At 40.0% G+C, this 266,456-nt stretch overlaps 3 protein-coding genes and 1 long non-coding RNA gene across 14 annotated transcripts; 2 read left to right on the plus strand and 2 right to left on the minus strand.

The window, feature by feature from the left end:
• Positions 1-20,259: 20,259 nt before the first annotated feature.
• On the minus strand, positions 20,260-44,844 carry YTHDF1 (YTH N6-methyladenosine RNA binding protein F1). Of its 6 annotated transcripts, none has more exons than XR_002323521.2 (7): positions 44,269-44,844; positions 43,721-43,745; positions 42,154-42,233; positions 40,103-40,147; positions 26,290-27,813; positions 25,083-25,199; positions 20,260-21,405 (listed from the first exon to the last, which is right to left on the minus strand). XR_002323521.2 is itself a non-coding variant. In XM_020981558.2 (7 exons), exons 1-6 carry the CDS (start codon positions 44,293-44,295, stop codon positions 26,029-26,031), a joined length of 1,788 nt encoding a protein of 595 aa, XP_020837217.1. In that variant the 5' UTR covers positions 44,296-44,844; the 3' UTR covers positions 20,260-21,405; positions 25,981-26,028. The 6 variants fall into 6 exon arrangements, 5 of the variants coding, with proteins under 5 accessions (XP_020837217.1, XP_020837219.1, XP_020837220.1 ...); XM_020981558.2 differs by lacking the exon at positions 25,083-25,199 and adding an exon at positions 25,981-26,115; XM_020981557.2 differs by lacking the exon at positions 20,260-21,405 and adding an exon at positions 25,981-26,115 and having other exon boundaries at positions 25,112-25,199.
• A 19-nt stretch (positions 44,845-44,863) lies between these two features.
• Positions 44,864-54,294, plus strand: LOC144455876 (uncharacterized). Of its 3 annotated transcripts, none has more exons than XR_013484704.1 (4): positions 44,864-44,938; positions 50,326-51,016; positions 51,517-51,567; positions 53,999-54,294. It is a non-coding gene; the product is annotated as an uncharacterized LOC144455876 (long non-coding RNA). The 3 variants fall into 3 exon arrangements; XR_013484703.1 differs by having other exon boundaries at positions 44,887-45,795; XR_013484702.1 differs by lacking the exon at positions 44,864-44,938 and having other exon boundaries at positions 45,018-51,016.
• A 41,184-nt stretch (positions 54,295-95,478) lies between these two features.
• On the plus strand, positions 95,479-107,323 carry BIRC7 (baculoviral IAP repeat containing 7). Its single transcript, XM_020981562.2, is given in 9 exon segments — positions 95,479-95,790; positions 95,793-96,269; positions 99,972-100,071; positions 100,420-100,498; positions 100,597-100,645; positions 103,219-103,428; positions 104,175-104,246; positions 105,885-106,108; positions 106,936-107,323. Coding segments are annotated over 8 exon segments (1,419 nt in total). The 5' UTR covers positions 95,479-95,552; the 3' UTR covers positions 106,079-106,108; positions 106,936-107,323.
• Positions 107,324-109,286: 1,963 nt separating this feature from the next.
• On the minus strand, positions 109,287-226,869 carry NKAIN4 (sodium/potassium transporting ATPase interacting 4). Of its 4 annotated transcripts, XM_020981563.2 has the most exons (8): positions 226,605-226,865; positions 209,206-209,271; positions 172,321-172,458; positions 169,833-169,913; positions 147,698-147,895; positions 116,252-116,312; positions 111,934-112,018; positions 109,287-110,076 (listed from the first exon to the last, which is right to left on the minus strand). In XM_020981563.2, exons 1-8 carry the CDS (start codon positions 226,656-226,658, stop codon positions 110,067-110,069), a joined length of 693 nt encoding a protein of 230 aa, XP_020837222.1. In that variant the 5' UTR covers positions 226,659-226,865; the 3' UTR covers positions 109,287-110,066. The 4 variants fall into 4 exon arrangements, with proteins under 4 accessions (XP_020837222.1, XP_020837225.1, XP_020837224.1 ...); XM_020981566.2 differs by lacking the exon at positions 111,934-112,018 and having other exon boundaries at positions 226,605-226,869; XM_020981565.2 differs by lacking the exon at positions 209,206-209,271 and having other exon boundaries at positions 226,605-226,859.
• Positions 226,870-266,456: the final 39,587 nt, after the last annotated feature.

Consider the following 266,456-nt stretch of genomic DNA (forward strand, 5'->3'; position numbering starts at 1 on the left):
AACCGCATTGCCTAGTCCCCTCCCCCCCCCAAAAAAAGTAGAATAGCATTGCATATTTAAAAGACAGGCTTATGTAATGAAATTCAGGAAAAAAGAGCAAGGAAACATGGCCAAGAGCATTTGAGTAAAGATTAATTTGTTTATGCAAAAGCCAGAGAATAATATAGAATACTTGCAAAGACAGAGCAAATAGCTGAAGAGTTCAGAAAATAGATCACAAATCTGGTATGGATACACAAGGGAGTATTAATAAAGAACTTCAATTATCTATACCCTGAATTTCTCTTTCTTTCTCTTCCCTTTCCCTTTTTTCTCCCTCCCCCCCATTTCTCTCTCTCCCTTCCCCTCTCTCTTCTCTTTCCTCTCCTCTCACTTCCTCCCTTTCTCTCTTCCTCTCTCTCATGCCTTTATCCCTCCCCCCTTTCTGTCAATAGCAGAACAGCTAAAGATTTCTCAACTTTCCTTAATGAGGATTTCATCCTTCAAAAAGGTGTAAGGAACAATGAGGTAACTTCTATTTTGATTCTCATTAACAAAGAGTTAATGAGAATGTTAAAAACAGTTTACTGTTGGCAGGGGTAAGAATGATATGGACTTTGGAGGGCCTGCTCCACCTTAGCATTTGTGGTAAAGGAGAAATCGTGGAACAGTTTGATATGCAACCTAAATTTGGAAATAGTAATTTCAAAGGGTTCAACGAAAATATATATAGAATCCTATGGGACTAAAATCCCATAAAGAATAGAAGCTTGGGAAAGATGGGAAGCTCTCAAGAATGAAATTTGAAGACAGAAAAAAAAATAATAATTCCATTGATAAGAAAAGGGGGGAACTGTCCAAAAAAGACCAGTGTATAAGTTCAATAAACCTATGAACCAATTTATATTTTAAAAGAACATATATATGTAATAGAGGCTTCCACTCTATCCTGAGGGTACTCATACCAACCTTGGGTTCAGAGTAAGAGATGGAAAGTATATTTTTGCTACAGCCTCAATTCAGGGCATATTCTGCTCACAGAGCAGACCAGTAACCAGAAATCAAGTAAAAAAGTATTTTGTTTGTTTGGAATAGTTTTTACATTCCATTGTCCCCTTCCCCCCTCCCCCAGTAGAATGTAAGCTTCTTGGGGGAAGGGGTTGTATTATTTTGTTTTTATATCCTCAATGACTACCACAGTACCTGGCACATAGCAGGCACTTAATAAATGTTCATTGGATCAAATTGAATTGAAGTGAACCATACATAACCAACAGGGAAAAAATGTCATAAAATCTTGCTTAGCTCCCTTATAAATCATTGGAAAACAATTCCTCTTACTGACTTCCATACCATTGGAGGAAAAGAACAAATCCATTAGAAAAATTCATTCTCTAAAAACATTAGAAATAGGTCTCTGTAGGAGAAGTTCTTTACCTTCTAATACATCTGGGGAGAAGGGAGAGAGCCCTACTTTGAATTGATTCTAGAACAGCTCTTTGGACAGCTTCTTGCTTCCTCAGTTGTCAGCTCTGCTTGTCACTGCCCACCAATGAAAAAGCATTCATTAAGCACAAGCACTGTGCTAAGTGCTGGGGTAAATGAAAATGAAATCAGAACTAGGAATTAAATAATCCCTGCTCTTCAAGAACTTCCATTCCAATCAGGGAGAGAAGAAGCACATAAATAAGTGCATGCAGAAATCATATGAAGAAGATACATACAAAGTAGTTAAATACAAGGTAGGGAGTTAGAGAGGGCATTTGTATTTGTGAGGATTGGGGGAAGTTTCTTGGTGCTTGAACTATATCTTGAAGAAAGAGAGGAATTCTACAAGGTGGAGGTGAGGAGGGACAGCATGGTGCCATTTCCAAGATACAAATGGAAGATGGGGTGTCGTGTTTGGGAGGGGAAGGGTAACACATAGAAGGACAGTTTGGTTGGGTCATACTAAGCAGGAAAACTGTAATGTGCAATGATCTTGGAAAGGGTTGAGGTCAGGCTGTGAAGGCTTTTAAAACATAAATAGGGAAATTTAGCTTATAAACTCCAGTGGCAATAAGAGGCCATTGGAGTTTATTAAGTAGGAGAATGACATTGTCAGATCTGGCTTAAGGAAAATCACTTTGGTAGTTGTGAGAAGGATAGACTGGAGTGGGGAGAGACTTAAGGAAGGTGAGCAAGTAAGAAGTTGTAATAATCTAAGTAAGAGGTGATGAGGGCCTGAGCTAAGGCAGTGGCTATGCAGAAAGACAGGGTCAGTCTTGTGAAGGTAAAAATGACTAGAGCTGACAACTAATTGTATACATGAGCTGAGGGAGAGGGAGGAGTTGAGGATAACACCTATATCATAAATCTAGGAGACTGAAAGAATAGTGGTCCCTTCATCAGAAATAGAAGTGTTTGTGAGAGGGTTGGGTTTGAGGGAAAAGACAATGAATTGTGTTTTAGACATGCTGAGTTTGAGATATTTATGGGCCTTCCAAATTGAAATATATAATAGGCAGCTGGTGATATGGACCTGAAACTCTAGAGAGAGACTGGAAATCATCTCCACAGAGCTGATAATTAAATCCATGAGAGCTGATGAGATCACCAAAACAGATAGTGTATCGAAAGGAGAAAAGAGAGCCAAGGAGAGAGACAATACACTCATTTAGGGTGTGTGTTAATATGTATGATGAGTCAGCAAAGGATGATGATAAGGAGTGGTGAGGCAGGTAAGAGAGAAAACCAGGAGAAAATAGACATGAAAATCCATAAACAATGAGAGTAGGCAGGATGAGAGAGTTGTCAATAGTGATAAATGCAGCAGAAAAGTCAAAGAGAATAAGGACTAAGAAAAAACCACTGGACTGGCCAATTAAGAAATCACTGCTAACTCTGGAGAAAGCAGTTTCAATTGAGTGATGAGACTAGAAGTCATTTTGCTAAGATTTGAAGAATGAGTGAAAATAGTGAAGGAAATTAGTATAGATAGCTTTTTCTAAGAGTTTAGCTGAGAAAGGGAGAAAAGATAAAAGATATGACAATAACTTGAAGGGTTAGTAGGATCTAGTGAAAATTTTTCAGGGATCAGGAGTGGGGATACTTAGGCATGGTTTATGACAGTGGGGAAAGAATCTAAGTAGGCAGAGTTGAAGATTGGGGAGATAATTGAGGGAACAATCCGCAGAAGAAGATGTTAGGGGACATGATGAAAGGCATACGTAAAGGGGCTAGTGTTGGCAAAGAGAAGGACTATCTCATTAAAAACTGGAAGAATGGAGGGCAAAAAAGGGGATTATGCTAAGGGGTTTTGAGTTGAAAAGAAAGGCATAAGAGGGATATCATGGTGAATGCCCATAATTTTCTAGTAAAGTAGGAGGAAAGGCACTCAGCTGAGAGAGGTTGGGGACAGGAAGATGTGAGAGGTTTGAGGAGAGAAGCGAATGTTTAGAATAGTTCTGTAATGAGTGAGATAGAGATTCAATTAAAGAGGAATAAAAGGATTGCTTTGCTACAGTGAGGACCCAGTTGAAGTTGTATAATATGAATGTATCTTGTACACAATCAGCACAGCTGTGTGATTTCCTCTAGCTCTGTTCAGTAACACAAGTAGGAGGAGCAGAAAAGGTTTTTCCCATCTAGCAGAAGTAATTGAAGAATGAGATTTGCAAGGGATGGTTGGTGGTAGGAGAAAAAACAGAGGGACTTGAGAGTAGATGAAAGTATAGAGCTGAGCTAAATAACTATATGATCAAGATTGGGAAGGGGGAAATGTAAATTCAGAGCTTGAGGAATTATTGAAATATAGAAGGATTGTGTGTCCTTTCCCTCTATCTCTGCTCTTGTCCTCAACTAAATTTTTTTAATCATTATTCCCATTTTATTGATTCAGATACTGAGGTTGCCTGAAATTAAATTGCCCATGGTCAGTTAGTATCTGAAAAGCAACTTGACCTTGGGTCTCCTGACTCTTAGCCCATTGCTCCATCTACTACATAACACCATAAAATTCCCAAAATGTGATCATTCAACTTTTTCTGAAAGACTTTCAATGATAGGACTCCTGAATCAGCTCATTCCAGTTACAGAGAGCTCTAATTGTTAACAAATATTTCTTTGTTTTAAATATAATTTATTTTTAGTTTTAAACAATCACTTCCATATGCTTTTGAGTTTTAAATTTTTCTCCCTTTCCCCCCACCCAAGATGGTGTGCAATCTGATATAGGCTCTACATATACATTCCTATTAAACGTAGTTTCATACTAGTGATGTTGTAAGTAAGAATTAGAACCAATAGGAAGAAACACAAGAAAGATGAAATAAAACAAAACAGAAGAAAAAAAAGAGCAAACAGTATGCTTCGATCTGCATTCAAACTCCACAGTTACTTCTCTGGACATGGATAGCATTTTCCATCATGAATCTTTTGGAGTTGTCTTAGATCTTTGCATTGCTGAGAAGGGCTAAGTCTATCAAAGTTGGCCATCTCACAACATGGCTGTTACTGTGTACAATGTTTTCCTGGTTCTGCTCACTTCACTCAGCATTGGTCATACAAGTCTTTCCAGGTTTTTCTGCTCATCATTTCTTATAGCACAATAGTATTCCATTACATTTATATACCACAACTTGTTCAGCCACTCTCCAGTTAATGGGCATCCCTTCAATTTCCAATTCTTTGCCACCACAGAAAGAGCTGCTATAACTATTTTTGTACATGTGGGTCCTTTTCCCATTTTTATGATCTCTTTGGGATATAGCCTTAGCAGTGCTATTGCTGGGTCAAAAGGTATGCATATTTTTATAGCCTTTTGGACATAGTTCCAAATTGCTCTCCAGAATGGTTGGATCATTTCACAACTCCACTAACAATGCATTAGTGTTTCAATTTTCCCAAATCTTCTCCAGCATTTATCATTTTCCTGTTTTGTCATGTTGGCCAATCTGATAGGTGTGATTTGGTGCCTCAGAGTTGTTTTGATTTGCATTTCTCTAATCAATAGTGATTTAGAGCATCTTTCATATGACTACAGATGACTTCAATTTCTTCATCTGAAAATTGCTTATTCATATACTTTGACCATTTATCAATTGGGTAATAACCTGTGCCCTTATAAATTTGACTTGGTTCTCTAGATATTTTAGAAATGAGGCCATTATCAGAGATACTGATTGGAAAAATTCTTTCCCAATTTTCTGCTTCCCTCCTAATCTTGGTTGCATTGGCTTTGTTTGCACAAAAATTTTTCAATTTGATGTAATCAAAATTATCCATTTTGCATTTCATAATGTTCTCTATCTCCTATTTGGTCATGAATTCTTCTGTTCTCCATAAATCTGACACGTGAACTATTCCTTGATCTCCTAGTTTGCTTATAGTATAAGCCTTTATATCTAAATCGTGTACTCATTTTGACTTTATTTTGGTACGTGGTGTAAGATTTTGGTCTATGCCTACTTTCTGCCATAAGCTTTTCCAGTTTTCCCAGCAGCTTTTGTCAAATAGTGAATTCTTATCCCAGAAGCTGAGGTCTTTGGGTTTATCAAATAGTATAATGCTATGTTCATTGACTACTATGTCTTGCATACCTAACCTATTCCACTGATCTACCACTCTATTTCCTAGCCAGTACCAAGCAGTTTTGATGATTGCTGCTTTATAATACAATTTAAGATCTGGAATGGCTAGGCCACCTTCACCTGCATTTCTTTTCATTAGTTCCCTTCACATTCTGGACCTTTTGTTATTCCAAACGAATTTTGTTATCATTTCTTCTAGCTCTATAAAATAATTTTTGGTAGTTTGATTAGTATAGCAGTGAATGAGTAAACTAGCTTAGGTAGAATTGTCATTTTTATTACAGTAGCTTGGCCTACCCATGAGCAACTGATATTTTTCCAATTATTTAGATCTGACTTTATTTGTGTGAAAAGTGTTTTATAACTGTGTTCATATAGTTGCTGGGTTTATTTCAGTAGGTAGACTCCTAAATATTTTATAATGTCTACAGTAAGTTTAAATGGAAGTTCTCTTTCTATCTCTTATTGTTGGGCTTTGTTGGTAATATATAGAAATGTCAATGATTTATGTAGGTTTATTTATATCCTGCAACTTTGCTAAAGTTGTCTATTATTTCAAATAGTTTTTCACTTGATTCTCTAGGATTCTCAACTAAATTTCTTATGAAAGTGATCTATGCTAGGTCCCTCTATATACTCTCCTCTCACTCAATTCTAAACCCTCAAAAATCTAGCTTTTGACCTAATCAGTCAACTGAAAGCATTTTCTCCAAAATTACCAATGATTTCTTCAGGACAAATCTTTTTTTTTTAATTTGTTTTTTGAGGCAATTGGGGTTAAGTGACTTGCCCAGGGTCACACAGCTAGTGAGTGTTATGTGTCTGAGGCCAGATTTGAACTCAGGTCCCCCTGACTCCAGGGCCAGTGCTTTATCCACTGTACCACCTAGCTGCCCCCCTCTTTAGGACAAATCTAACAGCCTTTTGTCAATCCTCATCCTTTTTTTTTCTTATAACTTTTATTCTTCTAGATTTAAATACACGAGAAAAGAAAAAGAAAAAGTATAAACTCAAATATTGAAACTTAATATAAAATTTGTAAATAAAATATATAAATTCAAAATATTAATATATAATAAGATAGAAATTTTAAACATAATGTATAAATATAAAATAAGAAAAGGAAAAAAACATGTCATGTGCACAGCAGAATATGAGAGGATTCAAAATATATAACAATAAATTTCCATTTCAAAAAAGCCTATATAATAAATACTACCCATTATGTTGAGAGCTGTCCATCTTTTCTTTGCTACCTTTAAGTTTTTTTTTTTTCTCTGCTGTGTACTTTTTACTTTGTTCTTTTTCTTCCTTTCCTCCTCTATCCTCCCCAGAGGGCTATAATTTCTCCCCAGAAGAAAGCATGGATATATTTATATATAGATATCTATAGTCACATACTTGCATATATACATATATACATACATACACACATACATGAACATATGATTTCCCTAATGAATTCTACTCCTAACCTCTGTTCTTATATTTATGTGTTCTATTATTTCCTATCCCTCCTGACTCCTCTACTTCTACCCCCTACCTTGCACTCCTATTACTAAATCAATCCCCTCCTCCAAAGATCCCTCCCTTATCCTCCCAGGGATCCCTTCCACGTCTTCCCATTCCCATTAATCTAAACACTCTTCTGTGCCCCGCCTTTCACCTATTCTCTCATCTTCCCCTCTAAAGATCCTTCCATTATCCTCTCCCCACTTCCTATCCCCTTAGCATTTTACTTCTTTCTAAATTTAGAAGACTTTTATACTCTTCTAAATGTATACGTATTATTCCCTCTTGAATCCATTCCCAGTGAAAGTAGCTTTCCAGAACTAACAGCCCTCCTCCCCCATCTAATTCCTCTGTATTTGTTCTTCCTCTCACACCTCATTTGCATAAAATAATCACTCTTTTCAGCTATTCCTGAATGGTTTTACTTTTTGAAGTTATATCATACTCATGTCTATCCCAATATTTTTTATGAACTACCCAATTACTAATAAAAATCTTAGACATGTGTTTTACATTTTACATACATAAAAGGTAAACAGTTGGTCCTTATTGAGCCCCTTGTAATTGGTCTTTGGTATGCACCTTAAGTTTCTCTTGGCTCTCATATGTTAAATCTTCTATTAAGGTAAGGTTTGTTTGTTTGTTTGTTTTAAACAAAGTCCCAAAAGTAATCCTCATCCTTCTTGACCTTTCTGCAGCCTTTGACACTGTTGATCACCCTCTTCTCCTTCAGACTTCCTTCTCTCTGCATCTTCATGACATTAATCTGTTCTGGTTCTCCTCTTACCTATCTGACCAGTCCTCCTTGGTATCCTCTTCATCCAGGCCAGCCAAATTTGCCTTCTTATTCCTTACACATGACACGTGCTTGCCTATCTCTGGCCTCCACCCAGGCTGTCCCATCCACCCTTTTTACCTCTGCCTCTAGTTTCCTTCAACGCTCAATGGAAGCAAGACCATCTACATGAAGCTTCTCTGATTCTCCCAGATACTAATGACTTCCCTTAACCTCCACTACCCCCCATCTTCATATTTATTTTGCACACATTGCATATGTACTTTTATTTGTCTAGGTTTTCTCCCACCAAAGAATGTAAGCTCCTTGCAGGCAGAGACTATTTTATCTGACTTTGGGTATCCAATGCCCAGGACAATTACTGGCACATAGTAGGAGTTCAATAAATACTTGTTGATTAACTGATTTTGCTCATGGTCGCAAAGCTAACAAACATCAGAGGCAGGTTTTGAACAGGTTTCAGGGTCAACTCCACATCAAAATAGGAGCTTATTGGAATATTACATTTAAATATTTAAAGGTCCTTAGCTTGTATAAACCCAGGATATGTTTGTTTGTATTGGATATGACTAAGAAAATGTTGAATGGAGGCAGCTAGGTGGTGCAGTGGATAAAGCACTGGCCCTGGAGTCAGGAGGACCTGAGTTCAAATCTGGCCTCAGACACATGATGCTTCCTAGCTGTGTGACTCTGGGCAAGTCACTTAACCCCAATTGCCTCACTAAAATACACACACATATATACATACATATATATACATATACATACACATACATACATATATACATATACATGCACATACATATATATACATATACATACACATACACATACATACATATATATGTGTGTGTGTGTATATATATATGTATATATATATACACACACACACACACACATTGGATAGAGGGCAGGCAGAGTCAAGATAGCAGAGTGAAGGGCCACAACTACCAAATTTTTTCCCAAAACCTAGCCTGCAAAACAACCACACAAAATGCCAAATCAAGTTCTGAGCAGACAAGCCAATAAAAAGTCACAGTAAGTCATTTTCCAGCCCAGGCTTGCTTAGGAAGACAGAAAGAGAGCTCTGTAGACACATGGGGGGAGAGGTGGGGCTGCCCTGGAGTGTGGCAGAAGCAGCGCAGGTGTAGGTTTTGGAGGTGGCAGCTGTAGCTACAGCAGTAGCAGCAGAAGCACCAAGAGTGCCCAAAGCACAGGGATAAAAAAGAGACTAATCACCTAGTCAGAAAGAGATTACAGGGACCCCTGTGCCAGGACTGGTTTCAGCATCAGACACCTTTGGGTAGTTCCATAGCCTATCATCCAGTTCCAGGGTGGAAAGGAGCAGTTGTGGTTGTACAGGCGCAGAGCCCTTACCAGGCAAGGACCATAGCTCCGACCAGGACAGCAGTGAGCAGACCTCTCTCCAGATCACAATGCCTTGGAAGCACCAAAAACCTGCAGGACCCCAGATCAAGCTATAGAAGCTCAAGCTGGCCATCTGTCCCAGAGGTGAGCAGAGCCCAGCTCTAACATAAAGTTCAAAGTCAAGAAACAAGCAGGCTGGAAAATGAGCAAACAACAACAAGAACCTGACCTTAAAAAGCTTCTATGGTGATAGGGAAACTCAAGACATAAACTCAGAAGAGAAAGAACTGATAAATGTAAGTATGTATAGGATAATTTTACCTATATATACCTATTTGTGTTTAATGGCAGCCATTTCTAGGGCAGAGGGGGCAGAGAGAGAAGAAAAAAAGGGGAAAAGAAGAAATTTACATGATAATGTTATTATATTTTTAAAAGAAATAGCAAGTTATACATAATAGATTTGCAGTTTCATGTGCAATCATCTTTTTTTATACTGGCATGGAAATGCTTTTATTGTATCAATTAAAAATAAAATAAATAAATGTGGGGGAGGGGGGGAAGAAGCCAATGAACAACTTGAAAAATACCTTGCAAGCAAAGACTCAAAGAAAAATGTAGATTGAATACAAGCCCAATAGGAATTCCTAGAAGAACTAAAGAAAGGATTTTTTTTAAGAGTAAAAAAAAAAAAACCTGATCTTAAAAATCGAATAAGAGCAGTAGGAAAAAATGGGAAAAGAAATGAGAGTTTTGCAAAGAAATGATAGCTTTGAAAGAAAATTAATAGCTTGGTAAAAGAGGGGAAAAAATACCAAAGAAAGTAATCCCTTAACAATCAGAATTGTCCAAATGGCAAAAGAAGTAATGAAGAAAACATTCCTTGAAAATCAGAACTGCCAACTGGTAAAAGAGTTTTAAAACCTCACTGAAGAAAATAACTCCTTAAAAATTAGAACTGGTCAAATGGAAGCTAATGACTACATGAGATACCAAGGAAGAATAAAACAAAGTCAAAAGACTGAAAAAATAGAAGAAAATGTGAACTATCTCATAAGAAAAGTGATTAACCTGGAAAACAGACCAAGGAGAGAGAATTAAGAATTACTGGACTACCTGAAATCCATGATCAAAAAAAAAAAAAACAACAACAACCTTACACATTATGTTTTAAGAAATTATAAAGGAAAACTGCCCAGACATCTTAGAACCAGAGGATAAAGTAGAAACTGAAATAATCCACTGGTCACTCCTTGAAAGAAATACCAAAATGAAAAGTAGAAAGCCAAAATCCAGAGTTCCCAGGTTAAGGAGAAAACACTGTAAGCAACCAGAAAGAAATAGTTCAAATATCACAAAGCCACAGTCAGGATTCACAAAATTTAGCAGCTAAAATTGTAATGGAGTGGAGGGCTTGGAATATGATTTTTTTCTGGGAGACAATGGAGCTAGGATTACAACCAAGAAAAACTAAGTACAAGCCTTGGGTGGAGGTGGGGGTGGGGAAAGATATGGATATTTAATGAAATAAAAGACTTGCAAGAATTTCTAATGAAAAGATCAGAGCTGAGTAGAAAATTTGACATTCAAACACAATATCCAAGAAAAGCACAAAGAGGTAAACATGAGTGAGAAGTCCTAAGGGATTTAACAACTGTTTACATTCCCATATGGGAAAATGATACAAGCAACACCTAAGAACATTATCATCATTAGGGCAGTTAGAAGGTATCTATTAGATAGAGGGCATGGGTGTGAGTCTATTATATTGGGATCATCTCAAAAGGAAAATGGAAGGGTGAGAAAGGGATGCACTGGGAGAATGGGGAAGATGAATAGGGAAAATTATCTTGTGTAAGAGGCATACAAGGAAGAGTTTTTATAATGGAGGAGATAAGTGGGGAGGGGCAATGCTTGAACCTCACTCTCATCTGAACTGGTTCAAGGAGGTAAAAAAAAAATCACCCCCACCCCCACCCACACACAGTAGGATTGAGAAATTCTTCTTACCCAACAGGGAAGGAGGAGGGGAAGGGGCTAAGAGAAAAAGGTGGTGATAAGAGGGGAAATAAATTAAGGGAAACATTGGTCAGAAAGCAGCAAAACAGACTTTTGAGAAGGAGAAAGGGTGGAAGAAAGAAATATACTGGAAGAAAGAGGGAAGGCAGCCTGAAATTAAGCACACATGAAAAAACAGATAGCTGACTATACTTACAATAAAGAGCTCCTATAATCTAAATTATCCTAAAGGAAATTATTCAAGGGCAGATTGAGTTCCCTATGGTTCTTTTCAAGCTGTTAGGCTGTGTATTACTGCACACAACTTGAGATTCCTTTTAGCTAAATTGATAGGCCCTGGTAGAACTAAAGCCCCATGTGATACACTGAAGAATATTTTCAAAGAATCAAAGAATTCTAGAGTGGAAAAGGATCTCATTAGCTCTCTAGTCCAACCTATACCTGAAAAATAATCCCCACTACAACACGCCTATCAGGTCATCCTGTCTTTGATTGAAAACCTCTAATGAAGGAAATGCCACTACCCTTTGGGATATCCCATTTCACTTTTTGTTAAGGCTAGTTGTTAGGAAGATCTTTATTTCAAGCCGAAATTCCCTCTTTGCATCTCTACCTTTGCCTCCTAGTTCCAATGCAACAAACATTTATTAAATGATTAATACGTGCAAGGCACTGTGCTAGGCAGAGGGATACAGACAAAAATGACAAAAACATTAGGGCCAAACGGAGAAAGTAATGAGTAATTATTCTTCCACATGCCAGTCTTTCAATACTTATAGAGTTATCATGTCTACTACATCCCCTCCCCCAAAATTCTCCAAGATAAATATCCCAGTTCCTACAATTCATTCTCATATGGTATAAATTCAAAAGCTTTCCCCCACTCTAGTGGCCTCCCTTAGGACATCCTTCAGTTTATCAATGCCCTTTCTAAGCTGTTGTTTCCAGGACCATTACTTCCTTATACCTGGTGATCTACCTTAATATATTCTAAGATTAGTTTTTTGGCTGCCATATCATAGTATTGACTTGTATTGCATTTGTGGTACTCTAAAGAATTACTCATATTTTCCAGTGCTGTCTAATCACACCTCATCCATTTTATACTTGTGAAGTCAATTTTTTGAACTGAAGCATTAGACTTTACATTTATCCCCATTAAATTTCATCTTATTAGCTTTGGCCCAATGGTCTAGGCTGTAAAGATTATTTTTAATCCTACAAGTTGCTATATTAGCTATTCTTCCTAGATTTGGGTCATCTGCAAATTCGATAAGGATTCCATATCTGCTTTCACCCAAGTTATTGATAAAAATATGCTGTCCGGTCCTATGCAGCTGCACAGACCAAGCACAAAGCCCGGGAGCTTCCCACCATAGACTTCTTGCCAGGGTAACATAGAAACATCAGTGACTACTCTGAGTGTGGCCATTCACCCAGTTTTGAATTATATTGCTGTTTAGGCTACATATCTTCACCTTTTCAAAAAGAATAGTATACAATACTTTATCAAAGCCCTGCTAAAATCTAGGTAAAGTATGCAGCATTTCCTTGAGTTTAGTAACCCTATCAAAAAAAAAGAAAATCAGATTAATCTGCCACAATCTTTTTTTTTTTAATCCAGGTCTTTGTGATAGTTATTTCCTTTTCTAGACATTCATTAGTCATTTCTTTTTGCCAGAACATGAAGTGAAGCTCATCAACCTAGAGTCTGCAGATTAAACTATTTTCTGTTATTTTTTCCTAGGATGGGTCATAGGAATGGAACTTAAGATATAAAAGTTGGTTTTTCATAGGCCTTTTCAGGATCTATTAAAATAAAAGAGTGTAATAGCAGTACATTAACTTCCAGGTGCCCAGGGGAATTTTTTGACGTTGTCTAAACTACCCAAGGAAGAGATCCAGATTGATAATTCATCATTGCAGAAACAGTAACAGTGGCAAGCTGGTGTCAGTAGTAACACACAGCTGAGTTCTGATGGAGGTTGGGACAGGGATTACCCAGAGGTGATGCAAGTAGGAAGCAATAAAGGTTGACTTCCAAGTTGAAGACAAGGAGAATTACCACACTAAATCAAGCCTAGGCACAGGTGAAACAAAAATCTTCCAATCACGGCGGGGAGGGGTTAATGATAATAGGACTTTGATCAAAGTTCATACCAATCTTGCAAGAAATCTTTAAATCCTGTCTAGATCACAAGTTCATAAATTCAGAGCTGGGATCTTTAAAGGACATTGAGTCTAGCTCCCTTGTTTTACATATAAGGAAACTGAGGCAGACAGAAGTTTCCCCAGGCCACACAGCTAATGAGTGTCCTAAGCTGGATTTGAAACCAAATCTTTCTGATTCTACTATATTCACATCATTGATAATGAGCATTTTTAGTAAAAGGAAAAAGCTGCTAAGTTGCTTCAAGCTCAAGCATAATATTTCTCCCTCAGTAATTGGCTTTAAGGCTATGGTTTATTATGCAAAAGTAAAGTGCAGAGAAATTTGGAGGGTACACTAGTCAGGTTTGGGGGATTCCTTCACTAGAGATGAAGTCACACACTACAAGTTGACTACAAGGACTATTGGATGAAAGCTACTAGTGAAATTTATTCATAGAGAAAAAAATGGTTCAATAGGTACACTTTCCATCTTACTGAAATCCCTGGATCCCCCATTTTGGTCAAATTTGGGAAATGGAAGTTGCAGGCACAGGCAGCTGATCCCAGATACCCAGCAGGTTGCTAGGCAGTTGATTGGTTCTGGCTGGTGAGCAGATATCCGGTGGCTGTGAAGTTCTGGACGTGGATACCCCAATCCAAGTGCAGCCAACTCCAGCTGCCTTTATAAATTAGCCAATCGTGAGTTTTATCATCATTTAGGGTTTTGTTCATTTTGTTGTACTCTGTGTGTATACTATTCTCTGACTTCTTTCTTTGCTCTTTGACCACACAAATTTCATGTTTCTCTGAATCCTTGTCATCAATTACATCATCATGTAATAGCATTACAATAACACAGCCCCTCTTAATCACTGGGCAAACATTTTGTTTCCAGGGTTTTGATACCACAAATAATGTATTTGTGTGTATAGTTATACATATTGGGTTCTTTTCTTGATGTCAGTAACTTCCTTGGGGTATGATTACATTCGTGCAGTCTCTGGATGCAAGGAAAAAGTAATTTGGTAAGTTCTTCTGCATTATTCCAAACTGGCTTCCAGAATGTTCAAAATAGGTCATGGCTCCGGCTCTAGCAGTGAATTAGCACCTGTCTTTTCATGGCTCCTCCTATGATGAATTTACCTGAATAAGCCAAACACAGGGGTTTAGTATCCTACCTTTGGAGGTCTGCAGAGACTGGGAAAGGCAAAAAAAAATACCATTTACTAAGTCCTTATTCTACGCCATGCATTGTGCTACGCACTTAACAAATATCATCTCATTTGATCCTTACAAAAACCCTGAGGTTTTTTTAATTGTGCTACAATTATCTCTATTTTACAGATGAGGAAACTGAAGCAGACAAAGGTTAGGTGACTTTCCCAGGGTCACACAACGAGGAAATGTCTGAGGCTGAAATTTGAATTCAGGTCTTCCTGACTACCAGACCCAGCACTCTCTTTACACTGTGCCAACTAGCTGCCAGTAAACTGTACTATACTATTAGTAGTAGACTGTACTAATAAATCTTTCCCAATCACTTCAGATGTCTCTAGGCATATACTCCTTTCTCTGGAAAAAAGGGCTGGTTAAAAAAAAAACAAACAGGTTTCATCAGAAAGATAAGGGACTTTTCCCTGCTAGCCAGATAAGGGAGCTATATCCCATGTAACTTTCTCAGTTCTTACTAGTATAGCAAGAGCAGCAATCAAAATTAGCAATTTAAAGAAGTCTTTACCAAAAATCATTTTATGTGGGTGAAAAAATTTCTTTGTTCCTCATATCCATGAAATTGGCAAAGATGACAGAGAACAAGGTAAGTTTTTCATGAGAGCTATGAGGAGACACGTGCTTATTTGCTACCTATACTGGGAGGAGGGAGAAGAAAGTGTGGTTGTTGGTAAGTGGGTGGTCAAAAATGCATAAAGAAAATACTTGGAAAATGCAAATATAAGTTAAAATGTGCATTCTTTTAGAGGCAAAATGTTGTAGTGGCTAGATCACCAGACCTGCAGGCCAAAAATCCTAAATTCTGACTCCTACTTAATGTGTGACCTGAGGGCTTCTGTGCCACCTGGCCTCTCCAAACCTGTTTCCTCATTTGCAAAATGAAGGAGTTGGACTAGATGACTGCTAAGGTACCTTGCAGATCCAAATCCATCTTTCATTCAGTTAATAGGTAGTAAACTTCCAAAGTGGAAAGTGACAGAGTACTATCAGTCACAATCAGCGACACTGCACATCCCTCACTTAAATACAATTCACTTGCAAGTCATGTCACCTCCTTCCTGATGTCATGGTCCTCTTCCAGAACAAAGGACAAACAACAATCTGTGAGGAGTAGCTGCCTCACTGGATATTAAACCAGCCAGTTCCACTAGTTCAATCCAACTCCTTTCTTCCTTCCTTTTCTCTCCCTCCATTCACATAGGAAATCATAGCCTTACTTTCAAGTGCTCTGCTGAAAGGAATATAAATTTTGAATGCTAAGACCTAGGAAGATATCTTGAGGTTTACAAGCTAAATTTTTCTTTTTTTTTTTTTAAATGGACCATGCCTTAAACCCAAATCACTCTAGCTCTCATTGATTAGCTAACAATAGGTCCCAGCCCAAGCCTCACTTGGTCATTGTTTGGATTCCTATGGCTCAGTGAGAGTTTGGGCCAGAAACCTTGAGGGTCTTTTCCTCCCAGATTGATATACACATACATACATATTAAACTAGGTAAAAGAGGTCACTCTTAGCCTCATTTTTACCTAGCCTTAATCACTAAACGGGCCTTGCCTCAGACAAACTGAGACTTACAAAAGACCTTAGCCAAGGCCTCCCATTGCATCCAGGCCATCTCCAGTCATCCTGATCTATATCTTGCCACTGGACCCAGATTGGCTCTGGAGGACAGAGTGAAGCTGGTGACTTTGCACAGCCCTCCCTCACTTAAATCCAATTCACTTGCAAGTCATGACATCACCTTCTTGATGTCATGGTCCTCTTCAAGAACTGAAGGACAAACAACAACAATTAGGCAGTTTTGCATAATTGCTTTTGGGGAGTGTACATTGTAGGGATTTTGGTAGGAAGTATCTTGTTTCAAAACAAAATAAATCAACAAAAACCTTTAAAATAAATGTAACAAAAAAACCCCCTTCATCTTATTTTTAAAAATACCTTTAATATTGTACTTAAGCTATATGGACTTTTTTTTTTAAAGATTATGACAGCAAGTCATATATCTTTGCTATCACTTAGAACAAATCATTTATGCAAACTTCACGACACATTTTAGGCTAGAAAAAAAGGCCAAGAATGAATCCATGACAATAAATGAATATCAAAAAGGCAAAGGAATATAAAATGTGAACTGAGAAACTTGCTAAGTATAGAATGAAATTTGATGTACTATACACGATTTTTGAAAAATCCCATCTAGTAATTATGATATATACCTCTTCAGAAAAGCTCCCAACTCTTTCCTGGTAGCCCCACATCAACTATTTGAGACAGACAAGGGTCTAAGCGCTAATATTTCTATTTACTAAAACAAAAACAAGATACTAACCAACATCTATTATTTGCCAGGCACTGGCCTTACTTGATCTCACATAGTTAAGTGATTGCCCTGAATTAGGACTCTAAGTAGAATTTTAGTCTCGATGCACACTCACCATTAATGGCCAACTTTTTTCTCAACCTCACTGGTTGAGGCTGGCTTCCTGTATCTAGTCAAACCAAAACAGAATTTTCCTTATGTGGTTAAATATTATAATGAAGCTAGAAGCTCTATAGAGAAATTGGCTTTGCATACCTGTTTTTTTTTAAATGGCACAGTTGTTTCACTGACATACTTTTTTAAAAATGCTTCTGACATTTTCAGACGTTCATTTATTTCTGAAAAGTCTCAGGAACTATCAGTTATTTCAATACCAAACAGGTATTCTATCAGCTGTCCCTTCCAACACACACACACACACACACACACACACACACACACACACACACACACACACACACAGTTTCAATACCATGCTAGCAGCATACCTTGACTTTTGCTCATAAAAGATCATTACAGCAAAGTGTACACACATTCATCATAATATATACAAGCTTTTGCTATTCTGTATTAGACCTACATAGAGAACTTTCCCCAGACTTTACCTGGCACAGGCAAGTATCTTGAATACTTTTTTTTTTTGGTGGAACCATTCTCTTTTAACATAACATTTAATAAATAATAGTTCACAGTCTAAGGAAATGGAATGTGGTTTTGTTTTTTTAAGGACTTTTCCAGGTGTGATTTTGGCAGATTTGGACAAAATTTTCAACTGATGTACTGTAGAAGAAATTTATTAATGAGTAATATCAGTATTATCATATACCTCCCCAGACCACTGGTCCTGATTCTAGCCCAGCCTTCAGTAATCATTTGAGGAAGCAATTCCTGTGAAGGGGCCAGTCACTCTCACCAACAGACAATCAACCTACAGAGCAGAAAAGCCACAGCAGCTAAAGTACCTTGAGGGAGAGACAGGAGGCAGAAAGTTCCAGGAAAGTCAAACCACCACCACCACCACCACTTTGAGCACCATCACCTCCCCTTAGACCCAAACAGAGACAGTCCAGGACCTTAAATCCAAGAACCTGGAGAACAGCAATACTTCCAGTCCAGTGCCATCATCCCAAGAAGCAGGCCCTGTGCCGATGGAGCCTGGCCACTGCAAGAGCTACAGCCACAGTTACCAAACACCCAGATTATTAAATGTCTTACAAACAAAGTCCTTGGTATTGTCAAACAGTTCAATATCAAAATGGTTATGATTGATCAGTGGAAGTGCTAAATTTGAGGTATTACTACTTGCTTTGCTTCTACACCTTAAAGACCATGTGGCCTTTCCATCTGACTTGCAGCTAAAATCTTCCATGTGGGTGCGGTCTTTCCCATTGGAACACAGGATTGTTGAGAGCAAGGACTATCTTCCTTTTCTATTTGTATCCTCAGTGCTTTGCACACAGGAAGCATGTAATGCTTCATTCAAAATCCATTGGTAGTGTGCAAAAATTTACTTGGAGGATATTGTAGGAAAAAAGGACTACATTGACTAATATAATAAAGCATATTACTAATTTGGAAGATTCCTTTATTCACATGTTCTGGTTTGTTTCATCTCTCATCTAAATGTCTATATTTCTGTTGAAGGACCTTTCATTCTTTTAGTTACCCAGGTTTGTAAGACTGGTGTCTTCCTCACCTCTTCTTTCTCACCCCAGTATAAAATCAGTTGCCAACTTTTGTCCACATTTCTCAAATGTCACCTTTCCTCTCACACAACCACTACTCACGTTCAGGCCTTTGTCACCTCTCCCCTGACACACCAATCCACCCTCTATCACAGGTTCCCAAAGTGGGTGATACCACTCCCTGGGGGGGAGGTGCTAGAATGATTTAAGGGGGTGGCAGTAGCTTCAGGGGTAATTGGGAGGCATTGAATAAAAAATAAGGGGATAGTGGAAGCATATAGAAAGAAGAAAATTTTGAAAAATCATTCGTACATGTTTCATCTGTTGTATAACAGAGTTAAAGTCATAGTGATTACATTATTTTCCAAATAAACTCACAAAATGCAAGTTATAACTGATCAGTGGTCAAGTCTGCCAACAGGTCTTAACAAGCAAGTATTGGCAGGAGAGTGTGTCCCATGTGTCAGGAAGTCCAGCATGCACTGGCAGGAATATGTGTGTGTAATAACTCGTTAATAATTATACAATTATACAGTTACATGATGCAATATCACATCATCAAAATTTCAAGGAAAAAACCACAAACTTACAATAATGTATCAAATTTAAGATGCAATTTTTAAAAAAAAATCATATACTTTTTGAAATGACACAAATTTCAAAAAAAAAAAACCATTAAAGAGCTAAAGGTAGATTTCCAGGGGGGTGCTGAGCTTTTTTTTTTTTTTTGAAAAGGGGGCAGCAGGCCAAATAAATTTGGGGACCTTTACTCTATAGACACTAAACCGATATTCCTAAAATGCAAATATGACTATGTCATCCTCTACTCAAACTCCAATAGCCTTCCTTGATAAGATTAAGGGTTTACTAGATGCCAGGTACTAGGTACTAAGCACTGGAAATACATGAAAAGGCAAAAACAGTCCCTCCCCTCAAGGATAAGTACTTAATAAAAGTTGGCTGATTATTTGGATTCATAGTAAAAATTATGAATTCTGTGGACCATTTTATTCTGATTTTCTTTTAAAAGTTTAAATATACAGAATAAGCAAAAGAAAATGCATTAATTTCTCTGAGGTCCTCATACTTTATAACTCTCTACCAAGCAGTTAAGATATGCTCTTACAATTATTACCCAGGAAAAACCTATCAAAGTAGAGTTAAGAACCATTGAAACACAAAGGAATATTACTTGAAATAAGGATACCACTAATTAGCTCTGGGATTTGAATTTTAAAATATTGCCCCATTCAAGGGGAAAAAATGAAATGACATCAAACTTGCTAAATAGGTATTGTTTATTAAGGCTTGTATTCTCCTAGAGGAAAAAAGTTAATCTGATGTCCATTACCCCATACAGGCAGTAATAGTTAAAGAGACAAGGGTTATACGTACTAAATACAAGTCTAAATGATACAGTTTAACCTTTAAATCAGAGGATCTTTTGGAGTAAATAGTGTTCAGAAGATATCTGCTTTCTAATATAGTAAGGATCCTCTACAATAAACACGTGCAGATTCAGTGGGCTAGAGCAACAGGCATGAGCACCATTTTCATGCTTAATTCCAATTCCATTTGGTGTTGAGTTCTTCAGTGGTTCCCTCATTCCACAAAAACATGACAGCAAATTGAGTTTTTAAAAGTTTTTCTTTTACTCATCCAACAACAAAAAAAATTAGACATATACACTGTCAATTTTAAACAGTTGAGGCATAATCCATCATACTTTCCATCCTATTAGTTCCTACATTAAAGCTCAGCATTATTGGTATAAAAACTTAAAATGGAATTGGGAGTCTCAAGTAAGGAATAAGGGAAAAATTAAAAATGTCTGCAATAAACTAAGAACACCTGAAAGCTGAACCAGGTTTAAAACACATTTTCAAAAACCCTGCATTATTGATAGCATCACATTATTATTATCATTATTATTATTATTATTAAGCTATATAAACAATAAAGCAATTATGGCTGTGAGAAAGTAATACTCTCTGCAGGATATGGTATAACAAATGAACTCAAAAAGCTCTGGTTAACATAACTTTAAAGGGATTGTTTTGTTTGTATTAAAGAAATCTAAACAATTTTTCCACAGCATGTAAAAACTGAAAATTTAATTTTTCCCCATTTAGTAGAAAATCAAACTGATAATCCTGGCTTTTTAGAAGTATAATCACAGACAAAATAAATGGCATAACATTTGCAAAAACTGATCTGATTTACCTTTTGATTTCACTATTTTTAAAAGAAAGTATTTTAATGGAATGTTTTACATGACAAAACATTGCATGGTTTGCTATTTTGCCATAAAACCATGAAAGGGGAGTACACGAAGGCTCATATGTATAGATACATAAAATTACTGTGAATATAAGAAAAGGAACATAATTTGTGCCAAAACTAAAAAAAAAAATTATTTGGGAAGCATCAGGCTTGTCTTCTTTGTTTTTTAAGGATGCTTATCTTATAGTTTATTAGGTCAGTCTGATTAATAGCTGACTTAAAAAAAATACAACTTTATTAATGGGTTCTAGAGCATTATACATAGAAAAAATACAAATTAATGCAGATCCACCTGGGAAAAAAAGCTACAAAGTAACTAAATGCAACAACTTAATTTCCCCTGCATGAGAAGATGCATTGGAGCTGAAAGCTTTAATCAGTCCTGATGCCTAGATACAGCACCAGCATTTTTTAGTCTGTTTTTCAAAGTTGAGTTCGTAAACAGTTCTAGTTTATCTTTATTCTTATTGTTTGTTTCGATTCTGCCGTTCCTATAAAAAAGAAAATAAGTAAAGGTTAAATATATTAAAACACCATATTATATACTTCATAGGTCTATTAAAAATGTAAAATATAAAACTCACCCACCATGACAAAATTTACCTACCACATTACCGGAAGTTTTTACCCACTGCATGCCTAAAATAATAGATTCCCGAAGTGTCAAGCTATAAGTTGCATTTAAAGCCCCAAGACAAAATCAGTGATACTGGTCAAATCAGGTTAGTTTTTTTAGTTAAACTAAACGGTTTCCTCTTTTAAAAGTCAGTTTGGACCCATCAAAAGCTTTTTCTGCAAGCAGAAATATTCAATATTTCTGGTTAATAGGGTTATTTGCTTAAGTGATCAAGCTTTTCTTAACCTGAATTATTTGAATAAATATGAATAACATTTTGCATGGGAAAAATACTAAGATTATTTGTCGCCAATAAGAGCTGCTAATGCTGTTGAGAAAATGCCATCACTTCCATTCAACTATTCCTATATGTATTATATTCACTCACACTTTATTCAGTTTACTTCCACTACAGAGAGAATGCCCATTTACATTCCCTTTCAAACAACTCCACTTTATTGCCAAAGTATAACCAACTAGTTCTGGGACTGTCTAGAAACAATCTCAATTTTTTTTCTGGCATAGTCAGCACAGAATTTAAGCATATGAAAAAAAATCCAATTCTAAAAATAAATTATTTAATTTATAACTACTCAGAAAAAATAGCTCTTGCACACTTCCATTTCTAAGAATGAAACTGCTAATCATGATGTACAGAAAAGCACTATACTAACAGCAAAAACCTTGAACCTTTATTTCCTACCCCAAAATATACCCAAAACCCCCCAAAACACCCTATCTCATTAAAGTATAATTTAAACACAATAAATAAAGTCTTCTGTTAATTTCAATTGTTTACATTATATATGTGAAATACACTATCACGTAAATAGCATTTTACTGAAAATGTTCTTTATTCTGCCTTATCTGGAATTTTATACTAGGTTAAGTAACAGTTCACATACCTAGGAAGATTTAATTTTCTCTAACTTCACCTCTTAAAAAAAAATAAGAAAAATTAACCAAGTCTAGACCACGAGAGCAAAACAATTAAGTTCTATTTAACTCTACAACATGTACTTGCATTCCCCTGAGAAATGAAGTCATTTCCTCCTATGAGATTGGTGGCTCCCCTCAAAGCAAACAGTTCCTCTTTCTCTCCTACCACTATTAATAACTTTCATGCTCACAATGTGTAGCTCTTCTTTTTTGCTATATCATGCCTCATTCAATTTTCTGACTGCTATTATCTCTCTTGTTCATTTGGTACAAATAATCATCACAAAATCATTATCCAGTAAGGAGTTAAGTATCATCTCCTCTATATAAATAAAATGGTAACAAAAGAAGACAGATTCAACCTTACTAGCTGAATGCTCAACAATGAACATTTCAGCAACTGCTTACTCTTAATTTACTTTCTTTTGCCTTTAGCTAGTTTTTGTCAAAATTTGTTATCCTGAGAGTGCACCCTTCTTATTTATATGGAGATGATCCAACATGCTCTGGACTGGTTCCTGTCAGTAGTAACTATGATTGGTGCTAGAGTTTGAAATGTGGATGAGGAATTTTTTGGTTCAAATTTTATTCTTAGCTGAACACTCAAGTTTTCAATAATCTAAATTCGATCCAAGAGTTTCTTCACAGTTAAGTAACCTGTTGTCAAATCTAGAACCTGGTGGCCTTTACTAAAGAATTAGAGGTAATTTCAAAGCTGAATTTCTTCAATTCACAGCATTAGGGCTGAATGCTTTATGAAATTTCAGAGTATCTTTAAGATTATTTTCACTACAACATACTTATGAACTATGTCCATCAAATATTGGCACAAGTTTATAAAAGTTAATAGCTTAAAACTGAAATTTTTAAAATTTGTTTTATAGATATCAGAAAGTACAAATTTTAATTTTAAAATAAAACAAAACCCCAAGTACATAGGGTACCTTCAAATACCATTTCAATTTACTGAGTAAAACTAAATGAAAATTATACCAAAATTTTACAACCAGGCTAAGAATTAATTTTCCCTGTCCCAATTATTTAATTTCTGTTTACTCCACATTTAAGAATGCATTATTTACTGGAAATCCATAGAAATAAAATTTTAGAAAACCAAATTTAAATCCAACATAACAGTATATCCAACTCTCAGTTAATTAAATCTTTAAAGTGACATTACCCTGTTACCTAAAAATAAATAAATAAATATATATATATATATATATATATATATATATATATATATATATATATATATATATGTATGTATATAGTCTCTTAACTTCCAACATGCATTTTAACAACTTCAAAAGATATTTATGTCACGCGGTAAAACTGCTGAATGTTTCTGAGATGAAAAACTTTGATTTAAGCTTTCTGAAAATACTAACAAGAAGTTTTTGAAAAATGTACTTATTAGTCAATTTTTATTTATCTGTTCCAATGACTGTGGAACAGATAAGTTGAGGCTGGAAAGCATGATTAGAATTGCCTTAATGATTGTGCTTAATTAGAATAATATCAAAATTGGTTTGCATTTTCTGACACACTGCAAGGGAAGCAACTAGAAGAAAGAGGCGTTGCCAACTTCTGCACTAAGGAAGGAGACAGATTATTAAAATAAATAATAAAGCCTGACCTAATGAATTTTTCAGGTTTAACAAAAATTATTTATATACAATAACACTTACTAGATGTGCAACCCATGGGCAAGTCATTGAACATCTCAAACTCAGTGAAAAGGCTTTGTAACTTTAAAAAAAGACTACATAAACAAGAGTTAAAGCACAATTGCTATTTTCATACTAAATATACTACATATATACACATACATATGTATACATGTGTACCTATATCTGACATATATACACAGTATGCATGCATGTGTATGTATATATAGAGATATATAGTATCTTTGATCTGAAAAGCTAGAAGTTAAAAAAATTTATGCAATTTCATTAGACTTCACATCTCTAGGAGGTTAGAAAAGGTAGACTATTAGAGAGAAGTAAACTAATATATATAGCTATTAAATGACTTAGCCAAGGTCACACACTGTGATGAAACCAAAGTTTTGGCTCCCAGTTTACAGAGAATTTAACTATTTCATATAGACAGGTCTCTCCCAGCTCCCATTTTCTTTCATAAATTATATAATGAAAGCTCGTTTCGTTCAATTAAAAATTTATAATAAAATAGATATATTAAGAGTCAAAAGTCTCCTGAACTGAGCATCACCTAGTAACAATAACTATCTTTTTATGTTACAATTGTCAGCTACTAGATTTGAAAGGGACTACAGAGGCCATCTAAGATCAACCGTTTGAGCTACCCCTTACTTCAAATGGAATACTGACATGAATTACTATTAAATAAAACTACAAGTAGTTTTATTTTAAAAGTTGTCTTTTTTACATCATTTCCTTACTATACACACAAACACACTGTGCAAGTACTCAAATACTCAGATGTAAAAAAAAAAAGAAAACTCTCCATTTTATTTAACTTGTATATAAATAAATATTTTCTTAAAATAAAAATTTAAGAATGTGTTATCCTTGATGTCAGGAATAGCTTGATCTAATAGGACTTCCCTTAGTAGACTGCCCATACCTGAAAAATTAAGCCTGAAGATTGGAGACAATCACACATGAATGACTATACTACATCACCAGCATGTCACTTTGCTTGCTCATGGACCCCAGCTTTGATCATCCATGCAGTCTTATCCTAAAAATTGTTCAAACATATTAAAGCTATTTTGCATAGCACAATCATTTTAGTCATTTAATCCCATGTTTCCCTTATACAATGGAAATGAATTAGATTAAAAGGTAAATGAACAAATGAAAGCTCTTAATTGATGAATGGAATGAAGAAGCGCTTAAATAACTACTGTTCAAATTAGAACACCAGAAAAAGTAAAGGCCACGTGAAACCAAATTCCCATTCAAATTAATATTCCATTCCAAAACTTTGTAAGAAAAAAATGAAATATTCGAAATAAATGTGATTAGCCCAGGAATGGAGAAATGAAGAGTGGCTTGTTACTCATGAGCAAGTCTATTTATGGCATTAGATAGTAAATAGTCAAGTTCAAATTCTCTATCTTAAATCATCATCTGCTTTGACATGGATAAAAGAAAAGCACCAAATTCCCACCCACTTATTCCCAACCCCAAGAAAACCTCAAATTACAGTCAAAACCCTTAAAAAGCAAAGCACATTATCACTTTTCTGAACACTCAGAATAAGATGGCTAGAAATCCAAACTGGAAATTGCTCTTAGTTTTATAAATTACTGTATTGTGAAAATTTCTAGCAAATCCCTAGAAGGTGGTAGTTCTCCACAAAAATTATGAGTGTAAGGCAGAACTGATGCTACTTTATGCAATTTTTTTTTCTATTTGTACTACTGTACTAGAAGAGCCTCTGAGGTTAACTACTAAATTTCTATGTTTATTAAACCAAAGAAAACTATCAGGTCTCCCTAAGTTTGCCATTACAATACCTGACATTTCCTTGACTTTTCTATTTTCATGACTTGTACTTTAATACTTCAAGTATCTGTAATTTCATCGGTGTGGATATGCCCTCCACTGATGCAGATCACAACTGCTCTGTAACTTAGATGGTATCTGAGTTGCTGTGGCAAAAAAAAAAAAAATTCAACCTGTGGCCAACCTGGTGATTTTCATGATTATAGTGCTCAAATCTGAATTACTCATAGCAACAATTACATAGTAATTTCCATTTCTATCCTTCTCCCCTCTTTAGATGGTATCTTTTCTGAAAACTAAGAAATCAAATACAAATTTACCTTGCGCACTACTTCTTCTTCTTCTTGGCGCTTTTCATAATGAGAAAAATCATCAAAGATGGAGGTTGTGTGCTTGTAAGTGGAAATAATTTTAAGCACTTGTTTAGCTTTTTCTAAGGGTACCTCCTGTGTGTCACGGGAGTTTGTAACTGGTTTGTTGTCATTATTCTCCAGCCTGATGTGTCGAAGTTGGTTGTTGGGCACATCCTTGACAAAGATCCACTTGACATCAAATTTCCCCTTCCATTTGTCCTGAGACCAGACACCAGCACTAGTGCCATAGTCCACAGGTGACTTCATCTCTGCTACTCCACAAAAATGTCCACTACCATTGACACTGAAGAGCAAATAGACAGGACCCTTACTGTTCATAGAGCGAAAAGCACTGTCCAAACGTTTGTTTCCATGTTCTGTGCTACACCAAATGGAGTATTTAATGGAACGATGAATATCATCCTCAGAATAGCTCTTTATTATGAACACACGTCCATTTTTAAGATTCCAATCAAATTCTTTAGGGTTATAACTATGGGCAGCTTTCAGTTTTTCAAGTACAGGGTGTGATTCTCCACCTGGAACAGAATTAGTTTGGGCATTTCCAGTAGAGTTGCTATCGCTACTGGTTCCTCCACTTTGTCCAAAAGCTGCATTTCGGTTTCGAGGGGCTACCCAGCGGTTTGGGGGTGGTTGCTGAGGGTTCTGATATTGTGTCTGGGCCAAAGGAGGAGGCTGAGTTGGAATAGGCTGAACAATCTGTTGTTGTGGCTGTGGGAGAGACTGAGGTGATGGAATCTGTTGGGGAGCGGGAGCCTTGCTCACAGGCCCCTTATTATCCCAAGTACCAATGTCCATATTATGTTTTATAGGTGGTGGAGGTAAAGCACCTCCAATTATAGGTCCACTTTTTGTTTTCATTTTAGGTTGTGGTTTTGCAGGTTTGCTGGCAATGGCAGCCCAAGATGTTGGTTTTGAAACTGGTAAGTTTACACTTGATCCACCATTACCAGAAAGAGCACCAGTCATTACAGCACTGTTAACAGATCCTACCGTCTTAACTGCAGATGTTGTCACATCTCCACCAATCTTAAGTCCAACCATTCCCTGCTCAATGCTATTCATTCCAGGTGCTTTATTTAAAGTGTCATTATGAAATCCTGTCTGTCCATCAACAATAGTACCACCCAAAGAACTGGGTGGGTAGCTATAACTGCTTCCATAAGCTGAACTTTGAGTTTGTTGTCCTTGGGATCCACTTGTTCCCCATGCTGAAAATGCAGGGTTTTCTGGGAAAAAATTAAACCTGTGTTGATAGATATTGTTTCCCAGACCCCCAGGTTGTCCAAAAACAGCATCATGCATGAAATGATGGTCGCCATTACTAAGCTGTCCATAGGTGGTGAGATATGGAATAGGTGGATCACCACCAGTAGACCATGGTGCTTCACTGAGTGAGTAAGGAAATCCAATAGATGGTGGATAGTAACTGGAAAGGTAGGGATCAGTCATTGAGGGATAGCTATTATTCTGTTAAAGAAAATCAAAATTATTTTTAGAGTTAGGTCTGTATTTATAAAAATATAAAGAATTTATTAAAATTATGTGATTAATTTTCCTTTTTAGAGTGCTACACTTTGTTTAAACCACAGATCAACTAGAGCTTCATACTGGGTAAGACTGCTAATTTATTATCAAAACAGCTTTCAATGGCATATTAAAAGGTAAATGTTTATTTAAAAATGACAAGGTTTTTAAGGCAGATTGAGAATTCAAACATTTCAGATCAGTCTCAAAGTACAAAGCAATTTCATTTTTGACTATTTGAATTTAAATAAAAAATGGCAATTATACTAAAAAGTAATTTCCTACTCTAAAATTAAATATTTTATTGAGTTCATCTGATTGACTTAACACACTTCATTATTTCTGGTGCTAAAATCCTTTCTACCCTTAACTTTTAAAGATGGAGCCAGGGCTGGAACTATATCTTTGTGTACTCTTTAACAATGAAATTTATAGAACTCATTATTCCACAGGTAGGACACACTTAAGAGTGCGAACAGCTCCAAAAAGGAGTCAGGTACATCCATGATGGATTTCTTATAATTTATTAGTGGAAATTAAGCTATTTTGAGGGCATCTTTCTAACCTAAAATCAACAAAGAATTATACCTTTTATGTCACTTGATAACACTATCAGAGGAAGAATAGTGGACTGGAAGGCAACACAATATAGTGGGAAGAACACTGGCTTTGGATTATTTTGGTTTGAGTGCTAGCTCTGAAACTTAGTAGCCATATGATCACAGTATGACGTAAACTGTGCATAACATAGTTCTTTGGGTGCAATTTTTATTGTTTTATAGAAGAAATAGAAGGTAAATTTCTGTTATGCCAAACCACTAGGCCAAGTTTCTGTGGTCAGACTACTGTAATCCTTCATTCTGATATCACCTCTCCCTCTCTTTCCCTCCAAATCCAAGAAGAGAGAAGACAGAAGATATTCAATTGGTCTAAGATAGACCTATAATAATGATCATACTCATTTTATTAGCTCTCATCTCTACAAGTAAATGAGTCTTCTAGAATTGCTGACCCTGAGTAAATTTTGAGGAGCTCTCTGGAACATAAATCTTTCTCAAGCACTGTAAAATCTGATGCTATGACCCCATCCCTTCTTCTTTCCATCCCAACCACTATTAATAGCTAATATTTATATAGCACTTACTACGTGCCAGGCAGTGTGCTAAATGTTTTACAATTATCATCTCATTTGGTGCTCACAACAACCCTAGAAGGTAGATGCTATTATGATCCCCATTTTACAGATGAGAAAACTGAGGCAAACAGAAGTAAAGTGACTTGCCCAGAATCACTCTGCTAGTAAGTGTTGAAGTCATATCTGAACTCAGATCTTCCTAACTCCAGGCCCAGCACCACCCAGCATTCTATCCACTGTACCACCTAGCTGCCTACTAAAATCATTCTGGTATTGGTAGTAGCCCTAATCAATCATATTAGTGTCAGGTTGTGGTCATAAGATAGAAACCTCCATTCTGCCTTCATGTCAGGTTTAGAAATTCTAGCTTATCATAAAATGAATGAAAAATATATTTCCTTTCTTTTTCAATTTGTCACAAATGAGTATATGTACCATTTTTTCTTCACTTAAAAAGTAAGGTATTACAGACATGGAATGCTACATATGCTATCACACTAAAGTCAATGCATTGACTGGGTTTTCTGAATTTAAAAACAATCTCTGTTATAATGTATGGGAGGAGTGGGAGCAGGAGCGGAGTCGTGTGTATATCCAAGTGAATGTAAATGTAAAAAGAAAAGGCATCAATATATATTTTTTTTAATTCTGCTTCTTCTCAAGCCCATCTGTTTTACTAACTTTCTCATTCCTAGCCATTACCCAACAAGCAAACTGGAATTTTACTTAATGGGAGCCCAAGAGCAGATTTATTCTTTCTTTATAAGGCCCTCCATAGTCCCCCCAGACAACCCAAAATGATCAAGGTCACCCTCTTTCTACTAAAACCAGCTCCTTAGATTCCTATTATGGCCTGTTCCTTCAAGATAAAGGTCTCTTCCAAATGTCAAAGTTACTCCATGGTTTAGATGTACAATGTCAATACAATGCACCCTCAGATGCAACTGTAATGATGAAAATTCCCATCTACTATGAAATACACGGAGTGACAGGACGGCAAAGCAGAATGAGCACTGGATTTAAAAGTTCAGGATCTGAGTTTGAATCCCAGTATTCTACTTTAGTGCTTGTGTGACTAGTGGCAAGTTGTTTTGCCATATGCCTAAGGTTCTTCTTCTGCCAAGAAAAAAAAAGGATACGGAATAGATGATCTCTTCCACTCCTTTTAATTCTAAGTCCTATATTCCTAATTGGAGGCTACTTTAAAAACTTGATGACTGTAATAAACTATGACAAGCCAGGAAGAGTTAAGGGCCTAGCCTGTAGTAATGACCAAGATTGAAGCTAACTGAACTACAAAGTAGTTTAACAAATTTGGTTGAGTGGACTGGAAGCAAAGAGAAGATAGTGACTGAAAAACAAAACTAAAATCCCTCAGAAGTAATGGCTTCTTCTGATATAATATTTAAGTTTTGACTGAACCACAAATCAAATCCAAGTATATGTGCAAACACATAAAATAGCACAATGCACCAACGTTACTTTTACCATAACCATTAAGTTGATACGGTTGAAATTTCTATCTGCGTAAACACACACACACACACACACACACACACACCCTTTACACCTTAAACCACTACCTTCCATCTCTGATGTTAGGGGTTTAAGTATGAACTCTTTGTGTGAAGTGTATTATTCCTTCCATCTCCCTACCTTATATACTATATTAAGTGTATGTGCCCATCTTTTATGATCTAAGTAAAAACTCCACTCATCATTGTTAGGTTGGACCTGAAAAGTCAGTGGTATCATTTATGGGTCACCAAAGGGCTTTTTCCAAAAAAATTCCTTATCTGTCTGCCTTTATCACACTGTAAAGCACTGTTAAACTTCATCTTCAGTAAATATGAACTCATAACATATCCTTGCCCAACCAAAGTCCACAGATCAAGAATTCCTTAATCTCAAGGACACGCTAAATAGGGTTGGCAACCAACAGATCAACATAATAAAGGTAGGCCAAATGTGGACACACACACACACAAAGCAAACAAGCTTTAAGTAGAATGTTAACTACCCCTTCTCTCTCTTCACATATCCACCATCTTAGTATGACTCTTCATCACCTGTTGCCTGGACAAAAGCATTATTCTATTAGTGGCCCTGCCTTAAGTCTTTCCCCACTATAATCCATCCTCCACACAACAGCCAAGGTGAATTTCCTGAGGTTCAAGCCTAACCACATCATTCTCCTAACCCAGTAAACCCTAATGTCTCCCTATTGTAAGGATCAAACACAACTCTTTGTTTAGATTTTAAAATCCTTCATAGCCTGCCCTAAACTACGTTTCTAACCTTATTATACAGGATGCCTACTGCCAGCCAAATTGTCCTTCTTGCTATTCCTTGCACAAGATATTCCATGGCCTGTCTCTTTGCCTTTGCACTGGATGTCTGCCACACTTGGAATGCACACTCTCATCTTACCTCATCGTTTAGTATCCCTTGTTTCTTTCAAAACTACTCAGGTGACACTTTCTACCCAAAACTTTTTCTGATCCCCACGACTATTAATTGGCCACCCCAATTTATCTCATTTATTCTGCATATATATTTTCCTATACAAAGAACAAACTATAGGAAAGATACACGTATGCTCCCACTTGTAAATCAAACACACAAATCAACTGGAGGTGATTATTTATATTATAAAATGAGTCCTCCTTCATAAATATTTCTCTGAAAGTTTCTTTAAGTAGCAAATTTCCCTAATATATTTACATTAACATATTCCTTTATAAAAATTCAGTTTATATGACAGTTATCTTTAATGAATTTGTACTATCTCCTGAACTATATTGTAATGTCCTAGTGGGCAGGAACTATGTCTTCTATTTCTTTCTAACCCCCACATATCAAATGCTTCTCGATGGAAGCAGGGAAGAAATAAGATTCCATTTACATGATATTTTTCTTCTTTACTTTTTGTATAGGTATTTACAATATTCAAAAGAGTCGAGACGCTAACAGGTTCTGCTAACAAGAAACAATTATAGGTCTGAAGATGGAAGAGACCTCAGAGATCATCTGTTTATACACATGCATTTTTCAGATGAGGAAACTGAGGCCCAGAAAAGTCAAATAACTTGCCAAAGGTAAAGGCTATTGAATAGAAGTGACAGGATTTAAACCCAGGTCTTCCAGTTTCAAATTCAATGACTTTTCCATAAGAGGCTCTCATCAATCCTTTCACCAGCCCCTCCAAGATGCTATTTCTCTGTCCTCAAGGTCAGAAGGCCTCACTTCTTCCTTCAGCAGGAAGCTCAAATACAAACAGGGACAAAGAAAAAATGGAGACCTCCTTTATCTACTTACCACTCCTACACACACACACACACACACACACACACACACACACACACACACACACACACACACACACGTCTCCAACCCTACATACCGCCTTTCCTCACTCATACATAAATATAAACTTACTCATTGCTTTCCAGCCTTGTATCTACAACAAAAATAACACAGAAAACGCTCCAGTAACCAATCTTGTGGCATTCCCTTTCATTCATGTACACACTTACAAATGCAAACATATTCTCATTCTGTGCTCACACACAGGTATCTGTGGAGCCTCCTTTTCCATACTTTAGTTTATATGTACATGTCTTCTGTTCCTTCTTGTCTGTACACATTCAGCATGTATATGAACACACAGAGAGCACACACAGGATCATCTATAAGGTCTCTTCTGGCTCAAAAAATTCTATAATTCTGTTCTCAACGAAAAACCCCCTAACTTTATTTTTTCATGTAACAAATTAGCTCTGTACTTCCTCAATGCATTAAATTGTAAAATTATTTCAGTTTTAGCAATAGTGGAGTCCCTTAGGAGTACTACATATGAATGCCTCATTATGACATGATGGGCAACTCTGAATTCTCAGAGGCAATGGCATTGATGCACAACTTGAAAAGATAACAAGTATAGTACCAGTAAAGAACTATCATTAAAGATTAGTCTTGTTAAATCTAGAGAAACTTACATTAGAAGATATTCCACCAGGATGATTCACTTAGCCACAGTTACTCATGAAGACTATACATACAGAGAGTACCAAAAAAAGTTTTAAGTTATTAAAGCTTAAAACTGCACTAAGATTTTTGGAACACTTTATATAGAAGAGCTTCATTCAGCACAGGTAGAAATACCCAAACAAATGAAATTAGATTTCTTGAAGAGTAAGGAAAAGATTTATATAGGTTAATTATTAAAACTATGAAAACAAAATCAAAACTTTCTATCATACTTTTGTGATGTTTCATAGAAGGTGTATTTTTGTTCTCAGAAGCAATAACAAAATCAATTCTTGGGGACCATATCAGAGTAATAAGAGTTAAATCAAAACTATCAATTCTTTTGGGCTAAGCATTACTTCAAATAACTAATAGCCTTGGTTATCAAGACATTATAACCCCAGTCTCTGGGATGAATCAAGATCTCAAAAAAACCTTTGAAATCTGCATAAAGACCGTAATTCCCTCTTTAAAATAAAAAAAAATATTAAGTTTCCTCCAAACAGCAAAGCCAAAATAAGTAAATCAGGAACTAAAAAAGAGAGTTTCTTTGTAGAAGTTTATAAACTCCCTAATAGACCATGAAAATTTAAGTAATCATTGGTTATCATCCTTAGTTAATTTACTTTTGTTACTTTAAAAAGGATGTCTTACAAAAAACATATTCAAAAGTTAAAATTGGTATATATTGGCTCCAGAACTAAAAGCAGGAAAGGGTGTTTCCATACTTACTAGAAATTTAATCATATAAAAAGGTCATGGAACTCAAATCTTTATTTCCTATATCCTTTTTTCTGAGAAGCAAGACCCAAAATTATGTAAATACTTAAGTTTCATAAACAATAAAATGACTCAGACATAACAGTGACATGGAGGAGGGACTGGGAGAAAAGGAAGAGAATCATTTAAGCAGAAAGCTTTTAAAGGTATACTGGAAAGCACCTGATGAATCTGATTACTTTCTTAAGGTTCTTTAAAAGAAGGAGTAAAATCACCAAACATAATGAAGAGGTTTTGCTCTCCCTATAAAATAATTCATATAGGCTAGGGACTCCAAGGTCAAAGAGTATCTTAAATTCACAGAAAGCTTAAGAATAAATCCCTGTGGGTAGGTACCACGTGTGTCAACAAAATATTAAAATTCCTTTACTTGATTAGTAATTTTTAATTATTATTCATAAGGATTTTTTCCCTTCAATTCTTGTTTGTTCTCCAGAATTAAAAAGATCAATAATGGAATGTGGAGACAGCAGTTTCTGACACATACTATTTCTCAGTATGTTTTATGACACAATATGCTTATTGTCTTCACTTGTCTACCAACAAGAATAATAAAACTTACTGCTCATTGCATCAGCACATTTGGTTCTAAGTAACTTAGCAAAGTTAATATACACCTTTATTACATACTTTAAGGCAATTTAAAAAAATTTACTATAAGAAACCTAGACCAAAAAAAAAAATGACTGAGATTAACAGCTGTGTAAATCTCTAAAATATCTGTGTTCTCCTAGATAGATGTCCTAAATGAATTCCCTAGACCTACCAATAAGTGATCCTATTTTAAGATATTCTACTAGGGATATGGAAAATACAATTAAAAATTCAGTTTGATAAAGAAGCACACAAATTTGTCTCTGTTCTGAGAAGTTAAATAAAATCCCTAAAACAATCTTTCACTTAAAAGTGTTAACTCTACTTTCAGCAATGTACAAAAACCATTGTTGAGAAAATCTCTTAAGATCAAGAACCCCTTCTAAAAGCATTAAAAATGGGTAAAATAAAAAAGCCAGAACAATAGTTTTCAATTTATCCATATCAATAATATGACTAAAATATTTACAACCATATTGTACTAAGAGAGGAATTACACAGGTAAGCCTCAAAACTGAATCATCAGTCTTCTAGCTATTTTAATTATAAAAACCTACTTAATGTTATCTCAGATAAATAAATTCTGGAACCTGAAAATGTCTCATTACAGGATATTTTTCTGAAATAAAAGTTTAGAATAGACCAAATCTATTTTGATTACATCAGAAACTTAACTGAAAAACTCCCAAGTAAAAGCACTATACAAATATTTGACAATGCTAGCTCCTAATCAGCCTAGTCCAGCCGAGTAACAGATGGACCACACACAGTCTGCAGTTATGTGGTGGAAATAACTCTTGATTTACAGTCAGAGGGCCTGGATTCAAATCCTGGTTCTGCCACTTACTACCTTTGTGACTTTAGGCAAATCACTTCCCTTCTTTGAGTCTCAGAAGTGTCTAAAATGAAGGGGTTATACTAGTTGTATAGTCTAGTACTAAATGGTCATTAACATCCCATCCACAACTAAATCCTATGATTTTTAAACAGCCTACACTACTTAACTTCTACAAAACTACTTCTTTCCTCCTCAATCTCTTTTATTGCTCAACTGATTGCTTTATACTTAATTACGAAAGCCATTCTTGAAGAGATCTTTTTAAGATGTGAAAAATTAAAATAAAGATAAAAGACTTCTAATAAAAATATGAATTTTCTTCTTACTCAAATATTAGACATAAGAAACCTTTTCTACTTACCACCTGTCACTTAATCGCTCTAAGCCTTGGTTTCTTTATATGTAAAATGGGGGGTAGGGTGAGGGACAAGGAGAGGAATAGAGTTTGGAATAGATAAAATCTCTGAAGTCCTTTCCAGCTCTAGAGCTATGATCCTAAAAACACATGACCCACTAGTCACTTGTATGGTTGTTTCATCTGGTGATTTTCTTCAGAAGTTCAATGGACTTGAACTTCTAAGGTAGAAAAAAACTGAGAGCCTGTTCTAAATAACTAAGCTAGAAATCCTGGCTAAATAGTTATGGAAGTAATTAGGTGGTGAAGTGGATAGAGTGCCAGGCCTCCAGTCAGGAAGATTCATCTTCCTGAGTTCAAATTTGGTCTCAGACCCTCAAGGTATGAACTCAGGCAAGTTACTTAACCCTATTTGCCTAATCTGTAAAATGAGCTGCGGAAGGAAATGGCAAACCACTCTAGCATCTTTGCCCAGAAAACCCCAAATGAGGTCACAAAGAGTCAGACAGAACTGAAAAATAGTAATGGCATTTAATGGGACCTTTTCTAAGAAAGAAAATAAAATTTAGTTCTATTCCTTTCTGTATCTATATGATGAAAGGCAGTATCTCACGGTGAATAGACAGCTAACTTCAAAGCTAACAAGAGCTAGGTTTAAGTCTTGCCTCTGATATATGCTGGCTATGTGACCCTGGGCAAGTCATTATATCTTTCAATGTTCTAGGCAACTGTTCAAGACCAAAATATGCATAGAAGGTGTCACCCTGCATTAGAAGGATAGAAGGCATTTCCTCCCCTGGGAGTTTACCATACAAATAAAAACACAAGTCTAGTCTCTATCCTGATCACAATTCTTCTGAGTATTTGAATTCCAAAAATTACTGAAAGTAGATTTGCATCCAATGCAAATCCACTGAAAGCAGATTTTAATCCAGTTCTGGAACTAGAAAAGCTATCAAATTCTGAGAATTCAGAAAAGACCAAATCCTTAGATATGGTAAGAGTTTTTCTTGTAGTTAAATGTTTTAAAATTTGGCAATATATATACTTGTACCATTTCAGAAAGTAATCTAAACCAAATCATTTGACCAGACATCTATTGGTAGGATGCAACCTCTCAATACTGCTTATATAACAAAACAAACTCAGTGTTAATCACTTATCATTGATGGCCATGTATGTGCCATTCCCAATTCACAATACCTAAAACCATGTTGCTTCTTGCAAGGTTATAAAGTTTTCAATATTAGATAATGAAACTCTGAACAAGACCTAAACCTTTATATATTGCTTAAATAGTACTAAATTGCACAAAAAGAGCAGCTCACATTTATATAGCATTATAAGGTGTGCAAAGATCCTTTTTCATAAACTCTGTGAAACAGGTACTGAACTATCATTTTCATTTTAAAGATGAGGAAATGAAGTGATTGTGATTTGCCCAGGGTCCCAGAGCTAATGAGCAATAAAGTAGGAGTGAAATCATGGTGTACTGTAAAGAACATTCATTAGATGTGGAAAGTATTTAGAGTTCCCAGTTCAACTACTTACTACCTATATGACCTTGATTGACTCATTTCCCCTCTCTGGGCCTCAACATCATCATCTCTAACATGGGGGTGGAGGGGTTGAGAGACATTTGTACTACGTGATCCATAAAGTTCCTTCCAGCTCTAAATCCTATGATCCTAGTACCTTATCTTTTTAGAATATAAATAAGAACCACTAAAGGAAAAAGAGGCTTTTGCACAGCTAAAATAAATGTTACAAAGTTCATGTTCTATAACCTACTCTACATACAAAAAGCCTTCACTACAGACAACATCTATTTCCTCTTATTTACACACTAAGAGCTAACAGAGAAGCCCACTGATAGCAAGAAGTGATAACTGACAGCAAAACAAGAGACAAGAAAAGCTGAAAGGCAGGATAAATTGGAAAAAAAAAAGCAATCTTGGGCCATTCACCCCTATGCAACTCAAAAGTACTTATAGATGTCATGGTATTTAACTGTGCCAACCCATCTATTAACCTCCAATCAAACATCTCCAACTGTCTTTCAGATATCTCTAACTGGATGTCCAATACACCTCTTAAACTCAACACGTCCAAAGTAAAACTCATTATCTTTCCTCCAAAGCCCTCACCCCATCCCCCGATTTCCCTATTACCAAAGAGGGCAACACCATCCTCCTAGTCCTTAGGCTCACAACAAAGAGTCATGCTGTATTCTTCACTACCTTGCACTCCGGTATCTTAGCTGCTACAGAGGACTGCCAATTTCACCTTTGCAATACCTCCTGAATAAGCCCCCATCTCTACTCTAACACCAACACCACTCCTGTGAAAGTTCTCATTACCTCATGCCTAGACTACTGTAGTAGCCTGCTGATAAGCAAGTCTCTCCCTACTCCACTTCACCCCTCCATTCAGCCACCAAAGCGATTTCCTAAAGTACAATTCTGACCACGTCATCCCCACCCTTCAATAAATTCCAGTGGCTTGCTTTTCTCTCCAGAGCAAATACAGAATGCTGTTTGGCATTCAAAGCCCTTTATGACCTAACCCCCTCTTACCTTTCCAGATTTCTTAGTCCTTATTCCCCATCACTCTGATCCAGTCACACTGGATCACTTTGCTATTTCACAAACAAGACACTATGTCTCTCTGCTCCAGGCATTTTCGATGATTGTTTCCCCCTGCCCCCCCCAATACTCTCCTTCCTAAACATCTCCTGACTTCCCTGGCTGCTTTTAAGTCCCACTAAAATCCCACCTTCTAAAGGAAACCTTTACCAACTCCTCTTAATTCTAGTGTCTTCCCTGTTATTTCCTATTTATCTTGTATATATTTGCTTACACGTTATTTCTCCCATTAGATGGTGAGCCCCCTAAGGACAGGGGCTGTCTTTTTACTCTTTTTGTATCTCCAAAGCTTAGTACAATGCCTGGCACATAGTAAGCACTTAATAAATGTTTATTGATTGATACTACGGAACAATATAGTTAACTAACATTCATAATTATATTCCACCTCCATCCCAGCACCAAGAAAATGCTTGTGTTAAGTCATACCCTAAGAAGGCAGGAATACATGTAATACAGTTTACACCAGCACAGTTATCTTATTCATTTTTTAAAAACTAGATCTATGCTTTCAATAGTGTAGGGAGCTCCAGACGAAGAACTTCCTCCACCAATACAGACTGGTACCTGTTTTGCAATTTATTGCCTTAAAAAGTTTCCTGGCATAATGAGAGGTCAATTGACTTGCCCAAGACGACACAGCCAGAGACAAGACTGGAACCCATGTCTTCTTGATTCGAAGACCAGCTCTCTATCCCTTATACTAAACTGTCTCTCTTATATGGCTCACATATAGTAAGCATTTGACAAACATTGTATTATATAGAAAGACTTTTCAAAACTTTTTAATGTCTGGATCCTTAAAGGGGTAAGCCCTCAGGCATACATAGAAAAATTGGCTATCCATAACTCTCTGAAGTTCAGGACAGCCAAGATTTTGCTATTACTAGTTTATTGCACTATACAATTCACTGAAAGAACAGACAGGACAGAATCTTCAAAACTAAAGATTTTAAGTTCATAGAACACCATTTTGTAAATGATGAATGCCTTATTTTATTCCATTCCAATTCAACTTAACTTCGAACAAAATGAGAAATTTGCAAAAAGAGACTTGTGTCTAAAAGTGCATAATGTTCTATAAAATTTACAAAGGCATTCTTTGTTATTTTGCCCAAACTGTTCAGGTTTTATAGTAAACATTAGTAGATCTAATCTGGATATTACCAACAATATCTAGATACCTAGAATACTATCAAGGCATCTGGAAATATCCAGATTGGCAAAATTATTGTCTGTTCTTTATTAACCAAAGGGGTCTCACTTCAATGATCAGACAGAATCACTACTTTATCTTGAAAATAAGCTTGAAAATTCAGGATTGTTTGAAAGAAGAAAACTCTTTAAAAGTAGTAATGACCTAGTCCAGAAAAGTTAGAATCCAAAAACAAAAGAGCAGTATCCCAAATAACTCACAATTATAACAATAATTTAAGGAGATTTTAAATAGAATTGAAACCACATATGATTTAGATATAAAATCAATTTTTTTTTAAAGATAAAAGGTTCCAACTCTGTAGTTTTGGGCAAGGAAATTAACCTCTCAGCCACAACTTCCTTCATCCTCTAAAAAAATTGGTGGATGGGGGTACTGGTAGATGAGTAAGTCAGATGATCTTTGAGATCCCAGCCAGTTCTTAGACTGGTGTATAATGACAACACGAATAGCTTACACTGATGTATAAGGATTGCAAATAAGCATTACCTCCACCATCTCATCAGCAGTAAAAAGAGCCCTGGATTTGTACCCTAGATATAATACTTACTAGCTATGTAACCATGGGCAAGTCCCTTCACCTCTTTGACCCTGTTGCTTCATCTATAAAATCAAGATCAATAAAAAGAACACTGCCTACCTCAAAGAGTTGTAGTAAGGAGATGGCTTGGTAAACCTGAAAGTACTATAGAAATATGAATTGTCACTGTAATATTCTATAATTCTAAAAGCATCAAGAATCTAGCATCCTCCATGCAGCCAACGACATTTCTAAATATGACTTCCACGTCAAGTTGGGTATTTGGAAAATGTTTTGTAATCAATTATTAGTTTTACTCTATCTCACTAAGAATTTTAAAATTTCATATAAATTAATCAAAATTGTCATGTTAATGGCCAATGGTATGTACTTTTTTCCTACATTACCTCAGAACCAATATAGAATTGTGGCCAAGGTAGCTTATTCCAACTTTTGAAATAGCCAGTTGTTAGTTTTAACAAACTTTTTTTTTCCCCTAAATTCAGCATACCTATAAATATTCAACTGTTCAAACATTTGTGAAGAACTTATCATGTGCAAAGCACTGTGCTAGGTGCTCAGAATGCACACATGACACAAAAAACAGGCTTTGCCCTCAATGAACTTATGATTGGAAGTATTGGAAATTGGAAGTAATTGGAAATATTAGATATATGCAAAATAACTAAGGATAAGTTCAGTGCCCAAGAGAGAGACAAACATAGTGGTATATAGAGAAATCCAAAACTAAGAGTAAAATATAATTATGATGGACAAAGAAACAGTTTCATTGCAAAGTCTCTGAAAAGAACCTGAAGCTAAAGAAAATTGAATCTTTTGTCACTGACCTGAGGGAAGATGGTGAAAAGGAAAGAATGCTGGATCTACAGAGTGGACAGAACCCAGGTCTACCACTTACTATTATATGACCTTGGGAAAATCACTTAACTTACCTGGGCTTCAGTTTTCTCATCATAAAATGAGGGGGTTGGACCAAAATTACTTCTGAGGCTCCTCTTCCTGTTTCAAATCTATGATCTATGATACTGACTTGAGCTGGGGTCATCTCTGTTACTCAAGTCCAGGGCAAGGCACTGCTAACTAGAGGCAGTAGGCTGGATTATTCCGAGTCTGGTTAGCTCTAATGGAGAATCAGACTAACCAAGAAGCAGCAGAGGAATTCTGGATGGCCTGTGCTCATCTCTACTGGGCTTGTCAGCCTACTGGGGCTATTAATAGCTTAGTCCCTGACTTAACACCTGGCAGTGAGCCAGTATTAAGACAGCCAGGAAAAAAAGTCATCAGAAGTGGGTGCTCTGTGGAAGGTCAAAGTATGTGGGCGGGGGGAGGAGCATTCTTACAAAGTAAGTTATGTTCCATGTTTAAAACTAAGAAAACACAACTTTTTCATTGTTTTTTAGGGTTGCAAAGGACCTCAGAGATCATTTCGTCTAAATCTTTCATTTTACAGATGGAGAAAGCAAGAGCTAGAGATACTAAGTGACTTGCCCAAGGTTATATAGGATGAAGCAGCAGAGGCAAGATTTAAGTCCAAGACGTGTAACTCAAACCCAGCGCTCTGGAAGCTTTTGAAGGTATCCTTGCTACAATGGCCAAAGACTTGCTAAAGACACCATATTAAATGACAATTCTCAAAGCCACAGGCAGACTCTTTTATCTATTCTATCCCATCCTTCCATAGGAGGCAGTTCTACCAGAAAAAAACCACAGGACTTCAGAGATGGAAGGGACCTTAGAAACAAACTAGTCCACCCCCCCACCCCACCCCCACTTTACTGAGGAGGAAACCAGGGCCTAGAGAAGTTAAGTGATTTATCTAATGTCTTTCAGATAAGTGTCAAAGATGACACTTGAATCAGGGTCTTCCTGACTCCAAATCCAGCACTCTAATCCACTATACCATGCTACTGCTTGAAATAAAGACTCTCATCTTCATTGCATTTGTGATCCACATGTAATATAGAAATATATTTTAAGAGTCAAAAGGCTAGTCAGCCCTCTGATTTAAAGCTTTTTTAGGGTTTCTTTCAGTTCAAACTACACTGTTTTATTTATTCTTTGGGGATTTTTTTTAAAACGGCCCCAAAACATACAACAAAAAATTTTCAATGCAAACAAATTATTAAAGAACACATTAACAACATACTAACCTGATTTGACTGTCCAGAAAGGTAGGGTTCAAAGTCATTGTCATGCACTGTATCCTTCTGATGCAACGAACCATTTTGTACTAGAGTAAGAAGTTGCAAAATATTATACTTTAAAAGTTCATCAACAATCACTTTAACACTTGCAAACTAAAAAAGGTCAAGTTCCTTTCCCCACCAATTTCTATGAAAAATTATATGGTTTCCAATATGTAAAAATAGAAATAACCATTAATAGTACTGTAAATAACAGTACAGAACTTTCAATAACCTTAGATATTGTATTTTTATAAATTTTGGGAAGTCTAGAAATAAATATATAGGATGTATATAAATGATTAAGAATGTGGTCCAGCTATATTGATCTACTTTCAGTTCCTCCTACACTAAGCTCCATTTCCCATCTCCGAGCCTTTCTACCAACTGTTTCCTATCCTTGGAATGCTCTTCTGCATCTCCACTTCTTAGAATCCTTGACTTCTTTCAATCACCCACCCAAAAATCACCTTCTGCAGAAGGCCTTTCCCAGACTAATCCACCCCCACCCCAAGATGGCACATAGTATTTAATTAATAAATGCACACACATGCTCACATAGACTACCTTCTAATAAATAGAATCTAGGCTCAATTTGTGATAAATAGGACTCAAATTTCACCCCAAACTAAGGACACCAAAGAAAATTTATTTCAGGAAAACATACAAAATTTATAAAGCATATCTAATTGAGACAAATGACTATAATTACATGACAAAAAATTCTGGAAGTCACATAATTGAGTTCCAACCCCATTTATGACTATGACCTGGAAAAATGAATATACAATGCAATTAAGGACATCAGCACAACATAACAAAGTAAAAACAGTCTTCTGGAAAACCATGAAGACTTCTGATTATTTGTTTTATAACTTTTAAAAAACAAAATTTCAACTATTCCAAAAGATGTGAGACCATAAAAGAGAATTAAAACTTCCTTCCCAGAGAAGCACATATTAAATCAGTGCAGTGACTCTTCAGATGACAATTCTACAGAAAGCATCTTAGAACTAGGTAACAAAGACCTGGGATATTTATTTAAAACCATTCAATTTTGTGATGATTCAGTCTGGCAACTCCCTCACACTTCTTACCATAAAAGAAGAATATAGGGAAAAGCACAGAATCAGAGAAATTTAAACCTTAGTGTTGGTCTAAACCCTACTCTTTACTAATGAGGCAAATGAAGCCTAATCTGATGACTTGCCCAAGGTCACACAGTTAAAAAGCTGTGATGAAAAGCCACCTCCTTGTGACTTTCAGGCTTGTGCTTTCCTGTATACCAGAATGCCTTTCATGGGATTATGTTTGAAAATTTATTTTCTTCAACAAGTTAACAATGTTATCCTGCATGTAACCCAAAGTGTCTTTTAAAAATCTAAAGAGAAAAAAACCTTTAGTTTCTTTGGTAGCTCACTAGGTGGTTTCCATATGGTCATTACTGCAAACATGAATCATTTTCAAAGAAAGAGCTCCTCCTTCGTCATATACTATTATACAATCAAATGCAAATTCCCAGAACTTTCCTTACCTTTATTATCTTGTCCTTTTGTTCTCTGTAATGCCACAGCCGAGGAGACCAAACACAAAAAAAGCCAAAGAAAGGAGGAAAAAAAGTTACTCGTGGAGGGATCCATTTAAGTCCAGGAAGATAAGTTTAAGTGTCTCGTTTAAGAGAGTGTTTTTGTTTTGTTTAACAATGGAAAGTTCTGTATTCACTCCCCGTCGCAATTATTAATCCAAACCTATATTTAGTTTACATGCTGTGTGGGGAAATTTCTCTAACCTTCCAGGTCAGAGACATAATTTCTTCTCTTCCCCCGCCCCCGGCTTTTTTAAAGCTTCTCTATAACCGGAGAGGACTGGGAATTATCGAAGGCGGGGAGAAAAGGAATGGCAGGAAGATCTCAGAAAAGCAGTCCAGACTGCGCGGAAGGGGGGGCGGGGGGGGTGATGAATGAGCAGCGGAAAGGAGGGGGAACAGGCAGGAGTTCTCCCTCCCCCCTCCCCCAATAAGCACTCCCGGGGCGGGGACCCCCCGAGGTAACCCCAGCCTCCCCCCCAACACCAGGGACTTACCTGAGGGTCTACGCTGGTGGCCGACATAATTCATGAACCAGGCCCAGGGGGTGGGAGGGGGAGGGGGAAGGGAGGGGAGGGGGAGAAGGGAGGCGTCGGGCTGTCCCCGGGTGCAGGAGGCGGGGGCGCCGAGGGTCGGGTCGAGTCGGGCCGGGTCCTGCGCGGAGCAGCGAAGGGCAGCGCGGCGCCGAGGACTGCGCCCGCCGGGGCTCGGTCTCCGGCCGGGGTGGGGTGGGGTGGGGGGCCCTGTCACTTCCCGCTCCTTACCGCCCGCCTGCCCACTGACCCCCCACCCTGTCCCACCCTCCCACCCACCCTCCGCCCGGGCAGCTTCTCCCTCGCGGCAGCAGGCTCCCGGAGCTGGGGCAAAACAGCAAAGGAGGACGAGGAAGAGGAAAGGCTGAGGAGGCAGCGACTCGGAGCTCAAGATGGGAATGGACTGAGGAAGCGCCGACTCCAATGGCGGCAGCGGCAGCGGGGACGAAGCTGTGCGGACGTCAACGCCTGCGCGGGGCAGGCCGGGAAACCATCCGGCCCGACCGGGAAGGAGGTGGGGAGGTGGAGGGGTTGGGGGGGGAAGGAAAGGAGGCTGGGAAAGAACCGACTGCCGGCCCGCTACGTGCCGCGCGCCTGCGCGCTGCCTCCTCGACGGGACTTCACTCACGACTCGGTAGGTTTTCCTCGTGCTTGGCATGGGAAGAGGTAGAGGGAGGGAAAGCAGGAAGTCACATGGGGGTGGATTTGCAGCTGTTGCTACCAGGGTGAGATGAGCAGAGGGTACGGTGCTGGGCTTCTGTGCCAGATGTGTGTCTGCCGTCCAGAATGCACCGAACTCATCCCACAGTGCAAGGGGAGGACCCCAGTTCGAGGCCCACCTCCTCTCTGAAGATTGTTCTGACTCTATTCATGGATTTTCGAAAGTAGGTTCTGCAGGATCTCCAAAGCCCACTGGATCATTTTGCAAGATGGAGAGACTGAGACCCAGACAAAGTGACTTGATCAAGCTCATACAACTAGTTAATGACACCTGGGACTAAGACCCAGGTCTCTCTGTTTCCAGTCTCCTATTCATTCTCTCAGTTGTTGTTTTTGGTGGTGGTCTTTTTTTTTTTTTGAAGAGGACCAAAGACGTCATGGGTGATCGTGCATTGGATTTAAGTGAAGCAGAATTTCACAAAGTTGTCAGCCTCACTCCCTCATCCAGTCATGTAAGTCCAGTGGCAAGACAGAAGTCAAGATGACACGAGATGGCCTGGGATGCAGTGGATGACTGCTGTCTTCAATGGCTGACCAAGCCCTAAGCACTCCACAGGGAGCCATCTCTAGTCCTCCTGATCGATATCTTGCCACTGGACCCAGATGGCTCTGGAGGAGAAGTGAGGCTGGTGACTGCACAGCCCTCTCTCACTTAAAAATCTAATTCACTTGCAAGTCATGGCATCACCTTCCTGATGTCATGGTCATTTTCCAGAATGAAGGACAAACAACAAGCACTCCACAGCACCTGCTTCAGTCCCCTTCATGAAGGTAGTTGGAACAAATTGTTTTCATCGGCCCATTCTGATGGGGGAGTCTTTGTGTACTTGGGTTTGAGGCCTGTTGTTACCCTCAACCTGGTTTAGCTGGTCTGCCTAGAGGATTTTTCAAGGGTGTGGCCTCTGAGCATTCCACAGCCTCCAGGAGCTACAGGTGAGAACTAGGTGACAGGTGGATGGGGTAGGGGGACCATCACCTCTGGCGTGAGGGCTTGTTGAGCCCTTTGGTGGCCAGCTGTCACCCAGCTCTCACCTGTGGCTCCAAGAAGCTGCAACAGGCTTGATGGCCACACCCCTGTAAGACTCTAAATTTAATTCTCTTTCAACTACATTATGTTGCCTTTCTAAGTGATCTGCTGTAAAGGTAGGAAGCATTTATTAAGTGCCTACTGTGTGCCAGGCACTGTGCTGACCACTGGAGATGCAAAGAGAGGCAAAAGAGTTCGTGCCCTTAAGGCACGATCTAATGAGGGGAACAATATGCAAATACATACCAAGCAAGCAATATACAGGATAAATAGGAAATAGTTAAAAGGGAGAAGGCACTGAAAATTAAGAGGGGTTGTAAAAGGCTTCCAGTAGGAGATGGGATTTTAGGTGGCACTTCAAAGAAGCCAAGGAGTTCAGTCGTTGGAGTGGTGAAGAGAGAGCATTCTAGGCATGGGGGACAGTCTAAGAGAACAGCCAGGAGATGGAGCATCTTGTTCATGGAATAGCCAGGCAGCCTGTGTCACTGGATCAAAGGTGAGGTGTTGGAGAGTAAGGTGTAAGAAGACTGGAAGGGTATGGAGGGTTAGGTTGTGAAGGGCTTTGAATGCTGAACACATACTTTCTATAATTTTTCTATAGATCTATAGATTTAAGGTTTACAAAGTACTTTACTTGCAACAACTCAGGTAGATAGTGCACGTATTACTGGACCTATTTTACGAGGTTAACAATGTCCATAATAGCCTGGTTTTTAGAGGTTAAGTGACATCTGTAATTTCCACTCTATCTATTGTGATGATGGTGCTAAGGTCAAGGATGGATTTTTTTGTTTCAGGGACCCATCGTGGCCTCTGAGGGAGTCCTGGTCCTCCTACTGGTAGGTTTAGGGAGAAAAATCTAGGAATGGGCTTCATTCATTGTACCTTTGGGCAACTTAAGCAGCAGCCCTGGGTGGCTGCTTGCTGATTGTGCTTTGTAGTGAAAGTGTGGTTTCCCACTTCCAGAGCCTAATACTGAAAAGCCATACTGGCTGAAGGACTAAACTGAAGGACTAAAAAGAATCAAAGAGTTTTGAGTTTTCCACATAAGATTGGGTGCCTCTGAATTGGGACTGAACCAAACCTTATCCATCATTATTTCTTTTAAGAAAACACTCAGTCTGTCCTCTCCACAGTAACACTCGGAGTTAAAACACTGGTATAGAGTCTTTGGGGGCCATGGAAAACTGAGGGAGGGGCTAAGCCTCTGCTGCCTCAGCATGTGATGAAGTGAAAAAAAGCACAGAACACAGAATCACAAGACCTGGATTCTCTCTGTCCTTGGACAGCCTTGGACAAATAACTTCCCTTTGCCTCAGTTCTTTCATCTGTAAAGTGAGGATGATACTTGTCTTGCCTACCTCATAGACCTGTTGTGAAGATGAAGTGAAAAAAAAATTACATAAAGTATTGGACATTAAGCTCCATTAGGGCAGGAACCATGTTATTTGAACTTTTATTTCTACCACCCACCCCAGCACCAAGCATAGTGTTCTGCTTGACAGATGGCTGTAGTTATCATAAAGCATTTAGCCTGAGAAAGAGACTTAGGAGAAAGAAGTATTTGAAGGGCTGTCGTGTATGCTGTAGACTAGGTTCCTGTCTCATAGAACAGAAAGAAACGTTAGGTAGAAGTTGCAAAGAGATAGATTCTAGAAACATGGAAGTAAAAATTTCCTGACGGATAGAACTTTCTGCAAGTAGAATGGGCTGGTGAATTTTTTTCACTGGAAGTCTCCAAGGAGAGTCTGGGTAGTAATTGGTTGGGTTTGTTGTACAAACAAGGACAACTTTGGTACAAGTTGGGCCAGGTGACCTCTAAAGTCTTAGCCAACACTAGGATTCTATGAAAGTGTCAGGTCATTTTCCCTTTCTCAAGGAGTTCAGCTCCTGGCTTACAGTCTTCCCAATCTCCCAACTGGGATATGGAAACCCTACCCTTTGACCACAAGCCTTCCATCTCCTGCTGTGCCTGACCTTTGAGGGAAGAGGAAAAGAAAGAGGAAAGTTGTGGAAGAGGAAAAGAAAGAGGAAAGTTGTTGGGGAACAGGACTTCTTTCTCCTGCTATGCAGATTCAACTTCCATCTCCTCCTGTACCCTTTTCTTGCCTAATTGCTACCCTCTCCTGGCTCTCCTCTTACTATCTGATTTTCCTAGGTCTCCTTTGCTGGACCCTCATCAATATCACACCCTCTGTCTAATGTCCTTCAAGGTTCTGTCCTGGACCATCTTCTCATCTCCTTCTATAGTACTCACTTGGTGGTCTTATCAGTTCCCATAGATTTAATTACCATTTCTATGCAGCTGATTCTCGTATCTACCTTTCCTGCCCCAAACTCTCTGCTGGTCTCCAATCTCCTTCTTCTCTACCTGCCTTTCAGACATCTCAAACTAGATGTCCAGTAGACATCTTAAACTCAATGTATCTAAAACAGAACTCATTATCTTTCCTCCTAAACCCTCTGCCTCCTACTTTCCATATTACTGTAGAGAGCAACGCCATCCCCCATTTGCTCAGATCAAAACCTAGAAGTCATCCTAGGTTCCTTATATCTCTTACCCTACCCCGATATCCAAGATGTGGCTAAGGCCTGTGGATTTCACCTTTGGAACATCTCTGAAATAAGTCCCCTGTTCTCCTCTGACACTGCCACCATTCTGGTACAAGCCCTCATCACCTAATACCTGGACCATTGCAGTAATCAGCTGATGAGTCTGCCTGCCTCAAATCTCTCCTCGCACTGATCCATCCTCCATTCAACCACCAAAGTGATTTTCCTAAAGAACAGGTCCAACCATGTCTCTCTCTCTCTCTCTGTCTCTCTCTCTCTCTCTCTCTCTCTCTCTCTCTCTCTCTCTCTCTCTCTCACACACACACACACACACACACACACACACACACACACAGACTCAAGAAACTTCAGTGGCTCCCTATCACTGCCCGAATCAAATATAAATCCTCTGCTAGATATTCAAAGCCCTTAATAACTTAGCTTCCTCCTACCTTTCTAGTCTTCTTACACCTTATTATCTGCCATACACTCTTCATCTCTTCATTCTAGTGACACTGAGCTGTTCCACAAACAAGATATTCCATCTGTCTGGGCGTTTCCTCTGACTTTTCCCCGTGCCTGTAATGTTCTACCTCTTCAGTTTTCCCTACTGACTTCCCTGGCTTTCTTTGTAAGTCCCAATTAAAATCTCATCTTATACAAAATGCCTTTCCTAGCCCCTCTTACTCCTAATGCCTTCCCTCTGTTAATTATTTCCTGTCTTGTGTATAGCTTGCTTTGTATATATTTGTTTGTGTGTTGTCTTCCCTATTAAATTTTAAGCTCCTTTAGGACAGGGACTTTTTGTATTCCCAGTGCTTAGCGTAGTGCCTGGCACATAGTAGGTGCTTAATAAGTGTTTATTAGTTGATTGATTTCCTAAGACCCCTTATTGCTAATGCCTTCACTCTGCTGATTATCTCCAATTTATCCTGTATATATCTTATTTGTACATAGTTGTTTGCATGTTATCTCTGCCATTAGACTGTGAACTCCTTGAGAGCAGAGACTGTCTTTTACTTTTCTTTCTTTCCTCAGTGCTTAGCATAGGGCTAGGCATATAGTAGGTGCCTAATAAATACCGAATGATTAATTAATTGTGGTCTTTGGATTAACCAAATACTGTGCTATGTTTGTTTGCTTTGGTATTTTATGTACCTACCTTGTTCCATTGATATACTCTTAATTCCAAATAGTATTAATGATTATTGCTTTGTAGTAGACTTACAGATTGGGTACTAGTAGGTCCTCTTGTTTTCATGTTTTCTCCCTGGAATCTTGAGTTTAGATTAGAGTTCTTAACCTGGGTACATGAATTTGTTTTTAAAATGTTTTGGCAACTGCTGTTCAATATAAATGACTTCCTTTGTAATTCTATGTATTTTATTTAAATCACTTAAAAACATTATTCTAAAAAGGAGTTCATTGGCCTCTTTCACCAGACAGCCAGAAGAGGTAATCCATGATGCAAAGAACATAAGGAACACTTGGTCAAGATAACTCTTTTGCTAGTTTGATTGGGATGATAATGAATAAGTATCACCTGGACTTTCTTAAAAAGCAAGAGTAAATAACACATTTTGTGGCTTTTCTTCTTTTTCATATTAAATTTTCATTTCTTTATAAGAACCTTAAGTGAATAGTGAATAGTTAACAAGAGCCTGATTTCTTTCAAAGGTAATCTGCTGAGGGAATAGTTATCAGTGGCCTCTCTTTTACAGAAAACTGCTAAGAGGAAATAGCTGATGACATCATTCTTCCATAAAAACTGGACAAGGATGGTATTAAAATATTTTTCGTTATTATAGCTTTTTAATGTAGATATGAGCCATTCCCACATTCTCCTTTTCCCCTTCCCCCCATCCCCAGCAAAGAAAAGCTTAAAAAAATCCACCCTGAATTTGACAGGTTTTTCCTGTCGAAGCAGAATTTTCTAAATTTTAGAATCCCACTGTGGGTATCCAAGGTGGGAGATGGGGAAATGAAAAACCTGAACAAAGGTGAAACCTATTTTGAATACAAGTGGGTCAGAGTGGACCAGGACTGGAGGTCAGAAGACAGACTGTTGATGATGATGTTGGAAGTTAGATTGCAAAAGGCTGAGAAGGGAGTGAAAGAAGTGCAGGCAGCAAGTGCAGACATGCTGACTCTCTATTCACTGTGCTACTTCTGTCTTTCCCATATAAGTACATCCACTTTTTTCAATGAAAACACGGTTCCAGTAAAAATATACAAAAGTGAGGGTAAGATGATGAATATGCTTCTACTTCTGGGGTTTGGCAGAAGAGGAACATGCTGTCCCTGGGGTGAGGAGTGGCTCCCCGCCAGAGCTGGCCTGGGATCCTAACTATTTCTCTTGCTCTCAGAGGCCCTAACTGCAAGAGCAAAGGGCTGGGTCCCTGTATTGGGAAGGTAGGTGTTTATGTCAGTGCACTAGATGCCAGTTGGATCCTGAGATTGGAGGGGCTGGAACTTATGATGGTTTCTTTGAATACAAACCTGCAAATTGTTCCTGGTGATCAAGCACAAGGGTGTTGCTGCTTTGAGAACCCCTCCAGTGCTGACTCACTGTGACCTGATCCCAATCCCAGGCTACCGAATAGCTGAGACTTACCCTAGCCCTCCACTGGAGGTTAAGACAACCCCGTATCTCTTCTCCCTCTTTAAGCCTAGGTACCTGTGTCCCAGCTTAGAGGTTGCAATATTAAGGTAAAAGAGGAGGAAAGAGACCACTTCCCCCCCCCATCCCCAATCACTGCCCCCAGACTTTGGGAGACAGCATAGTACAATCAAAAGCATGCTATATTTGGAGTCAGAGGACCTAGTTTCAGATCCTAGCTCTGCCACTTACTATCTTTGTGACATTGAACAAGTTAGTTAACCTCTGTGGTTCTTATTTCCCCAACATCAAGGTCATCCACTGCATCCTGAGCCACTGGACTTCAATGACTCTGGAAGAGAGGGTAAGACTTTGTACAACTCTGCCTCGCTTGAATCCAATTCATGTGCAAGTCAAGACATCACCCCAAGGTGTCATTAGTCCTCTTAAAAAATGAAGGATAAACAACAACAATAATAGCATTTTCCCAACTGCAAAATGAGCTTGGGCTAGATGACCTGTGATATCCCATCTATTATTCCCTTCAATCCAGCCCTTCCAATGTCCCAATCAAAAGCCACCTGCTCCTTACACTATACTCTCTGGAATGCTTGTTCCACAAGTAACAAACTTATTTTCATCTTACATCCTTCCAACCTCTGTTTCTCATTGAGATGTGGCAAAGATGTTTAGGAGAGAGATTAGGAAAGGATATGTGGAGCTGGGAGCCATCTACATAAGGAAGCAACTAGGTGTCGTGCAGAGAGAGCCAGCCTTGTAATGAGGGATACCTGGGTACCATTTCTACCTCTGACACATTCTGTGTGCTCTGAGCAAGTTGTTAAACCCCTATACTATCTCACTTCACAATCTCATCAGTTCCAAGAGGTTGAATTATCAGCTCTATGCAGATGATCTCCAAATGTATATATCCTGCCCTGGACTCTCCTACATCACCAACTGGCTTTTAGATGTCTTGAATTGGATTTCTTATAGGCATCCCAAACTTAACATGTACAAAACATGCCTCTTATCTTTCTCCCCAAACCCTTCACTCTTCCCAACTTCCCTACTACTATCAAGGGCAGCTAGATAGTGCAGTGAATAGAGCACCAGAGTCAGGAAGACCTGAGTTCAAATCCAGTCCTCTTACCTGTATGATCCTGGGCAAGTCATTTAATCTCTGCCTCAGTTATCCCATCTGTAAAATGGGGACAATAATAGCACCTACTACTACCAATTCATTCCTAACTTTTCCCTCTCCCTCATTACTTATATCTAAATAGTGGCTAAGTCTTGCCTATTCTATTTTCATGATACCACTTGTGTTTTTCCCTGTCTCTCTACTCATACAACTACTAGCCTAATTCAGGCCCTTGTCACCCCTAGATTATCACAAAAACTTCTCATTGCTCCCTCTGCTTCTACACTCCCCTCTACAATCTGTTCTCCACATAGCTCCGAAAACTTGATATTCCTAAAACCACAGGCCTGACTACGTCATGTCCCTACTCGAGAAGCTCCATTGGCTCTCTCTATCAATTTCAGGGTAAAATATAGACTCCTGCTGGCTATTTAAAGACCTTCATAATCTGGGTCCAGTCTATCTTTCCAGGCTAATTTTATAGTACAGAAATAAATATTAACAACATTAATATTAATATTATCCTTTATCAGGTCTTACTGTGGAACAATGATGTCACAACACCAGCCTCACTGCTCTGCTTGCTGTTTCCCATGCACATCCTTCTACTGCCGCCATGTCTTTGTACAAGCTGGCACATGTCAGGAATGCTCTTCTTCCGCACCTCTTATAATCCCTAGCTACCTTCAAGGCTTAGCTCAAGTGCCATCTTCTGTACCAAGCTCATCCCAACCTCCCTTCTTGTGGTTACTTCATGTTTACTTTGTGCAAATCTTGTATTTGTCTGTAAGTGTGTCTTTCTTTCCACTTTCCACCAATAGCAGGTAAACCCCTAGAGGCAGGAAGTTTTGTTTGTCTTTGTCTCCCCAGAGCCAAGTACTTTGCCTGTCATGCAGCTGGTACTTAATAAATGCTTGATGATTTAAAATGTGGGTTTTAGTATTGCTGATTAATAATTTCAGAACATCTTTTGATCATCCCTCAAAACAAGGAATCCAATTTTACCTACTTGCCCACAAGGAAAACCTCACTTTCATTTGAATTTATCGGGTAAATAGGAGGAAAAAGGGAGAAGGGCATGAGGGGAATAAGAGGGATTAGTCCTCAGCAAAATAAACTCTAAGAATGTACAAAATTATTTATATATCTTTTTTATATGGCAAAGAATGAGATCTGAAGGGAGATCCATCAACTGGGGAGTCTTTGAACAACCTGTGGTGTGTGTGTATATATATATATATATATATATATATATATATATATATATATATTATATATATATACATATATATATATATATATATATATATATATATATATATATATATCCTATCAAATACTATTGTGATATAAGAACTGATGAAGTGGATGTTTTCAAAAAACCTGGGAATGGAGCAGCTAGGTGGCACTTACTAGCTGTGTGACTTTGGGCAGGTCACTTAACTCCATTGCCAAAAAAACCAAAACAAAACAAAACTTGGGAAGACTTATATGAACTGATATAGAGTGAAATGAACAGAAACAGGAGAAAAATTATACAATGATGATAATGTTATAAAGACAAACAACTTTGAAAGGTTTAGGAAATCTGATCAGAGTAATAACCCACTATGCATCTTTGTAATGGCTTTTCTTTTTCTTTCATTCTTAGTGAGGAAATAAGAGAAAGAAGAGATGGATTTTTTCTACTTGAAAGAAAATTTACAAAAGTACCTTCTATATGCAGGGTGTTGTGTTTGGCCATGGAAATGGCCATGGAAAATGAAACAGTCTCTATCCTAGAAGAGTTTACATTCTCTCTGGAGAGATAACCTGTCCATATATATGTGTATACATTTGGGGGGGGGGGTTATCCTCAGGGTCCATGCCACAGTGCCTTATGTTTAGCAGATGTGTAATAAATGTTTGTTGATTTGATTTGAATAAAATATAGGCAGTTTCAACCTACTTATACAGACTTCATATGTTAACTATGCTTTATAGTGGTTCAGAGTTTCATTGAACACCTGGTAAATGGGGACTCACAATAATATAACTTTATATTTTCAAAAATCCCCTTTTCTTCTATTTAGGTCAATCCCACCTGTTCCCATGCTCTAGGCCTCATAGTTTCTACCCTAACCTAGATGTCATTGAACTTTAAAAGTTGGGAATCTGGCACTGGAAAAGAAACCCACTGTGTCAGTGAAAAGGAAATTTCCAACCAGTTTGGGTTATGCATCATTACTTTTATGCTCTCTCTCTCTTGAGCAATATAGTCATGGAAAGGTTAGCTTCAAATGAGCCTGTCTTTCCCAACAAAGCCTTCTGCCCCAGTTTTCTATCCTTATATAACTATTGTAGCTCTGACCACTATGGGGACTCAGAGTTTGGGGCATAGCTCAAGGGACAGAACAATCATTTAGTATCCACAGAGGAAAGGATCATAGTCTAAAGTGGCAGAAGCAAGGAAATGATTATTCTATAAGCATGAACCTGGGGCAATGCGTAGAGTTTAAAGAATTCTGAAGTGTGTTGCCCTAAAATACAATCTTTTTAAAAAATCCCCACCTGCAGATAATCTGAATGCACAGGGCACAGTTAGGTGTGATATTTTCTCTTGATTGTGACACTGCTGTCTTCTGGTTCTCCTGCCTAGTTACATTTCTTCCACTTCTTTCCCACCTTTAAGAATGAGTGTCCCCCAAGGTTCTGTCCTTGTTCATCTTCTCTTTCTCCATATATACCCTGCCTTGACAATCTCATTCATTTTTATGACTTCAGTGGCACTCCATGCAAGACAACTCCCAAATCAGTCTCCAGCCTCATTACTCTCTTGAGAGCCAGACCCACAGTTCCAGCTGCCTCCTGGACATCTCCATCTAGATGTCCCACTGACACCTCAAGTTCAATGTGTCTAACACAACTCTATTTTTTCACAAAAACTTCCCCTCATTCCAGATTCCATTGATCTGTTGATGATGTCACCACACTCCCAAGCATCTAGTTTTGAAATTACTCTCTCCCTTACATGTCCCCAATCTAATGAGCTACTAAATCTTTTCAGTTACCTCTATACAACATCACTGCATTCACTCCCTCCTCTCTCTCCTTGACCAATGTAACAGTAGTTTAGTTCCTTATCCCCTTTTGTCTTATCTTGAGAAATAGCCTCTAAGTAGTCTCCTTGTCTCTATAGCCTCCTCTCTCCATTCTTCACACTGATGCCAAAATAATCTTCCAAGTGTACAGGTATGACTCTGTCACTCCCCTACCACCTAATTTTCAAAGCTTCTCTGTTTCCTAGAGGGTAAAGCCCAAAGTATTTGGCCTGGTGTAGGCTCTATATCTCAGCAATCTTTCCAGTTCTATTTCAGGTTACTACCCTAAACACATTCTATGTTCCATTCAAACTACACTTTTAGCTACCCCTAGTTTTCTTTGTTTTGTGTTTGTATTCAGCCTTCTCTGTGTATTCATGAAGATTATCCTCCATGCCTGTTTTGCACTCTCTCCATAACAAATCTGTTGAAATTTCTTCAAGGTCCTACTTAGAGGCCACTTTTTCCATGAAGACTTTTTTGAGCTCTGTCATCACCACCAGCTGAAAGTGATCTATTCATCTGCAAATATCTCAGCAATTTCTTACTACATCCTTTTTTATTTACATTATTATACATTGTAGCATAATTATTTGTGTATATAACTTATCCTCTACTATCAGATTATAATTTCCTTGTGGATAAGAATTGTGTTTTATTACATCTTTGTATGGCGGGTGCTTCCTAGGGAGCATTTGTGGTAATGTTTCTTTAGAGACCATCTGATAGAGGATGAGCAGAGCTCCCCGTTTACTGGCTCAGCATGCTTTGTGATTACAAAGTAATCCCTTTATTGGTTCCTTGGTCCCATGATGGTGGTCAAGAAAGGTTGCATCAGTTTAAAAACTAGAGATAGTTTCTAGCTTCTCCTCTTTCTTTTTTATCTCTGGAGTGTGTAGAAGTAGTTCTCTCTCTCCCCTAGGCTTCCTATGAGGGCTGAGATACAAAGGTGGCTCAACTTTTCCCCCTTCTCCCCCAAAATGGTGAACTGATCACATGTGGTAGCTAAAAGATTTGCTGGCTTAGGCAAGCTTGAGACTGGATCTCAGACCTTGACTGTCTTTTGTGCTTTGCGTGTGGGTTTATTTTTTTTCTGCCTAATTATAGATGATTGAACAGTGACCCCAGAATTGAAGTGTCTAGCCTTGCAGGCAATCTTGTAAAAATCCTAGGACCCTTCGTCAAACTAACTGGTGGCAAAGAGAGTTTCCATATCATGGAAGGTAACCACTGATGGAAGGAGGAACTTAACTTCTGGCCTGGCTTGCCAAAAGGTATAGACCTATAGGGACAGTGCAGAGTCAAGGCAAAATATCAAATGCCTATTTGGTAGTTCTGCAAACTATATCACACCTTGATGTTTTAAGTATCAACTTTCTGAGATAGCATAACAAAGCTACATTAGCTAAAAGAAAGTTTTTTAAGTCTTTTGTTACTGTACATTTGTAAACATCTGTGTTAAACATTTCTTCTGTCTCTCTATACTGATGATTCTCAAATCTACTTATTCAGGCCTAATTTTCTCCTAACCTCCAGAATCCCATCTCCAGCTGCCTACTAGACATCTCTAACTGGAAGTCCCATAGACATTTTAAACACAATGTACCGAAAACTGAAGTCATTATCATTTTTCCTAAATATTACCCCCTTTCGAACTTGCTTATTATTGTTTTCTCAAGAGATATTCTGAGAGACAAAATCCTGAGCATGATCCATTTATTAGCAAAGCTAGCAATTTCCAATAAATAGGATCAGTGGCCTCTCAAGGACCAAAGACCCCAAGTGAAACCTGACAGTCTTGTATAGTGATTAACAAGATGCAAAATCTTGAGCAGCATAGGTATGTCTTCTTCTGATTAGCTATAAAGTAAAAACCTCTTACATCAGCTTGATATTGCAACATTTTGGACCTCCCCTTCTGAAACCCCCTTTAATCATAAATAAGACATGTGATTTGGAGAATTTGGGAATAGCCACAGCAACTTAGATTGAATCAGCTTAAGCTTTAGATTAGCAAATTTCTCTGGAATGTGAGTAAGGGGTGAATTACAAGGGTGCAGCTGTAAGTCACAAGACAAGGGTGGAAAAATAAGTCACAAGAATAGAATCATGACCCAAGTGACCTGAGGTTCTCTGAATAAACTTGCAACGGTAAGGAATAGAGAAGGGGAATGTTAAATCTAGCTTGATTAAGTCTTAACAAAATGGAATTAAAAATCAAATTTCAATTTCACAATTCCCTCCTTTGACTTTTGAGTACCATGCCACTCATGAATCACTTAGCATGATTAAAGTTACAAATCAAAGTAGAGAAAAAATCATGTATGTCTGTCACGAATCAATTCATCAAAGCCAAAAGTCAATTATGAGGCCTAGGGCTAGGAGAGCCCTATGATGTGGCACAGGCCTCTTGATAGAGTCATGGACTAGTATCTGATTATTCTCATCCTATAACCCCAATATATGGGACTAAGGACTAAAGAAATTTTATCCCGGATATTCTACTTTCATAGGACTAATTTGAGAAAGAATGATCCCCAAAACCATCAGCCTTAATCTTATTCATCCCTTGGTCACAGATCACCTGTGACTGATACATTGACAAATTCCATTGGGGACAATCCTCTTCAGTAAGTAGGCCTTACAGAGACAGTGGCACATGGGGAAGGAGAGAAAGGAAAAGGCAAACATTAAGTCTCCTTCCTAGTAACCCATTCCCAATGTCTATTTAATCAGTACATCATATCTTAGAGCTCATATTCTCATGCAGTCATCTGGTTTCTGAAAATATCTCCTCTTGGGCATTCTGGAATAAGCATGTCTGTCCCCAGGGCAGCTCTAAAAGGAGGGACTTCTCTTAAATCTGCTTCTCTGATTCAAGTTACTTGCAGAGGTTCTTAGATGTTTCTGCTATAATCTTTTGCAAAACAGACCTCAATATAATTTAGTATACCCTCCTAAATTTAGTTTCATAATAACCAACTCAAGTATCAGACACCCATAATTCACTCAAACAAAACTCCAGAGAATTTGAGGTTTTACATCTCACCTGCTATAACCTAAACTTTGTATTTGATATGGACACTACTATCAACAGACTAAAAGGAGAATCCTGAAAAGAAATCCATAAGAGCCTGTCTTGTAAGGTGAGCTCTTCTGAGTAAGGATTAATATTTATCAAAGTAGATATGTAAGCTAGGGTACATAAAAGAAAAAACTTCAGTTTTACTATTTATAATCAAACTGTGATATAAGTTAGCAAACCTTTATGCTGTTGAGAAATCAAAAACTAAACATTTTAAAATATCACAGAAGAAAGGGTTCTGAAACTAAGTTGTTTTAAAAATAAATATTGCATTTAATTTTGAAAAATTTTACATTACATCATTATCTTATATCTTTATTGAAATCCACCCCACAGGAAATTATTATCATTATTTTTTGTTGTGCAGTTGTTCAGTAGTGTCTGACTCTTCATGACCCCATGGACCATGGCATACCAGGCTCTTCTATCCACCACTAGCTCTCAAAGTCTGTATAAGTTCATGTCTGTTGTTTCCATGATGTTATCTATCCATCTCATCCTCTGCTGTCCCCTTTGCCCTTCCCCAGGCATGCTGTGGTCCAACTAAAGAACCAAAACCTAAATATTTTAAAATACCATAAAAAAGCAAAATTCTTAAAACCATTCAAATTACATATATAATTTTCTGATCTTGTTGCTGTCTTAAAATTTTTTCTACTTCAATTAATTTTTCACCTTAATTATTTCTAAATTATTTAGAACTGTATTTACCAATTAATTCCAATTCCCCCTTAGGAGGAGTAGAGACTGATAAGGATCTAGTCCTTATATTAAAACATAGGTTACAACACTCATTTCAAGTAGATGGTCTCTAGTACACAAATGAATTTACTTAGAAGTTGCTAATAGTACTGCAATTGTAGCCAAAAAAAAAAAAGTCCTGGGATATGTAAATATACGAAGTAATTAATTCCAAATTGTATGCAATGATCAGTACATATTAAATGAATTGTAATATAGTAAAACATGTCTACAATTGGAATAAGCTCTACACACAGGTGTTAATCCCAAATAAATTTTTAAAAAACAAACCTAAATAAACTTGGGTTTCTTGTTGAGGTAACACAAGGTAGTTCATAAATTACTGTCCTCTAAAATAACTGATTGCACTGAAATTCTTTTCTTTAACACAAAACAGAAAATGTTTCTGATTTTAACCTTACTAATCAATAGATTTGTATCTCGATCCCACAAACTTCTGCACCATTGTCTAATTACTTCCATTTCACTCTGAGATATTTCAAAGACCTTATAATATACATGAATATTTAATGAGTAACAGGCAGATAACAAACCCAAGTACTCATTTACTCAATTGTTCTGGGCAGAGGTCCCCAAACTTATTTGGTCTACCATCCCCTTTTCAAAAACAAAATTTACTCAGCACCCCCCCTGGAAATATACTTTTTTTTTAACCCTCTAAAGGTTTTTTGAAATTTATGTCATTTCAAAAAATATCATTTTTAATGATGCATCTTTAATAATTTATTGTAAATTTGTGAGTTTTTTCCTGCATTGAAATTTTGATGATGCAATATTGCATCATATAACTGTATAGTATCGTATTGTAAACAAGTCATTATATGCATATATTCCTGCCATTGCGTGCTGGACTTCTCAACAATTTGTGACACACTCCCCTGCCAACACGTGCTTGTTAAGACCTGTTGGCAGACTTGACCACTGATCAGTTATAACTTGCATTTTGTGAGTTTATTTGGAAAATAGAAAATCACTTTGGCTTTAACTCTGTTACACAACAGATGAAATGTGTACAAAAGGTTTTTCAAACCTTTCCTTATGCTGTCACTGCCCTTTTATTTTTATTCAACATCCCCCATTTATACCTGAGGCTACTACCACTCTTCCCCACCCCCACCCTGATTGTTCCAGTGCCTCCCAGGGGGCAGCATGGCCCACTTTAGTAACCTCTGGTTTAGGATATAGAAATGACTATAATCTCAGATTGAAAACAGTGAGATCTTATAAACTTGCTTCCCATAGCAGTGCATAGGTGCTAAAGAAGTTCAATAACAAGATTCAATATATTAAGGAAAAAATTATAGCTTAACTTTGTTCTAATTAGAGAGATTTGCTATAAAAGGAAGAAGCAGGGACATGACTATAACAGTATCCATAGTGGTCTTCCAGACCCAAGTCCAAGGGCACAGAATGATCCAATGTATGTATAACAGTATAAAGTGTCCTTAGGTTTGTTCGATTTTAGGTAAGAGTCACAGTTATCTGTCACGCAACAAAATTTCCACCTCATTTGCCATAGCCAGACCCAGGATGGACCAAGTGGGAAATTTCCTGTTCAAAAAATGAAGTAATACAATAGGGAAACCAAATCAAGAGGATAGGATCCTGTGTGATCCTGGGCAAATCACTTAACCCTGATTGCCTTAAAAAAAAGGATTAGATTGGATTAAAATGTAACTTCAGTATATATTATTTCAGATATAACTCCATAATATTCATAATTACAAATCATCACATGAATTAGTTCTATATTATGAACAGGTATTTAAATACCCTCCCAACTTTTCAAGGAGTATGTATAATAGGGGAAGGAATCACATTCTTCTAAGTAAAGTCACAAATTCTTTCACAGAGATAAGGTTTAATAACTTTGCTCAATTTGGCAAGTTCATAAAGAACCAGATATTTACAAGGTCTCTCCCTCTCATTTCTTCTTTTTTACAAAGTAAGCAATTATTATTTTTCCCTTTTAAATTATTCCCAATTCAATACTTGATAGGTAGGTCTCACCTTATAACAATGCTGCCTAATAATTAATGATTTCACAAGATCCAAATTTAAAAGTGTTAAATTCCTCAATGACTTAATTTAATGTCCTCTTAAATAGCATTTCTCAAATCACAGTTTCTCAAAATTTACAGGAAAATTTAGAAACACAAAATATGTACAATATCATGAATTTTAAAAAACACTGATCAGATTATATTAATTTAGTTAAATACCTTTCGAAATTATTTTGCATAGAAAATCATTCTATCACAAGTGGCTTTTAAAATTACAGTACTTAAATTTTTAAAAAATTACAATTCATATAGTTTGGAAAGGCATTAGTACAAAACACATTTCATTGAAGACCCAAAAAGACAACAAAAAGATAACATACACAGGCCAAATGAAATTACAAAGGACAAATGAAACTCAGATAACTAGGATAGATAGATAGATAGATAGATAGATAGATAGATAGATAGATAGATAGATAGAGATACACATATATACATATATATGTATATCTGTGTATGTATATATATATATGACCTTACCAGTATAAATTCATAACTGTTGACTATTGAGTCAGCTTAAAATATGCTGGGTTAAATATCATAAGCCATTGTTAAAAATTTTTTTAGTCTACTTGCAAAGCTTGTAAGATCTTAGAACTCTTCATTACACAGATGAGGATATCTTAAAAAGATTTCTGCTATGTTGAATTCACAGTTAGAACATTATCATTATCCATTGCATTTTTAAATGAACAGTTTTATTTTTTCCTATTCATTCTTTGAACAATTTAATATATAACCCAAAAAAATTCAGATTTTTAAAAGGAGTTACTTTTCAAACTATTTCTAATACAATGAATTGTCAAATTAATGTTAGACACTATCTTCATTCAAATTACAGATTGATAAACTGAGTTAACTTGGTTTAAGATCACACAGGTAAAATTTTCTGAGACCAAAGTGTAACTCAGATTTTTCTAATCCAAACCCAAAGCTCATTAGAATATCTCAGCATTTATTTATTGGTTTTGCATATAATTCTTTTTTATCAATTAATTAACTTATTTTTAATTTTCAACATTCACTTCCACAAGATTTTGAGTTCCAAATTTTCTCCCTATCTCTCCCTTCCCCCTACCCCAAGACAGTGTGCATTCTTTCCCCCAATCTGCCCTCCCTTTTATTAACTCCCCTTCTCTTATCCCCTTCCCTTCTATTTTCCTATAGAACAGTATAGATTTCTATACCCTTTGCCTGTATGTCTTATTTCTAAGTTGCATGTAAAAACAGTTTTTATCATTTGTTTTTAAAACTTTGAGTTCCAAATTCTCTCCCTTCCTTCCTCCCCACCCACCTTCATTGAGAAGGCAAGCACTTTGATATAGGTTATACATGTGTAGTCAAGCAAAACACTTCCATAATAGTCATTTGTGAAAGACTAACTGTATTTCCCTCCATCTTATCCTGCCCCCTATTTATTCTGTTCTCTCCTTTGACCCTGTCCCTCCTCAAAAGTGTTTGATTACCCCTTCCCCCAATCTGTGCTCCCTTCTACTATTCCCCCCTCTCTTATCCCCTTCCCCCCTATTTTCCTGTAGGGTAAGATAGATTTCCATACCCAATTGAGTGTGTATATTATTCCCTCCTTAAGCCAAATCCAATGAAAGTAAGGCTCGTTCATTATACCTCAGCATTTATTAAAAAAACAACAACAACAACATTCTAACCACAATTTGGAAATTCACACTAGAGAACCTAACATTCTCAGCTTCTAATTAGTTTATGATGTCAGAAATTTCTGTGAATTGGAGAAAAGATCCTGCCCCACCCCAAATCTGTATTCCCTGTCTGCCTTCTAACTTAGCCAGAGTTAAAAGACAGAGATTTTTTTTCCTCTCAAGAAAAAGTTTTCGCTTTACTCTTACTTTTCAGGGGAAAAAAATTTAACTTTTAAACATAGATAATGTGACAAAAGAGAGACAGAAGCACTTACTGGAAAAGCCTTCTTCCTTATCACTCACTAGAGATTTATGAGGGTTAAGTCTCTGCTATCCAGTTAAGTTGTTTAAAACTCCATCCTTCTAGGCTTTCTGCTGAAGCATATAACCAAAGTCACACAGAGGCACATAATAACAAACATAGAGCTGATAACAAACAGGATTGTATTTTCTGACTTAGCCTGTTTAAGATCAGTTCTAATCTGATTAATATTTTCCTGCGGAGAAGCTAATTTCAATTCAGATTCTTGTTTAAAATTTTCTAAATACCAAAATTAAAAATGCTTCCCATTGGGGGTTTTGATGGAGGACCCCAACTTGCCTAGACGTGATCTCAAATGCATGATTATCTGTTGCCATTCTTGCAGTTTTTAGCTGCTGTGGCCCATAATTTTTTTCACCATATATCCAGCAGCTGTCCTGGAAGGTCAACACTATCACTTGCCTAGAGACCAAATTACCCATGGACAAATGTTAATGACTAGTTACTAGAACCCTTGAATAAATCCTCTGAGAACTCATCCAAGGCAAGAGTTAAGAGATCTGAGAGGGGACTTACTAAAGGACAGTCTAGGTCCTGGGCTCTGGATGGACAAAATAGGTCTGAGTACAAAACTCACAGGGCTATGTCCAGGGATTCTCTGAGAAGGTCCTTCTTCTGAGAATTCCACTTCTAACACCAAATGTCAACCTTGCAAAACTCAGATGAACTAGGCAATCAGTAAATAAAATGAGGCATTTATTCAGGGTCAAGGAATTGCAATTCAAGACAATACATCGCCTTATTCAGACAGGGATGCCCAGGGAGGAAGGGAAGAAGGGGATTCTTATAGAACATAGTGATGGGAAATAGCAGGAGGACATATAGTCTGATTATACAGACCAGCCAAGCTACAGGAAGGGAGTATTGAAGGTGCTGAGGGGCAACCAAAATAAGGCTGCAGGAATGTCCTTGCAATTACCTATGTCTGGGAACAGAGGCGCTTAGAAACTGCTGGTATATGCAGGGGTCTTCTTGGGAGCAAATTGCTGGTCAGTGCAGGGTAGGGGCCAAGAGTTGACAAAGGAAAAAGGAAGAATATAGTTATGACAATATTGATTGTCCCCTCAAAGGCACAGACTGACTTGATATAAGAATATATCTTATATATAAGAATAACAGAGAAAAAACCCCTTACCTCTGTTTGATTCCTAGACACGAGTCATATTTCATAGCCAATCATGTAGCAAAGTTCCGTGTTTATTCACAGGTATTATAGCCAGACTCAAAATTAAGCTGATGGGAAAAATTCCTATTTAGAAAGGAATAGCACAATGGGGAAACTACATCAACAGGAGTCTACCTTTGTCTATGCCAAGGTCATCCCCTCAACTTTCCCTAGGGAAAAAAAAATTCCCGCAGCACAGGGAATTTCCCTTAAATAGTGGATTATTGGTTTAATAAGACTTCAGACAAGCATTACTGAAAGCAAACTTATAATGTCAAATTATAGTTCCAAGAGATTTTACCTCAGGTAGCAAAATTTCACTAATCACAGTTTAGAACTAGGATGTTATTGTAATAACAGTTAAAAATATGCATACGTGAGGAAGTTTAATTTGTCCCTCATATATAAATTAAGAATTTAGTTGTCCCTTCCACATTACAGGAGTTAGGGGAGTGGTGCCCCTGGAATCTGGAAAATCCATGTAAAATTTTTTGGCCCTCTAGTATGAATACCGAGAAGTCTGACTTTTTCTTTTCTTTTTCTTTTATGGGGTGTTTACAGTATCTTATTATAAAATTTATGTTGATAGTATATGTATGTATGTATGTGTGTATGTATGTATTATGCATTTCTGAGTTTCCAAATTTTGTGTGTGTGTGTGTTATCTGGTGGCCTTCACATGTCATCTGTGGCTTCCACAAAACTCCCCAAAAATTAACGTTTGATTTCTCATGTTGACCTGCAATATATTGAAAGCATAATGAGGAAAGTTGCTGTGTGGGAAGGATGACTGTAATCACATTTTGAACACATAGAGTGAATACCTGTTAGTTGATTTAAAAAAAAATGCTGACTATTGTAAATATTCAGACTAACAGATATTCGTATTGCCTGTTAACCTATAACATAAGATAAAAATCTCTCAATCTAAAGTCTATTGTTACTAAGTTGATTAAGAGATGTAACTCCAATATATACTATTTTTATTAACATTTACAGTTTCATAATTTTCATAAGTGATAATCAAGTAATCTATCAATTAAAACTCACCCTTTACTACAAAAGAACCTAGTAAATTCTGACTGTGAGTGTTCAGCAGGGCTGATAAGATCTTATGATCTAGCTCAAGCAGAAGGCTTGAACCCACAGATAAGGATAATTTAAAGAGGACTTCATTATTTTTTACTTCCAACAGCAAGTTATTATTATCCATTTTAAAGCAAAATATAGCCAACTAAATATTTGTTTTTAAATATTTTAACCACATTCTTTTAACAGTTCAACTCATAATCTAACAATATCTAGATTAAAACAGAAATTACTTTTCTAACAGCATTTCTAATACAAGGGTTTACCAAATTTCACAATATAAGAAAAGATTTTAGAAGTACAATAATAACATACATGATGTCTTGTATTTAAAACATGAAACAAAACTCATTACCAGTGAGTTGAATGCATTTCCAGCTAATCTTACATAGAAAATTACTCATCTTACCACTTTCGGTATTTTTTACTAATCCCATCTAAAACCCAGTATATAGTAATCCAGTATGGAGCAATAACATTTAATTAAAGAAATAATAGTAATAGTAATGGCAATAGTTGACATTTATTTAGTGCTTACCTTATGCCAGGCACTGTGTTAAACACTTCTCAATTATGTGATCCTCACCTTTACAGATGAGGAAACTGAAAAATACAAAAACAAACCAGAGGTGAAGCAATTTGCTTAAGATCATGCAGCTAATAAATTTCTGAGACTAAATTCTAACTCAGGTTTTCTGATCGATGTACTTTCCAGAATAATGCCTTAATGCCAAATAGAAGATATGATCTGCATTGTGTTCTGATTTACTACAATTATACAAATAGGGGAATGATTGTTAAAGGGAAAATTCTTTGTTCAAGCTTTCACCCTGATTAACAAGGCACAACTCAGGAAAAAAGAGAATTAAAAGGAGTTTATTAAAATTCATCAAGGTAGCAACACATCAGTGGACTGATCACTAGAGATCAGCAAGGCATTCAAGATGGAGCCATCTCTGATTAATAATGAGATAAAAACAATTTGGATAGGTCCAAATTGTCAGCAAAAGTGAATAGGTCATTGTTTCTCAGCTCCTCCCCAACTGCAGTATGTGACAGCCAATAGGTGAGAGCTGACCTGCTGTGTGATGTGTAGCAGGTAACACAAAAGCTGCAGCCTGGGTAACACCTCTTCCAATACTAATTGATAGGCAGGACTTGGAACAAAGGGTCACTGAGTCAGTATAACTTTCAATAATATCTCACTATAAGTGAGACCACATTATGATTTAGTTTCAGAACAAATTTTGGCCAAATCAAATCTGGATTTATAACCACTAATGGTAACATTTAAAATTTCAATTTTCCTAACGGCCCACTGTCTTCAGTTAGCTCAGGTCCAAAATTTTAGTGATGGCACTTTTTTCCTTTTCTTTAAAATCACTCAAAGAGCCAAATCAATTATGGGTGTTTACACCTAACCCCACACAGGTAAATACCTTAAGAGGGTGGATAAAGGGCATATCTCCCTTACCCTGAGGTTTTTCATTTGTAACTCTGGAAGGTCAAAGAGGACAGGATATGTAGGCTGGGAAAAGCTACTTGCTTAATTTTTTTTTAAATGCAAAGGCCTTTAGCGTTAACTAGTTGCACCATACCAAAGAAAATAATAGAGGCAGCTAGATCATTCAGTGCATAGAGCATTGGGTCTGTAGTCAGGAAAACCTGAGTTCAAATGTGACCTCAGACACTCACTAGCTGCATGACCCTGGATACATCACTCAATCTCTGTTTGCCTTAATCCACTGGAGATGGAAATGACAAAGCACTCCAGCATCTTTGCCAAGAAAACACCATATGAGGTCACAGAGAATTGGACATAACTGAACAATAAAAGAAAACAATTTGCCAGTCAGTTAGCTAACTAGCATTTATTAGGCACTGGTCCATCTCCAGTCATGCTGATGAATATTTGGCCACTGGACCCAGATGGCTCTGGAGGAGAAAGTGAGGCTAGTGACCTTGTACAGCCCTCCGACACTCAAATCAAAGTCAATTGCAAGTCATGTCATCATCTCCCTGATGTCATGGTCCTCTTCGAGAACAAAGGACAAGGGGCATCTAGGTGGCACCAGCCCTGGAGTCAGGAGGGCCTGAGTTCAAATCTGCCCTAAGACATATAACATTTACTAGCTGTGTGACCCTAGGTAATTCACTTAACCTGATTGCCTAGCAAAAAAAAGAAAAAGAAAAAAAAGAACAAAGGACAAACACAAATAGTAACTGTTTCTCTTTTGGCCTCCAGCCCTGAGGGTCTTCCTCTCCTAGTTTGCTTTTTTTTTTTTTTTATTAAAGAGGCCATCCCTTGACTCACTTCTTAAAAGAAGCCTATGTGCTAAATGGGTGTTACCTCACTCAAGGTGAGAACCTGAAAAGATTTTACCTTAAAAGGGCCAGGGTCTTCCATTGCATCCTGGGCCATCTCCAGGCATCCTGATGAATATCTGGCCACTGACCCCAGTGGTCCTGGAGGAGAAAGTAAGGCTGGTGACCTTGCACAGCCCTTACTCAAGTCAAAGTCAATTACAAGTCATGTCATCATCTCCCTGATGTCATGGTCTAGGCAAAGGACAACCACAACCACCACCACAACAACAAATTTGTTAGGCTGTCACTAAGTGTCTTGTCAGAGAGGATAAAGAGAAGAATATGAGTTCTTGGACCTATTCAAAGGTCATCTTAAACTGATTGGGGGATGGTAGGTACTGAAGTAGACATTCAGTACTTGTCAAGGAGGTATTTCTAAGAATTTAATTAACCCTTCCCAAACCTCTCTCCCAACTCCAAATCCTTCCCTTCATGTTAACCTTGACTCACATGACTCCACCTTTCAGTCTACCTATTCTCATCCCTACTTATTTAAACTTCTCTTTTCTCTCTATATATATATATATATATATATATATATATATATATGTATACATATGCACACATACATACACATATACATATATATTCTACATGCTCTATATACTCTCTCTGTATAGATATATACATAATTTTTTCTTTGAAGTTACCTCTACAAGAATAGTACATCCCTCATCCTCCAGGGAGGAGAGAGACTTGCAGTGTTTGTTCTTAATCTTTTAGTTACAATAAAGACATTCAAAAATGTACCTTCCTTGTTTCTTCCATACTCTGAACCCATCACTTCTCTGACTTTCTTCTACTTAGCTCTTACTCCCTTAATTCTTACTGTGTCAGATTGCACCCTTCTTATATGTAATGATCTTTTAATTTAAGTGGCCTTCATTTTATAGCTCTATGGCCACGTGGGTATAGGCAAGTGATGTATAGCTACAATTTTAGTTTTATATCATAAATATTTGTAGAAGAGTTCTAAGTTCGTGAAGGTTTTAAAACTCATATATATTTTTCCTGATTTATACGCTTCCCCTTTTTCTGTGGTTAAGAGGAATATTCTACAGAGATCCCACTTTTTAAAATTCAATTTTATAGAGTGGTGCTTTATTTAGATAATAGTCTTTTCCTTGGGCTGAAAAAGCCACTGGAAAAAAAGTTAATTTATTTTATACAAAACAAATGCAGTAAGGGAGACATACACTTGCCAACAGGTTTTGGTTCAAATTAGAATACAGACAATACAATAAGCCTAAGAAAGAAGTTCCACATCCCCACTTGCTTCCATCAGGATCCTTGTTAAAACTCAGGGTTTCTGTCTCTCATGTAGAGAGCAGAGACTAAAAGATTGGTGATATCTAATTGGCGTCATTGTATCTAGCTGGTTTAGGGAGGGAAGGACTCCAGCTGTGAGTCCCACATGTTCAAATTCCTTGATAGTAGGAGGTTGAGAAGGAAGGGTAAAAGGGGGAGAAAGCAAGATATCAGAAAAAGGTGGGAAAGTATCATCAGCACATAATTTAATAGCCTGTTCCCAGATGAACCAGGAGTTTCCCCTGGTCTCAAGATATATTTAATTTTTCCAGGGAGATTCCTTGGATCTGCTATCATGGGGTCCCATTTTTTCCCTTAAAGGGACTTTTACGACGTATTAGTATCTAATTAGTTAAATTTTTACTGTGTAAAAGCATATCACAACTTGGAAATTTAGCAGCCACGAATTTTGTCTCTTAATTAGTGTTATGCTATAAAAAATTCATGCAGATCAGAGAACAAAAGTCTATCTCTTTCTTATCTGTCTCTTATCTGCTTTTAACTTGACTAGTGTAAGAGCCAGAGAGACACATACACACAAACATATACACACAGACACATGCACACAGAGGCTTCCTCTTTATTTGTGCCTGTCCCAGCAATCTCAAATCTGGTTAGGGGTAGGAGTACCAAGAGAAATAGATTGTCTTTGTGTTTCTTCTGCAGAAAAGCTTTTACTCTACCCTCTTTCCTTTGGCTGAACAGGCTAGAAAACAAATATGATAAGATAGATATGTACTTGCTGACAAGGAATTTCTTTTTATATGTGCAGACAATTTTCTCAAAGCCTGCAGGTAAAAGAAACTTTCTCTGAAAAAGTTCTTCATTGTATTCAGGCCACAGATAAAGGAAAAATTAGTGTAATTTACCAGGACACACAAAAACATAGGTGGCCCACTTGCAGAGAGACTTGCCAGCTGATTTTAAATTTAGACAGACAAGACAGATGGGGTGACAATTTTTTGTGACAATTCTCTGGCATAAGGGAATCCCTCCTGGGAGAATATAAGGTTCTCCTATTGACCTTTGCTTTCTACGAATGGGCTTACATTGCTATCCTCCACCAGTATAGATGTGGCTGTCAATAGATTAAGTCCTTGTCTGGGCTTCCAGTTTATAACTAAGGAAAAGCCCAACCTGACCTGTGGTAGAACCTTCACAGTCAGGCACACTGTACCTTGACCTCAACATAGTGATGTCATTTTGGTCCTCTTTAAGAATGGAGGACAAAAACCAACCATCCAACCAAGAAAAAGCCTGTGGGCTAACCAGAGGTGTCAGGGAAAATAACCCCATGATATTCTACAGATGGACTTTGCACAAATGTAGTAGTCTCTGAGATGGTTCTGTGGCTCAAAAAGCAGAACTGTACTAACCGGTCTTGTCCTGCAGTTGGAAAACTCACTGTAAACATGAGACTTAAACAATTAGAGATCTGATCTAGATCTCTAATTCTATACCAGTGGTCCCTGTCCCAGGGATCAGGTGGTTCAGTTGAGTCCCGTGGCCTTTCCTTTCCGAGACCTGGTCCTCAGCTTATGGGTCTAAATGAAACCCAGGAGGTTTTAGTAGCTCTTGCTATCAAGACTGCTATCACAGTGCCATGTTCAATACAGTTTGGGGGCAGCTGCTACTAATCTTAGTACCAGAATGGGTGGCCAGTTTATGAACAAAGATGTTGGTATAAGGGCAGTCTCAGAGACTAACAAACTGAAACTGAACACGATGTAGACAGACAAATGTACATTAATGCCAAGACATAAAAACACAATCAGATAGATACATAGAAGCACTTGCTGGCAAAGTCCTCCTAACTCTCAGCAATGTAAGAGTTATGCTATGCTAACAGGAAGAGATCTTTGGCAAACTCACTCTGCTAGGCTTTGTGAAGCATACACACACACACACAATACCAAAGACTTTACTTTGTGATAAATGAGAGTCCCTTTTTTCAGGCCAAATTTCAGATCTCTTAGTATAGTCTCATTAATTTAAGAGCTCTAGACTATAATTTCACTTTGCACACAGTCTCTGGATCTTAAGATCTTCTTTGTTTTCTTTAGGCTAGGAAATGGGGTTGTGACTTGCCCAGGGTCACACAGCTATTAAGTGTTATGTGTCTGAGGCCACATTTGAACTCAGGTCCTCCTGAATCCAGGGCCAGTGCTCTATCCACTGTGCCACCTAGATCTTCTTATAAGTAGGTCTTTTTCCAGGTCCTACTGGCTCTCTCCACGATGTCTTGGGGGTGGATGGCAGAGAGAGACAGGGAGGAGGTCAATGTATTCTAACACTTGTAGAGACTTTATGGGATGGGTCCTATCAGCTTCTAGACCACTGAGTGAGAGAGCCCACCTAATCCCTTACCTTTGAAAAGAATCTCTGGGGTCTGCCTATTGTGGGCCTTACCTTGGCTCAGAAGAATTTGGATAGGATTCAATGGGAAGTCCAACCTCAGGAGGCAGTGTCCTGCCCCTTGTTGAAATCAACCATAGTATACCTCTTCCAAAGTTCTTCCAAAGGGCGGGCCCCAGGGGATTGGAGTCCTGCACTCAAATCCCTTTGTGGTTGTCAACTGTCTCGAGAGAAATTCTCAAGAGACAAAGTTCCAAGCACAATCCATTTATTAGCAAAGACTAACAATAGCCAATACATGGAGTTAATGACTTTTCGATGAAGACGATGGAGCAAAATCTCAAGCAGAATAGGTGTGTTTTCTTCTGATTGGCTAGAAAGTAAAAACCTCTCACATCGGCTCAATATTACAATTTTTGGACCTCCCCTTCTGGAACCCCCTTAATCACAAATAAGGTACGTGATCTGAAGAATTTGGGAGTTCCCACAACAGCTTAGATTGAATCAGCTTGACCTTTAAGTTAAGCAAGTTTCTCTGGAATGTGGGCGAGGGGTGAAGTTACAAGTGTGCAAGTGCAAATCACAAGACAAGAGTGGAGAAACAAGTCGCAAGAATAGAATCGTGACCCAAGTGACCTGAGGTTACCTGAGTAAACTTGCAAGGGTAAGGAATAGCTAGCGGCGATATTAAATTTATTTTGATTAAGTCTTTTGTTAAGACTTAGAATTAAAATAGAATGGAATTAAAAATCAATTTCTGGTTTCATACTGTCAGTTTCACCCTACCATCCTCCCAGTCACCCAGGCTCTCAAATCTAGGTGACATCCTTGACTTCTCTCTTTCTATAACTCCCCCGTGTCCAATCTGTTGCCAAGTTCTATTTTCCCTTAGTAACATCTCTTGTCTATGCCCCTTCTCTCCTCTGACACTATCACTGCCCTGGTGCAGGCCCTTCTCATCTCATACCTGGGCTATTTTTTTCTTTTGAATATTCACGGAATCTTTATTTTCTTATCTTAGAGCATTTCTACATCTGATTTCTCCTCAGATACTCTTGCAAAACTTTCAGTTTCCTTAAAGCTGCAGTATACTGAGAATGACTGATGACAGATTGCAATAGCCTGACAGTGGTTCTGCTGCTTCAAGTATTTTTTTCTCTAGTCCATCCTTCACTCAATTGTCAAGTTAATTTTCTTAAAACATGTCTGTCCATATCATCCCTATCCAATAAATTTCAACGACTACCTATAACCTCCAGGATGAAATATAAAATCCTCTGTTTGGAATTAAAAGTCCTTCACAGCCTGACCCCCTTCTGCCTTTTCAGTCTACTTATAACTTATTTCCTGCCAGATACTCTACCATCCACTGACACTGACTTCCTCTGCTGCTCCTCACACAAGACACTGTCATCTTCAGACTCTAGACATTTTCACTGGCTCTTCCCCATGCCTAAAATGCTGTCCCTCCTCGTCTCTGCCTACTGGCTTCCCTGGCTTCTTTAAGTCCCATCTTCTATAAGAAGCCTTTCCTGATCCTCTTAATGCTAGTGTTGGGTATTCCCCAATTTAACCTGTATGTAACTTTTTTGTACATAGTTGTTTGAGTGTTGTCTCCCCCATTAGATTATGAGCCTCCTGAGAGTAAGGACTGTCTTTTGCCTTTCTTTCTACCCCCAGAACTTAGTATACTTAGTATAACCTGGCACGTAGTAGGTACTTAATAAATGTTTATTGACTGACTGAATGGTGGAAATAAGTGGCTCTTCCATACCTACTTTACCTTGTATATGGATTACCTCTCTTCACTTCCCACTTTGGGGTGGGGGCATTCCCTAGCAATTAGCCAAAACCAAAACTTTACATAATTTTCCCTGGGACATTAGAGTGAAGGCATAAAGAGCCAGAGAGTGTGAGAAAAAGAGCCTGACTCTCCTTTTAGGTAGTCACTCTCTCCCAGGACTAATGAGTCTTTATGGAGTTTTTGGTAAGCAAAAGAAGTAGATGGTCAATTAATATTCTTCTTTCTTCTTTGCTTTTCCCATACCATTTCTTAATACACCATCCTCCCACTGAACCCTCACTTATGCAAGGAAAAGCAATTAAACAAAAACAATTAAGTAGTAACAGGTTTGACATCCTGTGCAACATTCTACACCTGTAGTCTTCCTCCTTCTTACTGAAGTGTTTCATCATCTCTTTTCTGGGACCAATTCAATTCAAGCAAGGGAAACATTTAAACATGAAAAATAAACAGGTATATGAGTTCTGCCCTCAAGACACTTAAATTCCACTAGGGGCAAACATCACCTGTAAGATAAATAAATACAAAATATATACAGAGAAAATAGAAAGTAATTTCATGGAAGGAAGCCACATTAACAACTAAAGGGACAAGAAGGCATTCCTATAGGATCAGGCCCTTGAGCTGAGCCTTAAAGACAGCTAGGGATTCCAAAAGACAGATAGGGAAGGAAAGCATTCCAAATATGGGGACAATTTGTACAAAGGTATAAAGGTAGGAGATAGAATGTTGTTTGGGGAGCAGCAAGAAAATTGGTTTGGCTGGAAGGAAGGATGTGTGAAGGGGAATAAAACAAAAATTAGACTAGGAAGATAACTCAGAACCAGATTGTGAAATGTAAATGAAGGAGTTGGTGTTTTATCATATAGGCAATTGGGAGCCACTGAATTTTCTTGAGCAGAGAAATGACAAAGGTTATGTTTTGTTTGTATTATTTTGTTATTCAGTTTGAGGACAAGGGAGAATAAATTAGCAACATAGTTATCATTTTAAAAAAAGAACTATAGTCACTGAAGTATGCGTTTTAAAGAGAACAGAAGGAAGGAATAGTTTACCTATCAGATTCATGGAGAACAGAAGAATTCATGACCAAACAAGAGATACAGAACATTACAAAATGCAAAATGGATAACTTTGATTACATTAAATTGAAAAGTTTTTGCACAAACAAAGCCAATGCAACCAAGATTAGAAGGAAAGTAAAAAATTGGGAAGGAATTTTTACAACCAGTGTCTCCAATAAGGGCCTCATTTCTAAAATACATAGAGAATTAAGTCAAATTTGTAAGAATACATATCATTCCCCAATTGATAAATGGTCAAAGGATATGAACAGGCAGATGTCAGATGAAGAAATTAAAGCCATCTAGAGTCATATGAAAAAATGCTCTAAATTACTATTGATTAGAGAAATGCAAACCAAAACAACTCTGAGGTACCACATCACACCTATCAGATTGCCCAACATGATGAAACAAGAAATGATAAATGTTGGCGAAGATGTGGGAAAATTGGAACACTAATGCACTGTTGGTGTTGTGAAATGATCCAACCATTTTGGAGAGCAATTTGGAACTATGCCCAAAGGGCTATAAAAATGTGCATACCCTTTGATCCAGCAATAGCACTTCTAGGGCTGTATCCCAAAGAGATCATAAAAGTGGGGAAAGGACCCACATGTACAAAAATATTTATAGCAGCTCTTTTTGTGGTGGCAAAGAATTGGAAATTGAGAGGATGCCCATTAATTGGGAAATGGCTGAAGTTTTGGTATATGAATGTAATGGAATACTATTGTGCTATAAGAAATGATGAGCAGGCAGACTTCAGAAAAACCTGGAAAGACTTGTATGGTCTGATGTGGAGTGAAGTGAGCAGAATCAGGAGAATGTTGTACACAGTAACAGCCACATTGTTTGATGACTAATATTGATAGACTTAACCTTTCTCAGCAATACAAGGATCTAAGATGTCTCCAAAGACCTCGTGTTGGAAAATGCTATCCACATCCAAAAAAAAGAACTACGGAGTTTGAATGCAGATTGAAGCATACTATTTGCTATTTTTCCCTCTGTTGTTTTTTGTTTCCTCTTTCTGGTGGTTCCTCCTGTTGGCTCTAATTCTTACTTACAACATCACTAATGTGAAAATATGTTTAATAGGAATGTATATGTATAGCCTACATCAGATTGCACACCATCTTGGGGATGGAGGGGGAGAAAAATTTTAAATGCAAAAGCTTATAGAAGTGATTGCTGATAAAGCAAAATAAATTAATAAAAAAATAAAAATAAATAAAGAGAACAGAAGGAAGGCTGGTAGGAAACTGACAAGCGTAACAGCTTTGAAAGTTGCCCATTGAATTTATCATATACTTAAAAGAAAAAGCAAGTTATACATAATAAAGATTCACAATTTCATCTACAACCTTCTTTTTCTATTTTACTTTGTATATGGATATCCTTATTTTGTTTGGAATTTATTAAATTCAAAATTAGAAGAAACAAAATCAAGCAAGTAAGTGACATGGTCAGACCAATGTTTAGGATTATATATTTGGTAGCTGTGTGAAGGATGGATTTTCAGAAAAGAAAGACTACATGCAGGGAGTTCAATTTGAAAGTGGTTGTAATAGTCCAGATGAGAAATGACGAGTGTCTGAAACAGGGTGGTGGCCATGTTGTTAGTGAGAAGGGGCAAAATAGAATAGATGTCATGGAGGTAGAATAAATGCAAGGTCTGGTTGATTGGATATGGATGAAGATGGAGAAGGAAGGATCAAGGACTCCTAAATCATGAACTTGATTTATTAGGACTTCGGTAGACACTTGATAGACAAAGGGAAATTAGGAAGGAAAAATGAGTTTCAGAGGAAAGATAATGAATTGTTTTGGACATGTCAAGCAAGATGATTCAATACAACTCATTTGAGTTCAGCTGCCATTTAGTATTGTTTTTATTTACATTATTATAGTCAAGAATATTATCTTTCTCTATATCAGTTCATATAAGCCTTCCCTATTTCTTTAAATTCCTATTATTCATTGTTTCCTAGACTGCAAAGGTATATTATTACATTCATATACCACAATTTGTTCAGCTATTTGCCAGGCCATGAATACTCACTTTGTTGCCATTTTTTGGCTGCTATAAAATGTGTTAGCATGAGTATTTTACTACGCATAGGATATTTCTTTAGGCCTTTCATCTCATTCAGAATATATTTCCAGTAGTGGGATCACTAGGAGCACTAGGGGGCATAGTGGATATAGTGCCCAGCCTCGAGTCAGGAAGACTCATCTTCCTGAGTTCAGATCTGGCCTCAAACACTTACTAGTTGTGTGACCCTGAGCAAGAAACTTAATTCTGTTTGCCTCAGTTTCCTCATTTGTAAAATGAGCTGGAGAAGGAAATGACAGACCACTCCAGTATCTTTGCCAAGAAAACCCCAAATGGGGTCATGAAGAGTTGGACACAACTGAAAAACGACTGAACAACAAGTGGGATCATTGGGTCAAAAGATATAGAATTTATTGACTTTTCTCCCACAATTACAAATTGTTTTCTAGAAAACTCATAGCATCATCAACAATTTATTAGTGTGTTTAGCTTCCTAGAGCCCCTAACACATTATTACTGTCTTTTATTATCATTGCCAATTTGATAAATGTGAAAGGAAATAATTTCCATTCTCTTACAAGTGATTTAGAGTGCTTTTTTTGATGTGGTAGTTAATTTTTTTTTCTTTTGAAAACTATTTGTTCATGTTCTTTGACCACTTACCTCATGACTTATTTATCTATGTCAGTTCCCTATAACATCTTCATGTTTGAACCTTAGTCCATTCAGATTATAATAGAGCCCAGAGAATTCATCCATGTATGTGTACATATAGTCAATGCTCCACAACCACACAGGAAGGGCACAAGACATTTTACAAAGATTCACACAGAATGGAATGGAGCTACAAAGGAAGGCATCCAGGACAGAGAGACGACTGGAAACTAAGCTATAAAAGAATAAGTTCAAAGAACTTAGGATGGCTAGCCTAGAGAAATAAGATTTAGCAGAAACATGTTAGCTACCTTCAAGTATTTGAATGCCTGTTTTGTGGAAAAGAATTCAGGCTAATATTTCATGGAAGACACAGAAAGACAAATGACAGCTCAATATTAAAAGAATCTTTCTAATAATTAGAGCTGTCCAGAAGTAGAAGGGGATGCCTAAGAAGCTTTACTGGAGCCTGGATGGCCACTTTTTGGGGATGCTATAGGAAGGGTTCTTATTCTGATGCAATTTGAATTGGTTGACCCAAAGCCTCTTCCAACTCTGAGATTTTTGTGGACCATTTTCAATTGACAGATTCCTAGTGCACACTGATTAGCTGATTTGGTGGTATAGCTCCAGTAGATAAGTGGGGCCTCTCCACTGATGGAAATATTTCTGTGCCTCTGGGGATAAAGCTCCCAGGTAGCCCAATGGCTGTATCTGTGATAGTGGAAGCTAACTGCATTTCCAGCCAATGGGATAAGAAAATCAATTCAGGAAAATAGTTGGTTTGGTGACAAAAGCACTGGACTAGGAAATAGGTGACCTGAGGTTTAGTGCCACCTCTGACCTTAACTAGTGATGAGATCTTAAATAAGTTATTTCCTTTTTCAGCACCTCAGTTTCCTCATCTGTAATATGAGGGGGTTGGGCCAGATGATATCACAGGATATCTGAACTACAGGAACCTTAGAGACCTAGGACTACTACATAAGAAACACAGACTGATTTATTCATTTATTTTAGAAACCCCAAATGGCCCAGTAACAAATTCAAAAGCTGAGATTTTACATCCCAAGTCCACACATCTCCATGGCAATAAAGTCATGGGGACCTTTAGAAGAAAGGTTGCTTATTAGTCACTTGGAAAGTTGGACGATCACATTGCCATCTCTGACAACTTAGAGCCCTTAGAAATCATCTAGGCGAAGCTCCTTGACAGAGGAGAAAATGAAGGCCTAGAAAAGGCAAATGACTTATACAAGGTCACATAGACAATGGCAGAGTTGGACCAGTGTCAGTACCATCAATGTTTCACTTTCCATGCTCATCTTGCCCTGACATTCACTGAATTAGAGATCTTTTTAGGTTAAAACACTCTTTTAAAATGCAAATGTCTTTCTGAAAATGAATCAGCCATTCACACCTTTGTGAGAATTAGTTTAATGAAATTGGTTACCTGGGAGAGATGCAAGAATTGAATGAGTGAGGGGCAGCTAGGTGATGCAGTGGATAAAGCACCCTCCCTGGAGTCAGGAGGACCTGAGTTCAAATGTGGATTCAGACACTTGACACTTACTAGCTGTGTGACCCTGGGGAAGTCACTTAATCCTGATTGCCTCAGCAACAAACAAAAAAAGAAGCAGCAGCAGCAGCAGCAGCAGCAGCAGAAGAAGAAGAAGAAGAAGAAGAATTGAATGAGTGAGTATGGGGTGGGGAAGGAAAAGTAAGAGGCAACTTTTAGATGATGATATTGTTAGAGGAAAGGCCTTATCTGTGTGTGTTGAGGGTGGTTGGGGGTGGGGAGGTTGGATAGCCTTGACCCCTGGTAGACTTCCCTAGAAGAGTAAAGAGCAGACACCAGAAGGTAGGAAAGCTATGCAAAAATGTAAAGAATGCCCAAGACAAACTCCATTTTGCCTAGTGAATCCTAGTAGGGTACTTTATCTGATGTCTGACATCACTTCCTGAAGATTAAACGCGGTTTTTTCTTCTTGTTCTGTCTCAGATAAGGAGTTCTATATAACAAACCTTCAGAGCCTTGCTGATATGCTTCCTTCCCTCTTCCCTCTTCCTCCTCCCACAATCGCCAGACAATGCAGTCCTTCTTTCTCAGGGCCCCCCCATCCAGGCCAGCAAGTTATGACTCTTTTCTCTAGCTTCCTAGAACCCAGCTGGGGATGTGGGGATATTTTCATCCCTTTTCTCCTTTCCTTGGTCTGATGGGAGCAGGAAGAGAAGTCAGAAGATGAAGGAACAGGGATAGGACTAGGGAATCAAAGTTATGTTTTATGTGTGTGGAGGTGGATAGCGCTGAAATGGTTCTAGCCTCAGCTGCTCTCCATAAACACAACTCCTTCTCTTCAAAGAAGAGCATAGCTTTTGGACCACAGGGTAGTTCAATAACAGAATTTTTAAATTTCCCTGTCATGTTGATGATGGGAATGATGAAAAAAGGTAAGAATGAAGGTGGGTTAGCATTGTTGTTGTTGTTTTTCAGTCGTATCTGACTCTTCATGACCCCATTTTGGGGTTTTCTTGTCAGAGATACTGGAGTGGTTTTCCATTTCCTTCTCCAATCCATTTTACAGATGAGGAAATTGAGGCAAACAGGGTGACTTACCCAGGGTCACATAGGTAGTCTGAGGTCCAATTTGAACTCAGGAGTTTTCCTGACTCTAGGCCCAGTATTCTATCCACTACACCACCTAGCTGCCCTAACTATACTTATATGGTTTATTTTTTAAGAAGTGTGTGTTAAGTTTAACAAGATAATAATGAAATTGCCCTGTTTTGACCCTTCTGAAATTTTTTATCTATATTTTAATGAATTATTGATGTTCTCTCTACCTCTCTATAACTACCCCTTCACTCTCCAGAAGCCTTTTCTTGTAACGCATTGGCTATGTCTGAAAATATATGACTTGTTCCACCTCTTCTGTGCAGGGGTTCTTAACCTGTTTGCCTCAATTTCCTCATCTGTAAAATGAATTGGAGAAGGAAATGGCAAACCACTGCAGTATCTGTGCCAAGAAAACTCCAAATGGGGTCGTGAAGAGTTGGACAGGCCTGAAAAATGATTGAATAACAACAATATAAGTATGGTTTAACATCAGATCTTTTTTTTTTGCTCTTCATATATTGAAATGTTTGATTGATATTGATAATCATTAAATTCATAATAAAGTAAGTAAAGTTTAAAAAAAAGAAACCAAGAATGAAAAGCCATTATGAAATTGTGAGCATGTAAGGGAGGGCCTTCTCCTTGTCTCATGGTTCAGATCTAGCCAATGAGACAGGCCTGAGGCAGCTATAGGATTATATAAGATAGACAACCCTGGGGCCTATGAGATTCTCTATTATCTGTGGGGCCCAGAGCTAAGTAGTGTGTTACTCACTTAGTTGGGCAGTAAGGTGGATGTTTAATGGGCCACTTGTTTCTCAAACATTCATTCTTTTTGTACAAGGCTGAAGGAGCTTGGAGGGACAGCAGGTGGAAGCATCTGTTACCTTCACATTTGAGTGTGTTTAATCTGTAGAATAAACCTGTTTTTAAACATTAATCCTTTAATAAAATACACTGACAAATATGCATTTTTGAATTTGGGGTAGGGAAATAAAAGATGATAAGAGAAATCCTGTTTTGGAGTAGAACAGAATTATTCAGAGATATCCCCTATTCAGAGATAAAACTTCCATTAAAACTACCTCATTATCCTTCCTTGTTATTGGAGGCATAATTAGGAATCTTTCCACTACGGACAATCAACGTGGAAGACACTCTCAAATGGGGAAGGCACTGGTAGACACAGTCCCAAAGTGGGAGACAGAAACCCTCAATCATTGGTCTCCAAGAGGAGAAGCTCTAGGATACCCTGAGGGGGCTGCTGGATAGGCTGGCTATCCTCCCAGAGGAAGCACGTCATCTGCTAGCTTCCTTTTTCTCTTTTCTTTTTTTCAAAACTATTCCTGATAACTTAGTGCTAAGGTCTTTTAGATCTTCACACTTGATATCTTGAAAGTTTGATTACCACAGGTTGGAGGGGGAGTGGTGAGCCTTAGAGAAGAAAAAAATATATACTTTTGGAAAGAAGATTGAAAGAGGAATTGAAGGAGGGGCATGCTAGAACCAACTTGAACCTGGAACCAACTGTTAAATTTTCATTGTAAACATTTTTAACTCAGAAATTGGCAAATGCTACAAATCAGGGCTTGATTTATTGTTATGTTGATTGTCTAGACTTAAGAAAGTGATAGAGAACGTTTTAATAATGCAGATTAAATTTAAAAGTGTATCACGCAGCTCACCCCTGGATTGGAGCCAGTTCCACACACCCCCAAACAAACCCTCATAGCTGCGTGTTAAAACTGGAAAGTGCTTAGGGATCATTTAGTCCAACTCATTCATTTTATGGAGGAGAAAAGAGAATAGACATGACTCGCCCAACATTTTAGGGAAGGTCCTCGCAACTTTTGAAAGTTGAGGCCAACATGGTGGAAAATTAAGTGTCATATAAATCTTGTCTACATTCAGACTAATTAGAGCTAGAGGGGATGTTTGAGACCATCTCATTTTATGGAGCAGGAAATAAAGAAGAGTTAGTGTCTGAACAGGGACTTGAGCCGGGTCTCCTCACTTCTTAGATGCCACCAGTGTTCTTTCAGCCAGGTTGTGGAATTCTTCCCTTTCTCAGGGGCACCAGCCCTTTCAGAATAACATGGTCTCTCTGGTCTCAAGACTCATGACAAGTAGGTGAGCCAGAAGAAGTGACCTTTGATCCTTTCAGACATGCCTTTGGCTCCACTTTGACTATCACCTCCAACAATTCCACTAGGGCTCTCATCAGCAGGAGAGCTTGGGAAACAGAAAACAAAATCTCCAGGGAATTAGGGAAACAGAGGCATTCCTAAGAAGGCATTCCCCTCTATCAGAGGCTAAATAGCTGGCTTCCTCACCAGTCATCCATGCCCCAACTGAAGTTCCTCCTCCCACAACTACCCTTCGTTTCCTGGGGGCAGACAAGAACCCTGAGGTCTGGGAAAGGACTCCTCCCTCTTTCTTGTCTCATTGGATGGTTTACCATATTTTCAGCCCGGATTTCCTGAATCTCCCTCATCCCAATGCCATTTGGGGAGAGGAAAAGTTTAAGAAGCCACAGATGATAAAACTTAAAGAGAAAAAATAAATCCTGGGGCTAGAAGAAGCAGAGGTTTCTCAGGAAGGCATGGGCCCTCTAGCAGGGAGTGAGGGGCCATCTCCATTTCCCGGACTTGCCATATGCCAGCTTCCTCATCAAGATTCAGGGGGTCCACCTCTGATCTCGGTGATCCACTACATCACATAGTCTTTTGGGGGGCCTCCCTAAAGTACTTATATAATATTGAATGCTATAACCCCCCTCCTAGACTCCATGAGGCTAGGATTTGTGTCTTGTCTTTGTATCTCCCTCAGCACTTATCATTCTGTATACGACAAATACTTAATAAATATTTTTGAATGAATGGAATAAATGGATCAATTCAGTGCCTAGGCAATCTGTTTACAGTACAATACAATATAGTAAACATTTACTAAGTGCCTTAAGGCAATTGAGGGTCCTGGTGAGGTATGAGAACCCAAGCTGATAAAATCTCTGTGATGATGTTTCCTAGTGATGAGCTTTTTTTTTTTTTTGAGGGAGGACAGAGAGATGCACTGGTAGGAAATAAAATAATAATAGCTAGCATTTATGTGGTATAAGGTAGTACAGAGGATAGAGTGCTGGGCCTGAAGTCAGAATGACTCATCTTCCTGAGTTCAAATCTGGCCTGATACATTTACCAGCTAGTGTGACTTGAGCAAGTCACTTAACCCTGTTTGCTAACTTAGTTGTTCATCTGTAAAATGAGGTAGAGAAGGAAATGGCAAACCACTCCAGTATCTTTGCCAAGAAAACCCCAAATGGGATCATGAAGAGTTGGACACAACTGAGAAACAAAAAGCACTTATATAGTGCCTACTATGTGCCCGCCATCATGCTCAGTGCTTTGCAAATATCTCATTTTATCCTCACAACAACCCTAGAAGGTAGGTGCTATTATTATCCCATTTTATACTTGAAGAAACTGAGGCAACAGAGGTTAAGTGACTTGCCCAAGAGCACAGCTAGTGTCTGAGGTCAGATGTGAAATTAAGTCATCCTGTCTCCAGGAATAGCCCTCTATCCACTGTGCCACTTAGCTACCTCAACTATCAGATGTTAACACTTACTACCCTAGCTGGCACCTACCTGAAAGGCCAGGTATATTACACTTCTCTCCTCCTGCAGTGTTCTCTGGTACCCTCTGGGTATTAGGAAGTATCTAAACTCTTTGCCATTGACTCCAGCTTCCTACCAGTGATATTTCCTCTAATTGTAGGGGGTGCTTCCCTACACCCCAATTCCATTTAACCACTAAAAGGTTAGTTTTTATAAAGAAATACTTACTTCAAAGGTATAATCACAAATAAACAAAATGCTCCAAAACATGTTGAGCATAATCTCTACCCCCTCCTTGGTACCACCTCATACTCTGGGGAGGGGAAAGGGCTCAAGTTCATAGCTTAGTTTAGTTTCTATACAGCACAGTTCCAATTCTAAGTCCAAAACCTCCTTTGGACTCAGGTTCTCGTCACCCTGACTTCTCAGGGCTTCCTTGCCAGGCTGGCTGCAACCTTTGGAGGGTACCTGAAACTGAGGAGAAATGAAATGGAACAAGGCAAACATTGCCAGGCCCATTTCTTGGAGCCATAAAAAAAGAAGGAGAGCAGGGGAAGACTTCCCCTCTCACTGGTTCATGGCTCCTACTCTGTGGATGAACTATCTTTACCCTCTGGAAGCAACAGGAGAGAGTAAGGAAAGAGAGGGACTGTCCCAGTCTCACCAGTTTTGAATGGAACCCCTGTCCCAAAGCCCATTGGTATGGGAATCTCTCTGCATCGGACGAGATCAATACCCTATCCTTCTGAGGGGTGGGACAAAGTCATTAAGACAGAAAGAGCTTCACTCTCTTCAGTCTTCTTCGGGACTCAGTCTCTTTGGAAGCTTCTGGCTTCGAGCTTTTGAAAGGAAAATTGAAGAGGCAAACCCCACTTCCGGTTGCTGAAGGAAAAGATTCTGGGGAAACATGAGAGGAGCTGGCAGTCTCCATAATGACTCTATCTCTAGCTTGCTACAGTAGAGACTTTGGGGAGTTTCCCCTTGGGTGATATCTGAAACTCTCTTGGTTGAGTTGAGTTACCTTGTTCCCAATGGGAAAGCTCCTTCACTCTGCATTGTCTGGTATATATTATCCTATGTATACCTTCTCTGATTTATGTTATGCTATGACTTGGATACATGGGTTTCTTTACTATTTGTTATGTGTGTTCATTGTGGAAGTAGTATTTGGTGGGAAACAGATCAAGTCTTGGACATAAAGTTTGAGGTTTTCCTTCCCCTCAGTAATGACACAGCAGTTAGGTTGAACTTGATTATATCCCCTAGACCAGGGGTTGGGAATCTGTGGCCTTGAGGCCAAATGTGGCCCTCTAGGTCCCCAAGCATAGCCCTTTGACTAAATCCAAACTTCATGTAACTTCTGTGTTTGGATTCAGTCAAAAGGCCACACTTGAGGATCTAGAAGGCCACATGTGGCCTCCAGGCCACAGGTTTCCCATCCCTGCCCTGAACTAATAATATTTAAGGGAGCAGACATAAAATTCTAGCATGGTACTCTCACTCTCAGAGGAAAACAGAGTGGCCTCAATTTACTGCTTACCCTATGCTAGTTATTAAAGTCACCCTTGGAGAAGGTGGGGGGGATGGTGGAAAAGAGAATAGAGATCTCTATTCTGCCTCCCTTCAGGCTACAGGACATCCCCATGCTACAGGGATGAGGTAGGGGGACAGCCCTTGTTATGGTGGAGCCATGCCACATAAACACACAGCCTTTTCTGGCCTGTTTTGACTATGCAACCAATCAAAGGAGGCTACCCCCACCCATGTAGTGAGGGCTATAAAGAGACTCCATAGTAGGTGATCAGGGCATGCCCACTTACACAGAGAAAGACAGTACATGCTTATTGAGAATGCCTTGAAAATGTTTTGCTTAAGTTGCTGTTCAGTTTTGCCAAACTGCTTTTTTTTTCCTTTTTAATTGTGTATGACAAAGGATTGCTCTTTAGAGAGGGTAACAGGGAAAGATGTAATTAGAAATGAAGCTAAACTAAAAATAAAACTATCAATGAATACTCTAAAATTTCAAAATTAAAAATTAAAAGCTTGCTTCAGGATTCAGTTGTCTTACAAATAAATTCACAGAGAACCTTTAGTGAAGAGATCATTTGTTTAAACTGAACTATAAGCACATCTCTCTATTCTTCTTCACTCTTTTTAAAAATACATTTTTTCTAATATCTTTAGTTTTTACATTCCCTATATTTCCGACCGTATCCCTCCCCCACAACCTCTGAGTCAAGCTGTCCTTTATAGTTAAGAATTTTAAAAAGCAGAACGAAAAGTTCAAGAAACTAACCAACATAGTGCAAAAGTCTGATTTTATAAGCAGTGCTCCCCATCCGTAACCCTCACCTCGGCAGGGCTGAAGGGAGGAGACATCTTCTCACATATCTTTTTGGGGGCTAATCTTGGTAATGATAATTTTGCCACATTCAGTTCCAATTGTTTTATTGTTGTTATTCTTTTTATTCATATTGTCGCAGTCATGTATATTGTTTTCCTGGTTCTGCATACTTCATTTTATATCAGTTTACATGTTTTTCCATGATAGTCTTTTTCATATTCATTGTTTCCTACAACATAATAGCATTCCATTACATTCATTTATTTAGCCATTCCTCAATCCATGGAAATCTACTTTGTTTCTAGTTTTTTGCTACCCCAAAAAGTACTGCTATAAGTATTTTGGTGTATATGGAATCTCTTTTTTTGTCATTAACCTTCTTAGGGTATATGCCTAGCAATGGGATCTCTGAGTCAAAGATGTCCTTTAGTCAATCTTCTTGCATAATTCCAAATTACATTCTAGAATTGTTGGCCTGATTCACAGCTCCAAAAACAATGTATTGGCAATTATCCTTTTTATATACCCTCTCCAATATTGACTTTTCTCATCTTCTGTCATTTTTTTGGCTAGACAATGGGGTTAAGTGACTTGCCCAGGGTCACACACACACAGCTAGTAAGTGTTATGTGTCTGAGGCCAGATTTGAACTCAGGTCTTCCTGACTCCAGGGCCGGTCCTGTATCCACTGAGCCACCTAGCTGCCCCCATCTTCTGTCATTTTTTGTTTTCAAATATGCTGAGAGTGAGGTTGTTTTGATTGGCAGTTTTCTAATTAATGATTTGGAGAATTCTTTCATTGGTTGTTAATAGCTTTCATTTTTGTGAAGTTTATTCATATTTTCAACCACTTATCTACTAGGGAAGAACTTCCTTACTTTTTTATCTCAAAATCTAGCTGTTGCTTTATTGGCCAAGAACCTTAGCATAAATTTTCTCATTTAGTTATCCTACATTATTCTGAATCCTATAGAGTAACAAACTTTAGAACAACAATCATCACAGTAAGGACTGGGGTCTCCCAGTGGGCCATGATTTAATCCTAAGGAGAATATGTCATAGCCATAAAAGGCAAGTGATTAACCCAATGGAATATAGTAAAATGAGTCAAATCCTACCCTCCTCATAACCAAGAGTTTTGGAGTTCGCCTCTGACATAACCACACCTACCCTTCACACATTTTTCTCTGAACAGCTCTTTATTGTACCTCCTCCCTATTGTGCTTCCAACCGTCCCCATTTTGCCCCTGCCATAGATCCTTCAGGACAGTAATAATCTACAGCAGTAGCTGCACAAGCACCATTTGTAAAATTACTTCCCCTAACCCATATCCAGTGCCCCCAAGATGACTGAGGTAGGTGTTGCTTGGAGGATAGGCTCTATACTCCAGAGGTATGACTTGTGAGTAAACCATTAACTTATACTGCTTTGGGTTTAACAGAGTAATATAGCCAGCAGTGCATGCATATAGTTAATAGGGACAGGAACTGGACCTGTGATTTCATTAGTATAGGGAAGTCCTGGGTGAGGAAATACTCTCTATCAATGCAGGTCAGCACCTTCCCTTAAATTTATAGTCTTAGTTGCTTAGAGCACAGAGACATTGCTAGTCAGTAACCTTTATTAAACACCTACCAAGTGTCAGGCACTATGCTAAGCTTTTGGGATACAAAAGACAGTTTTTGCTTTCTAAAAGCTCACAGTCTAATTAAGGAGACAACATGCAGACAATCATGTTCAGACAAACTATATACAGGATAAATTGGAGATAATCAACAGAAGGAAAGAACTAGCATTATGTTACAGTAGAATAAAGAAATTGAGTCTAGACAATGATTAAGCAATGTACACAATCTGCAAAATAAACCAAGACTAAACTCTTGGTAGTTAAGGACCCAGAAGCTTGGTTTCCTCTGGTCAATATACAATTTGGAGAGAGTGAAAAAATAGGATATAGGGATTAAGACACCTGATTTCTTCTTGGTGGGTGGGTGGGGATTAAGAGACACTCAGGTGAGGGGTAGAGGGGCACTTTTGTGGAAGGGGAGTAAACTTGTGCAGTTTCCAAAATCAGGTGACTTCCATGGAGTTTGAAACTTAACTTCAGGCGCAGCTAGGTGGCGCAGTGGATAGAGCACCGGCCCTGAAGTCAGGAGGACCTGAGTTCAATTCCGGCCTCGATCAAACACTTGACACTTACTAGCTGTGTGACCCTGGGCAACTCACTTAGCCCCAGTTGCCTAAAAAAAAAAAAAAGCAAAAAAAAAAAAAGAAGAAACTTAACTTCACAAAACGGTTGAGAAAAGACAAAATGGAATCACTGATGCTAATTTTTCATGTAACATTTAAGAGAGATCAGAGAAGACTTCTTGTAGAAGATGGGATTTTAACTGGGACTTGAAAGAAGCTGGTACAGATAAGAGGCAGAGATAAGGAGGGGGAACAGAGCAGCTAATGAAAATGCCTGGAGTCTAGAGATGGAATGTCAGGTGCAAGAAATAGCCAGTGTCACTGAATCACACAGTTGGAAGTAAGACATTTATTAAGTATCTACTATGCACCAGTCATTGGGATAGTGCAAGTGCAAAGAGAGGGAAAAGACAGTCAGTCTTTGTCCTCAAGGAACCCACAGTCTAATAGGAGAGACAGCAAGTAAACAAATATGTACAAACATGCTATATACAGGATAAATAGGAAATAATCAACAAAAGGAAGGCAACAAAATCGATCAGGAAACATTTCCTGTAAAAGGTGAGGTTTTAGCTGGTACTTGAAGGAAGCCAGGGAAGCCAGAAGGCAGAGATAAGAAGGGAGAGCATTCCAGGCATCAGGAACTGCCAAAGAAAATGTCTGCCGCCAAGAGATGGAGTGTTTTGTTAGGGAACAGCAACAAGGCCAACGTCACTGGATCAAAGAGTACTGAGTGGGGTGTAAAGTATAAGAAGACTGAAAAGGGAGCAGGTTATAAAAGGCCTTGAATACCTAACCGATTTTGTGTTTGATCCTGTAGGTAATAGGGAACCACCGGAGTTTATGGAGAAGAGGGTGACATGGTCAGCCATGTGATTTATGAAAATCGCTTTGGTGACTGAATAAAGGATGGAACGGAGTGGGCAGGCAGACTAACCAGCAGGCTATTGCAGTAGTACAGGCATGAAAAGATGAGGGAGAAGAGGGAGTTCTCAGTGAATGGCCTCAATTTTTTCTAGTAAAATATGAGGCAAGATTCTCTGATGAGAGGGTAGGGAGAGGAGGAGCCATGAGAGGTTTGAGGAAGGAAGAAAATGTTTCAAAGAGTAGATATGGAGAGTGGGAGTGAATTGATAAGGGACGTATAAAGGGATTGTATAGTAGTAGTGAGGATACAGTTGAGATTATGTAATAAATTTGTAGCGGACCCAGTGAGAATTAGTTGCATAATTTTCTCCACCTTCATTCAGCAGCACATGTGTAGGAACAAAGGCAGCAGATGGTGGGAGCGATCTAAGGCTGAGGCTTGGCAGGGCACAATCAACAATATGATTAAGACAAAGGACTCAAGAGAAGAGAGTGGAGTTGAAATAGTTCATCAAGGAGTAGGGTTGGCATGGAAAGGCAGAAGGAAAGGTAGAAAACCAGTAGCTTGTGATATGATAAGTGAATTTCAGCGTTCTTGAATGTAGAGGTGGTATATTTGTGGGTGATGACAAGATCAAGTATGACCATCCTTGTGTGGCTGAGTTGCGGTAGAGGAGTGAGTCATGGGAAAGAAGTAGATGGAAGAACTGGTAAGTTAGGGTGTTTGAGGGAGTATCAATATATATGTTGATGTCCCCTCTTTGGAAGGCAGGATTTGAGGAGGAAAGACTGTAAGCTAGCTACTGAATTCACTGAGGAAGGAAGAGGAATGTATTGGAAGCCTATAGACAACAACGATCAGGATTTTGATTAGGTAGAAGATGCAGATTTTATGAACATTGTGGGAATTGAGTGAACCACACTGACTCCAACTCATGACTAAATTCCTGATCTAGCTCAGTTCCCTTTCTATTCAATCATGGTTTAGTCCAATTTCTGTCTCGTGAGAAAATTTTATTTGATTGTGAGAAGGCTTTAGTGCATTGTTTGAACCTAGCACTGGGTGACTGGGAAGCTGGATCTCCTCTACCGGCTACCTAGAGACCCTCAACGAAGGACCTCAGTTATGCTAACCAGAAACCCAGTCAGATCTGAATATTGATACAAGAAGTTTCCTCACAATTACACGTCTCAAGCAACTAATATATCTTATCTGAAAACGGCCCTGTAATCAGTTACTATTTCCTTATTCCATTGATTGAACACAGACACTTGGGGAGGAGTGGGACATCTCTTTTTCTGATTTCAGGGAACTGTACCTATTTGTTCTCCCCCCTCCCAACTCAGAAAGCCCCCAATCTTTCATCCAGTTTAGAAATCAGATTACCTAATCTTGTATTCTGGTTTATATCCTGTTAATTGGGTTTTTTTTTCAATGCATAAAAATCTGTCTTCCCCTGTATTTGGGGTCCAGTGCCAAGCTGAGGAGGCCTGGTCTCAATTTGTTATACAATTGGAATGCATTGCTTAATAAATCATTATCTTCAGAAGTTCAAACCTTTGTTTCCTCATTTGTTTCAGATTTCACCTGTCATAGACTCAAAGGAGGAGAGTTAATGAATAAAGGTGGTGAAAAAACTTGGAAGTGACAATGGGAAATAAAAAGTATTCCAACTCCTCTACTTCAGCTAGTGAGCTGAGGGAAATGAGTGAAAGTACAGCCAGTGCTGGAAAGGGTCGCCAGGGAGCATCTGTCATCAGCGGTGAGCCAGCTCTCAGTTACAGCCAGAAGATAGAAGGAGTAGGAAAGGAAAAGATTTAAAATGAAAGCAGACTTGTTGATTGTGGAACAGGCCTATTCCAGAGGGCACAGTGGAAGGGGTGGATAACATTTGGTTGGGACTTTAGAGTGGCTGGGTTGAGGGGGATAGGAATAAGGAATTGGTTATTGGGGAATGAGGAATGAGATTTGGATAAGAACCTGTGAGAATTCAGAATCTCTGGGATGTGAAGAATAAGATCAGATGTGTTAATCATTCATTGAAAAGTATTTCTTGGGGCAGCTAGGTGGCACAGTGGATAGAGCTCTGGCCTTGGGGTCGGGAGGACCTGAGTTCAAATCCTACCTGAGTTCAAATCTGACCTCAGACATTTGATCACTTGATACTTACTAGCTGTGTGACTCTGAACAAGTCACTTAACCCCAACTGCCTAACAAAAAAAAAAAAGAAGAAAGGTATCTCTCCTCTTCCCAGAGTAGGTTGGAAATCAGGTGGGAGACATGCACAGCCTAAGATGGAAGGCACACACTCAGACAGAGGGCCCTGATTTCTTCTCTCCCTTTCCCTCTAGAGACTTCTCCTTACACCCCTACTGATGGTTGGAGATCAGGCAGGAAAAGGGCACTTCATGATGAAAAGCCCCCTCTCCTCTTCCTACAGGAGGAATACACAGTACAAGGTGGAAGGCATGTGTTCAAATGGAAGACTTTGCCTTCACCTTTCCTTTTTCCTTTGGAGGCTGGCAATCAGCCAGGAGATAGTGCAGGAACAGATAGAGGGAGTAAGAAGACGGGAAAAGTAGGAGGGTACCAGATTGTGAAAGGTTTGGATTGTCAAATAGAGGATTTTACATTTGCTTGTAGAGTTGATAAGGAGTTACTGAACTTTATTGAATAGTGGAGCGGCATAGCAAGACATATTTAGTAATATTAATTTGACAACTAAGTGGAAGATGGACCAGAATGAGGAGAGACTTGAGGCAGGAAGACCAACCACAAGGCTGATGCAATAGTCCAGACATGAGTGAGGATATAAGGGCCTACACCAGCATGGTGGAAATGTCAGAGGAGAGAAAGGAACATACAGACATTTCTTGATTTACATAGATTCCAATTGTGCAAATTCCACTTTGTTGTTCTTATTTAGTTGTTTCAGTCATATCTGACTCTTTGTGATCCCATTTGGGGTTTTCTTGGTAAAGATATGGGAGTGGTATGTCATTTCCTTTTTCCAGCTCATTTTATAGATGAGGAAACTGAGATAAACAGGGTTATGTAACTTGTCCAAGGTCACATAGCTAGTAAATATCTGAGACCAGATTTGAATTAAGGAAGATGAGTCTTCCTGACTCCAGGACTAGCCCTCTATCCATTTTGCCACCTAGCTGCCCAACTTTGACTTTATGGAAAGGATTCTGAAAGAAATCCACATTCCTAAACAACACCTATGTTAACTTTACTGTTCAATACTGTTCAATCTCTCTCTCTCCCTCTCTCTCTCCCTCTCTCTCTCTCTCTTCTCTCTCTCTCTCTCTCTCTCTCTCTCTCTCTCTCTCTCTCTCTCTCTCTTTCTCCTCCTTCTCCTTCTCCTTCTTCTCCTCCTCCTTCCCTTCAGCTTAGCACAATGAGGCCTCCCACACCTTCACACACACACACACACACACACACACAAAACCCTCCAAGTGAAAGCAGAAGAACCCATGTGCTGCTACTGCCACCTCCACCAGACTGGGGGCTTGGCTTGAGACCTCTGTTGTTGTTTATCCCTTATTCTCAAAAAGGACCAATGATATCACCAAGGTGCTGTCTTGACTTTCAAGTGAATTAGATTTACCAATGACATCACCAAGTGATGTCTTGGCTTTTGAGTAAATTGGATTTAAGTGAGGCAGAGCTGTGCAAAGTCATCAGACTCATTCTCTCCTCCAGAGTCATAAAAGTCTGGTGGCAAGACAAAAATCAAGACAGTTGGCAATGGCCCAGAATGCAGTGGATAACTTTGGCCTTTCTAAATTAAAGTCTTTCAAAGACCTCAGTTTGTCTGAGGCAAGGCCCAGCACCAGAGAAGAGACGTTTGGCCCATTCCACCCACCTACCCCGAGTGTTTGGCCCTCTTGTGTCTGTTCTCTGTCTGCTTTTGGGTACCATATGTCTGTCCCCATCCCATGTATTCCTCCTCCTGCTCTTGTTTCCCGGTCCCCCGCTCCCACTTGAGTGCTGGCCCCCTCCCAGGAGGGCCACTTCCTGCCTTCCTTCCTTCCAACAGTCCGTTTATGTAAAACAAGAACTGTCTACATACAGGAGATATTATTAAGGTAAAAATCAACAGAAATTGGCCACAGATTGCATATGGGGTGGAGGTAGGGTTAGAGAGAGTGAGTAGTCAAGGATGATACATAAGTTTCAAGCCTGGGTGGTGAGAGAAATTATTATTATACTATTATATTAATAACTAGATATTAATTTGTGATCTACCTTTTTCTCTCTATTTCTATTGAGACCCAACTACTGAAAAGGTCAGTCAGTGTCTGAAGGGCATGGTTGAGTGATGGAATTACTCCTAGCACCAAGGCACATGCTGTTAAATAGATTGGGTGGGATCCTACCCAACTGGGAAACCTAATTTCTATTCAGAGTATAAACAGAATCCAGTCTGAGTGAGCCTTTGCCTGAGGGAGGAACCCTGTCCTTGATACCCTCCATCAGAATTTAAAGCAACCCCGCTCATGAAAGAGAAATTAATCAGGGAGGTCAAAATGAAAATGACTTCCCCTGCCCCCAATGCCTTGAGACAGCTAAGTCTCATGATCAAGGCACATTCTCAGCAGAAGGAATTGAAGACTTTTTGCCCACCTCCTCATTAAATGTCCACCAATAAGGGTTGAGTTTCACTCATCAGGGGAATTCTCTTTCAGAAGGGACTTTAGGCACTTCAGCATCTCCCTTGGCCTCTTTGATCACCAAGAGAAACCACTGACCATTAACTTAGTGATTACAGGCTGGTCTAATTAATAAATTTATTATTTGTCACAGTGGCTGGGTAAGACGGCGGTGCCCTTGACAGTAAAAAGGAAGTTTGGAAGGGGAGAGTGTTTGGAGGTAAAGATAATGAGTTTTAGTCATGATGAGTTGAAGATGTCTATGAGACATCTGGATGCCTAATAGACAGTTGGAGATGCTAGTCTGGAAATTAGGAGAGGGATTAAGGCTGGAGAAGTAGATCTGAGAATCATCAGCATAGAGATAGTTATTGAAAACATGAGAGCTCTTGAGATCACCAAGTGAAATAGTATAGAGGGAAAAGAGGTCCCAGGACAAAGCCCTGAGGGACTTGCCTGTTTAATGAGTATGACCTGGACAAACAGCCAGCGAAGGAGAGTGAGTAGGAATGGTTGGGATCAAGAGGAGAAGTAGGTTAGAGTAGTATCAGAAACCCAGAGAGAAGAGAGTATTAATTTGAAGAGGGTGGTTGGTAGTGTCAACTGAGTCTGAACAAAGACTACAGAGGAGTCAAGAAAGATGAGGATTGAAAAAAGGCAATCAGATATGGCAATTTCTCAAGAGATCATTGGTAACTTCAGAGAGAACAATTTGGATAGAATTATGAGATCAGAAACCAAATTATAGAGAGCTAAAAATAGAGTAAGAAGAAAGAAAACGGAGGCATCAATTACAGATAAAATTTAGCCAGGGTTACAGTCAGTATGTGCCAAACGCAAGACTTGAATCAAGTTCTTCCTAGTTTGGAGAGTAGCTCTCCATCCACTATGGGGAACAGGATGTGTCATTTTTTTTGTGATAGGGATGTACAATGAAGACAGTTTGGAGATCACTGCCCTAGGCTCCTCTCCCTTTAGGTCTCTTGTGAATGTGGGACTTGCAAGGTCTTATTGGTTCTCCCTAGACAATATCTCATATTCAACCCTTTCTCTCTTAACCTCACAAGATATTTTGGGGGTTATGAGCTGGTTTTTTTTTCATAAGGACCTCGCCTTAAACCCAAATCACTCTGGCTCTTATTGATTGGCCAGTAACACCTCAGAGCGAATGTAAATAGCAATGGTTTCTGTTTTGGCCAGAAGCCCTGAGAGTCTTCCCCTCCCAGATTAAATTTTTTTTTTACTAGGTAAAAGAGGCTATTCTCTGCCTCATTTCTTACCTAGCCTTAATCACTTACCTCAGTCAAATTAAGACCTGGGAAAGACCTTAGCTAAAAAGGCCAACACCTCCCATTGCATTCCAGGCCATCTCCAGTCATCCTGATCTATATCTTGTCACTGGACCCAGATGGCTCCAGAGGAGAAAGTGAGGCTGGTGTCTTTGCCCTCCCTCACTTTAATACAATTCACTTGCAAGTTATGGCATCACCTTCCTGATGCATGGTCCTTTTCAAGAATGAAGGATAAACAACAACAATTTAATTAATTTACAGGTCAAGTATAGGTGATGCAGTCTTGAGGAAAAGCCTGAACTACTGGAGGGGGGTGGGGAAATGAAGAGGGGAAGGGATGGTAGTGAGGTAACCAACTCTTCATGAGATCTTATGAAGGTGAAAACTAGATCCCAAGTTCAACTTTTCTATCTAAGTGCTGCTATGCTCACTTATAGTATGCTGTGCTATGCTCAGAATCTCATAACAAGATGTATGACCCGCCAACTTTAGTAGTCAAGCTCTTAATTATTTTCTGGGACAGTGACCTGTGGTATCTGTCCAGAAACTGCTGTATGTCCAAGTGCAATCAGCAGCAACTGAATCTCTTCTGGGCTATTCTCCTGTAAGATTCTGGCGTAGTGATCTACTCTTACCAGGCTCCATAAAGCTAAATTTGATAAGTGATGACTCATTTGTTCTCCTCCCTCTTTCTTTCCCCAGCAATCCTCCCTGGCACTTTGGTGCTGTGACATATAACTGTTTTGGAGCTGCTGTCATCCCTGGGAAGGCTCTGGCTGTGAGCCCTATGACTCTGGGATTGACCACTGTCAGAGCATGTGAGGTGGAATCCCTGACCCAGTGCTTTCCAGAAGGCTTAGCCAGCAGATTTGGAACAGTCCACAGTGGGTTTCCTCCCACTTCCCTTCCCCCATACTGGCCCAAGGCAGGCATCCAGACAGGCATGATAGAAATACCAGTTTTCACTTCCCAATTTTTTGAAGAGGAGGCCACACAGCTCTGGGGGAGACAGGCAGACCAGAGTATATAGCGTTTGAGCCCAGAATGGGCAGTGAGGCAAGTCGAAGAAAGACATTCCAAGACTGGCCTCCTGAGGGCCCTGTCTCTCCCCAGGACCTGGCCAGAGCTGGATTCTTCTATGTAGGGCCTCAGGACAGGGTTCAATGTTTCTGCTGTGGTGGGATGCTGGACAACTGGACAGCTGGAGATAGCCCCATCCTAGAACACCAGAGGCTTTTCCCCAAGTGCCAGTTTGCCCTCAGCAAGCATACTGGCAATAATCCTGACCAGGACACTTCTGACAGTGTGGATGGGCAAATCTTGAGCCAGTTGCAAAGAATATCAGAGGAAGAAGAAGGGGAAGGGAATGAAGCTACCCTGACTAACAGACCCGCCTATCCAGAGATGGGTGTAGAACAGATCCGGCTGGCCTCATTTCACAACTGGCCCTCAGCTTCGATGGTGTGTCCTCAGCAACTCGCCAGAGCGGGCTTCTTCTACACAGGTAAGTTGGACGCTTTACTTCACATAAGCTGATTGTGGGGTCTTAGGCATAGGTATTAGACTGAAGAAGACAACCTGAGTTTTACTTCTAGGTCAACCCTTTTTTATGTACTCAACTTGAGTCTAGACTTATATTTGCTCTAAATCGTTTGCCCCTGCAAGTCTGCAGGATAGGCAAACTATGGATTGGAGACCAGCTGTGGTGACAGACTGGACATGTCATACAAACTGATCCCTGACAGCCCTGACAAATCTCTGACAAGTAGGGCTGGCTTTACTTGGCCATTTGTCAGACTGTAGGGAGCCACATGTCTATAAATGGGCTATAAGGAGAAGTTGGTACCTCTTTTTTCTGTGAACATTTCCTTTCTCCTTAGCTCCATCACCCCTTTCAAACATCTGGTATCTTCATAGATTTGGATACATTTCCATTTTAAAACCTGCTCTAGGATAAGATCAGTTAATGGAAACCTTCATTGTGGGGAGCTCAGCCTGGCTAGAGTTGAACTTGTGGAGGTTGAAAGACATCTTGGAGCCGTCCTAGGATTTAGGCCTATAAACAACCTTCAAGTCACCTAGTCCAACTCTCTATACCGATGAAACAGAGGCCCAGAGAAGGGAAGTGTCCAAAGTCAGACTAGTAGTGGCAGAGATAGGATTCCAACCCAGGTCTTCTAAGTCCAACCTTCTTTTTGCTATTCCATGCTGCCTGACAGCTTGGGGAGTATATTTATGGAGGTGGGGTGTTGGATCTTTGTCTCAGACTACCACAAATTATATCTACTGGTTAGATAGTTCCGGTTAAAGTCTCTGGAGAGACCAGAAGTGGACCCCGTGTTTTGCTGTGGAAAGGAAGGCTTTCTCCTTTCGCAATGTTCACTGTGCCTTTTGCCCCTTACCAAAAAACAATAAACCCAGCAGAGACCAGCCATTTCCCCCTCTCTGATGGTACAAAGCACAGGCCTGTGGTTTCTCTCTCCCCTTTTCTCTGGAAACCTTGTGAGATCTGATCTGTTATTGCTGTCCTGCTTTTACTTATGAGAAATGACGTAGAGACATGGGAAGTACAACGTGTATCTTTGGAGTTATTTCAACACCATGCTATAACACACACTGTCAGAGGTTGCTACCATTTTCCCCAGTCTGCCTTGTTTTAGGATCAGACTGAGAACACAAAGGGACCTTTAATGCCATTAAGTACAACTTCCTTATTTTACAGCTGAGGAAACTGAGTCAATCAGCTAGTTAATTAGCATTTATTAAGCACCTATTGAGTGCCAGGCATTGTGCTAAGCACTGGGAATACAAAGAAAGGCAAAACAGTCCCCGTTCAAAGGAGCTCACAGTCTAATAGGGTAAGCAACAGGCAAACAACCATCTACAAACAAGTTTTATACAGGATACATTGGAGATAATCAACAGAAGGAAAGCATTAGCATTAAGGGGATCAGGAAAGGCTTCTTATGGAAGAAGGATTTTAGCTGGGACTTAAAGGAAGGCAGAAAATCCAGGAGGCAGAGATGAAGAAGGAAAAATACTCCAAGCATAGAGGACATCCAGTGAAAATGCCTTAAGTCGGAGAAATGGAGTGTCTTGTTTAAGGAACAGTAAGGATACCTGGGTCACTGGATCACAGCGTGCATGAGGTGGAGGAGGCATAAGATGTGAGAAGACTGGAAAGGAAGAAGGGGGTCAGCTTGTGAAGGGATTTGAATCCTGGAGGTGACAGGGAGCCACTGAAGTTTGTTGAATTGGGGGGGGCGGGAGAAAGGGAGGGACATAATCAGATCTGTGGTTTAGAAAGATTAATTTGAGGCGGGGAGACCAACCAGCAAGCTATGGCAGTAATCCAGGCTTGACTGAGGTGATAAGGGACTGCACCAGGGTGGGTGGCAGGGTCAGAGGAGAGAAGGGGGTTTATGCGAGAAATTTTCTGAAGGTAAAATCAACAGAGGGAGGTTAAATGACTTGCCCAGAGTTGTATAGATTGTTCTTGAGGAGGGATTTGAACCCAGATCTCCTCAAATATAAGTGCAGTATACCATCTAGTATACATGCTTTTTTTTTTATTGCTTAAATCATAACAGCCCACTCAGAAATGGAGCAGCTAGAGAGGCAGACACAGGAGATCGAGCATTTTTGGGAGACGCATTGGAATCTCCTATTCTGACCCCAAACTGGCCTATGACTGTTCCTTCCATCTGGAATCTGGTCCAGACACAGAAGCAGCCCAAGAGGGTGGCAATGTCTTCTTGTAGAGATGGGAAGTCTAGGAGAAAGGTAGTGGGCGATACCAGGGCACTGTGATGGGGGGACAGGGAAATGGGAAGGAGTCATAAAGCTGCATTTTCCACCCCAACTCCCTTACCTTCAAAGTTAGAACATTTCTTTAGCTGCCCCTCTCCCTTCTTGTCCTATATTTCATCAGCCTCGGGATCCTGAATGTTTTCCTGCTGAAAATAATTTCAGAACTGACCTTTGGAACTTGAGCCTGCAGCTCAATTGGAGGTCACCTCTGAGTCCTCTGTCAATGCAGCCAATGTGGGTCATTTATCATCTCAATGAGACTCCCCCAAATCCTCCTCCACCCCTCACTCCCAACACAATTGGCATAGCTGTATTTCCTCGCTTGGTGTAGACCAGATGGCCACTTCTTAGCAGAAAGGGCCAAGCTATACTGCCATAACTTCTCAATGACTTCGGTTGATCCCAGATCAGGACCCAAATTAGACCTGCAATTTATCTATTCTTATATCTCACACAGTAGATTACTGGGGCCTTTACTAAAGGTGTCTGGCTCCTCAGAGGGCCAGTGTCAGAAATGACAGAGAAGGATACCCTCCCTGTGAGCTAGTCAGGGCTGTCTCTTGGAAGACCATCCCCTGGCCATAGGGTCCATTGTCCTGGGGCCTAGGAGACTGCGGTTTACTCTCTGGGTAAGTGCCAGACTTACTTATTCCTCTGGGTAAGGAACAGTTCTATTATTCTTTTTCTAGGCTCCTCAGGGCATCCAGAAAGTGTGTCCAATCCTGAATGGAGTTATATGCCATATTTTAGGTAAGATTTAGTCTAGAGGGTAGAGGAGCCACTGGAAAAATAATTTTAGAATACGTAATAACAGTGGCTAACATTTATATAGCATTTTAAGGTCTGTGGAGAATTTTATATATACATTACCTCTTGATCCTCACAACAGCCCTGTGAGGTGGGTGCAGGTATTTCTTTATTTCATAGATGAGACTCTAGGAGGTAAGGTGACCTACCCATGGTCACACAAATAGTATATATCAGAAGCAAGACTTGAATCCAGGCCTTTCTGATTCCAAGGCTGGTTTGCTACTCACTATACCATTTTGCCTTATGACAAATTAAAATAAGTCACTGGGATATTGATGAGCTTCTAGTCCAAGCTTTCATCAAGGCAATCAACTGGGGACAGCTAGGTGGTGCAGTGGATAGAGCACCAGCCCTGGAGTCAGGAGCACCTGAGTTCAAATCTGGCCTCAGATACTTACTTGCTGTGTGACCCTGGGCAAGTCACTTAATCCCATTGCCTAGCCCCACCCCCCAAAAAGAAAAAGACAATCCACTGGTATACTTAGTCCAAGCCATCCTGCTTCTTCTCCAGAGCAATAGTCCCAGCTGTCTGTCAGTATCCATGAGATGGAGCTGTCCCTGGAAACCTTTCTGTGCTGTCTTTCAGGCCAGCATGACCATGTGAAGTGTTACTACTGTGATGGGGGCCTGAGGAACTGGGATCGAGGGGATGACCCTTGGAGAGAACATGCCAAGTGGTTCCCTAGGTAACTTGGGGTGCTGTGGGACTGTTATGTGTCTGAATATCCCCAGTTTTCTGATCTAGGTATTTGGCATACCAGTCACACATAGACATGGTGCCCACCTTCAAGGAGCTCACAGCTGAATATGAGAGACAAGGCAGACCCACATGTTCTATTTGGCACATCTCATTCTGATAGTATTTTGTGCTATGCTCCCTAGGCCAGGTCTTGTACTTCTGCAGGAGAAAGAGAACCAGGCCTGACTTGGAGAAGTTTATCTTGGCTTTAGAAGTCTCTCCTGCCCCTCCTCCTCCTCACTCATTCCCGACATACCTAGTAGTATCTTTTATTTTTATTTTTGCTCCTTTTCAGATGTGAATTTCTGCTTCAATCCAGAGGCAGGGACTATATCAGCAGCATCCAGGAGTCCTCTGGCCTGCTGGACTCCTGGGTAAGTTCATCTGATCCTCCTGATAGGGTTTTTTGGGGATAATGCTTCAAAAAATCCTGCTACATTATTTATTTTTAAAAAGATGTTGTGATTTTTAGGGCCATGGAGAAGATCCAGGAGAGGTAAATTCCACTTCTTCTACCCCAGGTTAGTTGGGAAACATTTTTCTTCTTATCATAGACTATTAGGGTCCTTGGAGATAATCTGATCTAACCCCCTCATTTTACATATGAGGAAACCAAGGTTTAGGAGTCAAAGTGACTTGGCCAGAGTCACACAGCAGAGTTAGTATTCAAGCATGGGTCTCCTGATTTCCAGCCCAGTGCCCTTTCTCCTCTGCTATGCTAAATGTCATCTGCTTTCTGCCTATTCTATTCAAATACATGGGGGACGGAAATGTAAAATGTAAAATGCTTTTTAGTGAGGCAGTCAGGGTTAAATGCTTGCCCAGGGTCATACAACTAGTAAATGTCATGTATCTGATGTGTCTGATTTGAACTCAGGTCCTCCTGACTCCAAGGCTGGAGCTCTATCCACTTCGCCACCTAGCTGCCCCAGAATAAACTTTTTAAAAAATGTTAATATACAACTCATTGGAACAATTTCCTACCTTGATGATCTGTGTGCTTCATTTGTATTCAAGAGCCAGTCATCTGAATGGTAGAGTGCTGCTCTTCACCAGCAATAACCCAAACCCAATTGAAAGGTAGCTTTGTCATTTAACTGTCTTCTCTTCTGCACCCCATTTAGAGTTTGGCTCCTAGAAACTACAAGCTAAGGGCCTCGAGCCCAGTAGATGCTCAGTAAATGTCCAGTGATATTGTTGAAATTCAGCCTAGGCTGGGACACAGCCCAACAGGAATTCCAGCACCTAGACTTCAAAAGCAAGCCTTGGTAGGGATTTCCATGTTCCGACTTCTGCCAGATAGGAAGCATGTGAAGTTTGCTTTCCGCTGGCTCGGATATTGTCCAGTTCTATTGTATTCTGAAGATGGGAGATGGAGGGGAAGCTAAGGAAATCTGCCAATAGGCTCGGGGTAGATTTGGTTCCCCTTCAATGTCCCCATTCCTTCAGAACAAGTCCCAGCTCAAACCAGGTGCCTTGATAGATCAAAGTTATTTATTTCCTGATGGGCAATGGAGAAAGTGAAAGCTTTGGTCTGAAGTTCTCTCACTGTCTTATCCCTGCTCTCATGGGATCCTGCCAGCTTTGTAGGGTTATTCTCCTCCTTTACAAATTTGAAAATGGAGGGTTCAGAGAGCCTAACTGATTGACTCTAGTTTATATGGTGAGCTAGCAGCAGAGATAGAACTAAAGCTCTGGAATCCACATTTTTGGCCTGGAATTCCCTCTACTACAATAGCCTACTTACTGCTTTTGTCCAGTGGCTTGTGAAGGGCATGGCTATGGAAGCAAGCTTTGTGAATCCTAATCCTTTCTCTTTAAATTCTGAGAAATCAGACCTTATCAGCCTCATAGTAGAAGTCTGCTTTTGCCGGTCTCATGAACAACCCTTTAGGAAAATTGGGACTTTGTTCTGGAATCTTTCCAGAGAGTCCAGCATCACAGATCACTCAGCAAACATCTGTTAAACACTGGCCAGGAACAGAGTACAAGCTGCTGAGGGAGATACATACATCTTATACATGAACCTGTCCCTACTTTTATGGAATTTATAGTCTAGTAGAAAAGGACACAGACAAGATGGTTGGGAGAGTGCTTTCCATCAACATCATCTTGCCTCTAACACAATGGTTCAGACCCTCTTTAACTCATCTAAAGTAAGACCATCCACATGGTGCCTATTTAAGGAGTTGAAACAAAGACCGTGCATCCAGGGAAAGAACATTGGAGTTAGAGCCAGAAGGCCCATATTGAAATCACTAGTCTTCCTCCCACCTTTGTGCTTGTGTTCTTCACTTTTACTCTGGATACCTGTTTCCTCCTCTAGGAAATAAAGGGGTTGGACTACATGCCCCCTAGAGTCCCTTCCACTTCAGACACTGTTTCTGTGGTGTTTGTGGGAAGAGGGTTTAGGACTAATGCTGCTGCTATAAATTAACCACGTTCTCTCAGGCTTTTGCTGTGTGCTATGACTGTTTCAAGTTATGTGGCTATTGACATAAGGTTTTAATTCAGGGGTTCTCAATCTTTTTGTGTCATAGACCCCTTTGGCCGGTTGGTGAAGCTTATGGACCCATTTTGGAATGTTTTTAAATGAATAATATGTAATATTCCAATATAAACCAATTATATTAAAATAGTGATCTATCTGTATACATATATATTTTTAAAAACACAAGTTTCTGGACTGTCTGAAATCTATATATGAACTCTCTAGGGGCTGAAGTTAAGAACTCTAGATTTAACCCAATAGTATTAAGATGAGGTTCTCTATTATGTAAGGGATCTCTAATTTTCCTCCCTACATAGTAGACTTGACATCCATATAGACAAGGCCTTCCCATTTGAAATGAGTGCTTATTTTCTTGCCTTTTTAAAAACCAAGCCTACCCTTAAACAGAGGCACACACCTCTAAGTAAATAGATTAATTAGAGTGATATTCAGGATGTGGCTGAGATACAAGCAGTGTTGTAAAGAGGTAAGGGACTAGATTAGATGCCCCTCCACCTCGACTCTGCCCTATGACACCTTGGGCAGCAATGACGGCAGCACATCTCCTCTTGGGGTTCAGTGACTCTTCATTCCACTTTGCAGGTAGCCCAGGAAGCCGGGCTTGGCTAGCTTGGCCAGCTTGGCGGCAATCCACAGTGGTAAAAAGTGTGCTGCAGATGGGGTTTGAGCAGAGCATGGTGGAGAGGTTGGTTCTGAGTAAATACAGGCTGGCAACACCAGCCAGCACATCAGTGTCTCAGCTGGTCTCTGATCTTATCCAAGAGGAAGAGAGGAATGCAACAGAGACCAGAGGTACAAAGACTTCTTCATTGCCTGCTTTAAGTGGGGAGGGCTTGTTCAAGTCTCCAGACCTCCCTCATTTCAGAGGCCTTCCGTGAGTCCTCCCACCTTCCTGGGTAGGAGGCCTCTTTGGCCTCTCCTTCCTCTGAACTCAGAATCCCTGATATCTCTGTTATTCCCTTAGGCACTTTATCACCTCCTATCTTTATACTATTCCTCTATAGTTACTTCAGTGTCTTGTCTTCCTGACTATATCATAAGCTCCTTAAAGTCTGAGATTGTCTACTGGAAAAGTAAGTCAAGATAATTGCTTAAGTTCCACCTAATGAAGCCCTTGACTTAACAGTGTGGATTTTGTCCAAAAATGGTTGAAGGACTTCTCATGGGGTCAGCATGGATGTTAGAACTCATCTAACTCATCTTGACTCATTTTGGGATCACTCCTGCCTCTCAGTTCTGTGTGTATGAGGACCTTGAGTAGACTACAGACTACCGTGGTCAATATATGGAATATGTGCTTTCTGGCTTCACTGACTAGAGAAAATTTTTCTTCTCCCCTTCCCCCAGTCCCTACCCTTGTTTTATTTTGGAATTAGATGAATGAGATTCATTTTATGGAGGAAAATTTTCCCATTAGAGCTGGATTCTCTCCTGAAAAACTTTATGCCAGTTATCTATGGCAGCCACAGGGGGAAGTTCTTGTGATATATTTGATTGATTAGAGAACATGTCAAAATTTATAGTCTGTCTTCCCACAGCACCTGTTCTGATGGCATCTGAGCCAAGTACACCCAGAAGAGAAGGCCAACCTGAAGAAATCACAGAGACAGGTGAGGAGCTAGGCAGGATCCAGACAATATGCTTACTTTAGAGGTTATCGTTTACCTTCTGTCACTGTCTTGGATATAAGACTTGGTACCTGGACAGCTATGTGGCACAGTGGAAAGAGTGCCAGGCCAGGAGCCAGGAAGGCTCATCTTCCTAAGTTCAAATCTGGCCTCAGTCACTTACTGGATGTGTGACCCTGGGCAAGTCACTTAACCCTGTTTGTCTCACTTCCTCAACTGTAAAATGAGCTGGAGAAGGAAATGGCAAACCATTCTAGTATCTTTGCCAAGAAAACCCCAAATGGGGTCACAAAGAGTTGGATGCTGACTGAAATGACTAAAAAACAACAACACCTGGGCTAGCCAGTTCAAAGATTAGAGCACAAGACTAATGAAGCAAATTCTATTGTCACCAGTTGCTCTTAAAGAAACCTTGTTTCTGTGTCCAAAAACTGAGGTCTCTGGCCACATACGACACATGGGCATTTAGTCACTAGCAGAACTGGGCAAGAGAGTGTGGATGTTTCAATGCACCTCATCCCCACTGCCACAAAAAGAACTTTGAACACATTTTCTATTGACAATGAGTCAAGAGTCCTCGGGCTACAACCTTGAGATAACTAATAGGAATGCAGTGTGCAGAATGAGGGATGAGAGTTCTCCTCTACCCTGATCGAGACCATCTGGAATACTGTGTTCAGGGAGCCACATATTTAGGAAGGATGTTGACAAACAAGATCATATCAAGTTGGAGGTGACCAGGAGGGGACTTAAAACCATGCTGTGGGAGAAGTGAAGGCCAAAAGAACTGTTTTCCTTGTAGAACAGAAGACTGTGTTGGGAAGTTGGAGGAAAAATAAGTATCTTTGAACATTCGATGGGCTGACATGAAGATGAGTTGGTCACATGGTGAGAGTGAGGGATGATAGGTAGAAAGCCCAAATGCTCCATTTGTGTCCTTATGAAGTCAGGAGAAAGAGAGGAAGGCTCCCCACATTTGGTTAGTCCCTTTGTGTTAGACTTATGGAAGGACGTAGACAAAAGTCACCCAGGGTAAGGCATGCATGAATGGGTTCCAATCAAACCAGATGTCATAGATCCATTTGAATCTTGTGGAAAAGAGATTGGACCTTTTCCTTCATGCCAGAGGGTAGACTTCTGAGACAGATTGAGATTAGATGCAAGAAACTTAACAGTGTCTAAAATTGGAATGGTTCTCCTGAGGAGATAGTGAGTTTCTCAGCATCGAAAATCTTCAAAAGATGTCTAAACGTTTAGTTGATAGGGATTCTGTAAAGGGAATTCCTTTTCAAATATAGTTAGTTCCAGAGACCTCTGTTGTTGTGGTGTGGTTGTTTCAGTCATGTCCAACTCTTTGTTACCCCCTTTGGGGTTTTCTTGGCAAAGATACTGGAGTGGTTTGCCGTTTCCTTCTCCAGCTCATTTTATAATGAGGAAACTGAAGCAAACAGGGTTAAGTGACTTGCCCAGAGTCACACAGCTAGTAAGTGTCAAGTGTTTGGTCTGAGGCCGGATTTGAACTCAGGTCCTCCTGACTTCAGGGCCGGTGCTCTATCCACTGCGCTACCTAGCTGCCCTGATCTGGCTTCCTTTACCTCTCCTCCCTGACCTTGTCTACAGGACCCCTGAGCACTGAGCAGCAGTTGCAGCAGCTGAAGGAGGAACGGACCTGCAAAGTGTGCATGTATCAAGTGGTGTCCATTGTCTTCGTTCCCTGTGGCCACCTGGTCTGTTCAGAGTGTGCGCCAAACCTGCAGCAGTGCCCCATCTGCAGAGCTGTCATTCATGGGAGCATCCGGACTTTCCTGTCCTAGCCGAGCTCTGGTGGACTGAACCATGCTAGGGTGAGTTAAGGGGCTCTCCCCATGCTTACTCTGCCACAAAATGGCTGTAACTTTGGTCAGATTAGTTAACCTAGCATGCCAGCAGGTCAGAGATGGCAGGGGGCTTAATAAGCATCTGGTCCAACTTCCTCATCTAATAGACAAGGAAAAAGGTCCAGAGAGAAGGGTCAAATGGCAAAAAGTGGCCTGAAGTTCTAGGTTAGGCCAAGGTCAAATGGCTAGTTAAAACTTCCATGTCTCTTCCCTATTTGTGAAATGGAGCTTATCTGAAAGCAGTGTTGTGAGGCAGAGAGAAATATTGCCCTGGAAAGGACAAAGAGGGCTTTGCAAAGAAAAAAGTGTCATATGAATTCCAGGTGCTATTACATTTAACTCCTGGGTTTGTCTACTTGAATGCGAGGCCTCAACAGTGTGGCACAGTGGGTAGAGAGCAAGCCTTAAAGTCAAGAAGTCCAGAATTCAAGCTCCACTGCTGACATGAACTAGCTGTGTGACCCTGAGCAAGTCACTTAATCTCTCAATGCTCTAGGCAACTCTCCAAAGGCTATCAATTACAGACAAGGTGCCACCATACACAGGAGAGTTCCTCAGCTGGGAATTCCCTATACCAATGAAGTCACAGGCTTAGATAAACCCTATCCCTAGCTTATCTCACGTGGGTAGGTGAGGATTTGGTAAGGGTGATGGAAAGGTACGTTGGTCTATGGAGATCTCCAAGCCCTGTTACTATTTCCTTCTCCATTGGTAATCCACTGCAGTCCAATCTCTGAGTAACAGTGAAAATCAACTGTTCCTAGGGCTGGTCCTGACTGACTTGGTCCTTCCAGGAAATGCTGAGTTTGGGAAACCAGTACTGATTTTGGAGCCCTGAAGACATTGGGATAATGGTGGGACTGGTGACCCTGCCTTCTGAGCACACCATGATCAAGTCTCTTACCCAGATGAAGGAGCAAGTAAAGCCCCAGTTTCTGACCTCATCATAGGAGCCAAAGCTGCAACTTCAAGCAAGATTAGGTTAGTTGGGAAGTAGTTAGAGGGCATCAAAGGATAGGGGAAATAGCCTATATCTAAAACTATATATCTAAAACAGTTTCATAGGACATTTTTTTGTTGGTTAGGGTATATATGTGTGAATTTCTGCTTTGGTTTTTGCTATGACTATGTTTGGAGTTCTTTAATTTTTTTTTGCAATAAAATTTCTTCTGGTGTAATCAATGCCTTGAGGTCAGCCCTTGAAAGTAGGAGGTATTTGCTGAGGGTCTAATATTTTGTTCACTAATAGCAGCCGACATTTACATAGTACTTACTTTGTACTAGGTACTGTGCTAAGAGAGTTACATATATTATCTCATTTGATCTTTACAATATCCTTGAGAGGCAGATGCTATTATTACCCCCATTTTACAGATGAGGAAACTGAGGCAGAGTTTAAGTGACTTGCTCCAGGTCACATAGCTAGTAAGTCTCTGAGGCCAGATTTTGATTCAGATCTTCCGGATTCCAGGCCCAGCACTCTATCCACTGTGCCACCTAGCTGCCCCTAATCTATTCTCTACCATCTCCTGCTAATGGCATGATCTCCTCCACTAGGGTTGACTAGAATGAAATTCCATCAGTGGGGAGCCTTGAAACCCCTGAACTTGGCTGCCAATCAATGTGCCTCTAGGCAGCAGGAGGGATGGATGTCTGATCAATAGCTGGTGTCAGAAAGGAGTTCCAAGGGCCCTCTGGAGGGCCACTATTTTAGGAATTCAGATGGACCTTCTTTATACAATAGTTAGTAGAAAGAGCTGGAAAGGATTTTACAGACCACTTAATTCAATTGTCTTATTTTACTGAGGAAGGGTAGTGACAGAAGAGGTGGTAACTTTCCCAAGGTCACATAGAGCCAATGGCAAAGCCAATACTCAAACTCAGACATCCTAATCACCAGCTACAAAGCAAGAAAGAAATTTCTTCTTAAAGAATCTCGATTTCAATATTCTTTTTAAAACGTGAATACACATTTCAAGAATCTGATTTTTTCTTTTTGGTATGTTAAATCTTCTCCAAGCACAGGCATTGTTTTCTGGGAGGGGTCATACTTTAGGCTATTAGCTAGCCACTCAACCCTAATTCAGATTAGTATATAGGCTGCAGCAGCTGTACTGGGGTGCAATTTCAGGACCTTCTGAATCCCTGAAATCTTTCTTCTGTTTCCTAGTACCTAAAATCCCTTTGGTCAGAGAAAGCTTAACTATGTGCAGGTCCAAGGAAGAAGGAACAAAGATTTAGCTTCGCTGTACTATAAATGATCGAGATTAGAATTCTTCCTTGGAAGCAGGAGGGGAGCGCGGAGGCCAGCACTGAGTTACAGGGAGGTGCGTGGGGCTGGAGGAAGGAAAAAAGGGTGAAGAGAGTGGTAGCACAGAAAATCCGGACTGAGAAGACTTGGGGGATCCGCTTCATTTTTTTGCTTGGAGCCCTTCCAGCTGCTGGTGCTGCCCTACTCCACATGCAGGGGGCAGCATTATTCCATACTTTTGGAGCCTTTGGGAGAGCCAGGCATATAGACAGATACTGAGCATGAGTCTTTCAGGTTTGGTATCAGGCATTTTCTCATTTTGGTGAAATGTGGTCATGCATACCAATACCCTGCTAATTTACTCCTTATCAAAGATGACCCGATGAAATGATGAAGATCAGCTTTATCTTTGTCCAGCTCCTGCTTCCTAGAATTGGGACTTTACAATGGTCAATGGAGTGACCTGCACATTTAGAATATATTAAAGACATCAGACTGGTTGGTTCTTTTGTCTAAATGTATAGTCAGTTCATAGACTCAGAACCACCAAATCTCAGAGTTGGAAAGGACCTCAGTGATTTAATCATAGGGTCATGGATTTAAAAGTAGACCTCTAGTTCAACACATTTTACAGATGGGAAAAATGAAGCCCAGAGAGGCCTTGCTCCAAAGCTGCACAGTAAGCTAGTGACAGAGTCCAACCTGGGGAGAAAGGTCTCTTGAATCCCAGCCCACAGCTTTACTGCTTGATGATTTTGCTAACTAATATGTTCCTGATGTTGACCAGTGGACCACGAGAGAATGTTTGTGTCCAGTAAAAGCCATTCCACAAGAGAGGTATCCCCAGAGGTTCAACTTGCTTTCAAATAAATAAAACTGCAATGAGTTGAGAAATGGCATATGATTATTAAATTTAATTGTTCACTCAATGACCATGGCTCATGAAGGATATTCCATTAACATGTGTGTATGTACATACATATTTTATATATATATATATACATATTCCTCCCCTGTCTCTGCCATCTCTTTCTCTACCCCACTTCCTATAGACAAACTCTTCCACTTTTAGCTCAGAGCTCAAGGGCTCTGAGGTCATGGAATGAACTGAACAAAGTCATCACAGAGGCCTGGGGGACCTGTTGTACCTCAAAGGCAAACTGAGTCTGGGAGTAGCAGGAGGGATCACATACAACATACGAAGTTCACCAACTCTGCTCCACTGACAAATAGCATCCAGTGTGACATGAGCCATGGGGTAGGAGTAGCTGTGAGTACATACATGTGTGATTTTTGTTTTTTCTTTTTTTCTTAAAGAAAATTACAAAAACAGTAGGCATCTGCAGCTGGGTCATGACCATGCCTATCTCTGAGGGCCAGGAGGCCCCAGATGGGCAGGAGTTGGAGGTGGGGGGAAGGAGGTGAGGCCTTCTAGGCTGTAGTTTTAAAAACCAGGCCTGAGGCAAGGCAGGTTAAAGGCCCAGGGTCCTAGGACACTTGGGATAGGGATGAGGATCACTGGGATGCTCAGACTCAAAACGGGAATGGCCCAGCCATATGCAGTACATTCATTGTGTTAAGGAGTAAGATGAGATGAATTCTTCAGACCAGGGTCTCCATGTGATAGGGAGGGACCCTTCTTTACTGAGCACGGTGTGGCATCCTCTTCTTCACTTATGAAGGCCTGTGGGAACAGTGAGAAGAACTGGGATTAGGAAGGCCCAGGTCACAAATAGAAAACTTTTCCAAAGGAAAGTTTTTTATCCAGATGAAAGAAGAGTCAGGGGTAACTGGATTCTCATTTTCAAATTTTCAAAGGGTTTTCCAAAGAATTCTATTGTACCATGGTGGTCAAGAAGAGGAAATGGGCTTAAAAAGTCCGTTGACTCCCTGACTATAAAGGAAATCAATCTGCCCTTCCCCCAAGTAAAAGCTAACTTGGTACCATATGCCAAGTACTGAGCTAAGCCCCTTACAATTATTATCTCATTCGATCCTTACAGCAGTTGCTCTTATTATCCCAATTTTACAGATAAGGAAACTGAGGCAGAAAGCAGTTAAGTGACTTGCCCAGAGTCACACAGCTAGTAAGTATCTGAGGCTGGATTTGAACTCAGGTCCTCCTGAGTCCAGGCCCAGCACTCTGTGCATTCTGGCATCACCTAATATCTCTCATTCAACTGGGCTACAGGCAATTAATTGTTCGATCGCTTCAGTTATATCTGACTCTTTGTGACCCCATTTGAGGTTTTCTTGGCAAAGACACTGAAGTGGTTTGCCATTTTATTCTCCAGCTCATTTTACAGATAAGGAACTGAGGCAAACAAGGTTAAATGACTTGTGTAGGGTGACACAGCTAGTTAAGTGTATATGAACTAGTAACTGTCTGAGGCCAGGTTTGAACTCACGAAGAAGAGTCTTCATGATTTCAAGCCCAGGGCTCTTTCCACTGTGCCACCTAGCCATCCCATGGATCACTGCTTAATTTCATAGACTTGTAAGATCTGCAACAGGAAAAGATCTTAGATATCATCTAGTAAAGTTCAACCCCCCCTCATTTATATATATAAAGAAATAAGGTCTAGAGAAATTAAATGACTTTCCCAAGATCACACGTGGAATAAACAGCAAAACTGGGTTTCAAACCCAAGGCCTCTGACGCCAAAGTTAATGCTCTTTCTATTACTTGAGAGCCCAGGAGTGTGCTATCTGATGAGACATTCCTTCTGAAACATCACTAACTTCCAGTGTTCCTTGATAATGAAAGAATGGGTAACTATCCATTATAAAAATAGCAGATAATCTAAAAATAACTAAAATCTGGTTTTAGAGTGCTTTTGGACCACATACATTAACTGATGGTGAAGAGAGATGGCACAAGAAGGTTTTTAATGACACAAGAAGCCAAGTTGAGATATAAATTTTGTTGCAGAAATTCTACAAAGATAATTTGACAAATGCCCAATTTTAATGAAGAGGTCTGGGAACGGTCAATTGCATAAGATCCACAAAAAAAAAAGACTTCTTTGAGTTCCCTAACCCTATCAAAAATATCTACTTTAGACTCCTGAAGACCTCAGAGAGAAAAAAAACAACAACTTTATGGAGAAAGATACCAAACTCAGCTTTAGGCCATATCAATTAGAACATACTCCTTAATTCAAAGGATTGTCCACGCAAAGCTCTCACAGGAAGTGTAGAGGTCAGGGGATTGAAAAGTAACAAAGGCAGTAACATAGTAGGAGGAGACTGGGCATGAATGCTTGCCTGGAGGAATCAGGCCTTATAGGCACAGCAAAAATTTTGTCTGCTAAAAGGGACACAACACTGGGGAGAAATAGTGTGTATTTAGGACAATGAGAATTGAAGCATTTAATTCACTGCATAGAGGCATTACCATAAAAGAATGTCAACTCTGTCCCAGGACCTCCATCTGTCAAATCCCAGATAAATAAGCCCCTAGTGGAGAGGTCCTACTGTGAGGGAACATACATGGAATATCAGGGCTTTGAGGGTCTCTCCCTCTAGGGCCTATACTTACAGGTACGTCTGCTTGAACAATAGGTTGGAGGGCTTTTCATTGACATGGTAGAGAGGAAATGGATCAAATCCACCAATGAAATCAACTGAAAGAAATTAAGACCCAAATAAAACAAAACCAAAGCATGGCAGATGGTGTTTAAAAAAAAAAAAGGAAACTAAACCAAACCAACAGAAGCAGCAGCATGTAATGACAGATGGACATGAGAGATCCTCTACAATAGACAGGAATGGACATTCCTGGCTCCCCCTTCCTCCCCCCCCTGCCACTGGCGGCCTCAGGGAAATCAAAGCACCATACCCACTCCAGGACTCCAGCAAGCCTACTTTCTCTAGAATGGAAGTGGTTTAGCAGGTGACTTCCTACTCGAATGTTTTTAAACAGATTAAAACAAAGAAAGATCACAGAAGCACAGATTTAGAGCCAGAAGGGATCTTAGCCCTTTCTAACCCAAAAGTTTTTACAAATAAGGAAACTGAGGCCCAGAGAGGTCACAGAGATAGAGCCCAGGTCTTCTCAACCCAAGGTTCTAGTGCTTAGCTCTTGATTCCATCCTTTAATCACTTTGGTAGGCAATCAGCCCCATGTAAAAAGAGGAACAGTGATGTTCCCCAGTGATGCTGCTTGCAGAGGGAAGATGGGGAGAACCATACCACCTGGCTGTGCCATCAGTTTTTCCTCAAAGGTACACAGACATATCAGATGTGTTTGCAAGCTTAGCCAAGATTAATTTGTGTCTGAAATGCTAATAGGCCGGTAATATTTGTGGAGAAAATTTAATATCTTTGAACCCTGAGGCTATTTTGTATTTTTAAAAGTGTCTCTTAAAATAAATATATCCAAAAATGCAGACTTCCTTGTTTCCTCTGATGGAACAATGCACTTAATTGACAAGCATTCCATTTAGCCCAATAAGCATCATTATAGGGAAAAAAACGATAAGTTGTTCTATCAACTGCAGTATGTGTGTGGGAAACCTAAAGCTTTGGGGCATCTTCAGAATAGTGCCTTGAAGTTGGCAACAGATTTGGCTAAGGATGGGGATTGGAGTGAATTTCTCCAGACCTGCTCCCTGGCCTCTCTTGATGAGGAGGAATGGAAGGTGCGGAACAAGAAAGGAGATATTCTTCCCAGCATCCTTTGCAGGTTGTTCTGAGCTCTGGGAAGTTCACAGGACTTGGGGCATTATTTAAGCAGTGGCCCAGGATGGATTCCCCTAGGGTATGGGGGGGGGGGTTAGGGAAAACATTAAAGTTACCTTATCTCAATTAGGCTTCATCTGTGGTTCCACCCTAGCACGACCTGGTTCTACCTTTCTGCCTTGCTTCATTTGCAGGTAGGGATGCAGCCCACAATTCCAATGGTAGACACTACTAACATGCACACTCTCAACAATGGTAATTTGTGGCTGTAAATGGATGTGAAGCTCTCAATTCAACCTTGGGAGATTTTCTTTAATGGACAATTTCACATGACTATTACATTGTTAGGTGTTCCCTTGATGAAAACCTCATGCCTGCTTCCTGGCACAAGTGGATTCCCTTGATCCACTATCTCGTGAAAACCCCATCCCTGCTTACTTGCTGATGAATCTGCCTGAACACTTAGAACTACTACATGCTCAACATCAAAGGAGCATTTAAAAGAAACCACAAATAGAGGAGAAAATTAAAATGCTGCTCAAATTTTTCAGGTCAGTGAAAGGACTAGCCCCTTCTGCAAGCCTAGAATACTGATGGCTTGTCAGTGTTAATTATTCAACCTGGCATCCCCCAGCTGAGGCTGAGACAGGGGTGAAACACCCCAGCAGTCTCAGCTTCCCCAGCATCTGCGTGATTTCTAGAGACTTCATTCACTGGCAACAGGATCTCTCATACTAAGTAAATGTGAAGAGTTACATTACAGATAGAGAGGCAAAGGCCCTTGTATAAAACTTCTAAGGTGGCATTTTTCTGTGCATTGGAACTTTAAATATGAAACTCATGACACATGATTTCCTTTGAGCCTCACCATAACCCTGTGAAGTAGGTATTACCATATCACTGTCCTCATTTTATACATGATGGTCTCATAGAAGTTGAGGTACTTGCCCAGATTCCCACAGCTAATATGTACCAGAGGCAAGACTTGAAATCAGGTTTCTTGTTACTCCAGGTCCAAAGCTCTTTCCACTGACTTAGTACTTTCAGAGAAGAACTCCAAAGTATGAAACAAGTTCAGGTGCCAAGAGTGTATAGGGAAAATGTCAGTGCTGATTTGGCTTTGCTTTCTGGAGAGAACCTTCCACCACACTGCTAGTGCTCCCCATGCCACCTAGAGGGCTCATAACATCACACACTCTGCATCCTCATAAAGGATTTTGATTAGGGGAAGGGAACAACTCTATTTTGCAATTAGCATCGAAACAGATGAAAAATACGGTGGACAATTGTCCAAGATGAGCATCTGCACCCATCTGTTTACCAGGAGTGGGTAACCTGGGGCCTCAAAGCCACATGTGGCCCTCTAGGTCCTCAAGTGTGGCCCTTTGATTGAATCTAAACTTCACAGAATAAATCCCCTTAATAAAAGGATTTGTTCTGTAAAACTTGGACTCAGTCAAAAGGCCACACCCAAGGATCTAGAAGGCCACATGTGGCCTCAAGGCCTCAGGTTCCCCACCCCTGGTAGACTGGTGATTTTTCTCTCCTTGGGTCTTGCTAGCTGACTGCTTTATATGGTAATTCTGCTTTTAAAAAAATACAAAGAATGAGGATTTTCAGCTCCTACTGAAAACAGTGGTGGAATTTGAGCAGCTTCTAAACTTCCCGAGTCTCTTGACATTTTCCACTGGAAACTCAGGGAAATGAGTCTTTGGAAACAGCTTGATATGGCCACAGAGCATCCATCCATCTGTTGTTTCCTTCCTGTCCCTTCACACCTGCTGAGTTTCCATCAGCCACCCCCTGGCCCTCACCCTTTATTTGATGCCTAAGGAAATGCTGAGCAGGCAGCCTTTATTTTTTCACCTACATATCTAGTCATGTATGCTTGACGTAGGGGAGAGCTGACAAAGGTAATGGAAGCCCTCATACCATACATGCTAAGGCATGTAAACAAGACATATTTATGTTTTATGAATTCTTGTTGCCTGTCATTTGGCTACCCTATTATTTTTGGTGAGCACTGTGGCCCTGATAGGACTCTACTGGAAAACTGAAAAATCTATGATTCTGAGTAAGAATAACAATTTCCCTACCGCTAGTGCCTGAATGCCATCTGCTTCTCACCTGGAGAACGAGGTGAGCTCCCTTCTCAGTGAACACCCACAACCTTTGAAGCTTCCTCCTCATTTTAAATGCAAGTGGCCAAGGGTTCTCTCTGATTCTCAATTCAAATGGTTATTTGTCTCTTTTATACTTTTTAGTTAGCAGAAGCGACCAAATACCAGCTTTTGCATAACAGGAAAAGTTAGGTTCAGGGGAGAGGAAAAGAATTCTCAGTGCTTAGACTTCCATTGTCAGATCTAAGCTATGCTAATAGGTGCTGGCAACACTGCAAAATAAAGATAGAAAAATACTATTTTTCTCTCCCGTCTTTCCCCTTTCTATATCCACCCCTCTTTTCTCTGTCTCTCCTCTCCTTTCCTTCCCCTCATAATTAGGATTTCCTTTCTTCCTCTTCTCTTCCCCCTCTTACCTCCTTTCCTCCCCTTCTCCTCCCCCTTACATTTTTCTTCCTCTAATCCTTCTCCCTTTCTCTCTTCTTCTCCTATACTCTCCTTCCCATCTCATCTCCTCCCTCTTCTCTCACCTCCCCACTTCTTCCTCTCTACTATTTAATCTCCTTCTTCCCCTCTCCTTCCTTTCCTTCCTTGACCTCTCTCTTTCCCTGCCCTAAACTCTTCTTTCCCTCTTTCCCTTCCTCTCATATGCCCCTGTCCCTTCTTTCCTCTCCTCATTTCCTATCCTCTTCCCCTTTCCTCCCCTTTTCTCCTCTTCTTTTCCTCTCCTACCTTCTACCCTTTCTTTCTTCTCAATTCCTTCCTTCATCTTTCTTCAATCTGCCCTCCCCTCCTTCATACCTCCAATTCCTGTATTCTTCTTTCTCTTTCCTGATTCTTCTGTTCTCCCTTCTCTCCTTCCCCATTTCTTCTTCTTCTTCTCTTTCCTTACCATTTCTGCTATTCTTCCTCTCTTCCCTGTTTTTTTTTTCATTCTTCTCATATCTTCTGTCCCTTCCTCTCACTTAAGCTTTCTATGGGACTATGGGATGTGGTGCCTTCAGAAATGTATTGTTATCAAAACCACTGCTTAAGAATCTTTAGATGAATACTTACAGCTATCTTCTTCCTCTGTGAAGACACTGACCACGTAACAGGCATATACAAAGCCCACCAACTACAAGAAAAGAAGGGGGAAAGTGAGAAGCAATTTGGTTTTATTTCAGGAACATGTACTTACATGATCAGATAATGTGAAACTCTACCACCTCTTGGTGAGGTTTCAGTGGTTCAATGCCATATGCCAGCTCTGTGCCAGAGGAAGAATATGGCAAAGTGAGCTTAGTGAAAGGACCAGAGCCAAAGTAAAACAGGAGAGCACACACACACACACACACACACACACACACAGAGAAAAAAGTTATACAGAGAAAGGCTGACCAGGAAGTGCAATGACAAATTAAAACTGGAAATTTATAACCTGGCTGTTGGAAAGGAAAACCTGGGGATTTAATAATAGAGTGGTTACTATCTCTTTCCTCTCTAAGCAATATCTCTTCTTTGGCCACTGAGGGCCACCCTGGAAGCTGAAGATCTTCCATTTCTAGTCATCATCTTCAGATTGTAGGTAGAACTCTGATGCATCCCATACTTACTCAAAGCAAAGTAAGAGTTCAGAAGTATTCCAGTGAATTCTGACACCATTTGACCCAAATTGGTTAATTCAGACCAATAGATGGAAGTGTTGGCTTTAAGTACTAAATCACACAGCACAGGCAGCAAGAATACTCAAATTCATCAACTCGCTCATGTCTGGACTGATGTAGACTGGCTGCCAATATTGCCTAAAGTCACTAGATACTTTTACAATTGGGTTAAGCTTTGGGCAAATGGTTCTGACCAAAGAGCTTCTGAGTTCTATTTAGGAAAAGTCCTGATTTCTCTCTGGGCTGGGGAATAAAGCTTGGCTGAAAGGAAGCCACTTCTCCAAACAGAACCAGACCTGAACAACTCAAAGTTAAGGCACCATCAGAAGGAAGTAGTGACTGAGCACCCTTGCCTTTCTAAAGAATTCCATTGGCTCTCAAGTTCTAATCAGAATTTTTATCGTCAAACAGATCACATCAAGCCAGGCTTCCCTTTTCCCCACTCAGGTGACTCAGTCCTTCTTCCACGTTTCAGTGGAAGCTATAAGTAACAGCTCATTTTCCTTGATTTGAGGCAACACTAACAATATTATTAAAGTTATCATGTAACAGGACTGCTCATTTCCCACAGTAAACTCAATCCTCTTTAGCAAGAATTAGAATACAACCAACAATGATTCATTTCCAGAGAGGACAGGATGATACATGGAGAGGCCCAGGAAACAGGGTCATTCATTTATAATATGACAGAAAAATACATCATAGCTACAACAAAAGCAAGCTAATGAGATTTCTACTGAGGGACTCTAAGCCATGCATGTGTTTGGCAACTCTCCCTAGGGAAGAAAAGTCTTATACAAATGCATTTTGAGAAAAGTTGAATTAAAACCTTGCATTTCTTCTGAACTTCTCAAGTAACATGAAAGATGGCAATGGCCAGGGTTACTGATACTGCTCTGTTGGTCTCTAAGCAGCTCCTAGCATAGGGAACAATAAAGATTCCTTTTTATAATCCCACCTCAACAAGCTGGAGTCCATGTGGATATGCCATATTCAAATCATTTTCCTGGCAGGTGGCAACATCAAAAGCTAAAATCCTACTCAAAGCTATATTTGTCTGGTAATCCTATAAAATGCTTTAATTATGCCAAGGCAGGAGGACCCAAAGCATTTCTATTTAAGACAAATTACAAAAGTCACACCAATAAATTTTCCATTTCTTGTGGTAGTGCTTTGCTAGTAGGAAACTCCCAATAAGACTAGGACTTTGACTTGAGTTCTAAGGATGACCAAAGGATGTAATTGACTGGGAGCTGGCCATGGCACTAAAGGAAGACATTTAATTTTTACCACTACACAAGCAGCTAAATAACGATTTATTTTCCCAGTGACAAGTGACACTTTTGAGAAGAATTCAACTTTTCCTCCACTCCAGCTACCAGGTTTTTTCACTGTTCTTCTGAACAAAATGTGTTTTCTAGCAACTATGCCTTCTCTCACACCATCCCTCCTACGTTCTGCTGAGACAAATCTTAACCACTCTCCACAGCCCATATTCCCTGGGAAATCTTCCAAATTGTTCTAACCTATAGTTCTCTTTTCTTCTCTGAACTTTTAGTTCATATAGTTTCTTTGCCTACCAATTGGCATTTAATTAATCATGTAAGGTCACATATTCTCTCAGTGGAATGAGCCCTAGACTTGAAGCCAGAAGACCTGGGTTTGAATTCTGTTCTGCCTCTTATCATGTGTGACTATGTGCGAGTCGTTCTCCTTCACAGGCCTCAGTTTCCTCATCTGTAAAATGAAGAAGTTAGGCCAAATAATCTCCAGCTCCATTTTTATGTGATTCTATAGATTATGAGCTCCCCGAGGGATGAAACTGAGTCTTATACTTTTTAGCATCCTGCACAAACCCCTGAAAATAACTGCTCAGAAAATATTTGGCTTATTAATTGTGATTTCCATTTATCAAACTGTCATTAAGGAAATTCTTCTTCCTATTGTGCTGTAAGAAACAACAAAGGGAATGGCTTCAGAAAAACCTGGGAAATGGGGGCAGCTAGGTGGCCAAGTGGATAGAGCACCAGCCCTGGAGTGAGGAGGATCTGAGTTCAAATCTGGTCTCAGACTCTTGACGCTTACTAGATGTGTGACCCTGGGCAATTCACTTAACCCTATTGCCTAGCAAAAAAAAAGAAAGAAAGAAAAGAAAAACCTGGGAAGACTTCTATTAACTGATGCAAAGTGAACTGAGAAGAACCAGAATATTGTACAAAGTAACAGCAATATTGTAACCATAATCAACTGTAAATGGCTCTAATCAATACAGTGATCCACAACAAATCCAAAGGACTCATGATAGAAATTGCTAACCACCTCTAGAGAGAAAATGGATAAACTCTTGAGTATAGATTGAATATTTCTTCACTCTATGTTTCTTGCTTTTTTCACAACATGACTAATATGGAACTATGATAAATGGGTGTTGTGTTGCTTGCTTTCTCAGTGGGTGAGGGTGATGCTGCAAGTAGGGTGAGAATTTGAAACTAAAAATTTTAAAACAGATTTGTTTAAAAAAAAAATAAATTATTCTTCCCAGGGGTGACATGGTATAGTAGAAAAGCACTGCGCCAGAAAACCTGGTTCATGCCCTAAACTTACCACTCACTAGCTATATGACTGCTCAAGTATCTTCATCACCCTGAACTAGCTTCCTCATTAATCTTGCCATGTCATAGCTATCTACCTTGCTTTCATCAGAAGTTTGAGACTAATGAGAGACAATATATGAGAAAATGCTATGTAACTATAAAGTGCTGTACCATATATATGCATGTTTGGGTTTAGACTTATGATTTCTTTTGTATGGTGAAATCCTGGTAAAGAAACTTCTATCAATTATACTGGCAACTGTTCTACAACCTATGATAGTCTTAGATATATTTGCCTAGTATAGTGAGAGATAAGTGACTGGCCAGGGTCAACCAGCCAGTATGTATTAGAGGCAGGACTTGCTAACTCACAGTGCAGTCTTTTATCCACTATGTCATGTTACCTCTAGGCAATTATACTGTAGTATTAAATACCAGGAAAGAAGATGTTCTTATTCCTAAGTATATGGAAATCTCAACCCAGAGTTAGTCCCAATAAAGCATAGTACTTTAGCAAAGTCTCTTTCAACTCTGAAGATCTCAAAATAACACATTAACTCATTTGTAGTCATCTCTGGTGAGAGGGAAACTGGCTACTGCACTGTGTGGAGTCTCCATGTTAATTCAAAAGCCATGGGAGCAGATAAAGCCTTAACTCTTAAGATGCCATCTTGTTGTGCCCAAGCAATTAAATTGGTAGACCAACAGGCAGAAACTAGAGTTGTTGGGAGTTGGACCTGTGGCTTTTATGAGGTTTCATTCATATAGATACCTCTGCTCTTGTCTTCTATAAGTCTCATTGCTTATATTATGACTCAGATCTACAAATATCTTTGTTGTTTTTTTTCATGTGGTTAGAGAATTAGCCTTTCAAAATCAGAGACTTTCAGAGCTGAAAGGGACCTTACAGCCTGTCCACTCCAATCTCCCCCAAAGGAGGGATCTGTATAGCTACCCTGACAGTAACTGTCCCCAGAAATACAACCTGAGAGGCTTTAAAGATGTGCCCTAGAATTTCTTGACCAAGATGAAGCAACAAGCTATGCTGGTAGAATTATATACTAGGAAAAAAACCCTTAAACAATATATCCAGAGTCAATGTCTCATTTGCATATATTTTCATTTATTCTTTCTTTATTTCCAAAGAATTTTTCTCAAAATTATTTTACTGGTTTTTATTTTTATTCTGAATTTGACAAACACCAATTTTGCTTTAGTAGAACAGAAAGAGAGGATTGTACATTAAATTGTAGGTCTCTACATATAGCTTGCTTTTCTTTTAAAGTATATAATAAATATAGAGAACTGAGTCAAATGTATAAGATATTGATAAATGGTCAAAGGATATGAAGAGACAGTTTTTAGAAGAAGAATTCAAAATTATATATAGTCATATAAAAATACTCTAAATCATTATTGATTAGAGAAATGCAAATTAAAACAACCCTGAGATACCATCTCACACCCATCAGATTGACTAAAATGAAAGAAGGGAAAAATTACAAATGCTGGAGTGGATATGGAAAAATTGGGACTTAATACACTGCTGGTGGAATTGTGAACTGACCCAGTCATTTTGGAGAGCACTTTGAAATATTGCCCAAAGAGTTATAAAACCTGGATATACCCTTTGGTCCAGTAATACCATTATTAGGTCTGTTTCCCAAGGTGATCAGGGAAAAAGAAAAAGAACCAATATGTTCTAAAATATTTATAGCAGCTCTCTTTGTAGTGGCAAAGAATTAGAAAATGAAGGCATGCCCATCAATTGGGGAATGGCTGAATTAGTTGTGGTATATGATTGTGATGGAATACTACTGTTCTGTAAGAAATAATGAGCAGGTTGGCTTTAGAAAAACATGGGAAGACTTGTATGAAATAATGGAGAGTAAAATTAGCAGAACTATGAGAATGTTGTATAAAGTAACAGCAACATTGTTCAAAGAATAACTGAATAATTAAGCTACCTCATCGGTAAAACAACCGACCTGGAAAATCGATCCAGGAGAGACAATTTAAAAATCATTGGACTACCTGAAAATCATGATGAAAAAAAGATCCTGGACAGTATCTTTCAGGAAATCATGAAGGAAAACTGCCTGGAAGTCTTAGAACCAGAAGGTAAAATAACCATAGAAAGAATACACCGCTCACCACCTGAAAGAGATCCCAAAATTGAAGACACCAAGGAATATAATAGCAAAATTCCAAAATTACCAGATGAAAGAGAAGGTGCTGCAAGCAGCCAGAAAGAAACAATTTAAATATCATGGAACCACAGTCAGGATTACACAGGACCTTGCAGCTTCTACATTAAAAGACCGCAGGGCATGGAACATGATATTCCACAAGGCAAAGGAGCTTGGATCGCAGCCAAGGATCAACTACCCAGCAAAAATGAGCATGATTTTTCAAGGGAGAGATGGATATTCAACAAAATAGGGGACTTCCAAACCTTCCTGATAAAAAGACCAGAGCTCAACAAAAAATTTGATCTTCAAGTACAAGATTCAAGAAAGACATAAAAAGGTAAATGGGACAGAAAGATATAAAATGTTGTTCATAAGGGCGAACTGTTTACATCACTATTGTTATTACACCATGTTAAAGGAATATATATAAAGGGGGTGGATATTAGTTGACTTTCATGTAATGATAAAAAAAAATCTAATCAAGTGGGTTAAATGGATCCAAGTAAGTGGATTAGTCTGATCTTAGAAAATGTACTGAGAAAGGAGGAGGCAGACAAGGGTAAATTACATTACAGGAAAAGACAGAAAATCCTATTACAGCAGAGGGAAAGAAGGGAGGGGGGTGAGCATTGTTTGAACCTTACTCTCATCAGATTTGGCTCAAGAAGGGAATAACATAATCAGGTTTAGAAATCTAACTTGCCCTATAGGCAGTAGGAGGGAAAAGGGGAAAGAAAAGGGAGGGGGGATAGAAGGGAGGGAAGAAGCAGTAAGGGCAAAGGGGAAGAAAAGAGAAAGGGATAATAGAAGGGAGGAGAGACTGAAGGAGGGTGAAAAGCAAAACACTAGTGAGGGGGAAAGGAGAAGGAGAAAGAAAAGCATAAACGGGGAAAAAGGATGGAGAAAAAGACACAGATAGTAATCATAACTGTGAAAGTTGAATCTATCTTTTTTTCTCTGTTGAGTTTTGTTTCCTCTTTCTGATGGTTCCTCCTATTGGTTTTAATTTTTTTACAACTTCACTAATGTGAAAATATGTTTTAATAGGAATGTAAATGTATAGCCTATGTCAGATTGTGCCCTGTCTTAGGGAGGGTGGTGGGGAGGAAGAGGAAGAAAAATTTTAAACTTAAAAGCATATGGAAGTGATTGTTGATAAATCAAAATAAATAAAATAAATTTAAAAAATATCTTTAAACAAAAAAAAGAGAGAGAATAGGCCCTGCGCTGGGAGATTAAGATAAAAAAGGTATGGCATAGACCCTGTTCTCACTTTGATGGGGAGTAAGAGAACTGAAACTACTATATTGAGAATTACCAATGATCTCAAAATGACCAATCCGATGGTCTTTTCTCAGTACTTATCCTTTAAAAAAAATTTCTACAATATTTGAAATAGTTGATTTCCCTCCCCTCCTGGATACCCACTCCTCTCTGGTTTTTGTGACACCAGTCTCTCTTAGTTCTTCTCTTATGTGTCAGGTTACTCCTCAATCTCTTTTGTTGAATCATCATCTATATTCTGACTCCACTCTTGAGTATCCCCCAAGGTCCTGTTCAGAGTCTTTTTCTCTTCTTTCTCTAATCCCTCTCCTTCTTGGGGATCTCATCATATCCTTTTGGTTCAATAATCATTGTCATGCAGATGATTCACAGATCTCTATAGTCAGCATCAGTCTCTACCCAGAGCTCTGGTCCCATATCATCACCTAATTATTAGACATTTCTACCTGAATACTCCAAAGTTATCTCAAATTCAACAGTTTCAGAACAGAACTCATTATCTTTCCCTACTTCCCAATGTCACCAACCTTCCCAGCTTTCATATTTCTGTCAGGATGACCACCATGTTTCTGAAAATTCATCCAGGTTTACAAAGTAAGATATATCCTCTACTTGCTGCCATTTGTACATAGTATTTCATTTCCTGCACCCTGGGTCATGCCCTCATATCTCAATTGCACTTTCTCCTTAATCTGGCCTTTAAGAATCCCTAGGTTCTTTCAAAGCTGAGTACATGTTACTTCCTACATGAAACTTTCCCTAATTTCCCCAGTTATAAGTATCCCCCCACAATTTTTCTTAGTTTACTTGTCAGCATGTATGTTAATTCCTCAGTAAAGCATACATTCCTTAAAGGAAGAGACTGTTTTTGTCTTTTATGTTCCCAATATTTAGCAGTGCCTAACACACAGAAGGTGCTTAATAAATGTTTGTTGAAAGAATGAAAAGTACATGAGTAACTGTGATAGAAGATATGTGCAAAAGAGAGGTCGAACAAAGTGCTTTCAGAAATTTGAGGGAAGAAAACTCACTTTCACCTGACGGGGAAAGGGTTATAGAAGGGTTCATGGAGATAGTGGCATCTGAATTGGTCTTTGAAATTAGGCAGGGCCTTCAACAGACTGAAGTGGGGGAAAAGAGTCCATTTCAGGTAAGGAGGAGAAGGTATAAGTAAAGGCATGAATTGGAAAGGGATAAATTGAGAAGAGAGATAATGATGATGATGATGATGATGGTGATAAGCATTTATATAGTGCTTTAAGGTGTGCAAAACACTTTAAATACATTATCTCATTTGATTGTCACAGTAATCTTGTGAGGCAGGTGCTATTATTATCCCCATTTTTTAGATGAGGAAACTGAGACAAACAGCTTAAGTGAGTTACCCATAGTCAGTAATATCTTAAGCAGTATTTGAACTCAGGTCTTCCTGATTCTAAGTTCAACACTCCATCCACTATGCCACCTAGTTGCTTCAGAGATTAATCTAACTTGTCTTGAATATAGAGTATGTGAAGGACAATAGTATGGTAGATAAGACTGAGAAGGTGAGTTGAAACTGTTTGTGGAGAACCTTGAATGCAAAAGTCAAGACTTTAGACATTATTTGGCAGACAAGAGGCAGCCATTGCAGGTTTTTGAATAAAAGAGTAACATTACCATAGCTGTATATTGGGGAAATCTGGGGGAGAGGGAGCAGTGTAGAGAATGGATTAGGCAGGAAAGAGATCAGAGGCAGGGAAACCAATTAGAAGGCAAGAAGAAATAAGAGCAGGAAGTAGGGTGGAATTTGAGGAAGGAGACAATAAGAAATACATTGCAGAGGTATAAATAACAGCATTTGGTAACTGGACACATAGGTGAGGCAGAAAGGAGAGTCAAATCTGGAGAATATTGGTGATACTGTTAAGAATGGCACTAGACATCACTATTCATGAATGCTCTGTGCACAGGGGAAGCTCTCAGATTGACTCCACTCCTGAGCCATAAGAACTGGTTGAAATCTAGCATCAGGGACAGTTAGGCTGAGCTTTCTGATCCCAGCCCCCTCAGACTACCTGGCTTCATCCTGAACTCTACTGCTGAACTCTACTGCTGAACTACTCACATGTTTATATCATCATTATCTCCTCTAGACAAATAAATGGATTTAAGAACAACTAAGTAATTCTGAGTATCTTACAAAGACTTCTTTAGGGACCCACTGCTGTCCAATTCATTCCTAGAGAGCTTTACAGCGTAATGGCAAGAGTCACTGATTTAGAGTTAAGGGTACTGCAGCTTTCATCACGGCTCCATTTGTTAGCTGTGTGACCTAGATAGTCAACTAATTTCCCTTTTCTGAGCCTTACCTGTAAAATGTAAGGGTTAGACTAGATGATCTCTATGTTTCGTCTCAGATCTAAATCCCATAATTTTGTTGTGTGTGTGTGTGTGTGTGTGTGTGTACACACAGCTTACTTTTTAGCTGATGTTCCTATGTTCCTCTGCCCAGGGTTTAAAATGTACTGACCTCCAACTTCATAACTCACAATATGATAAGGCCTTTCATCAACAGTAAATCACTGTTTACTCAGTGATGTTCTTTCATTTTCTTCAAGAAAGGTTACATTATCCTTTGAGCTCAGCCAAGTCTTCTCTCAGATGAACAAAGAAGGGAAGGAGATGAGAACATATAAGAATGCAAGCAGCATTTTCTTGTGGGTAGAGTTCAGCTATAATTAAAGCCATCACCTCTGGGAGAAAGTGGACTCCTAGGACACACATTGAATCTTGACTTGTGTGCATTATGAATGAAATATAGTGGAGAGCAAATGAGTACTTTGCATACTGCTCGCCATTCCCAGCTTGGCACAAAGTAAAAGGCACAGGCTTTGGAGTCAAAAGACAGGCTGGAATTCTGGTTCTGCTACTTGTTCTTGGGCAAGACATTTAACTTTGAGCTTTGGTTTCCTTATCCATAAAATGAAAGGGTAAGAAAAGATGATATCTAACGTTCCCTTCAGCTCTAAATGCAATGATTGTTTAAATACAAAAGAATAATCCCATTATGGCACTCTGCATAGATTTTGGAGCAGCTGAATATGCAAATTCCAGCCCTGCTATACTTGCAAATATTTCACTCATTCCAATCAACACATACTGTAGAACCTGCCACCAAATTAGCAAATCAGCAGCATGCTAGGTGACATTTTCAATTATCTGATTGTTTTCTCCTTTACAATGTCCAGTCTTTTATTCTCTAAAATTCCTGCAGCTAATGCTGAGCACATGACAAAGAACATGCCAACTGCAATCCTTCTTAAAGATGACGGCAGCAAACCATTTCTCTTCAAAATAGGATCTTTATATACCTTTACAGGTATAAGGACCAGGTTCAGCAATGCATTGAACATAGTCAACCAGGCTGCTGGAAACATATGTGGAGTGGTTGTGATACTTGAAATTTCTGGGATTTTCAAATGAAGACTCTGCAAAACATATGTCGTCTGCATTTGAAAATATACTGTCCAGTAAGGTATCAAAGCCAAGAAAACCGGGATAATCTTGACTAGGGCTTTTACATCTTCCACTTTATCTTCTGTAAATGGCCCTCCACGGGACATTTTACATGAATCAAATAGACTTTTTTTTATGAGACTGCTGAAATACTCCAGTGGTTTCTCTGCTGTACAGGAACCCAGGGCACCTTAAAGAAGGGCATTTATTCATTCAACAAATATTACATGCCTATATATATTAGGCACTGGAGGTATACAGGGATCAAAAGGTTCTTGCCTTCAAGGAGTTTTTAAGCTAGTAGGGTGACAAAACATGAAAATAATCATAGTATAGGGGCAGCTAGGTGGCGACACTTACCAGCTGTGACTCTGGGCAAGTCACAACCCCAATTGCAGAAAGGAAGAAGGAGAAAGAGAAGAAAGAGGAGAAAGAAAGAAAGGAAGGAAGAAAGAAAGAAAGAAAGAAAGAAAGAAAGAAAGAAAGAAAGAAAGAAAGAAAGAAAGAAAGAAAGAAAGAAAGAAAGAAAGAAAGAAAGAAAGAAAGAAAGAAAGAGAGAAAGAAAGAGAAAGAAAGAGAGAGAGAAAGAAAGAGGGAGAGAGAAAGAAAGAAGTTATAATCGTAGTATAAAATAAGATATAATAAATTCATTAGAGAGCCTTGGCTATTATGAAAAGAGTACAGGATTAAGATTGAAGAGGTATTGGTTATAGTCTCATATCTTTCATTAATGATTAATGTGACCCTGGGTAAGTCACAATTTTCTTCTCTGGGCCTCAGATTCTTCCTCTTTAAATTGAAAGTGTTGAACTCCATGACCTCAAAAGCCCCTTTCTAGCTCTACTATACTACTTACTATTACTCAAAGTGTTACAGGAGTTCCCAAGAGGGAAAGAATTGCAGTGAAGAGAGAGGGAGGAGGAAGGAGGAAGGTTGTAGTTGGAAATAAAGGAATATTTCATGGAAGATATGACATCAGAACTAGATCATGGATACTGGACGGGATTTCAAGAGGCAAAGAAGGAAGGGCAGGGCACCTAGAAAAAGAACTAAAAGCCAAGTGTGTCCAACCCAAACTTTGCCACTTTTTTTTTCTTATTATTTCAACATGAAGCTCTGTTCTGGAGTTCCTGTTATTTCTGGTCTAACACCACTGGGAATGGCAGTGTCAGGACTTCCTAAACTTTCCTGATTCTTGCCTTTGGCCTTGATATTGGAGCTTCTTGGCATGGTGCTGAAGTAGGCAAGGCTGGGAGAAGGCAGAGGCTAGCAACCAAGTTTAAAAGAAAATTTTCAATGTTTTTAAGGGCATTTTGTTAAAGGCTAAAAGGTGAAACTGAGAATTCCAGAATCAGAATTCCAAAAGAACATTTTTTCCCCTTTTTTTGGTTTTTATTTATTTACTTATTTATTTTGCGTGTGAGGCAATTGGGGTTAAGTGACTTGCCCAGAGTCACACAGCTTAGGAAGTGTTGTGTGTCTGAGGTTAGATTTGAACTCAGGTCCTCCTGACTGCAGGGCCAGTACTCTATCCACTGAACCATCTGGTTGCCCCCAAAATAACGTTTCTAATTTGGCACTGAAGAGCTCCTCATTAGGGGTCCTCTTGTGGACACTTTATGAAATAAGATGATCCAGCCTGTTACTGACCTCTAGAAGCTCTGGAGATCCTTGTCTTCTATCCTCAGGCCTGGGGACTTCACAGTATAGACCAGTCTGACAAGAGGGTCAGAATCTGGAATGGGGCACACTAGGTCTTGGTTACCTTGGAATCCAAACAGAACCATACCAGCCAGACCAGAGGATCTACTTTGTTGGCTTTTGGTGAAAAGGAAGAAATGAACCTGCTTAAAATACGAAGAGTACAGATTTCTCTACAACCTCAATTTACAAAAAGCCTTTTCTCCCTGAAATGTAATTTATTCAGTCAATTTCTCTCAGCGAAGAAAGGTGAAAGATAGAAACAACTGGAAAGGCCTGTGCTGAGAGGCCAAAGAACAGTGATCCGTCTCAACCACATTATGTCTAAAAGGCAAATCACTTTTAAAGAAAGCACTTTCCTCATAATGACCCTGTCAGATACAGAGAGTGTGGATCAAGGAGTTGTCCCTCTATTTTACAGATATGGAAAACAAGGCTCTGAGATGTAAAATTTGCTGTCCAGAGTCACACAGCTTATTAGCATTTAAGGTAGGATTTTGACCTGGGTCTCCTGATTCTACAAACAGCACTCTTCCAATTCAACTGTGTTGCAAGTTAACCATTCTGGGCATCAGTTTCCCCATCTGCAAAATAGGCTTAATTATAATATCAAGTACTTGTCACCTAGTACGCCAATAAAATCAAGAATGCAAAGCACTTGATTTTTTTAAAAGCATGATTCAAACACAAAGTATTATTATTCCTCTCATTACCAGTATGACATATTATTGAATAACTGAAAACCCCATGCCTTAGGGAAAAGATGTAGAAGATTTTGAATCATTCTGTATCATTATCAAAACATTTTCAGAATATTCCTCTGATGCCAGAATAAGAGATGCTTGAAGGCTGATATGCATCGAGCCTAAACCTGAGACAGCTGAAGGCAGAAATACAAAGGGATATAGGAAAACCAATAGTTATTTCAGGGATAAGCAGGAGATCTCCAATTGTATCATATTAGCTTATACTCTTATCCCGGTTTAGGCATATTAATTTTCATGCTAAGCATAGACCCCTACTCCTTCTCTCCCTCTTAGATATATGGAGCAATTCCATTTCTAAAGAGCTCATTCTCTCCAAACAGAAAGCATTCAGGGTCTCTTAGGGCTGATGTTCACTTAATGTTTCCAAAGATGGCACAGTCAGCTGAATCCGGGTGAGGCTGTGGGCCTTGGGAGGGTGGCTCTCGCACCAATAAATCAGAGAATGAATGAGGGAGAAGGTCAAAGAAACATAGATAGTAAGAAACCACAGAAAACAGTCTAGGAATTCAGTAGCAGCTATGGGTCTTTGCTGTTACTATTACTCCCCAGCTCAAGAATCCACAATATTTCACCATTGCCAAGAACATGACTTAATGGAAAGAGAATTGGTTTTAGAATCAGAAAATGTGGGTTTGAGGTCAGGTTTTGACTCATGGGCCCTGGGCAAGTCACTTAACAGCTTCACTATCTATAAAATATAGATAATAATACTTCTTGTTGTTGTGTTCCCACGTGTCTGACTCTTCTTGACTCCATTTAGGGTTTGTTTTGTTTTGTTTTGTTTTTTGGCAAAGACACTGGAGTAGTTTGCCATGTCCTTCTCCAGCTCATTTTACAGATGAGGAAACTGAGGCAGACAGGGTTTAAGTGACTTACCTAGGGTCACAGAGCTGGTGAATATCTGAAACCAGACTTGAACTCAGGAAGATGAGTCTTCCTGACTCTAGGCCCAGCACTCTATGCACTGTGCCGCCTACCTGCCCCTAAAGTACATGCTATTTCTTCTTAAATGGCTATGATTTTCACTAATCTTCCATTTCTCTAAATTCCAATTGGTCTTTGAATTCCTAGTACATGCACATAGTCTATAGCACATCACTAGATTATATTCTCTCTTGGAGTCATGTGCTTATGTCTTGTTTCTCCAACAAGAATGAGCCCCTGAAGGACAGGACTTGTGTCATCTCTTGTCTCTCCAACAGTTCCAAGCACAGGCAGAGAGGGGCATCCAGTCAGTACTCAACCAGCAACAATACAAGTAACTCACATTCATATAGCACTTTACAAGTTTACAAAGTGTGGATGGTCGGCTAATAGCATCCCGAGGTTACCAAACTAGGGTCTTAGCTGAAAAGCTAGTGATATTCAGGGATATATCAGTCTGACAGCAGTTCAAAACAGTAACTCTAACAAGTCAGAAACCTGTCCCCTTTTTAGTTCAACATTCATTCAATTCAACAAGCACTTATTAAGTACCTACTATGTGTAAGGCAATCTATGTAATGAAGAGTTACAAAGAAAAATAAAATATTTTAGGATGGTTCTCAGAGAGAGGGAGAGATACAGGTAGAAATTTAGACTATACTACCTCCTGAAACAAACCCAGGAAATCTATGAACACAATTACAAAACACTTTTCACACAAATAAAATCAGATCTAAATAACTGGAAAAGCATCAGTTGCTTATGGGTAGGCCGAGCTAACATAATAAAAATGACAATTCTACCTAAGCTAACTTATTCAGTGCCATACCAATCAAACTACCAAAAATTATTTTATAAAGTTAGAAAAAAAAATAACAAGATTCATTTGGAAGAAGAAAAGGTCCAGAATATCAAGGGAACTAACGAAAAGAAATGCAGTGAAAGGTAGCCTAGCAATTCCAGATCTTAAATTGTACTATAAAGTAGAAATCATCAAAACTGCTTGGTACTGGCTAAGAAATAGAGTGGTGGATCAGTGGAATAGGTTAATTATGTAAGACATAGTAGTCAATGACTACAGTAATCTACTATTTGATAAACCCAAAGACCCCAGCTTCTGGGATATGAATCCGCTCTTCGGAAAAAAAAAACTGCTGGGAAAACTGGAAAAGAGCATGGCAGAAACTAAGCATAGACCAAAATCTCACGCCATATATCAAAGTAAAGTCAAAATGGGTTCATGATTTAGATATAAAGGCTGATACTATAAGCAAACTCAGAGCAAGGAATAGTTTATCTATCAGATCTATGGAGAACAGAAGAATTCATGACCAAACAGGAGATAAAGAACATTACAAAAAGCAAAATGGATAATTTTGATTACATTAAATTGAAAAGCTTTTGGGCAAACAAAGCCAATGCAACTAAGATTAGAAGGAAGGTAGAAAATTGAGAAAGAATTTTCACAACCAGTCTCTCTGATAAGGGCCTCATTTCTAAAATATATAGAGAATTAAGACAAATTTATAAGAATACAAGCCATTCCCCAATTGATAAATGGTCAAAGGATATGAACAGACAGTTCTCAGATGAAGAAATTAAAGCCATCTACAGTCATATGAAAAAATGCTCTAAATCATTATTGATTAGAGAAATGCAAATCAAAACAACTCTGAGGTACCATATCACACCTATCAGATTGGTCAACATGACAAAACAGGAAAATGATAAATGGTGGAGAAGATGTGGGAAAATTGGAACATTAATGCATTGTTGGTGGAGTTGTGAAATGATCCAACCATTTTGAAGAACAGTTTGGAACTATGCCCAAAGGGCTATAAAAATGTGCATACCCTTTGACCCCAGCAATAACACTTCTAGGGCTATATCCCAAAGAGATCATACAAATGGGAAAAGGACCCACATGTACAAAAATATTCATAGCAGCTCTTTTTGTGGTGGCAAAGAATTGGAAATTGAGAGGATGCCCATCAATTGGGGAATGGCTGAGCAAGTTGTGGTATATGAATGTAATGGAATACTATTGTGCTATAAGAAATGATGAACAACAGGCTGACTTCAGAAAAACCTGGAAAGACTTGTATGGTCTGATGCTGAGTGAAGTGAGCAGAAGCAGGAGAACGTTGTACACAATAACAGCCACGTTGTGCGATGACTAATATTGATAAACTTAACCATTCTCAGCAATACAAGGATCTAAGACATCTCCAGAGGCCTCATGATGGAAAGTGTTATCCACATCCAAAGAAAGAACTATGGAAGCTGAATTGCTATCTTTCTTTTTCTCTTCTGTTGAGTTTTGTTTCCTCTTTCTGATGGTTCCTCCTATTGGTTTTAATTTTTACTTACAACATCACTAATGTGAAAATATGTTTAATAGGAATGTAAATGTATAGCCTATATCAGATTGTGCACCATCTTGGGGAGGGTGGGGGGGGAGGAAGGGGGGAAAAATTTTAAGCTCAAAAGCATATGGAAATGATTGTTTATAAATCAAATTAATAAAAATTTTTAAAAAGAATTAAAAAAAAGAAATTTAGAGTATAAAAAAATAACAGTAAAATTTATTTACAAAAAGAAAAATAAGACTTTTTTTCCCTTTAAGTAACTTACAATCTACCATCAATTATTCAATCAACAAGCATTTATTCAAGTGCCTACTATGTGTGCTAAGCTCTAACCTAGTAGTTTTAGCTCAGGGAGATCAGAACTTTGATTGAGGTTCCCTTCTCTTGAGTCTATAGCCTTAGTATTTAAAATAGTATTTAAAGTAATAGGCTTTTGGAATAAAAGGTAACATTGAGCTTTCCCATAAGGCTACTCCTGGGCTGTGACCACATCCACCAACCTTAGTATTAGCTTGGAATCAACATGGTTTGACTCTTGCGTGAAAACCGCTTTCAAGTTTCACAGTCAGTTTGCTTGTAACCTGCATTTAGGCATGATCCAGTTTACCAAGGGTAAATTATCTGTCCCACCCAAGTTTTCTTCCCAGCAAGTTCAAAGGGACTTCCAGGTTGGCCCAAGCTCTGAAGTCACAATGATGATGTCATCATTTCTCACATTCCTATGGTGCTCTAAAGTTATAAAGTGCTTTCCTCACTACATCACTAAAAGCAGGTAACATTACACCCATTTTACAGATAAGGAAAGTGAGGATCAGAGAGGTTACGGAAAACTTCCCAAAGTCACAAAGCTATTAAAGTGTCTGATGGAGCTTGGATTTGAGCCTGGGTCTCCTGACTCCAAATCTAGCACTCTTGCCTCTATACTGTGTTGTATAAAGTGAAATTGTTTTCCTAAAAGATTCCTGGGGGGAAAAACATCAACTCTGCTTGAGAGAGAAGATATAAGAAGCTGCTCTCATGCTTCATGGGGCCTTCTATGCAGGGATTCAGCCAAGATGGTTCTCGTGTTCCACATTTCACAGAATCTTCCCCCAGCTGGATCCACATGCTCCATCCTGGCTCGCTTGGGATGGGGTAAAGATCCAATTAAGCATTTCAGAAAGTATGTCAGGAAACAAATGGATTTAGTGAACAATTCAATGGGCCAGAAGCAACAAAAGGGCTTTAGAGGAGGAGAATGAGAGAGAATGCCATCTGTGGTAAACTAGAGAAGTAACAGTAGCTTATGTTATTATGGTGCTTTGATGTTTACAAAATAACTTTTCTCATAGCCACCCTGTGAGGGATGCAGTGCAAGTATTATTTTCATGCTTTAGTCAAGGAAACGGAGGCATGGAGAGATTGTCACTTGAAGCATTGCATCGGAAACGGAGTGACAGATTTGAAGTCAGATAACCTGGGTTCAAATTCTGTCTCTGACATTTCTCAGAACCAGATAATAGGCGTTTCTCGATATCTAAGAGACTCGGTTTTCTCATTTGCAAAATGGGAATGGTAGTAATCATACAACTTAAGATGTAGGTTGTTGTAAGGACAGTGTTTTGTGAATCTTAAGAGTGATCTGTAAATGTAAGTTACTATTGAAAGAATGAATGAAAAAAATCAAGTCCTTACTCTATGACAAGTATTATGCCAAGTACTGAGGATATAGATAGAAGCATTTTCTGCTCTCAAGGAACTCACAGTTTAGTTGAGAGAGACTACATATAAAAGAAAATTCAGCTGCAAGGTAGTTACAAGTCTTAAGGGTGCATCGATGGCACTGACTGACAATACCCATGGTTCTTAGATTATATCAGTAGGACAGATGACAGTGCTAGGCATCAACAGGGTATAGAATGAAGGCAGATGGTAAGGCTTGGGAGACTTTGGTAGACAGTGACCAGGCAGATGGTAAGGTTTTGTGATCCTCCATCTCATTAGAAGGAACAGAGCTGGTTATTTCTATTTCTCCAGTGAAAAATAAAGCAGTTTGGATTGGTTCTGGGTAGCTCCCAGGTGGGGTTAAGAGGGTGGAAGGGAAGGCAAAGGAGAAAGGATGCTTCTAGCGGTAAAAGGTCTTCCTTCTCTTTGGCCATCCCACCAAGAAACATAAGAGCTCAGGATTGAAACCAAAAGTCTTCCAACTCTGAAGGGAAACAAGTTTGGCATTCACGTAAATGAAGCCCTCAACCTATACAAGAATTGTAGACTCCAGACTGGCCACAGCACCATAGCTAATAGGATTGGGTGGCTGAAGAAGGCGAAGTCCTATGTGCCTCTGGAACACTCTTCCACTAAATTCTTTCCCATTACTGCCTTGGGCAAGTGAATCCTCAATCCTGAGTGAGATGACCATTGAAAGCTCCATTTTTTATCATTGAGTGACAGGCTGTTATTAGGACAGAAAGACAACAACAAACGATCTCAACACTTTCCAGGCTTTCAGAAAAGCTTCTCCTTAGAAAATACAAGTCTAATTGTAACCCAGATGGTCATAAAATAGATTTGAATGCAAATAAACCAGGTGAGCCCAGGGAAAGGCTGGAATTTATAAAGCCATTCCTCTCCACGGCATTCGTCCTGCATTTTCTTCCACTGAGTTTCTCTGGATGGCTGGCCACAAAGCCAAGACATTAAAGAAAGAGAACAAAGTCAAAGGTGATTTAAAGTTGCCTTTGCATTAATACTTGAACAAGCTTTAAGCTACTCATTCTCAATCTCTTCCACTGTGCAGATCACACCTAATAAAGAGCAGAGATGTGTTTCTACCTTTCTTGAATGTCTGAAGCATTGGTCTGACTTGGAAGAAAGATTCTAGACCAGGGGGACACTGAGCTGTCTAGAGAGATCCCAATGGTAGTAGAATTCACCATCCAAGAAAGGACAGTACATGTTAACAACATCTGTGTTTCTTCTACCAGGCAACACATTTTTGTTGCTGTTGTTCAGTCATTTTAGTTGTGTCTTACTCTTCATGACATCATTTGTGTTTGTCTTGGCAGACGTACTGGAGTGCTTTGCCATTTCCTTCAGCTCATTTTACAGATGAAGAACTGAGGCAAACAGGGTTAAGTGACTTGCCCAGAGTCACACAACTAGTAAGTGTCTGAGGCTAGATTTGAACTTGAGGAGATGAGTCTTCCTGACTCCAAGCCAAGCACTCTATCTACTGAGCCAATCAACATACTATCTGCTGCCAGAACATTGATGTGCCTTCTTAGGAACTTTCTAGCTACCTCTCTGAGTGAAGACAGCTGACTGTCCAGCTTAGAGCTCTCCTCTCTGAAGAGAGTCCAGTCCCCATAGCATTTCCAGGAAAAGACACTGCATGTCTACGTTTCTGCACAGGAGATTGAGGAAAAAGGGATGTCTTCAAGGAACCCTAAGGAGAGGGCAGGAGAGGGTGGTTTGCAGGCAGACCTAGCTAAATACAAGCTAATATCAATCTTTATCTTTTTACCTCTTCTACATTTATGAACTTATGAATATAAGATGGTGCTGAAGTCTTATGGCTGCGGAACCAAGAAAAACACCACTTCTTTTGTGACTTTGGGCAGGCTACAGTCCCTGCATGTCTTACTCTCTACATCTGAAAAATATCTCCTACCAACTCCTGCAGGGTAAAGATAAATTTATATAGCTGCTGGGAACTCTTAGAAAACTGCTCTAGGGGGCAGAGCCAAGATGGCAGGGTGAAAGCAGTTACTTGCCCAAACCCCTCCAAATACTCATAAAAAAAACGGCTCTAAACAAATTCTAAAGCAGCAGAACCCACAAAAAGACAGAGGAAAACAAATTTCCAGCCCAAGACAGCCTGGATGCTTGATCAGGAAGGCTTATCACGCCAGGCTGGGAGAGGACTGCTGCGTGGGCGCTCAGGCAGCAGCAAACCTGGAGCAGGCCTCAGAGGACTGATTTGCAGGCAGCTGTGATGGTTTCCAGACTCCTCAATCCACTAATGCCAAAGACAACTTAGAAGGTCAGTGGGAAAAGTCTGTTTCTGCAGTGCTGAGAGAGGAACCTAGGGTCTCAGCTCCATTCCCCAAGAGTGGCCCTGGGGGGGGGGCAGCTGCCTCCTGAGCTTCCAGACCATAGACTGAGGAGGAATCCAGTGGCTGATCAGAGAGGGATTGCAGGGATCTCTTTGCCAGTGCTGAGGCAGGAATCTCTTGCTTTGCCTGTGCTTGGATCTGGGTCACAGTTCTGGGTGGCAGTCCTGGGGTGAGGAGGAGTGCTGGCATGGTGGAGCTTGTAGTGGCTCTGCAGAGGAACCCTCTTCACAGTTACAGGACAGAAAGGAGTACTTGTGGTCACAGGTCAGGAAAGGAGTAAACACCTCACCCCTTATCATACCACCTTGCAAGAAGTGAAAATTTACAGGTCCCTACAAGTATCTCTGAAAACAGCTGTACAAACCCCTGAAGCTTGGGACAGTACATTCTCCACATTGGAAGCAGACTCTTACCTTAACAAAGAGTTTAAAACTCAAGTAATTGGCTGGGATCATGAGCAAGCAGTGCAAAAAGAGTCAGACTATATTATCTTACTTTGGTGAAAAAGAAGATCAAAATATACAACCAGAAGAAGACAACAAAGTCAAAGCTCCTACATCCAAAGCCTCCAAGAAAAATATGAATCAGTCCCAGGCCTTGGAAGAGCTCAAAAGGGATTTTGAGAAGCAAGTAAGGGAAGTAGAGGAAAAACTGGGAAGAGAAATGAGAGTGATGCAAGAAAATCATGAAAAACAAGTCAACAGCTTGCTAAAGGAGACCCAAAAAAATACTGAAGAAAATAACACCTTAAAAAATAGCCTAACCCAAATGGCAAAAGAGGTCCAAAAAGCCAATGAGGAGAAAATGCCCTAAAAAGAAAAATTGGCCAAATGGAAAAGGAAGTCCAAAAGATTACTGAAGAAAATACTTCCTTAAAAATTAGAATAGAGCAATTGGAAGCTAGTGACTTTATGAGAAATCAAGACACTGTAAAACAAATCCAAAAGAATGAAAAATTAGAAAACAATGTGAAATATCTCATTGGAAAAACAACTGACCTGGAAAATAGATCCAGGAGAGAGAATTTAAAAATTATTGGACTATCTGAAAGCCATGATCAAAAAAACAGCCTAGACATCATCTTTCAAGAAATTATCAAGGAAAACTGCCCTGATATATTAGAACCAGAGGGCAAAATAGAAATTGAAAGAATCCACCAATCTCCTCCTGAAAGAGATCCCCAAAGGAAAACTCCTAGGAATATTATAGCCAAATTCCAGAATTCCCAGGTCAAGGAGAAAATATTACAAGCTGCCAGAAAGAAACAATTCAAGTACTGTGGAAACACAATCAGGATAACACAAGATTTAGCAGCTTCTACATTAAAGGACCACAGGGCATGGAATATAATATTCCGGAGGGCAAAGGAGATAGGATTACAACCAAGAATCACCTACCCAGCAAAACTGAGTATAATCCTTCAGGGGAAAAAATGGTCATTCAGTGAAATAGAGGACTTTCAAGCATTCTTGATGAAAAGACCAGAGCTGAATAGAAAATTTGACTTTCAAATACAACTCAAGTGGAACATGAAGAGGTAAACAGGAAAGAGAAATCATAAGAGACTTATTAAGGTTGAACTGTTTACATTCCTGCATGGAAAGATGATATTTATAACTCATGAGACCTTTGTCAGTATTAGGGTAGTTGGAGGAAAAAATTATATGTATAGATAGATAGATAGACAGATAGATAGACAGACAGATGGCACAGGGTGAGTTGAAGATTAAGGGGTCATATCTGGAGAATAAAATTAAGGGATGAGAGAGGATTATACTCGGAGAAGAAGAAAGGGAGAGGTAGAATGGGGTAAATTATCTCACAAAAAAAAACACAGAAAAGAAAAGGCTCTTACAGTGGAGGGGAAATGGGGAAGGTGAGAGGGAATGAGTGAATCTTATTCTCATAGGATTTGGCTTAAGGAGGGAATAACATACACATTCAATTGGGTATGGAAATCTGTCTTACCCTACAGGAAAATAGGGGGAGAAGGGGACAAGAGAGCAGGGGGATGATAGAGAGGAGGGCAGATTGGGAAAGGGGGTAATCAGAAGCAAATACTTCTGAGGAGGGACAGGGTCAAAAGAAAGAATAGAATAAATGGGAGGGCAGGATAGGATTAAGGGAAATAGAGTTAGTTTTTTACATGTCTACTACAGAAGTGTTTTGTATAACTGCACATGTATAACCTATATTGAGTTACTTGCCTTTTCAATGAGGGTGGGTGGGGAGGGAGGAAGGGTGAAAATTTGAAACCTAAAGTTTTAAAAACATATGTTTAAAAAAAATGTTTTCACATGGTACTGGGAAATAAGAAATACAGGAAATGCGGTACAGAAGTCTATCCTGCCCTACATGAAAACAGAAGGGGAAGGGGATAAGAGAAGTGAGGGGGAGAGACAGAAGAAAGAATAGACTAGGGGAAGGGATATTCAGAATGCATGCCATCTTGGGGTGGGGGGATGAGATGGGTTGAAAATTTGAACTCAAAATCTTGTGGAAGTAAATATTAAAAACTAAAAATAAATAAATTAATATTCAAAAAAAAGAATAAGAGCAGCGACTATCTTGATGTTCTGTTTGTATTTCTGGTGCTTGGCACATTGTAAGCAATTAATAAATGCTTTTCCATCCTCCCCCCCAAAAAAAGAAAAGAAAACTGCTCTAGACCCAAAGTAAGATGATGCTGATTATGTCATCTGTCTTTGAGGTGCTTTAAGATGGAGTACTGTCTTGTGGTGGGGCTATCTCCTGTTGTCCTGATCTATATATTGCCACTGGACCCAGATGGCTCCAGAGGAAAAAGTGAGGCCAGTGACTTTGCACAGCCCTCCCTCACCTAAATCTAATTCACTTGCATGTCATGACATCACCTTCCCAATGTCATGGTCCTCTTTTAGAAAGGAAAAACAACAACTTCCTTGGAAGTATTTGTCCAGGTAATCTTATTAGCACCCCTCATTAAGAAGTTTTTTTCTTAAATCCTATCTCACTTTGTGATCAGAGAATTCCTGCGAATTTTGCATTCTTCCCAATCTACCTTATTTCCATGCAGACTGGTTTGCTTGTCGCTGTCACACCCATCACACCCTGGGTCTGGTCTGTCAGGATTTCAGACAGGCAATGGAGGTGTATGTATTTGTGGGGAAGTTCCTTTTGTGTTATTGATCCAGTCGCCCTACAAATGACAGGGACAGGAAGGAAAGCTGATAGGGAAAGGATCACAACCCAATTCCCTCTGTAAATGGAGACTCTATGAAAACTTCATTAAAGGAACACACTGGAGAGTTCATTTTGTTCAGGGTGCTTCTCTTTATACAAAGACAATTACCTTTCCTTTATCTGCATGTGGCTAAACTGGGTAAGCCTGAGTTGGCTTCCCTGGGCTTTCCAGTATTTTGTTACCACAATCAGAGGCAAAGAAGTTGAGCTGTGGGAGCACAAAGAGAGTGTTTGCTGCCAACAGCCCTAGCAGGAACTCTCTCCCTCTCCAAACCTGACTGCTGGAAGCATATACTTCACAGAAAGCCCAGGCTTCTGGGCTGGGATTCCTAAGCTGGCCTTTATATTTTGGCTTTAGTGTTTAGTGTTTTGACAGAAGGAAAAACAAGAGAGCTGGGTCAATCGTCTTCATGGCAGAGCAGCCCTGCTCTGAAGAATCTGATTTCCTGGGCAGCTTCCTCTGTGTGTCTTTATTCCTGGGAGACTTTTGTGCCTCAGGCTCTTTAATCAATGGCCTGAATGAAGCCTTAGGCACAAGGTACACCAAAAGGCTGAGCCATGGTAACAAGTCTGTCTCAAGGTCAGCAACAGATGAATTCTTGACAACACCTTCTGAGCCTGTCTCTAATCTCTCTGGCAACACTGTCAGAGGTTATGAGAACTTGGCACATTCTTTTTCTGAACTGTCCCTATCCTCATGGGTGGGAACATTTGCCAATCAACTGCACTGCTTTTCATGATATAAAAATGGAATGCTAGAATACACAGTTAAACCAACTCAGGATCACAAAGTTTGTTGCCCATAGATAATGGAAAGGTGAGTATCTTTAAAAAAAAACACTTTATAAGTAGAACACGGTCAAGGAAGCAAATGTTTGTCAAGAAAATAACTGGTCCAACTGTAATTGTGTAATTATCTGATCCATGTTTTGGTCAATTCCAATGAAATTCAGTTCAACAAGTAGGCATTAAGCACCTACTACGTGTGAGTCACTGTGCTGGGCACTGAAGCTACAAAGACAAAAAACAAAAAGTACCTGACCTTATCAACAACAATGATAATAATAGATTATATTTATACAGTGCTTTAAGGTCTTTGCAAAGGATTTTATTATTATCTCATTTTATTCTTATAACAACCCCGAAAGGTAGGTGCTATTATTATCCCCATTTACAGATGAGGAAATTGAAGCCCACAGATGTCAAGTAACTTGCCTAGAGCCACACAGCTAGTAAGTGTCTGAGGTTGGATTTGAACTCAGGTCTTCCTGGATCCAGTGCTCTATCCACTGCCCTCTCAAAGAACTTCTATTCTGTGGAGAAACAACATGCACACAGAAAAGCTACCTCAAAATAAATACAATATAAATATGAAATGGAAGAGAGAGCATGGTGTAGTGTAGAGTGACGGCCTTGAAGTCAGAAACACCTGAATTCAAGTTCCACCTCTGACACATGCTAGCTGTGTGACCCTAGTAAGTCACTTAACTTGTCAGTGCCCCAGATAACTCATCCTAAGATTCCAAATTTCAGAGAAGTTTTCTATCTGCCCCAACAGAAGAAGAGTCTTCCTAGTAACTCTTTCCATCAGTGGTTCTCAAAAGTGTGGTCCAAGGGCCCCTGTCAGGGGGTCCAAGAGGTCAAACTATTTTTGTAATAATAATGTTCTCTGCCTATTAAAATATCCTTCCATTTCCCAACTACATATCTGTTTGAATCCAGATTTTCATGTATGTCCACCAAAACAACATGTTGCAGCAGATTAAATGTAGAAGCAGATATGAAAATCTAGCTGTCTTCTACAAAGCCAGACATTTGAGAGATTTGCAAAAATATGCAAATCAATACCACTCTTCTCACTAATATTTTTTGTTTTGGAAAAAAAAGTTATTTTTCATAAAAAAGATGTTATTTTTGTTAATATGTAATGGGCTTATTGTTATTTTAAGTGAATTAATAAGTAATTAGAAAATTTATCAGTTTAAATTTCTAATATGGTAAATATTGATAGATATAACCCACATAAACAAAAGTTCTTTGGGGTCCTCAATAATTTTTACGAGTACAAAAGTGTCTTGTGTGATCCAAATATTTGAGAACCACTGCCCCATACTGATGAAGTTATCTCACTAAAATCACAGGAAAAACAGAGATGTGGGTCACACCACACAAATAGATGAGGTCCTATCCAAACAAAAGTACAAAGTAATGAGGTGGGAAGTGGGAGGAGTATTAATCTCAGGGGAAACCAGGATAGACCTTTGGCAGGTAGTAGCATTTGAGCAGAGACTTGAAGGGAACCAGGAGTTCCAAGAAGAGGTGAGAAAAAAATGAACATTTGGGGCACAAGCCAGCCTATGCAATAGAACAGGATCAGGAGATGGAATGTCACGTACAGGGAACAGGAAGTAGGCCAGTTTGACTATAATGTAAAACAGAGAATGTGAGGGGCAGTCATGTGTAATCAGCCTGGAAAGATAGGTGGTAATCAGATTGTGAAAGGCTTTAAAAGACAAAGGAATCCGTATTTTATCCTAAAAGCAATTGGAGCTTGAAGCTTCGTAAGCCGGCCAGAGGCACAGTCAGGCTCGTATTTTAGGACCATCAATTTGGCAGCTTTGTGGGGGATGGATGAAAAAGGGGAAAGGTTTAGAGGCAGAAGACCCATTAAGAGGCTGTTACAAAAATCCAAGCAAGAAAGAGGGCATTGTGACCTGAATTAGGGTCGTTGTTGCAGAAAGGAGATATAAGCAGGAGATTTTGAGACGGTAGGAACAATAAAACTTGGGAACTAATTGGATACGAAGAGAGCAAAGCAAGAGTAAAGAATCAAGGATGTCTCTTAAGGTGCCAACAGGTGTAACTGGAGGAATGAATGAAATAGGGAAGTTAGGAGTAGGGGTGATTTGGTGAGTTGTGGGTAGGAAAATGAGTTCTTTTTTGAACATACTGAGTTTGAAACCCAGGTTCATGGGTAGAGATAACTTATCTTTCCTGTTTACTTCGGACCCAGGAAGAATGGCCTGCCTAGGACCTGCCAATGATTTTATTGAGACAGTTGTTTTCCAGCTCCTTGAACCAGAAGCCCCAGGGCAGAGGTTAGGGGTTGTTAGACTTTCCTTTCTAGGAAAGACTTCTGCTGACACACATCCAAAAGTGATTTGGGTTGTTGATTCCAAAACAGATTAGGATTTGCATAAGATCTGGCATATTAACTGCACACTCATTTGAAGACAAACTATATACGACTGCTGAACAAGGCAGAAGACTGATGAGATCAAGGTTGGCCACACACACTACGGGGTGCCCAGCCGGCAGTTTGTGAAGGCTGGTTCAACCTAGTCTGGCCCAGCAGACACAGGGAGAAATACTGAAATGATGGAAGAGGCCTTGGTAAAAGTCAGTCCGTTCTCCCAGTATACAACTGACATATAAAATCATAGCACATGTTCTTAGGGACCCAACATTTCTGACATGATCTAGAGTCAGATAGCAACACCAGATCATGGTTCTCAGGTAAACTTTTGCTACCTCAGTATATACCACCATTCCAAGAAATGAATGTGACTCTTTTTCTTGGCCTGATGACTGAGAGCAAGGCATCACAGAGTTCTAGCCTAATATGATAAGAGCTGAGGTTTATATACCACATTATGATTTACAAAGCACTTACACCTTTCTTTGTTTTATTTTATTTTATTTTGGAGGCAACTGGGATGAAATGATTTGCCCAGGTCACACAGCTAGTAAGTGTCTGAGACTAAATTTGAACGCAGGTCCTCCTGACTGCAGGGCCAGTGTTCTCTCCACCACACAACTTAGCTGCCCCTACATCTCTCGTCTGACCTTCATAACTGCCCTGTGAGATAGACACCAATGATGTGATTATGAGCCAGCACTGTATAATGAAAAGAGTCCTGAATTTAGAGTCAAAAGGCCTGGGTTCAGGCCCAGTTCTGTTACTTACTATTTGTTTGACTTTGAGTTTATCACTTAACCTTTCTGTGCTCATTCCCTTATCTGCAAAATGAGCAGCCTGGAATAAATGGCATCATAGCTCTAAATCTATAATCCTAGATTCCGATTCTAAAGATGCAGGTTGTTCAGTTGTTTTTCAATCATGTCTAACGCTTCGTCACCCCATTTGGGGTCTTCTTGGAGAAGATACTGGAGTCGTTTGCCATTTTCTTCTCCAGCCCATTTTACAGATGAGGAAACTGAGGCAAACAGGGTCAAACGACTTGGCCAGGGTCACCCAGATAGTAAATGCTTGAGGAAAGATTTGAACTCAGGAAGGTGACTGACTCCAGGCCCGGTACTCTATCCACTGTGGCAGAGCTGCCCAAAGATGTATATTCAAAGTTTCAGAGAGGTTAAATGACCTGCCCATTGACACATGGATAGTAAATGTTATCAAAATTAGAACTGAGGTTATCAAGGACTCGGAGCCAAGTACTCTTTGCATGGGGAAGGAGCCCTGGACTGGGAATCAGGAAATCTGGATTCTAGCCCACGCTCTCTGACTGATTTCATGGTGCAATATCAGGCAAATCACTTCCTCTCTGTGAGCCCTGGTTTCCCTATCTGTAAAACAACCCCCCCCTTTGGACTACATGATGGATAAGTAACTCAGTTCTGATATCAATCAATAAGCATCTGTTAAAGTGCCAGCTATGTGCCCAGCATGGTGGGGAAACAAATACAAAGAGTAAAACAATCCCTGCCCTCAAGATGCTTGACTTCTAGCATCCTATCCTGGCATTCAATACCATTTAAGTAAGAAAACCCCTGGTACCTCACCCTGGTACACTCAGAGTTAAATTCCTCTGCCTGCTGCTTGGGGTCACAATTTAGTCCCCCCCAACCACAAAAGCTAGTGTCAGCACTGAACACTGGGCACCTAGTGGCGCTCAATGAGATGTATTGAATGAGTGAAAGAATGAATGAATACAGTGGGACATGCCAACAGCTGAAGCAAGATTCCCTTCCCAACCCCCTCCCCTTCTAAGGTGCAGTCATGAAAAGGGAGAGAAAGAAAGCAGAGACTGCTCAGTGGGTGTAAGGCAGCCTGACTGCCCCCAGGGGAAGGGGGGCCGGGGAAGGGCAGGCTGGAGACAATGGCAGCTTTTTATTGGAGGTGATTTTACATGCAGATGACAAAGAATTAATTAACAGGGAACATTTGGGAGGCCTGATCACTCCCAGACCCCAACGCAAAGAAACTAACAGCAAAGATGGCAACCCTATCAACGTAATGAGCAGGCTGCAGTTTCAGTGTCTTTTGCATTACCAGGAATGGAAACAGTCTAATAGTCTTGCAATGCTCGGCAAGACAGTGGCTGAGGGAGTTCATGGAGAAGCATCCAAACCCCTACAGTGGTGGCAACTGCCTCCTTATTCCTTTCCTTACCTCCATTACCTTCCCTTCCATTTAACCTGGAGTCACACTATGGGTTAGCCCACAACCAGGAAACCTGCTCTCCTCTATATAATGTCCTCAAAAACACCATCCTGAGGAAGGGCCTATATGTAACTGAGCTCTCCCTCCCACCTACCTCCAAATACTGAAGAACCAATGCTTGCTGGCCATGGTGGGAGAGGGTTCTGGGCTGAGAGGTAGATGACTCTTCCTAGAGTTACCATTTTACAGAGTAATCCTGAGTATATCTCTTCATCTTGGGTCTCAGTTTCCCTGTTTAGATTTCAAAAATCTGCCCTACACCCTACCTTCCTTGATGATCCCTTGCCAGGACAAATAAAAAGTCTAAACGACATTTAAGATCCTTATAGAACAATTTCAATTGTCCTTTTGTCATTATTCATGTAGAAACACAACAGGTTTCGCTACACAATTCTCTGTTTATTTCTAAAAAGTACTTTCATCCTGGTATCCCTGTCTTCCTCAACTTATCACTTGTTGGCTAAAATTTGAAAGCTAGAATGTCCTACCTCCCAAACCCTCCCATTTTATAGAAGAGAAAAAGAGGCCAAAATTTCTCATTGGTTTAATCAACATTGCCATTTCATCTTTCTTGGAAATGTAACTAGTATTTCTCTGATGGAGGCCAAGCTTAGGCAGAGACAGGTGCCCCAGCACAGAGGGGCTCAGTGCTATTAATGCAGCACCTGCTTTCCATAAATAAAGCTGGTCACTGTTATATTTAGACTCTTTGCTCCCAGGAACTCTGGGCTGCCTGCCAGCCTAAAGACATGGTGGAAATAACACCCTGGGCTTAGCTGGGCTAGGCTGGGCTGGCCTGACCCAACCTCCATTCATTTCCATGAGCCTAAGGCACCAGAACTCATACTGGCTGGTGTCTCTCTGAACTCTGTCTTTCCTGCACAAACCAACAGAGATCAGACACCATAGCTGCTCCTAAGTGGCTAGATAGGGTAGTATTAAACCGGGGGGGGGAGTAGCAGGAAGAGATTGATGAGACTGTTGAGAAAAAAACAAGGCCATACATTCCATAATGAGAAAAAAGCATCAGGAGAAAATCCTAGAATGCTAGTTAGAAGGGACCTTGGATTTCACTCATTTTTTCTCTTCTTTTTTCCCTTTGAAAAAATATTCTTTGTTACATGGTTTGGCTCTCTGGAAGGAAGATGGATACACAGGGAAACTAAAGTGATATAAAAACAAAAGATATCAATAAAAATGCATTTTTAAAGTTAAAGAGAAAAAAAAATTACTAGTCCAAGGTCACACAATGAATTTATAAGGGGTGGGAAGGAGAAAGGGGTAGTAGAGATGAAAGGGTTGTTTTGTTAAATTCCCTGTACTTTAGAGAAGTACAGAGCACTCCCAATGCCAGTCCAGATCACCCCTCATACTCACTGATCCCCTCTGAGAAATAGTTATCTCCACCATGACTCTTAGGGTTAAGGCAGGGTTGGTGAGAATCCAGTCCTCTACTAACCACTTTTCCCTAAGACATCAGCTCCAAGTCTGTTAAACCCTTCCACTTAACTTTAAACAACAAAGAGAATAAATGAATTTGAAACCCAAAAAAGCCATCTAACCCTCATAGCATAATATTTGTGATATGTACCATAGACTTTAAACTCCTTGAGAGCAGAGAGCACATTTGCATCCTGTTTTCTATCATGACCTGAAGAGTGCTAAATACCATGAGACTTTTTCATGATGGTGAGGGATTAGGAAGAAAAAGGATTAAATTTCTAAAGAAAAGTAAAGTTCAAGCTTTTACTTTATATTTATAAAACTTGGGTGGTCTGAAAAGATCATAAGAATCCAATTTGAAATTTGAAAGATACTCTTACCTCCTCAGAGTTAGCCACATTAGTCATGTACATGGCCTTCAGGCCAGGCCATGGGGGAAAATGCTCCAAGCATTCCCACCAGTCCACAAACAAGCCAATAAGGCAAGTTAATACCTAAGCCAATAGTCATGTTACCCACTGCTCCTGCAAGAGGTCTAACCATGAAAATTTCTTTACTCTCAAACCACAGATTCAGGTTCCTCCCAGACCACCCCCATCATTTAGAAGGCAACTGCAGGCCTGAATGAATTAAGAAGTTTTAACCTGCAGAAGAAGAGAAACAGGTAGGACCTGATGGCTGGCAGCAAGTATTTGAAGGACTGGCATATGAAGAAGGAACTCCACTTGTTCTAATCCTGGGGGAAGAATTGGGTAAAATTATGGGGGAGGTAGACTTTAGATGGATATAAGGAAAATCTTCCTAAAAACAAAGGCTGTCCAAAAGCAAAACATACACCCTGAAAATGTATGGCTTGAAAAGGTACAGTTTTTCCTACCCCAGACTGGAAGTCTCTAAGCTGAGGCTGAATGATCACTATTGGGAATGTTGTAGAAGAGATTCCTATTTAGTTGGTCAATAAACATTTACTTAGCACCTACAATGTGCCAGGCACTGTGCTATGCACTAGGAATACAAAGAGAAGCAAAAGACAGTCCTTGCTTTCAGGGAGCTCACAGCCTAACGGGAGAGACAACAGGAAAACAACCATGTACAAATAAGACATTTAGAGGAAAAATTGGAGATAATCAAAAAGGGAAGGCATTAGCATTAAGGGGATTGGGAAAGGCTTACAGATTAGACAAGGTGACCTCGAAGGATAACTTCAATTGCAAGATTCTACACCTCCATAAAGTTACACTCAGCAACAGGTATTTGCCTCGTTTCAGAAAACCTGCTTTGGCCTCAGATGTTTCCATTCTACTCACCGCCACCAGGATCTGGAAGGAGCTGTGCATGACTTCAATGTACCGATACTCCAGAGTACAACCAATCACAGAGACATAGGACTGGCTGTCCAAGCCTGCGATTCCAGCCGCTGGGGCTTCCTTCCGGACACAGCCTGGCCCATTCTCACTCCACCATGACTGGTGCTGGGAAATATTAAAGGTCAGAAGCTCACTGTTCTAAAAAAAAAAAAAAAGGGGGAGGAGGAGAGAAGGGAGAGAAAGGAAAAATTGTGGTATTAATAGAAGCTAGCTTACTCTCATCCACTGGGGACCATATAAGCATTAAACATTGATAGCATATTAAGGGCTGCACCAAATACTAAATTGGCTGTTTTCCCCAACCTGTGCATAAGCTTAGACATTCTCAGGGGCTCACTTGGGACCACATATTCAGGGCACAGATCACACACATCAAAAACCAGGGTCTACTAGCACGTTCTCAACAATTCTCAGATTCAAAGTGTCATAGTAAAAAGCAAATCAAAACTTAAACTAGTCTTCCCCTTCCAATTCCTCACATTGTTCACAGATGAGTCTTTCTAAAGTATGACTCTGATCACATCTTCCTTCCATCCCTCCTTCCACTCAAAACATTCAGTAGTTTCCATTAACTACCCAATAAAATCCAAATACTTCAGTCTGGCATTCAAAACTTTCTATAGGCTTGGTCCCAATCTTATTGTTCTGGCTCACTCTGGTGTTGTTGGAAAATGTTTTTCTCCCTCCTAAGACTTTTCTACATATTCAGATTTATTATCTCTCAGCCTCGCATTAACCTTTGTGACTATTAACCTTTAGAGTCAAATGACTTTGAAACACTGACCTCCTCAGTAATCAATATTTCTTAGTAAAGGCTCCTTAAGAGATGTAGGCCTTCCTTTGTGACCACTGGAGGCACTTTTCTTCATCATCCTCTTCTCTCAACTCAGCAGTCTTGACCAAGTGGTTGTATATGTGTGTGTGTGTGTGTGTGTGTGTGTATGTGTGTAATATATATGATATATTAATTTATCAATGTATTTATTAATAGCATGGTTATTAGTAAATATAAGACACATATATGTACGTGTGTGTATACACACATAGGATTAGGAGGATTTTCCTCAGGTAACTAATGGAAATCCTTCTTAGCAGTCTAAGTATATTCCCTTTACTCAGAGAAAAAGATAAAGTGAACTGATAATCTTCCTACTAAACCTGTTCCTTCCCCTAGTTTACTGATTCCTGTTAATAAAATCATCTTTCCAGCTACATAGTTTGTAGTGACATCTTTGACTCCTCCCCTTCACTAATCTTTGTTGTTCTTTTGTTGATTGTTGTTGTTCAGTCATGTCTGACTCTTCATGACCCTATTTGGGATATTCTTGGCAAAAATAGTGGAGTGGCTTGCTATTTCTTTCTCTACCTCATTTTATAGATGAGGAAACTGAGGAAAACAGGATTAAGTGACTTGTCCAGGATCACATAGCTAGTAAGTGTCTGAGGCCGGATTTGAACTCAGGAAGATGAGTCTTCCTGACTCCAGAAGCATACCACCTAGCTAACCCCACCCCCAACTTCCTTTAGCCCTCTCCCCTTTTGTTTCTGCCATCCCAATATTTCCTTCATCTAGTCTCATCCCTCCACTTCCATTCCGGCCCATCCTCTTTCTAGCCTAGAATAGCAGTGCAGTGGAAAGACTGGATTTGAAAGCCAGAGGATGTAGGTTTGGGTTATGACTCTGTCACTCCCTTCATAACTTTGGACCAGTCACTTTATCTGTAAAGTGAGGGAGGGTCAGACTAGATGATCTCTAAGGTCCCCTCCAAATCTACCTCTGCAATCCTTCAATTGTTCTAATATTGTTCTTTCTGCTTCCAGTCTCTCCTCATCCCATCCATTTTCCACATGTGTCTGCCTGAGTAATCTTCTTGAAACACCTAGTCAGAAACCTTCAATGTCTCCCCATTGCTTCACAAATAAAGTATAAACACCTGGTCCTGGCATTCAACATATTCTGCAAGTTTGCTACTCCTCTTCAAAACCTCCATGTTGAGTCCAAACGGAAATTTCTCCTCTTCTCCTTCCCTAGTCTTGTCTTGCTCTCTCTTATCTCCTCATTTTTGCACATGCTATCCCCTGTCCTTGCAATGGACTTACGTTTACTGAGGTCCCTACTTCAAGGCCCAACTCAATTGCTTTTTTTCCATGAATAAGTAACTTCTCCTTGCTTTCATGAAACCTTCTTTGATAATCCTCTCCCCTCCAAAATGATCTATCAGATTTCTCAGAGCATGTTGCCTGGACATCTCCTTTGTAGGAATTTTATCCTTCCTTATACCCTATTTATTTGTGTTCTTGTCTGGGCACCCCTCCCAATCTTACATAGCTATCAAGGCATCTACCTTTGTGTCCTCGGTACTTTGTATCATATCTTATATATAATAGGTAGGTAATAAAATATTTGCTAAAAATGGAATTAACTCACTATATGTCCCTTGCCCTCGGGGTTCTTAGAGAGAGGAAAGGTAATATTGTGTGGCAGAGGAAAAGACAATGGACTTGAAGTCACTGGGCATGAGTTCAAATTCTATCCCTGATACGTACTAGCTGTGTGATCTTGGTTAAATCACTTAAACTTTTGGAGCTTCAGGTTCCTCATCTGCAGAATAAAGTCTAGATAGCATCTAAGGTCTCTTCAGCTCTAAATCTATGATCCCATGATTGGAGGAGCAAAGGGGAGACCGAGACACCTTGACATTCACTGCTATATGGTTTATTGCCTATCCCAAAGTGAAACTTCAATCTATTGACCTAATCATTCAATAAATATTTATTTCTTTATTCTGAAGGTAATAATGCTCTACAAAAACATACATTAAAATATACAAATAAGAATTAAATAATCAACAGATATTTACTTGCTCTTTCTACATGACCAGCCCTGTTCAAAGAGCTGTGGGAGGAAAAGAGGTACTAAGGAATAATTTCTGCCCTCAAGGAGGTGACAGTCTTCTGGGATTGTCTTACACCAAGTAACAATCTCAGTGATGACACTAGGGAAAATGCAGCCAATGAATATCACAGAAAACAAGGGCCATAAGACTTCAGAGGAGAAAGAATGTCAGAGAAGGCTTTATAGAGGACATAAGACTTCGGTTGGACCTTGGAGGATTATTTTCCCCAAATATTTCAAGCTCTGAAATGAAAAACTTGAGTCAGTGTTGATGGTTGGAAGAGAGAATTAGAGCATAGGGAAGACTTACACTTAATGCCATGCAATTTGACTACATTTGGCAAGAAGTAGTTAATTACTACTAGGTGCTAGAGTTATAAAGACAAAAAGAAAACAGTTGTTATTCTCAAAGAAGTTATATTTTACTTCAGGGTGGGAAAACAACATACATATACACAGGTAAGTAAATATAAAACACACACAGAGTATTATTTCTTTAATCCTAATGATTTAATTAATTAAATCTAAAATTCAATTTAAATTAATTAATTTAAATATTAACTTAGTATGGGGGGTACTGTGGGGCTACCAAGAAAGGTCTCCTGTAAGAGCTATACTTGGGGTAGGCCTTGAAGGGAACTAGAGATTCCAAGATCAGAGATGAAAAGAAATAACATTCCAGGCATAGAAAAAAGTCTGCACAAGTCAGAGGTGGAATATCACATACAGGGAACAGCATATTTGGGGAAGTGAATAGCTAGTTTGGCTGTAATGAAAGTGCTATGAAATCAAGTATGGGAAGATAGGTTGGAACCAGATTGTGAAGGTCTTGACATGATAAACAGAGAAATTTGTATTTTATTCAGGATATAAAAGACTACTGAAACCTCTTGAGCAAGAGATAACATGATCTGACATAATTTAGGAATATAAATTCAGCAGGTATGTGGATTGGAAGAGGGAGAGACTGAAAGCAAGAAGCCTAGTCAAGGATGCTATTTGCAACAAAACAGAGAGGCGATAAGGATCTAAAACAAGGTTGTGGCTATCTGAAGAGAAGGGGTCAGATGCAAAATATGTTGTCAAGAAAGAATCTACAAGATTTGGTAACTGACAAGGTAGAGCTATGGAGGGGACATGTGTCATGGACTTGGACAGCTTCAAATGCCAGGTCAGAAGAAATGGTTAAGATATTGAGTTCCATAGAAGGGAAGAGCACTTCAACCTCTTCCTCAACCATGGCTAGTGAGGACATGAAGGCTAGATCTTGACCAATCAATTGTCTAGTGCAACCTTTTTTTTTTTTTTTTACCTCCACAACCTCTCTCACATCTGTCTCCTTCTCTCAAGTCCCTTGTCCCCTCTTTATTCAAGCAGTCCTCATTCTAGCTAAGGGCCTCATCCACTCTCACCTGGACTACTGTAATAGCCACCTAAATGGTTTCCCTGCCCCAGTTTCCTCTCTGTCTAATCAACCTCCCATAAAAATGTCAAAATAATTTTCCTAAAGCAGAAATCTGACTATGTCAGTCCCGTATTCTATAAACTCCAGTGACTCCCTGTTGACTATAAAATAAAATTATTTCATCATTATTTCACCCTTTTGAATTTTCTATTTTTATGTAGGTTTTATGATATTCATAATCACTACTACACATATATGTATTGTATATATACAAACATATTTAACTTGCTAATAAGTAAATATATCATATATAGAGATGTGCTCAAAATTTTTTCCCAGGGGGAGTTTGATAAAAAAAAAAAATTTAGAGACCACTGATCTAGTATTTTCTCATCTTTGCCCCAGAAGAACAGCATGAGGCTTTAACAAGTATTTTACTAAAATCTAGATAGGCTATACTTACAGGGTTGCTCTGATGTGGGGGTTTAGTAAGCTTTTTGGAAAAAAGACAAAGCCCTTCTGCCAATAGCACTGACTGTCACAGGTTGGATAGGCCAGGGGACAGTAGGCAGAAAAGTGAACTAACTGCCTATCCACACAAGCTCAGTTCCAAGGAAGGAAGAGAAAAAAGCACAAAAGGAGGCAAGGAAGAGAGAGACAGAGACAGAGGAGAAAGTGACCCTGATCTAGCACTCAAGAGATAGCTATACACCATAGCTCACTGTGGAATCTGAAATCCAACCAGCGTGTTGAAGGATGAAGGTTAGACTAACAACTCACAATTAGGAAAAACTACACAGACCTGAGACAGTACTATAGCCTGAATCCTACTTCCTGTAGGAACCTGGAGTGTCTTTTATTTAAACAATGAATAAGAATTGGAATCATTTAATCATCTTTGTCTATCCTAGCTCTTTTACAAACAAGAACCCAGGGTCTCCTCAATGTTCGAAACAGATGCTCCGTGTCAAAGCTATTTCTTAGTATCAATGGCATAGTTCACAGGCAAAGCAAGTGCTTGACCTACAGCATTATAGGGGGATTGTTGTTGTTGTTCTTCCTTCATTTTCTTTCTTTTCTTTTCCTTTTTAGAGGCAATTGGAGTTGATTTGGACTCAGATCCTCCTGACTCCAGAGCCAGTGCTCTATCCACTGCACCATCAAACTGTCCCTGTCCTTCCTTTTCAAAGACCAGTGACATCATGGGGTCATGTCTTGACTTTCAAGTGAATTGGATTTAAATGAGGCAGAGTTGCACAAAGTTGTCAGCCTCTCAAAGTCATCACTTTCTCTTCCACAGTCATCAAAGTGCAGTGGCAAGACAAAAGTCAAGACAAATGGTGTTGGGACGTAGTGGATGACCCAGCATCTTCAATGTCTGACCAAAGCTCTAAGTATAGATGACACAAATTGCTCTCTTCTGAGGATGGGTTTGATTTAGAAAATGGTCAAATGTGATTCTGATACAAGTCTAGGGACTAAGGTTGGGCTGGAGATTCTTTTGGTGGTCAAAACTTCTGTCCATAAAGTAAGGTGACTTTCTCGTATGGCTTACACAAAGGACCTTCTGATCATTTCAAAAGGTCTTTAGCAACAACGGAACAAATACTACAGCAGTCACTTGGACGCCCAAGTTTTAGTATCTCTGTTAGACTGCCTTCTCAGTTAATTGTCATTTCTGTGCCTTTTCTTGCATGGCTCCAGGCTTCTGGGGCACCCATGTCATGGCAAGGACACTGTCTTGTGGACAGGAAGGGCCAAGGAAGCTTTGGACAGCAGACTGTTTTTAAGCCCATGTACAAGGTCAAACTAACACTGGACAGTGGGTTCTGCAATCTGCTGAACACATGAACCGGAAAACCAAATAGGAATATCAGGCCATTCTTACCAACTGCTACCCATGGGAAAGATAGGCCAGACTAAGCTGAACAGGAGTGGGCCTTGAGGGAGAAAAAGGACTTGGCATGCAAGTTCAACCACAGCTGCTATTTGCCCTTAGACCATGATGGAGATAGCCTAGGACAGTGTGTCCAAGAACTCCCATCACATCCATGTCTGAACCACCCTGCTTCTGGAACAATCTCCCACAACCATCTAGGCAGCAAAGTAAGGTTGATGGAGATTTGACCTGGCAACCACCTCTATAGGGGTTATAGCCCCTGCCTCTTCAGCAGCATTACTGAAGACATGGAAAAATGGGTTCTTGCCACCAAAGTCCTTGACATTGTCAAATGGTTCAACATCAGAAATGGACAGTTTTATCAGTGTTATTAAAAAAGATACATTATCATCTGATTTGCTTCTGCCCCCTAAGAACCACGGAGCCTTTTCATGTGATTTATACCTGTGTGACAGGACCAAGATCTGACCTAACAAACCTCCTATATATATTGTCTCCCAAAATTGAATGGGAGTTTCCTGAGAACAGGGATTGCCTCCAGTTTTCTATTTGTATCCCCAGTACTTTGAACATAGTAAGTGTTTTAAAAATGCTTTTTCATTCATTCATTCTCTCCATTCAATATTATTGTCCCTGCATTTGTGATCTTCTGTCTCTTTCTGGGAATCAGAAACAGTCCACAACATTGAAGTCTTACTAATACGAAGGACAGAACTTCCTTGTTAATTCAAACACCTTTTTTTTTTTTAAGCAACCAGTTCCTGCCCCTCTTCCTCTAGGGTCCTTATACCTCTAATGCAGCAAGATAGATTAGTCTGATCTGGGAGGGGAGAAAACCAAACAAAACTATTAGACTGAGCTTCCTGTAGCTGTCTTAGCCTTGGCTAAGCTCAGAACAAGGACCAGAACTTTAATTATAAACTTTAAAAAGTTACGTGCCCCAGACTACTGAGTGCATATATTATTAATTACAGGAGTCAACATTTCTAAGAGCTTGTCTTCAACAGCCTTCTCTTCTCTCCGCATCATCAAACTCTCTCTAATTCTAGGCAAATCTGTTCATTCAATGAAATGACCAGTGAGAGACTGGCTGGTAGAGAGTGAATACTATAAAAGTGCAGAGCTACCAAGTGCCAGCCTAATCACACAGCAGATGAGCGGCACTGGTTGGACAGGGGGAGAGGGCCAGTGGCAGGAATTTCAGAGGGTTTGAGGAATGTACAATGGGTTCCAGCTATTCCTGCCCTAAAAACCTTGTCTGGCATTGGGTTTGAAGAGCAGGCCCCCTAGCACTAGGAACCACTGCTGTGATTTTCCATCCCTACTGGCTACATTCTAATGCAAAGATCTTACACACCTCTGGAGAAGACAGACGTAGGGTAAGCCTCATGGGAGCTGCAATGGAATGGACTCGACTCCATAAGACTGGGGTAATGGTCAGGTTCTGTGAAAAGGGTTGTCCAAAGAAGGTTACTTGTCATGGAGTCTGAAAGCATTCTGACATCCTTGCTAGGACCACTTTGTTCCCCTCCTGCTCCAGGAGATGTTGAACATCACGTGTCATTCAGAGGGCTGGAAGAAGGCTTGAGAGAGCCTTGAAAAAGAAAGCTTGAGAAAGCTGATTGTTCATAGATCTCATGAAGTTTGGATTCCATCAAAGGGCCTCACTTGAGGATCTAGAAGGCCACATGTGGCCTTGAGGCCGCAGGTTCCCCACCCCTATCCTAGACAGTCCTTTTCCTACCACTCCATACTTCCATCTTTCACTTCTCAGACTCCTAGGGCCCTTTTCTTTCCCCAGGTGCCTGTCTTTATTAGCCAGCAATTAATCCTGGGATTAACTAATAAAGTCTTCGCCGAGTATGCTGGAGCTGACTGGAACCTCCTCTGGAAAGCAAACTATTAAATTTCCAGCATGAGTATTTATGCCTCAAAAAAATCAGCAAATGCAACAAATTAGGGCTTGATTTATTGTTTTGTTGATAGTCTTAATTTAAGAGGGTGATGGAGACAATGTTAAGAATGCAGATTAAACTTTAAAGTGTGTCAAGTGTTGCAGATGAGGAAACTGAGGCCTAAAGAGGTTAAATGACTTGCCCAAGATCCCAAAAGTACTAAGCAGAAGAGATAGGATTTGAATCCAGATCCTGATTCTAAAATCCACTGCTTATTTTACTGACCAATGCAGTAGGATTCTCATAGGGTAATAAATAAAGTGGGTGGTTTTTCACAGGAAATAAGGGACCCAAACAAACAAGAGTGAAGTCTCTTACAATGGTCTGAGTCCCTGCAATAGGCATATGGTCCACCTCAGGACACCCAGCAGTTGCTCTGAAAATGCAGTCGAAGGTTAACATCAACACGAAGCTGAGAAGCCACCAACTTCCTTATACAGATTAACTTTATGCAGCAGCTCCTGGGGATCCTTTAGCTCTGTCCCAAAGTCATTCTTCCGAAAGCTGATGAGTGGCCACAGGCGAGCTGGCAACCACAGAAGTGCTTCGAGGCCCATAAATTACGACGATATAAAGCAGCTGGATGGCAGGCTTAGCCCAGCCGTATTTTATTGAGATGCTACATGTGCACTGAGGAAGCAGAGGAAACGGGAATTTGGGGAGCTCACTGCTGAGAAGAGCCTGCAGGCATCCTGCTGCACCGCACCATCCCTGACCCTACCCGAACTGAAAAAAAGGCCCTCAGGATCATGGCATCACAGAATCTCAGAGCTAGATGGGAGTTTACATCTCCTGTCCTTTTCACAGAAAGCTTCCAGGCAAGACTTGGAGAGGAGAAACAGAAGACCTTATCTGGCACTTGTCTAAATACTCTGGCAGGACATTCTGTTATGGCTTCAGCATAAGGCAAGACGTTGTCGTTGGTCCTCCAGCTGAGGGATGGATCCAAAGGACTCAGGGAGTGGAGGAAACTGGCATGATCTGTCAGACTATCAAGTTAGATGATATTTGAAAAGCATTTAGTGCCTGGCACACAGTAGATGCTTAGATGCTTGCTCTTTTCCCCATTGTAAGCTCCACGGAAATAGGGATCACGCTTTATTAACTGAACTTTGTGCCCCTAACCCCAGCTTCTGGGGCAGTGTTCTGCATACAGTATAATGATGGGATCATAGATTTTAAGTTGGAAGGGTACTTAGAGATCATCTAGTCTAGTCACCTCATTGTACATATGAGAGAATGAAGGCCCAAAGGGGTAATATAACTTGCCCAAAGGCACCCACACGGTGCCAAGTAGTACAGTCAGGATTCAAACTCAGATCCTATAACTCCAGGTTCTGTGTCCTTTCATTTCATGACATCACCCAGGCCAAACTGGGTTTTTTACAAATTCATTCATTCCTCATTTTATAAATGAGGAAACTGAGCCCTGCAAGATCAACTAGCTTAACCAAGGACACAGAGGTATTAAACAGCAGAGCAAGAATAGAAACTAGGACCTCTGGTTCCAGATCCAGCCCTGTTTATTGAACTTAATGATCTGAACAAGAGTTGGGAAGCCTTCAGGATTAGTACCTTAGAAAACTCTACTATTTTTCTTTTTGAATATAGACAGTCTTGTAAAAATCAGTGTGTTTGGGGGAGGAGAGGGATGAGAGGGCTGAGGATTAGTAGAGTACTTTGATGTACAACTGGCCACTTAGAGAAATTTGAGAAGGAGTTTTACAAAGAGGTTAAAATCAGTTTGCCCAATCTATACAATGGGCCAGATGAGGAGGGAGAGGGAGAAGCCAAAATCACAGCAACAGGGTCTCAGGTTAGAGATGGAGAAAAATACCTTGATTCTACAGCTCAATAGACCCTTAAGGGAATTACCAAGGGAGGGTTTGGAGACTTCTTTGGATAAAATCATCAAGGCTAGGGTGAACAACCAACTCTCTAAGATGGGTTAAGTTCTTCATGGCATGAGGGCAGAAGAAAGGACTGCATGTCTTTGAAGTCCCCTAAAGCCTATAATTCCATTCACTAGAAAAGACTAAAATTTAGACTATGAAGACAAAGAGACAGATACAGAGAGAGACAAAGAGACACAGAGACAGAGTTTCTCTAAGCATTATGGTTAATGGAAAAAGCACTGATTCTGGAGCTGAGGATCTAGATTCAAATCCCACCTCTGACATGACCCTAAATGACCCTAGCTAGCCCAGACTGGGTCTCTCTTCATCTCTGTGGGCTTCCATTTCCTGATTTGTTAAAAAATGAGGAGGTTGGAGTGATATGGACTCTGAGGTTCCTTTCAGCTCTAGAACTATGATCTTAAGTTCCAAATTAGACTCTGAAAAAAGGAGGTAGATGAGAAAACCCTTTGAGAAGAATGAAGTAGAACATTAATGTAAAGAAGAAAAACTTCTATGACTAGTACTTTGGTATGGAGGCAAAGACTATCAGTCCTGAGAGGGCCACTGAACCACAGAATCTAGAATGTCAGAGTTGAGAGAGGCCTTAGACTATAAAGGATAGAAATTCAGAGAAGGAAGGGACTTTAGAAATGTGTCCATTCATCTTAAAGAAAAGAGAACGGTGTCTGAGAGGGGTCAATTAACTTGCCCTAAGATATAGTTAGTAAACGGCTCAAATCCTCAAATCCAGGTCATATGACTCCCAAGTTTAATGTGCTCTGCACCCTATTATGACTCCTTAAATATCAGCTTAAAGGCAGCGGGGTTGCACTGGTGCCAGAGAAGGAAATGGCAAACCACTCCAGTATTTCTGCCAAGAAAACACCAAATGGGGTCACAGAGAGTCAGACATAACTAATGCAACTGAACGACAGCAACAACAATAAATATCAGCTTGATCGGTCATTTATTTAGCAAATATGTATCATATACTTATTGAATATAAAGCATGGTGCTGACCTGTCAGAGATACACAGACCTGATGGAACATCATCCTTGCCCTTATGGAAATCGTGCTTATTTGTGTTTATATCTTTTCCACCTACTAGATGAAAACATAGTATGTGTCAGAAATGCCCTAGAAAGTTGTAGAAGCACAGTGTTAAACAAGGCTGGAGGTGCAAAGTTGTTATCCAATGAGGAAATCAAAGAAAGCTTTGTGAGAGAACTGGCATTTAACTTCTAATTTAAAGCAGAGGTGTTAAACTTATAGCTCTGGCTTCGAAGAACCAGACTAAAAGGCAAGTGGGAAGTGTTTAACAAAATAAATAAAAATGCAATACAAAATAGATAATGCTAATTTGTCCATTTTTAAAGTCAATATGCAGCTTGCAGGACTCTGTTTCTATTTGCATATGACACCACTGCTTTAAAGGATAGGTAAGACTTCAGAGAGGGAGAGGGCAAGTGTAAGAGCAAAAGCACAGAGGTGGAAAGATAGAAAAAGATAGTCTTTGTAGTAGTAGGAGCATGGAAAATGTGGATCAGGAATAAAACTAGGCAAAGATAGAAAGATAGGATGATACCAGACTGTGGAGGGTCACAGGGAATGATTCAGCCCTGTGATATATTAGGAATTTATACTCTGGTTAAATGAGCGATGACCTTAGAGTCCTCAGAAAAGTTGAGTAAGTGACTAGGCAAAATCAACCAACAAGCAAGATGAAGGCAGACCTGGCAGTCAAACTCCTGATTTTAATATTGTTAGCTTGCTGTTGAGGTTCACAAAATCACACAGAATCTCAAATCACATAGAATATCAAAGTTGAAGGGGATCTCATCTAGGGCAGTCACTGCCTAAAATTCAAACTCAGATTTCATAACTCCAGGTTTTGTGTTCTTCCATTTTATGACATTATGACATTAGGCATGACAGGCCTCAAAGGGAATTAATTCAACAATATCCCCAACAAGTAGTCATCTAGCCATCACGGTTAAGCCTCTTTCCACATGACATCCTTTCTAATATCTGATGACAATTATCATGCCTTTCCCTCCCAAGTCTTCTCTTCTTCAGCCTAAACACCCCCAGTTCCTTCAGATGATCTTGTTATTACATGGTATACAGTTTGTGCATCACCCTGATCACCTTCCTCTAGGTATGTCCCATCTTGCCAATGTCCTTGCTAAAAATGTGGTACTTATAACTACTTGCATGTCCCAGATAGTCTCACTGTCTTGGCCAAAACCCATCACCTTTCTCTCGCTGGACAGCATGTTTTTGTCAATACAGTCTAAGACTGTACTAGAGTTTGAGGGTTTTGTTTTTGTTTTTTTCAGTAGGGGAAAGGGAGGGAGGGGAGAAAGAAGGGCTTCCAGGTTACACAGTTGGCTCCTATAGACTTTGCAGGCCACATAGACTTCATATATATAAGACCCTGTCTTTTCTAAAGGTCTTATACTGGGCAAGGAGGCAGAGTAACAAGGAAAACCACAGAGCATGAGCCAGTGTTCTTTCCTCTAATTTCATTTATTTTATTTCCTGAACAGAAAAGCTGCAATGCTTACAGAACAGGGCAAAGAAATGACTCTTCCTCTATGAACCCATGTAACAATTTCCTTGACATTTGTACTCTCATCCCCACAGACATTTATTAAACTTGTAAAAGCAGAAACACTCAACGCTCTCTTGCTTGCTTACCTAACTCACTCAACTCCATTTGAGTTATTGCCCATAAGAGCCCTTCTTCTGGCTGCTGAGTTAACAAACTCCATTTTTTCTAGCTCACTGAGTCTTATCGTAATCAATCAGCTGGCTGCGCATGTCCTAGGTCAGCCCCCAATTCCTCAGGCTTAGCTGAAGACCTATAAGATACATGTAGGGCATGTATATTGAGAATGGGAAGGGAGGTTTTTCCTAGGAGGATATGGGAGGGGGGTAAAGAACTTCTCTCTGTATCAATACCCTCATACTAACATCCTGACTTTTGCCACAGGCAGAGACTAAACCAGGAAAAGCAGGAGCTGGCAGACAAACCTATTGCTCTGGCTTAAAAATCCAAAGAGACCTCAGTATGTAAAAGGCCTGGAATAACTTTTTAAATGGAATCCAGTTTCTCCAAGCAATCTCTCTAAATGGCATTATGGTAATGAGCCAATAAGGGAATGGTTTTCCAACCAGAAGAGCAACCTACTCTGAAGTCCATATGCAAATAAGGGCTCACTTGCAGTATAAGGGGAGAACTTTATTGGGTAGGAATTCACATCAGACAGACTCATCAGCATTTTTCTCCATTACTACCAACCCAATGACAGGTTTAAGGGAAACTGGAAGCTTCAGAAATACAAACCACATGAACTTGATTTGATGATGATGGTGACGATGAGGATGATGGATGGTGTGTGTGTATGTGTCTTTTATAAAAGAGAATTTTCTCTAGGCTCTTTGGAGTTTCTAGAACCTCTGAGGTACAACACGGTCTCATTTACATCAAAATCTCTGAGACTGAATAGCTGGCTTGGTCACCTACCATGTGTAGTAGGCATGTCCTAAGTACAACTAGATCGACAATTGCTGAACTCCCACTATAATGCACTAACCTAAGATTAGGAAAGGTCCTCAGAAGTCTAGTCTATCTCCTGAAGAGGTAACCCCTCTACATATCCTTAACAAGTAGAAAGGAAGGAAACCAGCACTTGTTAAACAACTATTATGTGCTATTTAACAAGCTAAGTACTTTACAAATATTTTATTTGATCCTCACAACAATCCTGAGAGGGAGGTGATGTTATTATCCCCATTTTACAGTTGAGGAAACTGAAGCAGTCAGAAGTTAAGTGACTTTTCCAGGGGCACATGCCAAATAAATGTCTGAGGCCAAATTTGTATTCAGATCTTCCAGATTACAGGCCCAGGGCTCTATTCACTGTGCCATTTAGCTGCCTCAAGTAATAATACAGGAAGACATAAAATGAGGTGTAACCTACCAACTCTGGAGGAGTACAACCCTCTTTTGAACAGCTATAATTGCTACAATGTTTTTCCTATTATCAAGGTGAAATCTGACTGGAACTAACACCTGCCTTCTAATTCTGCCTTCTGGGGCCCAAAGCAAAATAACTCTCTGAATCTTTGAATCCCAGAATTTCTGAGTTGGAATGGATCACTTGGAAGCCAGCAAGTCTGACTTATACCTGAAAAAACATCCCCCTACAGCGTACCTGACAAATGGTCATCCAGCCTTTGTTTGAAGACCTCCGGTGAGGGAGAACCCTGCTAACTCCTGAAGCAGCCAACAGATCTAATGACAAAGTTTTTCATCCTGTTACATTCAACTTTGCTTCTTTGTAACTTCCACCCATAGCACCTAGTTCGTCTCTCTTGGACGGATCAGATCAAGTCTAATCTTTCTTCCCACATGACAGCATTTCAGATTTTTGAAGACAGTCATCGTATGCTCCATATGTCTCTTCTCTGGGCTAAACATCTTTAATTCCTCCACCAATCCTTATGTTCTCTGATTTTTGCTCCCATCACAGTCCTGGTTGCCCTGTTCTGTCATGAGCTGACTTGCAAATGTCCTTCCTAAAATGAGGCATGCAGAACTAAACACAATATATAGTATGACCAAAACAGTATACAGGAAGATTGTGTCCTCACTCATTCTAGATACTCTTCCTCCATTGATACAGTTTAAGATTGTTTTGAAGCCAGTCACACATGGATCACATTGAATCTGTAGTTCACTAAAACCCCTAGTTCTTTTCCGAATGGCTTATTGTCTCTTGCCTCACCCTGGTCTTATGCAGCTGCTCTTTTTAAATGCAAGTATAGGGCTTATATTCTTCAACTTTTGGCCTTGACCTTCTCAAAGTCACCCGTCTTTTCTTTCTGCAATGCTACCACAGGATATGAAGCCCAAGACTGTTTACTGGCAGGATCATTCTTCATTTATCACCTTTTCCTCTCTCCATGTTACCTAAGGGCAGGTAGATAGTCTGAGATACAGTGCTGGGCTTGAAGTTAGGAAGACTTGACTTCTCTGATCAATGTAATGACCAATCATGATTCCAGAGGAACGATGATGAAGCTTGCTATCCACTTCTTGACAGAGAAGTAATGGAATCAAGATGAAAAATGAACCATACGTTTCCAGACACAGCCAATGTGGGAATTAATTTTGCTTCCTTATGTATATTTGTTACAAGGGCTTTGGTTTTCTTTTTCTTTTTTTCCAATAGGAAGGAGTTGAAGGATGAGAAGGGATAGGGTAGTAAAATTTTTAAAAAGAAAGTCATTCTTACATGAATTGATGCAAAGTAAACAGAACCAGGAGAATGTTGTACATAATAACAGCAACATTGTACAATGAAGAACTGTGAATGATTTAGCTATCCTCAGCAATACCATGATCCAAGACAATTCCAAAAGGCTAATGATGAAGTATATTGTCTGCCTCCAGAGAAAGAACTGATATTGTCTGAATACAGACTGAAGCGTGCTATTTTTCAATTTCTTTATTCTTTTTTCTTTTATTCCAGTCTCCTTGTACAAAATGCTAATGTGGAAATGTTTCACATGATTGCACACGTATAACCTATATCTGATTGCTTATGGTCTTGGGGAGGGGGGAGGAAAGAGAAGGAATAGAATTTGGAACTCAAAAAAAACCCCAATGTTAAAAAATTGTTTTAACATGAAATTGGGGTGGAATAAAATATATATTTAATTTTAAAAAAAAGAAAATCCTTGAGGCATCTTTTTTTTTAAATGGAGAGGAAAAGGGGGGCGGAGCCAAGATGGCAGGGTGAAAGCAGTTACTTGCCTGAGCTCTCCCCAAACACTCATAAAAAATGGCTCTGAACAAATTCTAAAGCAGCAGAACCCACAAAAAGACAGAGTGAAACAAATTTCCAGCCCAAGACAACCTGGATGATTGATCAGAAAGGTATATCACACTGGGCTTGGAGAGGACTGCTGCGTGGGCGCTCAGGCAGCAGCAAACCTGGAGCAGGCCTCAGAGGACTGAACTGCAGGCAGCTGTGATGGTTTCCAGACTCCTCAATCCACTAATGCCAAAGACAACTTAGAAGGTCAGTGGGAAAAGTCTGTTTCTGCAGTGCTGAGAGAGGAACGTGGGGTCTCAGCTCCATTCCCCAAGAGTGTGGCCCGTTGGGGGGGGCAGCTGCCTCCTGAGCTTCCAGACCATAGACTGAGGGGGAATCCAGTGGCTGATCAGAGAGGGATTGCAGGGATCTCTTTGCCAGTGCTGAGGCAGGAATCTCTTGCTTTGCCTGTGCTTGGATCTGGGTCACAGTTCTGGGTGGCAGTCCTGGGGTGAGGAGGAGTGCTGGCATGGCGGAGCTTGTAGTGGCTCTGCAGAGGAACCCTCTTCACAGTTACAGGAAAGAAAGGAGTACTTGTGGTCACAAGCCAGGAAAGTAAACACCTTGCCACCTTGGAAGAACTGAAAATTTACAGGTCCCTACAAGTATCTCTGAAAATAGTTGTACAAACCCCTGGACCTTGGGAGAGTACATTCTCCACAATGGAAGCAGACTCTTACCTTAACAAAGAGTTTAAAACTCAAGTAATTGGCTGGGATCATGAGCAAGCAGTGCAAAAAGAGTCAGACTATATTATCTTACTTTGGTGAAAAAGAAGATCAAAATATACAACCAGAAGAAGACAACAAAGTCAAAGCTCCTACATCCAAAGCCTCCAAGAAAAATATGAATCAGTCCCAGGCCTTGGAAGAGCTCAAAAGGGATTTTGAGAAGCAAGTAAGGGAAGTAGAAAAAACTGGGAAAGAAATGAGAGTGATGCAAGAAAATCATGAAAAACAAGTCAACAGCTTGCTAAAGGAGACCCAAAAAAATACTGAAGAAAATAACACCTTAAAAATAGCCTAACCCAAATGGCAAAAGAGGTCCAAAAAGCCAATGAGGAGAAAAATGCCCTAAAAAGAAAAATTGGCCAAATGGAAAAGGAAGTCCAAAAGATTACTGAAGAAAATACTTCCTTAAAAATTAGAATAGAGCAATTGGAAGCTAGTGACTTTATGAGAAATCAAGACACTGTAAAACAAATCCAAAAGAATGAAAAATTAGAAAACAATGTGAAATATCTCATTGGAAAACAACTGACCTGGAAAATAGATCCAGGAGAGAGAATTTAAAAATTATTGGACTATCTGAAAGCCATGATCAAAAAAAGAGCCTAGACATCATCTTTCAAGAAATTATCAAGGAAAACTGCCCTGATATATTAGAACCAGAGGGCAAAATAGAAATTGAAAGAATCCACAGATCTCCTCCTGAAAGAGATCCCCAAAGGAAAACTCCTAGGAATATTGTAGCCAAATTCCAGAGTTCCCAGGTCAAGGAGAAAATATTACAAGCTGCCAGAAGAAACAATTCAAGTACTGTGGAAACACAATCAGGATAACACAAGATTTAGCAGCTTCTACATTAAAGGACCACAGGGCATGGAATATAATATTCCGGAGGGCAAAGAAGATAGGATTACAACCAAGAATCACCTACCCAGCAAAACTGAGTATAATCCTTCAGGGGAAAAAATGGTCATTCAGTGAAATAGAGGACTTTCAAGCATTCTTGATGAAAAGACCAGAGCTGAATAGAAAATTTGACTTTCAAATACAAGTGGAACATGAAGAGGTAAACAGGAAAGAGAAATAATAAGAGACTTATTAAGGTTGGACTGTTTACATTCCTGCATGGAAAGATGATATTTATAACTCATGAGACTTTTGTCAGTATTTGGGTAGTTGGAGGAAAAAAATTATATGTATGTATAGATAGATAGATAGACAGACAGATATATAGATAGAGGGCACAGGGTGAGTTAAAGATTAAGGGGTCATATCTGGAGAATAAAATTAAGGCATGAGAGAGGATTATACTCAGAGAAGAAGAAAGGGAGAGGTAGAATGGAGTAAATTATCTCACAAAAAAAAACAGAAAAGAAAAGGCTCTTACAGTAGAGGGAAAATGAGGGAAGGTGAGAGGGAAAGAGTGAATCTTATCCTCATAGGATTTGGCTTATGGAGGGAATAACGTACACATCCAATTGGGTATGGAAATCTATCTTACCCTATAGGAAAATAGGGGGAGAAGGGGACAAGAGAGCAGGGGGATGATAGAGAGGAAGGCAGATTGGCAAAGGGGGTAATCAGAAGCCAATACTTCTGAGGAGGGACAGGGTCAAAAGAAAGAATAGAATAAATGGGAGGGCAGGATAGGATTAAAGGAAATAGAGTTAGTTTTTCACAACATGTGTACTATGGAAGTGTTTTGCGTAACTGCACATGTATAACTTATATTGAGTTACTTGCCTTTTCAATGAGGGTGGGTGGAGAGGGAGGAAGGGAGAAAATTTTAAAAACATATGTTTTAAAAAAATGTTTTCACATGGTACTGGGAAATAAGAAATACAGGAAATGGGGTACAGAAGTCTATCCTGCCCTACAGGAAAATAGAAGGGGAAGGGGATAAGAGAAGTGGGGGAGAGATAGAAGAGAGGACAGACTACGGAAGGGATATTCAGAATGCATGCCATCTTGGGGTGGGGGGAGAGGTGAGATGGGGTGAAAATTTGGAACTCAAAATCTTGTGGAAGTAAATATTGAAAACTAAAAATAAATAAATTCATATTTAAAATAAGTAAAATGGAGAGGAAAAGATGAAAGGCCAGAAAGAAAGCCAGGCAAACAGGACAGTTTTGAAAGTTATATGTGGAGCTTATTACTACATCCTTAAAATGTAAAGTAAACTGTACATCATAAAGACCTGTTGTTTCATGTCAATGCTACATTTCCTGTTCTTTGAGGCATATACAAACACCCATTCTCTTTGGCATCTGTTAATTTTGGGATAAAAATTAATTTATAAAAAGATAGACCTGCGTTTGAATCCTACCTCAGGCACTTATTAGCTATGTAGCCACGGGTAAGTCAACCTCACTCACTCTTGGTTTACTCATCTATAGAAGGAGGGTGATTACAACATGCACTTCTCAGGTTGTTGTGAGGACTAAATAAGGTAATATATGGAAAGCACTTTGCAAACATTTAAACACTATACAATTGTTAGGTATTACCATTATTACCATTGCCATCTCTCACCTCACCCTTGTTGGGTGAATGCTGCTGTTTCTTTGCTTTCTTCCAGGCACATCTCTACTGTACAAAAACCACCAGCGTGATTTCTTCTGGAGAAGGAGGTATTCACATTGTAGTGAAAAGTGTGCTGGCCTATGACTCTAGAAAACTTGATTCAAGTCCTGACCATGGCCATGTGAGTATGAGGAACTCACTTAACCTCTCTGTGCCTCAGTTTCCTTATTTATGAAATGGGGATATTAACGCTTGTATTACCTACCCCATAAGAGTGTCTTGACAAAAGCGCTTTGCACACTGCAAAATATGATCTAAGTGTGATCTATTAGCACCAGGTCTCAATGTAACTTAGGCATCGGAACTGGGTGAAAAAATACCTTTGTTAGAAAGCAGCAAACACTCTCACATCTGATTTTTTTTTAAAGATGCAAGGCAAATTCAAAATGCTATCATCATCAACTATTATGAGAGCATGATCACATTAGCAGTCAATTTTTCTATGCCTGAGTGAGGTAGGTTAAAACAATTGAAGAATTTAGAGCCATGAGAGAACATTACATTCAAGCAGCTAAAGCCAGACTATACAACACATTCTGAATTCATTCCCTCCATATGCCACCCCCAACTTCCCATCATGATAGCCTTTTAGGGATGGGAGAATGGTCCCAAACTGAACAATCAGATCAGCAGCTAGCTGCCCATTCTGAGGCACAGATCATCATAGGCCACTCCCTAGGTGTAGTGTGCCTGGCTCAGAACTAGCAAAACTGTGAAGGGGGAGAGAACAGACTGACAAAATGCCTGGGAAAAACAGATACTACCTCTGTTTCCAGGTGAGGATGGGGACGGCGATCAGTAGAGTACACAGGTGATAAAACCACCACTAAATCTGACCAGTACAAACAACCCCTCTGCTCTGCCAGGCTTTCAAGACTCCTCCCTGGCTCTTCTCCCTTACTCCTTAGATACTATCTTCCTGCAACCATATAATTATGCCAACCAGTCTTAGAATATTCACTGGCAATGTTTGCACTGCTTCCCTTTCTTAGATAGCCTGGATACTGCAGGCCAGTGTCTAATCACTGATGCAATTACGTGGTGCTCCTCCTAGAGGAGTTATCATCCTGTCTGTGTCACTCTGCTGCTTTGCTTCTCCCCCTGTACTAACATCACCTGTAGGGGCCAGAGGGCCCCAACTGCTGCTCTCTTTACCAAGGTTCCAGGGAAGGATATGGACAAGTTGTTCTCTCCAACCAATTTGGCTGACCTGTAGGGATCCTTGGGGGGAGAACAGGAAAGAAGAGGAGCTTTGCAGAACTGAAGGACCCACTAACTTCTCACTAAACTTGTAAAATATTTGTCTTTAAAGACTTTTCTAATGGAGATCAGAAAAGAAGGCAAAGACAGGCACATTCTCTAGTCTAATGTTGTCACTGCTGCCATCCATGAGATTCTGCTACAGAAAAACTGACCAAAAAAGTCCCATGGGGGTCAACCCGGTATAGCAGTTCATGAATTTATAAGCTATCACAGAAGAAATAATCCAGCCAAAACCACCATCTCCGCCAAAGACTTAAGTGAAACCAACAAAGAAAGTGCCTGTGCTCTTTGATAATAAAAGCACTGGAGTTATGGCAGGAATTGCAGGACAAGAGAAGCTCCTTCTAAGCAGTTAAATCCAGATAACTCAAGAAAGCTGCAGGTCTGGCACATCAAACATCCTATCAGAGAGCTCAGCGTCTGGCACTGCATAGTTAATGAAACCTCAGAAATGGAGCGTGACTTCCCTTCACCCTCCCTGTAAAAAACACACTTTCTTTCATCTACTGTATTCTGCCTGTCATGCTCAGTGAATGCCTGATGAAATGCTGACCTCACTGATATGAACAGCAACAATGAGTTAACAGACAAATGTGGGCCAGGGGTTAGAGTTTTAAAGTTTAATTGGTTACCGCCAGGACTGGGATTTGTGAGGGGCATTGACTAAGGGAACGCCCTGAGGGAACTCAGGAACCCCTCAGCAAGAGCAATTAGTTATGGAATTAAGAAATCTTATTTCCCCTACCTGGAAAAGGCTCCCCCAAAGCCAGATTCCTGATCAAGACAACATCTGTAACTTGACATTTGACCCAAGCCTTCTGGCCTCCTGAAAAATACCCAGAGCTGAACTCAGACCAATTAGTCTCTCCGACTCCCTCTGTCTGAGCTCTGTACTCTTCCTGGTTGGCAACTCACAGCCAGTTTAAGATTGGCCCATTGGTTCTGAGCACAATCCTCATGTCCACATGGAGGTGAGTTGCCCGGCTTGTACTACTAAGCTACGCATTGAAAAGACCAAAGGGGCTAGCTGCTAAGTATGAAGAAAAAAAGGAAAGCAAGGATCAGCCCCCTCCCCATCACCACCCCTAAGCACAATGGCAACATAAAAGAAGGGCCGTAATGAGGGGATGATGAAATGCAATTAACATATTGCAGGCAGCTAATCAGAGCTTTCAGCTGGAGCTGCTGGGTCTCGGGAAGCATTTACTATAGTGGGGGGGGGGAGGTCACCAAGTCTTTATTAAATTCCTCTGTTTCACCAAGTCCTTTTGCTTCCAGGACTCCTTTGTCCTGTTTTGAATTATGAGTTTAAAATTTAACCACAACAGTTGCTGCCCAGAATCTGAGAAATTCGCTTTGACTTTCTGAACATTTCTAATTGCTTTGAATCAAGGAATTAAGGGGCACACAATGAATGCATCAAGATGAGTGAATTAGCTTCCCTTCTTTCCTCTCTGCACTTAAATTTAATGAGGACCACATGAGCCCGGGTGTCTTTCCTTTTCTTCCACAGCCAGCTGGTTTCCTTGTATTTCAAAATAGCACCCCATCCTTGACTCACCTTTGAAAGTCCTCCCACCTCCAAGTAAAAACAGATAATGAAGATGTTCCAAGTGACCCAGATAGCTGTCCACACTGCATACTAGGAGGAAGAGAAATGGGAGAGAAATCAGGAATGCAAAACATGAATTGGAAAATAACTACAGCTTGCTTTGGTGTAACTAACTTGGAGAAGATTAAAAGCTACGTCATTACACGTTTTAACAATGTTGAAGCCAGGCCCTGAATGTTTTCAAGAGATCCTTCATTCTCTAATCTTTGGGGCATGAAAATGTCTGTCCAACTTTGGAGATAAGGTTTCTGCTACTGGAGATCTGTTTTCTACCTAAATTAGCTACTGGTAAGATTTGCACATGCCAGTATAGGTATTTTAAAGCTCTTCACAATTGCCCAATGCTATCTTTCAGCCAAACTGGCCTTTTCTTTATGCCCCACCCATGACACTCCATTTCTCACATGTGTGTCTTTGCCATAACCATCCTTCGTACCTAGAACATACTCCCTCCCTCCTTAGTTCTCTCATAGAATTCTTTTCTTCCTTCAAGATTCTACAATTCAAGCACAACCTTCTACATGAAGCCTGTCTTGACTCCCCCCCACCTGCAACTGCTACTGCCCTGCTCTTCCAAACTACCTTGTGCTTAACTACTGTGTATTTACTTGTATTTCATCCCTTCATATTTGTTCTGTGTATACACATATGTATATCCTTATTGTGTCTCCCATTAGAACATGAGCTCACTGTAAACACATTGTTTCATTCATTTTATTTGTATCCCAGTACCTAGCTTACTGACTAGCACGTAGTGGGTGTTATCTATTTCTATCAATTGTTATTGATTAATTGATTGTGTGCCATTAACTCTGAGCTTATGCCACGGTATAATGCTCCCTCCTCAACTCCTTTTCATTGATGTTGGCCCAGACCGGAAAAGGAAGACTATAAATGTGGTTTCCTTGGTTGGCATGTGGGAGCAAGGATTGATAGACTTCATAATACTATTCACAGGAAGAGATTCTGGAGACTAAGAAGTCATGCATTGGATATCAGATCACATAAGCATTTGGAGAAGGAGGAAGAAAACATAAGGTCTGCAAAACACTAGGCAGAACACATACCACGAGTCTAAATTTGACTGGAGCTAGCCTATGGGACACTGAGCTAACAGGTCTTGGAGATTTTCAGCTGCAACTATATTTCAATTAATAAATGGGAGAAAAAGACATTTGCAGGTCATTATCAATCTCCCTAAACACTCTTTAAGTCATCCCGGTCTGACTGCAGATTTCTGCATATAAGCAATCCCCTTCATTCTTCATTAAATCAGTTTGCAAGAAGTTAGAACACGGGACTAAGTTTCTGCAAGATCCAGTAAGGCCAAAGACAATTTCGGAATTGGTAAGACATCCATACTAAAGTGAGGCACATATTGAATGATTAGGCTTCTCTGGGACTATTGATATGTGACCTTCAGTCTCTTCAGTGACTGACCAGACTATAATGGCTAAAACTACCTGGACTACAGCTTCCTAGCAAGTAAAAGATGTCTCTTATTCCAATGCAGACTTGAGTGAATAAATAAATATAACAATCATTGCATTGAAAGTGTTTGGTTTAATTTATTTTAAATCTTTAAGGAGGACTGCTGATATCAACAAATTCCAATGGAAAGCACCCTGACCTTGGGGTCAGAAGATCTGGATTCTAATCTTTGTTCTACCACCTCATTTCATGATGATAACCAAGTCATTTCCCTTCTCTGGACCTACATTTCCCCATCTGTCAAATGAGATGGTTGAATTAGATCATCTTTCAAATACCTTCCAGCTCAAAAATTCCAGGATTCTATGCAAATAAAATAGTAAATTAGTCTTCCCCAGCCTGTCAATGGTAGGTAACCAAAACTTCTAGTAACCCCACAAGTGAATGCAGGCTCTCATGGTTCTCCCGCTGGCTCTCTCCCTTCACCATTCTTTGAAATCAGCAGGGAATTTAAATTGACAATTTTCCTTCTCTGCTGAAGTAAGAACAGGAGACTTGTCAGTTTCAATTGCGGGGCTGCTTAAAGAACAGAGCAGGGCAGTCAGGGTAGAAAGGCTTGGAGACAGATGGTTTTCACAGTCATCAACAATGATACATTAATTCCTTTCTCTCCTTCTACCCTCAAGTTCCAGGAGAAAGAGTTTTTGCCTATTTTTTAAAATTAGTATCCCATGTTCATTTTTGTTCCTAATAACTTATGAAAAGGTCCATTTTTATAATTAAAACAAGGATGTACAGGACAGATTCAGGAGGGAAAATCAGTTCTATCTTAACACAAAACAGCAATCCAGAAGTGAGGACTTAAAATATGCTAGGCTGTTTTATATCTCTACAGAAATCAGGTAATGTTTTCTTTCAATGCCTTGTTTTCTAGATACTACTCAGGCACCCTGTAGTCCTCCTCCTGGTCAAAGGGAGAAGACTAAAATAGGCAAACATCACTTACCACCACAATGTATCGAGGTCTATACTGAATGGTTCCAAAGAGGCCCAAGATGACAATTATGATGTGAAGGAAATTGGCCAGGATGGGAGCCCATTGATATCCCAGGAAATCAAATACTTGTCTCTCTAATGCAGCAAGCTGAGGGGGGAAAAAGAAGGAAGAGAAGAGGTGAGGAAAGATGAAGAAGCTGGAGGTTTGTTATGACACATGTAATGTTAAAGCTCAGGGATACTTTAATCTTAACAGGATCCAGCACTTCTGGGTTATTTGTCCAGGTATATTATTGTCCCCTGGAGAGAACACACAGGGGGAGAGACAGCAAACTGGAGCCGTGCCCAAGGGATGCAATGAGGGAAGGGAGAAGCAAGATTACAGAAGTTCCAGGGAGGGATAATTCCAAGGGTGCTTTAGGGATAGGGATTAAACATGTGATTTCTTTGGTACCGGGAACTCCAGGATGAGAAAACTCCCTCTACCAGGGCAGATCTGCACCTCCTCTGCAACTTGGAATCTTGCCTAAAGCACTGAAAGATTAAATGATTTGCTCAGGGTCTCATAGCCAGAATATCAAAGACTGGACTTGAACCCAGGACGTCTTGGCTCCAAGGCTGGCTCTCTATACACTACATCCACCATGGGTGCCTCTCAATTTCAATCATCCAAAAGATAACTCATTTGTTTCTACCTGAATCCTCCCAGTCACCTGGATGGGACCACAGGTCTGTCTTCCTTGCTAGCTCCACCTATCTACAAAGCCACAGGGCTAAGAAGAAGACAAGAAATTTATATACCCCTAATTTAATCATGATCATCAGCAAACATTCATTGAGGTCCTATGGTCCATGACCATTCCTACAAATCCACAGCCAGGAGAGACAGAGACTAGAAGCTACTACTACAATGAAGAGACAGAAGCTCTGAGGAACCCTACTGAGATATAAAATTTGTTAACTCCCTGTTACTCCCAGCATTTTTTCCCACTAATCTCACATGAAATCCTTCAACCCTCAATCTCTACCAATTGCCAGTCTTTCAGTTTTTCTCAGCATCCCACAGACACCCCACTATCAACCTGTTCTATTTAAACTTGCTTTCCTTCCAAATCTGACCGTTCCTCTTTGATGCAAGTCAAGCATTGTTATTCTGTGTCTGGGATATCCCCTGATAACTCTGGCAGGCACTAATTAACATACCAAAAGCTCCTCCTTAACCCCATGCCCTAGGAATGGAATATGGAGAACATGGAGTTTCCAAAGCATTGGATCTCTGAGGATATAGCAATATAGCAATAAACATTTGAGATTCCAAAGACTTCAAGCACCTGTTTTCAGTGCTTGGAGTCAGCAGAGGCAGACCCAGATAGCACAGGGATCACTTTCCAACCTTTCTTCAAGGAGAGTGAAGAAGTTCAAGGGCTCCTGCTCATGAAAATCATTTGTGGACCTCCAACCCCAAGGATTCCCCACGGACCAAGCCAAGGTGATTTTTGCAGTACCACATCTGGTGAAACAAGCTTCCCACTAGGTCATAACCTATCTCCGCAGCTCTGTACAGGTATAGAGATGGTATAGAGATGCTTCTTTAGTTAAAATTCAGAGAGACTTTTGCCAACCTCTTGAGAATGAACATTGACAGCCAGAAGGTTCCCTGGCATCAGCAGGGACAAGGGACTGTTATATTCTTGTTATAATTCCCCTAAGACCCTGATCTTCCCTGAGTCTTACACAGTGGCTGGGTTTGTATAGCTTTCCATCTCTTCTGTAGAGTCCTTAGGTTTTGTTAAAAGTTGGGAGCTAAGGGAGGATAAGATGGCAGGGTAGCAGAATGAAGTACAGCAAGCTCCTTTCCCAAAAATCTCCTCCAAACAGACCTAGAAAACACATTGGAGAGAATCCTATCGGGCAAATCAAACGAAAAAATCACAGTGAGAGGGGTCAGCTAAATGGTGCAGTGGATAGAGCACTGGCCCTGGATTCAGGAAGATCTGAGTTCAAATATGGCCTCAGACACTCGACAGTCAGTAGCTGTGCCACACTGGGCAAGTCACTTCACCCCATTGCCTTGCAAAAAAAAAATCACAGTGAGTAATTTTTTTCAACTCCGGCTGGCATAGAGAGATAGAAAGGCCTATTGATCAGATCTAGCCATAATCCCACTGACCATTACACTCCAGCACAGGAAAAGGCTGTGTACCAGGGCAAGAGGAGTTCGTAAGAACCATACTAGGGCACAGTGACCTCATTCAGGATGTGTAAACAGGGGCAAACTTGTAGCTTTTTCGAGTTATAGACTGGGAACCTGCACCCATGGGTAGAAATCCAGGGTACCGAATGGTAATGGGTCATGGGCTGTGTACCAAGAGAAGAGCAAGTTTTAAAGCCAGCAGGAGCATCTGCGACTTGGATTTCCAGGAGCAAAGCCGGCCTCACTTCAACTTCAAGCTCAGTGTGAAACCTGTAGAGCAATAATCAAGGCAGGAATCACAGACCAAAGGGAAACTTGCAGTTCTACCACTCTGAAATCAGCATAGCTCCCAGAAGGCTAATGATGCCTGGGTCCACCAGCAGTCTACTCTTGTTCAGACCCAAGCCCAGGTGAGAAAGGTGGAGAGCTCAGACCAGGGAGGCAACAATCAGACCTTGCCCTGGATCAGACCACTTTGGAAACCCTGGAAACTTGCATGTTCCCAGCCTGAGTTGCCTTGAGATACTGGACTTAACACAAGCCAGTAATAGCAATAGGACCAGCCCAGACCTTCCCTCCAGAAGTGCCCAGGGCCCAGCCCTAACATCAAGATCAAGATTAGGGAGCAGTCTGAAAGAATGAACAAACTAAAAAGAGGTATCCTCAACTCTAAAAATGTGAAATTAGATAAATAAAGAGAAATAGAGAAGGTTGGAGAAATAAGAAATAAAATTTAGACAAATAACATTATTTGCCCAATGCTTCACAGCCAGGTAGCATCAGAGCCAGGGCCCTAGCGAGGGCCCCTGACTCCAAGCTTGGTGGTCTTTCCATTACGCAACAATGACACTCAGATGACCCAGTGAATTCCATGTGCTTATGATATAGATGCTAATTTCTCCAAAGTAGGAAAATGTTAAGTAGACAGAGATACAGTACAGGAAGACCTCAAAAAGCTGTGTGAGGGGGCAGATAAGTAGCAGATGAATGCAAAGCTAGTATATAGTGATCCACTTAGAGAAAAATGTATAGAAAGCAAGTTCTTTGTAGAATGTAAGATCTTTGAGGGGAAGGGCTTTCATTTTTCCATTTGTACATAGCGGGTAATTAACAGATACTTACTAAATTGAATAATCTAGACCATATTTGTGAGAATGGGCTTTAAGCAATTAGCTATAGACCAGGAAGAGTCCTTTTGGAATCATTGCACACGATTCCCTGGAGATACTGGCTCAAAGTCGTATAGTTACCAGAAAGTTCAATAAAATGATCAAATGAAAAGCATTTGTTCAGCACTACTAAATTCAAGGAGTACAGATATAAAAGGTGATAATCCTTGTCTTCAAGGAGCTTATAAGGGGGAAGCGATACATACAGAGGAATAATAGCTGAGGGAAAGATGTTTTGGTATGGGAAGCCGCAGGGATGGCTAGTGGAACCATAGATGAATTAACTGACATGCACTTTCTAAGAGCAATGGTAGTATTGATTCAATTATGGTCCCCAGAGCAAGAGGTAAAAAGTGATGAGAGGTGGGGGAGGCTGGGTATATTTCAGGTAAGATGGCTGGTACAGCTAGATAAAGGGGACTGTGTAAATTTGCACTAGCTCACTCACTTATTAATCAAGAGTACTTGCCCCCAGGCTGTGATTTCCAAAGAGGAGGACAGTTATCTCTTCCACATCTGACTTTCCTCACTGAAGTTTCCTCATGGGTCAGCATAAGAAATTAAATGAGAATTTTGGGGGAGTTTTGAGAAAGCCATAGATGACACAGAGCTTGTGACCAAATATTTAACCCAAATTTTAAAATAAGGTACTGTAAACATCCCACAAAAGAAAAAGAAAAAATTCAGACTTCTCTGGTACCAAGCGAGAGCCAAAATTTTTTACATGGATTTTCCAGATGGCAGGGGCAGAGTGCTACAGCACCACACCCCTAACCCCTTAGATGTGGAAGGGATAGTTATAGATCAAATCTCCTAGGGTAGGGTCTCTGGAGTTTCAGTGGTCCAGGGGTCAGGAAGTTCAGTTGAAAAGTAGATGGCCAGAAATTGCCTAGAGTGGATGGGATGTAGAGTAAAATATTGAATACTAGAAGAATATTGGAAAAAATCAAAAGGCTCATCATTTCCTAGAAGGGTAGGATCATGTTTTCCATTTTTCTAACACTCTTCTAAATCATGATAAGTGTATCATAATCTACAAATTTCCCCCATGGCACCATGATCCGAGATTGAATGCTAGACCACTCCATTGATTTTTTAAAATTCCTCAAACATTTATTGAGCACTTACTATGTGCGAGGCTCTATAGATCATTGATCTGACCCCTTCTGAAAGTTCATATTCCTGCATTCTTCTCTGTGCTGACACTATGGAGTATCAGTATCTTGAAAGAACTGCTGGAAAGGTCAATGGAAAGTCTAGAGCTTAAGTGACAATGACTAACTTAGAGGCTGAATTTAAACGATCAACACTTGAGATGGCATTCTACAGTGACACCACTGGCGTGCAAAATCAGAGAAGGCAGCCAAAGAATTGATATTTCAATTTCCAGGAAAGAAACCGAACAGCATGTTGCTAAAAGGAAGAGATTTAAAGCCTCCCATGCTGGATAGGGTTTTGTCCTTGGAAGACAGCTGTGTATGATGGGAATGAGGGATGAGGAAGAAGAGAGGGGGAGGGGAGAAAAAGGGAGGGAGGGAGAGGGAGGTTGGAAGGAAGGTTGATGGAGAACCTGCTGTGTTTCCAAAGTAAATTAATATCTTCTTTGAAGCAACCTTGAAGTGCCACATGCTGTCATATTTTGAACTGTTTTCACTAACTGGAAAATGTTATAAAATGCATGCCATTCATTGCCACTCTGATAACAAGGCTGGCCTTTGAAATAAGAATTTATTCATTTCATAGTCAAATTCCAAATCCCCCATGGGCACAAAAGATTTTGTCTTTCTCATCAGCCACAGTGATATGCTACATGCTTAATCTTTACCTAAGGGATTTATGCTCAGGCTACCAGTGACCTCTGATAATCCTAAATTTGAATTGGTGCTGGACATCAGGTTTCATTTCATGTGAATTCAGGCACTATATATTCATACCTGCCATGGATTCTCTCCTTCAATCAGGAATCTGATAATCTAGATGGCTGTAAAATTTTATCTGACTAGCCTAGCGTGCTGGTATACACTGGTAGTCCCTAATGCTGGGGAGGCTGAGGTTGAGGCTGGTGGATCTCTTGACTTCCAAAGTTTTGGAGAAATCCAATTGGGCATCCACACTGAGTCCAGCACCCATATGATGAGTCCCCAGTGTAGGGAGGTCACCAGGATGCCTAAGGAGGAGACAAACCAGCCCAGTTCAGAAACACAGAGCAAGTTAAAGCTTCCACGCTGATCAATATTGGGGCTGGGTGCATACTATATCCAGCCTAGACCAGATAGGGAGATCTGGTCCCTCCATCCCTCCCCCCCCAAAAGAAAATTCTAGCTGACTTTTTTATTCTTTTGTGTTTCTGTTTATTTTTTTTAATTTATATTATTTTCTTTAAGTAAGAAATATTTTAAAACTAATCTGTCCCTCCTATTACACCCCAATAAGCAAACAAAAAAAATGCCTCAATACTTATTTCCATAATCCAGCAAAACAAATTCCCACATCAACCATGTCTAAAACATACATGTCTAAAAATATATGTTTCCTTCTGCATTTTAAATGAATCACTTCTGTGGCAGGAAGTGAGTGGCATATTATATCTTTATTCTTTTGGGCTTATGTTTTATCATTGGTCATGTAGATCAGAGTTCTAAAATCTTCCAAAGTTATTTTTCTCTATAATATTGTTATCACTATATAAATCATTCTCCTACTTCTGTTCACTTCACTCTCCAACAGTTCATAAAGCTCTTCCTAGTTTCCTCTGAAATTGTTCATTTCATCACTTCTTATGGTAAAATATCCCCTCATATCCATATACAATAATTTGTTTAGCCATTCCCCAGCAGAACACCCTTTTAGTTTCCAATGTCTGGCTACCATGAAAAGAGCTATTATAAATATCTTTGTACATACAGATCCTTTTCTTCTTTCCTTGATTTCTTTTGATCCAAGACAGTTCTGAAGGACTTATGATGAAAAATGTTCTCCAACTCCAGAGAAAGAACTGATAGTGTTTGAATGCAGATTGAAGCATACTTTTTCTTTACTTTCTTTATTTTGGGGGTTTTTTTATCTGTTGTCTTTTGCAACTTTACTAAATATGTTTTGCATGACTATACGTGTATAACCTGTAACAAATTGTTTGCCTTCTCAGTGAGGAAGGGTGAGGTGGGAGAGAATTTGATACTCAAAAATTAAAAGAAAAAGAATGTTAAAATTATTTTATATGTAATGGGGGAAATAAAATATAATTAAAATATCTTATTATATAAAAAAAGAAAGCTGCTTGTTTATATCTTCTGAACATTAATTCTAATGAGGAATGGTCTTCTGATTACCAAATTCTCATTGGCTACTGGCAATCCACCAACAAGTATTTATCAAAAGCCTCCTCTGTGCTAGTCTCTGTTTTGGGCTCTATGGATGCAAATCTTAATGCATGTGAAGTGGTTCTTAACTTTAAATTTCTATAGAAATATAAGCCATTATCCTTTTTTCCCCATCACAATGACCTTCATGGGGTACAAATCAGTTGTTACTTTTCACAATTCTCTATCTGCTTTGTGGCCTCATTTGTTACCCAACTAGAAGTCCCAGAGATAAAAAGCTTTCACTGGCCTGAATCCTCCTTTATCCACTTAGTCAATATTGATTCTCCTGTTTTCCCAATGAAGTGGAAATCAAGGTGGCTGTTTTGTTGATGACCCACAACCACTCAAGGCCTTCCATAAAGAAGAACCTCTAAAGCTTTCAAAAAGTAAAATCCCATTGAAGAAGAAAACAACAAAATGTCATTAACATTTATTTATCATCACAGTTCAAAATAAAGCTTCCCAGTGATAATGGGGATAGTCACTCAGAGTCCAGCATCCAGAAGTGAACTGTTTCCTGTTCTAAACAGATAAAAATTCACCTCTAGAGTAGGATGACATTAACCCCATCAGACCCATTTACTTTCTCCTGGATATATGAAGCTGTAAATGTACATGTCTATAAATTTATGTGCCCCTAAATGAGAAGCCTATTCATGTGTATTTATTCTTTGTCAATATTTAATCACAGAATCTGAGAATTAGAAGGAAGCGTAAGGGTTATCTAGCTCAAGCTGTACAACATGGGACCCCACCATAACATTCCCAATTCCATATGTTTTGTGTGCTTAGTATTCTATCCTTAGGCCCAAAGGACAGAGATCATATGTTCATGACCTTATGAAAAAGCCTACTGTTCATCTAATATAATCCTAGGGATACAAGGGACTCCCAAATATCTGATGATTAATGCATGTTAAGTGGTTCTTAACTTTAAGTGATTTAAATGATGATGATTTCTGGGTACTAAGCAAGTCATTAAGTGTATCATCCAAAGGTACAAAAGGATCTTTGCCCTTCTGCCCTACAAAGATTTATGAATTATTTTCTGCTGGACAGGACAGACTTTTAATAATCATGGATGATGATGATAATAATAATAGCTGAATACTTATACAGTGCTTTAAGGTTTACAGAGTGCGTAATTATGGATGGTGATAATAACAAGAACATTAATAATAAGCAATTACACATATATATTAAGATTTACAGAATGCTTTACAAATATTATTTCACAGCTCTGGGAAGTATGAGGAAACTGAGGCAGACAAATTAAGTGACTTGCCCTGGGCCACACAGCTAGTAAGTGTCTGAAGTTGGTTTTGAACTCAGGTCTTCCCAACTCTAACCACTGTACCACCTATCTCCCCTAACCACCTCAGTCCTTTCCTTTAGACTTGGATAGACAGCAAGGATGTTTGGGTAAATTGTGGGGCTAGTAGGACATTCCCTGACTTTGATCAAATGCTTCTGCAATAGGATTTCTAAGCTGTAGATCACAGGTTTAGAGCTAGAAGGGCTCTCAGAAGCCATCTAGTCCAAACCTTTCTTTTTTATAGATAAGAAGCTGCGGCTCAGAAAGGTTAAGCAACTTACCCAAAGTCACACAGGGAGACAGCAGCAGAGGCAAGATTTAACCCCAGGTCTGTTAGCTCTTGAACCTGTGCTCTACTACTCCATGCTGCTAACCAGGGTTTCAATATCCAAAGACAAATTTTGATTTTCAGATGTGAATTCCCTTGTCCTTAAAAAAAAAAAACTCTCCCAAACAAAATTCATTTGAATTCACTCAATTTTGTGCTTATTGATGCTTTCCACTTACCTCTAACCAAATTTACTTCAGTTTAAAAATACATTTGAGATGGGTCACCCTGTCAAAACCACTACAATAGAAAATCAATTCTAGAAAGGTTCCGAATCTCTGCTTCCCATTTAGAGCCTATGAGACTGTAAGCCCCTTGACGGCAGGCATCTCCTATTTTTTTTCACTCTTTGTATCCCTAACACTCAGCACAGTGGTCTTTACAGAGTAAATAATGTTAATATCTGATGTATGAATGGAGTTATGATCACTATATTCTACAACACAGTGTGATAGTAAGGAAATGACTTTGTAAAACTTGAAAATTTGCCTAAGTTCATTGATGTTATTTTTATTCCAACTCTCTAATGTAAATCTTTCCTCTTGAAGTATAAAAGTATTTTCTTTTATCTGGTTGTGATTAAAACACTCAACTAAAGGTACTCATTTATTCCAAGTCCCATGGGACTTAAGCCTCACACTATTGATATAATCCTCAGTAAGTATACTTACTTACAAAGTCTTTGGCTCAGGTCTCATTGCTTCTTCCATGCCCCTGGGCTCTGGGAGTCTGCCCATCTATGGCAGATTTTACCAAGTTGGAAAATCTTTCATTATAGTCATGACAATAGACTGAGTCTATTTTTTGAAGATCAGCCCACGAACAGAGACTCATTACCAGTAGGCTGACTACTTGGTGATGAATTATTTGGTCGTGGAAAACCATGGAACAAAGAGAAATGCAAAATGGCTCTCATCCTTGTTCAGCTGCTTCCATTCCTCCAGGAGAAAGGCAGAGCGATGGGGCAGAGGGTGTTCAGAATTACATTTAATTCAGATTTAAGATCCTTTATAAGCATTAACTTGGCTATTAGTATTCTAAAAGTGAGAGCCTAGTCCAAAGACCAATAAGCAGACATAATACTGAAGGAATTGAATTGTATCAATCTTGGCATTCTCTTTACAAATGAAAGCAAAACAAAGAGGAAGCTGTAGCTAAATGGAGAAGCAAATAAACTAAATGGCAGAGATGACTGCCTCCAAAAGCAATAAGGAATATCACTTAATGGCACATCTGATCATGTTCTATCGCAATGCTTACAAAGTACTTACAAAAAGACCACCATGAAAAGATCACAGCTTATGTACTGATCTGTTACAAGAATGAAGTAGAAAAATGCTTCAAAGAACTCACAAGGACCCTCTAAATTAAATCAATGTATACTCTGATACTGCAATGCAAAGGAGGTGAAAAGTATGTTGGATAAAAATGCATTAAGAAATAGGAATTAAAGAGGCCAGAGACTTGTAAAGAGCAGAAAAATATCTTATGTTCATGAATATTTTCTTCAAGAATCTGAAGGCACAGAGTAATACCCACAGAAAATGAAACTATATATTTTAAGAGGCAAGAAACGACTCACTACTAATGTGGAAGTCAAGCAGTATGTCAGCAGTGAATCAGTGACCATGTACAATGAGACTCAATTTGCAAGAGTCATGATCAAAATTAGTACAAAATTTAAAGAAAGACTAAAAATAAGGAAAAGATATGGCATGCAATTAAAACAATTCCATCCTGACCTCTTTAAACAAGTTATTGATGATGAAAGGCGGGGTATGGAAGGAAGAAAGGACACAGACAAAGCCTACGATAATTTCACGCAGAACTTTAACTGATATAAATCAAATATCAAAATAAGGAATCCAAAAAAGCCTAAAAGGCATTTTAGTTAGCAAACATTTGATGTATATACCAAATGGAATGAAATGGCAGCCAAGGGCAACACTGGTTTAGAATGTTCCTAAAATGTTACAGAGAAAATTGGAAGATTATGATCAGTTTAGACAATACCAATAGCTAATATTATGTAATACTTTATATTATCTCATTTGATACATGTAGCAATCCTATCTGAAGAACAACTGAACAACAACAATCCTAAGAGATAGGTACTATTGTTCTCCCCATTTTATAAAGATAAAACTGAGTCCCAGGATTAAGTGAATTGCCCATGGTCACACAGCTAAAGTGTCTGAGGTAGGATCTGAATGCAGGTCTTCCCGACTCAGGGAAGCTGATGGCCCAGTGGATACAGCACTAGGTCCCATGTCGGGAAGACCTGAGTTCAAAACCAGTCTCAGATACTTACTAGCTATGTGCTATGTGACCCTGGGCAAGTCACTTAATCCTGTTTACCTCAGTTTCCTAAAATGAGTTGGAGAAGGAAGTGGCAAACCACTATAGTATCTTTGCCAAGAAAACCCCAAATGGGGTCATGAAGAGTCAGACATGACTATACAACAACTTCCTGACTCAAATTCTAATGTTCTATGCACTAATCCTGCTGTTCTCCTGCCTTTTTATGTCTCCCCTAGGAAGGAGGCACTAGATTTCTGTAATTCTACTTGTTAACCTCTTGAAGCCTCCATCTTATTAGCTCCAAATTTTCATCTTCCCTTCGCCTTTAACTAGGGAGCAAGGAAATGAAAAACAAATTAATTTACCCGATGATAAATTTCCCATGCAAGTTTATGGTCACTTCCCTACCCCCATGTTTCTGCCTCCTATCCCTAGGCCCTGGGCTATATTGAGTTATATAGAAAAAACAACCTTTCCCAAACTGCTGAAAAGCCTACATTTCAGGCAAATCTAAGAAGTCATATCCATGTATATGACCCTTTAGAAGTTAACTAGTCTAACCCTTCCATTTTCAAAATAGAGAAATCAAAGGCAGCTAGGTGGTTCAGTGGTTAGAGCACTGGCCCTGGAATCAGGAGTTTAAATCCAGCCTCAAATACTTACTAGTTGTATGACCCTGGGCAAGTCACTTAACACCAACTGCCTTAAAAAAAAAGAAAGAAAGAAAGAATTAGAGAAACTGAGGCCTAGTGAGAAAAAGCAACTTGCTCAAAATTACAAAAGTAGCAAGTGGCAGAACCAGGGCTAGTCATTAGGGTCACTAAGGAACTTAGGGAAGAGAAGGGTAATCACTCTCCAAATTTCAGGGGAAAAAAAGTCTATTTGGATTATCTTTGGAATAGTCATGCTTACATTTATTTATCAGTGTTGCCTCCAACCCTTGCAAATAATTCCCTCTTCTCATTAGATGCACAGAGCCCAAGTATATCCCTGAGTTCTTTCCGCTTGCAACCTTGCAACCAACATTTAGCATCTCCCCTTCCTCGTGCTCTGGTACTAATTCCATGACAAGCCAGAACAGAGAAGAAACAAGGTAGGACCAACCACATAAACTTTATTTTGAAAAGGCTCCCTGCCATGTCTGAGTCTCAGGGATGGATATAGGTCAATTCTTAGCACCAGAGAGAAATAAAGAGCTGTGATATTGACTATATACCCTAGGTTCAGAGGCCTCTTGGGTAGTATGAGTATGGCTTTGCCCAATGGTAATGAATTAATAGGCACTGACAACATTTGTAGTTATTAAGTAGCAGTGGTAGAAAGAACAGCTTAGCACCAAGTTAGCAAGAATAATTAGTTAAAATAGGAAGCTACCAGATACTGAGCTACCATGAGCTCCTCTCCTGACATCCAAAATGCAATGACAACTTCCCCAGAAAACAACCTCCTGTTAGTGTTCTAGGCAGGGTCTTTGTCTCCACCCCAGTCCCAAATAACCTTTTGTACCATTTGCTCTGGGTACAGAAATTCCCAGTTGGTTCTAGGACTTGGAATCACACTCTTCGGCTAATTATTTAATTATTTAATTTAATTATTCTTTCACCTATAAAAGGAACCTCAGCTCCAAATCAGAATGAGGTTAAAAGCCCTCCCCAGGAAGCCAACTAGAGTTTCCAGGGCCTCAAGCCACCACAACCCTTGTCCCAAAAACGCTATGGTGGACATCCTGCCCTCTTCTAAAACTATACCTTGATGTCAGACACATTCCAGGTTGACCTACTCAGCCTGATGAGTCTGATCTTATGCTCATAATCCAGACTGGATGTCTACATACATCAGACTTGCTAGACAACTCTTCAGCTCAGCCTCATTTGATGCAATTAATGGGAATTTGGAATTCTCACAACCCGTCCTGGCATCTCTTCTGAACATTTGGAAAAATCACAGTGATAGATTCTAGAATAGAACACCAGAGCAGAGGTGTCAATGTCCTTTGCAGCAAATCTAAATACAGTCAGAACCAAATTAAAATGTAATTGAGGAATGCTGAACAAAATAAACAAAAATACAATAGAACATATGTAATGTTGATTTGTGGTTTTGTAGTCACTATGGGGGGGGCAGAGGGATCTGTTTCTATCTTAGTTTGACACCACTGCCCTAGGGCATGGATTTAGATTATAGGATGAGTACTCTCTTGCCCACCTGGGACCTTCTCCTCCAGGCATCAAGTGAAGATATAGGTCACTGGGCAGAAAACACCAACCTACGGCATTGATTTGGGACTGAGGAGATTCTCCAAGTAAAATTAGTTTAAACTAAGTCTCTCACAGCTTTAGTTAGGCCCCCTTACTTCCAAGCATGTCTTCCAAACATTTGCCTTTTCCTTCTCCAGCTCATTTTACATATGAGGAAATGGAAACAAACAAGGTTAAGTGACTTGCCCAGGGTCACACAGTTTCTAAATCTTTAAGGTTGGCTTTGAACTCACAAAGATGTGTCTTCCCGGCTTCAGGTGCAGCACTCTATCCACTGTGCCATCTAGCTGCCCAAGCACATCTAATTCTACTAAAAAAACCCAAACAAACCATAGCTCCCAGCCATTAAGAGAGCTCTCTCTTGGCTGCCTTTCCCCTCATAAAGCCACTCTTAGGGTCTGATGTATAATTATGTCCCCAAGAGCTCATTTTCTTATCTAAACCTCTTAACACTCTGGGAAGGTTTAGCCACAACCTGTTCCACCACAGGATAGAGGACTAAATGACCTTTCAAGGTCTTACCCACACCAAAGGCACAATTCATTCTGTATTCAGTCAACAAATGTTTATTGTAAGTGTTGTCAAGGTAACCCTCCTCTAGGCTCTTGCAATTCCATCCCCAGCATGCTTTTCTGGGTAAGAGAGGTCTGGGGTCTAATTGAGCTGGGTAGCTCTGTACCCTAGGAGGTCTGTTTGGTCAGCACCCCATTTAATAAAGTAAACATCATTCTCAATTAAGCCAAGGCCCTGGGGTCCCTGGAGCTGCTTAAATGCCCCAGGTTTGTTACACCCTCAATGACACAGGCATGTAGGCACCTGGTGGGTAGGTGCCTGAAACGCCATTTCATGGAGTCTTCTAATGATTCATCCTGTTGCTTTATATTGGAGCTTCCCAGGACCCAACATGGCCAAGAGCTACAGCTGAATGTTAGACTTTAAACAGCCTGTCAGCCTCTAGCGGGGCTCTCTGTTCTTACAATAGTTGAATTTATATTTGGAAACAGACGAAGGAGGGATTCACAAGCATCCTCTAGGACAGGCCCAAACACAGCATTCCTCTAGCCCATTTCCCTAATTGCTAGCCATTATGCGCTAACCATTGTACTTCCCCACCCCTCAGCTACCATGCAAAGTCCCAGCTGTCCAGCACTGTTTTATGCCCATTCAACAGCTGTTGGTTTTTGTCTTAATTTGCAAGCATCTGGATACATATGTCTGCATGGGGAAGCTTGTTGGCTCACAGGAAGACCTAAATTCAAATCTGGCCTCAGACACTAAGTTACGTGATCCTGGGTTAGTCACTTTACCTCTGTATGCCTTGGTTTCCCCATTTGTAAAATGGGGATAATAATAGTGCTGACCTCCCAGGGATACGAAGATCAAACAAAACAGGAACTGTTAAGTATTTAGCAACATATGCTTGACACATAGTAGGTCATTAACTAAGGCTCCTTTCCTTCTCTTCCTTCCTTCAGTGTGCCTATTTTGGAGAGTCTGTTGTTCCCTCAGCACAAGCACTAAGTCTGCACTCAAACAACAGCAGCAACAACCTGTCAATACCTTGACTGAGGTGGAATTGGGTGGAAGAACAAAGAGAGTCAATTAGAATAGCAAGCTTCAGCTGACCTATGGGGAATTTAGATTTACTAATGGTAACTTTAGCCCAACCTCAAAACCAAGTTCCTCCTTCCAGACGACTCCAGCTCAATTCATCGGGCAATACTGACATAGGATTGTAGATTTGAGAGCTGGAAGCGAACTTAAAGGTCAGTGAGTCCAAACCTTTCATTTTACAGGTGAGAAAACTGAGGCATAGAGAGGTTAAGTGACTTAAGGGTCACACAGATGGTCAATTCAGTGTGTTGGACAGGACTTTAACACAGATCCTCCCAACTTCATGTCCAGGTCTACTACATCACCATTCTAGACTAGAAAGCTAGAAATCACCATTCTCTTGGGAACAGAATAAGCCAGGCCAAAATTAAAATAGGCTAAACTTCTTCTGGCCACAGATAGGTTAGAACAAAGACTGACTGACAATAGTGGGTTGCCATGGGTCACATGACAAACAGGAGGGTGTGCAGTGGCAATCCTACATTTTTCAAAAGCCACCCAAAATCCTTTGGTGGGCTGCTTATGACCCTCAGGCCTAGATGTTGTGCAGAATAAGCAGTTGTCTAGCACTACTATGTGCCAGGAAGCATTTTTTACAAATGTTTCATCTGACCTCAAAACAACTCTGGGGGGTAGCTAGGTGGCGCAGTGGATAGAGTGCCGGCCCTGGACTCAGGAGGACCTGAGTTCAAATCCAGCCTCAGACACATAACACTTACTAGCTGTGTGACCCTGAGCAAGTCACTTAACCCCAATTGCCAAACCAAAAAAGAAAAAAAAAACAACTCTGGGAGGTAGGTACTATTATTAATAATACTAACTAACATTTATATAGCACTTCCTATGAGCCAGGCACTGTGCTAAGTGTTTTACAATTATTGTCCCATTTGATCCTCACAACAACCCAGGGAAGTAGGGCTTATTATTACCCCCATTTTACAGATGAAGAAACAGAGGCAGAGGTCAAGTGACCCGCCCACAGTCACACAGCTGGTAGGTGTCTGAGACTGAGATTTGAACACTGGTCTTCCTGACTCTATGCCCAGCGCTCTATCCACTGAGCCACCTGGCTACCTCACAATTCTTGGGAATTGAGCTTGGGTAAGTGGGAATTCACTAGCACCAAAATCTCCAATTTAGCCCCAACTTAAGCTGCCACCATCTAATCTACCCTAGATCTTGTCCACTCCTAAGGGAAGCTCATTAGCCCCTTGCTGCACACTTGGGCCCCTAGTCCTTCATACCATTTGCCTGGATCCAAAGCTTATGTTCTTGGCCCTGCCATCCCACCATGCTTTTTACTCAGGTCACCTGTGGCTCACTCTCAAACCATGGAAACAGGCCAGTTTCAGAATCAACATAATAGAAAGATCGGGTAATTTCCAGAGGACTCAAGAGCCAATATAAATGCATCTAAGCCTAGACTGAAGTCAGATTGGCCAGATTATGAACTTCTTGGGACATGGAGAAAGGTTCTCCTGCAGTTCCTTTTAAACAGCCCAGTGACATTCAATCCCCAACATTGCCTTGGGGTGGGCATTCAGCTATAATTGTATCTTCTCCTGCCGTACTCCCAGATTGCCTGGTTATTCATAACAGAAGGAGTTTAATGAAAATTATAATTAGAGCCCTGTAGTGAGCCTGGAGATCAGCGCTGGCTGGGCTACTAATTTACATGACAAATCAGTCCCTGGTTGTTTTAGAACCTGAGGGACATAAAGAGAGACAGCAAGGAGAGGGGAGGGAGGGCCACATCAATGGCATCAACCCTGAGGGGTCCTTCATGTACCTTCCACTCTGTGTGTGTGTGTGTGTGTGTGTGTGTGTGTGTGTGTGTGTGTGTGTGTGTGTGTGTACGCGTGCACGCACATACCCTAGAGTTTTTTGGTGGTGGTCGTAGGCATGCCACCATGCCTAGACTGGACATTTTCTTTTGGAAAAACTAAGAAGACACAAAGCAGAACTCTGAGTCTTAAGACAACTCTGAAAGGATCTTTGGTCTTCAGAAAATGAAGGGGGTAAGGATGTGGCCCCTAATGTAAAAAAAAAAGCTGTCTTCTCTGAATATCTCTTTCACTTTAGGCTAGACTTCTGATTTACTCCTGATTAATACCAATATTCTTGCCAGGAAATTGCTATATTTTGAACCAAAATCTGGAGTTCCTCCTACAGCCTCTAATCATGTAAAGGCAGGTTTTCCCCTTCTTTCCAGGGTTCCAAGCCACATCTTGCCCTAAATTATTGCTTCTGTAGTGTCTCTAGGAAAATTCTACCACAATCGAGAAGGCAGGGCAGCTGGACTGGTGCGCCACTAAAGCAGTCATTGAAGCCATTAGCCCTAATGAAGGCACCACCATATTTCCCCCCAACTCCGGATCAGCCTACAAGCAGCAAATAAAAGGAGAGAGAGCCATGATGTGAAGAGGTAGTATTAGGTTTACCCATACTATTATAGTGGTACAACATACCACCATATTTACAGGGAGGTGTGGGGTGGGAGGAGGTGCCTTTGTATCTCCAGTGCTTAGCACAATGTCTGGACAGGTCAGAAAACAATTACTATTTACAGTCATTCTAAGCCATCAAAATCTAAACAATGAGGTTTGGGCCAGGGGGCTATTATTAGCCATTCAATGAAAGCCAGAAGGATTTGGGTTTAAAAGCTAGTCAAGTAGCTCAACTGGAAACACAAAGGGCTTTTGTTAAAGCCTGTTTTTTCAGAACTATATTTCCAAAAAATCGTAAATGAAAACTGTAGGGCAAAGCAAATTGTCCCAGAGCTGAATACCAGACAAAGAGGAAAAAGGGAAGAAAATAAGAGTCTGATAAGAACTGCGTAGTAGAGCAAGGTAGCTCTGGTTATATGGACAGTTTTCCTTGTTTGTGTTCCTCTGTGTCATGTTCCACAAGCTTTTTCGGGTCTTAGGCACAGAATATACCCAAGTCCTGTCAGTAACCACACCTTTTGAGCTCCTTATTATTTTCCCTGTGCCTAGATGGGGAATCACAGGGTCCTGGAAGTTAAGAGATTCTATGACCCTATTGGAAGAATGAATATAACTTTATGTCTTTCCTAATTTCTGCCTGTGAGGGCTCTCTTCACTGGTAGGACTGTTAGGTTCCTCATATTCGTTTCAGAAATTGAAGATAGCTGCCTCCTAGCGATTCTTTGGGTCAGTGGATAGAATATTGGTAGGATTGGGCTAGTCTGTGGGTGAGTGTCAAAACAACAGACTGGAAGATTAAGGGGCTGGCTGACCACACAAGCAAACCGTGAAGACTATAAATCCCTTGAGAGCAGTGACTATTTGTCGGCGTGGGAGTGGGTTGGTGGGAAGAGTTGCCTTTGTATCTCCAGTAATTGTCTATCACACAGTAGATGCTTAATAAATGTTTGTAGTCTGTCAGGGCAGAGTTTTCTTCCTGAAGTCCAGTCTTCTGGTTGACTGAGAGTCTGGTGCCCAGCTCCAGACGAAAGGGAAAGTACAGTAATGTCAACCAGTGGCACTATCTAACAGGAGAGGGCAAGAAGTAAACCTGAGTCAGTTCAGCCCCTGATATGATCTGACTTTATAGCCCCCTCTCCAAAGAAAAAGATAAACTGAGGCCTTCGGCCAGATTGTTACCAGAAGGAAAAACCATTTAGACAAGCTGAAATGATTTGGAAGGAATTTGGTGCTGAAAGCCAGAGCGGAAGAAGCAACTTAAAATGAAAGAAAAAAACTGAAGGAAGGACACGATGCCAGGTGCAGAAGTGGGAGGCCTTTGCTGGCACAGAAAAAGCAGTCTGGAAGTGGGGCAAGGAGCCAAGGTGGAGAGGGGGGAGAGGGGAGGACAAAGGCAGACTCTGGTTGTGCCAGCCTTCGGCATCATGTAATGCCATGGTGGGCAGGGAGGGAATGGTGCCACCACAGTAGCCAACTGGCAGGTTTCATGCTGCTGGTATATTGATTTCTGAAGTACCACTCATGGGTGGTATTTATTTCTTGAAATCCCATGCATGGATGGCCCAGCAAGCAGAACAACCACTCAGCTCTCCCACTTAAAAGCATCTGAATGTGTCCAGGCTGTGTGAATCCCTGGGGAAGAATGGGTTTCTTAGATGGCAGCCTAAGCGAGGAGCAGAGCCCTTGGCTCACTTAGAGAGAACAGTGTGACCTGAAATCAAGGGATAAAAGAAAACTTCAGAACTTGTCCTCTGAAATGGCTTTTGGGGGGAGAGGGAGGGAGAAAGGAGGGACACTGGATTTGTTCTGGTTTTTTTTTCCCCAAAGCAGGCTTTTCCTTTAAAATGTTAAAGGGTTGTTTATTAAAGTTCCTGTGCTCCCCTCTTTCAGCAGCTCTCCAGTCCTACGATCTACAATTTGGCTTCGAAGCCAATTTCTAGGCAACAGAGTGTAGGTTCCCAAGAAGCCACAGACATGCTAGTAGGAAAAAAAGGAGCAGGAACAATGATCAAGAAGAAAGTCTGTAGGAAGTTCAGTGTGGTACAGTACCAGTGGGTGCTTCTGCACTTGGGGCAGCTGGGTGGCTCAGGGGATGGAGTGCTGGACCGTGAGTCAAGAAGACCAGAGTTCAAATCAAGATTCAGACACTCTAGCTGTATGTCTTTGAGCAAGTCACTTAACCTCTGTTTGCCTTAATCCACTGAAAAGAGAAGCGGCAAACCACTCCAGTGTCTTTGCCAAGAAAACCCCATGTACAGCGTGGCCCAAGAGGTCAAAAAGAGTCAGACACAGCTGAGCAACAAGAAGCTACTGCACCTGGATTTGAATACTTCCACTTACCACCTGTATGATCTCGGGCAAATTGCTTAACCTCTCTGGGCCTCAGTTCCTCAGCTAGACAGAAAATGAGGGGATTAGACTAGAGGATGGATGATCTCTGAATGCTCTCCCAGTTCTAGATATGTGATCCTAGGATAATAGAATGGACTGACCTTAGGACCTTGCACTAAGTAAATCATTATTTTTAAAAAATGTTTATTGTTGCCTTTTGTTTTAACATTATAGTCATTTCTGGATACACACGCACACACACACACACACACACACACACACACACACACACACACACACTCCTCCTCATGCCGTACTTGTAACAAAGAAAAAGAAATGAAGTTAAACTCAATGAACACGGATCACATCTGACAACACATACAACAAGTTAACACCCATCGTCTCCTACCTCTCCCGACCAAGGAGAGAGAGATGCTTCCATCTCTTCTCCAAGACCAAGGCTAACAACTCTATTTACCAAACATTCAGTTTTCTTTTACTGTCCTCTCCTCTTCAGTGTCTAGACACTGTGTAGATCGTTTTCCTGGTGCTGCCGAATCAAATCAGAACCAGGAAATTTTTATCTTCCCCAGGGTTAAAAGTTGTCAGTTCTTCCAAGCCAGGGATTTTACAGAAAAAGGGAAAATGTCAGAACCTGCCCAGATTGTACATTTTGTGTCTGGGAGTTATAATCAAACAGATGTGTTTAAAGCAGGTAGGTTGCTACAGTGATTATAGTGATAAACTTGGAGCCAGGAAGATGAGGGTTAAAAATCTGATCTCAAACTCTTACTAGCTGTGTGACCCTGGCCAAGTTACTTAACCTCTGCCTGCCTCAGTTTCCACATCTGTAAAATGGGGGTGATAATAACACCTGCCCCTCAGGGTTATTGTGAGAATAAAATGAGAGATAATATTTGTAAAGCACTCTGTAAACCTTAAAGTGCTATATGTGTTAGCTATTATTTATTATTATAATTACTATTATTGAAACTGGGGAAGTAGAGCTTGACAGTTCTCTGTCTCTGTCTGTGTGAAGAAGTAAAGGCCAAATCTCCCCCTCCCAATTTCTAGATTACAAATGGAGATCCTGACAAGGTAATTCTTGAAAATATCATATGGCTTTTGAGGGGCATAGAGAAGGTTGGCTTAGATCTAGTGGACAGATCAGAGGATGGTCCCTGTGCTCTCTGACCTATGCCAACAAGGCAGATAATCAGCTTGGGATGGGTAAAGGCAGATAATGAACAAGGGGCTGAGCAGGAACCAGAGGGAAACAAACAATCCCCTAATGTCCCAGCTTTCTCTAAACCACCTGGTTCAAGGACTTACAATTTATCATTTCCTCTAAACCTATTCTTCTGTCTCACTTTACTATTTATATTGATGTCATTCACCCCATTTCCCATGTTCAAAACTGTGGCGTTATCTCCGACTCTTCCCTCTCCCTCATTCCCCATAGGAAATCAGGCATCAAGTCTTGTCAATCCTTTCTCCATAACATCTTTCCTGTCTCTCAACATTTGTGCCTTCCCCTCCTCTGTACTGCCGCCTTGGTACAGGCTCTTGCTACCATCTGCATGAACTATTGCAGCAGCCTCCTTACAAATCACAGGATCACAAGCGTTAGAGCTAGAAGGCACCACAGAAGCCCCTTCGTTTTAAAGATGAGGAAACTGAGGCACGGAGAAGTTAAAAATTATTCCCTGGGACCACTGAGGCAGGATTTGAACCTTGGCTCCAAGTTCAGTCACTAAGCAACTCTACTCTCTTACTCCTCCATTCTATTCTTCATACTGTTGCTATATTAATTTGTCTTACATATAGCTCTAATAACTTCTCTCTTCTGTTCAGAAGCACTGTTCTTTCGCCCTTTTTTGTATCTCCAGTACTTAGCACAGTCAGGCATTCATGAAAAATTTGATGACTTGACCTAACACCTGTGGGGAACCAGAGCAACAACTCACCTGCTCCCTTTTCCCCATAGCTCTGTTCTTTTATTTTTTTCTTTCATGCTAAGGATGCTTCATCTGGAAGCTCAAAAACAGCTGGAGACTCAAAGGCACAGTAGATAATGATGTCTGCAGGATCAGTTGAATTTCTGCATCAATATGTATTCCCAAAGGATTCCTGACTCCATGCCTCCTTACTACGGCAAAAGGCAGCTCACTTAAACCTTTGAAGGTGTCTAAGCTCGCTCTTTGGGTCACAGATCCATACCCATGGGGAAATGCAACCCCAAAGATTCACACACTCAAGCAGTTTTAACATTCTTGCTCAACTCTTGTGCCACCCCCCAGTGGACAAGGAATTGGCTGCCCCAGACCCCCAGGCTGTGAAAGGTTAGGTCTTTCTAGTTCTAAAATTCTGCGTCTGAATTTGAAAATCGGAAGTAGCCATAAAATGCTAATCTAGTACTTATGTGACTTTGACCTCTCTGGACTTCATTTTCCTCATCTGTAAACTGGAAGGGTTGGACCAGCTGATCTCTGAAGTCTTTCCACATTTTGAGCTCTAAATCTACGGTCCTATGAACGCTCTCATTTTTAAAAAAATATTAAATTAAAGATTAAATGCTGCCCAATTTATAGGATATCTATATCATCAATAGAACATGAGCTCAAAATTGTTTATCCACTAGAGGTAATGAAATGTGTGTCAATTGAGTGTCAAGAACATGGGGCTTAAAGTTAAAAGTCCCTGGATTTAAGTCCCACTTCTGCCACTAAACTGGTTGTATGGCCTTAAGAAAGTCACTTACACTCCCTCAGCCTCAGTTTTCTCATCTGTAAAATGGAAAGATTGACCCAACAATCTCTAAAATGTCTTCCAACTCTAATGTTATTTGATTCTAACCATTCAAGGCAAACATTTGTCAGGTGATTGGCCTAATTAGGGTTAAAGGTTATGGCCCTTTGAGACTCTGAGGCTAAATAGCCTCCCTAGAGACTGAACCCATAAACCTCCTTTCATTGTCAGCATGTTCTGTTGGGGAAGTTGGTACCAACCCACCCCTAAGTTGGTTGCCTCAGTCTGACTTGAAAATGCCTAGAAGACACCTCAGTAAAAACTATTTTTAAAAGGCTGTTCTTTCTCAGGTGGTCCCATTTCTTCCAGTATGTATGTGAAAGCAGAGTTCCTTGTTACACTCAGAATGAAAAGTGAGCTTAAAGCTCTACTAATCACAGGGCTAGGCTATTGATACAAGGACCTATTTTCAGTCCAGGGTTCTTATCTACTGCCCAATGTGTACATCTCCAATTATTTTTTAATCCAGTCAAATTCTTAACTGGCATTCAAAACTCTCCACAATTAGGCCCTACTCTAGATTTCCAGTCTTATTTCATACTATTCTTTTCCAAGTAGTCTAATTTAGCTAAACCACGACATACTTGCCATCCTCCACACATACCCTACCCTTTCCTATCTCTGTGACTTTCTTCATGCTGTTTCCTCTACTCCCGAACATCCTCCTCCTCTTCCAGCCCTTACTTGTGAAATTCTCATCCCTCTTTTAAAGCCTAAATCAAATGCCAATCTAAAAGCAAACTTAAATTAGCAAATATTTGTTAAGTACCTACCAAATATATGACCTGGAGTCAGGAAAACCTGAGTTCAAATCCCACCTTAGATGCTTACTAGCTGTGTGACCCTGGACAAGCCACTTAACTTCTATTTACCTCAGTTTCCTCAACTGTAAAATGGGGATAATAATAGCATCTGCCTCTCAGGTTTGTTGTAACGATTAAATAAGATAATATTCATAAAACACTTAGCACAGTGCCTGGCACATAGCAGGTGTCATATAAATGCTATAACATTAAAAGTAGTGCCAGGCACTCTGCAAATGCTTTCCTTTACCTCTCCAGGTCATAATTAATCCCTAGACCTCATATAGCAGTTTGTTTAACCCTCTCTTATATTCCTGTTTTATTTTATATTACTGACCTAACTCCCCTGAGGGAAAGGGATTATCTGACCCAATGTCTATCAAGTGTTATACACAGAATGTTGTTGTTCCTTCATTTTTGAAGGGGACCAGTGATATCCAGGTGATGTCTTGACTTGAGTGTGAATTGAATTTCAGTGAGGCAGAGTTGCACAAGTCATCAGTCTCTCTCTTTCAGAGTCATCGAAGTCCAGTGGCAAGACAAAAGTCAAGATGACTGGCAATAGCCTGGGATGCAGTGGATGACATTAGCGTCTTTGATGTCTGACCAAACTCTATGTGCTCCACAGAGCCTGCTTCAGTTGCCATCACAGCCCTTGGAACAAATTGTTCTCATCTGGCCATTCTGCCAGGGAACATCTTCACCTGCTTGAAGTAGACACACCCCTAACTCACTGAAGGAGTTGAGTCCCATTAACCTGGTTTCCATCTGCCAAGACAATTTATGGGCTGTGGCTGCTGCACATGCTGCAGCTTTCTTGGAGCCAAAGGACAGAGTTGGGTGACGGGTGATACCATAGGTGGATGAGCAGCCCTGAAAAGGGCTCGGCATGCCCTCACACCAGAGGTGCTCGCCCTCCCTGAACAACCCACATGCCCTTCTATGTATAGTAGGAGCTTAACAAATACATGCTGAATTGAATGAAATTTATTAAACTCAACTTTGCAGGATTCCTTGAAGCATTCACTCTCAAGAACAGTGTTAGGAACTGGGGCCAATTCAGGTTCTGTTACTAATCCAGTTCATTCCAACAAGAATTTATTAACCTCTTTCCTTATGCCAGATACTGGGCTATAGACCAGGGATTCGAGGACAAAAGCAAAATATTCTTATTCTTAAGGAGCTTACATTCTACTGAGAAGAAATAACATGCACATAGACAGGTATAATATGCATGGAGATACACACACATATAAAAATTCAAAGCAAATTGGGGAATGAGGATGGGAGAAAGCACTAACACTTGGCAGGGATGGGGAGGTAATCAGAGAAGTCTGAGGAAGAAGTATGCCTTGAGCTGAGCCTTGAAAGGAGTCAGGGAGTCACTAAGACAGAGAAAAGGAGGCAGAATTTTCTAGGCATATGTGATGTTAAGGAGATCATTTAACTTTGGAAGGCCTCAGCTTCCTAATATGTAAAACAAGGGGGTTGGATCAGATGATCTCTTCAAGGTTTCTTCCATTTCTAACTCAATAAATATCCCTTGGTGAGTATCTCTCATTCATTTCACAAGCCAGTGGGCATTGCCAAGGAAAGAAGGGCTAGTCTGCTCAGATTCTTGTGAGGTAGGTGTCTTAAGATGTCCTTAACTATGTATGTTCCCCACACAGGCCAATGTGTACCATATGATCACGAGATGGTGAAATAATAACTCCAACAGTACACATTCTAGGAACTGGCCTAAAATAAAAGAATATCTCACAAAGGGCATTATTCCAAGGACTTTCCCCAAAAAACCGCAAGTCTCTCCTCCCTCCCTTCTCAAAACAACCTTCCCTCTTAAACAGAGGCTCAGAGATTTAATCAATCAACATTGATTTTCAGTTCCTGATTGCTCTAAGAGAAGAAAATCAATACTAGTTGAATAATTGATTAATCACCTTGGTAATTACAGGTAACAAATCTAACCCTCCCTTGCTTCCCTTGGGACTTGTATTTTATGAGCCAATCATTATAAAGCTGAGAGTTTTTTAGGGATGCTATTGATTTGGGGAGCTAAGCCAGATTATATGTTATAGGAACTGGAGAGCCAACGCTAGGCTTGTAAAGCTATAAACTTGAATTCCAAATTATGACTCTCTGTAAGCCTCTAGACATCACTTAAGAGCCTGGACTGCAATAACCACCTGAATTCAGTTCAATTCAACACAAATTTGCTAAATACCTTTGCGTAGAGGCAGGTAGATAGCACAGTGGATGGAGCACTGGACCTGGAGTCAGGAAGACCTGAGTTAGAATTTCACCTCAGATACTCACTAGCAGTGTCACCCTGGATGAGTTACTTAATCTCTCAGTTTCTGTTTCCTCATCTGTAAAATGGGGACAATAATTGCACCTGCTTTCATGGTTGTTATGAGGATAAAATGAGATATTTGTAAAATGTTTACCAGACTACAAAGTGATATAGAAATGCTACCTGTTATTGGGATGCACTAGGCCAGGGGCTGAGAGTCTCTGTGTGCAGACTTTGGGTTTTCCCCTGTCCTGGCAGGGTACTGCAGATTTAAGACCAAGCTCCACCACCAACTATCAAAGAGCAGGAACCAGAGTTGGAGTCAAGTCACCTTAGGTCCTCTTTTACAAAGTTGAATGTGGAGCCATTCACTTCCCTGATAAGCCTGAAGCTTTCTGAATTCAAACTCCCATCCAGGTGGTAAGAAAGCCTCACAGAGATGCCCGAAGGTTCTGACTGGGGAAAAGTTAGGGAATGGTGGTGCTTCAAAGGCCAATTTTGTTCAGTAGCAGACCAAACAATGGCCTGATGAGGAGTTTGAACCTAAAACAATCTTTGTAGAAGAACAATTATACAAGCTCCTCCTGTTGCCTTTACTACAAATGGTTGAGTTTCCAATTTAATCTTCTCAACTCATTGCAAAATCTCTCTAGGAGACCTGCACTTGTCATGCTTCTTATTCAGATATACAATCCATACCATTATACATGCAGTGGGGATAGTCTAAGTGGGCCCCAGAGCTTAAGCCCTTTGGGAAGAAGGAATTCATTCTAAGTCTTAGAGGATTATGGAAGGAAGGATAATAACAATTCATATTTATATGATACCTTAAGGTTTGTGCAAGGATGATTAATCCCACTTTACAGATGAAGACACTGATTGCTGAAGAAGCTAAGTGATTTGTCCAGGATCCTACAACTAGGAGGTATCAGTCAAGATACAAACACCAGTCTTTTGACTCCAAGTCTAGAGAGCTCTACATTGCACTAGAGCAAAGTCAGCCACAAATCAACAGAACTAGAAGGCTAGAACTACTTTGCTGCTGGGAATTACTACCAATCAGAGATGATATAATGTCCTAACTCTGAACCCTACACAAACAACATGTTATATTGATAATAGGGTTGGACCTGGCTTTTAATCCCAATCTCAACACTGTGATCATCAGCAAGTCATTTAACCTCTCTAAGACTCAGTTTCATTATCTGTGCAATGGAGATAATAATAAAAAATACGTGTAAATACTTATCTTGGGTACTCTGGTGGGAAGAGTAGTCAGTAGTGATGCACTTCCCTCATCTCTTTCCCATTCTCCTCTAACACTGGGCTACCCAGACCCTATGGAGTAGCCAAGCAGAAAAAGCAACATGGATACCACTAGGATAAGCTGGGGGTCACCAGCTACCTCCAGACCTTACCATCTGCCCGTCGCTATATCCCAAGATCCTCCACATCTTACCTTCTGTGCTGCCTCTGTGCCTGCTAGGCTTCCAGGCACTGCTATCTGACCTGCCAATGAATCCTTCAGATTTCTAGGACTTTACCTCTACCCTACAAGTGGAGCATCTTCCAATTAGAGTGTGAGCTTCTCGAGTGTACAGACTCTTTTTTTTCTATTTGTATCACCAGCATTTTTAGAAGAGTGCCTGGTACATGGTGAGTGCTTAGTGAACACTTTTTCTTTCATTCATTCATTTGCTGTCTCAGGATTGTTGTGAGGATTGAATGAGGTAGCAAACTTTAGAGCACATATAATTTAGAGACACATAAATGTCAGCTATTATTAATTTATCCAAGAGTCTCCACCTCCCCAACACGCCCCTCTGTCTTGCCACAAAACACAGTTCTTCCTGATTGTCTGTCTTGATTACTGGCCACTTCTTGGCAGCTCTTTCCTTGTGTTTTCATTGTGTATGTTTCTGGCTTCCAACCAACTTATCCTTTGATTTACCCTTCCATGAGTGTTGTACTGCCTTGCTCTTTTTATCCAATTCTTTCATTCTCTTTCCTGTTTTTTAAGGGGCAGCTAGGTGATGCAGTGGACTCATTTTCCTGAATTCAAATCTGGCCTCAGACATTTACTAGCTGTATGACTCTGGGTAAGTCATTTAACCCTGTTTGCCTCAGTTTCCTTATCTGTAAAATTAGCTGGAGAAGGAAATGGCAAACCACTCTAGTATCTCCTGTTTGTACACATCTCCTCAAGTCTTCCCTTCAGCCCAAGAACCAGGAAAGGAACCAACTTTTGAGAAAGATAGAAAAAGTCAGATCCATGCATGCAGAACACTACAAAGGCTTCTTCCTTCCGCTGTTTTTCCAACAAATTCATACCTGTGCCAGGCAGCAGAAGCCACTTGTGCTGATTTGGGTGAGAATTTTTCAAAGCTAAGCCTCTCGTTTGGTGGCTTTTCCAGATGCTGATCAGACAGGAATTTAAGCTGATTCTGTAGTTTGGAGAAGTTGAGTGTATATAAACAGGTATAAACACAAATGACTCCCTGGTACTACTACTGGTAAAGAATCAGTCACTTCTTGACTAAGGGAGTAAGCAGGCAGAGGAGGATGAATCACCAATACCAGGGGTCAATATGATAGATGAGGATGGATAGGGAAAGCTATAGGAAAGGACACCCTGGACAATAGTGAACAGAAACCATGAAAAGCCCGTGAGTGAAAATAAATCATGGTAAATACCAGCCCGTCATGTCATGCTCTGGACGTATGTCCTTTCCACTACCGCCTCCCCAATTCACCTGTAAGCTCCCCAAGGGCAAGAATTGAGTATTCTCCTCCTTTGATATTCATCAGAAAACTAGGAGAAAGCAATATGAATGAAAAAATCCTAGACTCGAATTCAGGAGAGTTGGATTCTCCATCCAACTGTCCCCCCTATCATTTATTTTCCTCCTCTTCCCCTTTCTCTCTCTTTCCTCTCTGGACCCCCCCCCTTCTCCTTCCCTCTATCTCCCTCTATTTCCTAATTTCAGGTCTTCATCACCTCTAATCTGCAGGTGTCTTTGTCTCAGGTCTCTCTCAACTCCAATCCATCTTATACTCAGCTAAAAAAGTGATTTTCCTAAAGCTACAAGTCTTGCCATGTAATCCCCCTAATCAATAGATTCTAATGGCTCCCTATTATTTCCATGATCAAATACAAAGTTCTCTGGCATTTATAACTCTTCCCAATTTGGCCTCTTCTTACTCTTCTAAAATTTGACTCTCTTCCCTGTATTCAATAACCCAGCCACACTGACCTACTTGTGGCTGGTTCCTTGTATGCAACACATCTCCTCTCTCTGACTCTTCCCCAGCTGTCCCTCACACCTGGAGAATGGTCTCCCTCTTCATTGCTGCCTCTTAAATTTCCTTGGCTTCCTTCAAGATATAGTTCAAATCCTACCTTCTGCAGAAGGCCTTTTCCAGTCACCCCAGTTGCTTCTACTCTGATGTTATCTTCCATCTACACTGTATGTCTTGTATGTACCTAGTTATATACAGGTTGTCCCCCCCATAGGAATTAAGTTTCTAGAAGGCAGGGACTATTTTTACCTTCTTTTGTATCTCTACCACTTAGCACAGTGCTTGGTACACAGCAAGAGCTTAATAAATGCTTGCTGACTAACCAATCACAAACATTGTCAAGTTATTTAGCTTTTCTGAGCTTTAAGTTCCTTATCTGCATGTACCTAACCTGAATCTTAATTGTTTCATTGTTTATATAGCTTAATAATGAGGATGATGTAATGCTATCAAAATGCAGGATTTTTTGAAAATGTGTTTGTTGTAAACCTGGTTCAACTTTCAGGTGTTCTTAGTTTATTGCAGACATTTTTAATTTTTCCCCTCCTTACACAAGAATCCTAACGCCATTTTAAGTTTTTATAGTAGGATGGATTATGCCTTGAATGTTTAAAATTGATAGTGTATATGTCCATTTTTTTTCTGTTGGATGAGTAAAAGAAAAACTTTTAAAAATTCTCAAAGCAAAGTGGGGGGCAGAGGTGGTGGTAGGTTAGAATTCTTCTAAGGTCTCTTCCAGCTCAAAATGAATACCAGTAGCTGTAACTTTGAAAGTAATGAGAGAAATTATATTAATAACCAATAATTTGGGGAGATTCAGATGTCCCCCCTTTCCTTTTATCCTCCTTTCAAGACCTCAGTCTCTGGAGGTTGAGCTAAGCTTCTCCTCCATCCAGACCCCACCCAGGTGGGGCAGCCACTGTGCTCTACTCGGGTTTGTGAGGAGATTAAAGCTTTGAATAGATTGCCCAAGGTTGAAGCTAACTAAGAAGTAAATGACAAAATCAAAATTCATTTGAATAGGTTCAGCCCCTCATTTTAATATTCATTCTCTCATTAACTGTTAACCAATCAGAGTTGATTGCCACCCCCAAGAACATCCCTCTTTTCAATGGTCATATAATCCATGAGCCCACCCAGTCAAATGATCATCCTTTTATTAAAATGCTGGCATTATTAACAAAATGATTAAATTACCTGGAAATCATGTCTCTCAAACCTTTTCAAACATTACAGTACAATGTGCTTTATATGTCTTTCGATTCTCATAACAACAATGGAAGGCAGGTCCTATAAATATTATTATCCCTGGTTTACAGTTGAAGAAACTGAGGTTCAGAGGGGCTAAGCAACTTGCCCATAGTCACACACCTGGTCAGAAGCTGGATGTGAATTCAGGTCTTGCCAGCCCCAGGACCAGCACTCTATCCCCCACAGCAAACCACCTCTCTGATCCTAGCCCAGGGCTAACAGCAGATATAAGTATACATTTAAATATTGGACTGGGAGTCAGGATATCTATGTTCAAACCCATCTCTGCCATTAAGTTGATGTGTAACCTTGAACAAGTCGCTTTATTTCTTGGAAGCTGTTTTCCTCATCTACCTAATGGAAAGAAATAGTGTTTGGACTTTTGATTTCATTGGTATAGGGATTTTCCAGATAAGGAAACTCTCTCTAGACTTGTACCTAGTCTTCAACTTACAGTCTTTCATGGCTGCCTAGAACACTGAGAGGTTAAGTCACTCGAGCAGGGTCACACAGCCTGGATGTACCAGAGATGAGATTTGAACCAGGTCTTTGGAATTTCAAGGCAACTCTCATACTGCCTCAAACAGTAAATGGACTGGAGAGTGGGGTGGAGGGAGAATTACCAAGCTCCCTTATGACTCTAAAATTCTATGAACTTATTCAATTGAATGTGCTCCAGAAAGTCTTACTGCTTCATTGAAAGGCTGCAGGATTGGCTGGATAAGGCAGTGTAGCTCAAACAAAAGGGCACCGGATTTAAAAACATGCTGTGCTGATGGGATTAACCTGAGTAAATCACTTACTACAGCCTTACTGGCCCTCCATTTCTACCTCTACAAAATGAGTGTATTTAACTGGATGACCTCAGAGATCACTTTCAGGTTTAACTCATATGACATTAAATATAAAATGTAATTCTCTAGATGAGTGGCTTCAAGTATGAAGAGAAGAGAAAGTATTGAGTGCAGGGACCACCAGCTAGTCTGTGGGTGGGGATAAGTGAAAGGAAAGATCTTGCTGCCAGGAACCTGAATCTCAGACCAGGCCAGGTCATTGTTCTTCTACCAGGGGAAGAAGAGCAGGCAAAGGGGTGGCAGGCTGGAACAAAGGGAAGGGAGGTGGGTGTCAGTCCAATTAAGAAAATTGCATTATTTATCAAAATGTCAGCTTAATGAAACTGGACGGGGTGGCAGATGATGGCACAACAGGAGTCTGGCTCCAGTTTGCTGCATTGGTAACAGAACAAGAAAGTTATTTTCCTCTTTCTCTATCTCTCTTTACCTGTCTCTGTCTGTCTCTCTTCCCCCCTCCCCCTCACTCCATCCCTCCATTTCCCCATCTCTCTTCTCTTTTATATCCTCTCCCTTCCAACATTCCAGCTCAGCATAAAGGATAAACTTCCTAACCTCCTGGTAAAGTGGAAAGAGCATTAAACAAAGTCACAGGACTCAAATTCAAATCCTGGATCTTCCATTTACTTCCTGGGTGACATTGGATAAGTCATTTCATCACTGGGGCCTCAGTTTCCTCATTTTTAAAATGAGGCAACTGAACTAAATGATCCCTAGAGTGCCTTCCCACTCTAGATGAATGACCTAAAGGTACTAATCAGCTTCAAATGGAATGCTACCTTCATATGCAATAGAGTTGAGTAGCATAGGAAGGTTTTTAAGCACAGGCTTGGGGGGCAGTTGGGGAGCTATGCTAGATGGTCTCTGAGGTCTCTTTCCACACAGAGCCTTATAATTCTATGCCATCGACGTAGGATCTGTTCCCAACTCAATAGATTCTACCATGACTCATTCAACTTAAAGAATGCTGTGCTGGATCAACTCTGGGAAGAATCTCTTTGAGTCTCTGTACCACCACCATCACCACCTCTTTCTCTGTGCTACACTGCCTCTCTGTCTTTCTGTATCTCTCTGTCTCTGTCTCTGTCTCTGTCTCTGTCTCTCTCTCTCTCTCTCTCTCTCTCTCATATCTCACCAACTGAATCAATGGGTTCAATTATTATCTCTCTGCTAACAATCTCTAGTCTTCCTTAAGCTCCAGTCCCACACCACCTGGATGTCCCATAGGCATCTCAAACTCAACATGCCCAACAGAGAACTCATTATATTCCCACTTTTCCTTCAAGCCTTTCTATTTCTTCTGAGGATATCACCATCTTTCCAGTCATCCAGGTTTACAACCTTGGTGTTCCCCTTGAGTCTCTTCTCTCTATCCCCTTCCCCATCTCCTCCCCTCAATATCCAAGTTTCATTAATAATACTTTCACATCATTTCACTCCTACTCCCTTCTCTCCACTTATATGACCACCATCCTAGCTCAGGTCCTTACCACTTCTTGCCTGAACTACTGCAACAGCCTCCTAATTGGTCTCCTAACAGTGCATCACTCTTCCCTCCAATCCATCTTTCACATAGCTGTCAAAATCATCTTTCTAAAATAAAAATCTAGCCATTTTAGCCCCCCTGTTCAAGAATCTTTAGTGGCTCCCTCTTGCCTTGAAGAAAGGATATAAAATCCTCAGTGGCATTTAAAGTATTTCACAATGATTCCAGCCTAGCTTTACAGGCTTCTTTTACATTATTTCCCTTCACCTTCCCATCAGACTTTCTTACTTTCTCTTCCTTAGATTCACTATTCCACTTTCCAACTCTCTTTTTTTGGATATGCTGTCTTTGGACATCTTCTTTGGACATCTAAAATGCACTCACTCCCACATCATTTACGCTTCTTAGAACCTTAGCTTCCTTCAAGCTCACATGCTATTTCCCATGGAGAGCCTTTCCTGACTACCCTAGCTGTCACTATTCTCTCTCTTACAGAAATCATCATGTATACGTTTATATATTATTTATATACTGTGTCCCCTGCCCCACACCAACATCAACAGACTATACGCAAGGATCCTTGTTTCCCCAGCATCTAGCACAGTGTCTTGCATAAAACAGGTGCTTAGCAAATGGTTGTTGGGTTGGAACTAAATTAAACTTCTTATCAATGAAAAATTAATCTAAATATTTTAAAAATTTGCTTAACTATTTACTGGGCAGATATAACCTCTCTGAGCCTCAGTTTCCTCATCTGTAAATTGAAGATGATAATAATAATAGCACCTACCTCATAAGGTTATTATGAAGCTCAAATGAGTAACATAATGATTTAGAGCATTTTTCATAAGGTTGCTGAATGCTTTACAAACATTATAGCACTATATAAGTGATAGCTATCATTATTTAAAAAAGGAGTCACTGAAACTTCAGGAGCAGGAGATTCTCACAGTAAAACTTGTGCTTTAAAATATTAATGTGGATATTAGATGGGAGATAGCTTGGAGAAGGGAAGGAACTAGAGTCAAGGAGACCAATTACTTGGCTATTGGTGAGAGGTCATGAAGGTCTGAGCTCAAGTAGTGGCTGTGTGAATGGGGAGAAGGGAAAGATGTAAGGGATGTTTAGGTCTTGCACTTATACCTGCAAATTCTTCTAGTCCTTTTGCATGTAGTTTATCTGGGCCTGGTAACCTGAAGTCACTAAAAGGTGCATTCTTACCATCTCATTTGCCTTCCAAGTCAATGCTTTATTAACCGTTTTTGTTCAATCCCTCCCAGCTTGAGAATTCTCCAAGGAGAGAAAATAGAAATGAAACAAATGTCGGATAGTTCCTCCTTCAAAATGTGTTCAAAGTCATTTCTGGAGATCGTAAGTGCCTGGGGGAGCAAGTAGTACATAGGTGGCTCTACAAAGTTTGTTTTACCTAGGTAGAATTTGCAAATCTTTAAACATCAGAGCTGGAAGGAAAGACTAGATGGTCTAAGACTAGATAATCTCTAGTTCTTTGCCCATAACCATGATTCCAAAGGATTCATGAAGACAGAAAGGTAATGGACTCAATATGCAGAATGAGATACATATTTTTGGACATGGCCAATGTGGGAATCTACTTAGCCTGACTATGTGTATTTGTTGTAAAGAATTTTCCCCCCACTTTTTAAGGGAGGGGGCCAAGACCTAGGAAAGACCCTAGCTTAAAAAGGCCATGGTCCCCCGTGTATCTAGGACCATTGCCGGTCATCTTGACCTAGGTCTTTGCCACTGGACTCTAATGACTCTGGAGGACAGAGTGAGGCTGATGACTTTGCACAGCTCCGCCTCACTTAAATCCAATTCACCTGCAAGTCATGATATCACCCTTCTGATATCATTGGTCCTCTTCAAGAACAAAGGATAAGCAACAAGGGTAGGGGAAAGGGAGAGAAAATACATACATATTCATTGAAAAAAATTAATTTAAAAAGACAATGTATTCCAGAGGTTCTTAACCTTTTTTTGTATCATGGACACCCTTGGAATTCTGGTGAAGCCTATGGAACCCCTCTCAAAATATTGTTTTTCAATGCATAAAATATATAGGACTACAAAGGAAACTACTTCTATTATATGATTGTATTTCTATTATATATTATATATGCAATTCTATTATATAAAAATAAAAATATTTTAAAAAAACAAATTCACTAACCCCAGTTTCTGATGTAGTAAATTCCCTGATTATTAGAAACTGTCTAGTCTAATCCCTGATTTTGAGATAAGGAAACAGGCCCACAGCATTACAATAATTTACTTGCCCAATGCCAAAGAGAAAGTGACTGATGGATCTGTGACTGCAACCCAGAGGACTCCAAGTAAGTTCTTTCTACCATAAGCAAGAACACTTTAGTTTACTACGATGGAAGAGATATACCATATTTGTGATTTACAGTAGGAAGGGTCTTTAGAGGTCATCTAGTCCAACTTCTTCACTAGATAGATGAAGAAAATAAAACTGCTAAAGGATAAGTGACTTGCTCAAGGTCATACAGGTAGAAAATAATTAAACTGGGTTTATAATCCAGGTCCTATTATTCTTCCACTGCTGTGTGTGTTGCTGTTTTTTTTTTAATGTTTTACCAATATGTTTACTTTTTTTTTGATCACTCCAAATATGATCAATCCAAACAATTCCTCCATTTTAGTTCACAGCGTGTTCTGTTATTTAAAAAGATAAATAGAGGGCAGTTAGGTGGCACAGTGGATAGAGGACTGGTCTTGGAGTCAGGAGGATTTGAGTTCAAATCCGACCTCAGACACTTGATACTTACTAGCTGTGTGACCCTGGGCAAGTCACTTAACCTCCGTTGCCTCATACACACACACAAAAAAGTAAATAAAAGTATTCAATATAAGCAACCCAACAAACAAGAGTGTAGAACATTCTGTACCCATAGCCTACCATCTTTGTATGAAGAGAATGTTTATTCTGACATTAGAACAATGGAAGCAATAGTTACCATTGCATTTGATCTGACTTTCATTGGCTTTTATCTATCATCTGTTATCTTCATTTTCATTATTGAAATCATTGCATAATAGCTGTCCTAGTCAAGCTTTTATCACTTTATCAATTCATACAGGTCTTTCTGTATCCTTTCTAAATTTCTCATGTCCTCATTTACTTATAGTCCAATGGTATTTCATAGCACTCAAATTCTGCAATTTGTTCAATCATTCCATACTCATGGTATCCCAGGCCTCCACTTTCCAGTTTTTCCCTAGTTTCCATTTCTTTTTGCCACTAAAAAAAAATGCATTGCTTTGGATATTTTGGTGTCTCTGGGATCCTTCTGTCACTGAGAGAGATGGATAAAAAGGAATGGATGGTTTGGTAACTTTTCTTGAATAATTCCAAATTATTGCTAGATTGTTGCGCTAATTTACACATCCACCACATACCATGGTCTCTGTGTGTATTTGTCTTCTATAACCCCTCAATACTGACCTCCATCTTTCACCCATTTGCCTATTTGATGGATGTGAGATGAGAAGTTATTTTCATTTGCATTTCTCCTATTAATGATTTAGAGCATTTTTCATAAGGTTGCTGAATGCTTGGCTGAGAAATTAATTAGCCAGGTCTACAGAGACTTTAAGTTAGCTAAGCCACGGATGAACTTTGGAACTGTGGGACAGGGTGTCTCCCTCTGCGTAAACACAGTCAGTGCAGGAAGAGAAATCTCCTCTTGTCTTCTTGACCTCACTCCCAAGCCCTTGAAGGACTCTTCACTTTTTATCTTCCATATACCTCTTTCTTTATGTGTTGCTTCCCCCATGACAATGTTAACTTGTCCGAGTAGGGACTATTTCTGCTTGCCCCTGTATCCCCAGCTCTTAGTGTAATGCCTGGCACTTGGTATTGTTGTTGTTCAGTCATTTCAGCCATGCCCAACTCTTTGTGACCCCATTTGAGGTTTTCTTTTCAAAGATACTGGAGTGGTTTGCCATCTCCTTCTCTAGCCCATTTTACAGATGAGGAAAACTAAGGCAAACAGGGTTAAGTAAGTGCTTTGCCTAGGGTCACACAGCTAGTAAGTGTCTGAGGCTGAATTTGAACTCAAGTCTTCCTGACTCCAGGCCTGATGCCACCTAACTGCCCTGCCTGGCACTATGTAAGTGCTTAATAAATACTTTGTTGATTGACTAGCTTGGAAAAATTCAACCATTCTTTTTCTCTTCTTGACTCACCAATTGACTCATCAGAGAGATGTTCACATTTCATAAAAGAATCACTGGGTGTGGCTAACTTTCTTAATACCTTATGATTACATTAACTATTTCCAGGTCTTCCTCTTTATATCCCACTGTTGTGTTGCAATCCTTAGTTGTGTTGCAACCAAGAAAGGTCTCATGCAGAAAGTAGGATTTGTGGTGAGTTATGAAGGCAGCCAAGAGCAAACAAGAAGAAGGAGGAGATCCTTTCAGGCATAGGGTACAACCAGTGAAAAAGCTCAGGGCTAGGAGTTAGAGTGTCCTCTGGAAGAACAGCAAGTCAAGTGTGGGGCAGCTCAACATCCAGAACAGTGTTCTGTCTGTGGGAGGCTGATGGACATACACACTGGTATATAAAATGCCTGTAATGGATGATATACAAATTACCACTAATGATCACGGCGTTCTTAATATTGACGCGACTGCAGCTTGTAAAGAAATAGGTATGATTGATGCCACTGCATTTTGCAAAGATTAGGTGTAGCCATGTTCCAAGGACTAATGATCTGAGAAAGACAGTTCTATCTTACCACAAAATTGACACTGTTCCAGATAGTAGGGTCTTGGAACACAGAATCCGGTCTCAGTTTCCCCATCTGCAAAATGAGGGATTTGGGGAAAAGATTATCTCTAAGGATTCTTCCATCTCTAACACTCTTAATATATGATTTCATCCTGAGAAGCTGCCCTTTCAGCCTTACCTATTGAAGAGGGATGGCTCCAAGTCTCAATCCCTGTATCCCAGGGCTCCTCATTTAATCATCATATCTGGAATCTGACCTACCACATAAGAGCAAGATCTTATGGAAAATGTGTCCCAGCATGACAGGTAGATATTCATTTTATTGCCTGCTGGGCTCCAGTCTGAGCCTCTACTTTGGTGATAAGACCTCAGATCTCAGGATTGTACAACAGATAATTGCTAGGCTCTGCTCCCAATGGGCAGTGATAAACTACTAATCACCAAGAGGCTACTCTCCCCCAGAGGAAGTACATACCAGAGGCAGCTCTCCTCACAAGGCTCCAGTCAATATTTTAAAAATTCTCTGTGGCTCCATAAACCTACTCTATACATCACATTTCCCTACTTCCTTTCTGCCCAATGGAAAAGATTTCCTCTTAAGTTTTCCCAAAGGGACAATGGTGCCCAGAAGAGATAGCTCAGATCATCCTCTTGCATTCCTGTGCATGATGGAGGTAATATGGTATAATGGAGTAAGCATTATTCTAATGGCTGTCCGATTGCTGACTGTCCCTGTGACCTCTGACAAGACAGTTAATCTTGAGGTTTAGTTTCTTCACTTGTAAAATGGGGATCATAGCAGCTTACACAATTGATTTTGAGGTACTTCAAAGCAGTATACAAATGTGAAAGCGTAAGCTTTTTGCAAGTAGGGATTATTTCATTCTTGGTCCTTGTATCCCACAGTCACTGACATCTAGTAAGCACTTAATAAAAACTTGTTGATTGATACCACAATGATAATAGACATCCTGGGAGATAACCCTGTTTTCTGTTCACCCCCCCCCAAATAGAACTCATTTTTAAAAAAAATCATTATCATTGCTTTCAATGCTTTTTCTACAAAATTTTTTCTGTGACAAACATCTTTTAAGTACCTACTATGTATAAGGCATTGTGCTAAGTGCTTGGGCTACAAGGAAAGGCAAAAAAAAAATCATCCTTGTTTTCAAGAAGTTCAGTCTTCTGAGAAAACCAATAGTGCAAACAAGAATAGGGGAGTATGCCTGAGCCTCAGTTTCCCCATCTAAAAAATGTTAGTATTAGTATTAGTTACCTCACAGGAAGAAAGAACTTGTACTATATAAATGTAAATGTGTAACTATCATTATTATTGCTGGAAAAAAATAAACCGAGCTATTTTCAAATCCTTTATGACTACTTTACTTGTATCCAATTGCATGAAATAATGTACTAATAACAAATCCTACTTATCTGAACATCAAAGTCCAACAAAAGCTACAATTAGTCAACTTCATTAGCCCAAGCCTACTTGAAAATAATACTGCATTTCTTTGAAAACAGTTTGCAATTCAGACCTGTCACTAATTTAGACAGGTCTTACTCTAATTAGTCTGAATGAATCAAGGCAGAGTAAAATTTGCATGTAAATCACAGAATGCCTCTAACTCCTTGAAGGCAGTACCATATTTGTCTTTGTATCCCCCACAGTGCCTAGCACAGAACTTTCCACTCAGCAGGCATGCTCAATAAGTATTTGCTGAATTGAACAGAATCCCCAGCTACCCTTCTTTCCCATACTTTAGCCCCAGTTGTTAGAACACAGCTCAATAGTCGGACACATCCAGCCTTAGCTTCAGCCCTGGGAAGATGTCTCTCAGGCTGGTTAGCTGGCAGAGCCTGGGACGCACAGGGGGCAGGGAAGAGTATTCTAACTGGACCAGCCCTGAAGGCACTGCAGATGGGGCCTTTTCCCATCCAGTTCAGAGAGCATGATCTAAAGACACAGAACAAAGGACATATCCCAGCTAGGGCAACTAGCTTCCAACTAAATAAAGGATGTTGGGGATGGAAAATGGCAACCACAAGAAGAGTCTGAGGTAGCAAAGGAAGAACAGGAAGTGCTTATCATTGAATAACAAAATTTCCAAGTTAGAAGGGGCCTCTGAGGCCATCTAATCCAAGGCATCCCTAAACAAAGGGTACCCTCTAGAATATCCCTGACAAGCAGTTATCCAGCACTTTTTGGAGGCCGTATAAATATAAACTATCACTATTATTACTGGAAGAAAAAAAATTATTTTCACATTCTTTAAATGACTACATTAGTATTATCCGATTGCATAAAATAATGTCCTAATAACAAATCCTACCTATCTGGACATCAAAATCCAACAAGAGCTATAACTAGACAACTTTATTAGCCTATACCCTCTTGAAAATAATACTGCATTTCTTTGAAAATAATTTGTAATCCAGACCTGTCACTCATTTAAACAAGTTTTAATGGAAATATTGTCAGCCAAAGGGGAGAATGAAAGACATGGTCCTTTTTTTAAGTTCTTCAATAGATGTGAAATCATCATAAGATCACAGATTAGATTTCCCTTTCACTCAGCCCCACTGCCACTTCTGACAGCCCATTCCACTTCTAGGCATCTCTAAGTAGTAGGATCATTGATCTGGAGCCAGAAGGAGCCTCAGAGGCCATCAGTCCCAGCCCCCTCTTTTTACAGAAGAGGAAGCAGACATGCTAAGAGCCTTGTCCCAGGTCACTCAGGTGACCAGAATCAGAGACAGAATCTGAATCCAGCTCCTTTGACTTCAGAGCTAGCACTCTCTCAGCACTGTACCACTAGAAAGTGTATCCTTACTCAGTTGCCTGGGTCTGCCTTTCTTTAATTTCTACCCATAGTTCTGCCCTCTGGGGCCAAGAGGAATAAGTTATCAATCTTTATTTGCTGGGAGCTGAGAGCAACTGTGTATTTGGCTGTTGGCACAGCCTGGCCAAAAAAAAACCCAAAACAAACAAACAAACAAAGAACCTGGCCCCATAGCTTTCCATGTGTGATTTCTATAAGCAGGTGACAGGCAAGCTGGTACATTGATTCTCACCTTATATTTTCATTAAGGGGTGGCAGATGGCATTTGGGGCCACAGCTCCCATATCACTTTACTAGGTGGCAGAGCAGGGAGGCTAATACCTCAATAACAAATCTTTAATTCACCTAGAGAGCAGGTAAGAGGGGTGAGAGAGGTTGGCAGGGTTGGGGGGGCAGTAGGCAGGGATTATAAAATACAACATCCAAATCAAGACCTCATTTTCATCTTGCAATGAAATATGGCACTTGAATTTCTCTGTTCAGCAGCACAGCTGTATCTGATGCCCTGTTCCTGAAGCAGCTGTCTTGATGTCCAGCAGCAAACACCAGGGGAATGACCCCTACACCCAGGCACCAGCATAGCCAACAGACTAACTCACAAAAGGCACTTTGGTTGTCAGAAGTTTTCAAAGTTATTAGTCCCATGACAAACCAACTAATTCTAACCCACAGGCTAGAAGGGAGAATGAACAAGCAAACGTTTACTAGGATTGTAGTGATTTTAGCACATGGCTAGGATATCTAGGCCATCCAGATATCCCCATCTGACAGGCCACATACCTCACTAAGGGAATGGAGCTATCACTCCCCTGTTGGAGGATGCTTCTCGACCTTAAGAAGCCTGGAACAGGGAGAAGCAGCATCCTAGAACAGAAAGTACCATCCCTACTTATAGTGTTCTCCAAACCAAAGTTTAGATGTCATTAAATTAAAGTAGATTTGTAGGTCTTGTAAAGGGAAGGTGCAGTGAGGAAAAACTGGGTTCAAATCCTGTCCTGGTCACCAGCTGTGTGATTCCAGGCAAGTCACTTAACCTCTTTGGACCTCAGTTTCCTCATCTGTAAAATTAGGAGGGTCTGACTCAGTGGCCTCTAAGGTCCATTCCTATTTTAAATCTATAATTTTATGATGACTTAACATCTATTGAAGAGCTTAAAAACAAAAGAACCATGACCTTCATTATACCCTTTGACAGACAATAACTCTGTTAAGCCTGGTATTTGCATTCTGGAACAAAGGGCTGGCAGGGAGCGTCAGGTTTTAGTCTGTTTGAAAGGACTCAACCTGACTCGTTGTTTTTAATAGAAACACAGATGCTAAACCCCACTCTACTTTTCTCTGAGTATGTTCTCTCAGGGTCGCAGAACATGATTTGGCTTCTCTGTGGTCCTCTGCCAGCTTCCCCCAGCAGCCAGTATTGATGGAAACCAAAGCATACACAGAGGAAGCCTGGGAAACAAGCTAAGGAGAGGGGGGAAGGGGAGAATAAGAGGGGTGGTAGGGCAAGCCAGGCTCCCTCTCAGATTTGGGTTATTTGAAGTTGGTCTGAAAGGGAAGCTATTGCTTCAGAGGTTGATAGAAATGGAGTCCAAGAGCAGAACTTAGATGCTTTCTTTGATGCTTTCTTGCCCTCATCTTGTTTGATATAGGAGCTAAGCAGACAACTTTATGGCTATAAGAAAGGCCAAGCAGAGGCATAGATCACCAGTACACTGGAATATAAGACAGCAATCTGAGGACCAAGAGAGACTATGGCAGAAAGGGCTAAGCTCGTTAGAGAGGTCAAAGTCATTTATTCTACCCACCTGGAAGATTATCAGCCAACATTGGCTTCTCACCCACTGCTTCAATGGCTGAACGAGTTTCAACAATAGCATTTACATCAGGCTGTACATGATCCCTAGATGAAGACCCAGATTAAATTAGAAACTTGATAGAAATGACAACATCATTTCTGACTGGGTTAGTGAGAGAGAAATGGATTTTACAAAAGATACTGCACAAACCCCAAGTGAAACTGAGGTACAGAAATCGAATGATTGAGATAGGAAAAGCACCGGCCTGGGGCTCATGGAGCCTGGATTTGAAGCCAAACTGCCACTGACTGGCGGTACAACAGTGGGCAAGCTGCTGCCCCTCTCCGTGACCCTGTTTATCTGTAAAGAGAAGAGTTTCAATTAGATTATCTCTAAGATTCTATGGTTCTCTGATTAAATTCTTCCAAACCCAAAGACATAATAACCTTCTTGTTTAGACCTCAGATCCCCATAAAAGTTAAAAATTTTATCTCCATAGAAATGCTTAAAATTACAAAAACATTGCTACCCCTATGTGCTTGCATAAAAGGGTACATATTTGTAGATGCATGTGCATGCTATGATGACGTTCAATTTTGAGTTACTACAGGCATGGATAGAGAACCATTATCAGAGTCCTGAAGACCTGAGTTCAAATCCCATTTTTGAACCATACTAGCTGTGTAATCCTGAGGAAGTCACTTAACCTCTTAGTGCCCCCAGGCAATTCTCCAAGACTGAAAGTTGCAGAGTTTACTTGACAAAAATAAATGAAATTCTAGTCAAGTTTGGTCCTGAGATTCATGCAGAATTCTTCAAAGTCATTTGCCAAAAAAAAAATCATTTGCCATCTTAAGGATTGGAGTCTTATTGCATGTGAATTCAGTAATGTGACTTATCTTGGAGGAGCTACAGTCTTAACATGCCACAAGTGCTTGTGCATAAGCACACGCATATCATCCACCCCAAGGCTTATTCTTTCTCTTTCAGTTGAAGATGGACCATGTCTTAGGTTTCTTATGCTCTCTTTCAGAAAATGTAGCTCATATGTCTTGTTCCATATTACCCAACAAAGCAAAAGCCCCAGCACTAATATTGAGGTAGCATTATTTAACTGGTTTCCTGTCTCTCTTCTTACCCCAACTCAACCTACACTGCTTAAATTATCTTATTAATTTTCCTAAAAACACACTTTCATTATGTCACTTCCTTGATCAACAACTTCCAATGGCTCCCAATTGCCTACATATTAAAGTTCAGACACCTTAGTCTGGCATTCAAGGCCCTTCATAATCTGACTACAATCTACTTTATATGCAATTGGTCCCCAGAAACAGAATCATAATTTGCAATAATTTCATGGAGGGCAGGTGGCATGGTAGGGAATAAATTGAGGGTGGGAATATGAAGAAGATCATCTGGTGTATAGCCTGGAGGAAGTAAGCCCAATGAAGGGGACAGAGAATATGGCCAGTGGGAAACAGAAGCATACCTCAAGATATCCTGATGTTTGTACTTTGCTGAAAATGTAACTACTGAGAGGAGGAAATATGCCACCATTACAGAGAAGAGATGGCTGGTAGAGGAAGCTGGATGAGACTATGATGCTAAGGATAGGTCATAGGAAGGGGAGGAAGTAATCCTAGGAAGATGCTGCTGACCCCCTCTAAATTTTCTATCCTGTGGCAAAACCCCAGCTGTCCACCACTGTTTTGTCTCCGCAAACATGAACAGTCTGTTTCAGCCAGGCCAGTCTCCTCTCCTGTGTTCAACACATATCATGTTCAATACCAATTTAGTTCCTTTGTTCACACTATTTTTCCCCCTTTGGGAATATTCTCTTGTCACCTACCGTAAGATTTGGAGAAAAGATACAATTCCTTCTTTCCTGAATACTACCCTTAACCACTACCTCTGCTCAGACCATATAAGTAGTACTGAACAAGGTGAATTTTCTTGGCTTTAAATGTAATGCTTTGCCTCTCAGGGCTAGGAATAATACAGCTGAGTAATTGGGCAACTGGCACTGTTTGGGGCAAGTATTCATGCATCCTTTTTTGTGTTTGCCAGATATTATTTAAACCAAACCAAAAAACCCTACAGATTTAGATTTAAGTATCTTATGGCTATGGTTCTATTCATCGATAGCTGCGCAAATATGAGTTCTCTCATTAGCACTTACTCATTCTTAGGATACTCGCCCTACACCCTTTCTCCAGTTCCTGTTTCCTGAGCCCTCCAAGAATGTCTCAAGGATCAGAACAGCCTGGGACAATTTTGCTTCTAGTACACAGCTGTGGGCAACCTGGATGGTCAGCAGGTATAAGAAGTAAGATGTTGGGGTAATACCCTGATAAAGAAGGCAAATCACCCAAACTAGACAAATTTGGGAGAAAAGCAATCTGGGTCATCTACCTACCCTAATCAAATTCATAAGACAACTGTTTTTCTCTTTTTCTTTTGCCTAAGCTAATCCACATTGCTGGTGGCAGAGGAATCCCCTAATAGGTGACAAACCTGATGGTCCAACAGACATCTTTTAGATTTTCTATAGATTCCTTCTATCCAATAACCTTTTCTCTACAGCAGAATAAGCTAAGACAGATTGCCTCGAGGATCACCACCAGCACTACCAAACACTGCGTAGAAGATGCACCTCATTAGCAATGGATATTATTTGAAAAAAGGTATGTGCAAATTTAATTTTATAAATTAGACTCTATTTTTTGCATTCTAAGGGAACTCACTATTGAGCATAGAGACCCTGTGGGGCAACAGAGAGAGTGCTGGGCTTGGATCATAGATTTCTAGCTAGTAAAGGGACTTCAGGGGTCACCTAGGCCAGTCTCTCTATTTTACAGATGAGGAAACTGGAACCTTGACAGAAAGCGTCTTGCTTAGAGTCACATTGATAATAAAAGGCAGAGCCAGAATTTGAACCCATATTTTCTGACTCAAAATCCAACCCCATTATCTGGATCCTGGCTCTGAGGCTTATTCCTTATGTGACCTTGGGTAAGTCATTTAACTCTTTTGGTTCTCAGTTTCGTCATCTAAAAAATGCCCTACTTATGCCATGGCATTGTTGTGAGGAAAGTGCAACAAAAATTTTATATTATAATTAAAACTTTATTAACTGTAGTGAGATTTTTTTTGCAAATCAAATATTTTTAATAACAGAATAATGACTTCTCACTTATTTGTGTCATAAGCACAGATTTTCATATTTTCAGTTCCCTTAAAGGAGGCCCACCTATGTTGGAGTCAAGTCCAGTCAGCAGGAACATCAAGGTTAGTTTGCATTCTAGCACACTTCTAAATGGATTATTGGGGTTTTTTTTCTTCTTAAAATAGTATTTTTTTTGTAATAGTAAGATTATATAATAGGATTTGCTGTAACAAGATGGAATATAATAAGCCTCAAACGAGATAATAGTTGTAAAGTGGTTAGCACAGTGCCTGGCATATGAGAGGGGATTAATAAATGCTCATTCCATCCATGCATCTATGATGAGAGTTTCTGGGATAAGATCTATGCCCTGTATCAGTAACAATGACACAAAGCCTTGAGACTTCACTGTCTTCTGCTTCCTCTAGTTCTTTGGAGAAAGAGATTATTATGAACAATCATAATGATAGTTAGCATTCATGGAGTGCTTTAAAGTTCCAAAAATGTTTTACATATGGTATCTCATTTGATCCTCACAATACTGAGAGGTACTGCTACTATCCCAATTTGCAGATGAAGAAGGTGAAGTTGAGAGAAGTGAACCTGCCCATGGTCACATAGCTAATGTCTGAGTCAAGAAGCCTCAATCATAATCCTGTTGCTTTCCAAAACCCAAGTTTTATCCCTGACAAATCTATTATTTCCGTCACTGATGTCCAGGTCAACACAGGCGCTGGGCTACTAGAAATGACAACCAGAGCCATGTCAGTCCAGTAGTTGTAGAAGGGTGGACAACACTACATCTCTGTCATGCCCAAGGTCAGTTACTCAGATCCTTTCTCCAAACCACATCTTACTGTCTTACCTTTGATTAAGTAGACGAGGGTTTTTAAAAAAAATTTATTTATTTTTGGAAAATATCATTTTATTTTCCTAATTACATGTAAAGATAGTTTTCAACAACCATTTTTTATAAGATTTTGAGTTCCAAATTTTTCTCCCTCCCTTCCTTCCAGTCCCCCTCCCCAAGAGGGCAAGCAAACTGATATAGGTTATACATGTGCCATCATGTAAACATATTTCCACATTAGACATGTTATAAAAGAAACAGAACAAATGGGAAAAGTTGCCCAAAAAAGCCCCCCCAAAATGAAAATAGTATGCTGTAATCTGCATTCAGATGCCATAGTTCTTTCTCTGGATGCTGATAGCATTTTCCATCAAGAGTCTTTTGAAATTGTCTTGGATCATTTTATCTCTGAGAAGAGCAAAGTCAATCATAGTTGATCATCACACAATGTGCTGTTACTGTGTTCAATGTTCTCCTGGTTCTGCTCACTTCACTCAGCATCAGTTCATGTAAGTCTTCACAAGTTTTTTTTGAAATCCGCCTGCTCATCGTTTCTTGTAGCACAATAACATTCCATTCCACTCACATACCACAACTTGTGCAGCCATTCCCCAACTGATGGGCATCTCCTCAATTTCCAATATTTTGCTACCACAAAAAGAGCTGCTATAAATATTTTTGTACAAATAAGTCCTTTTCCCTTTTTTATGATGATGTCTTTGGGATACAGACCTAGTAGTGGTAATGCTGGATCAAAGAATATGCACAGTTTGATTGTCCTTTGGGCATAGTGAGGAGGGGGCTTTGAAAGCCTTTGCTAAGTGCCCCCCAATTAGCACATCCATTACTTGTAAGGAACTGAAAAATTCTGTTAAAATAGCCATAAACAATATCATTGTTAATAATGATAATAATCAAAATAGCAAAACGAGATCTTGGCAGCCAAATGGATCCCAGTTGGGGGCAGAGGAAGGGGGGTGGTGAAAGAGTATGAATTCATGTGGGAAATCCACTGGAATCACTGTATTCTCCCATCCCCCATCCTAACTGCTTTTAAGAAGCTCTCCCTGCTGAATATATGTATTGTTAAGTAGCACTCCAAGGCTGTTTCAGTCCAAAAAGAAAGCTTATTTTCTATTACAAGCTTTAATGCCAAATAACTGATCCATGTATCTAAGGGCTTTCTACCCCCTTGGGGAATCATACATTTAGAAAGCACCTCATTAGACAAAGAGGGCTTTCCATTATGGATTTTAGATAAATAATAAACATGCATGGGGGCTGAGTTTATTATTAAAAGGAGACTCAAATAATTTGTATTATGTGAGCAAGCCCAGCTTTCGCACAATGTAAATAACAGATGATCTTGAGGCAGATTCCCTCCCCTGTGAAATGGGTAAGAGCCATAACTTTTACAGTATCTGAGAATATTGGAGCTGGAAGGGAACTTAGGGGTTGTTAAAGTCCACTAAATCAATAAGCAAGCATTTATTAAGTGTCTATTATGTACTATGCAGAATGCAAAGGAAAAAGTGAAACAGTCCCTTCCTTCAAGGAGCTTACGTTCTTCTCAGGGGAGACATGGTGTACAAAGGTATAAACAACACAGATACAAAATAACCATTGGAGGGTCTAGGGGAGAGGAGGGGATTAGTAACTGTGGAGATCAACAAAAAAGCCTTCCATAGAAGGTAACCCTGGAGCTAACTATTGAGGGAGATTAGCCATTCGAGGAAGGAATGCATTGCAGATATGGGGCCAGTCAATACAAAAGGCAGATCTAAGGTAGTGAAGAATAGTTAGGCCAGACCAAACTCTTCACTCCACAAATCAAGAGACTGAAGCAGTGGTGGAGACAAGGAAAGTATCACAGAGTCAGTGAGAATACAGTATGGAGTCAGTAAGGATACACTATGGAGTCAAGGAGGATATAGAATGGAGAAGGGCACTGATGTAGTAAATGTGAAGGTTTGGTTTGCTCTGCTGCTTGCCTTGCCTATGGACCAACATGTACCCTAAGGTCTCTCCTTCCTCTGCCACAGTGAAAACCCAGAGGCTAGGCTCTTTCCAACTTGTCACACTGATTTCTCAAAAGGGATATGTTTATTTAGCACCTAATTATAGAGAAGGAAGGTGACTTAGCCTGAGTCACCGAGATACTAAGTGGCAAAGCCAAGATTCAAAGCCTGCTGTGTGCTCTCTGAGAATTGGGCTGTCCTGACCCTTCCCCTTTGGGTCCTTACAATCAAAGGTGTTCACAGAGAAGCCATACAAGCTTCCAAGGTCAAAACTAAACAGAAATAATGGGCACAGAATTAAAGGCCTGAATAAAAAAAATGGCATAATTAATGTGCTTTCGTGTTGGAGGGGCCAAGAGCGAAATTGAAGAAAATCAGTCTTATACACACATATTAAGGGTTTTTGTGGTTTGGCCATTTTAGTTGTGTCCAATTCTTCATGATTCCACTTGTGGTTCTCTTGGCAAAGACACTGGAGTAGTTTGTCATTTCCTTCTCCAACTCACTTTAGAGATGAGGAAGCTGAGCCAAATAGGGTTGAGTGACTTGCCCAGGGTCACGCAGCTACTAAGCATCTGAGGCCAATTTGAACTTGGGTCTTTCCGACTCCAGGCCCACCATAGTACCCACTGTGCCACCTGGAAGCACTTATATATTAAGGATTGGGCTGGCCATCGAGTGCCTTTTCTTGAAAAAGTTATCTAGCAAAACCTAATCAAATTTAAATAATTGGCCTCTTTATGGAGATGCAGACACTGGCTATCTGAACCCTAATGGTCTAAAACAATTAACACAACCTTTCTGTTTTACTCCTTCCAGCCTATTCCCATAAGCATAAGCATGAATAATACTGTCTTTAATAATAATAATACTACTTCACATTTGTTACCCTTTATAGCGGACTTGAACAACTAGTAAACGTCTTCAGGCTGAAGACAGATTAGACTAGAGAGAGACTGACAATGGAGGCTGTCTGAGATTCTGCTTTATACTTTAAGAAATAATTTCTTCATGACAATCTTGAAAGTCAGATATGTACAAATGCTTTTAATTGTTCTGCTTGTCTTAAGTCTCTTCCCTCTCCAATCCATTCCCCCAAGAGATGCCAGAATTAAAGTCTGATCACGTCAGTCCTCTGTTCAAATAACTCCAGTAGTCCATACTGCCTGTAGGATAAAATACAAACTTCTGGGGTTTTCTTTGTTTGGTCGGTCCCTAAAGGCCTTTCATAATCTGGCTGGTCTACCATTCCAGGTTTATTGCATATTAGCTCCTTTCACACACTCTATATTCTATCCAAACTGGCCTATCTGCTGCTCCTTAGCCTTGATAATTCATCTCTGTGCCTTTACAGGGACTACCAGGTTCTTCCCTGCCCGCCAACCCAATGCCTGGAATTTACTGCCTCCCTCTTAGAATTCCTGGCTTCCTTCAGTCCAAATGCCACCTTCTAACAGAGAGACCTTTCCTGAGCCCTAAGTGGCTAGTACTCCACATACCACCCTCCCCCCATTACTTTATTTTTATTGTACATTTACTTAACTATGGATATGTTGTTCCACAGCAACAGAATGTAAGCTCCTCGAGGGCAGAGATTGCTCTGTTTTTGCCTTGGTATCCACTGTGCTTAGCATAATACCTGGCACATAATAGGCACTTAATAAATGATCCATTAATATTATTCTTATTTTATAGATACAAGAAAATCTCTGAAAGGCTAAGTAATCCCCACCTTTTCGTGGCTAATCAAGTCAGCACTGCAGCCCAGGTCTAGCTGAAAGTCTTGCACTATGTAGGGCAGCTCTTCCCATGTTACCCTCCTACCTGTCTGCCATTGCTTAGAATGTATTGTTATTATGGAGGATGATGAGGGAAATCTTCAGCTAAAGGAAACTGAGAGGAAACTAAGGGTGGCCCAGACAAAAAAAAAACATCCACATTAAGAATAAATGAATAGGCAAATTTAGGGAACTCTATCAAACCTAACATCTTCTTACCTACTTCCATCCACAAACTACTTCAGCCTAACCCTTGACGCTGCTTTTCAGTAGTCCCTAAGATTTTACTGTGGTCCAGGTTTTGACCCTGCTTCTGCTCTTAAGTACAGCTTATTGCTTCTGGCCTGTCAACTCCGTGACTTGCATTCTGGTATCCACACAAAAATTTGGCCCCTACCACTGCAGGGAGCTTCTCAAATTTGACCCCCCACTTCCACTCCCCAAATGAAGCAGATTTCTAGCTTTGAGAGCAGGGAAAGGAATAGCCAGGGCATGATATAACATCTTATTTCACATTGTAAATAACAGTGAAGGTTCTGACCACTAAAATCCCTCTGCTGCAATGAGTTCTATTAACAGTTTTATTAAAATGCTTACAAGTCTACATCCTGATTTTTTCTTCACTTTGGCACTCTCTTTGGACTTTTTTTTTTTACTGGTACAAGTAATGAATGAAAAGACCTAAAAGTTTAAAAAGAACCACAAGGCAATTTGGAAAGGAGGTATTTCAAGTTTAGAGCTAATGTTATTGATATAAAAAAGGGCCTCTGTGGGGGGTTGGTAGGGGTCTGGGAGAGAGGCTGGGGAAGTCTTTATTCTTGATGCGAATACACTCAATGGATCAGGACAAGATAATGAGAATAGCTAACACATATGAGGCAAATTAAACTCCTAACAGAAAGAGGCATTGTAATCCCAAAAGGTGATGGCAACTGGTTATGACTTTCTTCCAGATTTTCAGCCCCTAGAACCCAGCTCAGGGGTGAATTTTTAAATCGTCTCTATTATGTTTCTTACCTCATCACTGTAATGAAGTAAGAATCCTGGGAAATTTCTAAGTCCATCGAATCCAGCCTGGCTTCAGAATGGCAAAGTTCACTCTATTCTTTGGGGAGGAGGCTCCCAAGAAGAAATGCTTGGGGGTCTTTGTCTTGTATCTTGGTAACTAGAAAACTCTCACGGTTGTCAAGCAAACTCCTCTCCTTTTTATCCCCCTCCCTCACCACATCAAATCCCAGTGACCTGAGAGCAGTGATTGGTGTAAAGCCCTCTTCTCCTTCTTCCCAAAGCAAGATGATGAACTGGTGAATTTAACCGACAGACGGCAATTATCTATTAGAACAATAGCCCATTCAAAGGCAGCCCTATTACATTTTCAGTGTGCTGTCTGCCTGGCCAGAAAACAACTACCTAGCCACAGTTAGGATCCCAAGGACCCAGCCCACCATCATGTCCAGGTAACACAGAAGTAATGAGTCCAAGGGAACAGAATCTGAGGTCACAACCCCTTATTACCTACTCTTTCAGTAAATTACAAGTCACACCCTCAGTAACTGAATTATTTCTTTCTTAACTCATTGTTTAAATAAATGCCTTCTGAAATTATTAATGCCAGTGAATCCGACGATTTAAAAATAGATAACCCCAGGTGAGTCAAATTGCTAAGGCCACATTTTGTTTGTTCCCACCTTTGCTCAATTACTTATTGATTTGGAAAATAGATGACTCCCAAATCAGTATTGCTAGTCCTCACTTGGACCACACTACTCCAGTCCTGCACTTCCAACTGCATGAAAGGTCATCTCTATGTTTACATCCAACTGGCACCTCAAATTCAACACACCTAAACTCATCATTTCAAATCCCCTTCCCTACTGCCCAAAGCTATTCATTCATGTATTTGTTTGTTTGTTTAACGTCAGACCTCCCTACTTCTATTAACTGCATCAACTTGGGCTGGAATCCCCAGCACCTAGCACATAGTAGAGACTTAATAAATACTTATTCATAGACTGATTGGAAAGCAGAAACATCTGTGACTCCTCTATCTTTCTCACTCCCCTATTCCTCCCAAATAAACAAACATTCAGTTACTAAGTTTTCTGCCACAACTCTAGGTCAGGTCTTTATTATATCATGCCACAACTACTGGAATATCTTTCCTTATCTTCCCACTCCCCCTTCGATCCAGGCTGTGAAGGGTGCCAGACCATTCTTCCTAAAGCATTCTCTATTTTGTCTGCAGAATAAAATCCAAATTCCTTATCTTTGCATTCAAGACCCTCCTAAATCTTCTCCCAAGATATTATAGGATTGGGGTAGCTAGGTGGAGCAGGGGATAGAGCACTGGCCCTGGAGTCAGGAGGACTTGAATTCAAATCTGGCCTCAGACACATAACACTCACTAGCTGTGTGACTCTGGGCAAGTCACTCAACCCCAACTGCCCACACACACACACACACACACACACAGGATAGGATAGGATCCAGATCCCATTATTAGAACATTGAGAGCATTTAGTCCAACCTCCTGATTTTACAAATGAGCATACTTGCTTCTAGTCACCTGTCCTACAATCCAAAAAAAATTGGACAATTCACCCCTTCCTAAACAAGAGCCTGCCCCCACCACCACACCCTACCTCCAAGCCTTTGCTCAAGCTGTTACCTCCAACTGAAATGGTCTATCCTACTGAAATCCTATCCATCTTTCAGAGATCAGTCCAAATGCCACCTCCTCTTAGATCACTCCAGCTAAAAATAATCTTTCCTCTGCTCTGTATTACAGTAATACTTAATTTGTGCCACATTCTGCTTTATATGTCAGATGTGCATATGTGTTTGGGAGGGGGAATGTAGTGGACCCCGACCCCTTACCAAGCTATGTGCTCTTTGAGAACAGGGATGCTATCATGTTCATCTTCGTATTCCATACAGCCCCCAGCACAGTGCTTTGCACATAGGAGGCACTCAGTAAATGCTTGGTAATGAAATTACAGTTTAACATCAGCATTAAGTTGTTTTGAGACTTACAAAAAAAATCAAAATCTACTTTTAGAGGCTAGGTGAGTCTTATTGGAGTTCTCTTCCCTCTTAGAGCACATTATTCTCTATACCCTTTATTTGGCATTTTATCACTCTACCTCATGACCTCTCATATTTAATTCTGAAACTGTTATCTATTTTGAATGAGTTTATATCCTACCTTCTCAACTAGACTAAGTTTTGTGAAGGCAGGAGCAAGAGTTGTGTCTTATTCAACTTTGTATTCTCTAGCCTCCACATAGTAGGTCCTCTACCAACTTTCAGCTTTTAATGCTTGTTAAATGAATAACTGGCCTTTTGATTTTAACTATTGATTTAGCCCCTTCTTTATATAATATTTAGAGCTGCAAGGGGCCTTAGAGATCCTCTTCAACTATTTTTTTGACCCAACCCCACTCTCAACCCCACCACACTAAACAAATAAATAAATACAAATTTAAAAAATTCAACTTCCAGGAAACATAAGCTGCATTACTATGAGATGGGCCAGAATTTCCACTAAAAACTATGTGCTGCTTTTTTTAGCCTTTCCCTTCTAAAACTGGAAGAACAACAATGGCCCTGGCAGCAACCAAATGTCCAAGCAAAAACTGTAATAACAAAGAGAGGGCATTTCCTTTTTAAGATGGGAGAAACCCCAATCTATTAGCAATTGATAAGCCAGGGAACTACCAGATACAAGCCAAGCCCAACAGAGAATCACAAAACAGGGAAACCTTTGTTTATCCCGGTCCTGGGCTGACAGGCCAGCAGACAGCAAGGCAAGTTAGTTCAATTTTGGAAATCAGCATTCTAGAGATTAAGCTATTAAACTCAGTTTCTTTTAAAAAAGCATTCTATCCACCGGATTTCTCAGAGCACTTATTTGAAGACGGAACAAAAAGAGCCTCTTAAACAGTACACAAGATTTCATGAGGTAGAGGGGAAAACAATGTTAACCGAAATGTCTAATCTACTTCTCTGAGATTTTAGCTACTTTTAAAGCGGTACGTCTGTCCAGCACACCGAGGCTCACAAACACTGGGACGCGAAACAGTGGACCCTTTCGACACCACCCCTTTTCCTTCTCCCTCTCCCTCAATAACACACTCACATTCGCGAACACACAGAAACACACAGAAATGCGGAGGGAACTCACATAATCCTCATCTCTTTATTGGTTTACCTCAGTTGTCTTTCAGGAAGGGGAACATTTCGATTAAGGTCCATTTCCAGTTCTCTCAATCTGGCTGTGTCTAATAAAAAGTGACCCTCCCGATAATGAATTCGGAGTTGTATATTTGTGTGTGTATGTCTGTATGGTCCATCGGCAATATACATAGATGGCCCCTATCTACCATACACACAGAGATATACATCCCCTGTTCACACCGAAGCTTCAAGAAAACCCAGTACTTGTTGAGCTATTTATTGTCGGACTTTTCTTAACATAAAAACCGAAGGTGCAAAGTTACGAGGACCTTGAACAATAATGCCCAAACCTCACCAACACCAGTCCAAAACCTTGGAGCTGAAGGGTCTCTTCCTTCAGGACAGACAAACAGAAGGGAGACCCTGCTTTCTAATGGGAAAGGATGAGAGCATTTTTCTTTCCACCCCGGCCCGGGCCCCCAACACGCTAACAAAAGGGCTCCCCGTTTTTCTGTTTGACCTGGAGGGATTGAGCTTTTGTTCGCCCAGGCTGGGGTCCCCTGACGCCGCTTTAACCTGACCGCCACCTGTCCCTTAGCCCCCTCCCCTTTTTAGGCAGCTGGGGTATGGCACCACCCTGGCCGCGGAGCCTGAGTCAGGGGGTAGCGAAAGTTTGGACAGTGCAGCCCTCTCCAGAACGCTGGAAGCAGGGAGCCCTGACTCTCTTTCTCTGACTGGTGAAGGCTTCTTTGGGAAGAGTGAACCAGGCTACTTACCAGCTGTAAAGTGCAGATGAAAATAAGCGTGCAGCGGCCAGTGCAGCATCCCATGGTCCCGGCGCGCACAGGGCTGCTCGATTCGGCCCAAGTTCCAATGTGCTGCTACTACTGCTGCTACTGGCCGCCAGCCCCGGCTCAGTCCGTTGGTTCCCGGACCATGCCCCCTCGCCTCAGGCTCCTAGTCGCCTTCCCCTGTCCGCTTGGCCGGACTCACCAGCGCTCAGAGCCCCCCGCCCCCTGTCCGCCTCCCCAGCCGTGGCAGCAGCCAGATAACAGCTGCTCCGCCTATTCCCGCTGCTGGGGTGGGAGGGTGGGGGGCGGAGAGCGGTCCCGGTACAGGGTTTCTCAGCCTGGGTGGGTGGGTGGGTGGGAGGGGAGGAAAAGGGAGGGAATGGAAGCCACGGAAAGGACCACTTCTTAAAGGGGCGATGCCTCGGAGTTGCTAAAGGTATATAAGAGCGCAGGAGTTTTATTTTAGTGCGTTATTGCAAGAAGTTATTGACTTGCAAATATTCTAGAAGCAGCTTATTCATCCGTTCTTCCTTTAAATTTTTTTAAACCTTTATTTTGCAGCAAAGTACCAATCCATAGGCTATACTTATTTTTTTATCATCATTCCAGCTCCTGCCTGTTACTTCTCCGGTCCCTATAAACTTCTGACAGTATAGTATCCACCATCATCCTCTAGAGACCACCCCACAGATCACCCCACAGATCACCCCAGCGTCCCTACGTCCCTTAGTTACTCTATATCACCATCTTACCCCAATACTATGTCGACTATACTACTGTGGTGTATAACCGAAATAAAATGATAGGGAAACCCACAGAATGAAAATAGATTGGCAATCCAGAGACATATCTGCTAATCAGTAAAACCAGGGGATCAATTTCATCCTTCAAAAAGTTTTCAATGAGGCCTAAAAGAAAAAACACTGGATTTGAAGTTCACCAATTTGTGCCAAGCCCAGCTCTGCTACCTACTACTTGAGTAACACAGGACAAATTATTTCCCTTTTATGGGGTTAATTTTCCTTGAATGTAGCAAACTCTCTGGGCTCAATCCTCAATTCTAATATTAGTAGGTCAGGTCTCCAAAGGGTCAATAGCTACCTCTTGTTCTAGAGGTAATCCTGTGCCTAACTATTCATAAAATTTTAGCTCCCGAGATCCTACCAGTTTGCTTTCCCTTAACAATCAGCCGGTAGACTGTATTAGCTTTTGGAAAACACTTTTCTTCAAATAGCAGGGCAAGAATAGTATTTATGATAAACAGGAAGCATTCTCCAACAAAAACTCATGAAGTCTGTAGGAAGAGAAGAGTTGCCATAGATTTATAATGCAATGAGAGAGAAGCTTACGTGTAGGGAGCTCACTTTCCTAAGGCAATTCACAACTCTGGAACAGCAGGGCCTCAATATTTCTTTCTCCCAAGAGTCTTCATGAAGTTCACTAAAAGCAAGATATCAATGTCAGTCATGGTAAATCACTCCATTTCTAGGTTGGGCTGGCTCCAAATAGGATGTGGGGCCTCACCTAGATCGCTCAATCCAGTCTTTTCTTTTTGGCTAGGCAATGGAATTAAGCAACTTGCCCAGGGTCACACAACTAGTAAGTGTCAAGTGTCTGAGGCTGCACTTGAACTCAGGTCCTCCTGACTCCAAGGCTGGTGCTCTATTTAATGAGCCACCTAGCTGCCCTCATGGATCAATCCATTCTTGAGCTGGGTCAAGCAGGTCACTGGGCTGCTGGTTATGGCTACTCCTAGACTGGACTAGGCAGGTCACTAGGCCACCGCTACTTCTGGCCTGGGACAGGCAAGTCATTCAACCATGAGACTGCTGCTGCTGGACTAGGCTTGGCAGGTTACTCAGGCTCTAGAGTCTTCAAAGAACATGAATGAGTTGATCTGCTTGATTGCCAGGGCTTGCTTCTCATTGGGAAGCTTTGATTCAACCATCTACAGCCTCAGGTTTAACCAGGTGTGGTAGTGCTCTTTTTAACTAGAGTGCTCTTATATAGCAAGGTTATTGACCCTTAACCTAGAATTATTGTTGTTGTTCAGTCATGTTGGATTTTTGGTGAGTCTGTATAGGGTTTTCTTGACAAAAATACTAAAGAGGTTTACCATTTCCTTCTCCAGTAGATTAAGGTAAACAGAGGTTAAGTGACTTGCTCAGGATCACATAGCTAGTGAGTGTCTGAGGCCGAATTTGAACTCAGGCCTTCCTAACTCCAGGCCCAGCCCTCTATCCACTGAACCGCCTAGCTGCCTCCTAACCTAGAATTGTCAGAAGCCTCCCCTTTTATTTCCTCAGGCCTTTGACTCTGATTTTTGTCAGCTTCAGACAGACAAGAGACCTTTCCTGATTTCTCCAGGTTAGTGTGTCCCCTGACCCAAAATGACTTTGCAATTACATTTTTTTGTGTACTACACTGTGTGTGCACATGTATGTATGTGTGTGTGGATGTTTCCCATTGCTACTTCCAGGTTCTCCCCTTTCCCCTTTACTCAGTAATTCTTTCCTTTGAGGTTCATGTTATTCATATCTATCACCCAATCAAAATGCTGGTATCAGTTATCTATAGCCCCCCTCCACCAGGGCACTCTTCTTTCTTCCTCAATGAGTTCAGTACCTAGCTTACAATTTCCTCTCTTCTCCAGTTCCTACCCCATATACTAGGGACTTCAACGTACATGATGATACTCTAACCATTCAGTCCCTCCATCTACTCTCTTCCAGTTAGCTACTTCTCCATCCCAACTTAGCTATACACAAAGATGATCGTACCTTTGATCTTGTCATCACCCACAAATGTACTATCTCCATGTTCAAGAATTCTGAAATCCCCTTATCTGACTGTAATCTACTGGCTTTTCATCTCTCCCTCAGCCTCCCCTTATATAACCCTACTCCTCATCCTCACCATGACCTCTAATCCCTTGACCCTCAGTTCTCTCCCAGGTCATCTCCTCTGCACTAGCCACTCCTTCCTCCCCATTTTAACTCCTTAGTGAACCAATTCAATTCTATTCTGTCTTCTTCCCTTGAATCCCTCACCCCCCTTTACCATATCGCTAATTATGCTCAACCATGCCTCAGAATCAGATCATGCCCACCATTTGACACCTTCACACCTGCACACTGCTGCAAAATGAGGGTGGAAACAGTCATGCAAGCATTCTGACTAGGTCCACTACAAATTTATGTTACACAGTCTTAACTAGGCACTCACTGCTGCTAGGCAATCCTACTCCCTAATCATCTCACCATCCCACTCTCCACAACATTCTTCCAAACTTTTTCATCCCTCCTTAAACTTCCCATGGTTCCTCCTCCCCCTACTTTCTCAGCTGAAAACCTTGTCTCATATTTTACAGAAAAACAAATTGAAGCCATTCTCCCTGAACTCCTTCTCCTCTCTTCCTGATCACCTATCATTCAACTGCCTTCTGCCACTCTTTCCTCTTTCACCTCTGTCTCACATAATAAAGTGACCCTATCTCCTCCAACAGACCACCCTTCTGTAATCCCCACTCTCACTTGTTCATCAATCTCTTCCTCCCTACTGGCTCCTTCCCTACTGTTTACAAACATAACCATGTCTCCCCTACTCTGAAAAAATCCTCACTTGATCCTTCTACCACCACCACCCCCTCCCTAACTATCATACTATATCTCTTCTGCCCTTTGTAGCTAAACTCCTTGAAAAGGCCAACAATAAGTAACTCCACTTTCTCTCCTTAGACTCTCTTCTTATCCCTTTACGATCTAGCTTCTGACCTTAGCATTCCACTGAAATTCCACTGCTCTCCCTAAAGTTACTAATGATCTTTTAGTTGCCAAACTCAATGGCCTTTCTCCTTGACTTCTCTGAAGCCTTTGACACTATTGACTACTCTCTCTTCCTGGATACCTTCTCTAGCTTTTTGGAACACCACTGTCTCATGGTTTTCCTCCTACCTGTCTAACTGTTCTTTCTCTGTCTCCTTTGCTGAACACTCCAGATCATGCCCTCTAACTGTAGGTGTCCTTCAGGGCTTTGTTCTGGGTCCTTTTCTCTTCTTCTATGCTACTTCACTTGGTGGTCTCATCAACTCCCATGGATTTAATTACCACCTCTATGCCTATGATTCACAAATCTACCTTTCCTGCTCTAATCTATTCCTTGACCTCTGATCTCACATCTCTAACTGCCTTCCAGATATCTTGAACTGGATATCCAGTAGATATCTTAAACTCAACATGTCCAAAACAGAACTCATTATCTTTCCCCTTAAATCCTCCCCACCCTCCAGGTCCCTATTACTGTAGAGGGCAATATCATCCTCCCAGTTCTCGAGGCTAGAAACTTAGGAGTTATTCTGAGTTCCTCACTATCTTGTACCCTGCTCCCCCATATTCAAACTGTTGCCAAGGCCTTTTGATTTCACCTTTGCAACATCTCTCAAATATGTCACCTTCTCTCTTCTGACACTGCCACCACTCTAGCGCAGGTCCTCATCACCTCACACCTTGATTACTGCGCTAGGCTGCTGGTCAGTCTCTCCCTCTAGTCTCTCCCTACTCCAATCTATTCTCCATTCAGCATCCAAAATAATTTTCCTAAAACACAGGTCTGTCCAAGTCACTCCCCCAATTCAATAAACTCCATCTGCTCCCTATTGCCTCCAGAAGCAAATGCAAAATGTTCTGTTTGGCATTCAAAGCCCTTCATAACCTAATCCCTTCCCACCTTTCCAGGCTTCTTAAACCTTAGCTCCCAACAAGTAATCTTCAATCCAACAACATTGGCCTTGTGGCTATTCCACAAATAAGACACTGTATCTCTTGGCATCTTCTCTGGCTGACTACTCCTATGTCTGAAATGCTCTCCCTACTCCATTCTGACTGCTGACCTCTCTAGCTTCCTTTAAGTCCCAACTAAAATCCCACTATAGGAATTCTTCCCTAACCCCTCTAATTCCAGTGTTTTCCCTCTTTTAATTATTTCCTACTTATCCTGTGAATAGCTAGCTTTACATATATTTGTTTGATGTTGTCTCCCACATTACACTGTAAGCTCCTTGAAGCTGGAAAACGCCTTCTGCCTTTCTTTGTATCCCCAGTGCCTAGCACAGTAGTAGGTACTGGAGCATAGTAGGTACTCATTAAATGTATGAGTGAGTAGAATGTAAGCTCCTTGAAAGCAGAGACTTTTGTTTTTACTTTTTATTCTCATCCTCAGTGCCTAGCATGCAAGTGCTAGATGATTGTTGTTCAGTTTAATTGAACTGATGAGCAAGGTGTAATGGCAAGCAGGCGGGATTTGGAATCAGAGGACCTGGACCTCAATTCTAAGGTCAAAGTGATCTCCACACACAACTGCATGAAACACAAATTAGGTACTCAAAAAATGCTTGTTGAATTCACATGAAATTGACTGGAACCCTGCCAAGGTAGGTGGGTTTCTAGGGTTATCAAGTCCCATTGTACATGAGGAAAAGTCAACAGGCTGATGACAACTCCAAAGCCCATGGAGCTTATTCTAAAGTAGAGTAGAGTTCCCAGTTCAAAGCTAGATTAAACCACATTCAAATAACTGTGATTTGGGTGCACAGGTAGAGAACTTTATGGAAACATGGCCAGATCTATGGAAATGGTACTTTCAGAAAACCTAGATTCAAATTCTCCCTCTGACACTGACTACCTGTATGACTTTGGGTAATTCTGTTTATCTCTCTGAGACTCAATGTTCTTATCTTTCAAATGAAAGGATTGGACTAAGTAGTCTCTGAGGTCCCTTCTGTAAATATGTTATCTTCCAACTCTTATTATAAAGTTCTGGTTTTTAATGTTGCTGTCATGTGAGTCATCTCTGCATCTCTGTCCCCCAAAAGATTTCCCAAGGACAGAATGCCACCAATGTGACTGTATCCCTTTTGCAGAACAATTTATTGGCCTTCTGGGGATGCTGCACAAGAAGCTGGTGCACATATACTATTGTAAACACAGCAGAGCCATAATGAGGTGCTCCATTAGGTAGAGTGAGATGCCACTTTGTCATGAGATTTACTCCTGAAGGGCACTTAGCTTGTCTGGAAGCAACTACACCGAGATGTGCAATTAGAGGCATAGGCATGAAAGTTTCTGTGTAAAATCTGTAAATGTCATCCCTGGTTACCCTGAGGGTTTGGGATCCTCCTCTTGAAAAGAATTTGGTTTTGCCCTGCATTCTACCTGACTGACAGTAATTGACTCTTGTACAGTCATTCTCTTCTATGGGGTTACCTTTTCCTTTCATCTCTTAGTAGTTCCAAACAACTAGTGACTGGGAACTATAAAGTCCTATAATTGACATTGACATTTCTTTGTTTCACAATTCACATAGGGATATGTGCTTTATTTGAGGTGGCATCGTTCTTAATCACCTCTATTACCATTATTAAATGGAGTCCCTCTCTTTAAGATGCAGGTCAAGCACCATCTTCTGTATGAATCCTGTCTTGGTTCCCTTAACTGCTAATGCCCTCCCTCCCAAACTGCCTTGTCTTTAGTTACTTTGTGAATATATATGTGTGTGTGTGTGTGTATACATATATACATTCATGTCTACATTGTATACATGTATATATGTCTATATAGGCACATATAGTGTGTGTGTGTGTGTAATCTGCATTTATGAAGATTAATTAGATAGAATGATTATACATATTTGTGTCTAATGGTAGCCATCTTTAGGGTGGGAAGAAGATGGAGAGGAAGAAAAAAGGAAAAAAAGAAACAAAGAAATTTACATGATAACTTTTTTATATATTTAAAAAAGAATAGCAAGTTGTACATAATAGATTTGCAGTTTAATATGTAATCAATTTTTATTATACTATGTTATGTAAATTCTTGTTTTATACCATAAATTAAAAATAAAATAAATTTTAAAATATATATTATTCTCATTTGAGTCTCAGCTATATATATATAACATATATACTTGCTTCATACATATATGCATATACATACACACATCTCCTCCATTAGAATGTGATCTCCTTATAGGTAGGGATTATTCACTCTTTGTTTTGGGGTTTTGTTTTGGGTTTTTTTGGCAGGGCAATCAAGGTTAAGTGACCTGCCCAGGGTCACACAGCTAATGAGTATCATGTGTCTGAGGCTGAATTTGAACTCAAGTCCTCCTGACTCCAGGGCTGGTGCTCTATCCACTGCACCATCTGGCTGCCTGATGATTGTTCACTCTTCATACTTTTATCCCCAGCACCTAGTCCAGTTCCTGACACATAGTAGGATCTTAATACTTATTGATTGATTGTTCTGAGAGGCACCTGGTATATTGAACAGAGTACAGAACTGGGAGCTAGAAATATATGGGCTCCAATCCAATTCTTACTATCTGTGGTCACGAACAAGTAATAACCTCTTTAGGCCTCAATTTCTTCATCTGTAAAGTGAAGACAGTAATACTAGTACCCTACCCTACGGCATCATTGTGAGAATCAGATGAGGATAATACATTTAAAGCTTTTTGTCAACCTGAACTCTATAGAAATTTCCGTTTTATTATTACCACAGAATTCTAGATCAAACAGTAGGAAAGCAGAAAATTCGAAATAAAAATAGAAATATCACTGAGTGGATGAAGTAGCTACTAATGCTCTCTCCCTTCTCTAATTATGAATCTATCATAAAGTATTTATTAAGTGCTTACTGTGCATACGGCATTGTGCTGGGTGCTGAGTGTCTCCCTGCCTCAAGTCTCTCCCCAGGCCAGTCCATCCTCCAATCAGTGGTAAAATTAGTCTTCCTAAATGCAGATCTGACCATGCTGTCCATTAGGGCATATTCAATAAACTCCAGTGGCTCCCTATCACCTCCATGATTAAATATAGAATCTTCTATTTGGCATTCAAAATCTCCCAAGCCTGAACCCCTCTTACCTTTTCAGTCTTCTTATACCTTACTCCCCACTATCTTAGGGTCAGTCAGGACATTTTCACTGGTCTGGAATGTTCTCCCTTCTCAATTCCACCTCCTGACTTCCCTGGATTTCTTCAAGTCTTCACTAAAATCCCATCTTCTACAAGAAACCTTTCCTAGTGCCCCTTAATGCTAAGCACTTTACTGCTGAGCCTACTCCTAATCTATCCTGCATATATCTTATTCCTATAGAGTTGTTTGTATATTGTCTTTATCATTAGATTACAAATGTCTTGAGAGTAAGGATTGTTTATTTTGGGGGATATTTTTTTGCCTTTCTTTGTATCCTCATCACTTAGCACAGTATTTGACTCATAGCAGGTGCTTAATTAATGCTTGTTGATTTGATAGTTACACTACTAGAAAGGGCTTTCCTCACTACACAAATACCAATCTTTCCCCTTCTGCCTTTTTACAGTCTTTAAATTTCCAGCATGCTAAATGTTCTCAATGCTTATTGACTGACTTGTTGTCACGTATCATGTCTACAATGACTTACCATTATTACTACCACTCCCCCCACCACCCACACAAAATATATAAGTTCATTGGAGTTAGGGATAATATTTTTTGTCTTTGAATTCCTAGCACCAAGTTCAGTGTCTTCCAGAAAGTGTGCTTAATAGAGGTTTGTTGGATTAGATTACACTGATTTGATTTTTTTTCTTGAAATCTAGGGTCTACTGCCAACAGATTTACCACTGTGAGGACATTAGTGTCAGGGAGGGACTGGTGAAACATTTGCATATTGAGTTGTGTGTGTACACATCTGTGTGCTTTTAGCCCATCTGCAATAAATCATAATAATATAACAGGAAATGTTAGATATTGACCACAGACTTAGCAATGGCATCATGTGTTCATCACAGAAGAAATCCTGTTCAAGTGACCCTTGGCAACAGACATTGGAACAGCTTAAGCGAATGAAAATCCACATTGATTTCCAAAGAAGAAAATATCGATTATCTGACCTGTTGGCTGTGCATGTTCTGACACATACCAGTTAGTGCTGACACACATAATGAAGCACATTTTATTCCAGCCAAAGGCATAAAAACCCTATAAGAAAGGGATTTGTTCTCAGAGGACTGCTGGAGTGGAGGAGCTTTGGGCCCCCTGTTTATGTTCTGGCCCAACATCTGAATACTTTTTTCTTTCTTCCTCTTCTTCAACAAACCCAAAGAAAGCAAGATTGTGAGCCTCAAGGATAAAAACAAACAAGCATGTTGTCATGCTATTCCCTTTCTTAAGTCAAGGCACTATCCTGATTGCTCATCCCTCACCCCTCCCTGCCCTAACCTTTCTCAACCCTTCTCTCCCTGATGCAGTAACAACAGGAAGGGCTCCATGAGGCCAGGCTTCAGGTTAGATCTGCTGCTATCAGCTGAGGGCTGTTGGCAAAAGGTCAGCTCACAGCTGGGCCTGGAAGTGCCTTTCCTCTGTAAAAATATTTCAATCTCCATGCACTTGGAAACTGCCATGTGCACAAATATTTTCACATGAAATTGGGAGATGATTTCCAAATGTCAACAAATGTTCCAAGGGGAGAAAAAGGATAACTCACAGTTCTCCACAAAGATGACAGCTCAAGCGCTCTTTCATCTGGTCCGGAGAAAAGGCAAACCAACAGATGGGGATCATTGGTTCCATTGTTCTTTTGAAAGAAAATGGTGATAAACCTCTAGTTTATCATACTGTTGGGGGAGAGGGATTGTGGGAAGGGAGGAGGCAGAGAAAAAACATAAACCTGCTCTCCAAACTAGAGAACCTTTCTCACAGAGAGGCAGCTTTATGTCTGACATCACTATTTCTGTCTTAAAAGGAAAAGTGGGCCAGGCCCCAAGAGGAAAGGACATTTGAAAGAAAGGTTTTCCATCTCAAAAAGAAGGGTTCTTGAGATAAACCTCACTGACAGCTCTGTAAGTTCTGGTTGGAAAATTGGGTTGATAGGCTTTCAGTCCTGACTTTGTAGCTGTTTCTTGACCATGTCTCCTTTGAACTTCCCAGGAGTCCTGTATGCTGGAAGACTTCACATTGCTAGCCTAAGAAACACTGATCAATGAACAAAAGCATCTACAAGCTGGCTTTTATTTTAACTGCCCTTGTTTTCCTACCAAATCATATTTAGAGCTAGGCACGACCTCAGGGGCCACCTAGGATAGCCCTTCTCATTTTATAGAGGAGGTTAAGGGATCTGACCAAGGTCACTGAGGCAATAAATGGCAGATGCAGGATTCATTTAGCTTTCATCGAATCATGGAGTTTTATAGCTAAGAGTCCTTAGAGATCATCGTCCAACCATCTCATTTAACAGATCAAGAAACTGAGGACAACAGAGGTTAAATAACTTTCTTACATAGCACACTAAAGTAGAGCTAAGACTAGAACTCAGGTCTTTTGTTTTCAGTATTATCTCTACTTAGTAGCACTGCCTCCTAGCTTTAGAGAGGACTCTTAACTGACTTTGGCTTTCTTTGATTTCAGTTAATCTTTAGTAAGTGCTCACAAATTACAAATAGGGGCTGCTATAAGTGGCCAAACCATCTCTCCTCACCTCTACTGACTTCCCAAATCTGTATTTTCTGAAAGCAGGGACCTCTTAGCAAAACCTAACTACCTGACTGTCCTGCCATCCCCTTAAACTCAGCTCATTCAACCTCTTCTCCTATGACTGTCTCTCCTCAACACCCCCACCATTTCTCTTACTCTTACCACTCTTTGGGGAGTCTTCCCAGTCTAGAAATCTTGCAGTCATTGACTTTTCCCCCTCCTCTATTCCCTATGTCCAATCTATGCTTAAGTCATTGCATGGCACCTCTTTGAGATTTCTCTTGGACCCTGCCCTGTCCCTTTGTTCCTGCTGCAACTCTAATTCAGTTCTTCATCATTCCATGTCCCCAGCTGGTCTCCTTTCCTGCAGCCTCTCCCCCACATTCTGTCGCATATACCTGTGCCAAACTAGTCTTAAGGGGCCCCTGAAAGTTACAAAATGTTTTCCTCATAGCAAACCGATGTATGAGGCAGGAAGCATAAGAAGTATCACCCTCGGATTGTCAAAGGATCACAGATTCAGAGCCAGAAGGGGCCTTACAGGTCATTTAATCCATTCTTCTCATTTTACAGATGAGGAAGCCAGACCCCCAAAGAGGTTAGGTCACTTGCCTAAGGTCAACCCAGAGGTGGGATTTGAACCCAAGCCCAAATGCAGGACTCTTTGTACAGTACCTTGCTTTCCTGTTGGTCCATCTCTTGCCTTTACTCAAGCTATTTCATGTTTGCATTTGTAACCCCAGTAGTTGGCATGCTTACCTGGCAAATAGTGGGTGTTTACTAAGTGCTTATTGGGTTAAGTTCCCCCTGCCAGAATCCCTAGTCACCTTCATTTCCCCAAATAGTAACAATACCTCAAGGCTATCCAGAGCCCCACTTCATTCTCCATGGTGCCATCTTTCACCAGTCCAACCCACCCTCACTCTCTTTTCTCTTACTTGCCTTTTCTGTCTATACAATGTGGCTGGCACTTATATACCTGTTGTTTTTATCTCTCCCCAACTAGTCTATGAAGACAAGAATCATGTCTTGGATTTTTTTTCCTTATTGTCTCCCATAGCACCCAGAACAAGGTCGGCCCACAAAAGCCTATTCAGCAAATACATATTGATTGATCAACTGCTCTCCTCATCCATGCAGAAATAGGATAATAGAGGCTGGGGACTCAAAAGGTGATTCTGCTGCCATTAGGACTGGACAAGGAAGTCAGGCAGGAGTTTACAGGATTCTTACAAATATTCAGCCAAGAAGATTCTACTGCCCCTCTTGGCAATGGGTTCCGGGATCTCACCGTCTTCAAGGCCCTTGAAAAACAAGAAAAGTGCTGTGGTTTTGCATGCATAAAATAGAGCTGCTCAAGAATGTTGCTGGTAATTTAGGAAGGCCTTGAGGGAATGCTGCTTGTATAAGAAAGATACTCAATCTTCCTTCTTTCCATTCCCCTAAAGCAAAGCAAAGTGATATTGGCAAAGTCCCAGAGTGTGTGCCCAGACTCACACATATGTACTCATGTTCTCACATACCATAATACACTTTCATAAACAACCTTCCGTACATTTATAAACCTGCACACATTTACATACAATGTGTACTCACACACATACAGACACCACAAATATGTACACATACCCACTGAGTCACAGACTTATACAAACACAGACACAAATAAATAAACTGACTCTCACATATGTATTTTTATAGATACACATACCCTTTCACACTGCACCCCCACACACACAGTCTCCTGCACATTTCACACATTCACATATACCATATAGTTACAAACATACCTTCACATATAGATACATTTATGTATATGTATGTACACACACACACACACACACACACACACACACACACACACACACACACCCCTCTAATACCTTTTTTATTCTTCCCAGTTACTTAGGAGCTTAATAGATTCAGATAGAAACAGAGACAGCAATGGAGATAGAGATAAAGAGAAACAAATGTTAAGAAAGGGACTATACATTTTTTCCTTGAGAATAATTTAGAAGTATTGTCGGAATGCCTTAAAAAAATTGTGTGCACTGGACAGTGTACTAAACGTGCTTAATTCAGTACAATTTGTGAACATTTCCAGGACCAATCTGTGAAATCAGTCATCATCCTCCCTCCGGACAGGACACTGGTCTGAGCATGATCCTGGACGTGACCACAGTTCACAATAGAGTTGTAGGGAGCCACCAGCAGCCAAGATCTCAAGGGAATCCTCTCAGGCAGCAATCTTGAATGCAGTATCCCTGGGATTTCAAGACTGAGTTATTATGTTTTTTATATGTCTGGTCAAAAGGAAAAGACAATAGTTATTACTGCAGCTGTTTTTTTTCCCCCCACCAGTTCTGTAATTGGGAGATGAAAATGAAACAAAATTAATAAAATGAGTTTTTTTTCTCATAATAACTCAAAGATTTGTTTTTAAAGATGGAGATCTTAGATGTTATTTAATACAGAGTGAGTGACCCTGCGCAAGTCACTTATCCTCTATTTGCCTCAGTTTCCTCATATGTCAAATGGGGATAAAAATAATAATAGCCCTTACTTCCAAGGGTTGTTGTGAGGATAACATGAGATAATATTTGGAAAACACTTTGCAAAACTTAAAGCACTATATAAGTGATAGCTATTGTGATTATTATTATTATCATTAAAAATTCTCCTCCCTCCATTTTACAGATGACAAAACAAAGACCTAGAGAGGGTAAGCAACTTTCTTCTTTACACTTTATACCCATTGCTCCTGGCTCTGACCTCTATAGCCAAACAGAACAAGTCTAATCCTTCCTCCAAATGACAGCCTTTCAAATGCTTGGACACTGCTATCATTCCTCCTCCAAGTTTTTTCTCTAGACCAAACATCCTTCGTTCCTTCAACTAATTGGCATGGAATCAACCTTCCCAGTTCTCCTCCTTGAGCACTATTCCGCTTATCAGTGTCCTTCCAAAACTATGGTCCACCCAGAACTGAACACAATGTTCCATATGTTATCTGACCTGGGACAAGGTACTCTCACCTGCTTATTACAAGCAGCTATGCCTCTCTTAATGAAGCTCAAGATTACACTAACTTTTTTGGCTGTCACATCACACTATTATCTCATATTGAACTTAAAAGTCCACTGAAACCCCTAGGCCTTTTTTCAGACAAACTACTAACCATTTCCCACCCCTTCCCCCCCTCATTTTATACTTGTGGATTTGATCTTTTTAAGCCAAGTATAAGACTTTAGGTTTATCTCTATTGAATTTCCTTTTATTAAATTAAGTCAATAATAATCTATCAAGATTATTTTGGATCCTGACTGTCATCCAATGTGTTAGCTATCTCTCCTAGTTCTGTGCCATCTATAAATTTGATAAGCATATCATCTATGCCTTTATCAAAGCATTAATAAAATCTTCAGCATTGCAGGTCCAAGAGAAGATCCCTGGGCCATTCCACTGGAGACCTTCTGCTGTGCTGACATCAAACTATTAATGATTACTCCTAGAATCTGGCCATTCAATCAGTGCTCAGTCCTCCTAAATGTGTTATTATCTATGTTCTATGCCATACTTTTCCATGTTTGCCACAAGAACAGTATGAGATACTTCATAAGCAGTTTTGCCAAAATGTTTTGCTATAATCTAGGTAAGTTATATGTACAACATTCTTCTCATTTACCAATCTAGGAATCTTTTTTTAAAAATTAAATATGGTTAGAAGAGAAAAAAAAATCTGAAAACAGAGACAGCAGAGATCTAATTCCAAGTGGCTGAAATATACTAATCTCTTACCTCTTTCTCTTAGAATCACTAGCTTCCCTCAGGGCTCAACTCAAGAGACATATTCTATGTTAAACATTTCCCACTCTCCCCAAGTACTCATGTATCCCTCCTCAAAAAAATTATCATGATATCACGTATCTATTTCGCATATACCTAGATCTATATACGTTTGGTATTTTCCTCCTCCTTGGTAGGTTGTAAGTTCTTTGAGGCCAAGGTCTGTTTACTTTTGTCTTTATATTTTCAATACCTAGCACAGTGCCTGACACATAGTAGGTACTTAATAAATGCTTGTTGATTGAGTAATTGAAATCATCTCATTTGGGTCAAATAAGATACCTGAGTTCTACTGGGTCAGTGGAAAGAATGCTAGATTTGGAGTCAGCAGATCTGATTTTAATCCCAGCCCTACCTGTCTAATCTTGCACAAGTCACTTAATCTCTCTAAATTTGTTGTCTTCATCTGTAAAATTAGGGGTTAACTGGATCACCTACCTCTAAGGTCCCCTCCACAACTAAGCTGATGAATCCTATGACTAATAGCAATCAATAGGACACTGCCCCTACTCCCAGCCCTTTTCCCTCAAAGCACTGCAGCTGTAGTTAGCAATGACAATCAGCTGATGACATTTTTGTAATGATGTGATTTTGCCAATGACATAGGCACGGAAGGAAGGTAGGAAGGAAGGAAAGAAAAGGAAAGAAGGGAGAGAAAGAAAGAAAAAAGGAAGGAAGGAGAAAGACAGAAAAAGGAAGGAAGGAAGGAAGATGCATTTTACAGGGAAAAAAAGTAAGAAAATGAATGCAGAGGTACTAGTATGAATTTGTGTCCACACTATTTTTTTTAATGAAAAATATTTAGGCTTTACATATATGCATGTGTATATGTATGTATGTAATCTCCATTGATTCAATCCAGGCATTATGATATGTCCAAACATCAAACTGACTCTTCTCTTGACCCAATGTGTATTTCTAGTTTGTTTGTTTGTGAATGGGCTTTATTGCTATTGTTGTTAGTAGTGGTAGTGCTATTGCCCATATAAATATAGGAAAGACAGTGAGGAAAAACATGACTTTAAGAACAAAATTGATCTATGCTTCCCAAACTTGTTGGTTGCTCTTGTAGACTAATTTTGTGTGGATCAACACTCAAAACATAAGTAATTGTGCTATAAAATCATCCACTTTTCATGATCTTGGAGTATGTGGACAGGCTTCAGGCAACCTCATCCCTCTTCTGCTTTCAGGAAAAAGACAATTATCCCATTTCAGAACACCCCAAGGCCGCCTGAAGTAATAGATGTTGTTCTTTACATAATTCACAAACTGTGCTAATCATAACCAAGACTTCAGGGAAGGTCATTATCTCCATTAAGGGAACCCCATAGAAACAATCCCTTTGTTTTTCAGTGATTTAATGGTTGCTTAAAGGTTTGCAGGCTCCTGGTCTCCAGTGGACACTGAGAGTAAGCATTGGAGAAGGAATAAAACTAAGGGGAAGTCACAGAGGTAGAAAGAGAGTTGGCGATCAGGGAGGAGGGGACCTGATGTCCCAGCAAGCATCTGAGCAAGTCAGTTCCTGTAATCTGAGAAGCTGGCATTACTGCAGACACATTTTCAGCTGTAATTCCACTAGACAGTGTGACCAAGTGGTAATTCAATGCAGCTGCCAAGTTCCATAGTTTTTTCATACTAAATGATTGTCCAGAGTTTCACGGAACAGTTGTATTTCTCAAATGATGTGAAAACATCTCAGAATAGTACTTTGATTCTCTGAAAAAGCCATTATTTCATCAATGAATATATTCTATCTACCAATGCAAAGAAACCCTTCTACCCTTCTTCTCTATTCATGTTTCCCCATAAATCCTCAAACATACTATAGGGCTTCCTTCAGTATCTTTAGTATCTCAGGGGTACTCACAGGCAGTCAGGCTATCCACCACGTTATTTGTATCACCTCTTTCTTTGAATCTTTATTGTCTAGCACTGTGCCTTGCACATGGTAGGCGCTTAATTACATTTTGTTGAATTGGGATGAACTGTCATTCCATGAGCTATACCAATGTTGTTGTTAGTTTGTTGTTTTACCCCAGCTATGCGTACCCCCAATAATCTTTTATGCCGCTTCTTACAGAAAACTCAAACTATCAATGCCAACAAATGCTTATATTCCCTTCTCTTTCTTCTTTTCCAGGCTTCCCAATCCTAATCTACTCTTCTTATGATCTGGATGCTACTGAATCATTTTTGCAACTTTTTGTTATGCTGCAGAGAAAATCAAAATCATTCTTAGACCTTCTTTTCCTAGGGTCCAGCAGGTTATGGTGAATAAACACAGCAGGACAGAGCCTGATTGGACACAGCTGGAAAAAGCCAAGGGGCATCAGGATTGCCCTTTAGCTCAAGAATTGTTTTTCACTTGTCATAAAGAACACAATCACCTAGGGGACCATGGGAACATGGATGGCCATGTAGGCTTCTACTACCTGAGAATGAACCACAAGAGAGAGTCCATGTCTTTCCCATCCAAAAGGTTGCAGAATGAAGCAGGGTATGCTAGTTGTCATTTCAGCAAGGATTTGTCAGTGGCTTAAGGAACTGAGGCTTTTAAAGGAAGCTGTTTATGGAGATTGAGAACTCATGAGAATGCAGAGCAGAAACCTCTAGTGTCACACCTGTTGGCTCCATCCACTAAGGATCAGAAGCACTTGGAGCTAATCTGAGTGGTGACAATGACAGTTGGATGAGTAGGAGCTAAGGTTTATGCAATCTCTTGCCCTAGAAATTTTTAAGGACAGGATCAAATCTCTAAGTTCTAAGTGCAATTAGGAATGGTCCAGATTAAAAGCAGGAGGAACCTTCCTCCTAGCTCTAGGATTATTTGGATACCCAGTGTAATTCCTGGAAAAAACATTGTGTTACCTCTTGATCAACAGTCCCATTTCCATCACTGCTTTCCTTTGATAAGAGTCTCTCAGTTTAGATCAGACATGCATGGCTCTGTACTAGATACTATGGAGGACGCACAAATGAATAAGATAGGCCCCAGGGCTCTTATAGCTTATAGTCTAGTTGGGGAGATAAAGACATAGCTTCAAAAGTAATTAATGTAGTGAGTACTCTCTGGGCTCACTATCCCAAAACCAGGCTGGTTACATCTCTCTGTCTCTCTCTGTCTCTGTGTGTGTGTGTGTGTGTGTGTGTGTGTGTGTGTGTGGTTCTAGAGGAACTTTTAAAGGCTCAAATGTCTCTTCTCTACTGCCATTGGGTCAAGCCCCTATTCTAGTTTGTTCCCTCACCCTATTTTTACCAGTGACTAACATTCTACTTGCATTTACCAATTAACATCAGTTAGCTTTTAAAATGGATATTTACTTTAAAGATAATGCCAAAAACAGAAGTATAAACATTTCCACCTAAAAATACTCTTCCCTATGCTATCTCAATCTTTGGGGAAAGTGGACTTATATTTAACTCGATTTATACATAGCTGCAGTCCCAGAAAGTCCATATCTAAATGCTTGATGCTGCTTGATGAACCTTTGTCTCAGTTCCCACCGGGCTGCATGCTTTTTCTCACTTATCAAGTGCTGAATTTGCTGAAAAACCTTGCCTGAGTTTGACTCCCAGTCTCTCAGACCTTGGTTAGCTCTTGCTCCTGACACTATAAAACTTAGAAGATCTCAGCACTCCAATGTTCTTCACTTATAATGAAAGAACAAATACTAAGGCAAAGACCTGGTATCCTATTCATGAGTCATGGTCAACCTTGAACGGGGTGGGCCCAAGGCCTCTCCCTTCAAAGCATCACTTCTCTTCTTTCACTGGTACACTGCCAGAATCAAAGTAGTGCAAAGAGAAGGCCATGGTCCTGGTCAGCTGGTACTTTTGGAAGGCCCCCTCAGATCTGGCTGACCAATCAAATGTCTGCAAAATAAGCAGACCAGAACCAGTTGCAAAAGTCTACACATGCTCCAAATGTCTCCAAGGCACTTGTATCACACGTCATCTTGACTCTCCTGGAAGCAGGAACAGCCTATTCCATTTGGAGAACTGCATTGGCCAAGTGTGCTAATGCTTGCTTATCCAGGCTCAGCTCATTGGCCAGTCCCCCATTACACTATAAAAGGCAGTCTGTTCTATGACCAAATTAGTTGTACAGAAAATAATACTATGGGAAATTAGAAGAACAGATCCCTTCAGGCTGCAATAAACAGGAAAGTCTTTATGGAAGAAGAGAGACAAGATCTAAATTGAAATATTAGTGAGATGAACAGATGAAGGGGAGAAAAGATATGGAAGGGAGGATGGAAGAATACAGGTACAGAGATGGAACATTCCATCTGGGTAAAACAGAGTTTATATAGATCTATTGGAAGGTAAGCCTGGAGAGGTGTATTGGACTGATTGTGGAGGCTATGAATTCCAGTCTAAAGACTTCCCTGGACTTCATTCTGTAACCACTAAGAAGCTACAAGTAGTTTCTGGGCAAGAAGTGAAATAATGAAATCTGTCAGAAGGGCTTCAGTTGAGCTTTTCAGAACAACAGAGGCAGAAGGAGAGAAATAAAGGATTGGGGAGAGAAGATGATTGTGCTCAAGAGAAAATCAATAAAGTGTTTATTAAGTCACTACTATGTGCCAGGCACCATGCTAGTCACTGGGGTTCCTGCCCTCTAGGAGCTCATATTCTAATGAGGGAGAATCCACACACATATATAATTACATATGTAATATATACTAAATAAGTAAAGAGTAGTTGGGAGAAGGAAAGCTCTAAATAGCTGGGGAGGCCATGGAAGCCTTCATGTAGAAGACCTTCAGCTAAGTCCATTTTTTTCTTTTTTTTCATGAGGCAATTGGGGTTAAGTGACTTGCCCAGGGTCACACAGCTAGTAAGTACCAAGAGTCTGAGGTCAGATTTGAACTCAGGTCCTCCTGACTCCAAGGCCGAAGCTCTATCCACTGTACCATCTAGCTGTCCCTCACTTCAGCTAAGTCTTGAAGGAAATCAGAGATTCTGAGAGATAGGGTTAAGGAAGGAGAACATTGTAAGTATGGGTGATAGCTTGCACAAAGATCTAGAGATGGGAGAGGGAGGGAGTTTCATGTGTGTGGAACAGCAAATAGGACAGGACTGTGGAATGTGTGGAGGGGAGTATTGAATGACAAGACTGGAAGCCTGACTAGCTGGGGTTTTTCCTATATTTACAATAAGGTTTTTCCACAGCACCTAGCACATAATTTCTGAGCTCAGAGTTTACTGACATAGTTGAGTCAGGACAATACACAGATGATCACAGAGAAAACATGGATATGTCAGAGAAAGGTGGGCTAAAGAACACTTGCCATCATAAATGAGCCTTGGCAAACAAAGCCTAGGGGGAGGTAGGTTGAGTAAGATAAACAGTTGCTTCTTCGGAATTCCTGCTAGTATGCCTCTTGATGCCTTACAGACATAACTTTATTTGAAATCTCTTCTCTGGCCTCTGACTTGTAGATTAGCTACTTGGATTTCAGCCTCTTGAAACAAACAAACAAACAAACAAACAAACAAACAAACAAACAAACAACCCAAACCCTGTCTCCTGACCTAGCTTGGCTTCTGGTTTACCCTTACTTGGATTTTGTTTTGAACCTAACCATTTTTGGTGGGGGAAGGAGAAAGGCTTTCCCTCAACTCCATTGACTGCCTAATCTCTGCTAGGTGTCCTTTCTCAAGGGGACATGACGTAAGACCCTGAACACAGAAGGTGCTTAGCAAATGTTTTTCAATAAATTTTTTTTTTTGGTCATTGTGAAATTTTTTTTTTAATTTGGTATTTCCCCCCCCAATTACATGCAAAAACAATTTTTAACATTCATTCTTAAAATTTTGAGCTCCAATTTCTCTTCAATGAATTCTTGTTGGATAGATGCACTATTCTGAGAACCTCTAGTACTTTTCCTTCATTGCCACATATTTTTTCCTCTCAAAATTGCTGTGAGTTAAGAAAGGATAGTTATTTCTGGTCCCATTTTATACATAGGAAACTGAGATAGAGTGAGTAAAGAGGGCTTGTTCTGTTTTACATCAAAAGAATTAAGGTGCAGAGAGCCTAAGTGATGAATTCACCTCCCTGTGTAGCTCAGCATCTGGTCACACAGAAAGCTAGTGACAGAACTAGGATAGGAGTGCATGGATTTCGATTCACCAAACTTTTTACTGAGCTATCTAATCTCTTGGATTACAAAACTAAGGTGGAGGATATTTTCCAAAATGAGCTAATAACCCCCCAAAGGTGCAACACCTAAGGGTGAGGACATATTTTAGCCTTTGCTTTCATTTTCAGTTGGCTGTTGTACATATAGCTAGTTGACTGAATTAGCAAGTGAAAGGAATCTTGTTTTCCATTCAGTGATTCAATGTTTCTCTTCTTGCACTCTGCATGATTACTTCACATTTTAAATACAGCACAGTGGCATCTCATGCAAACACTGCCCAGATTCCCAGACCATTGCGAGCACCCCCATCTCAGGAAGGGAATGGAGTGAGGTTCCTGGCAGTAAGGAAGAAGGCATCAACTTCCCATCTAAATTTGTCATAATAAGTCAAACTGGTGTGAGGACCCCCACCCCCTCTGCCATCCCCACTCATTCTCCTGCAAATGGCTAGCGTTTCTGTTAACTCCAAAAAATTGGCTGGTGATTTCATTAACATCGAAACAGTGCATCACCCAAGAGCCCTATTGCTAATGCCATGGTGGGGTGGCTTGGGAAAGCATTTTGCAAATGAAGCAGGGAAAGAAACAGTGTTAATTTCACAGCTCTGCAATGTGACAGATGAAAAATATCGCATAGCACCGCTCCCCTGAGGCTGTGAGCAGTGAAATATAGACACCCAGCACACTGGCTTTGCTCACATACACTGCAGAACCAACACAGATACTAATCACTGGTCACATGCTTTACAACATGAAGATTAATGCTGGAATTAAAAAGATCAAATTATAAGCAGAGTCTAGAATACCACAGCCGTACACATAGCACAAGTGGCAAGAGAAAAATTCTGCCACACTTCCTGTTTGTTCCAACTTCTAAAGGATTAGCTGTATGCTTTCCATCATGACAGCTCTCAGGACCCAGAGCTGAGGAAAAAAAATTCTTAGAGTCTTACCAACTTTCATTTTCCATAGTGTACATCTTTTTCTCCTATTGGGTCAAAGCAAGAGAGAGAGAGAGAGAGAGAGAGAGAGAGAGAGAGAGAGAGAGAGAGAGAGAGAGAGAGTGTGTGTGTGTTGGGTAGGGGGAATGCTTAGGGGCAAAAAGAGATGCACGCAACACATGGAACCACTGTTAGTGTTAATGAGAGTTGTTTAGGTCTTTTTTTTTTTAAATACAACTGGGATCTTCCCCAGCCTTTTTCAAAGTGTCAGGATAATAAAGTTCTCAAATTCAATGTGGGGCTGAAGTTGGCATTGCTGGGTGTTGGGTATGATGTTAGCTAAACAAAGACAGAAGCAAGCTGTCCTGAAGTCACTTAGGCAGCCACAGTTCCATTTTCTTTACTCTAGTGTAGCAGATACTCCAGTCTGGAAGGATCCCAGATCTTCCAGCCCAATCCTTGACCACCTTTCCATGTAAATGATAAAGCATTGCTAGTAGCCTTGCCAAATGTCTGCTTGTACAGTATAGTGCTGGAGTGGATAGTTTAGAGATCAATAGAATAAAAGTAGGATTTAGGGTCATTTTGAATTTTTATTTTCCACGTTCCTTTCTCTCAGCTTATTTGCTTTTGCTTAGGATGAAAATGCTTCTGATTTTGACTAATGAAAGCCAATAGCTGGATTAAAAAGTCAAGAATATTTATTTGTTTTAGAAATACTCAATGTTCCTTAGTCATATCCTTTGCCCATGTCTGTATAGTATCTGCTCTTTGAGGGGCAGCTAGGTGTTGCAGTAGATAGAATGCCAGGCCTGGGGTCAGGAAGACATCTTCCTGAGTTCAAATCTGGCCTCGGACACTTACTAGCTATGTGACCCTGGGCAAATCACTTAACCCTGTTTGCCTCAGTTCCTTCATCTGTAAAATCATCTGGAGAAGGAAATGGCAAACCATTTCAGTATCTTTGCCAAGAAAACCCCAAAATGTATCATGAAGAGTTGGACATGACTGAACAAAAATCTTTTTGGGGGGTCAGGATTGCAGCAGTGAAAAGGAGTATTCTTATGGAGACCTCTCCCAAAGTGGAAAGTCCTGCCTCAGAAAGTAGTGAATTTTCTTTCATTAGAGGTAATTGAATATCTCTTTGTCAGGAATATTGCTGTCTTAACCTAGAGTCCTAGATGGATGCCTCGTCCCCCTCTTCTTTATCATTGTCATCATTGCTAATGCTTATGAAGCACTTTAAGGTTTGAAAAGAATTTTAAATCTCATTTGATCCTCACAACAACCCCATAAGATAGGTGCTGTCATTATTCCCATTTTATAGATTAGAAAACTAAGACATCAAGTGACTTGGCCAGAGTTACACAGACAGTAAATGTCTGAGGCAGTTCTTCCTGATGCCAAGTCCAGAACTCTATCCATTACACTACCTAGTTGCCTCCCCGTGGCATGGAGATAACTCTGGACTGTTGGAGATTACATTATCACAGAGTAACAATGTGAGAAATGCTCTGAATACAGGCCTGATGATGGACTGTATGTCTGTCGTCTGAAGACCGTATCGGACAACATCTTCAGCAATATGGGACACAAGGTGATGCTTTCATTTTTATTGCCAAAGACCGTGTACGATATTGTAGTATGATTGCAATCTGTGACAATGGCAAGACTCACTCACATTGGTGAAACCACAGGTCCTTGGGCATAAGATATAGAGGGGGCCTTCAACTTCAGCATGGATTGAATCAGGTGATTTCTTAGATCCTTTCTGACTCTGAGATTCTGGGATTCTCCGAAGATTCAGAAATGGAAGGGGCACTCGGGCTAAAAAAGCAGAGGCTGTAGAAAGATAGGCTTACCTGAATTTTGATGGCAAATGGAGAACAAGCAAATGTCTAAGTCATACGCAAATATGTTATGTCCCCCTACCTTTAAGCAATGTCTCAGCAAACTAGCACATTGACTTTAGAAGTGTGGAGAGTAGAAATCTGGAGATGATAGAAACAGAGGCCATAGACTCAAACGTTACAGCTGCAAGGGCCCTTAGAGATCATAGATCAATCAACAAACAAGTTCAATGCTCTCATTTTACACATGAGGAAACTGAGGCCCAGAGAGTAAGAGTGACATGCCCAAAGTGACACAGCTCTTTAGTTGCAGAGATGAGATGAGGACACAGGTTTTCTGGTTCCAGCTAATTGCTCTTTCCACTTGATCAGGTCATTCACTCATAGATGGCTGGTCCACTTTTGTGTTTTACAAGGACCCTAAAATCAGATAGGTTTATTTACCCAGATTGTCAGTCCCATCTGATGTTCTTCTGTTTTCCACAATTCTATCTACTCTTGTTTTGATCACATCAAGTACATCCCCCGGGGTTGACAATGGATAAGTGCCCAAGGGGAAAACAATGATGATGACTGTATTATTATAGTTGAAAACGAATGGCCCAATGCTGAGTCCGAAGGGGAAAAAAACCAAATTACCCAAATATTTTAAATTGTGTAATAAAGTATTTTCCATTTGTGTTACATGCTGTGCCTGAGTCACTACTTTATCACTGAGATTGTGTCATCGGCAATGAGCTTTTTATCTGCTCTTCTCCCTGCTAGCTAGATCAGACATTGAGATTAAGTAAATAGACAAGTGTGGGACTGAAGCTGCTTGTGAAAAAAAATAATAATAAAAAGGTTGCCCTCTTCTTGTAATGACACAGATGTACTCCGCTGAAGCCCTTCTCTGATGCTTTATCAGGGTATGGAGGTGACCCTTGGTTCTCAAAGACTGTGCTGCCATAATGCAAGCTCAGGCAGGTCCCAGCTAGCTGAATGGCTCTAAGTGGACTCACATAGGGGGATATGCCTATCGTCCAAAAGCCAGCTTAGCTAAATTCAATAAGGCTCATTATCAGAAGGTAGGCCACCAGGTAATGATTTTTTAAAAAATCCACAGCAGTTCATTAAAATTGCTGAAGCATTGTAGTATAATAAAAAGAACACTGGATTTGGGATTACAGGGTATGTGTTAGAATCCTGTTTCTGCCGCTTACTGCTTGTATAACCCTGGGAAAATCACTTAACCTCCCTGGGCCTCAGTTTCCTCATCTGTAAAATGAGGATAATAATAGTGCCTACCACACAGGGTTGTTATGAGGATCAAATGAGAAAATGTATGTAAAATGCTTTGCAAATGATAAAGCACTAGATAAATGTTAGTCATTAGCTATGATTATCTGTAAGAATAATGAACTAGATAACCTCTAGGAACAGCTAGGTGGCTCAGTGGATCGAACAGTACTGAACATTAAAATTAACATAGGTATTTTTTAGGAATGTGGATTTCTTTCAGAATCCTTTACATAAAGTCAAAGTTGGGGCAGCTAGGTGGCACAATGGATAGAGGACTAGTCCTGGAGTCAGGAAGACTCATCTTCTTGAGTTCAGGTCTGGCCTCATACTAACTGTGTGATCCTGGGTAAGTCACTTAACCCTGTTTGTCTCAGTTTCCTCATCTGCAGAATGAGCTGGAGAAGGCAATGATAAACCACTCCAGTATCTCTACCAAGAAAACCCCAAATGGGATCACAAAGAGTCATACATACTAATACTACTCAACAACAACAATAACAAAAGGTAGCTTTTTCTTCTAGATCACTCATCACACTCCTTTCATCTACTGCTCTCATGAAGACCTGGCACCCCTCTAAGGATACTGCAACCCTGTCTATCTATAATAGTGATGGATTAAATGATCTTCAAGGTCCCTTTCATCTCTGAATCATGACTCAGACTCTTTCTATCTACTAGCCTTTACCAAGACCTGACCTCCTTCTGACAACTCTGCATTTCCAAGTATCTCTCCAGCATTGGTTGTACTTCTCTCACCTGCACTCCCCAACACATAGATCTTGGAGGGGAAGTCAGAATGCTTCTTGTTCCTCACTCTTATCTTCAGCCTCTCTCTTTCCCTCTATTACTCAGCAACTCTTCCTTCTTTGATATCCACCCAATCAAAATTTTCCCAAATTCAAATCATTGTAGCTATAGATGCATATTCCCTGGCTACTTGCCCTCTTTTCTCAAGGAGCTCAGCACCTGATTCGCCATTTGTTCTCTCCATCTCCTGCCCTCATTCAAGGATCTTTAACCATATAATCAGGAGTTCTTAACCTGGGGTCCATTAATTTTTTTTTTAGGCAATTGGGGTTAAGTGACTTGCCCAGGGTCACACAGCTAGTAAGTGTCAAGTGTCTGGTCTGAGGCCAGATTTGAACTCAGGTCCTCCTGACTTCAGGGCCAATGCTCTATCCATTGCACCACCTAGCTGTCCCCATGAATTTTTTAAAAAATATTTTGATAACTATATTTGAATATATTTGACTTCTTTGATAATACTATGTATCTTATTTTATGCACTTGATATATTATTCTGAGAAGGGGTCCATGACAAAAAGTTTAAGAATCCCTCACAGAGATGCTCCCTCAAACTACCTAACTTTCCAGTTCCTCAGCTTTTTAAAATCCTATGACCTACTCCACTCCAACTCAACCCTATATAAGAATGGACATACACTAAATCTGATTTCCTACAAGTATTCTACTTCCTTAATTAGAACCCTGAGGTTCCCCTATGTAACCATAGCCTCCTATCACCCAGCAGAAGTATGTTGGCAAATGTTTAACAACTAGCTTTCTGGGGGGGAAAATGTAGCATAACATACTTTTAAGTTTAATCTGCATTATTAACATGTTCCCTATCACTTTCTTAAGTCTAGACAATCATCAAAACAATAAATCAAACACTGTTTTGTAGTGTTTGCTGATTTCTGAGGTGTAAAAGCTCACATTGAAAATTTCACAATTGGTTCCAGGTTTGAGCTGGCTCCAGCACACCCCTGAGTTTACCGCTCTGTATGCCTTGACACTTCTAAACCAATTCTTTTAATTCTTTCCCTCATTGAGACCTCGAGTCTCTCAATATTCTCTCAGGCTTTTGCTGACTTCACTTTCTTCTCCTTATCCTAAAGGTTAGCCATTTCAACTTTACCCTGGCCTTTACTCTTGAATACCTTGTGCTTTGTCCTCTTGCCACTCATCTTCTGCGGAAACCTTTGTTCTGGATTACTCCACCATCCTTGTCCTCAGATCCTACACATGAGTTTCTGAAGAAGGCTAAAAGGGGTCTCATAACCATGTTTAGTGTGTATATTACAAGTTCATGTTACCCAGCTTCATCTGGGCCCTTATTGCTGGAAGGCAGGACTTTTTATTCCTCTCTAATTGTTGTTTTCTTTCTTTCTTTCTTTCTTTCTTTCTTTCTTTCTTTCTTTCTTTCTTTCTTTCTTTCTTTCTTTCCTTCCTTCCTTCCTTCCTAGGCATTTGGGGTTACGTGACTTGCCCAGAGTCACACAGCTAGTGAGTGTTATGTATCTGAGGTCGAATTTGAACTCAGTTCCCCCTGATTCCAAGGCCAGTGCTCTATCCATTGCGCCACCTAGCTAACCCTATTCCTATTCCCATTGAAACTATTTCAGATCTTTTCTTCTCTCCTCAAACCTCTTACATCTCATTCTTCCCTTATTACAGATAAGGAGATTGCTTCTTATTTTATTAAGAAAATCGAGGCCGTTCAATGTGAGCACCCTCTTCTCTCATCTTCTTTTGCTCAAAGTCCCTTAGCATTATCACCCACTTTCTCCTCCTTTCCCTTAGCTTCCGACAAAAGGCTGGCCCTTCTTCTTGCCAAAGTCAACTCTTCCACATGTGTACTTGAGGGAATAAAGTATACCCTGAAGCAGCTAGGTGGTACAGTGGATAGAGAAGAAGGCATGAAGTCAGGAAGATGAGCTCAAATCTGGCCTCAGACACTGAGAGGATTCAGATCTAAAAATTAAACTGAATTTTAAACAATGCTTGTGGAATTGAAATATTGATTCATCTTGTCCCATCTCCTTCAAGAAGCCCTCTTTCCTTGATTATTTCAATCTTCATTGAATTCCCTTGTTTCTCATATCCCATGGCACTTAATATGTATGCCACAGCATTCAGCATTTATTCATACACTATACTGTATCTGAACCCAAAATTTCAGAACTGGAAAGGACCTGAGAGGTAATTTAGTTCAATCCTCATCTTAATGCCCAGCCCTCACCCACACTCTCATTATCTAGATGAGGAAACTGTCCCAGAGAGGAATGATTTGCACAAGGTTATATTACTCTTGACTGTTATTTTACTTACATTAGTCTTGTATGCAGGGACCGTGTGAGACTAAAAATATCTCACTTTCTAGGCACATGATTGCAACACAGAAAAAAAATAGTCTCAGTTCTTTATGACCTTATATAAATAAGCTTAAGGTATTTGTTGTTGATGATTTTGTCCATCACTATTATTAATGATGTAAAAAGTACCCAGAATAGATTTAGCACCAGGACTCTAAGGAAGCAAAAACTCCTAAGGAAAATCAAATTCATGGAGAAACAAAGAAATCATAGGGTTTAGAGTTAGAAGGGAATCCAGGATCATCCAGTCCAACCCTTTCATTTTTAAAATATGAAAACTGAGGACCTGAAAGGGGAAATAAATTGCTCAAGGTCACAGAAGTAGTAAGTAGCAGAATTGGGATATGAATCCAAGTCCTCTGATTCTAAATCTAGTCTTTTTCAACTACATCACATTGCTATTGAGACAGTGTCCAATTTAGCCATTAAAATAAGCATTAGAAATAAAAAAGCAGACACTGTCCCTTCACAGCACACATTAATCATTAGTGCATCAATAAATCAACTATCAATTATTAAATGTTTACTGTATGCCAGGTGCTGCTAGGCTAAACTTTCATTGTCAAGCACAAAGAAACTTCAAATGCCTTGGATAATGACTGTGAGATGGAATGCATTGAATGACACCTTAGGTTCATAGTCTTTGCCATACAGGGCAAATTAATCTCAGTCCAGCTGTCTTTGTAATTTCCCATTTATTCCCCAGCCAGATCAGAGGCAATTATTCTTCTCTTCTCTCGTCTTTGTCTTTTTATTTCTCCTTCTTTCCATCCCTCCATCTTTCCCTTATCCCTTCTTTCTTTCTTTTTCTCTCTTCTATCTCCCTCTCTTTTTGTCTCCCTCCTACCCTCTCATTCCCTTTGCAATACTCTTTCACTACAAATGTAGAGTACATAATGATGGTGATAACAGGCAAGATTGCCTGGGACCTGGGTAGAAATATTACTGTATCATGTCCACAAAGACAAAATTATATTTACTTATCTATTGGCTAAAACAAACAACACGCCCCCCAAAAGGAACAAATAAAAGGAGAGAGGAGTAACAGTGGCTATGGGGGTGGTAAGGAAGGAGGCAATCTGTTTTGGTGGGAAGAAAGCTTGATTGAGAGTTTGGGGACTTTGAGACTTGGATTCTAGTTATGGCTGTGTTGTCACTCATTTTATGACCTTTTGTCCCAGAATAAGTTAGGTAGTTTAGAATCTTCAAAGTAGTTTTACATACATTATTTTAATCAAAACTCAGCTCAAGTTTAACTTTGCATGAGACTTTTCCTGAATTTTCTCCAGTTGCTAATCTTTCTCCCATCCCATAAATTAGCTTGTACTTATTTTGTATGTATTTTGAATGGAGGTACCATTGCTTAGTACTTAGACAGCCAGCTTCAGAGTGAGGAAAAGCTGGGTTCAGTGTCTTGCCTCTGACACTGACTTGTTGTATGGCACTGGGCAAGTTATACTTAACCTCTCAGTACCCCCAGTGAGCTTTGTAAGACCATAAATTGCAGAGAATGTGTCAATCTATACTGGTAGAGAGTTCCCTCACCTAGGTGTTCTCTATGCCCATAAAATCATTGGTCTAGTGTCTATATATGTGCACACACACATATGCATATGTATACATACACATATATATATATGTGTGCATCTATAGATACACACAGGTATATACACACATACAGACAGACACTTATAGGTGGCAATGTTGACTCCTCTGGTAGAATGCAAACTTCTGGAGAGCAGGAACTGTTTAACTTTTCATCCCCCATGTCTAATATTGTGCTTGAAGCATAGTAGGCAATTTAAAAAAAAACACTCGTTGATTGATTCTCACAATGTCAGTTAGATATAGCAAGTGCTGTTACCTCCATTTTATAGCAAAGTAAATTGAGGCTCAGAAAAGACCACTTTTCCAAGGTCAAAATGGATAGCAACAACCAAGGTGAGAAGTTAACTTGTAGTCCAGTATTTTTGTCATTATGCCACATCAAAAACTGACTAAATGTGGAAGAAAATGTAGTACATTAGAATCACAAGATCTCAGACTTGGAGGGGACCTTAGACCACATTTAAAATAATCCATATATGAATATGGATCACATATATAACATCCCCCACAAATGGTCATACAGCTCCACTTAAAAATCATTAATGGTTGGGAACACATTAACTCTAAAGCAACCCGTGCCAGTTTTGGAAAGCACTGATTGTTAAGAACTTTTTTCCAAAATCTATTTCTCTCCAACTTCTGTCCATTGCTCTCAGGTCCATCTTCTCTGGCCAAATATAACAAATGCAATATCTCTTCACCACTATCACGTCCCTCACTTACAAGTCACTTTCTCCATGTTAAATATCCATGGTTCCTTCAGCCAAATTTCATATAACATTGTTTCTAACCTTGCTATTTAGTCACAATGTTACGGATATCTTCCAGTTTGACATTGAACTTCTTAAAACATATTACACAGAACTTAGCACAAATCACAGATGCAATGTGATCCAGCAGAAGTGCAATGGAACTATTTGCTCTTGTTCTGGACATTATGTTTCTAAACATAACCTAAATTTCACCTTATTGTATTGATCCTATTTAGATCTTTTTGCATGTGAACTTAGTGAATTAGGACTCAGAAAAAATTGTCTAATCTTAGCTCAACCACTAGATAACTATATGACCTTGAGCATGTAACTTCATTAGTCTCTAGTTTCCTTATTTGTAAAATATTAGAGAACAGGGAGGTGGGAAGGTGAGGTTTACATTAAATGATCTCTAATGCTCCTACTAGTTCAAACACTCTTTGGTTCTATGATAACAAAAGACTTTGAATAACTCCTGAAGGAGTAGGATTTTGACCTGCCAATTGTAAGTGCCTACTTCACCTAGAACTGTCCAAGGTACTCAATAGGGCAAATTCCATAGATCAAGCCTTCTGTTTCTCTAGCATTTGCATGGTACACGGAAAAGGATGGTATGGTCAGAACTAAAAGTAAATAGCAGAATGTGGTGGTATGAATGGGGTATGAGGAAATTTTCTACCCACAAATATTTCTTAATTTTAGCCATGGTTCCAGAAATTCTACAATTAGAATTTCACTCTATCATCTTGAAGACTTTTCTGTCTTCCTTAGTCAGTTATTAAAATGCAAATGCCCCTTAGGTTGGAAAGGGGGAAAAAATGAGGTCTAATGATTTATTATCACCTTGAAAGGGTTTGAGTCACACAATTTTAGAATTTCAGAATTATAAGCGACCTTAGATATAACCTAATCCAATCTTCCATGCATGAATGCATAACATCCTTGATAGATGATCTCTAAATTGACTCTATTTAAATATCTCTGGTGAGAGGGATCATAGAATCATACATCCAGAATTGGAAGGGATCTTAGAGGCTATCCATTCTAACCTCATTTTACAGATGATGAAACTGAGGTCCAGAGAAGTTTGGCAGAGCAGCCCAGCTCTCACTAGTAGTGATTCTAACAAGTAGCACAGTTATTAATAAATCCTCTGATGTCAAACCCAAAGATTTTGCTAATATACTAAGTTATCACATGAGACAACCTGCCCCATTAGTTGACAGTTAACAGAGAGCAAAATAAATAAAGGCAGGGAATAAGTGGAGAAACTAGGGGACCAAGAAGAGGAAAGACACAATCTACTCACTTCATCATTTGCTCAGACCTCAGAGGTAGTGGTACGGATACTCATGAAGGAAACTAACTGTAAAGTTTATATGAGGCCAGATATGCTGGTATACTCTGGAGGAGCAATATTAATGTTCCTTCAGCTTGAGTGATCAAATAATGATTCTAATGTGAGGGGGAAGGTGAAAGGCCATTGAAAGGAAAAGAAAGAGAACAAGTATTTAGGAAGTACCTACTATGTGTCAGGCACTGGGCTAAGCACTTTACAAATATTATCTCATTTGATTTCAATGGAATGCTACCCCTAGGATGTGCCAGCATCCCCAGCCCAATATCTATGCACATAATTATACTCTTCCTCAGACTCATCACAAATGAAGAAACAAAAAGCTCTGTGTGTATGTGTGTGTGTGTGTGCGCGCACACGCGCGTGAGCGTGCACTTTCTCAACTGACCCCATTCCATGGTGACATGAAAAGCAGTGATTAATAGGTAGGGAATGTAGATGCCTCCACTTCCATTTGCCTCTTAAGTATGCAGTGAAATATGGGGCCCTCATGACAATGCTAGGGTGTCTACAACCACCCAGATATAGGTGCCTCTAATTCACAGAAGCAAAAGAAGTGAATGGCAGATGTTCACTACTCTGCCTTTGAACTGATGGTTCCCCTTATTCTGTCAGATGCTCCTGGTTCTCTGTTGTTAATTATATGACTCAATGTGTGGATATACTCCTTTCCTTCTGGCCCTTCCCAAAATCAGCTTTGTCCATTTAGTTTTTGATGACATTTGTTATGTTTAGAGGAATCTGCCTTTTGTGTTTTGAATACTCGGGCTATATCACTATTGGTCTCTCTTTCTGACCTATTGACTCCCCAGACAGGGTCTCCTCCAGGAAAATGGACCTTTGGAAGCCTTACACTTCCGGTTTTGCTTAGCCATTTCCAAATGATGCCACTTTCTTTTCTACCATCCTTCTTATCCCTCCCCCCACCAAAACCTTGGACTCTACCTCCGGGAGTTTAAACTTTAATAGGTGAGGTTTCTCTTTATCTTACCCAGAACCCAGGCCTCCACTTCACTTCTCAGTCATTTCCAAACCAAGCTGCAATCTGTACCCACCTAGCTCCCTTTTATGTAGTCTCCCCTCATTAGAATATAACTTCCTTGAGAAAAAGAATTGTCTGTATTTGTATACCCAGTGCTTAGTACAGTGTTGAGTACCTAGTAAATGCATAATAGATGTTTTATTGAATGAATGATGATTCATTCAGAAGGAATAGGAAACAAAATTAAAGAGGAAAAGTATAATCATTGTATAGGTACATAAAGAAAATTGAAGGACAACAGAAAGACTTGTTCAAAAAGTGTAGTAGTGAATTTGATTAAGAAGTAGTAAACAATATCAGGGATAGTGTCTAGGTTAAATCAGGATCCTGGTTAAAGTCAACAAATAATAGTAAACAAATATTTATTAAGTATCTACTATATGCCAGGCACTCTAAGCACTGGGAATACAAATGTAAAAAAAAAAAAAGACAGTCCCTGCCCTCCAGGAGTTTATAATCTAACAGGGAAGACAAAAACAAAAGAAAGCTGAAAAGCAAGAGACTAGTGTGGTGAGAACACAGGGGCATGGTGGATAAGGCAGTCAGAGACTCCTAAGGTAGTGAAGCTAGGTGAGAAATGAGAAATCTGAGGTGAAATCTCTCCTTCAATGGAGGTTTGAAGTTCATGATCCCTCCTTCCAATAAGAGAGGCAGAGAGTATGAGATGGAAGACCTAGTCTTATGAGATTTTACCCAATGATGAGGTTATCCCAGTAATGTGCTTCCCTAGGGAATGGTGGAAGAATCAAATTAAAAGTAACAGATTATCAAGTGTAGAGTATAAGATAACTCAATTCCCTAAGTAACTTTCTACTTAACTACCTATATGCCTAAGTACTTATAAAGTACCTTTGCAACTAAGTACCTAAGTATTAAATACCTAATCACCTAAGTGTTACATACATAAGTAGCTAAATACCTAAGGACTTAAGTACCTAAGTGACAAAGCTCTTAATTACTTAAGGACTCAAGTACCTAAGTGCCTATGTCCCTAAGTACCTATGACCTAAAATACCTAACTGATTACCTAAGTATCTAAGTGCCTAGGTGCCCAAATTAGTGGTTGGTTGTTGTCCTTCCTTCTCCAAGAGGACCAAAATGACATCATTATGTTAAAGTCAAGTTACAGTGTGTCTGATTGTGGCTGATCATACCAATATGAGCTAGGAATGCCCTACCATAGGTCAGGCACGAATAGTCCAAGTCTCTAAATTTGCACATCTCACATTTCTTTAGAGCTACTTTGATTCTGCTTTGCTCATGGAGTACCTTCTTTGATGTAGGCACATGATGTTGGGTGGTCCTGTGCCAGGGTCTCCCATGTCACACAATCAATTCCAAAGTTCCTAAGGGAGGCTTTGAGGGTGTCCTTAAATATCACTTCTTTTGACCACCATGTGGGCACTTGCCATGTGTGAGTTCTCCCTAAATAGACATTTAGGCAAGTGTATATTTGGCATTCTAACAATGTGGCTAGCCCATCAGAATTACATTCTCTGCAGCAGCATTTGAATGCTTGGCAGTTTAGTTCAAGAAGGACTCAATGTCTGGTATCTTATCCTGCCAGGTGATCTTCAGCATCTTCCTAAGACAACTCAAATGGAAGTGATTCAGTTTCCTGGCAAGGCATTGGTATACTGTCCAGGTTTCACAGGAATACAACAAATGACATCAGCACAATGGCTCTGTAGTACCTAAGTGCCCCAAGTACCTAAGTATATAAGTGGCTATATACCTAAGAACCTAAGTACTTAAGTAAATAATTTCCCAATTACTTAAGTATCTAACTACCATACTTAAGGGTGTCTATATATTCAGCCTAAGTTCAGATCAGCTCAAATTGGCTCAATCAGGTTGTTCATTCTTTTGAAGAGTATCAATGACATCATGGAATGAAGTTTCAGACTACCTCTGAATTGGATTTAAATGACACAGAGTCCTGCAAAGTCTCAGTCTCATTTTCTCTTCCAGAGTCATCAAAGTCCAGTGGTAAAAGTCAGGAACACTGTCAGTGGCTTGGGATACAGTGGATGACCTTGACATCTTCATGTTGAGCAGCCTCTAAGCCATGAACAGCAACTACCTCAGCACTGGAGAAAATCTTCACATGCTTGGAGTAGACATCCCTCTAACTCACTGCTGCTAAGCATGCCAGAGACAGCACAAAATTCCTCTAAATCACCCCAATTTTTAGATCCTTGATCAAACAACTCTGGCCTTTTCTCTTTACCATTGTTCCCCAGTTGACATATTGGCACAAGTCCTTTTTCTTATCCCGAAGACATTCTCTTTTCATTCAGAGGTCTCCTACAACTTATTAGCAATTCTATTGCCTCCTTTTTGTGTTTTGCAATCTTGTGATTTGGCATGAATTATTTTCTCTTCTTACACCATTCTCTTGTACTCATTCACAAAATTTAAACCTTCAATTTTCCCCTTTGAGAATATTAGTAGTCTCACAACTTTCCAACAATTCCCAAAGCAATATCAGTCTGAGTAGCAATAATATGAAGCTTATGGAATAGATTGCAGGTCCATAACATGCACAGAACTAATTAAATAAGCAAAATTACTTGCTTGTTTTACAAACTACAAAATAGAGTGAATAAAGAAATCCCATATAGTTGTAGCTTTAGTAGTATCAAGTCCTTTGGCAGTATCCATGATCTGTTCTTCCAGGTATTTGATGAGTGCTTTCTGTGAATCTCAAGCATCTCTGCACATCCTTTTCTGCCATTTCCCAACTGGAAATGCCATCCCCCCAGGAGGGACCCAACTCCAGTCAAGACGCCCCTCAGCTTCCCCTTTGACCATCATCTGTATTTCAGGTCACTTGTGGAAATTCTTTAGGTAATCCTGCTAAAGCCTGCCAATGATAAGACTTAAGATAATTTAGAAAAAACATGATAAAATCTAATCAGATATTGCCTAACAGTAATTAGCTTATGTGGTAAAAAAACAAACAAACAAACAAAAACAGTTCAGACCTTATGGAGCTAACCTTATAAACAACAGAGCCATAGGAAGAATATCAAAGTAGTCTACCCAATAAGGTACCTTATACTTGCATTCCATTATAGCACTTCAGAGATACTGCAGCATTGCAACAACAATATTCATTATATTTTTTTTTGAAAATTATACTTTTATCTGTTATGGCTAAAAAGATTTTCTATGAAAGGAAGGAGATACATGGTAGTAACATTCAAACTTATTCCTCCAGGCCTAAGCCTAAGCCTAAGCCTAAGCCTAACAGCACAAAGTAACTTAACATAGGTATAATAGGATAAAGTATACTTAGTTTTGTTTGATTTCAGATGAGTCATAGCCAACGTTTTTGAACAGCCAATCATGTAGCAAAGTTGCACATTATTCATAGGGTATCATATCCAGTTTAGGATTAACCTGGTGGGAAGCATTCCTGTTCAAAAAAGGAATAACACAATGAGGAAACTGAGTCAATAGGATCACGCCAGTACCTTGTAAGGTCATCCTTTCAATCTTTCCATGCACACATGTACATCTGTAGCAGTTCTTAGATCACAATCCTTTTGAGCAACTTGAGGTATTTTCCTTGAATGATAGGTTACTGACAATGATAATTCAAACAACCATACCTGAATTCAAAACTCAGCACAATGTCAAATTACAGTCCCAAGAGATTTTACTTCAAATAGTAAGTTTTACTAACCATAGCTTAGAACTAGGCACAATTATTATTTCTCTCATGTTGTTGCAATAACAGTTAACAATAAAAAGTTTTCCAGGCCTTTAAAAAAAAACCAAAGAAAACCCAACAACAGCAAAAACATTTTTTCTTTTTTATTCTTTTGTAGTTTAAAGTCATCCTGGTGTAAAAATCAATTATTAGAAATTAAGAAAATAATCATATGCTGAGATTCCATATATATATGAAGTTCCACATATATATGAATATATGAAAGTTCACTAAAAAGCCAGGGCTGGAGGGTGGGAAGGAACACTGGCTACTTACTATAAGTCTCCAGATAAACAGATATCCATCTCTTAAGGTATTACATATTAATTCCCTTAGGCAAAAATAAGTCTTTAAGATAGGTGTATTTTGAGACTAAGGTGGCTCAAGATGTAAGTTCAATATACGCTATTCTGGGCATTAATTTCATAATTTTTATGATCACAAATCATCACATATATAAATAACATCTATATTATTAGCACACTTGTAAGTCCCCCACCCCCACTACTTTGGTTGTTAATGTTTGTGATGGAAAGGGGGATCTCAGTTTCTTAGTAAACCAATTCATAATTTTAGAATTTCACAATATTTAGCAAGTTCTTTCACAGGGCTGATAAGATTTTATCACTTTGTCCAAGTAGAAGATCCCAAGGAACCTAGCAAGTTCACAGATAAAGAGACTTTACAAGACCTTTAAAAAAAAACTTTTCCCACACAGTAAGTAATTATCATTCTTCCTTTTAAAGCAAAATGTACCCAATCAAATATTTGATAGGTTTTTAACATCATAACAAAAATCTCTGATAATTAAATAATTTCACAGCATCCATATCAAAAGAGTAGTTAGTTTTTCTAATGATACAATTGCATCATCTTCTTAACAGCATTTCTTATACGATGGTTTCCAAAAATTTACAATACAAGAAAATCTAGACACATAATAATAACAAAACATGAAGCAAACCTTATTGCCAATCAAATGACATTAATTCAGTTGAATGCATTTTTAAATAATCAAACTTAGCATTCTGTACTGATTACATTCAAGACGAGTACAGAGTAATTTTGATCTAATTATACTTTTAACAAAACTTATTTTTGCAATTTACATTGCCTTAATAAACATTTGTTTAATGAACAATAAACATTGCTTCAATACCAAATGTTAAGTTTGGTATTGGGGAACACATCTCTCTTAAAATGAGACTTGAATATAAATTCAATAACATTTGGATCTATATTTAATATATTATACTAAATGTATATTTATTATACTAAATATACTAATGATATTATGCTAAAAATAAAAAGTTTTCCAGGCCTTAAAAAAAAACAGCTCAACAACAGCAACAACATTCCACATATTCCATTTTTTTTTCAGGTACCATTGCTTCTAGTTTATCTAAACAATCAGATTCTGTTATATCATTCACAGAAGAAAACACAATGGTAACAAAAAACATTCTCCCAAATTAAATTTTAGCTCTTTTCTAGTGGCTCCCTGATTTAAACAAGCCTTTCCCTTTACATGGTCAAGAAAAGAGTTAATAATGGTGATTCTTAAGCGCCAGATACATTTAAACTGAAAACCACAAACCAATTTTTTTCTTAAACTTTTGGACTTCACTGATGATACTTTTTTTTTCAGAAAAAAAAACAAACTAGGTGGTGCAGTGGGTAGAACACTGGCCCTGAAGTCAGGAGGACCTGAGTTCAAACCTAGTCTCAGACCAAACACTTGATACTTACTAGCTGTGTGACCCTGGGCAAGTCACTTAAACCCAATTGCCTAGAAAAAAAGCAAACCCCAAAACCCAAACCCCCCCCATAACTTATTTGTATAAAATTAACAAAAACCAGCTGGGCTGCATATTACTTACTTTCCTGAATGGACATTTGGGCAACAGTCTTCTGTGCTTCATCTGCAGTGTCAGGGGAGGCTTGTGGATACCATCTGATGATATATTCGACCAGTTTTTTGGCTGTAATTCTATAGTGGTTGTTTCCGAAAACTTGTACCTCTGCTTTTTCGGGCTTTTCACCATCTTCCTCTTGGTTGAATAGATCTATTTCAATCTGAGCTCCAGAAACGGTCTCCATTGCTCGAATCCTCGATCCTTTCATCCCTATGAGGGTCCCCCCCAGCAAAGCCTCGATCAGGAACCATAGAGGACCTTTTTCTTGGGGCTTGGGGCTTGGTCTCTGAGGATGGGACCCGTTATAGTCTTCTTGAACAAGCTGGTGCTCATGGTGTCCTCCGGACACAGGTGAAGCAGGCCAAGAGCAGACCTGGTGATACTTTCAACTAGTTTCAGCCTTTTTTTTTAGTCAGTGAAATTACTTTCCTCCATTGTGCTAAAACAATAAATCTCCAGGGAAATAGTGATAAAATTATCTAAATGCTATTTCCATGTCACTTCCACAATGTTTTGTCTTTATTTTTCCTTTAAAAAAATTCTACAGAGTAGTATCCTAGAACTGACTAAGATATTGAAAAACATTCAATTTGGAAATTCACAGTAGAGAACTTAGGCACAAATATAGTAACTAATTAGTTTGTGATGCCATACATTTCAGTAGATGGGGGAAAAGATTTCCTTCCCTCATATCTGTGTCTCTTGTCTGCCTCTCTAACTTGGCTAGACTCAGAAATTCAGAGAGAGAGAGAGAAAGAGAGACTGACTTTATCTTTTTGGAAGTTTTCAAAGTTCCATAGAAAAATTTTCACCCTTTATACCCTTTTTTTTGATGATCAGGCGCCACACACACACACACACACACAAATTCAGTTTGGATTTACCAAGAGACAAAACATAGACAAAATACTTGACATTATACAAATAAAACACTTAATACCTCAAGTTCCTGAAGCACATCAGATTGGCCAATTTGTCCTAAAACGTACCAGACTGGCCAATTCATTAACCATCTCTTCTAGAGGGGTCCTAGAAGGTACCTTTGACTGTCCAGATCCCCTGAGGGCACGTAAAAATCAGCCCAAATGTCTCTTATACAGAATTTAGTTTATTTAGATTCCTCTTCCAGAGTGAGCAAAGCAGGAACAACAGTGAGGAGGCTTTTTAGGTGGAAGTCACAAGGCCTCTTATGTGCTTAGTAGCTGCCATTTTTCCATATGATGGTTCCACTCCACCACAAGTCCATTAAGGTAATCTGCTCCTTATCACCATGACTGGTGGGTTATAAAAATCAGAAGGCAGAAAGAATCTCAAGTTAATCACAGGCCTACTGACTGTCACACACACAAGAATATATACATGTACTCTGAATACATGCATGCAGGTCACATGCCAGAGAGAGTACAAAATTCCCCTAAATCACCCCAGTTTTAAACCCTTGACGAAACAACTCTGGCTTCCCCTCTTTACCAAACATTGTTCCTCGGCTGACATAATATTGACACAAGTCCTTTTTCTTATCCTGAAGACATCCTCTTTTCAAGAACATCTAGAGGTCTCCTGTCATGAAATCCTACAATTTATTAGCAATTCTGTTGCCTCCTTTTTCTGTTTTGCAATTTTGGGATTGGCATGAATTATTTTTTCTTATTATAGTATTCTGTTGTAAATGTTCACAAAATTTAATCCTTCATATCTAATTATATTAT

The sequence above is a fragment of the Phascolarctos cinereus genome, unplaced genomic scaffold (assembly GCF_003287225.1).
Source record: "Phascolarctos cinereus isolate Bilbo 61053 unplaced genomic scaffold, phaCin_HiC Scaffold_2;HRSCAF=192, whole genome shotgun sequence".
NCBI classification, from domain to species: Eukaryota; Metazoa; Chordata; class Mammalia; order Diprotodontia; family Phascolarctidae; genus Phascolarctos; species Phascolarctos cinereus.

Bases quoted from the DNA above. Each gene is read 5' to 3' on its own strand.
- YTHDF1 (XM_020981558.2), bottom strand. From the start codon at position 44,295: ATGTCGGCCACCAGCGTAGACCCTCAG. The intron at 43,746-44,268 runs GTAAGTCCCTGG...GTGGCATTACAG, and splicing joins CCACCAGCGTAGACCCTCAG to AGAACAAAAGGACAAGATAA. The intron at 26,116-26,289 runs GTAAATTTGTAT...TTTTTGCCACAG, and splicing joins AAGAAGAAGTAGTGCGCAAG to CAACTCAGATACCATCTAAG.
- NKAIN4 (XM_020981563.2), bottom strand. From the start codon at position 226,658: ATGGGATGCTGCACTGGCCGCTGCACGCTTATTTTCATCTGCACTTTA. The intron at 172,459-209,205 runs GTAAGATAGAAC...TTCCCCCCTCAG, and splicing joins GGAACAGTGTCAATTTTGTG to CTTGCTGCATTAGAGAGACA. The intron at 147,896-169,832 runs GTGAGTCAAGGA...TTTTTTTTTTAG, and splicing joins AGGTGGGAGGACTTTCAAAG to AACAGTGAGCTTCTGACCTT.